The sequence below is a fragment of the Melospiza melodia genome, chromosome 6 (assembly GCF_035770615.1).
Source record: "Melospiza melodia melodia isolate bMelMel2 chromosome 6, bMelMel2.pri, whole genome shotgun sequence".
Taxonomy (NCBI): Eukaryota; Metazoa; Chordata; class Aves; order Passeriformes; family Passerellidae; genus Melospiza; species Melospiza melodia.
Window position 1 is genome coordinate 6,909,146 of NC_086199.1, and position 257,210 is coordinate 7,166,355.

The 257,210-nt window shown below is 42.4% G+C and overlaps 5 protein-coding genes and 1 long non-coding RNA gene across 7 annotated transcripts; 2 read left to right on the top strand and 4 right to left on the bottom strand.

The window, feature by feature from the left end:
• The first annotated feature begins 779 nt into the window (after window positions 1-779).
• On the top strand, window positions 780-63,343 carry RHOJ (ras homolog family member J). Its single transcript, XM_063159763.1, has 5 exons — window positions 780-1,636; window positions 47,188-47,246; window positions 53,074-53,238; window positions 54,319-54,414; window positions 55,722-63,343. Exons 1-5 carry the CDS (start codon window positions 1,459-1,461, stop codon window positions 55,866-55,868), a joined length of 645 nt encoding a protein of 214 aa, XP_063015833.1. The 5' UTR covers window positions 780-1,458; the 3' UTR covers window positions 55,869-63,343.
• A 4,333-nt stretch (window positions 63,344-67,676) lies between these two features.
• On the bottom strand, window positions 67,677-69,777 carry GPHB5 (glycoprotein hormone subunit beta 5). The gene is made up of 2 exons (XM_063159374.1): window positions 69,574-69,777; window positions 67,677-67,865 (listed from the first exon to the last, which is right to left on the bottom strand). Exons 1-2 carry the CDS (start codon window positions 69,775-69,777, stop codon window positions 67,677-67,679), a joined length of 393 nt encoding a protein of 130 aa, XP_063015444.1.
• A 17,124-nt stretch (window positions 69,778-86,901) lies between these two features.
• PPP2R5E (protein phosphatase 2 regulatory subunit B'epsilon) lies at window positions 86,902-158,990 on the bottom strand. 2 transcript variants are annotated; one of them, XM_063159765.1, is made up of 14 exons: window positions 158,887-158,990; window positions 156,132-156,292; window positions 117,637-117,833; window positions 105,437-105,538; window positions 102,745-102,837; window positions 98,663-98,793; window positions 98,519-98,578; window positions 97,758-97,866; window positions 96,733-96,786; window positions 96,584-96,634; window positions 95,640-95,759; window positions 94,450-94,577; window positions 92,568-92,669; window positions 86,902-89,949 (listed from the first exon to the last, which is right to left on the bottom strand). In XM_063159765.1, exons 2-14 carry the CDS (start codon window positions 156,286-156,288, stop codon window positions 89,850-89,852), a joined length of 1,404 nt encoding a protein of 467 aa, XP_063015835.1. In that variant the 5' UTR covers window positions 156,289-156,292; window positions 158,887-158,990; the 3' UTR covers window positions 86,902-89,849. The 2 variants fall into 2 exon arrangements, with proteins under 2 accessions (XP_063015835.1, XP_063015836.1); XM_063159766.1 differs by having other exon boundaries at window positions 156,132-156,295; window positions 158,887-158,987.
• Window positions 158,991-159,584: 594 nt separating this feature from the next.
• Window positions 159,585-162,779, top strand: LOC134420068 (uncharacterized). The gene is made up of 2 exons (XR_010028232.1): window positions 159,585-159,684; window positions 160,643-162,779. It is a non-coding gene; the product is annotated as an uncharacterized LOC134420068 (long non-coding RNA).
• Window positions 162,780-183,970: 21,191 nt separating this feature from the next.
• On the bottom strand, window positions 183,971-203,666 carry WDR89 (WD repeat domain 89). Its single transcript, XM_063159767.1, has 3 exons — window positions 203,515-203,666; window positions 201,719-201,815; window positions 183,971-187,631 (listed from the first exon to the last, which is right to left on the bottom strand). The coding sequence occupies exon 3, from the start codon at window positions 187,617-187,619 to the stop codon at window positions 186,450-186,452; it is 1,170 nt and encodes a 389-aa protein (XP_063015837.1). The 5' UTR covers window positions 187,620-187,631; window positions 201,719-201,815; window positions 203,515-203,666; the 3' UTR covers window positions 183,971-186,449.
• Window positions 203,667-208,370: 4,704 nt separating this feature from the next.
• SGPP1 (sphingosine-1-phosphate phosphatase 1) lies at window positions 208,371-228,991 on the bottom strand. Its single transcript, XM_063159768.1, has 3 exons — window positions 228,236-228,991; window positions 216,710-216,799; window positions 208,371-214,460 (listed from the first exon to the last, which is right to left on the bottom strand). The coding sequence occupies exons 1-3, from the start codon at window positions 228,827-228,829 to the stop codon at window positions 213,909-213,911; spliced, it is 1,236 nt and encodes a 411-aa protein (XP_063015838.1). The 5' UTR covers window positions 228,830-228,991; the 3' UTR covers window positions 208,371-213,908.
• Between the last annotated feature and the right edge of the window lie 28,219 nt (window positions 228,992-257,210).

Below are 257,210 nucleotides of genomic sequence, written 5' to 3' on the forward strand. Positions count from 1 at the left end.
TGTTTATCACCGGTGGAGTGCCAGCAGGGGGGTGTTTCCCCCTCTCAAAGCCTCCCAGCCTCGCGGAGGGGAAATGCAGCCAGCAGGATGTGCTGCACTGGGGTTTGTGTCAGTGTCTGGCTCGTTTCTGCTGGAAATTGCAAAATCTTTCCTGTGCGTGGAGAGGGAAGTTTTGCCCTTCACGCACACGTAGATTGTTGTGAATTTAAATGGGGAGAAGGCTTAGGAGGCACGTGAAGCACCGGAACAAACCAGAGGAAGGGGCAGGAATTGTAGTTCAAAGCTGGTTTTTCACAGATTGCTGTACAGGGGGGTGTTGGTTTGTTTGTTTAATTTCATGATTCCTCTAACTCTTAATTACACTTTATTCTCTCTGTCTGTGTTTACATCTTTACATTATGAGGGGAAAGTCTGTCTTTTTTGGAGGAGGGAGGATAGGGAAAAGGCAAGACAAACTGAGTGCATGCACTGAAAAATCAGTCATTTATTCTTTATAACAAACACTTTAAAGAGCTACAGAGACAGAAAGTTGACATTATCTAGCCACTATACCTCCTCTCTGCTTGTCCACCTCCCCCTTTCCCTTTCCCAAATGGGAGAAAATACCTATTTGAGATGAGAGGAGGTCGTGCCTGGGATCAGCAGGAATCCCTGGGACAGGGGCAGAGCTCTGAGCATTTCCAGCACTCCCGTATTCCAAATTCTCCCAAATCCTCCTCGCCGGGGCCGGCAGCCTGGAGAGCAGCTGGATGGAGCAGAGAGCCTAAGAAACTTCATTCTGCAGGGGGACCTCTAGTGTTTTCCTTTCTCCATGTCCTGGCAGAGTTCCTCCAAAGTACAAATACACACAGAGCTCCCATTGTTTGCAGCCCTTCACAAGCCCACTGATCCTAATATGGAATTCAGCAGGAAACCCATGATTTCCTGACACACAGCAAGCTGGAGAAAGAAAGGAAAAACTCCATTAAAACCCTCCAGACTCTCCTCCATGTAGCAATGAGATGGAAAATGGAGTGGATTTAACAGGAATCCCTGGTTCCTGCGGCCGGGCTGGAGGAAGGGAGACGCGGATCGAAGCCCCAGGCTGCCGATATTTTTTGAAGTCGCAATAAAGACTGGGAACGGCCGGGCAGGATGAGGATTTCCTGACTGGGACAAACGAAAAAGGACAGATCACTCTTCTTCTTTTTTTTTTTTTTTTTATGCTACTCCTCTCTGTGTGCTTAATTTATTCACCTCGATGATCCTCTTGACTGATCTGGTAACTGTTAGAAGCGGCTGTGACAGCCTGGAAACATTAGTATGATTTCCTGAGTTTGAGATTTGCTGCTCTCCCCCACCTCCCCACCCCCCTCCTTCTCCAAACTCAGGAAAAGTCAATACAATCGCACTTCATTTTTCCTTCATGTGCACTTGGAAGTCCTGGGAGCAGCAAGAGCAGCGGCGGCAGCAGCAAGAATGAACTGCAAGGAGGAAAATGACAACTGCGCTGACGGGAGCAGGAGCAGCACCAAGAAGATGCTGAAATGCGTGGTGGTTGGGGATGGTGCAGTTGGGAAAACCTGTTTGCTGATGAGCTATGCCAATGATGCCTTCCCAGAGGAGTATGTCCCCACTGTGTTTGACCACTATGCAGGTAAGAAAGTGCTTTAAAAGAAATTTAATGGAGAGCTGCAGGGCAGCCAGGTGGGAGGTGAAGGCAGCTCGAGGAGAGGACAGTTCAAAAGGGATGCACAGGTTACTTCTTGTCCTGGAATGTCATTGAGGCCTGGATGGTTGCCAGGCAGCTTAGATGGCAGCTCATAAAATTGGGACAATGCAGGATTTATTCAGAGAACTTATTTGTTTGCTTCTTATTTTTGTCTTGTTTTTGGCAAATAAGAAGCGTTAGGGATGCAGTTAAATCCACTGTGTTTTGGGACAACAAATGTAATTCAGCCTCTATCACTTTGTATTCTCAGTTAGTTTTTGAAGTTCTGAGCTTTGCAGTTTGCAGTTAGGAAGACTCTCTATATATATGTACATATATATATATATATGTTATCACAATCTTGTCCCTCTTGGCAAATGATGCATAAATTACAATACTTATATCCTATTTAAGGAATAATCTTTGAGAATATGTCCTATTTAAGGAGTGATCTTTGAGAAAACCAGCACAGTCTCTTTCCAAGCTGTCAGTATATAACTCTCCTTCCAGTGACGTTTGTTACTCCATCTATAAATAGATTTTAATACTACAACTTGATGGTAGTGAAAAGCAGAAGAGGTGATTGATTTGAATCCTTCACAGCAGGGGAATTTGTAGTATAAGAAAAAAACACAAACATAATCAAGATCACCAGGATATTCACTGCATTGTTGTGCAGAGCAGACCCACAGATTAAGCACAATATTCACAGGCCTCTCTCTGTAGCAATTACTGACTTTGTCCAGCTGTGTCCAAAGTTATCACACAGATGTTTCATAGGCTAAAACTGATGTTCAAACAGCTGCTTAAATTTTACTATCCCAAATTCTGCTGTTTTTCTTCTCACAGTGCTCCTTTTGCTCACAGGGTTTTTTAGTGAGATCCCAGACACAGATTCTAGAAGCACTGCAAAACTCATTGCTTATCTTGCAGCAGCAGTTGGAGTTTCCCTCATTCTCTCCCCCCCTCCTTAAAAACTGAATTTTCATGGCGTGGCTTATCATAGATTTTGTATTCTGTAATGGGAAAAATCCCTGTTTGCATTCTGGCTCTGTGTCAGGTTGAGCAGATGAACTGGCCAAACAAGAGAGCTGTGTAATTGCAGACTCTGATCCGTGGAAATGTGAAGACCTTTTCCTCCACAAGAGTGGGCAGCGTCACTTCTAATGCAAGCAGCTCTCTCTTTTCTCTGCCCTTCCCACCACATAGATTGAGTGATCCCTTTAGAAAAAAACATTTCCACAGATAAGATATACAACGTGTATTAAACTTAACATATTGACTGTTGGAAATAAGTGCTTCCATGAGCCACAATCCCTGAGGGCTGCCTTATACTGCAACAGCACCAACTTTCCTGTGATAACTTCAGATCTGTTCACCCTTTACAAAATACTGATCCCAGCACCCACTGCCCTTCTCTCTCTTTCCTCCATGCCCTTCAAACCCCTCTGCCTATGGGAAAAGCCATCCAATAGCTGGTGCCAGACCATGTGGGCATCAGTCTTGGTGGTTTTGGTGTGAGCCTGGGGGCACACAAGAGTGCATCACAAGGGCAGTGATGCCAGCCAGGCAGGCTGGCACTTGGTGGGGGCACCACTCTGAATTTCTTCTCCCTAACCAGCCACAGGTGACTCTCAGGGACTTGCTTTGATTCCTTTTCCTCTGTCAGAAGTGTTGGAAATTGCCACTGGGCTCAAAAGGTACTGAGGGATATGAGGGCTGAGGGAAGGATGGGAAGATGAAGTAGCATAATCCTGATCTCTTTGGGGTAAAAGGAGTATGAAGGCACTTTTAAATCAAGCCTCATTTTCAGGGTTTGAAGACTTACCCTCTAAAGTATCTCCAGCTATTTTTATCTGCCTTCTTAACTACTATAGCACATAAATATAAAAATATTTTCAGTGACAAAACTCATAAAGATAAGGGGGGAAAATAGCTCTGTTTATTAACATGCTGTTCTGAGATAATCCCTGTCCAGTGGCAGTGGTCAAAACTAGCATTGATCACAAATGAAATTTCAGTTTTTTGAGGAATCCCATCATTTATTAAACCGATTTCACTGCAAAATTGCACACAGAGTCAAGTAGCAGGAATTACTTCTAGAGCAGAGTGCTGGAAAAAATCCCACTCATAAAAATATTTCATGGCATAAAGTATACCACAGCCTATTTAAAATAGGCTGCGGGTATTGACTGAGCAAAGAACTCACTTGGGGCAACCTTGCCCTTGAGCTTACAGTTTTTAGGATCTTCTATTGTATTTTCCACATCCATCTGCATAGCAGCCCATGGTGAAGAGGAGAGGTGGGACAGAAGTACCATGGTGTCACAGAGGTACCATGGGCATGGTGGCAGCACAGGCAGCACAGCACATGGGACAGCTGCACACATGGACAGAGCCTGAAGGGTGTAGGAGGCTCTGGAAAATCACATTGGAATTTACCCCGGGAAAATGGTTTGTCCACCCCTGTCCTTGCCACTGCTGAAACCAACTGTTTCAGTTTTCCCAAACAAGCTGAAACATCAGATTCAATGGTTCATTTCTGTGCTGGAAATGCTCACAAGCAATTAATTTCTACAGATTTTTGCCAAGCTTCACTTTCCATGGAAGGTTTTCCACCCAGGTGTTATTACCAGCACTGGTGTGTTAGCAAGGGCTTCCTCTTGCCTCACCAGGTCACAGCCTGGTTGTGACTCCTGGGGCATTTACCAAATTACTTCTTCCTAATGGAAAATGTAGGGGGTGGGGAGGGGAAGCATGAAAACCCAAGGATTCCAGTGGTGATCTCAGAGCAGCTTCTCACTGCCACGACTCCAGCAGCTCGGGGGAGACAGTGATGCTCTCCAGCCCAGCTTTGGGAAAAGCTCCAGCTGCACCAGTGCCATGGCCAAGGCCTTAACTGTTCATGGCCCTGAGGCACCAGCTCTGTGCACTTGCCCTGCTGCATCACATCTCCACAGTTACTGCAGCTGAAGCAGGTGGAGGGAGCAACAGGAGTGGTCAGGGGAAGAAACCTCTGAGTTCCTGCACTGTTAGATCTGCACGGTGCTTATTCTGTGCCTTTCACATGAAAGAGCTTGAAACCACTTTATAAAAGTTGGGCCTAACCTGCCTTTAAGAAAATCAAAGGCTGGAGCTGAGTGTCACCCAGGCAAGGAGCAGATAACTCACCCAGGGAAGGAGCAGATATTCCTGCAGATAACTCATATATGAAAGGAGCAGATATCCCTGCATGTAACTCACACAGGAAAGGAACAGGTATTCCTGCAGGTAACTCACACAAGGAAGGAGCAGATATTCCTGCAGGTAACTCACTCAGGGAAGGAGCAGATATTCCTGCAGGTAACTCACTCAGGGAAGGAGCAGATATTCCTGCATGTAACTCACACAGGAAAGGAGCAGGTATTCCTGCAGGTAACTCACACAAGGAAGGAGCAGATATTCCTGCAGGTAACTCACACAAGGAAGGAGCAGATATTCCTGCAGGTAACTCACTCAGGGAAGGAGCAGATATTCCTGCAGGTAACTCACCCAGGGAAGGAGCAGATATTCCTACAGATAACTCACTCAGGGAAGGAGCAGATATTCCTGCAGGTAACTCACACAGCATTTACAGCTCAGACACAGCAGTGCCTGGCATGAAAAGCTCTTGGTGGCTCACCACGTGTGCAGCTGCACTGTACAAAAGTCCAGACCAGTTATTAGCTCCACACTAGTAATATCCTGCCTCAGATTTCACCCACAGTCCACAAAACCGAATTTCTTCAGGGCCTGTTGCCAGTGTTGGGATGTGAGGGGTGTAGAGTAGGATCAGAGCAATGCCAGACAGATGGGGAGGGTAAATTTGTTCCTTGGATATGAAAATGGTTTCTTTCATTGGATGCATGGAATTTTATGAGTCTGGGTATTTCTCAAGGCATTTTGAAGAGGTTTTGCTGGAGGCCAGAGCCCTGAGTAGGTTTCCTTGCTTTGGTGAATTTCCAAATCCTGCACTGGAAGTGTTTAGCCACAAGGCAAATGGGTGTTTCTAGGGCAGGCTCTCCAAAGTGCTATCCCAGTGACAAACAGGATATTGCTGGCAATAACTGTAACAATGGGGGCTGTTTGGATAGTGACTAGATGCTTCAACATGCTGGCTCCACTCTGTCCTTTGAACATCAAATGCTGGTTTTCCACGAGCAAAGGTCTCTCAGCCAGGGTGACTTGTATTGTGCCCAGCTATGTGAGGTTACAAATGTTTATTTAGGGCTGAGGTTGGACCAACAAAAAAACTCAATTCAACAACTAGCAGAGTTGGTTTAATAGTACCAAAAGTAGCTGGCTTGCTCTGTGAAATACATAAGAAAAATGTGTGGTGTTACTTAGGAAGCCACTGAGCATCCCATTTTATATTCATGAAGCCTAAAATCATAGCAATTTTTAGCATGAAATTTATTTGCCCTAAAATTTATATTCAGGCTTCCTGGACAGGTGATCAATGTCCCAAGGCTGTCAGTATTTAATAGGCATTTGTATTATGCCCTTAATTATGTGCTGTGAGTTTTGGTCAGCCCTGAAATGTTCGAGCAGGAATAAATGATCACTGTAGGCCCCATCCATCTGAAACTCTTCCATTCTATTCCAGAATTTCTTATAAATTAAAAAAAAACCCTCTCCATGCTTAAGGAGCAGTAACAATGGCATGCAGCTAACTTGGCCCACTGTGCAGACAAGGGTGATTGGACTCATCAGATGGCTGAAGTCTGAGGAAAAGAGGGTTGTGAGTCTTAAATCAACTCCAGTTCAGGCTTAATACAGAGATGAATACCATACAAGCAGCTTTAGGAGCCAAAGTTGCATCTTTGATAGATGAGAGAGGTCAATCCCTCCAAGGCAGAACTGCAAAGCATCTGCAAGAAGTAGATGGTGTAAATACATCCCTCCTCCCCTCATGTGTCGGCACAAACTGGTGAACGTTTATAAATAGTGAACCCATTTGAAAAAAATTAGCATTGGCATGTGATCAGCTAATTAATAGCATACAGAATAGCTCAGCCTTGAGTAGGGCTCTGTAAATTAAAAGCAATATAGAAGAAGAGAGACATTGCTTACTGTTAGGAGACACATTTTTTGTTCTTCAGTGATGGTTCAATGTAATCTGTCTGACTTTGCACTGAAGTGAGCTGGAGCATCACCAGTCTCACAGAGCAGTGATCCCAACCTTGTGGCCAGACAAGCTGTGCAAGAAGGGAGAGTCTCCTGCTCTGGCATTTTTAGTAGCATGGCAGCAGTATGACTGCTCCTGCCCAGCTTGTACCTGTGCAAATCCACAGATCTGTTATATCCTCTATATAGCATGCATATAGTGCCTGTATGTCACAGCACTGACCCAAATCCCTGTTCCTCATGTCCTCCCATGGAAGAAAGGAGTTGGAAGTGGGCTGTCAGTGATCCATGGCTGGTTGCTCTCTGTCCTGGGGGCAGGCAGGAGCACCCAGGGGAGACAGGCCAAGCACCAGGCAGCTTCTCTGCCTTGCAGCCTCTCCCAAGGAGCAGGAAACACCAGCCAAAACATGGCAGAAACCCAAGGGGAGCCCTAACATCCCAAATTTCTCCAGCTACAGGCACAAGAGCACATCTGGCCACACTTTTGGTGTGCTAGCCATTTTGAATTTATTGCTAATGCACATTGCTTTCAACCCATCCCTGCTTGCCACAGTGTGTGATAACCCCAAGATCATCAGTTTTGGATTTTTCCCTGCTGAAACTCTGACAGGAAAAGACTGCCCAAGTAGATCTGCAGTTTCTGCACGGGTGCTGCCGTGGGAGTCTTCACACTGCCACATTCTTGAGACAGTTGTCTCCTATAAACAGTCTTGATAGCACATTAGAGAAACTCTTCATACAATGTTTGGGGTCATTAAACTCAAATAGATATAAATAGCACTGAAAGAGAGCTGTGATGTTTATTTGCATGGATATGTGCAGTGGGGTTTTTTTTCCTTTTAATGTTCATCCAATTTTGATCACACAGATTTGAACTTTAGCCTTGAGACAAGGAAGCATTGACTCTTTTAAGAGCTGGCTCTTGAAACTGGCAGCCACTGAACAGATATGTTCATTTTGCCTCTCAGGAGCTGAAAAGACTTCTCTGCCAATCTTCCTGGTATCATCCAGAATAGACCAAGGATCTCAATAAAACAATTGAACCATGAGGACACAACAAACCCACCAATGCAATTCTAATGTTTCTACAGCTGGATTTTTTGAAGATGAATTTTACAGAACCACTAATTTTCAGTCTCCCAACAGGAGGTTTAATTCTGTCCTGAGTCATAAAAGTCAGAGGTGATGTAGTGATCCTCAGGTTTTTCACATCCAGGAAGCCTGAACAGTCTTTTTACCGAAAAGATGCCTTTTGCCTGAATCACCATGGTTGTGATTCACACTCATTTGGGAGGCTCCACATACACCCCCAAGCATTTTAGGGCCTTTTCCTTCTGAAGGTGCTGTCAGTGTGCAGAGATCCAAGATAAATATCTGCTATCTCTTCCTCACACACATCCCTGTATTGTCCTGAGCCTGCACAGTCCACTTGAAGCCCATGGAGACAGAGGTGTGTGCTTTGGGTTTCTGTTTCTCAGGGCAGATGGTTTCTGCAGCAGTGCTCTGAGCACTGTGGTGACAAAGTCCCCATTGTCCCCTGCCCCTACAGCTGTGAATGGGGACAGCCTGCAGCACCCCAGCTGCTTCTTACCTTTGCCTCTGGATGTGTTGTGCAGCTTCTCTTAGTGCTGCTGCCACTCCTGGGCTTGTTTCACTTTGAATTAATGCTCCAGAGAGGCCCAGAAGAGCTCTGCATCAATCCCACACCCACCAGGAGCCAGGATTCAGCTGGCAGCCAGGAGATGCAGCAGCCCAACACAGAGAAGTGATTTCTCCAGCCAGTGAATGTCCTTGTGCTTGAAGCACACCAGGGGACAACACTGCACCAAGAATGACATTGTCAGTCTGAAAACTGGGTGTAGAGTAAGGAAACTACAAACTTACTAGAGTAAGCACACAACACAAAGGATAGGGCCAGGAATTAGAGGAGTAGATGGAGCAGCCATGTTGCTTTATCCAGATTTATCCAGCCTAAATTCCACCTAAGCCCCACTGTCTACTCTTTTGTATTAGATATGTGGTGCTTGAAGGGCAAGAGGAGTCACAAAGAATACTAAACAAGGAGTTACACCATTTGAATGAGTGTTGGTGGTTTGGATGTAGAATGGTGGGATTTTTCTTAAGGTCAGCCACAGGCCTGAGGGAATGGATTGGAAAGAAGGAAAAGTCAAATGGCTTAAAAAGAAATATTTCTTTGCATGGTGTGTGATTAACCCAGGGAACTTATCACTTTCAAAAAGTTCTTGAGGACAGAATTTTAACAAGGTGTGCAAAAAAAGGGGGTAGAACCATGTATTGGGGAGATTGAGTGCTATCATAAGCTAATGAAAAAGACTTCTGCAGGAAATGAGCTGGCACAACTTTGGGTTTAGAGTATAGGACAAGACCTAAATTTGGCCTGGTGAGTGGCAAATTATCGTAAAGCTGCCCACTGCTACGTCAGAGATGAAGACACCAGGCTGTGAGTTTGGCCCAACCTGGCACCTTGTGCCCAGGGCTTCAGAAAATAACTTTTTGGCATTATTCTTCTGATTTATGGATGGGCAAACAGATTTTGGAATTTTGCTTACCCAGCAATTCACTGCTGCAAAGAGACATGAAGGGATTTGAAAAAATTACCCTTTTCTTCTCCACTACTCCAAGATAGTCAGGCCTGGTCTTTCCCTCCCTTTGTCATCTGCCTAGCATTGCAGGAGGTGACACCAGCTCAGAAGAACAAAACTGAAACTGTGGCCTCTGGCCCTTGAAGGACAATTTCTACAGCTTGAAATTAATCACATCCACTATCCCAAAATCAATAATTGACTCAGTACATGTGGCCAAGCAATCCACATGAGGGGACAAAGCCACTTTAGGGGGGTGCCAGGCAGCCAAGCAGATGCTTCACAGCAGAAGATGCTCCACATGTAGGGAAGAAAAACAAAAATTCAGCAAAGAAGTCTAAGAAACCAAATTCCTAGACATGAAAACTTCATTTCTGCCAGATGTGGCAGTTTTTTCACTAAGTCCTCATTGCAATGTCTTAGTTACTGATCAAGTCAATGCTAAATACTTCTGCTAAAACTTGCTTCTCATTTTCTGCTCTTTTGATAAACTTCATACTTTGATGTCTGCACTAGTGATACACATCATGGCTACTCTGCATGACTGAGTAGATTTTGCCATGCAGGCAGTGCCTTTCCTATGTTCTGAATTTCCATTTGTTATGGCCAGACCTAATGACATCATGGAAATAGCAAGGGATGAGGAAGAGCAAACATATTTCCTTCAATTGTTCTCTTCAGACAAAGTCATTAAACAGTAATGACATCTCCTGTCAAATTAATATTTATCTTTGCAATGAAAAAATACAAGTTTTTTATATTTCTCATCTGCTTTTAAGAGTGACCATTTGCCATTCTCCACTTATATTGTCCTTGTACCCTGAGCTATGGGTCTTCCACCTAAGTCAGGGAATATGTTACTAAAGAATGAAAGTTTTAGGAATTGTCACCCAATATTTTATGCCAAGGGAGAGTGAATTAAGGAATTCTAAACAGTATTATTGAATGAGTATTCATTTCTTTTTTTCTCCCTAAATAATATCTGGGGAAATTAGTTTTAAAGTAATGTCTAATAATTAAAAGATTACCAAAAAAGTTTATTTACCTTATTTAACATCATTTGCATTCAAAATGAGAGGTCTCCCTCCTTCATAGATTTAAGGCTGAGATCAAAATCCTCTTCTTAAATGGAAAGTCATATGTGAGGCAGGATGGCTTGGAAGGGTCCTGAGGGACATGGTCACTTGCTGGGAGTCATTGTCCCCTAGCTGGCCCTCATATCCAAAGGGTTGTTTGGGGTCCCAGGGAAGGGGAAGGCCTGAAGGACCATGACAGGCTGTTATTTTAGCTAACAGAGTTCTCCACATTCAGTGTGTGTCCAGCACTGGGGTTGCCCCAGGGTTGCCTTTTTACCTCGGGAACTGGCACAGCAATGAATCCACAAATACACCAACCACCCTCAGGGGAAGAAAAGGCTGGAACAGAAACTTTCACTGACAGGAGAAATACTGGGGGGGGGGGGAAAAAAACAAGGAACAACTCCCAGAGGAAGGAGATGGACAGCTGTGAAAATATTCCCAAGCACAGTGGCACGGGAGGCACAGTCCGGAGGGTGATGGCATTGGAGCAAGAAGGAAAAAGCAGCACAGTGCTGTGCCAACATCCTCACTCCTGGTTCAGGACAGTGTAAAAGTATCGTCAGCTGGGGGCTGTGTACAAATCACCAACGGGATGGGACTGCTAGGAACGTGCCTTGAGCTGTTTTATTTTCCAGCATCCGTCTCATTACGTGGTTGTGACAATGGGAAGATGCCACCAGCTCACATCCCAGGCAGCAGACAAAGAACATAATATTACAACTTACTTTAAAAGTTTTTTGACCAATCCCACAAAGCAAAAGCATATTGACAGTAGTTCCATCAACCACTATAAGCACACGTACCTTTTGTTAAAACAATTCTTGCTTATTTCAAATGCAATACCTACTTGTAAGCCTTAAAACACAATGCACAGAGCTCCATTATTATGCTTCAAACTTCCTAGTATCTTGCTAGATAAACTTTTCTGTAGCTTAGGGAGTTATTCTAGACCAGCGTTAATACACAGACCATTGTTCTATTTGTCCTTGCTTTTCTACTTTTTAAATAATTTTTCTGCTGACCTATCTCATGGCTACTGCTTAGCTCTAATCACAGTTCTGCTGTCTCTGAGGTCTGCCTTTTGCAGCTTTCCCAAAACCCTCGATTTTGTGGGCTCCCGCATAAAAGTGTCTCATGGAAACAGCAATCCCAGGGGTGAGCACAGGAGCCAGCAGTGAGGCACCTGAAAGGGTTAAAGAGGGCTGTGCAGAGGGGCTGGGCAGAAAGGTCCTGCCACAGAGCAGGAGGATGCCTGAGATGACTCACTGGAGCTGCTTTCCAGCCCCTGCTCACAGAGGCCACGTCTCTCACTGAATTCTCTCTGGCCCTGACTCCAGCTCTAACTCTGAAGTAATGGCATTAACAGTATCTGCTCATGCTCAGCTCTCTGCAGACTTTAAGGGAAAGCACAGCTTCAGCAATGAGTGGGAAAACATACATGTTCAAACATAGCATTAATTTCTGTCCCCTGGGAGATGGGACCAAAAGAGCATCTATTTGCAATAATATGCTGCTCTGCTGAGAACAGACTTAAAGGAAAATCCCATAAGGTTGGAAAATGTGTTTTAAGTTCACAAACTGTCTCATGCTCCATCTTCAGAGCTGGCAGCCATCCAGGGGCTGTGTCCTCACAGGCCAGACCCTCCTCATGTAGGACACACATGATTTCTGAGCAATGCCCCCAGCTCCAGAACTGGCTTTCTCCCATAACTGGGTGTAAAGTCAACATCTATGTCTAATTTTGGGAGCCCAGTTGCTGAAGTCTCTGTCCACAAGCAGCCGAAATGCAGAGACTTGATTTTTTATTTAGAAGTCGAGGCATTTCCACAAGGGAATCTCAGCTCTGGCACAAACTCACACTGAAAAGGCCTCCTGAGACCCTCTATTTTATGTTGTCTGTATCAAGCAGTGGCTTGTGGCAGTACTGCCCAGGACCTCATGCTGCCCATTCCATCTGGGTTTGGGCTGGATGATCCTGCTTCCCAAATGGCTCCACGTGGGCACACAAACTTCCCTGAGGGCTCGTGGTGTATCTGCATATAAATCACAAAATAGCCCTATGTATAAATCACAAAAGAGCTGTTTTGAAACTGCATCTTTATTTTTGTTTAGTTATGGCTACACACAAACATTTTCAGCTGTATCAAGAACACAAAGGAGACTGTAGAATTGCCTGTAGTTTCTGTCTAGTTTGAGTCCATTTTTGCTCATTGAAAACTTGCCACCAAAATTTTCTGCAAAAACACGAACAACTTCTAGGATGCTATGATTTGAGCTCCTAGAAAGACCCTTTATCTCCACAGTACAGCTCTGCTTTGTTCTGGGTAGCCAGCAATGTAACCAGTGAATTGCAAAAATCCAGCACAGTTCCCTTCATCTCACTACCTTCTAGTTACTGCTCAGGATATTTTAAGCCTCTTCCAGGAACACAAGGGAGCAGCAGCTCTCATTTTTAAAAAAATATATGTGAAGTACAGCTTTAAGAAAATATTTTCCAGGAATATCAGCCATGAAAACAGGATCAATCTCAACATTAAAAGAGGAGTTCATACTCAAAAAAACTCAGCTAATCTGCCAGAAACCAGGCCTTATGGATGAAGTCCAAATTAGCTGAGCCAGCTCATGATATCATTAATATGGAGAATTTTCCCTGCCACGCATAGTAATAGTCTCTCACAGATTGTGCCACTTGAAGATCTGCTGGGCATTTACCTAAACCATTTGGTTTGGTTCAAGTCCAGTTGGGTGAGGTTGCTGTGGTTCTTTTATTTTAATACTTTAGAGTGTTAAGTGCATTTTCTCCCTCAAGTGTCCCTCACGGGAAACTGCTGAAATGGTGAAATAATTCATTCTTCCATTATTTGAATCACATTGCCCAATTTACTTCCTTTCCTGTAAAGAGCTCCTTGTAGCAATACCATAAGTCCCTCCTAATGCTTCCAAGGAAGGAAGAAGCAACAGGGAGTGTGAATACAGAATGAGGTCCCAAATCTGAAGTAATGTTTGACAAAGGGAATCTGTGCCAAGATAATGGGGGAACAGCAATAACTTGTGTTCTCTCCATATGGTGTTCCCAACTGGGCTTCTCTCCCCCTGCCTTCTATTTAAATGCATGAACGTGAGAGATTAGGAAAAGAAAAATAATAATGCAAGTCTTGCAATGGTTTTGCAAGGAGAACAGTATTTTGAGACGATGCCCAACAGGGTGGAAAATCCTGAGGACACAGGGGAGCCTCATCCCTGGCCAAATGCATTCACAGTATGTCTTGGTGAGGTGCATGAGACAATTCTTACAAAAACCTCCTGACTAGAAGGCACTTTGTACTTCCCATCACATGTAGTCTTTTCAGGTCCTGATTTCCTTTCTGCTGCTTCCTCCAGCTTTCAGAATGAATAGCCATGTTTCCTTTTCTTGGTAGTTATTTTCCACATTGCTTTTTTTTCTCATGAGCAGGGTCTTCCCACCTGAAATGTTAAAGAAAAAGAAAGACAGATTGTCTTCCCAAAGCTTTCCTGGGTACAGCACAGGCCATGGAGCTGGCCAGAACCAGCTATGGATCCTGCAGAGCCACCTCTGAGGCAGCTCTGGGTCCAAAACCAAACCACAGACATTGCACACATAGCGGCTGCCCTGGGTGATAATTGGTACCAGGTGTCTCTTCTGATTCCCTCTGATGCTGCCAAGCTGGCCAGGGCCAAGGGCATGAGAGCAGATGTTCTTCCTCCTGACAGATGTCAGCTCTGCCCCATGGAAAATGTCATCTGAGATGAGTGAGAACCAGCAAGCAGCCAGACAGGGATGGTGGTGGGACCACCCCATGGTGACCACTATCCATTCCAGCAGCCACCTCTTTCCTGGCAAAGCCCTGCCACAGAATTCCATAAAAATATTATCTCAGCGTTGTCTAGGTTAGAGAAGGTCAAACAAGCCAAGGAGCTGCATGAGAACCAAAAAAAAATGCCCAAGTAAATAGGAGAGAAGAAGTGGAGAAATGTGGGAAAGGAATGTACATCCTTAGATGATGGGGGGGAAAGGTATGTTTAAGATCAGACAGTCCATAAGATGCCCATAAATCATAAAACAAGTGATTTGTAACAACTGTGTTTTGGGGGATATGACTCATGGTTTTAAACTTTTGGGGTTAGCAAAAGTTCTGGCCAGAGCAATTTTCATGAACTGTCCCACCAAGAGAAAATGCTGATTCACGAAAGCTGAAGCATTTTTTAAATACTTGGGAGGACAAATTCTTGACGTCCAGGGCCCTCTGGTTATTTCTGACAGTGCAGCAAAAAAGGCCCAAATTGAAAACATAATATCTGAAGGTTTTGTTTTCATTCCATTGTAAAATGAAAACAAATTGTAAAACCTCAGAAGTTGTCGCAAAGCTGAATTATCATCCCCTGGCCAGTTCTACTTAGCTGTTGTTATTATCCTTTTTCCAGTTGCTGTATTGCAATCATTATTAACCAAGGGCAGGCTTCCTCTAAGTGAAATATTTTTGCAGCAAAGACAAAAAATTCCAAGGAAAGTGCTTCAAATAACATGAGTTTAGGTGTGGTTTTGGGCTCTCTCAGCATGAAGAGCTGCAGTGGTTGCAGGGAGAGGTTGGCAATCCTCAAAGCCTTGGCAAAGCTGATGGCAGAACCAGGCAAGTGCTCAGGAGAAAGGAAAACAGTCTTTGAGCTGAGTGTTTCTCATTCTGTCTTCACTCTCTCTTGGAGAGGGGTTTTTTCATCTTCTATTTTGATGACTTCTATCATCACATAAATGCCCAATAAATCCACATTTCTGATTTATAAGGCGATATATGTTTCATTCCCAGAAGAAGGAAGTTACCCCAAACACTATCAAAGGTTTTCAAGGGACATCTTCCCTCTGCCAGACGCAATCCTGCTCCAGTGAGCGGCCCCCAAAGTTTGTGACACTGCAACAAGGACTTAGCTGTGCTGCCCAGTGGACATGGAGGGAGGTGTCTGTGCCCACGTTCTAGAAATGCTGTTTGTGAACTGTGGAGGAAATATAAAGGACCTCACTGGGACCTCATTCTGCATTCACTTAGGAAGAACACCATTCTATTTAGGGGAACTGGGTTCTGTGCAATCAGTTCAGCTGAAATTCAGCCTATATCCCCATTTCTGTTACATCACCTCCAAGATCCCTCCCATACATCTGCATTTCTGCTGTCTGTCATGTTAACAAGCCAAGGCACTGCTGTTTGATAGGAGGGATTCATTCCATAAGCCTGGAGCTAAAACAGTCAGTCCTTCCCAGGAGCTTCTCCAGGGAGGGCTCAAAATCCTGTCATAAGCATGAATTACATCTGACCTAAGGAAGTTCATTTGGGGTGTCTGAGGACCACTGAATTTCAGATTTCCTATGTGGGCAACCCTTCTGAATGTGTTCCTGCTGTGAGCTGTCAGGCAAGAAATAAAACAGAGACAACAGAAGTAGTGAGAAGTCACTACTGATGGTGCCTGATGGATTTTCTCCCTCAGAAGAGCTGGAAGCATAACCTGAAAGAGGCTGGTTTCCTTTCCCAGTCAGCGTGATGGGTGTGGGTGCCTAAAATTAGATATAGCCTCTATTAGTTGTAAATATTTATGCCTGTTGCCATAATAGATGGCTTTTAGTCTGAAGATCTTCAGCATGAAGAAATTGTGGTAAATACATTTTCAGACAGAAAAAGGAAGGAGTAATAGATTTTAGGCAATGTTTTTCAAGGCTGGCTGTGCTCACACAAGACTTGGGTTCATCTGGTTTTGGAAGGCTCATAGAGCTGGGGCCAAGCAAATCTAAGTCAGGAAACCCTTGAGGGGAAGGAATGTATGACATATGATAAAAAGACAATAGATGAGTAAAATAAGAAAAAGAAGCAGGTATTTTAATTAATGCAATTCTGTGCAAAAGCTCCCGAGGAATCAGAATAAAGATACAGATACACAGTAGATAATTTCTTCTTCAGAAGAATAAAGTATCAATTTTCTCCTTTTATATTTACAGAACATGCAGGGAAATACTCATATATTAATAATTCCATGCTTTATTTTTGTCAAAGAATTAGATTACAAACAAGCTATATGTTTGGGGATTTTTTCCCCCAAATTTCATTCTTTGTTGTAGTAATTTGTATAAACAATTAGAGAAGTACCTATAGTTTCCATTTCAGGGAATTTTCCCCCAAATAATTTCACAGATGCGTCTTGCTAAGCAAAGACAACAGTTCTAATGTCCCTCTCTATTTCAATTCCTGTTAATTACAGGGGCTTATTAATAAGCTTTATTTCTCTCTGTGTTTTGGAATAGTCAGAGGAATAAGAGGTTGATCAGCAGGGGAATACAGATGCCATTTCTCCAATTCTGGGAAATCTCCTGTGTACCTGCTCAGAGAAAAGCAGCTCCACCAAAATCCTGGTAAGGGCCAGAGTTCACCAGCAACAATAGGAGAGAACAGTAACAGGAACCAGAAAGTCAGGGCAGATCAGGCAACACAAACACCAACTTCAAAAAATGTGCAGAGCCCAGAAGGAAACTGGACTTTGGCATTCACACTGTACAATGGAGTCTTTCCCAGGGCAGAAAAATATGTAGTTGGCTGGAAAAGTTTTCTCTCTTGCCTGCACACCTCAGGCCACGGCCAGATGTGAGAGGATGAAAAATATATTTACCTCTTATGGAAAATTAGAGCAGGGTTTTTGGAGCCACCTTGTAGAGCTGGAGATCCTGTTCAAATTCAGCTTGGAAACAGAGATTTTGGGAAATCCTCCCCCCTCATTTTGCCTTTTAAGAATGTTCAAATCCTCTCTTCAGCTTCATGAAGCTCCTCCATGACCAAGAGCCCTGCCACAGACAACAGGGTCTTCCCTGCAGGCCAGCAGGAATCCCACCCTCAGCACCCACTGCTTTAGTTTATAAAATGGTTTGTTTGGATGGTCATTAAACCCTTGGCTATGGAAATACAAGTGCTCAGTAGGAGTCTCAGCATCAGAGACTTTGGTAGCTGTAGCAGAGGATGTTTGACATCACAATTTCTGCAGTCACCCACTTGGAGGGAAGGCCACAAATTCCCTTAGCTCAGCAAAAGCACAGAGTGACTGGGAGATGATCACTGACACAAGGAGTGCAATGGATACACTCCAGATGTCTCTTTAACATCTGCTGGGATTTATATTCACCCATAGGCAGATGGGAATCCTCAGTTCTGTAAATGAAAAAAAAATCTATGGGCTGAGTTTACAGTAAGGTAGCCAAGACTAGAGCTTGTAGTGGTTTGTTTGTCATCCAGCTATTTCTAGAAATACCTCCCTCTGCCCTCTTGGACACCAGGGTGTGTATTTCCCAGACTTGTAGCTGTCTTAAAAGAAAACAGATCTTATACCAGGAAGAAGTGAGACTGTGGAGATCAATATGTCTGAAGGAACAGGGGTGGGAAAAACTCCCGGGAAAAAGGTTCAAGAGGGAAAGCATATTTGTTAGAAAAAACCTCTGCAGTTTGCAATCATCCACATAGCCTTGGGTGAAAAAAGAGCTTTTTTGGGGTGAGCAAACATAGGCAAGCATGGCAGCACAGGCTAAAGGATGTGGTCCTGAGTTCAAAAGGATATGGCCCTTGTTTCACCTTGAAATTGCAAAGTGAACAGAAGGTTATGAGGATGAAATTATTCATAGGATTGAGTTAATTTGTCCCTGTTGTGTTCCTGTAATTACAAGAGGATATAATTTTTCCATAACTCACCCACAGCTTACTTTCGCCCTGGTTTTGTGGACACCAATCCATCACTGACCAGGTGGAAATAACCTGAGGAGTGTCTGACTTGCACCATCTGTTTGTTAATTGTCAGGGAACCCCTCAGATACCCCAGGCTGCCTTATGAACATACCAGCCACAATTTAGCATTTTAGCTGAAGGGGATGAGTTTGAAGAGATATATAGGGGTACATTTCCTGACATTTTTCTCATCCTAATTTCTCCAGAGGGTCTCTGCAGAGGTCAATCCATCTTTTATTTGAGAATCTGCTTCTAACTCAAAGTCCAAAGATCCTGAGTGTACAGAGGAATGTTGCTGTTCTGAGAGGGCAGAGATTTTTGAGAAGCCCCTTTGTTTTGAAATCCTCTTAAAACCAAACCAAACCAGTTTCTTAGTGGTCCTCAGTGGTGCGGTATAAACAAGATTTAATTCTCATATCTTTGCCATTTGCTCACTGCTTTCCCCACTGAAATGGCACCAGATGGCCATTATTATTTCACACTCTGGAGAGTTCAAATGTTCATGAGCTCTCTGATTCTGGGAGCTCTCATTACCAAGAGCAAGAAAAGTTTCTGGGCTGTTTGGTCAAAAAACACAGTTCATATATGAGCACAGCATAATAATGCATACCCTGCCTAATGTTAAGCAAACCATTGCACACTATTGAATGCTTAAAAACAAAATGAGCCACTGTTATTTTAGATGACCTTGATCATTAAAGCCCTGTGGGCAGCAGGCATCACAGCAGTTAATAGTAACAGCATTTAACATCAAGGAGTAGGATATATTAAGCAAACATTAAGTTCAACCCATAAGCAGTCTCTAGTATAAGCACAGGAATACATAAAAGCAGGTTTCTGTCAATACTCACATTTTATTTGGAGGGAGGCACTGGCCTGGGAGGGTCACACAGCTGCAGGGCAGGAACCATGGCCAAATCATCTGTGTCATGGACCAAAGCCTTACCCACAGCCTGCCCCGCTGCCTCCCCTGTGCACTAAAGCTGCTCCTGCCTTTATTTCTCCCCTGGAAGAGCTCGAGGTTTAAGCCCTGTTTGCTTTGCCAAAACAGTTCCCAGTCGGCCATCTCATCGTGATTCTTTTCTGTTTCAGCGTCTGTTCCTACACAGGGAGTGGAATCACTCTGCTGAAGGCAATATTCCTGCTGGCATGGCCAGGACAGGGATTTCACCCCGTGCCCCAAAGACTTTCCAGATGGGCAGCCAGGCTTTTCCTTTTATTGCCCTTCATGATGTTTCTCCCAGCATTGAGTGATGCTGGAGACCACTGAGCTGAGCCCTGAGGGGAACAGCAGAAATACAGAGAGAGGGACTGTGGACCACAGCAAGTTCTTGTGCTTTCTGCCACTAAAAGCTTCCCTCCAAATCTTCCTTCAGCCCCTGTGCAGGTGTAATTACACATTTGCCTCCATGCATGGCAAGGAAAGTCCTTCCCATAATCATGTTTACACTCATCTGGGTTTAAACACTCATTAAAGATAAGCACACACTTGCGTGTTCTGCTGAAAAAAGCCCAGAATGAGGAAAGTCAGAATTACGCAATATGGAAAGAATACTCTCCATTTATTAAGCGTGTCTTGACAGTACATTAAAAAAAAAAAAACATTCTGGAGCTTTCTTCTGGGCCAAATATTTCTCCCACTTCATACCATAGGTATGCTCCAATTGTGCTGGGAGCAGAATGGCAATACTATGAGTCACTCCATATTGTAGGCTGGAAGAACCATATTTTGTTCCAGAATGAAACAAATCGTAGGCATAAGATTTAAAAAGCAGCTTTTTGTAAACTTTACTCCAGTGTGTTCTGGAGCACGTTTTGATCAGTTGCAGCATCCAGTCCCTCTCCAACTACAGCCCTGGCTGTGCTTATTTTTAAATTTACAGTTGTGCTGGGAATATAGCACGTCCAAATTACCTTACAGTGGCAAGTGCAGGAGTTAAATTAATTTTTTGTGTTTCTTTCCAGAGCAACCCTCACGGCAGTAATTGCTGCCGCACACTGTTGCCATCAATTCAGTGTTGTGACTGTGCTGAAGCACTCAGGCACAGATGAAATGATGCTGTTCTTGCATCTCATAAGGACCTGCTAAAGTGATCCAAATCTTTTTGTCTGCCAGCCTATAGGGAGTGGGAATGATCATCCTCCTGCTTTTGTTTTGCATAAATTACACAGGGTTGGCCCCCCAAGACCTCCGCAGGCTGAAGGTTTAGATTTATATTTTCTCAGTAGGGTAGAAGCAAAAAAATAATTTAATTCCTGGTTTTTAGCAGATGATGCAAAGCCTCTATGCTGTTCTGCACTAGTTTCATTTGCAACAATCCAGCATTGTCCCCTCTGCGTAGGCTCAGCACCACTGGCCCAGCACAGTCAAACTGGAAACTTCAGAGGAGCACATGTCCCCAAAAAACACCCTCAGGGTTAAAAACAAACCCTGGGAAACAGGCCCCCGACCCATAGCCCTCCTCACTAGGAATGGAGCTTTTTTAAATGCAACTGCCTGTCTCAAAACTGAAGGGACTGTTGCTGGTGTTTACTCTGGAAGTGCCTGAAGCACCAGCCGTGTTTTTCACTTCTGACAAGCAAAGCCCAAGTGGCAGAGCTTTGGCAGCCACACCAGCCAGCCACGCTTTCTAGGGTTTGCCTCTGAAAAAGTAGCATCAGTATCCCTGTGTGGAACACACAGAAATCATGCACAGTGTTGGAGGTTCCTGCATATCCAGCAGCTGAAAAGCAAGGATTCCGTGCTGCAGTTCCCATCTCATACGTGGGTTTGTGTTTAACCTGCCAAGTCTCCCACCGCCCCCTGCACACCTCAGTGGCTGCTCCACATCCAAGAAACCAGGGCAGATAGAGCAGCTCTGTGAATCTCCAGCTGCCTGGCCTTGGGTTCTGGCCAGGAATCCTTCCTTCCCCCCTCCATGGCCCACTCAACCCTCGTAAGCCCTGAGCTTTCCTGGGATCAGCTGCACCTGACGCCTTCGGTTCAGGGCTGCATTCCTCCAGGGAGCTTTCAATCCCTCAAAGGGTCTGCTCCAAGCAGGGTTTTTTTCCTTCCCCTTAGGAAACCAACAGTGCAAAATAGCAGAGACTCCCTTCAGGGGATACACATGCAGATAAAGCCTTAAAATTTTTGATTGTGTGGAAATAGTTGCATGGCAGACAGAGACATTTTGCTTTTGGTGGCAGCATCCTCCAGAGACAGCCTTCCCAATCAACACAGCAACCCACACAGCTCTGGGGAAGCTCCACACTGCCTGGGTGCACACCAGAGCTGTGCACAGCACCTGTGGGAGCAGGGGGAAGGACATTACAGGGTTAAAAATACACACTATCAGGGTGGAAAAACATGTCCCGTAAAACCAGGTTGGGGTTATTTCTTTCTACATCAAGTCTGTCTTGCAAAGAATGCTCTTGGAATGGAAAGTATCCCAAAAGGTCACCAAAATAATAGAAGGTTTCAAAAATAAGGTGTGTAAAGGAAAAAAAGATCCAGCATTGCAGACGTCAAGGCCAGGGACTGTGTGGAAAAACAATACAGAGCAGCAAGGTAAAAGTCCAGAGGGAGCAGGGAGGAAGAGAGAATAGGAAGCTCAGGGCAGAAGGATGCTCTTTTTAAAATGGAGTTCATACCTACAGAATAGCCTAAATGACCTTCAACAGCCCAAAATTTAGAATAAAAGTTTTCTACTAAAATTCAACTGCCCAGTGAAATTCCTGCGGCCCAGTCAAAGCAGATACACAGTTCAGAGGAAGAGTGGGCAGGGGGTGAATGCTCATTCACATGGCCCAGCATCACATCTTCACCTTCTGAAGTCACACTGTCTATTCTTGTCCTGTTTATCTGGTCAAAGAAGAATCCACAGTATTATCCAAAAAAAGCCATTGTACCATCAACCTACTGTGATGGTTGAAGAGTGCACAGGCAAAGTAAAACAACCTTCACAGCATCCCTCCATCCTGAATCCAGTGGAAGTCCCAAGGAGAAGGGCATGTCTGTGGTGCCCCATTTGCTGTTGATCTAGCCTCTGGTTTTTAAGTTTTAAACCTTCTGTGTCATAATGAGATTTCCATTTCTTTTTTGATGTGTTTGAGGCCTGCAGGTTATTGAGTTTAAAAGCCAAAACATACAGACATAGAATTTTGCTTCAGGGTTGAAAAAACACATAACCTGTTGGAAGGGTGGGATCAAGTTAGCCTTTGTTCTCCCAAATTTCACATAAACAAGCATGCTCATGTATCATGTACAAGACAAGCAAAACCAAGAGTGCCTTTTTGAGCTGGAACATTACTAGCCCATGGTGGGTGGCAGGAACATATGTGATAGTTATAAGGCTTGAAATTTAGGACTTTGCTCCATAAAATGCCCACATGGATCAGATGAGGGGTTGCCACTTGTTGAATGGAATGCTGTGGACTGGGTCAGATCCTGACAGCCTGAATCACCTGGGACAGCATTTGCAGGCTTTATGTGCATCAGAATTTGGTCAGAGATGCTTTGGTCCTCAGCAGCATTATTTGCCAGTGAATTGTTCTTGCTAAAATTCAACTGCCCAGTTGCAGTTGAATTGACATGCATGAATGTCTACATGCATTGACAACATGTAGAGATTGATGCAAAATAAAACCACAACAATATAAAACAAGTAATTTCCAATTCCTGTAGTGGATAATACTTTATGATGCATGAAATAGCTGTAATGTAGAAATAAAACAGAACAGACAGAGCACAGATTAATGATTTGAGGTTTTTTTAATTGTGATAATTATCCTTATGACTACAATATAACCATATAATTATACATTGAAACATATATTCTGCCTTTGTAAGACTTCTGGTGTAATTTCTCAGCCATTCAAAGCAGTCATTAAATGATGCTGGGAAACAGTCCACATTGTCTGATGTATTGCCTGCCTCCTCCCCCTCTGCCTTTGTGTGTTCTTCCTCACTCCTCCTCCTCCTCCCAATCAATTCCAGAGCTACAAAATACCACTGCCTGCCTCAAACTGTGGAAATCAGGGACAATTCCACCAAAGTCAAACCTGGGAGAGGTGGATCTCTTCAAACAGTGAGGAAGTCTCCTGGTCAGAGAAGGGGTTGAAGGCAGCTCATGGCAAGTGATGCCAAGAGCTTAAATCTGCAAAGTCCATCTGAAAATCTTTCTAAATGTAAATGTGAGTGCAAGTGTGTGTGTAAACTTGTTCCTACAAAAACCCGTTGATTTTAGAATACCAATTTCCCCTAAGAACATTAGCTGAGTACAAGGACAACCAGCTCCACAGCAGAGCCTATGGCAGATTCTATTTTGCCACATTTAGCATATATTCATGAGATCTTATATGTGTGCAAATATTAGACACAGAATCACCTGTCAGCACCTCTGGGAGGTATCTGCCATCTGCTGTTTTCCTGCTATCTGCCATTTGCTATTCCCAATGTCTTGCCTTGCACTGGCAGGTAGATGTGCAGTCAGGAGGTTTCCTGGGACCCTGTTTCTACCCTATCCCTTCTCGTGGAGCTGCATGTAATATCTTCAATTGTCTTTGGAGAACTGTGTTGTGTGAGCTGAGAGCTTTTTGTTAAAGGTTACTCATCAAACCAACAAGAACAAAAAGCAATAATTAAATCTAAGGAGACAGAAAGAGAGAGATGAGAAGGACAAGAGAACTATGACAACTTTATGTAAAATTATGTGCAAACATTCTCTGCTGTGAAAAACAATTTATATCTAAATACATATGGACAGATGGGTTTGGTAACTCAGTGCTGCTTGAGACACAGGATCATTGGAAAAAAATTTATTATTAAAGGAGGCCCTTCCCAAGCTGTGCAAGGACTGGTTTCTGATTTTGGTAGTTGTTTTAAATTATGTTATGTTTTGCTCAATAATAAAGAATCAAAAGCACAACTCAGTTTCCAGACAAGTTCTGACCTCTTAGCCAAAATAATGGAAAATTTTCAAAAAAGACAGGAGGGGATAGAAAAGCTCATTTTGCTGTCATTGCTCTGTTTTCCCAGGGACAGCTGATGGAGGGCTGTTCCACTGGAGGTGGAATTTCAATTAAGGACTTAACATTTTAGTAAGTAGGGACTGTAAGAACAAACTTGTGGAAGCAGAACAGCCATATTAACTGTATTTATGGATTTGCATTCAGGCTGTGCCTGGAAAGGACAATGCAGGCTCTTTCATTTCCTATGGAAAGCTGGGTACAACAGAGCCATTCTCCTGAGCATGTTGCATACAGGGGAGGCATTGGCTGCTTTTCATGTTTGCAGAGTTCATCTCAGCAGATGGAGTCCCCATTGTGTTCCAGATGCAGCACACACACATCTGAGCAAAGCACATGGTCCAGAGCTGCCTCTCTTCTGAAGCGAAAATGAGCCTTCAGCTTCTGCAGAACTTAGAGCTTCTGAAAGCCCCTTCCTGAAGTATTTTGTTCTTCCTTTCCCTGCTTTCTTAGTACAAATACATAACATCTCTTGTGCAAATACATAACATCTCTTGTGCCTGGGCTGAAGACAGTAGGGTATGCCAGCCAACAAGCTCAGCTGCCATCATCCTTATTCATCACTGCATGCAGCCCGTGAGCTTGCCTTCAGAGCAAGAGCAAGCTCTCCTGGGTGATCTGAGAGCCCAAAGCAGTGCCCTAAACTTCAGCTGCCATTTGGTGTTGGATCACACCATGTGCTGCTTTTGAGAGCTGATCCCATACAGAATCAGCCACAGAAGGGGCGTGGATCAGGTGTGAAGCTCCTGTGATTTATTAATTGGACAGGACTCCAAAGACCATTTTCTCCTGGTTTGGTTGGTCTTGAACACCAGCTTAAATCATCTGACATGGCTCATTATTATTGTTTTTTTCATATTTAAAGTGACAGCTCTTAAACCCTTTGTGCCAACAATCATTACTGTCCTAAAGAAGGATCTCTAAGACCTGAACATAATGGAGCACAGAGGGATGAACACAAGTATCCACTTTGCATAGTGATTTCACTTTTAAGGGTGACAGTTAACCTTCATTCCTAGGCTATTATTATCCTTCTAGTTGCATATGCTGCGAATTACAGGCAGTGTCAAGGTCAGATTAGGAAGGGGGTCTTAAAAACCAAATCCAGCTTCCAATAATATCAACACAATTTTTCCATTGACTCATTGGGATTCTACCCAAGGGAGACATCAGAAATGCTGGAACACCAAAGAACAGAAAACATAACCAAAGCACAAGGCTGGGGGCTCTGGGCATCTTCACAAAAGTCACTACAGCAGCAGAGGAGCAGGCTGAGAAACACCAAGTTTGGTAGCACAGTCGATGGAGCTTCTCTACATTTTTAAGCTTACACAGCAATACAAAAAAAGACAGCTTACTCAGCCTCTGAGTGTGCTCACCAGATTGTCCCACTATTCCCTGTCATGTGAGATTTTCAAGTCTCATGGTGAAGCATGACCTTGGGAAGCCTGGAAGGGAAAACTTCTTTCAGGAACAGACATCTCTTGAGAGCACATCTCCTGTGTGCTCCCCAGACAAATTTGAGACTCTGTCACTGACAGACAGACAAACAGCTGCCTTGGCAGGACAAACTTCTGGGGCAGCTTCTAGCAGCAGAGAGACAGAAAGACAGAAGTGGTGTGGTCTCACTTAAAATTCGCAAACCTTACAGGAGCTCTGTTCTCTCAGTTCTTATTTCTGCCTCAAAAATAACTTGGGTCCACTCAAAAAACCCAGGATCTAACATCTGAAGCTAAATGTTTAACTATGACTTTAATGTCTGCTGGTTTGTCATCAAAAAGATTTGAGTAAAAAATCAAGATTCACTTAAAACATAATTTTAAGACAATGTTTTTAGACGATTCAATGATTTTAGACAGTTTTTAAGACAATTCAGTGATTGTCTAAAATCATTGAATCACCTAAAAACATTAATTGTCTTAAATTTTTAAAGATGATTCAATGATTTTAGACAATTCAATGATTTTTCATACTCCAGGAATCACTGCATAATGCAACATGCCCATGCGAACCTCATGGATCTCTGTGTGTTTCCATGTAAGGCTAACCTAATCCTTTATCTAGCTGGTGTCTAATTGGTTGAAGATGAGGGTTTGCATGAACAGCTGAGGGCAAAATTCAGGTCCTCATGGCTGGTTGCAAGGTAGGACTTAATAGGACAGAAAAATGTAAATGTTTGGAGGAGGGAAAATGACAATTAAAAATATTTAGACAATTTCTTAAAAAATAAAGCAACTTTGGAGTTTCAAAAAAGCCTGACTTCATTTCTGATATACAGCTCCCAGAGAGAATTGGTGGCTTTGAGCTCTTCTGTCATTTTTCCACCTCTCAAAACTCCTTGCTGAAACACTGTCCAGCAAAAAGCTCAAGGCAAATAGCTGATTTAAAAATATGTGTCCTCTCCCAGCAGTCAGAGAGGGTCTGCAGGAACGCACACAACCGCAAGATCACCGCCAAAGTGTTTATCAGTGGAACCTCACCAGAAATTTCTTTTAGATCTCTTTGCATAAATGTCAACATTGGCTTCTAAGCTTTCCCTCAATTTGACAGCAAGTGACATTTAAAGGGACAAAAGATCTTTTCACACACAGAGCAACAGAGGCTGTCACGCAATGGCAAAATCTATAGAGTAACCACACAGAGACACAAGCACCATACCCACTCAGATGAATGCTCTCATCTCCTCAGTCTTCTGCAAGGAAAGCAGTGCCTGTCAGATGCATTTCCCTGTCTTTTAACTCTGCTGTCAGCACAACTGTCACTTGTTTGCAAGTCCACACGTGAAGTAACCTTCCTAAGAATAGTTCAACATTTACACACACAGAGGCAGTGTGACGGGGAGGTGAATGTGGACAACACTCACAACCTGTGATACAGGAGGAGAGAAAAGTAATATATTTTCCACCCAGGTTCAAAAGGTTTTCCTCCTTCTTTCTGAGGTATGGATAAAAGATATCATAGAACAGTAGAATGATTTGACTGGAAAGGAACCTTTAAGATAATCTCATTCCAACCTCCTTGCCCCTGGCAGTGACACCTTCCTCTAGATGAGGTTAGAGCCCACTCCAGCCTGGCCTTGAACACTTCCAGGGATGGGGCATCCATATCTTCTCTGAGCTATATTGCACTAGCCACAATTCTCAACAGAACTGGTTAAAATCAGGCTTCCTTCTCCCCCCTATAATTTCATTCAACTCAATATTTTCCAAAGAAACACCTACAGCTCCCACTCATTCTGTCTTTAGAGAAAAGTAATCAGTTTCACCTTTCATACACAACATTTCCTTTTATAGACTTTAATTGGAAAGGAAATTTCTTAGGAAGTGGCCATTCTTTTAAATGAACATACTATAAAAAGCCAGCACAAGACACAGGGAAATACTCTTTTTCGGCATTCATTGCTGAGTAGCTTTGATGCTCCAAGCACCTTGTTGGTTTGGGAGGAGGAAATATAAGGTCCCTTCAACCCAAACCATTTTATGATTCTATGATTCCATGATTCTGCGACTTCAGAAGATAAATTGTTTGAAGTGGACCACATTAGAGCAAGCCACAAGCACATGAAGCACCTCCCTGGCTCTCTCTCTGCCGTACACAGCACAGCTGAGGGAGCCCTGCTGTTATTCAGAGCACTTCAGCCACGAGCTGCAGTGACAAACAGCAACTCTGACTCATTGTTGATGTACCTCCAATGCCGAGTGTGTCTCATTTCCACTGAGTGTGTCTAATGAGCTGATACTTTATGGGTATTTCCTAAGCACTGTAATATGAGTCCTACAGATCCCCGTGCTGGAAGTCAGCCTGCTGCTCCCTAAACACGAGTCTTGGTGCTGCAAGCCAGCAGTGGTTGTAGCAGTCCTGGTTTCTGTGGCATGGCAGAGAGGGCAGAGCTTCACTGCATGTTGTTGTGAGTGAGGAGGATGCAATGTCAGGGTGCAGAGGGAGGATGCAGGGTGTGAGGAGCAGAGCCCATCCCTTTTTCCAGCTGCTCTCTCTCTGGTCCAGCTGCCAGACTGACTCAGAGGCAGGAAGTCTCTCCCCCAGTGGGGAAGGACAGGGCAGCATGAACCACCAGAGCAGGATTAACATCAGTGATGACCTTGTGGACAAAGGGGAGAATGAGACACCAGCATTTGAGAGGAACATCCTCAGAAGGGATTTATCAGGCCTTTCCTGGCAATGTGTTGAACTGTGAATAAACCCAGTGGAATTGTGTCCCTATGTCACAGACATCTTTTATGAAAAATCCTTTCCTTAGGATTTTTCCTCCTGAGCAGCTGAGAGACCTCAGGAACAAAATGTAAACAATGATTATCTGCTGCTGTGGAATGCAACAGGTGCATCTGTGATTGGTCTCATGTGGTTGTTTCTAATTAATGGCCAATCACAGCCCAGCTGGCTCGGACAGAGAATCCAAGACACAAGCCTTTGTTATTATTCCTTCTTATTCTATTCTTAGCTAGACTTCTGAGGAAATCCTTTCTTCTATTCTTTCAGTATAGTTTTAATGTAATATATATAATAAAATAATAAATCAGCCTTCTGAAACATGGAGTCAGATCCTCATCTCTTCCCTCTTCCTTAGACCCCTGTGAACACCGTCACATCCCACTCCTCCTCTGTACCCACACTGTAAGATCTGTCCTTTTGAGCAAGGACCCCAGAGCAGCAGTGGGATCAGCGTCAGCCTCTCTCCCTGGCTGAGAGGAAGATGATCTGCAAATCACAGTGCAGCAAAATTCCAGGAAGAAAAAAACGCCACCAGCTCAGGGAAACAATTGGCCTCTGGCCCTGGGCTGCCTCTGCCCAGACACATCCTGGCTGCTCTCTGTGCAACTGCTTTGGATTCACAGCAAGCACCAGCCACGGCCAGGGGCCAGCAGCAAAGTTCAAGAATTAAATGATGCTTTTGACTCTTCATTGACCTGTGGAGCTGGATGATCTTCTAAGAACCAAATTAGAGGTGGGTTGCCTTTTTACATTAGTCAGGGGGAAAGGCACCAAAGCGTGAGCTTCTTAAAAATAGAGTGTGTAAAACCAGGACCAGAATATCTAACCAGCCTGTCCAGACACACAGGGGAGCTGCAGGCTCCTGCTCTCCAGGCAGAATTGCTGCATAAATCTTTTGGATGGCAAGGCTGTACTGACATTTCAGTATCTAGGGCAAGGTGCTGTTCCTTCCACAGGCAGCACTGCCTTGCAGATATCTCCATACATGTGGACTAGAGGCATATTTCAAAACAGCCAGAAGTATGGCAAGATGAAAGGGAAATTATTCAGGAATATGCAGTGAGCAGCAGTGCTCGCCATCTGAGCCTCAGCACTGAAGCCTGCCAGCTTGCATCAGAGCAGACTCATCACTGACCGTGCAGTTAAATTGCCCAAAATAGTGCTGTGCACCTCAGACAGAGAGACTCCATCCATCCTGCTCCATGCCAGGCTTCTGCATCACTTCCCTCTGTCACAGAGATGTGGCTCCATTGAGTTGGGCCAAGGGATTTCCACCACAGATTCTGATTCACAATCCCTGTGCTGGTTTCAAACCAATGGCATGTGGTGCAGTCACACCAAGGGCAGAGAGAAATGCTGCAGTGAGAGAAGGCTGCAGTCGTGTCTGTGCTCTCTCTTTCCCATCCTCCTCCAAATCCTGGCTCTGATTTACAAAGGATCCCTAATCCTTACATGTTTCAACAGTCTCTAAATCAACTGCTTTATATGGCTGCTACTATCTCCACTCCAAGTTGTCTCCAAGGATGAAAAAAGCCAGGAAGTCACTCCCAACTTTCTGTCGCTCTCCAAGAAGACCAGGAAACCTTTCAATGTTGTCATATTTATAGCCACTGAAAGAGCTGCCCATTTCCTCTAGCATCCCTCTAGGAACCATAGCAAACTGAAATGTGGTCAGACACTGGAACGGGCTGCCCAGGCAGGTGGTGGAATCACCATCCCTAGAAGTGTTCAAAATACATGTAGATGTGGCACTTGGGGACATGGCTTAGTGGCAACATGGCAGAGATGGACTTAATATCTAGGCTCAATAATCCTCTGTTCTAACCTTAATTAACCTGTGATTCTATGAAATACAGCCCTGTTAATCTAATATGAAAGCCTGTCTGTTAAACCAGAGAAAGCCCTCCATGAATATTTTCAGTCTTATTTAATAATTCAGGTTTAGCCCACAGATATTGCAGTTTACTTTTCAGCTCTGATGCTAAACGCTTTGAAAATAAACAACAAAGTGTCTGTGTGGCAGAGGAGAAAGAGAGGAACATCAAGTTCACTTTGTGTGGTAGGAAAGGGCAGTAATTGCAGTGTGTCTGTTTTGCAGCATAGGTTTGCTGCATGCAGCAGATCAAATTGTTAAAAAGGGGAGCTGTGAGCATGGGGAGGGGTGGGGGGGGAAGGAAAAAGAGCTGAAACCACAGTTGTTCAGACAAATGGGCTAATCACAGCCTGGGTTACACACACGTGCAGGTGCAGACTGATCCCAGCCAGCATCTGTGGAAAATGTCACTTGGCAGAGGGGCACACAAAGCAAACACTGTGTGCTCACACAGAGCCTGCTGCTGGGAAAGGGTCCTCTGGGGTCTCCATTGCACCATGGCATCTCAGAAGGGCATGTAAAATGGTAAAATGTCCAGGACTTGGTCAGTTCAGGTGCAGCAGAGCTGTTTCCCTGACCTGCAGAGGGGCTCTGCCTGATGGGGAGCCCTGGGGGGAGCTGCCATGAGAGCTGGCAGAGGGGCAGCAGTGCAGGGAGTGGGGGGGCTGGAATAAAATCCAGTTTATTCCCTGGAATAAACCCACCACCCCAAGCAGCATTTTTCTCACCTTCCTTTTCCCAGTTCCACGGGGTCGAGATTGCACAGCCCTTCCCTTGCCTCTCCTCCCTGCCTGGTTGTGTAACAGCCAACCCTTATACATAGACTTTGTCCTGATTCTTCTTTGATGTAAGAGCCCTGGATAACCCTGGGATCAAAGGAAAAGACAGATGGATAAAGTACACTAGGTGAAAGGAACTGAGTTCATCCTGCCTTCTGCGTTTCACTTACGCCCTGCCTCCCTGTGAGAAATGTTGGGTGGAACAAGAACAGAAAAACACAGGCAGAAGGAAAATAGAAATGATGTTTTGCTCAGAGCACTAGAAATATCAGAAATTTAAACAAAAGTTATTCCTTTTGTTGTACTTTAGCTGTGCCTTTGGGCTTTTGGACACAGCTCTGTGGTCCACGCTTGCTTTGTCTTCCCTTCCACTTTGTTTGGCCCCAAGCTGTGGCTGAGCACACAATGTGGTCACTGACTGCAGAGCAGAGTTCCCAGTGCATCAGAGCATTAGCTGGCAGCTGGGCAGACAGATTTACACATCCCAGATGTCCAGGGTCCTCATGCAGGCAGTGTCAGAGAGGGTTTAAAACCAGCAGCGTCCTCCCCCTTGAATTTTTCTCCCCGTGCAGCTCCGTGGCAGCTCTCCTTATATGGATGGGTTAGAAAGCAGTCAAAGGGATATTCTTAATAATTCCAGCCTGTGGCAGCAACAGAGATCTTCAAAATGCAACCTGGGGTTGCTACATGAGAGCCCTGCAAATCCAAATTTCCACCCCTGCAGCCTTTCTAAACCAGTTCTCCACAGCAGAGCTCACTCACACCACTGGCATGAGTGAGAGTGTGGCACAAGATGGCTAAACTCATCCAAGAATCATAGAATTATTTGGATTGGAAATTTCCTCAAAGATCATCTAGTTCTGACCCACCTGCCACAGGCAGAGACAATTTCCAGTAGACTGAGTTTCTCAAAGCTCCATCCAGCCTGACCTTCAACACTTCCACCAGTGGATCATGTGAAACTCCTCTGGGCTTGGCTTAAAATGCTTCAGACTATTTTTTTCACTCCAATTTTGTGACACCAAAGCAGAGAGTTGAAAGTTTCTCAGTCTTTTCTAAAGCTGTTGCTATGAGAATGCACAAAAATGCTAAAAAGCCCTTTTAAACAAGAAAACAAAGCAAACAACTTGGCTTTTGTCTATGCACAGAAGTGTGGTTCAGCTGAGCCCAGAGGTGTCTGAGTTAATATCAGTTTTACTTAATCTGGCAGTCTGATTTTTTCGAGGATGTACTTTCTGAATTGATTTCTGTGCACCTGTCAGACACATTGCTCTGGCAAGGCAGGAACTGGGAATAAAACGTTATCTGATGAGTTCAGCTCTGGACAAAATCAGCACAAGACCCTGAGGTGCATTTTTATACAAGCATCAGCATGTTTGATTAAAAATCAATAGAAAATTGCAGAATGCCTAAAAACTCAGCAACATCCCAGTGACTAGAGAGAAGCAAGCCCTGCCAGGCAGCTGTGGCTGAGGGGAACATGTGCCTTGCTGATGCTCAACATCAATTTCCAGCAGCAGTGATGCTTCACCACTCTAATCATGTTGTCAGGGAAAACAGCTCAAATGAAACACTGCAGGGACTTTAACTTTCCAAAAGCACACGTGGACAATGCACTCTGTTCTCTGCTGCTCCACACACCTGCCAGAGCAAAGAAACAAGCAGACATGGATCCTGACACACAGTTTAGTGTGAGATGGGGTGGACAAAAGGGTGGACTGGATGACCTTGGAGATCTTTTCCAGCCCTAATGATTCTGTGGTTCTGTGATTCTGTGGCCTGGGATGAGCAGGTCAGGCTCATCCACAGCCAGGTTCTGAGGCCTCATGTCCAGTCCTGCATCCAGTTCTCAGCCCCTCAGTTCAAGAAGGACATTGAGGTGCTGGAGCAGGTTCAAACAAGGAAAGTGAAGCTGGTGAAGGGTCTGGAGCACAGATTCTATGAGGGATTTGGGGGTGTTTAGCCAGGAAAAGAGGAGGTTCAGGAGGGATTTTATTGCTTTGCAACTCCCTGACAGGAGGCCGTAGCCAAATGAGGGTCGGATTCTTCTCCCAGGCAGCCAGACAAGAGGACAAGGCCTCAAACTGTGCCAGGGGAGGTTTAGGTTGGAATTTCTTCACAGCAAGGGTGATCAGACACTGGAATGGGCTGTCCAGGGAGGAGTTGGAGTCACCATCCCTGGAGGTGTGTAAGGGTAGGCTGGTGGGACACTCAGTGCCATGGCCTGGTTAACATGGTGCAGTTTGGTCACAGGCTGCACTCACTGATCCCAGAGCTCTTTTCCAGCCCCACTGGTTCTGTGGTTCTGTGATCACTCAGCAGGATGTGCTGCCTTAAAGGATGGCCAAACCCAATCTCTGTGCTGAGATGAAGCCACAGACTGAGGCCCAGGGTTTTGTTCTCCAGCTGCCCAGTGCCACCCTGAGGAGCCACATTCCCTCTGTGCACCTTGTTTCCCTCACTGTGAAACAGGAAATTTCCTTTCTCCACCTCCATTGTTGGTGTTTGCTCTGCAGGGCCTCTCTCAGCCTGTTTGCACCAGCCTCATACAATGGAGTCATAATCCGAGGTGTTGCCACTGCAAAAATAGAAACATTGAACAATGTAGCTCTTCAAAACAAGACTTTTCATGTATCTCATTGTGTAAAATACACTGCTCAAAATCCATTCACTGTGCTAAGCAGCAGCTTAAATCAAAGGCAGAATTCACATCGTACTTGGTAATCAATTGGAGGAAGTAGCTGTGGATTTTCTACCTTGATTCATTTCTCCTTTATTTGCAGTTTTCTGTGATTTTTCTTCAAAGTCCCTTTCCTCTGAAGTCAGATGGGATCCCCATTAGTGGCACTTTCATGTAGCTGAAGAAGTGTGTCAACGTTTTCTTATATAGATTAAAGCTCCAGAAAACAAGAGGGACTGAATTGTTGGGCTCTCAGGAGAGCAGTGGGAAATAGAAAAATTACCAGGCATGATGTTTAAGACTCTCTCAGAATGTTAAGAGCTGTGTATTTCAGTCAGTCCTTAAACAAATACAGCTTTAAATAAAGCTAGGTATAAAATAAATAATATTTATGCCAGCTAAAAAATAATTTGGAGATATGCCCAATTTCATATAGGCTAATATTTTTATTTTAATTGAGCTATTTTCTGCTATCTTGTATTTTTCTGACTGTGTTCCTTTCACACCTAAGGCAAAAAAATTAAATGTCATAAAAATAATAATTTCTTCATAAGTTTCTGCTCTCTGCACCTAGTGACCATTGCATGCATAACATTTTAACAGCAATTTGCATGAAAATATACACTGCTTGTTTCAAAATTAGTTCACTTGTTTTGCAGCCACATGATTGATGTTTCTCCCAAGCAAAAGTAACTCCTCTGAGCTCAGCAGAGCTGCCTCTGATGTTCACAAGGCAGCAGAGAAGGTGAATTAAACCTAATAAATCTTTTCAAGAGTAAATACACTCTAAATGGAGTTATAGCTAACAGGCAGTACAAGAAATTCTTGGAAATACCACTGAATTAGAACATTTCATTCAGAAATTGTATTCAAGCGTGGAATGATTAACAGAACAGTTAAATTATTTAATCCTAACATGAGAGTTAGAAGTTTAAAGAGCTTTGGTTAGAGCAGAAACCCATCACTAATTCCTGTCACTTGGAACAGCTACACATTTCAGAATTCATTTTCACTGTACATGTGGATGAAAGGTTTAAAATTATAATGTTTTCATAAGAACAAACTTCCTGCAAATAAAAAAAAAAGAAATAAATAAATGGATCTGCTGAAAAATACTCAACCATTTTACTTCAGAATTTTCAATCAAGGTGAGGGTTGTGCTTATCCAAGCCAGCAGTTTAATGCATTTCCAACAGCCTGAAAAACCTGAACTCTGTGCTAAAGCTCATTTTCACCTTTGTGTGGAGCTCTCCATGGCATCTGGAGGACCAGATCTAGATATTTGTGTTTGCTCTCAGTCCAGGCTGCAGCTCTGCTCTCCCAGTTGTCACCAGTTATCCCAGTGCCCTGGTGCCTCCCTGGCAGCCCAGGGCTGTGCTCCCATCCAGGGTCACTGCCTCAGGTGCAGGAGTCCCTGTCTCTGTCACTGTCAGGGAAACAGCTTTGCTCAAACTGGCTCAGGTCTTTAAGAGGGAACAGAGGCAGCAGTTCAGATCAGGGTCAGTTGGTTCACACCATTTCACCTCATTTCTCCCAGTGGAAACATCTGAACTCCTCTGCTGAAAGTGAGAGCTTCCCATGGAAACTTTGGATTCTGTAGAAATCACATTTTATAGCTGAAAATTCCTCTCCAGCTCTACAGAGGAATTTGGATTTATTTTTTCTGTTCAAATGAAAAATCCTCTGGCCTCAGCTCAAGCAGACACTTCAGCAGCTCCTCTGTACACCCTGGGCTGCAGCCAACCTGCAGCCTCTTGCTCTCCTGAGAGGAGCCTGCAAGACCCAGTTCTGTGCTGAAAGGGCCACCAAATCATCCCTAGAAATTGCCCTCCAGAGATCGTGGAATATCACACTCTGCTTCATGTGAGTGCCACCATGCTGAAATAAAGGATAAGGGTATCCAGAGCTCAGGTTTGCTCTCACCTCTCCCTTTCACAGGCACACAAAAGCACACTGAGGTTTAAGACCATTTCATCCATGTCCAACTGTTGCTTTTCCAACATTACAATCACTCCATTGTCTGCAGCACTGCCACACTGGACAGGAGACTGGAAAGATCCTCAGCAGGGTGTAGAAAAAGCATTAGCAGCACTTAAAACCTTTGTGGTAGCCAAGGGAAAAATAATAATTCCTAACTTCAGATTTTCTTATCAGAAAGTTTAAATATTTCCAAGACTTTTGCTTTCAGTGTTTAACATTTCTGCTTCTCAAGCCATACGGGCTTAGAGCTGCTGCCCAAATGTTTGGCTAGTCTCTGCAAGCTGCAGGGCAAATAGCAGCTCAGGCTTGTTCCTGGTGCAAAGGACAATGGGCCTGATTCTTTTTCTGGGAAATGCAAAGCAGAGTTCCTGTCCTGCTCCTCCTTAGGCTCAGGAACAGGTATTTTGTTTTCAAGCCTCTCAAGCAATGCCTCATGGGGAAAAACCAGCATTAAGGTCAGACTTAAACAAGATGCAAAGTATCAGAGGCTGGTGTTGGGAAGGGGTTACAGAATACCATTAATCTTCCTCCTGCCCAAAACAGGACTGATGGCATGTAAAATGTCAGCTACAGAAGCACTGGAGTTTGGGCAAACCTGATGCTCCTGAGCTCTCACATTGACCTCAGCATTACCCTGGGGCCTGCTGGATTCAGTTCAGTGTGCCAAACGTGCCCCTGCCCCATCAGTTCACAGCTCAGAGGATCAGATGCTATTTTAAGTCCCACTCCCCAGAGCCATCAGATGCTATTTTAAGTTCTGCTGCCCTAACTCTGGAATGATGCCTGAGGCACTGCTGTGCTGGCTGAGCCAGGGAGAGCCTCTGACTGCAGAGACCTTGCTCAAGTGCTCATGGCAGTGCCTGGGACACACACACACACACATGTCCTGCAGGTCTGTGCCCAAATACAGCATCCCAAACACCTCAGCCTGGCACTAGACACATCCTGGCTTTAGGTACCACAGCCAGCTCAGGACAGGCCTGCCCAGCTTACTCACCGAGGATGAGGAAGAGGAGTCTTGCACAGGCTCTTTGCACAGACAGCAGCCAAGCTGTTGTGGTTGTTTCCTGGTTTATATTCCTATATTATATTATAAATTATACTTCCCCTAATAAAGGTTCTTATAGAAAACACAGTCTTGTCCCCATCTTGTATACCAGGCACATTTTTTTCTTCCTTTCTAGCTTTGCTACCTGCAATTTTTATTGAAGATGCTAATAAGCAGAAAGGCCATTTTTTTCCTCCAGAATCACACCTGGTGGAGGTGGGATGTGCCATAGTGCTCTGTCAATATTGATAGGGCCTTCTGCCAGTGTAAGTCACTGGGACACAGTCACTGCATCACTGGAAGGTCCAGCCCACAGTGGGGACAAACCCACTGCAGAGCTGGCTTTCTGTGCCCTTCCATCAGCATTGTCTGCCCCCACTGTCATCTAACCCAGACCAGAGCAGGTCACCACAGGCTTCAGAAGGACACCTAGAGCAAGGAGCCAGCACTGTCAGGCAGCACTGCCTCTGCAGGCTGCATTCCTCTCCTTTCCAGGGAAAAATATCCCCCTATCCTGACCTTTGAACAGTGCAAGTGCAGAGATGAGCTGCCTTGATTCCCCCCAGCCACACAGGGAGACTTGTCCTCCCGTGCTCTGGAAACACCCTGTGTATTGCCTGGAAACATTTCAGTGCAATTTGTTTCATTTTGCCACTAATCTCCCATTTATTCTGATGCTATTTACCAAGTCTCATGTTCCCTTGATAACCAGATGCCTGACATAACTTTGGGGATATTCTTTTCCCCAGCATTCAGCTGAGGTAGGGGCGTGACTTTTGCCTCACATGAACAGCAGAAAAGAGACAGAAAAACAGTCCAAAACTCTCTTTATTCCTATATTTTTCTCCCTTCATTCACACTTTTTGTGTTTGCTGGAAAATTCCCACTCCATTCTCTGCTTACCATGATCTTAGCATCACTGTTAGGAATCTCCAAATACATCCTTCACTGTTAGGTTTCAAGATTTAGAGTCCTGACTCACTTTATCTGTATTAAAGTAAACTGAAAATGCTGTAGTATCTGGTCTTTTACAGGTCAGGTCAGCATAACTTGTTAAAATACTTGTTATACTTGTTAAAGGTACTCCAATTATCAGTTGCACATTAATAATCACAGAGCTTTATTGTGTTTCCTATTGACTTGAGTTATAAACCCAGCTCCAAAAAATTGATTTTCCTAAATATTGTGCTAGAGTAATGGAAACTTCAAAAATACTTAGTAGAGCTTAAAGTATTTTAAAAATCTATGTGTTGCCTTTTTGTTTTTTCTTTTGTAATAGGTTTACACTACAGTCGTAGCCAAAATTTTGTTCTTTCATTCATCTCAATGTCACAGACAATCACATGGTCTCAAAAAAGGCATTTCCCCTCATCAGGATTAAGATAATATCCAGTATTCTTCATTGTTTAGGAACAATCACATTTTTTAAAGAACGTGATCAGGTTCTATGTAGTTATATTGCTCAATGCTGCAGTTGTTACTCTGCCTTGCATTTGGTTGGATTTAGTTCTGTAACTTTCAGTGAAGAGCAAAAAGACCTTCAATTAGATTACCACTGAAATTCACACATCAGAGCCTATTTGCCCACAAATTTTCTACATTTATCTGGCAGTTATTATTGGTTTCTAACTCAGGAGCAGAATGAGGACAACTGATGGAGCTGAAACACTCAGGAAGCACCTCCCAGCCTGTGGCAGGGCTCAGCCCTCCATTTAAGACAGACAGGAATCTAACAAAACACTCTCTTGGACACAATGTCAATTGCTCTTCAACTCCCCAAGGACTGTAATCGTGTTTGCCTTTTCCATCCAGCAGGGCTTTGCACAACCTTGAGCTCCCAAGAGCTCCCTCCACACTGTGTTACTGGAGAAACTGGGCATGGTTTTCTTGCAAACAGAGACCCCAGAGTTCCTTGGACCCTACTATCAGCGGAGCTGAATTTGTTCAAGGATTGATTAGCACAGCAATAATTCATGGGGAGACAGGGGAAATCCTCCAGTGCTGATTTTACAAACAAAGAGGTCGATGATTCTGATAAATCAACTTCATTCATGCTGCCTATAAATAAGTAATGTCCCAGACTGAGCAGAAGCTGGCTCAAGATGTAGTGTTGTGCTTGTTCTGAAAGCTTTGGGAATTTCCATTCTCTTTCATCCATTTCTGGACCAAATTCATTCTGTTTCATTTTCCTAATCAACCTCCACTGCTTTTGTGTTCCATGTCATGTATGCTGGCCAGGGCTGAAGTCTGACTTCTCTGTGCATTTTGAAAGATTGAGAATATTTCATTAGAGCTGCTCCTGTAAAAATGATTGGTGGACAGGTACACCTCCTCTGTGAAGAGCTGCATTGTTTTTTCTCTCAGGTTCCATAAAACACAAAGCGCAAGTTGTGAATCCTCCTCTAGGATGGCACCATCTCTGTGAATCTGTTGCAGAAGGGGACAATGGAACTGTCCCTTGGTGCCGCCCTCCTTCCCCAAGGAGACTGCAGCAGGAGGCAGGATTGGGCATTTTCCCACTGGAATCTTCAAACCTGTATGGACAAGGAAGAGGGGAGGTGATGCGCCTTGGAGATAAGAGCCCGGGGTGAAGAGCCGTCCCTAGAGGCAGTGGGGAGATGTCTGGAAAGAGAACATTGAGAAGTCTTTGAATATCATTTTTCTGACCTGAAACATTCTGTTGAAAAAGATTGTCACTGCATAGACAACCCCAGACTTCCCAAAATCTTTAATGCTGATTTCCAAAAAGGCTTTATTGTTGACTTCCATGCTCTGGGAGCACTGCAGGAGCCTGGCTGTTCCCCTCCCCTTTTGTGAGATGCCTTCAGTGGGTGTTTGAGTTACACTCTCCAGATTTTCCACTCAGCCACAGAGTTAAAAAAGAATGTAATAAAAAGGCTTGCAAATACAAAAGCCAAGAATGACTGGACTTTAGCCTTAAGAAAGGAATAAAGCACAGCAAGACTCATTAAATAATGAGGATAATCAACCAAAGAGAGGTTTAGATGAGCCATTGGGGGGTGACAGGTAGGAATAGGAAAGCCATGTTACCTCTGGCTAGATCATTAATGAAACCATTGCTAGACCACACTGTCTGGTCACAGCAACTGCTCAACAAAATATTTGGAAAACAGCTGCAAGAATAATTCAAGAACAAGAAAATATGCCTTGTAGGAAGACACTAGATAAGCTATTTAGAGCAGAATAAATGATGCTATGAATCCTATCTGGCTTTAGAATCACTAAATGTCTGTGGCCTAAAGACAAAGCAGCAAATTCCTCACCACCTCATTAGACCAAGAGCTACAGGAGTGAAATCAGCTGAATCCCAGCCCTGGAGGCCTCTCTGTGCTCCCACCACAGGGAGCAGACTGAAAATGTTTTTCAGATATTGTAAATATCAGATGGGCAGAAGTATTTGCTCAGCAGAACATGCATCTCATCCATTGATGAGGTGACAGGGAATGGTGAGGTTTACTCAGAGCCTTCCTTTTGGAAAACATTGGCTCTCAGAGGTCTGTGTGTGCCTGGTGGTAGATGATTCCAAGAGCAATTCAAAGCATTTAGTAAAATTTACATATAAAGTGGGGTATTTAGGCCAATTACAGGGTAAAATAGCATGCTTTTGATTTGCTTTTCAGAAGAATGTGGCTAAGCTGCAGGGTAAGTTTGGGGTAGAACATTGACTTGGCTGTAATCAAATCTTGTTTCTCATGAAGGAGGGAGTGGGAGAACATTCCTTGAGCATCAAATCACCCAAACTCCTGGAGATGACCCTGATGCATGGAAGTGAAGCAAGGCCCAGGCTGGAGTCACAGACCCTTGTGGAGCCAAGGGTCCTGTAACACCAGCTCTTACCTGCCCTGGGTGGGTTGGCCACAAAACATTGCAGGATTGCCTTTCAGCCAAAGCAAAAAGGGGGATATTTCCAAGGGCAGCACTGCAAGTGAGGCTTCTGGCTAAAGTGGGGACCAGTCACAGAACTCAGCCGGGCTGATTGTCATGGGTTGTCCTGCATGTCTGTCCTTAAGGTCTTTCTTACTCTTTTTTTTTTACTGTCTTCCTTTGGTGGCTGCTGGATTGTGGCATCCCCAGGACTTTGATTTGCATTTTCCAGAGCATTCCCAGTTTCCAGAGCATTCCTAGCTTCAGCTGCAGCAGTGCAACATCATCTGAAGGGTGGTCCACAGCAACAGAAATTGTTTCTCAGACAGTGACCCAAAGAAAATCAAAGCATTGTGTGACACCTAATCCCTCAGTTTTATTTTCTCCACCTGGATTAGCCAAAGGAAGATATTCTGAAGAAAAATTATTACCCAAAATAGGATTCAGAAATGCACATGAGGCATTTGGAAGGTGCTATAAAAATGCACTGCCCACATTCACTTTGTTTTCTGATGGAATATTCAAAGCTCCCAATTCTTAAAGCCTGGGATATGTAATTCCAGCTCAGTTATTTCGATGCCTGACCATTATGGGAACCAAAGGGAATTAAAGATCTGAATATCTTTGATCTAAATGCCTTTGAGGTGTTTTTGAGTTTCAGTGCTTAGTTGGGATAAGGATCCTCAAATTCCAGTACAAAAAGAAGACAATTTATAAACCAGAGTTTTGAAATCATTCTTTTTCAAACAAACTCCTACCAGAACATTCCTGTCCTGTCTGGTGTAAGCTCCAGAGAGCAGAAGACATCTGTGGAGTGGAGGGAAATTCCCAGTTCATTACAAGAGATTTCACAAAAGTGCATTTAGGAAGGAAGGAAAAATATTACCCAGTGAGCAAACACACAGTCAGTATCCCCAGGGACATCAGCTGCTGGAGAACAGACCACATTCACTGTGTCAGGAGCCTCACATCACAGGAATTACCCTGAAAGGTGCCTTAGAAGGAACTTGCTTACCAAGATCTCTCCTTTTGCCCATGTTCTGGTTTTATCCTTTTTCCCAGATGAAAAACAAACAGACTTGGGCATTTCTAGTGCCAGCAGGTCAGCCAGAACTGCAGTTGTTCTTGTACTGGTGTCCATCCCTGGGAGTGTTCAAGGTCAAGCTGGATGGGGCATTGAGCAACCTGGTCTAGTGCCAGATATCCCTGCCATGGCAGGGGGCTTGGAGCTAGACTGGCTTTAAGATCCCTTCCACCCCAATCATTTTATCATTTTTTGATTATTCTGTGTTAAGCAACATTCACCAGGTACCTGTAATCATAGTGACCAGTCAAATGCACAAATTAATATTCAGAGCTTGCTACCTAGGGCTGAAGATGGCCCTTGTGAAAGTCTGAGGCTTGAAGCAGTTTAATTTGCCCAAAACCATGAGAAAGTCTTTCCACCCAGGCAGGTGCTGCCATCCCTGCTTGCTCACAGGCTCCTGGCTTCTTTCTCTGAAGCAGCTGGACCTTAATTTGTTGGCAGGAAGGCACTGGAATAAATAGATTACTTTTCCCATCTCATGTCACATTAGACACTGCTTGGCTCCTGTGTGTTTTCTGGCTGGGGGTTTCACAGTCTTTGGGTTCTGCAAGCACTTCTTCACTGGCATGGAAAATTCCCCCTGATGTGCAAATCCACTCTCCCGTGCCACAGCTAAGTGAGGCTGGGCTATTGCATCCGAGCTCGGTGTCATACAGAGATTTATGTGTTGCTTTGCTCCATTAATCAAACTGAAGATGTTCTGAGAGTTCAGCAGACAATTTATGTCCCATTCCTGTCAGTGCAGTGAACATTGCTGCTGGCTGGCTGAAGAGCTCTTCCATGGGTGCAATTCAGCCCCAAAAAGTTACCAAACAAAGCACAGTGGGAAAGGGTTGGGCAAAGATTGGCCACTGACAGGTGGATCTGGGGCAATCTGGGCATTGAGAACATCTATGGAAATTGTCACATTGTCCCCAGAAACACAAACTAAGCATGGATTTAAAAACAGCTCCCAGCTCAGACCTGCCCATGGTCCATACACAATGGTCCACACCAGGTCCTTCCCACACAATATTCCCATCCACACCTTGTCCTTCTGCTGTGGTGGCCAAGCTCTGTGTTGAGGCCCATTAGCAGAACCCCAGACACATAGATCTGCAAGAAAGCCTTGGAAGTGACCCAAAATAGCTATTCAAACTCTAGTAAGCAATACCCAGCTAATTTATGACCTAGCAGTCATTTTTAAAGCAGTGTTTTACACATTCTGCACTTGGTTAAAATCACCTAGTGAAGGGAGGGGAACATCTGCCCTGCTGCATCATCTGGTGCAACCCAGACTGGAGAGAAAGGAGGGCCAGGACTGTGCAAATATTCAGCCTCATTTTACTGCAGTCTCTACTGCACTCAGCGTTAAAGGCCAGGTCGTTTCAGTGCTTAATCAATACATCAATACAGTCAGTAAATGACAAGGAGAGTTCATATTTGTCTTGTTACTCCAAGACTGCTCATAAAGTCGAGTTCACAATCCCATAAAGGAGCCTGCAGTACCCCAGTGGCTGGGAAGGAATTCCTCATTGGCTTCCCATAGGCCTGTCCACGGAGAGAACAGGAAAAGATAATAACAGGGTAAGTAAGAGTAAACTGGAATAAAGCCAAAAGTAAGGCCTACAAATCTAGCAGGGCAATCTCAGCTCATAAATATGACCCACCAAGTGGATACTCTGAATAGACTTTTGCCTGACAGAGGCAGACTGATAAACTTGTGGTATAAAAATACCATGAAATTTTCACAGGCAAAAGCCATTTATTTCACAGGCAAAAGCCATTTATTTTTACATCTGTTTTGCCTGCTTGAAAGTGTGGTGGAAATTTTAGCACCAATACATTAATCTGGACATTTAGAGCCAGGGATCATTTGGTTTGCCAGTGGGAGCCATTTGGTCCCCACTGCATTCAGAGCCAGGAATCCAAGGACAACACTTGAGGTTTTGCTGGGGCGGTAGCTGCAAATTCAGAGGTGATGTGGGCAGGAATAATATCCTGTGATGATGAGAGAGGCTAGAACAATAGACAAGAAGAAAGAAAATATAAAATTTGATGGGCAAAAGAAAAAGCAGGGGAGGGGGGAAAAAGGAAAAAAGTAAAAAGAAGAGAAACAGAGAGAAAAAGAAAGAGAGAAAAAGTAAAAATATAGGACTGGTGTCATGCAGAAATTCACAGCAGGACACATAAGGGACAAGACGTAGAAACAGATTTAAATGTGATATGCAAGCTGGATAGACTCAGGATGTATTTTTTCCAAGAGCCCTTGCAATTCTTATCCCTTGTGTGGGGGAAGAGTAATGGTAGGACACCACCAATCTCTTTATTCCCCCTCAGCATTTCCCAGAGGTGACCAGGAGCCAAACTGAACTGCACAAGCCATCAATCACTGCTCAGTGTGTGGCTCCACAGACCTGCTGCAAAACATCCACCGTGACTTCATGGACCACAAAGCACAGATAAGAGTCTAGGCGTTAAATCCTTCTGGCAGAGCACAGCACACTCGAGGTGGAATGATCCTCCATCCAAACAGCTTATCTCCAAACCATATTAATTACTGGAACACGCCAGCAATTTGTATCTGCACCAGGGCTTTTTGCCAGTGCAGCTCTCTCAGTCAGATGCCACCAAGAAAGAGATGGGCCAGCAAAGCTTCACAGCAGAGTAAATTTCAGCTTTTAAGCTTTTTAAGCTTAAAGCTTTTTAAGACTTTTAAGATGTCTTTGCAAGCAGGACCCAGCCCAATCTGCCAATGCTCAGGGTGAGGCAGCAGGAGAAGCAGAGCTGGATAACCCTGTCAGCACTGATGTGTGCCACATGGCTCTTCAGATTCAGGCTGATCTGCACTGTCACAGACATCTTTTCTGAAAAATCCTTTCCTTAGGATTTTTCCTCCTGAGAGGCTGAGAGGCCTCAGGAACAAAATGTGAACATTGATTATCTGCTGCTGTGGAATGCAACAGGTGGATCTGTGATTGGTCTCATGTTGAATGTTTGTAATTAATGGCCAATCACAGTCAGCTGGCTTGGGCAGAGAGTCTGAGCCACAAGCCTTTGTTATCATTCTTTGCTTTTCTATTCTTAGCTAGCCTTCTGATGAAATCCTTTCTTCTATTCTTTTAGTATAGTTTTAATATAACATATATCATAAAATAATAAATCAGCCTTCTGAAACATGGAGTCAGATCCTCATCTCTTCCCTCATCCTCAGACCCCTGTGAACACGGTCACAATGTGCACCTCCATGTGCCTCACAGCTGTCCTGAGAGCATCCTGCTTTGGAGGAGCTCTGCAGGCTCCCTGCACATTCCACAAGGACTGACAGGGAACTGCTGTTCACAGCCCCACAGACCGCGTGTGCTCCCAAACGCCACCTCGGCCAGCTGTGCACTGCAGCTGGAACGCCGCCTTCAGCTGAAGGGTACATCTTCACAGCTGGTCCTTGAGCAGAGTAAAACCTCCAGAGCAGGTCTGGCTCCTGCATTTCTTGGCACAAGGGCAGATTGGAGGCTTGCCAAGGTTGCAAGTGGGGGAAAAAAAGCAAATTTCCCGCTGGCTCTGGTGAGCTGTGCTGACACCTGTAACCCCACTCCTTCTGAGAAGGCAGCTAAGAAAAGCAGGAGTGTTGCCAGTAACTTACATAGCTCATACCCCTGCTGGGCATTCTGGGATTCCCTACACCACAAGAAGCTGAAAGCCACGGCACCGGGGAGATTATTATTTTAAATTATTTCATTCGAGTCAGGTTGAAGGAAGAGGATGGGGCATCCGGACTGTCTCCTGTCTGTGTTGGTGGCCATGTCCCCACTCTTGTACTTCTTTCCCACCTTGGGCATCCATTCCCAGTGTCCATGGGAGCTGCAGAGTGCGGGCTGAGAGGAGCAGAGGGAGCTCCCTCCCCTTCCCCACCTCCTCCTGAGTGCACATCCCAAGGCAGCCCCTGCAGTGCACAGTGCAGCCCATCCTGCTCTCATCAGCAAGTCTGGTCCCCACCGAGCCTTTGTACTTCCAGGATGTCAGGTTTGCTCTCTTTATGTGCTGACAACACTGCTGTGTCTCTGCAAGCAAATAAAGCTGCTGAATAGTCAGCCTGTCCAGTCACACTGGCAGAGACTCTCAGTCCAAGAGATCTCAAACAGGACATTGTTCCCCAGTGCAGGAGCTATTAAATTCCATAAAATTGTAGCTGCTTTTCTGCTACAAATTTTATCACCAAACAAACAAACAAAAAAATCAGCAAGATGCTGCGTGATGTTTTCAAGCGTCTTTTTTTTTATTGTCCAAAATAACCATTACTCATACCCAGCCCTCATTAATTGCAAGTTGTGATCACCTGATGGGCACCAGTCTGAGCCTCTTCCCCCATTCCTGACAAAGCTTTATGTTCATTCCTATGTTCTGCCACTTGTCCTCATGTTTAAAAAAATTAATAGTCCATATGCTGCAACAATATAATTATTTTAAGCAACCTTCCTGACAAATGTTTGAAGGCTTCCTGTTGACTAATGGGTGGAACTGGACTGCCCCCCTTTCTTTCCAGTTGAGTAGTAATGATTTAAGCAGATTAACTGGTTAACTAAATGTCATTAACCCAGATCATGTCCTGTATAAGAAATAACACTGGTTACAGGAATCAGCTTATCATGGGGCAATGAGAAAACATTTTTGTCAATGTCAAAATTTGTCAGTGGGCTCAAAATGAAGTTCATAGTGATTTCTGCTAAAGGAGCAAATATGCTGGATGTGAGCAACAAACTAAGCTTTCCTTCATTTGCCACAGAATTTGGTCGACATCCCTGAAAATATTCCAGCTCCTCTTCTTTCCTGTCCTTCAAATCAGCCACCACACAGCCCCAGGTACTAAACACTGCCACTGCACCTGAGATGGCACAGGGCAGGACAGCTGCACCTCCAGTGAGACCCACCAAACACCAGCCACTGCTGAATGCTTCATCATTCCACAGCCTGGAAGGAATAAAATAATAAAAAATCCTCCCAATGATCCATGACCAACCCACCCCAAAGCCCATGGTGGGGAGGCAGGAATCTTGTGATTTCAAGTCCAGGGTGTTCATTTGGTGTCTGCAGGGACAGGCAAATGTCCCCCTGTCTCTGGACCCTGATGGCAGCAGTGTGTGCAGCTCATCACCCTGGGCTGTTTGTACAGAAATGAGATCTTGGCATAAAGGATTTGCTTTTGTTGTGATTCAGTTTGGGTTGGATAGATGTGCTGGGTTCAGGATGCCCAGTTGAGGATGCCTGCTAATGTGTCTGTTGGCATTTTGGGATTAAAACACATCAAAATGAGGCCACTGGCCTGTGCATAAATAACATTTCTTGTTTCTCTCTGCCAGTAACCGTGACTGTGGGAGGACAACAACACTTGCTGGGGCTTTATGACACTGCAGGGCAGGTAAAGAAATGCAAAACATTTATCATTTTCCTTCCCCATGGTTTGTTTGTTACTGTCATACACTGGGGTTTGTTGTTGGTAATGTTTGTGGAGTTTGTTGGGGTTTTTTTTCACAAATAATAGCAATCAGGTTTGAGTTGTAATGGTTGAACTGCTGACCTTCTCCCTTTCATTTTCATTCTGTTTCAGCAGTAAAACACACACAAATACATTCATCCCTGAGATTTTGTTTTGCCTAATCAAAAAAAATAAAGTTTGATGAGGCTGTGCAACCGCCCATATACCCACCTTCCTACTGCAAATACCATGCTTTGTGTAATCAGTGTTTTCTTACCTTCACCACATGGTGGCATTGAAGATACAGAGAATAATTCCCATCTTCAAGATCAGAAAACTGCTATAATTCAGCACCAGTCTATCAGTTACCACCTGTTGACTTTTTAAGTGGTAACCCAGCCAGATTTGCATCCACCCCAACATCCCAACATTCTTCTCCCAGGACAAGTGTGTCCATTACAAGAGAGTCTGAATCCCTTGCTTAGTTACATTTTGAATTCTTTTGCTGTTTCCACTGTCCACACTCTGCTATGGTGTGATTGCACTCAAAGCTTGCAGAATAATTTCACCCCCTGGAGAGAAGGAGAAATTATTTCTCACTGCTTTGCTCTGCCAGCATAAGGAAGCACAGAGTAAAATACACATTTTTTGTGGTGAAATTTCCCTCTCCTGACTCCAAATGCCAGTGAATGACAAAATAAAGAAAGGGACATAGTCTGCACAGAAACCTTGCAAAAAATCATCTGCTGAGAGCAGAGGGAGGAGGCTCCAGGTTCCTCATAGACTGGGAATGTTGTAACCCACATCCACCAGCTCCTCCAGTCCCAGCTGACACTGAAGCCAGCAGGAGAGAAAGCAAATTTGGGAATTTGCTTCCCTCCCTCTGGGTTCCAGCAGCCCTGGATGCAGGGCTTTGCTTCCACCAGGAAAGCAGCACCTTCTTGGCTGTGCTGGTTTTGGCCATGACTGACTGCCACGAAAGGCACAAACAGTGCAGAAGGAGACCCTGCTGTCTGCAAAAGGCCACTTCAGGCAGAATATACTTTGCAGCACTGTGCAGAGAGATCAAAAAACCCACACCAGAACAGACTGTCACTTCCAGAAAAACCTGCACTCAGCAGAACTGGGGCTTTGATGCTTTGGGTTTCACTTTCTTTAGTTTTATTCTTATCATGTCTCTGTAGGCAGCATCAGACTTAGCTGCTTTGGTGGCCCTTACAGACCACACATCTTTCCTATCCACATGGTGAAAACTGATGATCCAAAAACCAATCCCAAAATATGACCCAAGCCCTTGCCCCATGTCCAAATCCTGTTCAGTCTTTTATTCTGTGTTCACAAACTCTGAGCTCAGAGCCTGTGCCATGATCCATCAGCCCTGCAAGCCTTTGCAAGCCAGACTGGAGTTATATTCAGTTCCCAGTCAGTTTTCACCCCGTGCCTTAATATTCCTGCTTGTTTTTTAGGGCTGACAGTTCCACCTGCCACCCATTCCCACAGCAACACCTCCTCTCACTCATTTGTCCTCCTGAGCCAGAAGGAACACTCAGCTGTCTCTTTGACAAGCCTCACCCCTCCATCCATTCCTCAGCATTTTGCTTCACACTAGGCAGTTCCCCACCTGCCTCCAAAGCCTTTCTGCAGCTCCCCAAGCCCAGGTCCCCTCCAGACCCTGCTCCAGAGGATGTGGCTCTCCAGGCAGAGCCCAGAGCGTGAATCAGCCCCTGATGACTGGATTGTCCCCGTGGAGGCTGCAGGGATGATGCTTCCCACATGCTCCAGTTATAACAACAGATCATCTGGGTTGTTTCCTCCCTCCTTCTCCTTGTGCTGTGTGGCTTTCCAAAGGCATCAGTGTGAAGTCATAGCCAGAAATAGCCCTTGACACTGCGATGCTATAAAACATATGCTAATGAAATAACAATTGAAAAATGTACTCCTGCAGCAGGACCCTCTGTCAGCCTGAAGGGAGAGCTGGCACAGACCCCAGATTTGAGGTATCTGGCTTTCTCTATCCCTGGCACAAATGGTCCTAGGAGGAAAAAACTGTGGTCTCTTTGCTGGGCTGGACTTAGGTGCAAAATGCTTTAGCAGAGTGTACAAGAGATCAACACAATAACAACTTAAAAACAACAAAAAAATCCAACTCTGCTGCATTTTTGGGGCACAAACACTGCTGAGCTGATGGCCAAGGTGGAGGGGAGGGAGCAGCACCAACTGATCTTGGTCCTGACAAGTCACAGGCAAACAACTCAGCAGGGCCAGGTCTGGCATTTCCAGGCCAAACCAGTGGCCAGGCAATGTTAACTTGGAAGCCTTGAGCTCCCTAAATAGCAGGCAGCACAATGCAAGCATGAGCTGGGAAAATAAATAGATAAAAATACATTATTGATCAGCCACAGCCTAAGCCGACAAGGACTCGAGTCCCTTCCCAAACATTACTGTCCCTTGCTGCAGCACTCCTCCCTGGATGGGCCCCATACCCATGGAAATATTCAGCCCCTTTTTTACATTTTTTGTGAGATTGACCATCTCAGAATGAAAAATTACCCAGTAGGGCTGTCTTTCCTAAAGGCGATGGCAAGGTTTTTATTTTATTTTATTTTATTTTATTTTATTTTATTTTATTTTATTTTATTTTATTTTATTTTATTTTATTTTATTTTATTTTATTTTATTTTTTATGTTATTTTATGTTATTTTATTTTATTTTTTGCAAAGCCATTAGACCTTCCTCTGAAAGACAGGTACAGAGAAGGGATCCTTGTCTGATGTGGTTTGGAGGATCCTGTTCATGTTCAGGAGCCCAGATCAACTCTTATCCATGATATTTGTGTTTTAACCTCTCTGAGAAAAATCCCATGTGCCCTGGTGGGAGGTGAGACCTCTGCTATGAGATGCAGGGCTGTCCCTGCTTACAATTTATATAATGCTCTGTGCTGATAGCTCAAATCAGGAATGCTCTTCTTGAAAAAGGATTTTCTAGGGATTCGGAAGGAACAGGAAAATGAAATTAAATGCAGGCTCCTGGAGCTGTCACAGCCAAGCAGAGCGCTCATGGTTTTAATCTGCAGTTTTAATGGTACAGTAAGTCCCAGCCCCTCTAAATATGCACGTCTGGAATATTGAAAATGGCTATATTTAGCAAATTTCTTCCCAAAACTCCTGCATGAGGATTCCTTGAGGCTTGCTGCCACCACGTGGCTGGTTCAGGAGCCAAACCCAAAGCACAGAAATTATCTTTGCTGGTATCAGCCCGCAGTGGCTGTGCCACAATCAACCTCAGGTTTCATGTTCTGCCTTCAAACAATGTCCCATAATCAGGCCGGGCTTTCCTAACCCACAGCATCCACATAAAACTGTCCCTACAATGCAATTTCTCCTCTGATCCCATCAGCTTGGCATCCACTTTGTCTCTATTAACCTCTGCTGGGGGCTGGCTGCCACCTCCGGAGCCTTGGATAAATCTCCTGTCACTGACTTTGCTTCTCCACGAGCTGCATACTGGTGCACAAACCCCACAAACCCCACAAACATCTCTGAGAGGTTTTTTTCCCTGCTATTCCTTGAATCCACTTCCATTCCTAATCCACTTTCCTGGGAGGTGAAACATCCAAACATCTCCTCCTGTAAATCCTTCTTCAGATCTTTCTATGCCACTGTAAAGACACAGTTATGCCACTTGAAAAATACTCTGATTTTATCCCAAATACTGTGGCTGTGAGGGCTGGTGGAAGTAAACGAGAATTTATTCTTCCTGTCAAAGTAGGTTTGGGACAATAAACATCCAGTTAGACAAAACAAAACATTTTGTTTGTGTTTCAGGATGCTTTTTTAAACTTTTCTTTCCTGACACAGAGCTAAATTTGGGCTCATGCTTCCTTTCAGAATAAATAATTAATTTTGGGGGGATTTTTTTAGAAACAGTTGGTGCAAACTGGTTTTGAGTTATTCATTGGTATATTTTGGAAAGTAGTGTTGATCCAGAAGGAGTCTGGGTTAATTTATTACTGTACAGTCAGTGAAAAAGAGACTTCAGAAAGGTGATTTGCCAGTCTCACTTCACAATTAAGTCCTCTCATTAGCTGACCCAATCAAAGCAAGGCAGAAATCAGGCTGCACTAAAACATCATCTATTCTGACACACACTGATACAGCCCTGCATCACTTTATCCTGCAGGACAGGCAGCAGCTTGCATTGTTCCTGCCCCTAATGTGGGTTTTCTCTGCCTAAAATAAATGTTCTCAAGTCTGAGAAATGGCACCCAGGTGTCTTTTTCCCCCCCTTTTATTAACCTTATTGCCTTTTATTAACTAGTCTGTATCTGCAAAGCAAATCGCACCAGCTGAGCTTTCACACAGTTATAACCCAAATCAACCAGACTGCAGAGATTTGAGACTTGTCCAGAATGCAGAAGCTATAAACTGCAGATCTACATTGCAGTCAGGCTTGACAGCAGCATGTATTATTGTTTCCCACACTCCAACTTTGTGTTCCTTTCCCCTTTCTTAATTCTGGAACCCCTAAAAAAGACTTTGGAGCAGATGTATCCTCTCTAAAAAGCATCTGTTTCATTGCACTGGAGTTTTCTAAGAGGTTTCATTGAACAGTACCCACCAGACACAGTTACAAATGCTCCCACAGTCAGACAAAGCCAGGCTGTCCCTTTCACATTGCTTGCAAAACCTCTGCTTGCTCTCAGCTTCTCAAGCCTGAAAACAGACCCAAATTCTTCCCTGAAACTCAGCTATCAAAGCCAGCTCATGACATAGCACAGCTGTGATTCGAGTGTCTGAAAATTCACCTTCTTCACCACTATGGAGAAAACATCTCCTTCCACCATGCATGGCCTGTGGAAACACTAAATCACCCACAGTGAGTACCCAGGTACTGCAGGCTGGATTTGATCTGCTTTTTGATTTCAGGATGTCTTGTGCTGGCTGGCACACTGCTGTGCACCCTGCAGGACTGTTCAGCATCACCTTCTACACCAACATCTCCACAGACAACACAAACAAGACTTGTTCACACAATCACAGCATGACTGAGGTGGAAGGGACCATCAAAATTATCTAATTACACACACACACCTCACCAGGGATAGGGACACTTTTCACTAGACCAGCTTGCTCACAGCCCCGTCCAGCTTTGAACAGCTCCCAGAGAGGGGGCATCTTTCAGCTCCTTTTGGTAAAATGCTGATAAATCAGCACCCTTGTTCACTGCAGGGTGGTTCCCACCCTCCTTCCAGCAGCCACCTGGAGCTTGGGAAGTGTGAATGAGTATGGACAGTGCTGACCCCTTCACCAAACCCAACGCGACACCTCCCCTTGCAGTCATCCCCTCCTTGTGACTGTCACAGACTTCTTTTATGGAAAATCCTTTCCTTAGGATTTTTCCTCCTGAGAAGCTGAGATGCCTCAGGAACAAAATGTAAACAATGATTATCTGCTGCTGTGGAATGCAACAGGTGGATCTGTGATTGGTCTCATGTGGTTGTTTCTAATTAATGGCCAATCACAGTCAGCTGGCTTGGACAGAGAGCCCTGAGCTACAAACCTTTGTTATCATTCTTTCCTATTCTATTCTTAGCCAGCCTTCTGATGAAACCTTTTCTTCTATTCTTTTAGTATAGTTTTAATATAATATATATCATAAAATAATAAATCAAGCCTTGTGAAACATGGAGTCAGATCCTCATCTCTTCCCTCATCCTGAGACCCCTGTGAGCGCCGTCACAGTGACACTCTTGCTGTTGTCCCCTGGCAGGAGGATTACAACCAGCTGAGACCCCTGTCCTACCCCAACACAGACGTGTTCCTGATCTGCTTCTCCGTGGTGAATCCTGCCTCCTACCACAACGTGCAGGAGGAGTGGGTGCCTGAGCTGAAAGTCTGCATGCCCAACGTGCCTTATGTCCTCATAGGAACACAGGTAAAGCCTCTCCTGAGCATCTGGAAAGGTTTCCTATTGAACTCATAGGAAATTCAGCCAGATTTTCCTATTAGAGGAAATTTCAGGGACTGGGAAAGGAATCCAATGTGCAGGTGTCCAGACTGGCAAAGCTCATCCCATATTTTTATTCAAATATATATTAATGTGTCGTAAATACCTATAGGGAGAAAAGTTTTCATACAGGTCTCTGATGAGAAGGAAAAAAACCATCAAAGTTTGTGGCTAGAAGCTGAAGCTAAACTTCAAACTAAATTTTAAGAATGGGAGTAACCAGCCAGATGACATGGGAAGGAAGTAGCCTCCCTTCATGCTTTTGTGTCAACATTACAACTGGTGACTCACCATCCTGCTTGTGTTACAGTGATTGTCAGAGTGAATGATCAAACCCCTTTATTTTGGCCTTAAAATCTATTAATCTGTCAATCAAATAAAAATGCATTAAATATGGGTTTGTTACCAAGACAGAGTGGATAGGGATTGTGAGGGTAGGGATTCAACCACATAGAAAATGTCAGAGCACTGGAGAGTAACCTAAGTCAAATTCGAGAAACAGATCAAATACTGGCCAAAACCAAAGTCTTCATGCCACAGGAAAGGCAAATAATTAAAAAATTTGTTTTCTACACTGGAATAATCTAAAACACCCATTTAAAAATAAAAGCATTATCCTTTGAATCACACAGTCTGAAAATGGACAGGTTTGAAATGCCAGAATACTTCACTTCAATTTTCCGTGGAGACAAAGGATTTTGTTTCAAGCCAGAGTGCGCTGTGTCAGTCTGTCTGTCAGGGTGGGGTTTGGGTGATGCAGTGCAGGGTTGCAGCAGCTTCCCCCACCAGTGGGGTTCTTTCCTGTACCACTCCCATCTGAGCTGTGGCCCAACAACCTGCAAAGGAGAGTTAATTCATGGTAAACTGAAAGAAAAATAGAAGGTAAGTAAATGTGCAATTCATTTCTGAAGTATCACCTGAGTTGAGGAGTGATACAGATGCCCTGATGTAAAGCCATGAGTGTCTGCCTGAAGAATCACAGCCCAAGTTTTGTGTATTTTGCCTTAGATTGACCTCCGGGATGATCCCAAAACTTTGGCGCGGCTGCTTTACATGAAGGAGAAACCACTCACCTATGAGCACGGAGTGAAGCTGGCAAAGGAGGTAGAACAGCTTCTTCTGATGCCAATGAGGCTGACTGATCCCAGCTTTCCTCTGGGTTTCTTTCCTCAAGGCTCCCCCAAAGCCCCTTGGCCCCAGACAGAGATTGGAGCCTCTGTTCAAACAGGCTGGGCCCAGGCACCCCTTGTGACCCCTGAGCTTCTGCTGCAGTGTCAGCTGGAACATAGAATATCCTGAGTGGGAAGGACCCAAAAGGGTCAATGAGTCCAGCTCCTGGGCATGCACATGACAACACCAAAAATCACACCATGTGTCAGAGAGAATGGTCCAAACGCTTCTGATCTCTGGCAGGTGCCATGACCAAGCTCTAAGAAAATCTTTGTTCCTCAAGGTTCCATGTGAGGAACACAGGACAGAAGGTGGCAAATGGGCACCAAAACAGATTTTACTGCCTGTTTTATCTAAGTCAAGTGTTTCTCACTCAGGGTTCTGCCAGGAGATTTGGCAAACCCCTCTCTGCAGTCAAGCCACATCCTGTCAAACTCCTCCCTACCCCTTACAAAAGCACAGACAGCTGGATTCCCACGTATCCATGGCACTGCAGGCAGCAGAGAAGGTGCTCCCAGAGTTTCTGTGGGATTGTACATTTCTCCTGGAAATGCAGGGGGTCAGAATCACTCCCCAAGCTCTGGGGTGCAGGATTCTGGATCCTGGCCTTGTCCCCTTTCATGCTGCAGATGCTATTACTGTCCCTGGCCCTCAAAATCAGAGCATCCACGAGCAGAACAAGCTTAATAAGCCACAAGGTTGCTGAATAAGCTGAGGCTGCTTTCCTAGGCCTCTGTGGGTGTTTGTGTCATGCCAGCACACCCAGGAGACTCCTATCTCAAAATGATGCTTCCCCATTCCCAGAAACCAACTGGAAGCCCTCCCCAGGTAGCAGCTCCCTGGGACTGAGGGAGGCAGGACACAAGAGTGACAGTTCAGGGGGGCAGAGCCAAGTGTGTGAGGGGTTCAACTCCAACCCAGCATTTCCTCAGAAGCCTCCCCAGCTGCACAGGCAGGAGGCCAAGCTCCTGGTCCAGCCCTCAAACATGGGTCCAGCCCCTCTCTCTGGAGGGTTGTGCAGGGAATTCCTGAGGCCATTCACCCCCCATGTGGTGAGATACTCGTGTTGATGCTGATTCCTCAGGATGACCACATGAGCCTGTCCCTTCACCCCAGATACAGCCAGATACAAACAGAGAAATGGTCTCACTCCTTTCTAAATGCAGGAAGATGCTGGAACAGCATCACTCTGTGTCTCCCAACAATGGTTACTGACTCTCATTTTCCCTCCTCTCTTTCAGATCGGAGCCCAGTGCTATCTGGAGTGCTCAGCACTCACACAGAAAGGCCTTAAGACTGTCTTTGACGAGGCAATCATGACCATTTTCCACCCCAAGAAGAAGAAGAAGCGCTGTGCGAAGTGCCACAGGTGCTGCACCCTTGTGTGACGTCCCCTGGGAGGCAGAGCCAGCTGAGTTCAGTGAAACCAAGCAGGTTAGAAAGGCAATGAAGGTCACACACAACTGAAACGGGGAGCATGACCAGAAAAGGGTCCTTCTTACCCAAATATAGGAGCTCTCCATGCTGTGACACCTCCAAGCTGTATCACCCTTGGCCAACTCCTGTCTCTGTGCTTTCCTAACCCTCCAGAGCTGTTTGGCAGCCTGTTCCCACTGCTGCAGACTGCACCAACAGAAACCAGGATGCCTGCTTGGCTCCCCACCTTAGGAATAAGGTGAAGGTGGCTTGTGACAAAACAAAGAGCTAAAGACAGCAAAAGAAACAGGAGAAACTCCTTTTGTGGCCTTAAGTAAGAATTTATCAAAATTAGGAATTTGCAATCCTTAGGAATTGAATCTGAATTGACTGAAAGCACATGGAGATCTGTAGAAATCTAATATGTAAGATATACACTATAGGTAGGATGTACTGTAAAATTGCTTTTCTTTTATAAGACTTGCTAGTTCAGGAGATACTTCAGTTTGTTCAAACCACATGGAAGCAAAGGTGGAGTGATTCCAGTTTATTTTCACTTAATGGTGAAACTTCACAGCATCAGGATGTTGCTGCACCCAAGCTATCAAAATGGATCAACATTTACCTCCAGACTCAAGGAATGTTCTTACAACTAAAAAAAAATGCAAATAACTGTATTTTTTACAGAAGAATGTTGAGGCTGAGCCATGTTTCCTTAAGCTGGGAAAGGAAGTACAGAGTTGTAGCATTAATGTACTGAAACAAAGAAATTCTGCCACCAAAGAATGTTGCCCTAGACATGAAATAGCAGCATGGAACAATCTCTCTTCCAACTGAGAACAAGAACGAGACACATTGCCATGGCAACTGAGAATTTACCTTACAGATCAGCTGAATTTCTACATCTCACCCAACAGCCAAGAATAGGAAAAAAAAAAAAAGAATAAAGCCAAAGGTCATGCCAACTTTAAGTGCTTTGAGGTGATCCAATTGCCTTAAAATTATCCTTTTTTTATGAAGTATTTCTGTAAAAAACCTCATCAAAGTGAAGTTGTGAACTTGTTGACTTTTGTAGCCTCCCTCCTCCCATTCATTTCTTCTCTGTCTGCTCCCTTTTCTCCACTTCCACAGAGAGTTCTGTTCCACAGTCTGGCTGCAGTCCTCAGGAGGGGACTTTTCCACAAGTGGCAGGTGCAGCCACCAGCATGGAGATGGAAAACCCAGCCCATGGGGAAAGGAAGCTCCTGTGACCTCCCCTTGCTGCTGGGGAAATCGTGCCTTGTGACTAAAGGCTCTCCCAGGACCCTGCAGCTTTGCACATCGCAGCACACAGACACTCAGCGATGAACTCAAGGGTGTCCTTGTTACCTGCAGCTGCCTCTGGGTACCCTGGCAGTGCCACAAGTCTGCCTTGTCCTGGATTTCATTCCCCAAGCAGGAAATCCCAGCACCAGCACGCACAGATTTGAAGATGTAACTCCTTGCAGAAGCTGCGTCTGTAGCCAGCGTGTCCAGGAGTGCCAAGAGGGAACAAGTGACAGCAGTGGGACAAATGTCCCAGGCTGGGGACACGGACCCTGCTCCCCTCTGCTCCCCATCCCAGAGACTGGCAGCCCTCTCCCCTTGGGGAGCACGGTGTCCTGGCTGAGAACACACCTGCAACCAGACAAACCAGGCAACTCCAGAGCTGGTGCTGGCCACAGTGACAGCAGCAGGACGTGGGAGCAGCACCCAGGGCACGTGGAAGGGACCAAGGCTGGTGCAGTGCCCAGTCCTGCATCAGGACCTGGCTCATGGATCCGAGCTCCTCCGTCAGCACTAATTCCATTTCCTACAATTGTAGGATGCTTTGTGTTGGAAAGGACCTCAAAGATCATCTAATTCCAACCCCAGTTTACCATGGACAGCCACAAAAACCAGCTCTGACACCCCAAAACATTTCCAGGTAGAAATCAACAGTTCTCTCTGACCAAAGCCATCAGACTCGAGGCAAATGCTTTGCTCTTTTTTTACCCAGTGGCTTCCACTCACCATCCCTTTCCCCTTGCACAGAAACATGGATGAAAACACAGTTGAGCCATACCTGAGACAGACAAGTTCCCTTCATTGCTGGTGACTTTTTTGTGCATATTTTCTGTTTGGTTTTAATACTTCAGAGGCCCTGGCTGCTAAATCCCAGCTCATGCCATGCCACAGAGTTTGTGTCCATCCCCAGGCAGAGCAGTGAGTGTTCACCTCAACAGGACACTGTCTATCAGCTGAACTATAATGTGTAAAAATATATTAGAGTATGAGGAGAACTAGGCGTGGATTAAAAAAATTAATATTTAGGCTTACATGACTAGAAGTCCAGTGAAACAACAACAACAAAAAGGCCTTAAACAGATTTCAGGGAAATTATATCTGCACAGTGCTGCCTTTCACTTCAGTGGAAATTAATTAGGATGATTGGTTTAGCTCATGTAGGTTGCTGGAGAGTGATGTATGAGTCTCTGGTGGAAGAAGGTGAAGTCTGGTTTAGCTGAAGCACAATGCAAGGGCTCAGGTTGAAGCTGCCTGGTTTTCTTAGAGCTTCAAAAAATGTGGAAATAGAGGAAATAGAAAATCCAGAGTGACAGCTGAGCTCATCCTAACATAACAAGCACACTGGAAAAGTGAAATGGAGCACCCTGGCATGCAGCAGGGAATGCCACAAATAATTAAATTGGGGTTTTTTGCCTGCCACTGAGTACCAGGGGTGATTGTTAATCTTAATAGAATGGCATGGGATCAGCAGTAAAATCAAAAATCAAGTGAGAAGTTGCAGCATTGATGTAACTGCAGTGGTTTGAAGGAAATAACCTACAAAACATATGGTGAGGGAGAAGCTGAAATGCTGCTGCCCTAATGTGTTAAACTGCAGCAACCTGAACAAATCCTTGCATGGAGGAAGCAGATAGAAAAGTGTTAATATACATACAAAAAATGTTAAAGCTAAGCAGGGGTTTCTTTGCACTTACAAAATGGAGCATGTCAAGCTTGTGAGACAGTAAAATTTCAAGTTTGGCAAACAGATTTTGACCAAAATTTGAATTCGGGGAGCTGCAAAAGAGGGACAGTAGTTACAATCCACTGAGAAATGGCCTCTGCACTTCATTTATTTTAATTTTTCTTCAAGCAAAAACAAATGTTTTTTGAAAAGCCATGTTTAATGCAGGTCCCATAAACATTCTTGTGCTAGCTTATGCACGCATACCTGTCCATGAAATGTGGCAAATTCTCCACGATCTGCCCTGTTACACTATTTTTTTGGGGGAGGCAGGGGCAGCACAGGCCAAGAGGCTTTAGAAAGGGTTGCAGGCAGATGTAAGGAGAGTCATTGACTATCTGGCAAGTCATACTTAATGCCTTTTTTAAAAGCAGCAGATGGTGTGCAAAAGGCAGTAAAGCTTATTTTCAGAAAAACCACAACAGCAGACATAGTGCAAGTGCAGGCATAAGGCCACAGATATAAACTTCAAGTTATTTTTCAAGCACCATTAGTAATAAGGAAAGAAAATCAATAAAGGACTGACAGGTGAAAGGGGATGGGTTTACTCACTGTGAGATGAGCTAGAGATCAGATCCCAATTTCACCTTAAAAGGAACACTGTTAAGGAGAGTCATAAAGGTTAGAAACCATCCCTGCAACTTATTTGACAACGTCCCCTAAATGCAGCTGATGTCAAAGCCTTTCCTGACAGAGCTGCCTTTGCTAATAGTCTGCTGTCATTTCAAAAGCACTCACAACTTACAGAAAACTTGCTGGATCCTGTAAAACTCATCTCCTTTGGCCTCTTCTGAAACCTTCCTGTTCTACCCAGAGTTCTTAACCTGAAGCTGCTGTTTCAAACAGATTTCCCAAAGTATTTTCATGCAAACCCCTGCAAGTAGAGATTAGAGGTATTTGAGAGAGATCTCAATTCATCAGAGAGTTGTTATCACATTAAAACCACCTACAGATGCCTCTGCCCTTCAGAGCCCTGTGTAAACACCAGGACAGTCCTGCCACTTCCAGCATGACTTGAAGGAGGTCCCACAAAAACTCACAAAGTTTGTCCTGTGCCTCCCAGAGCTCTGAAGAGTTGGGGAGAAGGCAGAAACAAGGCTCTAACCCCACTCAGGTCCATTCTCATTTGTTCAACTGGATATATGCCCTGTGTAGGTACAGAATTCACCCCATGTCCAGTATGAAAATCAAAACAATCATTTCAGCAGCTGACATTGATATTTGTCATCTTTTTTTCTCTTTAAAGCATTCAAAATAGACAAAGAATTAAATATTGTACTTATTGCATCTTAATATGAAATAAAGTTATTCCAAATACTTTTACTAAAGGGACAGATTTTGGCAGTCCTCCTCCTACTGAAGAGAATCTCTTCACAAGGAACTGTCTCCAAGTTGTTCATGTCTCATTCCATCCCACTGGCACTGCTCAGGTCATGAGGGAGGCTGATTGGTGATCTGTCCTTGCAGTTTGATTACCAGAAAATCTCTGCCAGCTGCTCTAGTGGTGGTGGCCTGTGTTCTCTTGAATCCCTTCAGGAATGGTGACCCAATCACTTCCCTGGGCAGCCTATCTCTGCCTTTAATTCATGTAGGAAAGTTGCCCATCTGCTTTTATACCTTGCTCCGAGCCTTTGACCTTTTCCTGTACCTTTTTTCCCCAAGTGACACAGCAAATTTCTCTTGACTCACCACACAGAAACCTCACCTGGATTAAAAATAATTTGCAGTGGCATCAATCTGTCTCAGGCCAGGATTGTCTAAAAGCACATTTGTCTTCTCCCACAAAGAAATTCACAGGCTCAAGTTGGCCCAGGGACCATTTGTTAAACAAAGAGGGAAACATGTAGGAATGTGGCTGCACATGCCTTTCTCCATGGATTTTCTTTTTCCCTGAGGAGGACCTGTGATGTTGTTTTATCCTACATTAAAAAAGGAAAATCTGGAAATAACAGAAAATTTTGTTGGTTCACAACTCTATAGGACTGGAGGAGCATCTGCTGTGACAGGAGGTGAGCATGGCGTGACCTACGTCAGATAACTTCTAGTCACATTTGAGCTCTTTGCAAAAATGAAGACAAATTTCCACTGTGAATGTTTATTTTCCTCCTCTTGAATAAAGACCATCTGAAAGCAGGAAAAAGCCTCCCACTGATTTCGGTAGTGGCTTGTGATCTCAGCTATCTTCACCTATCAAAACAAAACAGGAATAGAAATATTTTTGCATCAAAAAGTCAGGACAAAAATCACCAAGTCATGAATGCAACAGAATCACTTCTGCTTCGGGGGAGAGCTGCAAAATCAGGGCCGTGAGCCACAGTTAGTCAGTTTGATCCTAAACCTTGAATTTCATTTTAAGATGTTAAGGGGACACCCATAACTAGAACAGCAACAACAAAAAAATCTTCAAATTCTCTTTTCTTTGTTTCAGTTAAAGCTTTCAGAAACATGGGAACAAAAATCTGTTCTCTTGGGCAGTTCCAGGAGCCACACCATAACAGCAAAAAGAGTCAGAAGCTCATTGTAAGGAGGAAAATTACTTCAGAAACCCAGAGCAACGAGCAAAAACTCATGTGAATTGCTGTCAGTGGTGAAAAATCTCTTCAACTTTGAAAATATGGATCCCCATCCCTTTTCAGATTGTGCAGACCATAATGCAGTGTTTGGCTGCTGCTAACTATAATGGTAGGGTGGGATTTTCAGAGATGCTCTATGTTGACTTCATTTCAATTCTCATTAAGGCAATGGAAAATTTCAATGGGGTTTTCCACATGACTAATGTGGAAAATGCTTGAGAATTTTTATGTTTCCTCCTTTTCTGACCTTTTATTTTGGCTGACCAAGCCTTGAGCACACAGATACACTGAGCCAGGTCCAAGAATCCTCTATACCTTCTGGCTGCTGGTTAAGGAATCCTGAAAGGAGTTGGGGCATGCAAAGACTTTGCTGATGTCACCTTTGGAGGCTGGAGCTGAAACGCCTCAGTTCAACCACTACTGAGCTGAAGATGAAAGTTGCATTTTATTAACAGTGTAATATTCAAGACATATGGTTATCTTTGCTTAAAGACCCTAAACTCATTGCTGTCACTTAATTTCATCTCATGCCATTCAGAATACCAAGTTTGATGTGGTTTTGGTGAAGATCAGTTTGAGCTCTCACTGATACCAACTCTGGTGAACTTTGGTTGGAAGTTAATGAATTCAGAGTAAACAGTTGTCACCAGCCTACAGTTTCCAGATCTTCCAACACAACATTTTTTTGTATTGATAACATGAAAACTTTGTCTGATGTCTGTCAAAGTAGTCTGTGGGTAAATCATGTCCAGAGTGTGGCTATCATGTTGTCCCTCTCAGTATTTTTCCCCTGAATAGGCAGCTGCTCTAACTGCATCACAGACCTGGCAGGCACTGAACTGCCCTGTCAGCATGGAGATAATGACCCAAAACTCCCCCCAAGTCTGTAAATATTAATTCCCTGATAAGCAATAACAAAAAGTTATGTGTGAAGGGAAAGACACTGGCAAAGTCTTCTTCACTCACAAGTAGAAGTGACCCAAGCCCAGGGTGCCAGCTGGAAAACACGACAGAGCAGGACATGGTGTGGTGGCAATGATGCCCCAAAAAATATGGACTGAGGCTGGTGAATGGGCTGGGAGATGCCTCTGTGGAGTCACACCTGGGTACCCGGGGCTCAGCAGCACCTTGAGACTGGGAGGATTCAAAGAAGGCTGCAGAGAGGAGCAGGGAGATGGAGTGTGAGGACAACTGAATCCAGCTTAATGTGTCATGATGTTGATGCACTTCTACAAATACAAGAATTTCACTGCACAGAGATTCTCTGCTACCCCAAGAACACAAAGACAAGGACATTTCATTCCTTTATTTTCATACTTAATAGTTATACTTAAAACTAACAGTTCAACAAGTTATTCTGATTGAATTTGTTAAGCAGATGCAATGACCTCAACACAAATCAGAACCTAACTCATCACCAGTCAGGTCTCAGCTGGTTAGGAGACAGAGTCACTTACTTGATGTGAGCAACTGAATTTTTCTCAAAAGTTGCTGTGTGCAATATTGCTGGAATATGGGGTTGGTGAAACCAAAGGATGGGCACTAAAGCAGTATGTCTGACTTTTGAGTGGCATGCCTTTTTTCCAAAGATTAACCAAATCTTCAGAATTCAAAGCAAAACAATTTCAAACCAAGGAAATTCAGTTTTTAAGCAAATGTGTTCTGCATAGTTTAAAAATCATGTAAACACTATTAATTTCCTATTTACAGCACATAATTCTGTACTCTTTTGTTTATCATCTTTTAAATATGTAATTACTGTATATTTTAATGCACATTAATAATGCACATTAATATCGTTTATTGTACATAGTTTATTTTAACAAAATAAATGTATTTCAAAGTATTTTGACAGCATCCTTTTGGGGAGGTGTGCTGCTGTGTTTATTTTCCCAGATGCTCATCACATGCACCTTGCAGGACTTTTCAGGTAGGAAAAACACCTACCAACATATTGGCAAGGAAGATGATGAGCTGTGCACCCTGCGGTCCAGCAGCCAGGGCAGGGAGGGTCGGGAGGGAAAGTGAAAGGCTTATGGTGATGAAGAATTTACATGAGAATGACAGCCCTGCTGGTGTGGAAATAAGAATATGACTGGCTCCAGTCTTCCAGTGTAGAGATGTGGGTATGTTTTTTAAAAAAATAACAAAATTAATTACCAAAAAAAAAATTTTTTTAAGTGCCTTTGTTACCCAGCTGTTCATTAAAATTCATTTCAAGGCCAGAAGCAATCTCATTGACCAGCTGGTCTGGTCTTCAAGTTAAGCCTAGAAATGCCACCATTCCCGAACATCATCCCTCATCTTGGTTGAACCAAAGCAAGTTTCACAAGAGGAAGCCTCTTTTCATCTTCCTGCAGCTTGTGAACCTCAGCTTGTGAACCTCAGCTTGTGAACCTCAGCCCTGCCTGCAGCACTTGCAGAGAAAAGACAAAGCATATCAAGGTTTATTCCAAATAAAGAGGCACTACAGCCCAAATCCCTGGCTGCTGTAAATGGATACATCCTCAGAGGAGCCAGGACAATCCAAGAGGGCACAGCATATAGCCTGGAATATATTTTATTCACCTTCCCCAGAGGAAGGTGGCATTACTCACCAGACTTTCCATGGCCTGGTTTTATCTGGGAAGAAGTGGCACGGAGAACCCACATGTCTGGGGTTAACAGCAATGTGCCAAAGGAATCCCCCAGAGCAGAAAATTCCCAAATTGATGCCAGATAAGGTTGGGTGGATGTAGCCAAGGGAATAATGGAGCCATTAATTTCTTCAATAAACCTAATAATTTATATTTATCTGGCAGGCACTGAGTGCACTGCAGGATAGAGATGTGACTGGGCACAAGGTGCCTCACAGCCCATACACTGCAGAACACAATGTAGAGAGGAAAAAAACACCTGTAACATCATTCCCAGCGTCCAAAAGGGAAACTGAGGCACAAAGAAATCCACTGCTTTTTGTGGGAGAGAGAATACCTGAGGTGTCACTGCCCTTGTGACAAAAAAAAAACACTCCTTGCAAACATATACCAAAGACAGACAAGCTGTTCAACTGCTTTGGACATGCTGGGTGGTGACATCTAAATCCATGGCTTTAAAAAGCATTAAAATGCTCCCAAGGAGGTGACATTTGCCTGGGAAGAAGCTTCTCATGTGGGCTGTATTGACTGCCTACAAATTCTGGGCAGGATGTACCATCCCAGCTGCAGCATTAAGGATGTGAAAACTAAAGACCTGGTCACAGGTTGTGACAGGACAAGGAGCAATGATTTTAAACAAAAAGAGAGTTGATTTCTACAAGTGTTTTACAGTAAGGATGGCGAAACACTGGCTAGAGAGGTGGTGGATGCCCCATCCCTGGGAACATTCTAGATGAGGTTGGACAGGGCTTTGAGGATTTGGTCTAGTGGAAGATTCTCCTGATCTTTTCAGGCAGGCTGGACTAGAATCAACTCAAACTATTCTGTGATTTTAAGTATAAAAATTGATATGAATTTAACAGAATTAAGACCTACTAGTGTAATAACTTCTGGGGGTAAAGTTCCACATTTACAATATGGTATTGATTGGATTTCTGTCACTCAGGGCATCACACGGCATCTCTTTTTCTCTCCTCCTTGAAAGATCACCATAAAGCATTCTTCTGATTTGGTTGCAGTCAGTACATCCTTCCCACCTCCCCCTTCTGTTCCTCAGGCTGGCTGCATCAGTCAAACCCCTTTTCCCACCCTGCAGTGTTTTGTTCTGATCACTTGCTGAGGTTTCTACTGTCCCACTGTGTCCAGGTACAGCCCTGATTTCCTGCTGGCTGCAAAGGAAGGAAGTTTGCCACTTTCTAACCCTGCCTCTAATCCTGACACTGCAGCACAGCCAGACTCCATCAGAGAAATTCAGTGAAGGAAATGACTTCACACCAAGGAGATGTTTTGCAGGTGTTCACAGCTCTGGCAAAGAGTTTGTAGGAGCTTATAGATATTCTACGTGAGAAATCTCTACACACGGAAAAGGAGGGACACATTGCTTGAAATTGCTTTCATACTACAGCTTTGAGGTTTATTAAGGACACAAAACAATTTGCAGCTTTCCCATAATAACTGTAATGCCAATTGACAATATCAGAGGGATCCTGAGGTGCAATTTGAAACTAAACATGAGGACTTTTTAAAGGGTAGTTAAACTCTCCATCAGCAAAAAAACTGCTCCTGATGCTGTTGGACAGGGCAGTCTCTATTCAGAATTACAGAATGGGTGATCTTCCTACTCAGTCATAGTACAGCTTTCACAGATAAAGAATATTATATCAACCAATAAATTAGTGGTTAAATTAAATCTGTCTCAGTGTGGACAGGACACCTGGGGTAGTTTCAAGCATGCATCCCTGTAAATGAAGGTGACTGCATCCAGGAGACAAGGCACTGAGTGGGGGGAGACAGGTGCAGGTATTGCCCTGAGCAGCAATTCTCTCCTAATGGCTATCTGAGAAGGTGTCTTTGTTTAGTGAGCTCCTTTGGGCCTCTCCCACTTGGCAAATCTTCCTTCGTTGGCTGAATTTTCCATTTTGCTCAGGGGAGAAATGAGGGATGAATGTGAGTGTGTCCTCCTGCAGGTGGGAACGAGGGAACAAAGGCCCTTGTGTGGCTGTGGTCACAGGGGGCTCCTGTGGCAGCCCCCAGGTGTCCCCCTGGTTTGTAAGGAGTGGGTCTGGGGAGGTGTGAAGTGTCCTGTGGAACATCTGCTCTCTTTCCTGTGCTGGACATGTCTCACCCACCATTATGGACACTGCACAGCTTTCCTGCAGGCACATCTGGCTGTCCCCCAGCCCTGTGTGCACCCTCAGAGGAGCAGGTCTCATGGAGCTGTGGGAACACCCTTCCTTAGCTCCCTCTTTCCCACCACCTCAGCCAGGGGCTTGCAGAAACCAAACCATGATCATTGCATTTTGGCTTGGTCCCTCTGACTCTGGAGATTGTCAGGAGAGATGCCTTGGGCTCTGCAGAGTCTCACTGATTCCACGTGAAGCCATTTCCCCTCCAAATCCCTGGACAAAAGCAGATGGTTCTGCACATAATGTGAATCTCTCTGGTTTTCTCTTTTTTTCAGGAATTGTCCCTTGTGAGGCAATATTTTTTTTTTCAACAAAATCGCTCCAATAAAGAAAAGCACTGAAATACATGCTTAACTGTAAAAGTCCACTGATATTAGGCAAAACACTTAATCATGAGCTTAAGTCCTTGGCTGAGTCAGGGCTGAGTATGCATTCTCCCTAATTTCAAGGTAGTGATCTGAATACTTATTTCCATTTCATTGGCCTTGAGACCTTTTTCTTTGACTGTTACTCCTGAATGACTGCAGGGTAAGATTAACTAATGGAGCTGGGAGGGGGATGTGGTGGAAGTGTTGGTAGCTGCATTTATGTTACTGGGAAGAAGCTAAAGCCCAGATGAATCAGGCTGTTGCGGAGGAGGCAATGTTTTTGTGGGGTATTTCCACACCCCAGTGGCTGTTCAGTCCATGTGCAGGGAGAAAGGTCACACAGAGGGAAGGGAAACTGCAACATTTCTTTTTATGGGATTTGCTATTGTAAGGCTGTGGGTTTCTACAGCAATAATGCTTTGAGCAGCATGAGGAGAGTGTGACTGTGTTCACAGGCGTCTTATGTTGAGGGAAGAGACGTAGATCTGACTCCATGTTTCAGAAGGCTTCATTTATTATTTTATGATATATATTATATTAAAACTATGCTAAAAGAATAGAAAAAAAGGTTTAATCTCAGAAGGTTAGCTGAGAATAGAATAGAAAGGAATGAATAACAAAGGCAGCTGTCCCAGACTCTCTCTGAGCCAGCTGACTGTGATTGGCCATTAATTAGAAACAACCACATGAGACCAATCACAGATGCACCTGTTGCATTCCACAGCAGCAGATAATCAATGTTTACATTTGTTCCTGAGGCCTCACAGCTTCTCAGGAGGAAAAATCCTAAGGAAAGGATTTTCATAAAAAGATGTCTGCGACAAGGGGAGGAGATTAAGCCTCATCTGCCCAGAAAAGTCAGTGAGCAGCAGCATTACAGGAAGAGATCAAATTCTGGGCTGCTTTACACCCTCCAGGATGCTGGAGGCACCAAGGGTGTGAAGCTGGGTGAGAATTCATCCCCTGCTTGCCCAGGCTGGGAGGGGAGGTCAGTAGGTCTCACACTCGGTGGTGGCAGTGGAGCAGATGTCACAGTCACAGCGGATGGCCACCGGGTAGGTGTAGAAGGGATCCACGTCAGGGGCACACCTGGGCAGCTTCACCGTCACCATCCTGGTCTCGTTGTAGGTGCAGATCCTGTGGTGGGACTCGATGTAAGGAGGCTCCAGGATTGGCTTCTGCAGGGGAGAAATGCTGGCCTCAGGCAAAAAGCAAGACAAACATCTGGAGCCCCAGTTTCCTCAAGGGGATTTTGTGTGAATAGAGGAGCTACTGGATCAGGTGGAAGGGGCTGTGGAAATAAATTTTAGGCTGCATCCTTCAACGCTTGCCTCTTGGAGCCCTGCCATGGAGGGGAGAGGGTGCATGTATGTGTTTCAGTTTGCTTAAAGCATAAAGCTCCAATTAAAACCTGCTTGAAGGAAGACAAAAGATTATCCCAAAAGTGGTTTTTAGCAGAGTATGAGTATGTCGACCAAACACTGCCAAAAGCAGCTGCTTTCTTCCAAGAGCATTGATTTTCCATTAAACACATTCTGCTGGAAACTCTTCATGTGCACAAGCTGCCTAAGAGCAGGGATGCATCCAAGTGCCAAGGGCTGGGTTTTTTCTCAGCCAGACCAGTCCTCCCTGTCAGGCTGCACTTCCCACAAATCCCAATGGCTGCACACTGTGGGGAAAGCTCTCAGCACAGCAGCCGGCAGAGAAGTCTGCAATTCCTCTGAAGAAAATCAGCTTGGCCAGAGACCTCAGCCATCAGAAGATGATGGGAGCCTGAAGGCCTTGAAACCCACCCTGCCATGTGGTGTCACAGTGGCATTGGTTTTGCTGAAAAATCAGTTTCTCCTTAACAGGGGCACCCATTTTCCAAAGACTCCAGGAATGGGCAGCACACACAGGAGTGGGAGCCCACTGCCTAATACCTCCCAGCCAGGAGACATTTTAATTTCTTTCTTTGCCTCTGTGCTGTGCAAAGAGCCCTTCCTGGGAAACAAAAAAGTGGGAGAGAACAAATACAACATTTCAGCAAGAAGATGTGCAGAAACCTTCCCTCTTACAAAGGCCCATCCAAACACATCGTGGTGCCTTCTGGAAGCTGTTGAACCCACAGCCAGGTGTATTCAGCAGGAGAGGCTGCAAGGTCTGATCTTGGGAACAGGGGGAAGCAGGAGTCAAGAGATCCCACCCAGGCACCTTATGGAATCTGCCACTAGTGGCCTTTTCCCTCATCCCAAAAAGTTTAGAAGAAGGGGAGTCAGGGTTGGCACACAGAGCCTGTTCCATCTCTGGTCACTTATGTAGAGTCCTTGTCTTCATGTGGACAAAATCCCTCTGAGTCACTCGAGGTTTTCTGAATAAATTAAACTGGGATTGGCCCCTTGAGCTCTCCAGTTGCTGAATGGCAAAGACAGTCAGAAAGTTGTTCTCTGTGTGTGGATGAACTTATGCTCCTTTCTCCCTCTGTACACCTCTAAAACTTAAGCACTTCATATTTATACAGGGCTGTGACTTAAAACGGGACCAAATTAGAAACAGAGATTATCTTTGGGATCTGCTTTTTGGAATAAAATATATTACCCATTAATTGGGGCCTCCATCCTAATCTCCAAGGAATACTTTTTTTTTCAAGCAAAGTAATAAAGTCCCCCTCTCCTTAAGTGTTCAAGCTGTAAGAGGCTTTCAGACTGCGTATTAAGAGCATTACATAAGTACTTCATTAATATCATCACACGGCTTCCATTGCCCTGTGGGGCAGGGGCAGGAGGGAGGGGACAACAAACGCTGACAGCGCAGCCAGGGGGCCATGGGCACTGGGGGTGGGTGTCTTCAGAGGGATTTTTTGAGGTACAAACACCAGCCAGGGGTGTCCCTGGGTCACAGCCTCACCTCCCAGGTCTCGCAGCGGCCCCAGCAGGCGTCGGTGGTGACCCGGAGGCCGCGGCAGCCGCGTTTCCTGGCCATGAAGGTGAACTCCCTCACGGCGCAGCCCACGAACGTCCGCAGGTCCGGCGCCGAGGCCGCGGCGGCAGCGGCGGGGCCGGGCGGCAGCAGCACCAGGAGAGCTCCGGGGATCAGCCAGGGCAGCTTCATGCTGAGGGCACAGGGGACGGGAGGGCAGGGCTGGGAGAGCCAGCACAGCCCAGCAGCAAGAAGGGCGAGTGGATGGGCTCAGATGAGGCAGGGGTAGCCCTTCCTCCCTTCAAACCTCATCCTCACTCGGCCTGGGAGAAGAGGGGTCGGGGGAGCAATGAGGGCCACTACTCCCAGAAGTGGAAAATCTCAGTAAAAAGGTCTGTCACAGAATGCAGCAGTGTGAAGGCTTTCCCTGCAGAGCAGTGAGAGTTTGCCTGGAGGACATAAAGTCACCAGCCCATGCTTCAGCCCCACTCCATATTCTCACACTCCCAATCTCCATACTGCACATTTGTTTTGCAGCGTATGCCTTTCTACCACCCTGTCCTGAGCTCACAAAAACCCAAGAGCTGCACAGCTGGGAGCCAAGCATCCCTGAATTTGTGCTACAATCTCAGCATCTCCCAGAAGTATTACTGGAGAGTAATTGAGTAAAAATAAAGGAGAGTAAAAATCCTGGAGTATTAGCAGCACCCAGTGCACTGGACTGGTGCCATTCCCCTCCCAGGGCTGCAGCCAGAGGGGCTTGGCTGAACCTTCAGCACAGCTCACACCCAGCCCAGGCTGCCAAGGCAGTGACCAGAGCTGGGCAGACGGGGGACATGGCCAGGGTGGCCACAGGAACCCTCAACTCCTCACACCTGAGCAGCCCAGCGCCCACCAAGATCCTCTGATACCTGTTGACCTTCTGTCTCAGCAAAGAACACGGGCAACTTCTGTAGAACAGCTCCTCTATCAAAAAAAAAAAAAAAGAGCTAGAAAGTAGCTTTAAGCCATGAGGTCCATTTTACAATTCACATTTTACAATTCACATTTTACAATTCACATACTATCATTGCATTTAAACACATCTGTCTTAGAAATCCCAGATTTGACACTGAATTTTGAGAAAGTCATCTACTTCATGGGGCACAGACTGGTGTGTGCTGGGGTCTGTCCTCAGCTGGACAGACCAAAATTAAGTGAGCTGGGTCTGCCATTTGCCTGGCTGATGCTTGAGTTTCTAGGCTCCTCTTAAACAAAATGATTTAAATTTGCTAAATCAGAGCTTTATATCAGGACATGATGTTTGCATCATATATGTCAGCATGTATACACTAGAGTCTTACATGTGATTAGAGTATGATTATATATAACCTTCAACTGGATAAAAAAAAGGCTAAAACTCCTTATTTAAAAAAAATATATGTAGAGCAAAATAGACAAACTTCAGAACAAATCAAACATTTGTCCTTTGCCACTTTAGCAAATCCTGCTGCTTTATTCATGAGCCAGAGCCATGACAGGGAGCAAACACAGACATGCACTCACCTAACTCGTTGGAGTCAGAATTCCTTTTGCAGTTTTAAATTGCAGATGGTGTTTCAGGGTGTCCGAGTGAGCAGCAGGAGACCTGCACTGCAATCTCTGTCAGCTTTGTGACCAGTAGATCTCCCCAGCAGCTGCTACTGGGATGTCTAATTGCTCAAATTTATAGAAAGGGTCTTGTCAATCAAGGCAGATCCTTACTTGAACCACCCAAGGCATCAAAGCCATTGACTGTAAAGTAAGGCTCCCCTTTCCAGCAGTGATTAGCTTCAAGGGAATTGTTGTTTTTGCAAGTTATTGTTTCATTACCTGATCAAAAAAGGAGTATCTTGGTGAGTGAAATTATGAGCATGCACTGGGGCAAAATGGATCTTCTTTTCCATAATGGAATATCAACACCTTTGTGAAGGAATTGGAAGCTGGCTCTGAAATTATCATTACCTCTAATTTACAAGCCCTAAGTAAACATACTCAAGGGAGACTTGTCAGATACTTGTACAAAAACTTGTCTGGATTTTTGTCAACTGCAGAAGATCTTTTTTACTTGAGTTCTGTGTACAAGCAAGGGCAAAGGATGGGGGGGGAGATGTGAAGAAAAGAAAGTGTTCTTCTCTTGGCAAGGCAGGCAGCTGAAACACAGGTGAGCTCCACTGTGAAAGGAAATTTAGAAATCATTGTCCACTACCTTCACTGTGCAAACCCAATTCTCAGCTGTCCACAGGACAGGGAGCAGCTGAGGAAGTTGGTTCTGTGAAAAACCTGCTGGTCAGTGGGTTCATAAAAGAAGAGTGGGAGAAAGGAGTGAAGCCACAAGCTCACACAGTGGCCTGGAGAAAGTCACCTCCTTTCCTTTCCACCCTGGATGGACAGTGACCTCCCAGCTCGAGAACAATCCAGAAATACAGGGCAAGTGTCAGGGATTATGGACCCCTCAGGATGATGCTGTCAGAGGCAGCCACAGCAATACAACCCAGCCATGAGAATAGAAAACACAGGGGAAACCTTGATTCAAATAAAATCCATGCTACAATGTCTTAGAGGGAAAAACAAAATTAGTAGAAAACATAAAAAGAGTAGAGGAAAAAAACCACAACAACCAAGCAAAACAGCATCTGTTGTTGTCCAGAAGATGCATCTTATCAAATATGAAGCAGTGATCACTATGAGCTTGTTAATTTACCTTACAAATATCCCATACATACATCTGATGGATTGCATTTCAGCTTTCTGCATCATGAGCTATGGAAAACACAAACTGCCATTGAGGAAATGAGATACTGAACCATTCAGAACCAAACAAGGTACACCACAATGTTGCTCTCCCTTTTTCAGGGTAAATAACCCATGGCTGGAGGTCCTTGTTTCACTGCCAGGGTCAGCAACCCACATTTGGTGCAGCAGCAGAGCTCCCTCTTGTTCTCAGAGCCCTGGGAACCCCAGAGCACTTGCTGGGTTCCATTGTTCAGCTTGGAGCAGCCACACAAGCTGGAATGCAAAAAGGCTGGTTATTTATTCTCAAGATCTACCTTTTCTGTCTAAATTAGGAAACAGTGATTGGAACAAGTGAAAGAGGGAAGGGACTGTCTGAAAAACAGAAAAGCAGCAGGCATTTAGTGCTGTTGCCATATTGCCATCATGACATGGGAAACAACTGCTTCAAACAATTCACTTAACAGACACCAAAAGAATAAAAAAAAAAAAAAAAAAAAAAAAGAAGGAACAGAATTTTTAATAATAAATTTGAAAAGTTAGGAGAGAGGGGTTGTTTAAAATCCATCCCAGTATTCTCCCTCATTATTGTTCCCAGTCCCACTGGCAGTAAATGACTCCAGGTTCAAGTGAAGGATGAGATTTGGAGGTGGAATGTTGAATGGAGGTGTTGTGAATGTCTCCATCAGATCACCAGACAATGTCCCAGACGCCTTTTTCCCCCATTGAAACCAAGAGGGAAAAGCAGAAATTCAAAGACAAATGAAATCACAGGGAAGTCAAGAGGATCAGCCAAAGTCTTGTCACTGGTCTAAAATGATCACTTTCCACTAAAATAACCCTAAAAGTACTTCTCTGTAATTTTCACTGACCAAAAATAAAGCTAGAAAATAAACTTTTAAAGCTTTTTCAAAAATATACACTTTAAAAGTTCCTGACTTATGGGGAAAGCATGTAAAAGTAAAAATACTGAGCTTAAGTCCCCTTTATTTGATTCTGGAAATGCACCAGCAAAAATGAGCCTGAGATTAGAGGCAGGTACAGGAAATACGTGCCAGATGGCAGATGAACCAGCTTTGACAGATCCCTCTTCTTCTGTGGATTAAAAAACCAGGTGCTGGAGTTTTTGTGTAATTCAGCTTGGTTTCAGTGACTCCAGCTAAGTAAGATTCTGTTCTCTCATCTCCATTTGTACTGAATGGCCTCTTAGAGTGAAACAAAAGAGAAATTGCAGACTCTCACTTATTCTGTCTCTAGAAAATCCTGTCTGTTTGTGGGACAGACACCAATTCCTGAAGGATTTGCATTGTGTTGTGTGAAAAGCCTGAGTGCTGCCTTTTTCCCACACAGAGTTTTTGCTATCGTACTGTTCTGTGAGTTTATCTCCTTTAAGTTAATCAATAAATACACCAGTAGGATTTCAGATTGGGTTGATCATGAGAAAGGAGCTGAGATGAGCTATTTAATGAGACAGAGCAAGGGAAATACCAATGCTGCACACACAGTAAGCACTGCACAGTGCCATGTAGGCTGTGGCAGGCCAAAAGAACCTGGTGACCATTCAGGCAAGAAAAGTCAGTGACTGGACAGGAGATATTTAATGCACTGCACACAGCAGGGCTTTGGAAAGATGGGTGTTAGTTCAAAAGCACCACAGAAGGAGAAATGGGTGAGGACTCCAGGTGGTGTGGGATGGCTGGCCAAGTTCACAGGAGGTGGCACCCAAGAGAGATTAGGGTTCAGTTTAGAACAGAGTCATAAAACTATCAGGTAGGATACATAGCTATAAATGTTAGATGTAATTTGATGAACTCACAGAAAAAAATAGCACTAGAATCACTTTTGGAGTCACAAGTTAACATCAGACTTTATGTCAATAGGTTGTTTACTCTTTGCTGGTAGTTTTGAAAAAAAGATAACCTTTATGTCCTGAAAAGCATTTGAAACAAGTGCATTATGATTATTTGATCCCCACAGCTGCTGTGTGTTTGTTTTGGAGAGTGACTTTCTGTCATTTTCTACATTCTGAAAGAAGGCAGAGTTGGTTTGTAAAGGGACAGACAAAGCAGGTTTAACCTTGAGAGGGCATGGCTGATCTGTAAATGAAAATCAAAGGCAGCAAGTAAAGCTCCTTGAAAGGCTCTGATAGAAACTGTGCCAAGTGCAAGCAGAGGGAGCAAAATGCAGCCATCAGGAATTGTGTTCCTGGGCAGGAATGAGATAAATGTGGGCTCTCCCTGCTGACAATGGGACACCAGTCCTTGCTGAAGGTCTTGGGCACACAAAGCCACTTCTGCTTTAAAAGACTTTCTGCTCATTTTGCTTCTTGGGCTTAACACAACACGAGCTGGCACCGGCTGAATGAGCATTAGGGGGACAAGAATGCAGTGAGGAAAGAGGATTTCTTGAGGCTGCTGTGGCAGTAAATCACACCACACTCAGTCCTCAGGGGAATGAGCCCTCTTACAGAGGAGATAAACACTTTTTGCAGCTTGTGGGGGTACCTGTGTTAGAAATGGCAGAACAGCCCAGTGAGCACACCTGTAAAATCCAGCCCTGCAGATCTGAAGTGCTGGGGAAGGGCTCTGTGCTGACTGCAGCAGAATCCCAGCTGCTTCAGCACAGACACTGCCTCAGCAGCACGGCTGTTATAAGGAATCTGTCAGACACCATTCTTCTCTTCCTTTTCCATCAGACTTGGAAAATGAAGTCCAAGGGTGAGGCTTAACAGTAACAAAAAACACTAATCCACAGTTTGCTAGAGGCACATCTCTCCCAGAGAGATAACACTCTTCTGCTAAAAAAGGCCCGTAGCTATGATGGATTCAATCCAGAAGAGAACTAATGAAGGTCCTGCAGACACTGGAAGAGCTGAAGCTTCTAAAATTTGGCAGTGCACATCTCTAACATACAGGTATTGCACCCTAAACAAGGTAATTCCAATAAATCAATGGCAGAACTGCAGGTTCAGTTCAGAAACTGATCATAACCTGATTTGAAACTATATGGACAAAAACCTGATTTGTTACTATGTGGACAAAAACTATGGTTGGAACACATTTACTAAAATTACTTTTTTTATATGTTTATATACAGGGTACCTTAAACTTTGAACAAAATGCTTCGCAAGTAGAAATCAGAAGGAAAAATATAAAGGCAGAAAAGGAAGTAAAGACTCTCCATTGTCAAGAAAATAACCGGTTTGAACAAAATTAATCCTGGCCCCATGGCAAAGAATAGCAAAATTTAAAATAAAAGATGTTTAAAAAAATTAAAATAAAAGATAGACCAGACAGTTTGTCTGATATCTGTCCCAGTCAAACTAGTGCTAATATTGATTCCAGAGTCCTACTCCACTGTGGCTGTAAGTTACATGTTGCAAAGATTAACAGCTGCTGAAGACACATTTCTCAAAAACTGAGTGGCAGGAAGGATTTACCTGCAACAGGGGCATTCCTGGGGAGTTCCCTGAGGGTTCAGGGGGTGTGATATACACAATGGTGAGGGGACAAACACAAACCCACATATCCAGAATGGATGAGGAGGAGAGTAAAGGTTCAGCACTGAGTCCAGGCTGTGGAACTCCTTTGTCGTGGTCCTTAGGAAAGTAAGGAGACTCTTTTTAAAAGCTGCTCTTGAAAGGTGTATTTGTCAAGCATAGCTCCTGATAGTAAGCAATCAAACACCACTTCCCCACACTGTTGTAACATTCTTCTCAGTTTTCTCAGGCACTTTGAGACAACGTGCACCCTCACATTGTCATCAAACACAGCCACATTTTCTTCCCTATGAAACTGTCCCTTCATGGTGATGATGCTCATCACATTCAGCCCAGAATCTGGGTTCAAGAATTCAAATCTAATTGAATTGGCTGAATATTGATGGGAGAGAGAACTGGGCTCTCTAATTGTACACCAGGGAATTGCCTGGAGATTTGATCTGAATTCATTGCAATGTGGAAAAGATTTTTCTAACAAATACAGATGCCATGCAAACTTTATGTGGCTGACAATAACCACTTAACTCAAGTCCCTTCTGCACTCCATAGCTTTCCTTTAATTGTCTTTTTAGAAAAGACATTTTAGTCTTTTAGGACAGACTAATGAGCAATGACACAGCTGCTCTGGGCTCAGAATTTGAAGATGAAGCTTCTTAATCAAAACGACGGAAGTTCAAAGTTCCATTACCTTAATTCAATAATTTCCCTACTGTTCAAAGCCAGAACAGACACCTTGTGTGACTCACATCACCCCCAGTGCTAATGCTCCCCTTTTAACATTGCCTTTGTGATGAGTGAAGTTTGCAGATTGGACAAAGCTGGAAATGAAACAAAGCTACTGTGTCTTCCTGTGAATCCTGTCAGAATAACCTGATAGAACTGTTGAACTAATCCTAATCCAGCCAGGGAAACAAACAGGATGAGAGTCCCAAACCCCAGAGAGGCACCTGGCCAAGTCAAACCTCAGCACAGCACAGACACAGACAGTAACAGGCAAAAAGTGTCAGAAGTAAATAGAACCAAATCTTCCAGCCTGAACTCTTTTTGCCCCCTGGGGAAATGTGGACCTCAGACAACACTTTGAGTCCTCCTATTTCCAGTTCTTCACCTCATTCCCACTGATTTTTACAAGTTCCTTGTGGGTGCAGATTCACCCCATGTCGTGGGACCAGCAGGACTCAGAGGCCAGGAAGAAAAATATGTTCCAGCAGGCCAGAAACAAATCCCATCACCCTGCAGAGAGAGCTGAGGTACCAGAGGCTGCCCAGGTTTCTCTTGTCTATCTTGAGTCACCAACTTATCAGCAACTGAAGAATTACCAGGGGAGGAAGACAAGAAGAGTGAGAGATAACAAAGATCCATTTTTCACCTCTGAGCATCACTGCCACAGGCACATCACACTGTAACTGCCTCACCACCCTCTCAGGGAAGAATTTCTTCCCAATTAACATCACTCATTATAGTTTACAGCTTATTTACAAATTCTGATATCACAGTAGTAACGATTTCACCTGAGCTGAAAGTTCAGGTCAGAGCCTGCACTCTCCTGCATATGGATTAATCAATAGAGATTAACTGAGAAAAGTACCACAAATTCAATTTTATGGTGCTGATGCTACACACCTCTGCCTTTCTTCAAGCATGCTTTTTATTCTGCAGTCTTTGTAAGCTATGTCTACTTTAATTAGATCAGACAGATAAATCCTGATAAAAACAAAGCACTTTTGTCATTTAAAGACACTTTCAAACCAGACATTAATTTATAAAGATCAGACAAGTCTAACAAGACAAATTTCATGTTTCACAGAGCTTCACACAGTATTTGACTCTGACAATGTCAGCTATATCCTCTGGAGTTCAAAGGTCAAATATGTAAATCATGGCTAAGTATAATAATTTCTTGCTTCACTTGCAGCTGGCATGTGGCAAATAGATGTTGAAATCCAGCTGCTTAAATCCTCCATCATCCATTAAGGTTTTAACCCAGCAGTAAATGACTAAAAGGTATGTTTGCAGAGGTGTGTGCCAAACTGTACCCCAGGGATTCCCACTCGACTCAAAGCACTAAAAGACTCTGAACTTCTTGGACATGTAAAGAATACAACATACAGATGTTGCTTTATAAGGAAAATGCATTACAAATGACTCACAGATTAAGCTGAAATGATAATAAAATGCTGGGTTTGACTCAAAACATAAGGCCAGAAAATTAAATTTAGGTTTTCCCTCTTTAATTAGCATGAAGGATCAGGTGTCCTGCAGGCTCTAGTTTCTGAACAGTTTATAAAGCATCACCCAAGAGCAGCAAGCACTGTTAAATTTACCAGGGTTAGCAATGGCCAAATCTCCACTGACACTGGAAGGGGAAAACTGCTGGTCTGTATTTCCTATAGAAATCCCTCCTCACAGAGGCTGGCCACAGAATGCCACGAAGACACAGAGCAAACTCCAGAGCCACAACCCAACATTTACTGATCTTCCTGCTTCGGGTGGCATTCCCTGCACAGCATGGAGAGCACTGGTGGAACTGTAATGTGTCTCTAAAGAGACTGGTACCAGTGGCAGTTTCAGGACATTGCACAGCCTTTTTCAACTGAGAAATTGCCTTTTTTTTTTAATCCAAGGACACAGAGTGTTCACAGATAGATTAAAATTATCTAATCTGCTCTCTTCCCCCATTTAAGTTGTTTGAGTGCATGCACAGGACCATGTCCAGGCAAAGGTTTTCCAAACCTTCTAATTAATATATAAGAACAGACAGTGGCTGCAGGCTGAGCAACACAGATTTTGCCTGACCAAAGGGGAATTCTGGAATAAAAAGGATTCTCCGTGTCACAGGAAAGTGAGAACTTCAAAACATGATCCAAGGATGGTTCCCTGCTTTAAGTGTGGTCTTCTTGACATCATTGTCAAGGGGTTTTTATCACCAAAGCCATGGGACACTGAATTTTCATACATTTTTTTTAAAGGCTCAGGGTGTTTCATGCAGACACGGTGTTATTCTGAATCTCTCCTCTGCCAAACCTGTTTGGCACATGTAAATAGGAAATTACTGGAGGCACTGAATACAGCTCCCAACTCCTGTTGCCCTCTCCTCAACACCTGAAGAGAAGAACAACCTCTCTGAGCCCCACACAGAGGTCAGCCTAAAATAGTCACATACAAGGACAGGTAAAACCACAGAATCATTAAGGATGGAAAGATCACTGAGTCCAGCTGTTAATCCAGCACTGCCAAGCCCACCACTAAACCATGTCCCCAAGTGCCACATCTGTAAATCTTTTAAACACCTCCAGGAATGGTGATTTGATGTCCCCAAGCAGCCTCTGCCAATCCTTGACCACTTTTGGGGTGAAGAAATTTTCCCTAATGCCCAATCTAAATGTCCTTTGGCACAACTTGAGGTGGCTTCTCTTGTCCTATTCTTTGTAACTTGGGAAAACAGACTCATCCCCACCTGGCTACAACTTTCCTTCAGGGAATTGTAGAGTGAGAAGGTCTTCCCTGAGCCTCCTTTTCTCCAGGCTGAGCCCTCCAGCTCCCTCAGCTGCTCCTCACAGGACTTGTGCTCCAGACCCTTCTCCAGCTCTGCTGTCCTTCTCTGGACCCGTTCCAACCCCTCAATGTCGTTCTTGTGGTGAGCCCAGGATCTGAGGTGCAGCCTCAGCAGTGCCCAGCACAGGGGACAGTCACTGCCCTGCTCCTGCTGGCCACACTGCTGCTCACACAGGCCAGGGTTCATTGGCCTTTTTGGCCACCTGGGCACCCCTGGCTCATGTTCAACCATTGTTAACCAGCACCCCCTGGCAGTGAAGAGATCCAGACGGAGCTTTTCACTGACATGGATGAGACAACCCCATCCTGTGAAATCTTCAAAAATGCCTTGTCTCCTTAATTCCTTAAACATCTGATCATCTTTCAAGGCAGATAAATGCTTGAACAGATTTTGACTGGTCTTTTCACCTCACTGTAGCACCTCCAGCTTTAAAACTTCATTCCAAACCCACTTTTTTCCTTCTTCTCTCAGGTCAGGGGCAGAGCAGCACATTCCCTGCAATGTCCCTTTTCCCACAGTCTACAAAGTGCTGGTCCACTTCCATTGCAGGGTGCCAAAACAGATGGTACACACCTTGCTTCTCAGCATCTCAGTGACACTTACTGCAGTCCATACAAACACCTCTCCTGGATGCATTTCTGCAAACAAAGCAAGTGAAATTATACTGCTTACTTCCCATTTTTTTTCTCATGTCAAAGAATAGGTTAGCACATTTTTTTGCAAGACAGTATGTTTTACGTAATTAATAATAATGGAGAGTCTCAGAGGAGAAAATTTTTAGTAACACCATTTATGAAATGATAACTGCACCAGGAAAGGGCAGTTCCCTGCTCCTGAAAGAAAAAAAAATCTTTTCCATTTCCCCAGCAGCAGAATAACATCTTTTGAACAATGAGGCCCTGTTCATAACCAAATTCTTTTGTAGGCAGACATTGTGTCTAGACAGCCTCAGAAAAACTGCCTCACTTAACATCCCAGGGCTGGGTTCATTACATGTGCTGAAGTGTTTACCTGAATGCCCAGGTACAGATCACAAATTATGCAGCAGACATTTATTCAGGTTTTTTTCTGGAGCTGATGGCTGTCATTGTGAAACAGGCAGGAAGCAAACTGGGATCACCCATTCCCTCTGGAGCTCATATCCATAACAGCTTTCTGGAGGTCACACAGGCAATGTGCACACAATAGTGGGTGATGTGAATGGGATCCATTTACTGCAGGAAGAGGAAATGAGTCCATGTCACCCCTGTTAGTACTGACCACTTTCCCACACAGACACAGCAGATTTGTCCAATCTCCTCACAGATCTTTATTTTACTTTTGGTGACAGCAACGGGGCTTCCATCACTGACTCTGGCAGGAAGAGAATTAAGTCCTGCAGTTTACAGAAGAGCAGTACTTAATCTGTCTCACCCTGTTCCTGTACTTGGAAGAGGCAAGATCTCCATCATTCATGCTCATATTAGTGCAGTCATGGTAAAAATAATGACAACAATCTTTAAAAAGACCCCAAACCTTAGCCTTGGATAGAAAACATCTGATTTATCTTTGAGATTTAAACAAAATCCCCTTCTGCAGAGGGACAAACTCTATTCCAGACTAACACAAACCTTTTTTCTGCATATCCTCCCCTCCAGGCATCTGATCCTCAGGGAAATGTGTGGTGGGATGGAAAACCTAAGGAATGGGGATCCAATGGAGAGTGGGTGAGGGTTCCCCCACAGCCCTCTCCCCTCAGGGAAGGGAAGAACCACACAGGCATGGGGATGTCCTCCCTGCATTGCTCACACTCCCATCCCACTGGCACAGGGATGCCAGAAACCTTCTCCTCCTCCTCCTCTCACCTCCTCGGTCATGGTTCTGAGGGTAAAGAGAGAACAGCCCCAGCTCTGCAGAGAGACACTTCCAGAAGGTGAGACTCTGCATGGAAAATGTATTAGCATCAACGGCCTGATGGGGAAAATGGATGGGAATGAGAGAATGTGAACACATGGAAAACAATTCAAGGTTTCAGTAAAGGAAAATACATTTTAAAGCTGTGTTTTAGGGAATTCATCTGCTGCCATGTCAGGCAGCACAGAAGGAGACAAGCCAGTGTGGAAGTAAGGTCACCGAAGTTTAACTACCAGCATTTCCATGGCAAGCTTGAAATCACTGCTGCTAAGCCTGACCTGTATTTTGCCCACTCTGGCTACTGAAAAAGAATGTTGTGGTGGAAATGCTTTCTTTTCATCTGATTTTTCTCTTTCTGGTCAATAAAGCGCTGGAATATAAAACTGAATCCGTTTTTTCTTTGAACCACCCTGCCACAATGAATGAAGGTTGGCCCAATAGCAATCCCATGGCATCAGGCTTATGTTGAAGCAACAACTTAAGCATTGGAAATCAAGTTTTATTTATTGCTGCAAGATCTGGATTCCATGCCCACACTCCCTGCTGCACTGATGATGCAATCAAAACAGGATATTCTACATCAGTGACTAATTGACAGCCAAAAAAACACCAAAAAGCCACTATGACATTAAATGGCTTATTTATAGATTCTGTTTTCCTAGAAAATTTATTCAAGCATATAAATTTAATTATTAGATTTTAAGTCCTAGTAATAGATTGGATATTGTCCCATGAAATTATGTACAGCATACATATCATTGTCAATGATTTTAGAGGGGATTGGTAAATTAGAATAGGAAGTGAGAAGTTTGATTGTGGATTTAACAGAAATATAAATTATAGAAATTATTATTGGAAGGGGATAGGAAAAATTGTGTGTGTGTGTATGTTTTTACAGTTTAATTTAGTTAATCTCTTTTCCAAGCAACTGAAGTCATAGGTTAAAGGGTGCATTCTGGGCACGCCTGATTCCTGCTGGAAGAATGTTCTCTTGCACCTGAATGCCAGGTTTGGTAAGTCTGAAGCACCTGATGTAAACCAGGGGGATCTTTGTCACTAAAGTGTATTTGAACTGCAGAGAGAGTCACCAACTCACACCCAGTGCAAGAAAACCAGATGAAATGTTCAGAGGGGGGGGAAAAACAGCTGAAAAAGTTGGAAGTTGAGGGACTAAAATTCCTTGGGACAGGTCGCCACCTCTGCTCTCTCAAATTCAGACAAAAATCAAGCAAGCAAGGACTCCTGCACATGCTTGGCCTGTCTAAACCATATTAGCAGAAAAATCCAAAATGTTTGTGCAGCTTGTGAGCTTGGGATCTTTGCAGACATTGATCAGAGGACATTTTACAATGCTGTGTAGTGAGAGGACAAGGGAGGATGGCTTCAAACTGATGGAGGGCATGGTTAGGCAGGATATTGGGAAAAATTCTTTATTGTGAGGGTGCTGAGGCCCTGGCACAGGCTGCCCAGAGCTGTTGTGGCTGCCCCATCCCTGGGAGTGTTCAAGCCAGATTGGATGGGGCTTGGAACAACCTGATCTGGTGGAAGGACCCCTAAAAAAATCCCATTTCTTTAGCTGATCTCTTGGAAAGGCATTTGCTTGGAAAAGGCTGAAATGCCTCCTGGTCTGTAGTTATGCTCCCCTTATGACAATCTCAACTAGAACAGCACATTTTGCTTAAATTCAGCCCAATACAACTCCTTACCACTTGTGTTTGCAGAACCTAGTGGAGCACAGGAGAAAGTGGGGCTGGAGGCATCACACTTAGTTGGAAATATTATTTTCTTTGTATTCCTGAGTCATTTTTGTCTGGCCAGAAGTGATGTTTGAAATGTGCATAACCACTAACCGTGACAATTACTGTCTGATGAGTGTCATGGAGAGCAAACAGCAATAATATCCCCTTGTGCTTGTGAAATAGTCTGTGGGCTAACAAACTAATTACCACTGTCTGAGTTCCACATTTCCTTCCTCCAGAAATCAAGAGTGCCCTTCGCCAAGTTGCAGTTTACTCCAAGATCTGGCACCTGCAGACTTGAGCCTGGTGCCTCCAAGATATCTGAAAAGGAAGATTATGTAACACAGATGCCCATGTTGGTTGGAGACAGTTAAATAAATATACAGTAATTTTCCACTCATGCACATCATAAACATTGCCAAATATCTAAAAAAGCAGGGGAGTTGCTGCACAGCCTTTGGGATGAGCATAAGCTGCAACTCCACTCAGCACACTTCGCAGAATTGATAAAAAAACCTAAAACTGAATCAGTTGTCCAGTTTGCTCTCATGTGCTGAAGGTTCAAAAGGCAAAGACTCAAACCTGACCCAAGCCTGCTCAGTTCACAAAGGTTTGCAGGTAAGCTCTGCCTTTCCTGAGGGCTGCACAAATCCCTGTGCAAGCACAAGGTCTTTCCTCCCTGGCTGTCAGAGCCACTCTGTCCCCAGTGTGCTCGTGCTGTGGCTGGGGCTCCAGGAATATTCACTGCTGGGACGCTGCTGCCTCTGCCACGGAAGTGCACAGGCTTTTCACACACAAGGAAAAGCTTGCCAAGTAAAGATTTTGACAAGATTCAGGTGGTGTGTAGAATATTTCAGTTGGTGTGTAGAATATTCTTTTCTCATTCTCTTTTTGGAAGCCCTTCCCAGATGCAGGGATAATGCCAAGTTCCCAGGCACTTTCAGTATGTATGGAAGAATGAACCACTGAATAAAAAAACAGACATTTCTTTAAATGCATCTCAAGCTTTCCAGCCTTCCTGAGTGACCTCCAGCTTCTCACACCTTCACTGACTGAAGGGGGGATGATAATACTGAATAGACAAGATGGACAGGGGAGAAACAAAAACAAACAAACATTAAATATTGCAAAATAAAGTTTTTGTATTACCTATTTTCATGTCATGGAAGCTCCCAGAAGAGCCTGTGGTCACTGCTCACAGTGGGTTGGTACATTTGCTTTCAAGGTATTTACTAACAAATTCAGGGTATTTGCTTCATCTTCAGCTCCACTGTTGAATCTTTAAAACCACAGATCATAATTTGAGATTTTGTATCAGTGTCCAGGTTAAATCCCAAGCTATTCCTTCAGAGAACTGAGGCACTAATTAATGCAGCCTTGGGACCAGCCTGTACCTGCACACAAAACTGCTTTTGTAGGCTGCACACTTGTGATCTGAAGTCCAAACTTAATATAAGATAAACCAGACATTCTGCTGCTGCAGGAGAAACCAAAACATCCCTGAGAAGGAAAGACCAAGATGAAAAATTAGCAAAGCAATTATCATTACTGAAAGTAGGAAACTAATTTAAGTTTTTAATTCCAATCCTGTAAAGGTTGATTTCTAACTTGCAAGTAAGAAGACAAATCCTACCCTGGAGGCCAACTTAGTGCATGTTCTCTTTATTTTTTTAACTTTAGAAAATACTTGCCTTGCAATAAGAAAGTGGAGAGACATGAAGTTGTTAAGCTGAATTGCTCTGAATATTGCCTTGCAAGTATTTAAAGAGATTTGTGATAATGAGCTCTTCTAACAAAGACAGGCAAGATCCAACTGATTAAAGTTGGAAAAAAAAATTGGAAAGAATTAAGGATTAGACTGTTGGAACAAATAATGTTAAAAACATGGTATTTAAAAATCAGACGTTTAATAAATATTTCTCATTTTATGGAAGCAAGCAGCTCTCCTACACTGCTGCTAAAGCCATCCACCTGCAGTGCCCCTTTCCAGGCTCTCTCCAGAGGTTTCCCCTGATGACCTCCAGCCTTTCCCTGCACCTCCAAACTGCAAGGAGAGCAGCACGAGCACTGAAACTCTGGAATGCTGCCAGAAAGGAACAAATCCCTTCACCAGCTGCACAGGGGAAGGCTCAGAGGGTTCCCAAAGAACTCTGAGTGGCTTTAATGCCTCTTTCCTGCATCCTGACCTCCCTCACAGGGGGGTTGTGGGAGGTACAAGGATACTCACCATCATCAGAAAAAAATTACCTTAATGAAAACCTAGTGTTTGCTATGGTAATTATGGCTGTAATTTAAAATTACCACCTCATTGCTTTATTTTTGGGGATTTCTTCTTCCAGACAAGATTCCTTACATTTGATACATGCAGATGGGCACCTGACTGCTCCAAGTTCACTGCTGAAAAGGTTCATGAAGTTTAGATGGGAGGAGGTGGAAAAAAAAGCCAAGCACCTGGAAAACACTTCATTGCTTCTTTATTTAGATGCACCCACAGTACAGAGCCTCTTGAGCATGTGCAAAAGAGGAAGATAACACATTTATAGCTGGGAGCACCATTGAGTTTGAGTTTCTTTGATACCACTTTTAAGAAAGTAAACTGTTTCCAAAGAATGACATTTGAATCCAAGAGTTTAAGACCTGCTTGTACTTTATCCAGAGGTGGAAGATTTTTTATTATTGGATGTAGAGTAGAAGACATTTTCACAGTCTGGTTGGACCAGTCTATATATTTTCATATGCACCTTTTAATATATATAAAAAAGTTTCATTTTTCCCCCATAGCCACAGATAGTTAGATGCACCTAAGTTTAAAAACAGTAATGGGACCAGAGCATTCCTATGGGGAAAAATGAACTTTTGCTGCCCTCTCCTGCTTAAACAATGAAATGCTAAAATATTACCATCTATGAATCTAGTGCTAACCTTGAAACAAAAAGCATGACAGGTCATTCGCTATACTACAATCAAAAATAGGACAACAACAAGAAATGTATTGGTACTATTTATATTTGAAAACTCCTCATGGCTCCATGAGGTTATGAATACAACATATTTACAGCAGGTGATCCAAGTAACAAAAACTCTTACTCAGAGAGGTTGTGATAAAAAGCACACGCTTCTGTGGATGGGAAGCAACACTTGGATAAAAGTTTTCTACCAAAAGTAGTTCCATTCTCTTTCAAGATGTTGTTTCATAGAGTTCAAAATGGAAAACTGGGCTACATAAAATCTGCTGCACATACCAGCTAGGAAGAACTAATTCATGGCTCACTCCAGAGCTGCTAAGGGAAGCACAGGAGCCAAATTTAAAAAGCTGTAAGTAAATAAAAACATTCTTCAACCTTGAGCATCATCACTCTTGTTTTCTTTAAGGGCAACTGCTTTGGGATAGTGGTGTCACGCAATTAAGAGAAAAGGGCATCTTTGTTTTCAAAGACAGAACTAAAAGGAAATTATGTCAGTTTTACTTGGAGGGAGAAGAATCTCATCCTTCCCACTCCTCACAAAACAATAAAGAGCTTTTTAGAGCTCCTAATGTATTTTCTTTTCCATCGAGTGAGAGCCTAAGGCTGCACTTACGCACGTATAATGCAAGTACAGCTGCTGCATTTCTTACTCAAGCAATTCTTGGCTTCAACACCCTCCATTTTTCCATATATGAGAACAGATTAAAAAAAATAAATTAAACCCTTTTACTTATGCTAACAAAACCAAGATTAAATTTACTATAACCCTGCTAGCAAAACGCTCCAATGGCATTAGAATACCTTTATTTAAAGCATTCCAACCTTTGGAAGAGAGACAAAAAAACACTCGAAAGCAACGAAAGGAAAACAGTACAGGAGACGTGCAAGATGAAGAAAGCAACATGTGGTCAATTCAGAGTGTATGAGAGGAACTTTACTTGCACAGTTGTTACATCCCCATGCCCCAATGCCCTCGCAGCTCCTTCCCGTGAGCAGCAGTGCCCAACCCTTCCCCTGAGACCAATGTGGCCCAGGACACGCAGGACCACCCAACGCTGCCGCACGAGCAGTCACCAACAACACTGACACCAACCAAGGTGGCTTGTGGAACTCAAGAAGCAAACAAACAAAAGTGTAATTTATGATGCACTGATCACACTCGGGCCCTCGGGCTGCCTTCCTCTTCCTCCTGGGGCAGCTCCAGCCCTGCGGGGCCGGGCGCGGCGCTGGGGCTGCGGCACACGCGGGGTCCTGGCTGCAGGTGCATCTTCAGGTGCTTCACCCAGCCTTTAGAGTCAAGTGACTTCATACAACAGCCCATCACCTCCTCCTCCTTGAAGGAACATTCCTTCTCAGAAGTGATAAATCATCTAAACAGCAGACACTCCCCGCTGTCCCCGCGGCGGAGGCCACGAAATATTGCAACCCACCAGGGTCTGGTCAGTTTTGTATGATCAAGAGTAGAATGACATGGCAGAACCAAAAATAGTTATGAACAAACAACACTCACCTAAACTCTAAGTACAGGACAAGGTGCTTTTTCTAATTTCACATTGTTGTGTTTTACTCCACCAGGTGAAGAACATCAAGTTTTATTCCTCCGTTCTTTCTCAGTTTTTCACAATGGAACATAGTCTTTGAGCATGAGTTTGAGTCCACCCTCTTGTACTGTGAAATGATCATTTCACACAGAAATCACACTAGCAAGTTTGCTTTCTTGGTAACAGAAATAAAAGACTGTCAAAATCAATGGGCTAAGGGACATGATTTGTTATAAATTTATTTAATCTTCAGTATTTCAGCTTGCACCTTTGCTTCAGCACTTTAAAATAAAATGTTTCAACTATGACAGTAACTGCCTAATTTACATTGAGTCCCAGTCAATGTTCTTAAAAGAAGCTCATAGTAATCCCATTAAATCATGTTGTGTTTGGTGTTGCATATGACTAGTTCCACTTTTTTTTTCTTTCCAGAATTAACAGTGTCAAGTTCTTACAAAGCCTTGAGTTTACAACATTTGTGTGTGCAGACCCAGGAGTACAAACTGTGACCTGATAATCCTGAAACAGTCAGTAGTCTAGGAGGGAATTCTTTTTTAATTTTTTTTTTTCCGTGCCTGAAAACAAGAAAACTTCAAATCCTACTGTATATTTAAATGGTAGGAAGAAAAATATACAAGCTTGTATTTATACTGTATTTCTATCAATGGCAACAGGTCATAAATTCATGTTTGCAACTATCACAAAGACTCATGAACACCAATTCATTTTTATACTGTAAATACTGCTGGATTGATGGTTTAGGATTATCAATTCACTGTTGTCATATGTCTATAACAGTTCAAAAGCATCCTGGAGAAAAATCCTGAAACACATACCTTCCGGTATAGAATAATGCAACTGCATTAACTAAATATATACTGTACAGAAGTCTTATCAGCATTTTACCTACCAAAGATGTAAGATTCCACTTTCAAATACAAAGCAGATAGCCAATAATGTATACTTATAATACAGCCCTCTTCTTTGTTTTTGTATTTTTTTTTCCTCTTTTGTTTTAAACAATTTGGTCACAATGCACCTTTGATATAAAAGCATTTTAAACTTTATTATTAATACTCAGAACATTAGGATTTCCAGAATTTTTTTTTCTCAGTAGCATTTGTAGAACCACTTTTGGTAACAAATACAGTAGTTAGGAATGAGCATCCAGATGAGAATGCAGAAGTGTATTATCCAGAATCCTTTCCAGCTAAGACCACAGGGCTGGTACTGTGATGAGTAATAGTACTAGAACCACAAAAACACTAGAGTATGTTTCTTAGAGGCTACATCCTCTTTTGCTGGAACACTTTATAAATACATATTAAAAAGTAAGGCAACAACTCCAAACTGTCCAAACTGCTATCTCAACTCAATTTCCAATTAGATCCATGACCACTGGAGATCAATTTCATGCTTGTGTTGTTTTATTCTTTCAGAATGGTCCAATAAGAACATACTGTAATAATTTAGCAATTGGTGTTTCTAAACCAACTCTGGTTCGTGTGTCCAATGCTGCATCACTAATACTGGTTAGGTACTGAAGTCCAGGGTGTTACCACTGCCCTTTTTTTTTATTTTTCCATGGATTGTGGACAGTAATTTGGATTTGCAATAAATAGGTGCACGAATCCAAAGCTCCCTTTCCTACTATGTTTATCACCTACTCATCTTTTAATTCCTAATGTTCAAATTAAGGAAGCACCAGAGACAGCCTGGTACTAAAAAAATGCTCACACCAGTAAACAAAACTTTTATTCAGGACCAATGTTTTTCATGGCCCTGATCTGAATGGACATTCAACTTATGAAGATATGCAAAAGGAAAAGAAAGTCAAATTACAGTAAAGTTATCCAGAGAAGGAGGATGTTACACAAACTCATAAGGAAATGACAGTCTTTTTTTCTCTTTTACTATAAATACACGTAACAGTTTAGCAGAAAGACAAGCTAAATTTTAAGATTGTTCACATTTGAAAGTTGTATTATACTCTCTGCTAACGATAAATAAGGAACAGGTCCTGACAATGGAATCTGACATTGCAATTTTCATCAACAGATCTTTGAAGACTGGTTTTAAAGAAGGGTTAAAACAATGATTATGTTTGCAAAGTTCTGAGAAGTCCATCTGTTGTCCAAACTTTGGATTAAAGTCCTTATTTTTTTCCTTTACTTAGAGACAGGTATATACAGTGCTGTTGTAATAATGAAACAAATGTGAAATCTACTGTAAAGTTGCACAATACAGAAAACTGTTGCTCCATCTTCTACTACATAAATGTGTGACTCCACAGGTTAATAATGCTGTTTTGTATTTTTGTTAAGTTGGAATTATTCCATCACGTCTAAGACCTCTCTTTAATTCCAAATCCTCCAGTTTTTTCCACAGTTCTTCACGCTCTTTCTCTTTCTTCTTCTCACTGACAGATGAAATAAAACAAAGAGTTAGCAGGAGAGAAGACTGGAGATAAATAATATTTATGTTAAAAATATATAGCTGACATTAAGTAGCTGCACTAATTTTTGTAAGCACAACTGCAATTTCCCTAATGCATATTTAATTTTTTAAATATTTTCTTTTTTTTTTTTTTGTTACCTACATGAATTTAACGGAACAAAGCAGTATGGGAAGAGCATAAAATGTAAGCTGAGCAAAGTGACAGTGTTCACAGGCACTAATTTTCAATGAGGAATTAAAAAATGCTGTGGGAACTTTTACTACAGAACTGATCTGTCAAAATTATAAAAATTAACATTTTGGACTAAGTTAGGTAATTATTTTCATGTTTATTTATTTAAGATATGAATAATTTTGTAAATCAGAGCAACTTTCTAGAAAGCATTCCTTGATTCTTTTAGAATCACTATTTTTACTTACATGACTGCTGGCTTCCCTATAGCTTAGGCACCAGCCAAGGCAAAGTCCAACCTACAAGATCTGCCTTTTGTGCAGTGAGTTACTCTTTTTCCACACCAAATTCCTGCAAGATCTGTGTAGCATTTGCTTTAAAAACAGACTTTAGTGGCTGATTTGAGAAAATTATACAGCAAACCTAACATTTACTTTACCTGCATTGTTTGCTTTCTAAATTTCCTGTCTCTGCCTCAGCTTACTGAGAATAAATCTCCTTGAGACTGCAAGGCACAAAATGCTCTCAAGTTCTATGACATCACCTTGCAGGTTTAGATGAAATGGAAATCTAACAATGACAGAGACACAGATTCTCTGCCAGTCACATTAGAGAAGTTTTGAGAAGTATTTCAAGGGATTAGAAACATTCCTATACACTTTGATTCACTCAACATATCAACATCTGGCTCATTTGTTGGGAAATTCTGATTTCCCAAGAGGATTTTAAACATATAAAAAAAAATACAAACAACTTTCAGATAAATCCCTGAAGAACAGTAAAGGAAAAAGAAAAAAGAGCCTTATTGTTACTGGAGATTATTTAAAATTAAATATAAGAATAAGTGAAATAGCCTTATATTTTCAGGCTACTTACCAATATTTATCTTCTAATCATTAGGAAATACATGTCTGCTTTCCTAAAGGTCTGTTAGAGGATTATCACCTCATCCAACTTACCTATTTGACCTATCCTAGCCATTCATATTGAACATATTTCTCCACAAGCATTAAGTGGTATCAAAGCTACCCTCCTTAAAATGTGGTTTTACTAAGACGCTGAAGATTTTCTGAAAGCCTTAAGATAACCTGGTTTATACATTCAGGTTTAAAATTATAAGAAGCAAATAAAAATGGTGACATGGTTAGCACCAGCCTTGGTAAGAAATACAATGTCAGCAGGTGCAAAAGAAATTCTTTGTGCAGTTCAGCCACTAAAGCTCCCCCATTATCCAGACATGGGACACACCACTACAGTGTCTGCTGCTGTTCAGAGCAAAATTTCTCATCTTAGGGGCAAAGTGCAACCACAAATGGATTCAGGTCACCAAGCTGCCTCAGTGAATATCTGGACTAGATCATCAGTCCTAAAACTCTCTGTCTTTTTGCTGGGAAACCACAATTTGTCTCAACTGCACTACATGATTGGCACTTATTTATCAATACATATCAAGAATATCTGGATTCTTAGTTCAAATCTATCTCTAAACAAGTCTCTACTATTAAAATACCCTATTAATGAACTAGCCTGTTATGTGCAGATTTTTTTGGCTATAAAACAAAGAGGAATGAAAGGCCAGTGACTCCAGAAGCCAAAAAACTACAACAGCCAAGAGACTTTCAAGGTTGGACTACCCTAAAAACCTCTGCTGACATGCACTGCCCTTTGTATTGCCTGGGGGAACCCTGAGTCACAGCCAAAGTATGGCTGAAATGAAGCTGCAACCTGTTCAAAGTTTCTGAAATTTGCTCATTTTTTTCACCTAATCTTTGCATAAGGTGAAACTTTTGAGAAAAGATGCTGCACTGTAATGGAGAAATAAAGATTAGGGAAAATGGCAGAAAAGACAGGAAGGCACTGGAGCTGAACTAATACCTCTATGAGTGGTGTATTTAATGGATCCTGCATGCTGAAAGACTCAGATACAGCAGGACCTCTGAATAAGAAACAAGAAGGCTGAGAGATGTCTCTTTGCTTCAATATCACATCCAGCCAACAAACAGCAGCTTGGAAAATCAAATCTTAGGGGTTTCCCTCACGTCCCTTTCCGAACCTCAGTGTAACTTTGTTTTTTAAGGTCTTTAAGCAAGTGTTACCTTTCAACCCTTGTTTTCCTTTTATCATTGAAGATCTTGATACACTTAAGTGTTTTGGAATGTGGAGTCAAAAAGGAATTGCCAAGGAATGTGGATTCCCAAGCCATGCAATGGATACTGCATTTAATAAAGCCTAAAGAACAACCTGCACACAATCTCACATCCTGCAATGAGAGGCCCAACAAGCAGGCAAGGGCAAAAATGGGGCAGTGTTTATAATGTCTGAGATTCTGCAACTGCACCTGAGTGTAAGGGAGAACTAAACTGCAGGCCATGTGCACAGCTGACAAAAAAAAAGCTTTAAAAAGTTACCGCTGACGATCTGACTTGTAAGTGGCTGTCAGCTCGTCAAACATGGTGCTGTTCATTTCCATAAATGCCTTCAACACATTGTAGACTAAAGCCACAATAGCCCTGTGAAACATGGAAAGAGAAGAAAGAAAGGAATCCATTAGTTTCAGGTGAAATCAAATGTGAAATAAAAAGTGTCTTCTCTTGGCAGCCTTTCTGTGACCAATTCTGTTCCTGCATGTATGGTTATGTAAATTCTTCGATTGCACTGAAACTACTTTGGATTAACATACTTAAAGGTGAGAATCGGCTTTCATGTCCCTACTGACTACTGAAATGGAGCAGGCAAAACTCTAGGGTGAAAGGCAACAACAGAAAGCTATTACACATAACTACAGTCTCTTCCCTCATGCTGTGGAGCAATTCTGAATGCACCTTCAGAGATTCAAATCATCAATGCTGCCAGAAGGAACAGAATTCAAGCACAAAATGAAAGTGATTCATATTTCCTTATGACTCTTCTATGAAGCTGAATATTCACTCCAGCCATGCAAAATACAAAGCTGTATTTCTAGAGTGATTTCCTCGTGCTCATGCAGTTCTGATTCATTTTCCCTTCCACAGTTCCTGATCCACTACTCTGGCTGTCATATTCAGACCCAGGGCTGCTTAAGAAGCAGCTCCTCAGCCAGGAGGCAGTGAATCAACAGCACAAGTGCCAGGAACCTTTGGAGCCAATCCTTACGGGACACACAAACCATGTGCCATTTCCCACGCACCCCTGTCTCTCATCTCTTTAAATAAACTTTCATTTTTGTTGCCTACGTGAAAAATTTTCTTATAAATAAAAAAAATCTTTAAATAGCTCCTTTTGTTTAGATGTGTCATTACCTGGCTCGTGTAACAAAATTACTATGGGTATGAAAGTCTGAATTGGGATACTGGAATATTCTCATTACCAGAAGCATCTCAGTGCATAATATTAAAAGGCTGGAGACTGGTACTGGAAAGTGTCTTTTTGTGACCAGTGTTAAGTTACAGAGGTTTTCCAGCAGCATTAGATTTGTCATGTAAGCACACAACCCTGAGAGATTGACTAGGTACAGGACAAAAAGACCAATGTTTGAAAAGATGAAACACTTTACAGTAAGGTCTCAAAGCAACTGGGATCTGAACATAGCACAGCTCATTAAAAATACTGGCTTTACTAAATGCTAATCATCTTCACTTAAAAAAACTTTCCAACTAAAATAAAGGATATGTGTCATCTTCCTGCAATAGAATTTTTTATGAAAACACTTTTTACTAGGCCATTCAGTTTAAAATAAAATTGCCTAATTATCACAATATCAACGCTAAGTCACTGCTTAATTATTGTCATAGAAAACAGCTGTATTTAAATAAATTTAGAAAAAACAACCCAACCTAAGAATATACTGTCTGTTTCATGGATGTTTAAAAAATGCCAAAATCAAAAGTCTCCCAGAGGTATCAACTGATACAGCCACAAAGCTTTATTAATGCCAACTGATATTCTAGACAATTTAGAATCAGGCTTAAGAGCCAACCTGTTTATAAAAAAACTGCGTAGGAGAAACACTTGATGAGCAACATTTTTCCTTCAATAACAATGTAACATTTAATTTCTTCTTTTTTCCAGCTTGTGAGAAGCCTATTTTTATCCTACAAAGTAGTGATTTTTGTACACATACCAGTTAATTAAAAACACTGAGACAAGCTCAAGTGCAGACTAATACATATTGTCATTAACAGAGCTGCACTTGCTCAGAGCAGCTTTGAGTGTGCATCTCTCCCATTCAGATGTTCTGCAGCAAACATTCCCCGAGTTCATCAGTGGGATGTCAAATGCTGAAAGATAAAGTGTAAATGCACACAAACTTACGGATTCCAGTGCTCTTTAGAAATCCTGTAAAGGCTGGAAAACATGATGGGAAGTATAACATTTGAGTTCTCCTCTATCAAACTCATGATGTATTCATTATTCCAATAATACAGCGCTCTTTCAGCCACCTTTGAGTCAAAGAAATAAAACAGGAACAGGAATTCAGATAGCTGTAATTTTGTGATTTTCTGATAGAAAAACAAATCACAGAGAAACTCTACAAAGATGAGCTACCAGGAGTCATTAGTTTTGGAATTAAACTACTCTACATGCATTAATGGAATTAATTTCTATCCTGTAGTTCTGATCCCACAGCACCCACTCTCTATTTCCTGAGCAATGTGTTCTTGCTCACTGAAGACTGGGTGCAGACACAGCATCAGTTGAGGAGGGGAAGGAAGAGCAGACAGACTTCCCATCACCCTTTCCCTCAAAATCAGGAAGAGTGCAGTTGGAAAAAACCCAGCAGTGCTGGGACACCAGGGAAAAGAGACAGGGAAAGGCCCAGGAGCTGGGCTGGATAAGGGAGGAGAAATCTTGAGTGTGGGGAAGGAACCAAGGACAGTAATTACCCTGGAGAGGAGCTGAGGGTAGGAAGGAGGATGCTGATCTGAATTATGATTTAAAAAAGGATGTAGTCCAAGGAAGAGCTGAAAAGTCACATCTGTCTTGGTGCCAGGACAGATCACCAGGCTTAATATGGAGACACTACAGGCCATGAACTCTATATCCTCTTCACATATCCATTTACATCCCATGCATTCCCCTTCCTCCCATTACATAATGTGATTAAAACAGGCTGCAGTTTGTGTCACCTCTAACCAGACACGTGGGTACATGGTTAGAAGGAATCAAGCCAGAAAACAGGAACTGCACCAAAACCAGGGAGCAAATCCATCCTCCAGGGTCTATGGGGCCAGCACATGCCACCCACAGTGGGAAGGGCTCAAACCTGGACACAGGTTAAGGATTTGTGAGGGGCTCAGAAGGACAAGCTCTGAGCTGTAACCCCAAACACCTCTAACAAGTTATTAATGGAGCTCAGACCTAACCTTCCACCCCAACATAATCCTCTTCCACAGAAGACAAGTACTTAAAAACATAACATAGAATAATATTTACATTTGGGGGAGTTATGTTTGAAACTGAGACTATACATTCCTATATAAACAATAACCTTTAACACTGACCTGAAAATGAGGGCTAGAGACACACTTGGCAATTTGTTTAAACAAAGGTTCCTGGATTTTGACAAATTGTGATGGTTCAATTACATCCAAGATTTCCTCCAGCTCTCCTAGGAACATGACCTGAAGACAAAAAAGAAAGCACTGAATATAAAATCTCCAAATCATCTTGTTCTGAAGAATGCTGGTAACCTCCAAATTCTACTGCTTCAGGAAGAAATGGAAACCTCACTCAGCACAGTGAGACCCTGTCTCAAAAAATGTCATCAGTTCTACCACTGGCAGCTTTTGGACTCAGTCCCTTAAAAAAAGACAAGTTTCTTCAAGTGCTGCATTTAAAGTATTTTGAATGAAATTCAGAATTGCACCAGTAGAAGCATCCATGCTGAAAACCTTGTCTCACACAAAGATCTGAACAAAGGCTCAAACTTCAGCAACTAAGGGGATTCTCATAATTTTACCTCATTTTTGAGAGCAACATTGAAAATAACAGTTTTGCTGTTTCACAAAACCTCACTAGGGAAACTAATTTGCATCTGAAACAAAAATGCACATGTTTAACTGCATCTTTTACATGTTTAGTAGGTAAACACCACAGAAAGTATCTTTCATACTCACTGGAAAAATACTGTCTTCATAAATAAACAATTCCAAATCTAACAGAGCTTTCCAACCTATCCTTAACTATGTTTATTTTCTCCTTTCTAAAATATTCTCTGCAGCAGAACCAGGAATTATTTCGTGAATAGGAACCAGACTTATCAAACTTTGCACAGTCAAAACTGTTTATAAAACTAGAATTAAAGAACTGAAAAATCATCTACAAGAAATAATACCAAGATTCACCACAGCATGTGCTATCAACCACGAATTAAAGATCCCTGCTTATTATGTTTTAGAGCAAAGTAACTCTTTCTTTTTCTTTGTAATATCAGCATATCTCTTACCTCTTTCTGACTGCAGGTTTTTGGCCAGAATTTCATTAAGCCTCTAATGACCTAAATTAGAAGGAAAAGGAAGTTAGATTATTTTGTTTTTCTCTCTGCAGGGTAAATCATTCATAGTGAAAAAAAAAAAGTATGAAAGAAATATTTACTGGTTCTGTGAGTGAGGGGTCCTTCTCCAGAAACTGTACTATGCAATACGCCAGCTGTGAAGAGGTAACAATTTCCAAAAACAAAATTAGAACATTTCTATAAAGAAACAACAAAACCCCAACCTTTTAAAAAGAAAAACTTAAGGCAAGATGCTATTCAGCTCTCTCAAACTACATCCAGTTTTAGACTGAGATGGACAGTTTGCACTGTGCAAATCCATTCAAAGTTCAGTTTATAAGAAACAAGTTTATAAGAAACAATGTTCTATAAAACAACAAAAATCAGAGCAACTTGGGAATCTAAATACAGTCATACAAGCAATGTTTTGAAGCTTCTGATACTCTCTTAAAGTGCAACTTTTTACTAATTTTATACAGCAAAGTCATGAGAATTCTTGCAAGATGAGTCGACACAGCTAAAACCTGGAATAACATCTTTAGAAAGCAAAGCTTTGTCACCAAAAGAAATACTGAAAATTTTCACTATCTGAGAATGAGAGAGAAAGGCAACAGGTAGCAGCTATCAGAGGAAAAATTACATCATGAAAACTGAAGGTATAAAAAGATGTATGAGAGCATAAAGGCAGTATTAAGCAATCTGTGAGGGAGAATATTAAATGAAAAAGTGTGGGTATTAGTATTCAGAAGGTTGCCAGGGTGAAGAAGAGCCTTGACAGGACAAGACTAAGGAAACCCAAAAATCCTCTTGGGAGAGAGAATGGGAAAGGCAAAATTGTGAGAATGAGAAAAGAGCAGAGAGGAAAACCAAGAGAGAGAGCTTAACTAATAATAAAATTTCCAAACTATTACAGAATTATGTTATGCTTTTAATTACCTAATCAGAATAGAAGCTAGATACTTCTCATACAAAAGATACTGAATTAATTTTGAAAAAAATCAATTGTATTTTTTTTCCATTTAGAATTCCCCTCCCCTTTTATGTGCATGTAATTAAATTTACAAAGCAACCTTTAAAAATATACATATAATTCTTACTGAACAGAAAATATTTTCATAATTTCTACCTGTGCATGGAAGAGTGATAAACTCCTGACTGTGTGTAAAGGGATCAGCACCTTCACCAGAAACTGTTTATGCTCTGCCTTGAGAGGTAAAGCAAAACCATTGATAATACTGGAAATGAGAAAAGAAATATTTGTTAGTGTCATCATCACCACAGATAGCATTACTGAGGTCTGAACAAGCACTTTCTAGATTAAAAGATTTTTAGCAGTCAGCAGCTGTTTACAAACAGCACTTGTAAACAGCTGCTTTGGTCCTGCCTTTGGCCCTCCTTTATAAACAGTATTAATCTATATTAGCAGGGCACTGCATATCCAGGTAGCAATCCAGCTCCCATTAGGAATAATCACATAAACAGCTGCACAAACCTGCTGCCAAACAGAGAAGACCTTGTCTATGTGGTCTGTAAATTCATCTGAGCAAGGTGGTCTTGAGTAACTAACCCACCAAAATTAGATTCACTCAAAACATCCCCTCTGCTAAGTGTGCTCAAAAGAAAACAATCCTCCAGCATGTAAGGATGAAGTGTGCAGTGTTTAATGGACTCACACACACAAAATCAACCCAACACTTTGGCTGTAACTTGTAGTTAGATATTCTTGGCAAAGATGTGACAGAGATTTGCACATGGGCTTAAAGATGAGCGTGTGCACACATCTGTTTTCAGAGTCAGGGATTATCATAATACTTTTTCCAAATCTGACACTACCCTGACGTGTCCAAAGGGAAGTCTGAGTTAGATAATAAATAAAGACTCCTTTACCTTCCTAAAATTTCCAACAGCTCAGCTACGCCATTGAAGTGTTCAGTTTCATAAACAAATCTAAAAAAAGAAAAGTTAAATATAAGCAATATATCAGTTTCCTAAAGGGTTCATAAGTGAAAAGCTCCTTCTTCCACAACTTACCGTAGAAAAATATTATTAATCTGTTTTCGGATAAATGCTCTAAGGCCCAGGAACTTGCCATAAATTCTGTGCAAGACTGTTTTTAGGTAGTCTCGTTCCCGAGGGTCTTCACTGTCAAACAGCTCCAACAGCTGTGTTTAAAGGAAAAAGAGAGCTGAAACAGGAGACATTTGACAAGCAGGACACAACAGACTTCTGTATGAAACTGAATTCATGAAAACACATGAGTCAAAGAATGTGACATCCATGGTACCCCAGGAGTAGATAACCAGGATTAAAAAAATCTGCTGGAACCTCAGTACAAGATAATGAAACTCAGAAAAATAAATTTGTGATTGCTGCCCATCTTCTCCCCAAAAATAAATATGGTAAGACAGTTTGCCTTTTACCATCCACCATCCCCTGACTCTGCAGAACCAGAAGGTCCTCATTTGCTCTAACACTTTGTTCTCACAAGGTTGTGTCAAGGTCACATTTTTCTAATTGCTTGTAATTCATATGATGAGCTCTTAAGCCTTCCTAGCGATTGCATGGCCCTCATGCTGTAGAAAAACTCAAAAGGAAGTCCATGCCAGCACTGGATCTGCTGCTGTGGGATCTCCACCAATTGCCACAAATCAAAAGCATCACAGGGAATTAATCCTTCACTTTGAACAAAATGGTGATTTCATTATCAATGCAAATTAAAAAACCAAAACAAAACAACGAATAAAGGAAAAAAAAAAAAAACAACAGGAAACCCATGTTTACTAAGTAGCTCTTAAATGGTTCTGTGAGACTTAGCCAAGAAAGAAGATGTTTTAGTATGGTATTGTACAAAATGTATCCCAAACACTGACACCTGAAGCTGCATGAAATGAGCAGCAGGAATATCACCTGCAGTTCTTTGTTTTATTCCCCTTGAATCCTCTGCCACCAACAGTATGAGCTTTCCCTTAGCCACCCTCCTCATTTTTTTTTTTGTGACACCACAACACTGGATATTCTGGTGGATGTTTGGAATAAATGCAGAGGTAAACTTTAAAGCAAAAAGCACAACCAACTGCCACAAATGTGCAGAAACCAGGGAATTTTAGGTAATTTTTAGTAATCATTGGCAACCAGTATCTGTCTTGCATGAAAAAAAGCAACTGAACGAGTACCTGTCTTGCAAGAGAAATAGAGAGATTGTCAAACAGGTCTTAAAAATGGGTAAGATGCTGTCAGAAAATCATTACAGGAGTGGCAGAAAACAAAATTATCTTAGATTCACAAACAGATAAATTATAAAATACCTATTGCAAGTAGATATGTCAGTGTATGCATGCTACACCTGATCTCTGTTAAGCTGCTATATAACTGTGAGGAGGTGAAAAAAGATAAGAAAAAATATGATTTAAAGTTGCTAGGCTGTCTGGGGTTTTGCTTTCTAACATCCAGGTCTAGGACTGATGCACACATTCTTCCTCATTGTTTGGAACATTTCTGCAGCTTGAAGTGAGAGCTCACTGTATCTTCCTTGCAGTAAGAAAGAATCTGTGGTGGGGATTTCATGAGGGAAGTATGAGGTTTGTCAGCTGCCCTCCAGAGGTTACAAACACATTGCTCTCCTCAATTAGTTCTGGATTTAAATAAATAAATAGTCACCTCATCCATCCCCAAATAGCACATTTCAGCCTAAGACAGCAAACAGCTGGAAGCACTTAGGTTTTTTGTTTTCTTACTGGATTGAAAAGTATTTATATTTCCAGTTCTCTTATGCAGATCCTCTCTGGAAACATTGCTAAACTGAGTCTCTCATTAAAAAAAAAAAAATAATAAGACTATTATTTTGCTATGTCCAATTGGTTTTCAGGTTTCAACAATTAAGTCTTATTTTTATGAATTAGCAGCAAGACTTCCATAATTTATTTTGACTATTCTAAACATACATAGAAAAAGGAAATTAATTTTCCAAAATAGCAACCTACATAACAGAGACTTGTGGATATATTTGAATAGTATGTCTCTTAGCAACCACTGCCAACCATTTCAAACTGTACATAAGCAGGCTTTAGAAGTGAACAGCTACACTGGTAAATACAGTATTTTATTAAAACATACAGCTGAAAGCCAGAACCACAGCTATACTTAATAAAAGAAAGCAAAAAGCAAGTAAACAAGCAAAAAGCTTGAAAAAAGTCCATTAAAAAGTGAACATTTTCCCTTTTTTTCATACAGGCATCCTTACTGCCAAGAAACACATCATTAAAATTAAAAAAAAATTAATTTTGAGAAAAAGCTGATTCCAAATACTCCAAAAGTCCCATTTGTGTTGTCAGTGTCACAAGACACCAAAATGCTTCATGTTCTTCAGTCTCAAACTGCTGTCCTGTGTAAGGGATCTGCAGGTACTCAGGAGTTACTCCTGACACAACAAACACAATAGGGAGTGGAAGGACACCCCAATTTCCTACAGCTCACCAAAAAGTATGTACACACGTGGAAATACAACTATTTATATGTAGTGTGTACATCTGTGTGTGTATATATATATATATATATATATATATGTGTGTGTGTGTGTGTCTGAATAGAACTTTTTCTAGAAAAATGTGAATTTTAAATTGACACTGTGCACAGCAATATAAAAATGTGCATCACCAAACCCCATAAGAACACAAGAATCCTTAGAACTCCTTTGCCTTCTTAATTGTCATACCATGTTTTCTGATATGCAGGTTTTAAAATCTCATATTCCCCTCTTTCAGTAGATAATATTCTTCCATTTAGTAGATTTAAGGAAAACTAGCAGGATTTTTAAAAAATTTAAAAATCCTTGGTTTAGACCCATTCTCCTGTGCCAAACTGACAGTTTTGAATGTCTTAAAAGGGTTGAGTGGGATGTTGCCAGTCATGACCAAGTTCAGCAGCACAGAACAGGAGCATCTAAGAATTATTTTTCCTAGATTTTGAAGGAGAGCACATGTATTCATCCTAATGCAATCCTGCTCTATCTAATCAAACCAAAACCAGCCAGAAAAAACCTGTCAGGAGTGATCTGCCATGCATATTCTTTTATCCCCACCAGGTACTGGATGAACACATTGGTGCACCTCCTTGTCAAATCAGTACTGAGATGAACAAAAAGGAAACCACCAGAGGTTTGATCCAGATGAAAAATGCTCTTGTGTTTAGGAGAAGGATAAAGGAAAAATTTAAGTATATCCTATTGCCTTTGTAGGATGAAGAAGGTCTTGTGATATCAAGAAGAAAACTGAATTATCTTCTTTGAAACTTTGAATGTAAGGACAGAAATTGCTCTGTTCACTCCATTTTTCAGGTATTCTTCATCCAGACAACACAATGAACAGTAAAAGCACAACTTTTACTGCCTGAGCAGTACAGGGAAAAATAAAAGCTCCATGAGTGATAAGGGGCAAGAGAAAGGTCTTCAAAAATGCCGAGTCTCTCCTGCCAACTCCAAGTTGCTTTTTCATTCAAGTGACAGCCTGCAAGGAAACTCCATTTTCTAACTAAATAGCAATCTTTCTAAATTCCCCTGATTTTCACAAGCAAGCTACAGACAGCATCAAGCACAAAGTTCTTTCTGACTTTGCAGTTACACAAAAACTCACAAAGGGAAAACAAAACCCAAGTCAGGCCTGTTCTCAAATCTGAAGACAAAAAAATGTATCTGTGGAGTGTCCTGGCTTACCCAGAAAACAAAAGTATAAAAAATACTAAGACACATTAAAACTGGTGTTTAAGTAGTCTCTAGATTGAGAGAACAGCATTCTGAGACTACTTGGTGGGAAACTTTTCATTTCTCAACAGTTACTGTTTCAGCTCTGTCTCAAAACCAGAAAGTCAAATATTTTGACTGAGGTATTGAAACTGGATCCAAACCATCTATTTTATGTATCTATAGTAACAAGCTGACATATAAACACACACACCTTTTTCCATTTCCTCCACAGATTGAAAACTTTCATTGTAGATGCTGGCTTAGCCTTTTTCTGTTGCAAATAAAGTTATACTTTCAAATTCTAAACTAAATCTTTTTAAAGGATTTTTTTTCCCCAAAAGCAGCACTAAGCCTTAAAGAAAACACACCAGCTTACCTGCAATACAAATTTCTGATCTATGTACTTTTTGGCAATGCTGGGCTGAAATTCTTGGCTTTCCAAAAATCGTATGAAAAACTCATATACAAGCTGCAAAAGAAAAAAATAAACAAAACATGGGTTTAATTTATGACTTGATTACTCTTTATATTTTTAGTATTTCCCTAAATTATTTTATTAAAGATTAAGTGCTTATTTTTCCCCAGTACAAAGGGTTTAAAAAATGGAAAAGATTTTTCTCCTTTATTAAGTTACCACCTTTTAGTTAAAATTAATTACATGAGCTTTTTAAGCTGCCTCTGCTTATTTAACTCCAGTCAAAGACATTTCATCACCAAGAACAGGCACTGCCATCTTGTAATGCTTGTTATCATCTTGTAAAGCTTCCCAGAGTAATTGGGAAGCACATTTAAACTGCCCTCTGAACTGCTGAAGTCACATCAAATACAGACATTACAATTCTGAAGGGGTTGGTGAAACAGTTGGAAATATTTAAATTAAATTAGAAACTGCTTAGAGTAGTGTTCTAGTACAACTTGAAACACAGAAGAAGAATACAAACCAGAATTTATTCAGAAGTTCCTAAGTTACTGTAAAGATTAGCCTCAGGGCTGGAGAAAATCTGCTTATTTTCATGCAATTCCATCTCTACCTAAACTCTTCAGTGGGACAGCAAGACTTTTCATTTAGTGGAGAAAAAGAAGAGTATAAAAAGCAGGGAACAAGGAAGTGAAGTGAAACAGAGACTGCTGTGGCCTCATAAGACAGCAACTCTGATCTGTCACTGATAATGAGCCAACAGCCAGCCATTCTCTTTGCAGAACCTTTTCATAAAGAGCAGCCACTGAAAACTACTTCCTTTTTGTCTTTAGTAAGTATGAATATTGATACTGAAAGGAGAAAGGAAGCTTAAAAAGTACATTTTAAAATCATTTTAAATTTTTCCATGACAGAAATATGCTGCAAAACTGCTGCTGGTACTTTATAACAGTGTTCTCTGACTTCCCAAAGGAAGCAGTAGGAAATCAAAAAGCAGGAGAGAGGTTTAGAAGTAAGTTGTGGGAAAAGTGACAGCTTACATAACACCAACATTAAATCATCAGGAAATCAATTCCATTGACTTTTCACAAATACTTGGGTGAATTTCTTCTTGACAATGCTAAGTCATCCACTGGATAAGAAATTCCCTCATTTCCATGCAAGTAATGACTTTTTGAACTACAGCACCAGTGTCACTGAATGTGCTGTTTCCAGGCAGGCACAGCTCCTCAGAGCTGCCTTGAAGTTTTGAAGATTCTTATTTTTTGTGAAATTTAAATATAAATGAGGGATGAACCTACATTTCAACAGATTCTGAATTAGAGAGCACAAAAGAGTGGAAAAAAAACCCTCACAGGATTGTGCATGCAACTGTAAAATAGAATCCTCATTTCAGGCTGAGATCAATTCTGCTTCTTTGCTCACAAAAACTCTTAAACTCCACAAACTGTTACTCAAGCAAACTTCCTGTAAATTTACCAGTGGTGTGAGTCATTATCCTGACTAACAGACACAGCATCTTCATCTATATTTTCTATAAAGGAATTTACTGCATTAGTATCAAGGATATTTTCTCCAGTTTAGTTTATGTTCTTCACTGAAAACTGCAGAACAATAGAATGGTTTGGGTTGGAAAGGACATTAAAGATCACCTCATTCCACCACTCCTGCCATGAGCAGGGACAGCATTCCCAAGACCAGGCTGCTCATCCAACCTGGCCTTCAACACTCCCAGAGATGGAGCAGCCACAGCTTCTCTGGCAACCTCTGTGCCAGGCCCTCAGAACTCAAGAGCTTCTTAATAAAGTGTAATCTGAATCTCTCCTTGTCCTGTCACCATCTGACCATGTAAAAAGCCACTCTCTCCCTTGTTATTTTATAATCTCCTTTTCCAAGCACAGGAAGGCTGCAATGGGGTTTCCCTGGAGCCTTCTCCAGGATGAACAACCCCTGCTCTCTCAGCCTGTGCTCACAGGACAGGTGCTCCAGCCCTCTGATCATCTGTGCACCCTCCTCTCTGGACCCACTCCAACAGGCCCACAATTTTCTTGTGCTAATAACACCAGACCTGGATGCAGTGTTATTCCACATGGGGGTCTCAAAACCCCTTGTTTTGACAAGTGAAATTCAGAGAAAGGGATGCTACTGAGCGAGCTTGATTCCTGCTCCAAACACCTGGGAGCAAACCTTGAGGAGAGGAAGGAGGACTTAGATAGGGATGCAGCTTCTCATTCATTTTTCTGATCAGCTGCCAACACCTGTGCACTTTCCTATGAATATTAACCACCCTCAATAAAGCAAAACTGCCAGCAGTGTCATCCTCACAATGCTCTTGCTGCAGTTGTTGAAAAATACTTGTGCATCAAAGCAGTTGGGAAAGCAAAATAATTTTTAAATCAGTGAAGGAAAACAGGAATATGAGGGACACCATCAATTTAATTTTGAAAGAAAGCTTTAACATTTTAGAAATATCACAAAGTTCTCTCCCTTCTCTTTAGGTACTATATTAGAATCATAGAAAAGTATTAATAAATGTTAGTGTCTCACAGACTAGTTCTGATTCACAGGTTAAAAAAAAAAAAAAGCTGAGAAAATTATTAGATACACCAAACAATGACAAGAATTTCTTCTGAGGTAAATAACCAAAAACCTGTAAGTGCGGCCACGATGCCTCCAGGGTGGGCTCATCTTCTTCTGGATCAAATTCATTGCTGTCACTAGGTGGGAGAGTTCTGAAGATATTGCAAGATACCTGAGAAGGCAAAGAAAGGAGGATGAGATCCATTCTGCAAACAGGTCATAGATTTCAGGACCCTGTATGTCTGTACCTGCTCCATCCTCCATCACTCACACTGTTTCTTTTTCCTGCTGACAAGGATCTTTAGCAGCAGCACAGGGCTAACTAAGGAACCTGACACTTCACAAACCTGCCACCAGCCTTGGCTTTTCTCCTTTCTTGTGATATCCCAGCATTACCCAGTCTGCCACCATGTTCCACCAACATGTAATTCCCAATCCTGATGGGATCAGTGGGAGCCAGGACTGCTTAGGAGTTGTAGGAAATACCATCAACTTGTGTTTGTAAGTGTTGTCATACAGCATTTGGTTATTTTTATCTGTACAGAGAAACATTAATGATTAAGGTCTCATCTGTCAGCACTCGCTAGGAGTTGCCAGTGCTACTCACACATTAAATGCTTGGACACCTCATGCCAAGTGCAGAACTTGGTACTAAATGAAAGCAAATAAGAGTATTTGCTCGACACTTAGCCTACATTTTATTTCATGGCTGGCTCGCTTTGCTTAATCTTATTTAGAGGTACTTTGGTGAGACTGCCTGGCTTTGTGAGGTTCATGCTATCAGCACAGACTGAGCCAGAGAGCTTTCCTGGGTTAATTAGAGTGCTGAATGGAGCGTACAGCTTATTATGCAGCAAATCTGATAACTGCAAACATGCTGGAGGGCCCCTCTGCACTTGGAAGGTGATGATGTGCCTTCCCTGCTCTGCTCCTGCGCATCTGACCCAGCCCTAAGCTGGTTAATCAAACAGCTGGGAAAAGCAGCATGTTATCCCCTAATCTATACATGACCCCTTCATAGTAGTTCAGACAAACTAAGCTATTTAAGACACAAAACTAGTATGTTCTTCAGCACCCTTGGTTATTTTTCCAGCCTTTTTGTTCCTGTAAATGTTTTAGTCCGTAAGGAGTACTTTCAGTATGCTGGCAGCTTAGTGAGAAGGGCACTTTAAAGTCCACAGTTTAAATACTATCCAAATACTGATAAAACCAGATTTAAATAGGGTGAAGTTTTAAGAATTTGCAAGACAAACTGATTCAGGCACTGCAAGAACAGGAAGATGAAAGAGGCAAGTGCAGGAAAGCACAGGTGGTGCACCTGAGTGAGGGATGTTCACTGAACACAAAAGAGTGAGCAAGGCAAACCAGTGAGCACAGAAAACAAGAGGCCACTCTGGTTTGTGCTGGGACTTGTCCCTTCCTGCCACAAGAGGGTGTGTGCCACTGCAGTTCAGTCCTGCAGGCTCCACAGGAGCCCCTCTCTGTAAAGCTCAGCGCTGCTTTCAGCCTGGAGAGGCTCAGCAATTCCCCCTGCCCTGTGCCACAGCACAGAGTGACTGCCAGCACTCACTAGGAAATGATCTTCTCCTCCCTTCTCCTGCCTCTTCCCCAGCTCATTCGCTTCTCTCGAGAGCCCCTTCATGAAGAGACATTTCTAATCTCATGAGAGGTCAAATAACTATTCCAGGAATACATACATGTTACAGTTTGTCTTTCCTCAAGGATTCCTCAGCTCCTCCTTCTACTATCCCTGATACGAAAACACAGGGAGAGGAGGAGTGATCACAATTAGCAAGACAGAGTTTCTATGGTAGAATAGACAGCCCAAAGGATTCCCAAGTAAAAAGTGGGAAATGTACCTTGAATACAAAGATTTGCGATTCTAAAATACTTAATCAAGCATTTTTGGTAATGCTTCACAGTCAAAAATCCCAGCTCTCTCAGGATTTGGACCAAAATAAGAAACTAAGAAAATCAAAGGCAGCGCTTTTTTTTCCCCTTTTCTGCTTTAAATTTCATTTGAAACAAGAAAGAAAATTTTCTGCAAATTTAACTCTACATGTATTATTAAAATTTGTACCTACAGATCACTCATCAGCTGTTTTGTTTAGAAACTGGAACAAATACTGAATTTATGGCACAAGTAAAACCTGCAAGGGAAAGTACATACTTTCAGAATGAAGAGCTAAACAAAGACAAATTCCTGTAAGACTCAAATTAAGTCAAACCAAGCCTCAAGCAGTTAGTGCCAGGGCCTTACCAGCATGACAGAAGTATGAGACGTTCAGCAACAATTAGCTGAGTTCCAGCACAGACACCTAGATCTTGAGCTTGGGACAGAATTAGTATGATCTCTGGAGAGTGCCTATTAAAAAATGCCAGTCTCAAGGCAACCCAAAAGCAGGTTTTTTTGCATAAGAAAATTAACATGCAGGAGTAAATGCAATGCAGGCTAGAATATGGTCCTAGCATGCAGTTTGCTCTCTTTAATTTTCTGGTTTGCATTAGGAGCAAAGATAAGCTATGTGGAGCCAAAATGCAGATATGCTCCTGAGGAGAACAGACAGAACAGGTTATCTTTAAGTGATTTCCCCAGGTTATCATAACTTTAGGAGATAATGTGTGCCATTACAGTTACATTAATCACCACAACACAGCACGATGGCTCATTTACATGCAGTGTCAATTTATAGCAAGCTTATCTGAATCAGTAGCCTCTGGGTGGTTAATGTTTATAAGCCTCTAAGGGAGAACTGAAGACAACAAGTCCTTCCATGCATGAACTGCCCAGCTGTACTTTGGAGACCCTGACAGCCACCACACAACACAGGAACATCAGATCTGGAAAGACTTTTCCTCAGATAGGCATAAGGCAGCTATTTAGAATTGATCCCTGGGCCCAAGCAGCATGCCAAAATTCCTTCAGCTGGATGGCTGAACCATTTCTCTCTCCTGACCTTGCTTGGATCATCAAGGCAGAGGACATGGCTGCCAGCCTGCAGACACAGTCCCCAGGGGATCCTGTCCCACAGCCAGCACAAATGACCATGGATCAATAGTGACTTCCATCTGCCGCCGATTAGGAACGCCTCCAAGCCCAGATGATCCTTTTGGAAGGCAAACCAGAACTCCAGTATTCTAGAAAGTCCTATCAAGACAGATGCCCCTTCTCTGTCCTCAAAAACACCTGCACCCTCTTCTCCATGGCTGTATCTTTCAGAAGCACACACCAAACTGGGTGTGCAAAGTCCACCAGAGCTCCTCCACCATGCACAATCTCAACACCCAAGTGCCAGAAACCAACTTAACAAGCAATTCAATCTATCCACTGGCACTGAACCAAAAACCAGTGCTGAAATGACAGATTTCCAGACTGGAGATGCACAGAAACCTCTGAGCTCTGTGTCAATGAGGCACAAGTCACAGAACCATGGAGTGGTTTGGGCTGGAAGGGACCTTTAAGGTCATCTCCTTCCACCACCCTGCCATGGGCAGGGATGCCACCCACTAGACCAGGCTGCTCCAAACCCCATCCAGGATGGCTTTGAACACTTCCAGGGATGGGCAACCTGTGCCAGTGCTTCACTTGCCCTCTTAATAAAGAATTTCTTCTTAAGATCTGACCTAACTCCAGCCAGATGCAAGACCAAAACTCTCCCAGGCAATTACAAGTCAATGTCAATTTGTTAAAAACAAACAAGGCAGGGAAGGCTGCTCTGTAACCCCCGCCCCCAGAGAGTGAGCTGCAATTTCTGAACAAATCTGATTGCTGCTACCTGGCAATGCACAACCACAAAATTAGGAATATACAGGTAAAAGCATCAAGCTTCAAGATACCTTTATCACCACATTTATATTAGAAATAACTTCTAGAAAAGAAGGTAGTAAGATGCTCAAGTGTGAAGTCAAAATTCGTGTTTTGGGAAGTCCTCTCCTTGTCCCTCACTGGAGTGCTATAAAAGTGACAACACTGCAACAGAAACACTTCACAAATTGAATTGCAGCTGAGCACTTCTACTCTGTGCTGTTTGAAACAAAGATTTTTATCAGTAATAGTCTTCCTGAATGAAAGCTGAAATGAAAACAAACACACACACTGCAAAGTTTAATGTATTCTCTATATAAAAGCAGGGTAAGTGGATACCCATTTAGCTTACAGGGAACACCTGTTCTTCAATTAAAAATATGTGGAATCATCCAAAAAACCCCCATGTACATATAACATTGAAACCCAGTATCTCTGCTCACAATGTTTAAACTGCTGTGCATAATAATAACAGAGAAGCAATAAAATGTAATTAAGTCATAACATGAAGCCATCTAACCTGGAGACAACACTGGCCCCCAGAAAAGACACTGCACTTGTACTTCTGAAGCATATCTGCATATGTGGAGTTTTTCAATATCATTTACAGATTTACATACCCTAGAGCCTGAAGTAAGTACTGCAGTCACTCAGCTGTAATCTTTCTGTAAAACCCGCTGAATTGTTCCCAGAAGTTTGACTACAGAACATCTTACAAAATGTAGTATCTAATTTTACCTTAAAAGATTATAAACTGTTCCACCAGCTCTCTTTTCCTAAAGTTTCACTGCTAATTTAGCTACAGCACTGTTTCTGATCTCAAGGTTGAATCTGCCTGATACCCTGTTGGTTCTTGCTAAGGCACCAGATCTCTTTTACACCTGTATATATATATTTGCATATGCAGTATGCGTCTATCTATAGATAGGTATTTTTATATAGACATAACTCTCAACCTCTGTGGCGTTAAATGGAAAAACAAAGCTCCTAAACCCAGGCAGTTGTTGGTTTCTCTGTTTGTTTTTAATCCTGTGATTATTTTTGCTTCCTTCCTTTGACCTCCCACCTGTGCACAAGTGCACTGAGGTATATATAAAAAGCCAGACCATCTCCCTCTTTTCTCCTGCATGTTGCCATATTAATTTATCGACATTCACCTCTTTGAACAGTGCAGCCTACCAGAAATTCATATTAAGATACTCATGATAAGCAATCCACAATGCTCAGGTTCTTTTCTGCACCACTGCTTGCCTGAATACAGTCTTTCAGGGCTTAATATTATGTGCTTTCTTTTGCCCAGAAGCATTACTTTTGACTTGGCTGCATCAGAATGAACTACACTGGATTGTGAACACAGTCAACAATCCAGATCACAGGCTGGGGGGAAAACAGTTCTTCTCATTTTCCCTTGACCTTTAAGTCTTCTAAAAATTCAGTCAATAACTTGCAAGAATTTAGCTCTGGATCTGGGCTCCTAAACTTGTTAGCTTACCCTCACCCACTTCAGTGGTGGTGTCAGCTTCCATCCATACAGATGAGGAAGCAGCAAACCTGAGATCCTTGGGCAATGCTTCTCCTGGCAGAACTACAACAGGAGTGAGTTTGTAGGAGAAAACAGCTGGAGCTCAGGTGCAATGTCCACACCATGTGGGTTTATAGAGGGAGGAGCTGCTTTCTAGTGATACCTTGCACTGAAAAAATCAGTAGCTATACTCCTGCAGTGGATGCTTTGCCCAAAAGAAACCCAATTTACAAACACCCTGAAACTCCTCACAGAACCACAGAATGGTTTGGGTTGGAAGGGACCTTATAAATCATCTAATTCCAATCTGCCCTGCCACAGGCAGACATTTTCCACTAGACCAGATTGCTTCAAGCCTCATCCAACCAGGCCTTGAACAATTCCTGGGATGGGGCAGCCACAGCTTCTCTGGATAACCTGTGCCAGTGTCTCACCAAGCTAACAGTGAAGAATTCCACCCTAACACGTAATCTGGCCCTGTCCCCATCCAAATTCAAGCCATTATTCTTTGTTCTCCCCTTCCAGTTTAAAGCCACCACCCCTTGTTCTAATCTTGTTCACTCAGACAAGAACCAAGGTGGATTATGACACTTGGATCTGAATTAGAAGTGTTAGCTCAGCCCCAGCCCTGGGTACAACCTCCTCCCTGCTGGGAACTGGAGCTCTGCAATTCCACTCTGGGTCACCCAGACCCAAACTATATCTGGGTACCCTACCAGTAACCCCATTCATCACTATCTCCCTGTAACTAAGTTTTCAGATGATTCAATGGAAGAATTATTTACTTAATATGTGCCAATGTAATTCTATAATACAGTCTGAAAAATCATAGCAGTAGCTAAGTACCTTGCACAAATTAAAGCATAGCACCAGCAGAAAGAGCCCCTCACCTCTAGAGCAGGCAGGAGATCAAGTGAAAGCCTGCCAATGAATGAACTTGAACTCTAGACAGCATTGCAAAACTCATGCTGTCCTGGACTCCAAACTAAAGAACAAAACATACAATTCAAAACTCAGGAAAACAATCCCTCAGAAGCAGATTAACACTGTGCTTGTCTGTAGGCAAAATGCTTTAAAGGCTGACACAGCCAAAATAGGGTGTGGGGCTGTAAAGATCCTTTAAGTAAATAAATAAATAAATACAGCTCAAGTGTTTCTTGAACAAGAAAAGTGTTTTCCCAGTTTATTTCTCTCCTTCAGACCCAGTCACTGCACTGTTATGCAGACAGAGCCTGACAGATGCAAGGCCCATGTAACCAACCACAGCAATAATGGATACAGGGAAATGTAATTACAGACTGTCCAGAAAAATTATTAGGGACAACTGCTGCAAGAGGAGCTGCCTCCAACTGATTTTCTGAGAAGGGCACAAAACATCAGAGCCTCTTCTTTTAATAAGCATTGTACATTTAATATGAGCTAGGAGTATAAAGAATGTGAGCAACAAAAACATCTAACAAAAGTATTTAGAAATAATGCACAAAAGGAATCAAAGGTAGATTCTTTTCTTGCTTCTACAGAATTGCTAACCCCCACATTAAAGAAAGAAGAACAGAATGTAAAATATTATGTGATTTTTACGTGTTTTTTTTTTTTTTTTAACAATAGCATGTTTGCTCCATTATGGCTGCATCTACATGACAATTTTTAATCAAAAAACATTGGGGGGGGGGGGGGAAATCAAAGGACATTGCATTTTCCTTCCAGCATTTCAGGTACCTTCCAAATCCCTTCTACTTCCACTGAGTCAAGTTCAAGATTAATTTTACAGAATTCCTGAACTTATAGAAGATTCCCATTAGAAAGGGATATGATTTGTCAATTCTTGTGAGAGCATATGATTTCATTGTTTTTCCTTAAACTCAAAATGACATTCATTTTCTGTTTTGAAATCTAATGCAAGAATCAACAGGAACATGCACACAGGTTTTTTGTTAAATCAAAAAAGGTAAGACTGAATATAGGTGGATCTGCAGAAAAATCTCTATCCAAGAACATTTTAATACAGAAACTCTGAAGATGTCACACTTAGTCACAAGACACAGCTAAAGCTATAGAAAATATAAAAACCATAATGCCTATGAAGTCTAACAGCTAGAACACTTCCTAAAAATAGGTTGCTCAACATACTAAAAAAATCATGGCTTAGCAAGATATTCTTTATGTTTAACGGGTCTGTCACAAACAAACTCCTGAACAGACTCTGCCCTCACATCTGTTGAGACAAACCTGCAGTAAAAACCAATGCAATCTCTCCAGATTTATGTCAGTAGAAAGAGAGGATAAAAAAAAATAAAACCAAAACCAGAATCTGACCTTTAAAATGCATTTTTTGTGTTTATTTGGGTATTGATTTAACCAAGTTTCTTTCCCTCTGTTGCTTAACACAGCTTCTACACCACATGACATCTCCTATGATGTTTCACTTGGGCTGAACAGAAATTACAGTCTTATTTTACTCAATTTGCCATTACAGAAAAGATAAAGATGACAATGGGAAGCCAGAGGCATTTCAGCACTTAGAAAAGAGAACAAAGTATCACTACTCCATTCTAAAAGCTGGATCTGAAGAGAGTTTCATTAGCCATCTCCTGTGGGCTGGCAAACACACACTGATGTGTAAACCTCAGGGCCCAGGTCTACAATTTCTAAAGAAGCAAATAGGAGAGCTGAAAGGTTGCTTACCAACAAAGAGATTCATCCAGACATCTCATTTTAACAGCTTGTCAATTTTTTTGTTCATTTTTCAAATTAAATAGATGAGTTTCCTCAATCTATGTCTTAACATCCATAAAGCACAAACAGTCCTACCACATACACCCTTCAGGACACCACAGATAAAAACAAACATTTATTTCCTTCAACTACCACTGCTTAATCTACCAGCAAAAATCAGTATCATTAGTTAAAGCCTCCACATTTTGCTCAGACAGGAATAAATTTTAGATTAAGTGTCCAATTATTGGCTCATAAAGTCCTATTACAGGCATTTCCTTCTTAGCAGAGTGTAGCTTAATTGGCAAGGCCATTTTTCCTAAGATTTGCCTAATTCTAAAGAATGTCATCTGCCCTTCTGAACAACACATCAAACTGCAGGGGAAGCATGCTGAGCAATCCCCTCCTGAATAAATCTGTGCAGCTCATGGCCATTACCACAAATCCCAATTCCTCTCCCCATCAACTGATATTGATGACATGGTGAGGCCTCTGCAACTTGCTTTGGTGGTCATTAGGAGATTCTGGTTTATTTTATTTTTTTGAATAACAAATAACATGCTAGACACTGTATCAAGCTATAGAGAGTGGTTTAAAGAAGCAGATTTGCACACAGGTTGAGAAACAGCCAAGTGGTTTCACATTTAGCTATATACAACATCATACCACATGATCAAGAGAAGAAGATGAAAACATGTGATGTTACAAGCATGGATAAAGCTTTTAATGGCATAAATTTTAGATGGCATGAAAAACATCTCTAAATTATCTGGCTGCCACAAATTACTTTTTCAAACCCTTATATTTTAGAAATCTCAGCTCTTCTAAAGAATTCTACCGGCAACTTTTTCCTAGCCCAGTATGTCTAGAACCAAACAACTTTGGGTCATTAACAGAGATCATTAACATACACATACATTATAAAACCTTAAAACAAAAGAAGTCTCTTCCACATAAATTAATTTTCAAACGTTTTAGATGATTTAGAAAACACTTTAGCTATTAATCCTTCTCTGTGAATATTAGTAACTTTAAAAATACCAGTTTTTGACTGGTACACTTTTTTTTCCCTGCTTCTGGATGATGTTAAAACTCACAAAAGAACTTTTTTTCCCTTCACCTCCAAATCACAGTAGCCAAAAGGGGCAAGCAGAAAATACTAATTCTCAGATTCATAAACACTAAACATAACAGGGTAGAGATCTTTCAAAGGGACATAAAACAACTGGGCTCAGTTTTGATCAGTTTTAAGATCCTGGTCTTTCAATCAAAACACTCCCATGACAATTGTGGCAGGCAGGCAGTGGGGATGCTAATTTGGTCAGAACACAGATATTGCTGTTTTCTTCACTGGTCTGAGACTGTCAATGTGACAGCTCCCTTGTGAACCCAGCTGGAGACTTTGGTGAAAATCCCCAAAAGCACATGAAGGTGGTAGCTGCACTTGTGAAGTCAACTGTGCACATTTAAGTCTGTCTCAGTGCATGATTATGGGCACAAAACTGCCTGAAACAAGAACATGTATTCACTGCAAAGAGTAAGTTACACCAAATAGCAGGGCTTTAGTACAAAGTGACTAATGCCATCTCTTCACCAGGCAGCATGTGCTGAAAACTCCTTCTATAGCATATTAGAAGAACTACCCTTCCCTCTAGGGCCTGTGTTCTCAAAGTGGTGAAGAAGTCTTGCTTTTATAGGCAAAGACCAGCAGGAAAAACCAGCATTTTTACCAATAGTCCATCTACAAAAAACAAAACACCTGCAAGCCTCAAAAGCCCTGGTGATGTGGTTTAGCAGAAACAGAGCAACAGCATTCACTGGGGCCATCAACAGGAATCATTCATGCATCTGCCATGGGTTCACCCCCACAAATTCAGCATCACAGCACTGCATCCTGCTCCCATGGAACACAACCACCAAAGTGGTTTTCCAGCACCCAAAACACCACTGGTTGTGACAGGCACAATCAGGGGAGTCCAGCTTTCAGATGCTTACACCTTCACCAAAGCTCAGGCGGCTGTTGCAGGCTGGAGCTTCACCCAAAATCTAAATTACAATTTACAATTATATTTACTTCAAATTTCCTCAGGAAATTCTTAAGGAATAAAAACATGTTCACTTCTTTAAATACTTAAATAATAGGCATCTTTTTACTTGTTAAAAAAAAAATCAGATTTGGGCAGTCAGGGGCCACTGGGTAGCCAGACAGAGGACATGAGAATATTCAGAGTTCTCCCCTGCTTCAGTATCCCAGCACTGAAGAGGGAACAGCCTGGGTTCAGCACCACAAATGCAAAGGAGAAGAAAGCAGAATGAAGAAGGGCATGATGCCATGAAAGGAAAAGATGAGAGAACAGATTTCTATCAAAAAGGATCTAAGTGAAACTGGAATTTCTTAAGCACCATTAGTAAATATCTGTGAAATCCACTGGAAATATTCAGGCTGTGTCTTTATCTCCAATAGATACTCCATACCATAAATACAGACTATATTTAAGGAAATTATTCAAAACCATGCTTTTCAAACTCTTTAGGCAATATATAATTTCCTTAAGTTAAAACCTGTTGTGTGAATCAATAAAAGTGACTGCAGGGACAGAAGGACATGATACAAAAGGGGTTTTACTTTACTGTTTCATAGATTATTATTTATGATTCAAATTGAACCTCATAAACAATTACAAATCAAATTCTTCTTGCTTCCTGGGGCCCAAGCTAAGGCAACACTAACTTTGAGAGTTTTTATTCAAGAGATGTTGGTGCAGTAAACAACTATAACCAGCGTCAACCCAAGAATACAACCTCAGTAACAGAAATGCTATAAAAATTACCAAATTCTTTGGGGGGATGAGTTTGGAGGCATCTGCTACACACAGAAAAAGCCCCCCATTTTATTGAAGTTATCTGTGCATCAACACCCCTTCTGGGCAAAGGGTGTGATATACTTTGCTCATCACAAGGGGTACACATCAGATCAAACTAACACATGCAAACCATTTAGATACCACAGTGCAGCACCAGCAGAAAAACTGAGAAGAAAAAAAAGCCATTCTGTATTCTGCCTGGTATGTGAATGGTGCATGAGTTCACATTGTGAAGAAATAACACAGCAAGCAGTTCATTCACAAGACTGGTCCAGTGCAGAAAGGGGCAGGAGAGGGTGAGGGAGAAGGGAAAGAATCTGAACTCATAATTACAGGCTTTCTGACAATGCATACACACAAAGAAGACATATTAAGATTTTTTCATACACCCTTAATTCTGTTTTTTTTCCTTCATGATTAACTGCTTGATGGTTCTGTCACAATTTACAGCTATTTTTAAATACTACAGACAAGCAACACAGCATGAATCTGTGTGTCAAAAAAGAAGCAAAGAGCATACACAATGCAATGCAAAAACTATTCATGTTTTTCTTCTTACAGCACATAGCCAGTGGATCCCACAATCACACAGTACTGTTAGGAAACTGTCAAGACCAAATCTGTATTTAATTAATTGCTTTCTCATTTAGAGAACAGGTTATAAGGGTTCTGTTCAGCAGCACAGAACAAACATTTTAAAGCAGTGATTGATTTTGCCAGTTGCAATGAACATTCTTCACCACAGAGCATCTGGTACTGTTTCCATTTTTACAATTAAACACTATTATTTAACAATTTATATATACAAGGTGTGGCTTTATAGTTGAGCAATCTTGCTCACTCTCACAGCCCCTGCAATGAATCCACATAACCCAACCAGGAAATTGACACAACAATCCTGTACAACATTTTTAGCATTTATTATTTTAAAATTATTATCCATGCATGCTTTAAGGTATCTGTACCTGAGGCAGACACCCAAGAACTTGGAGAAAGTTCAAAGAAAGATAAGAAACTTGCAAAAATTATTCCATTATTTACATTGGGAGGAGAGGGAAGATAGATTGGAGGAAACATGAGGGACTGTGATTTAATGGCTGCTGGCTTTCTCTATCAGGAAACAATCCAGGTTTCCTTTCATAATTTGTGACACTATAATAACCATAATCTACTTGACTTTCATTTAAAATATATAAAAATTAATATTTTTGTCATTGGAGAATTATCTCCAAGAAATGTCTATCAATAAATCCAAGCCAAAGGCATCATTTAATCCACCTACCCCAGGGGTCAATTTTGCCCACAGGGTGTAAATGGAAGTGCAAGTGGGTTTAAAAAGAGACCATGAGAAAGAAAGAACTCACCATTCTAACTACTTCAGGGTAAGTCTGCTCTGTCAAACAGCCTCTGCTTATTGTAATGTAGTCCACCAGTTCATTAAGAGTGGAGCGCTTGTATTCTTTCATTTTAAGGTCTGAAAGCGTGTCCATGAAGTCAAAAATGACACAGCACTGTTGAAGTTTCTTTAGGAACAGTTCAGGCTGCTCTGAAGATGGAACGTCTATGAAACAAGAAAGGAAATCTTTGTGAGTCTGGCATCTTATTATACAAAACAGGATTTCTTTTTGAAGATCAATTTCAAAGGAAAGCAGCATTCATACAATTCTTGTAAAACAGAGCTCAGATTAACAAATGAACCACTTACAGGAACTGTATTGCTATTGTGTGTTTGAGATCTTGAGCATATTGTAGAAGGAATTTAATCATCAACTGCCATGAGGAAAATAAAGTTCACCAAGAAAGTCCAGGCTGAAGTAGAGAATGGACACACACCAGCATTCAAGACTTAATTTTACAATAAACAACTACTTTGACTGGAGGCTGGTTTTTACCATCATTAACTTCAACTCCAAAGAAGGATGAAAGAAGCGTCAAACACATCAAGCTTGATTAATTTGTATTTCTAAAAACGCCACGTCATTTATAGCCCTGTATGAATATACATGAATACATATATATGAACACACAGCAAGGCCATAATTCCATAAACAAGTTCTGAGTTTCAGTCATTATCCCCATATTGACACTTCCCATAGCAAAATCAATTTCACTGAAACACAGTGAGGATTTTTTTCTCTGTACTGTGAACACATAACATGCATCAATAGGAACATTTTCACAAAAAATAGAACGTGCTTGACCAATAAAGTAAGCAGAACTCACTACTTTTGTTCCATTTTCTTAATTCACAGCAAATGAAAAGACTTAATACAATAATAAAAGGAATGTCAACTTCTTAGTTGTTGGTTACTTTACCAAATGCTTCAAAAGAATACAGAGGCAGCTTCATTTATCCAATGTTCATGTACACAAGAGGATAGCAATAGCAGAAAGTTGTAGAGATGAAATTCCACATTTTTACTCTGAAGATCTGTCCTCAGACTAGGGAGCTTCCTTCCAACTACCTGGTTTTATTTAGGCACCAATGCCTGCCTCAGCACCAAAATCCACTGGTTGACCTTCCTGATCTCACTTTAAAAAAAGCTTCAGTAGTAGAGAATTTGTGTTTATTTCTTAAAACCTGGACTTCTCAAAGGCCAATCTAAATGGAACTTCTCATTGCTGACAAAGAATAAGTCATAGTAAGGAATACCTGGCAAATGCTGGGAGGTGTTAGTAATTGTATGGTACTTTTAAATAGTTTTAAGACTTAAGCACCACAAATCTGTTTTGCTTAAACACAGTGCTTCAATTTAATTAAAACCAGTGCTTAAACACTAAAAAGAATAAACATGATCGCAGTACAAATAAAGATGCAACAGTTTCTTCAACCTGGTTTTGTTTACAGCACTGAAGCAGTGACAGGATTCAACAGGGAATCTACATGGCAGGAGAATCCTCCTTCTAGAAACACCTCTGGAACACTGAAGGTCCCAAAACCAGGCACCCTGAAACCATTCCACTGGCCAGGTGTCTCTCACACACTCAAACATCTCAGAGGAGGCAGAGCTGAAACCCAAGATGAGCCAAAGAGACAGAGAAACTCATTAGCCTTCACCCACAACAAAAAAGATCATTTCTATACATGACCTTTCTAAGGTTACAGCCCTACAGGACATAAAGGGCCTGGGGAAGCAGAGTTCTGTGACTGCTCTCTTGACTACTGCCTTCAAATAACAGAGATGAATGGACTTCAGAATTCACTGTTTTTAACAAGCAGGCAACAGTTAAATGATGAAACATTTCTTCCAAAGACAGCCTTATACTGTCAAGACAGCCTTATAGTGAAAAACAAAAGAAAAAGAAAGTGCAATTGATTTCTTTTCAAAAGCTTTGTTTTTAAAACTTGCACTCTTTCTTCTTTATTACACCTATAATGCACCACAGACCTTGAAAATATTTAAAAGGTATCAATACAATCAATCTTGCTACATGACCATAATGGGGTTTGGTTGCACTGTTCTACATGACTTCTACATGTTTGTTTTGACCAACAAGGACATTACAGCTAAAGAAAAACAAGCTGAAATCAAGTGGAATCCATTAGGATACAATTCAGCACAAGTTAAAACCAGACTCATATATATGACTCAAGATTACACTCATTTTAAGCAGGGTTCATATTAAATAAAAATTTTTAAATTACTAAAGCATTAAAATAAGTCATAAAAGTTTTTCTTTTTCTTTCTCCAGTTAAGTATCTGGAGGTGTGGGAACAAAACAAAAAATATAATTACATTCTTCTCAAGAAAAACCACTCTAAAACCCTTCATGAAATTCATGCCAGTCTGACTGCATCAACAGGCCATATGAACCATAGGGGAAACTAAGAAAAACCAAACCACAGCCAAGCAAAAAACCTCTAAACAAACAACAAAAAAACCTCAAAGCCCCACAGAATAAAACCCCACAAACCAATTGTTCTGGTCATATCTGCTTTTCTTTATTAAGTAAGTTGCCACTCACACTAGGGAATACAACTCTAAGAAGTTTCACTCAGTAATTTTTCTCAATGTTCCTGGGAATTTGGGGTGCCTTGGGAACAGGGGGAACCTAATGCCAGGGGGGTTTTGTACTTGGAAACAGGGGAAGTATATGAGAGTTAATATGCTTGAAAAATTAGGGGGTCCTAAGCCAAGAAAAGGGTGGCACAAATAAATAAAAGCAGTATTCCATGTTCCCAGCCTTCCCACACAGACCATGGTATTGGCTGGGTTGAGGTTCTGGGGTGGGGGTTCTTTTTCTGCCCTTTGGGGCACACACCTACAGACCCCAGAGCAGAACTCCTGAACTCCCTCATGCAGCAGCTTGGAATGAACACACAGCTCCTTACAGATGTTCACAGCTGGCTGAGGAACGACAGCAAACCCTTTATTCTCAGCAGATACTCAGAGCTTTCAATGAATTTGCTCCCATGCTAACACAGTCACACATTTAGGCCCCAAAATTTAATAACCTGCAATATTACCATTGTATCTACTTTCACATAAAAGTAGAAAATTGAGCAAGCACTCTAATAAATCTGTGTAAATACTCATAACACTTTAATAACCTATAAAATAAAATTAAAGTGACAGTATTAAGTAGCATGTGTGATTTATGTCAAATACACAGAGGAGTATACATTTATTAAAACCAAAATTTAAAGCAAGATAAATTTCTGTTTGGGTGACTGTGAGAACTCTCCTCATTTTCAGGTCTTTGCTACAATTTAATTTTCAGGCTTGTCAGTGTTCTCCTCAGCCATTTAAAACTGTTCAGAGCTTTTGAAATACAGTGAGTATTCACAGACTCAAAGGAAATCGGCTTAGTGAAAGCATGTACTAGAACATCTGAATGCTGATTATCAGACAGAATCAGAGCTTTAAAGTCAAGTTTTTATAAAGTTATCAGAAAAACTGACAGAAAGTGCTATAATTTTTTTTAGACATGGACCAACACTTTTTACTGCAAAGGCTGAAATAGTAAAATGGCTAAAGCAATTCTGTTTTTCTCTTAATAGCCTTTTCCCAGAATAATCCTAATCCAACCAGCCCATCCCTTCTCATCAGTCTCTGCCTTCTGCATCCTTTTATCAACTAAAGACATAAAAATCTGATGGCAGACTTTTATTGCAAGTCTCTAACATCCATAAAAACATATTAACGTTTATACTACATTCAGGTTTTAATTAAAGTCATTTACAAGTAACTCATTTTGGATTATAGGAAACAAACTGTGCACCAGAGAAACTGCATGCAGGGAAGTGAGCTCTGCCTCTCCTCTCCCTGGCAAGGGAACACCAGATGGGGAGAACCTGGATCAGTTCCCTCCTGCCCCTAATTCTGCAGTGAAGGACACAATGCTGGGAAGTGAAGAAGTGAAGGTGTGGGAAGGAGTTGAGCTGCTCAAAGCAGCATGGCAACTGTGAGGAAAAGCCATGGACTGCAGACACAGGGCAGCAAAAATCAGAATGAAACAAGACCAAATGTTCAGATTACATATGAAGTATTCAGCAGAACTAGAGGATGCAAGGGACATGCAAGTTAGAATTAAGAAGGAAGTATTTTACAGAAAGAGTGGTCAGATACTGGAATCATCTACCCAGTGAGGTGGAGGAGTCATCATCCCTCGAAGAGTTCAAAAAAAGACTGGATGTGGCACTTGGTGCCATGATCTAGTTGAATTGTTAGAACATGGGTTGGACTTGATGATCTTACAGGTCTCTTCCAGCCTTGAATTTCTGTGATTCTGTGATGCTCACACATGCTACCCTTCACCCACATATGCACTATCAGAACATTTATGAATCATTAAAATCAAAATGCTTTCAGAATAAGTACTGCTTCCAGTATATACATTAATGGTATTCATTAGCTTGAAGATGACATTTGCATAGAGAATTACCATCATCTTCTTGGATGATAGTAAAAGCAAACACCACATTAAACACAAAAAATAAAAACACATACTAAAACCAAAGTAAGCCCAAAATGGGGAAGAGAGACTAATAGTAACATTTTTATTCACATTAATTTTAAGAACTTCCTTATAATGTCCCAACATCTGAGAACTCTGCATTCGCTCCACCTCTGAGATTTCCTCTTTCAATTGAGTTGCAAAATTTCAACTTTTCCTTTTGACTTACTAGCAAAATAATTCCTCAACTCTTCTTTAATTTTCATATCTTCCAGTTACTAAGTAAACCTAGCACAATTATTTTTCTACTTAAACAAAAATCTCCTTGTGAAAAAAAAATCTTCCAAACCCCAAACAGCTCCCACTTTGCTGCCACTCACCAAATCACATTAAATACAACCAAGCACTGCATCAAGACCTACCTGCACAAAGGGGGCAGTAGTGCATAAAACTGCTACAGCTCACCCTCACAAATTACTGTGAAGATTTTATTATGGAAGAAGTTACCTTTCTAGTCTTCATTCCAATAAAACTGGCAAATTTGAATTTGAAAGCCTTTTGGTTTTCTTTGAGAAGGTGACACCCAGCTCAGAGCTTTCCCTAACTTACAGTCCTGAAATACAGAACAACCACGTGTCTATAGGTCACTTTGCACAGCAGAATATTGCTCTTAACATTCCAAAAAGTACAAATGTTTGCCCTCTTTTTCTTACACAAACACTTCTTGAGAAAAATAATCACTATCCTGATTGCATTGATTTAATTTTCCTAACTGGCTGTCAATATTATGAATGCTTTGCCAAGTCAGTAATCATTCATTTATAAGAGGTGCTTTTCTCAAAGCTGTTTTCCCAACCCATTCTCTAGACTTAATAATTACACAGGCAGGGCAGCAGTCAGGCACTGTGTTCCAAATATGTAAAATCTAACCAGTACAATTATTCACACAGCAATAAATACAGTGGGACAAACTCAAGCTGACTTTCCTGAGTGAAAACACTCAGAAAGAAAAAGCACAACATTACCATAGCATTTCCAGCACATTCAAACTGCATGATTAGAAATGCAACACAGGACATAATCCACCAATTTCCTGATAATCACTGCCTCTTCAGCTAATCTGTCACAAAATTGAGAATTATTTCCCTGGCCATAAGTTTGCCCCGACTCAAACTGAGCAAATTCTCACCAAGTGGGATTTTCCTGGGTAGTTCCACAGGGATCCTGGATCCACAAATGTCTCCACTGCTTATAACACTCCCCAATCATTTAATAGATATTCAACACACATCATTTACTGGGGTGGGTATTATAAACTCAGTGTAAATCTAACATATCATTCGAGTGGGGCAGCATTACAAACAACACAGGGTTGTGTTGTGTACTCGTTAAAAGATGTATTCTTAGTCATATAAACTGCCCAAATTTTGTAATGTAGATATATTAATCAAAATTCTGCCTTTACTCACATATGTGGTACCTCAGGTTTCAGCCCCTGAATAGAATAATAGATGAATGAAGTGCTATAAATTGACAATAAAAAGAATTTAATAAAGCATATTTCTCAAAATTATGCTTTTACACTTTATGAAGTTGAACCTTTTGCCTATTTCCACAGCAGCCACAGTGCAGGCAATAATATAATTTAATTTAATTTCTCTTCATTTTCATACAGCTCAATCCAGAGCCACAGCAAAGTTTCAAGGAAAAGCCTCCTCTGGGCTATGGTTCATTAACCTGTGATCAACACTTGCCCATTCTCACCAGTGATGTCTGTGCTGTGAACATCTTTCAACTTGGAAGTGAACCAAGACAAGAAGCCTGGTTGTCAAAGCCATTTATGAGCCATAACACAACATTATTCCATGAACACTGGCTGCAAAAGGTCTGTATTAGTGCAAACTGGCATTGATGATGTGCACCCCAAGTGAGCAGAGAGACTCTAAGGGAGCTGAGGTTTTACAAGTTTGGGTGCTCTCACTCATCACTGACCTACACAAGGAATCTGTTATGAAATAGTTACATCAAACATCTCAGATAATGACATGTAATCAAGGAAATACATGATGGATAGTGAGAATTCCTGAGCAATTAATGGAAGACAAGACTGCCAGGGTATTTTGGTGCACCAACTGGTGTCCCACAAAAATAGCCTCACGAGATATTTGGTCTGTACATTATCAGTCCTTATGCTTGGACTGATAATCACCACTCAGCAGAACTGTGTCTCTTCATAATCAGGCAGCAGTATCTTCATTTTTTAGGTAAACTGACAATATTTTCAGCATTTCCCCATTAGTTCTTCAAGAACTGGGATGAGTTTAATGAAATAACCCCAAGACAGTAAAGGTTTACCTATTCTACATGCAAGTCCATTCACTCCAAAAATGATCCAGGCCAAAGAAGGTAAAAGAGAAGGCAAGGAAAATTATTCAAATGACAAGATTTCAGAGCAAAATTGATGGAAAAAGAGCAAGTAGATGAGTGTACAAAAAAATTTCAGCAGAGATGGAAGAACAGCAAAGAGGCTGTGAATATTATAAAGAAGGTAGAGAGAAGTTACTGAAGGCAGGGAAACAACATAAATTATTAAAAGATCAGGAGAGAGAGAATGAGGTAGAGCAGGAGACTTGGAAGATGGAGGGAAAAAATGTTTGGAGAATATGTACACAAGGAAAGTAGAATATTTTAAAAGGGAAAAAAAGTAGTAGCTCCAAGTGGTTAAGCAAAGCAAGAATGAAGGAGTTAGAGGTTAGGGGCTGGATTTGATTAAACAGCCACATATCTGGAGGTTCTTGACACTCTGACATCTTTAATATATCCAATTACATTACTTGGGGTGAGTTTGCCTGGACATCAAATTAACACACTTGAGCCCCAGGCTGATCAAAGGTTTTGTAGGTTCCTTTTGCTCTCTCTCCCCCACCCCAGTTTTTACCAATATTTCAAAAACAATTATTAGTCAATTCTTTTTTTTCCAGGAAAGCAAGAAGGCTGGCAAAAATACACATAAATATGATTTCAATTCTCTAAATTGAACACACGGCATAAAGTTCCAAAAGAAGACAAAAATACTTTGCTGAAACACTGAGAGTTACTGTGGCCAGCTTCTTGGACTGACTCAAGTTTCTTTTACACTGGCTCAGAAAACTCATGCCAGTTGTTTTAAGTAGGTTTTTACTGAATTGCACTTTCAAAGTACAAGCTACCCTTCACTCAGCTAAGTCACTGAGTTTGCTGAACAGTCACCAGAAAAACCTGGTGCCAGTGTCTGTCCTGCCACTTGAAAACACTGACCTGAGGTGGTGAACAAGTTATCAGGATACCTTTGCCACACACTTTCTGCCCTATACCATACAGCATTACACATGAAACACTTAAATATTACTTTTCAAAGTCTTCTCCAAGAAGGGGAAAAAGAGCACAATGGGTTGTAAATGTTCTTTATTTAAAAAAAAAAAAAAAAAAACATCCCCACTGTTTCTTTTCTAAATTCTACATGTATATAAACATAAGCATCTTTCAGTTTGGTTTTTTGGATGGTTTATTGCTTCTGGTTTTTTTTTCTGACTCTAACCTTTTAATTAGCCAGATGTATTAGAAAAAACCCAACCTGGGAGACAGCCCTAAAACACAGTAAACTCAGCTCATGCCTTGCAACTCCCTGAGCTGTTAGAACATTCTCAGTGTAAGAATGGAAATACCACAAACTCAGAAGATCTCTTGGATTTTAGCACCATGCGTGGTTACAAACACAAGACTGACTCTTCATGGGGAATCCTTGCAGCTGGGGAGGCTCCAGGATTAGTCCCCAAGTGTTATTCCTTCCACCTTTGCTGAGCCTCCAGTGCAGAGCCCCCCACCTGCTCCTCTCAGCCCTGACCAGCAGCAGCTGCACACCAGAATTAGTCAGGTTTTTCTGTAGACATTTGAATAGCAAAAGCTACAGGTAGAGTAAATGCAAAGTAAACTGAACTTACCTATGTGCTCAACTGCTCTGCCCTAAATCACCTCCCAAAGAGCAGAGGCAGGAACACCATATGCATAAAGCCACCTTGTTTTCCAAGGGATTTCTCAAACATCCAATATAGAGCAAGCTGCACAATGGCAGCTCAGTGCTCCATGGCAATCACCCTTTCCTTTAAAATCCCTAACAGTTCTTCCAGGTGCTTTTCAGTGTATTTTTAATTGCCCAGCTGGTCTCTAGGACCCTGCCATCCTACATCCATTCCAAAGTTCTGAGTAGAGCACTGGAACCCAAAACATCAATAGAAACACCAAGTCTCAGCTCATTATTTCAACTTGGTCAAGCTATGCTCAAATTTTATTTCATACTTGTTTTCTGTTGATTTTAGAGAGCATGATGGATTGCATTACAGCTTCAGCTTTATCCTGGTACAATGCATACAATTTTTTTTCCATTGTAAATTACTGGCAATATTATGTCAAGAGCAGCCATTTATAGTGAACAGGACCTTGTTTCCAGGTTTCTTAGATGGCAAAAAAATTTAAAATGTTTACAACTTCCAGGACACTAAGAAAACAAACCTTTGCACAAAACCCCATGATGGCCTCCTGACCTAAGACAGAAGAATCCTTAAGAGGATTATTGTCTTTCTTTTGATAAGATTCTTACCAGATCACAATTTTTTTTCTGCATGACATGAGAGGCCTGTGCTCTGTAATGATCATTAAATATAAGAACACAAACACAGCAATCTTACAGTTAACTTCCACCCTGAATGCAGTCACAAGGCAGTCCAGGATTTGCATTGCAATTCATTTCTTCAGTGCATTAAATGCATAATGAAATAATGATAAAATTATACATCTGTACATGCTTCCTGTAAGAATGCAAAAATTGTATCTTGCTTAGGAAGTGCTCTGAAACTGCCATCTGTCCAAATAAAATATGCAATATTCATTTTGCTTCAACTACAGAGCTGCTCTATGAAATTTATACAGAAATGCCCAGACACTTGCAAAAAAGCTTGAACCAAGAGCACAGGAAATCCAACTCATAACTCTTATCCGAGCAGGCTCAGAGCAAGTGCCAGAATTGCTGCTTTGCTTGATACTGACCCACTAATTTATCCCAGAAGTTACAGGAATTCATTCTCGAGTGAAACAAATAATTATGTGAGAGCTGCTCTACATACATAACCCAATGTCTAAGAGCTCAGGCTTATATTTTAAAATATTCACATTTATTAGCTTAAATAATATACATACATATAAAATATACATTTCTATAACCTTTTTTATACATTGAGAAGAGTTTAATTGAACCCTGAAAACATGATTTCCATTCTCTTCTCATTTGGCAGTATAAATTTAGTCAGCAACATATTCTACTTCATGCTAATTTACCACAATAGTCTCCCAACATTTTCCAGTAATGCACTACACAACCCAACTGTTTGCTCTCTCACTCCCTCCACAGAGGGGACAAACGTGTGTAATGGAGTAAAGATTTTATGGAACTGCACATCTGTGACAGCGTTCACAGGGGTCTTGGGATGAGGGAGGAGATGAGGATCTGACTCCGTGTTTCAGAAGGCTTTATTGTTTTATGATATATATTATATTAAAACGATACTAAAAGAATAAAAGAAAGGATTTCATCAGAAGGCTGGCTAAGAATAGAAAAAGAATTAAATGAATAACAAAGGCTTGTGTCTCAGACAGAGTCCAAGCCAGCTGACTGTGATTGGCCACTAATTAGAAAACACCACACGAGACCAATCACAGATGCACCTGTTGCATTCCACAGCAGCAGATAATCATTGTTTACAGTTTGTTCCTGAGGCCTCTCAGCTTGTCAGGAGGAAAAATCCTAAGGAAAGGATTTTCCATAAAAGAAGTCTGTGACACACATCATTAAAGTACTATGTTTCTGTAAGAAAAGAATCCAGTATTTAGTAAACATACCCCAAAACTGCAGAAACAAGCTGGGAAATCACTACAAAGTGCCCAAATGGACACAGCGAAAGCTCAACTTCTTACACATTCTTATTCTTATCTTGTCTTTCTCACTCTTTGTTAAGAGTAGAGATATTCTTACCTCCTTCTTTTCTGTATATGCTCCAGCACGACACAACAACAAAATCATGGGGTTTAGCCTTCATTATACATTTAATTTTTTTAATTCTAGTTTCAGCCTACTGAGATGTCCAAGATGAGAATCAACAAGCTGGACTCAACGTTATGCCAAAAGCCAGCTGGGGTTGCAGGGATGCTTCACTGTGTCACAGACATCTTTTATGGAAAATCCTTTCCTTAGGATTTTTCCTCCTGAGAAGCTGAGATGCCTCAGGAACAAAATGTGAACATTGATTATCTGCTGCTGTGGAATGCAACAGGTGCATCTGTGATTGGCCCATGTTGGTTGTTTCTAATTAATGGCCAATCACAGTCAGCTGGCTTGGACAGAGAGTCTGAGCCACAAACCTTTGTTATCATTCTTTGCTATTCTTTTCTTAGCCAGCCTTCTGATGAAATCCTTTCTTCTATTCTTTTAGTATAGTTTTAATGTAATATATATCATAAAATAATGAATCAAGCCTTCTGAAACATGGAGTCAGATCCTTGTCGCTTCCCTCACCCTGAGCCCCCTGTGAACAGGGTGACAGCGCTGCAGCAGCAAATCCCTCAGGGACAGCATCCCCCGTGTTTGCTGAGCACAAGAACAGAACCCCTGCTACATCCCAGCCACGGCCAACACAGGAAAACCTGCAGGTACACTGGGATAACAGCTCCTGGGCAGCTGAGGAGCTCCAAAGCATTGCTCAGGAGGTGCTGGGTGAGGATTCTGCAGCAGGAGCAGCCCAGGCAGTTTCCCTGCAGGAACGCGGCTCCCGCTCCGCGCACTCCCTGCAGGGCTCAGCCCCAGGCACGGTCACCTGCGAGCCTCACACGCTGCTATTCAACACCTTGTGGCAGTAACTCAAATAACTCACAGGGAACACCCTTTTTCACACTGCCAAGCCCAGTGCATATGTCTAAATGACAGAAAATAAATATATAAATCGACTTTATTTTGCTTTTGCAATTGCTGTAGAGCTCTCTCACATTCCCTGGTGCACAGAAGCACATTGCCATTCTATGCCACTTCTACAGCAACTTTTTGATCTTCAGATTATTCAGGATCTGGAACAACTCAGCAATAGAAGGGAAAAACATGACATTTATATAATACTCATCTATAACCTGTCAAGTTAATATGTGCTGTGCTGGGTATTTTATGTTATTATGTATTATCATTACATATGTCTAAGTAAAAATAACAGCTATGCCTTTAGAAATAGCATCTTGTCCATCACAGAATGGCTCAGCTCAATTTCAAAGGTATGTAAATGAGAGTCATTTACTAGTAATTATCCACCTTTAGAGTCTATTGCTCTGTTATACCTAAACCAGGTATTTTAGCAAAAACTTGCAAAATTGACTGACATAGACTATTAGGCCACTTTTCTCTCTTCTGAACAGAAACTTTTTATTCTGCTTCTTGAACCCTAAATGGGGATAGGCGTTTTATCTCCCTTAAACCTTATGGTTCTAGAGAGCAAAGATCTAATTTCAGAATATTTATAACTGTCTAAAGAACAACCTTTATCATGACCTCGCACTAGCATGATGCACATGGACCTTCTTTCACAAGATCTTTACCTCTCACCTCCTCAAAAACACTGAAGAAAATAATCCAGGATTTTTTAGACAGAACATTCTCTACCTGCTTGTGTGCAAATCCATCACAGGGGGTTCTGTCCCTCATAAATGCTGTCTGCTCCTGGACAGACAAATATATCTGATGACCACTGGGCCTTGGCACCTGAATTTCTATAGAAATTGTGTAAACTCTCTGCAATATCACTATCAGTCTACAACAGCACATTGCTGTTAAAAATAAATATTTGACCCATAATAGATTAGAAGTTTTGTATTAAATTCTTAAGAATAAGTCTGAGAAAATTAGAAATTTTACAGACAAGGTTATGCCATGCAATTAACACAACCAAAGGCACAGCTCTGCTGGGCTTAGAGTCACTTTGCAAAGCCTTCTTAGTTTAGACTGTTACAAATATTAACCAGACATAACAGTTTAGGCATTAAATATAATTAAGGCACTTCCTCTGTGGTTACCAAACAATACCCTTCATCATCAACTGCTACCCTCTCCACCTCTTCCAAGCTACTCATTAGTTCAGCTGCCTCTCTGTTGAAGAAGATAAACTGAAATTAGATTTCCAGCAATATTTATCCCCAGCTGTGCTGTGGTCACAAACTTCATCTTGAAGGTGGTACCCTGGCCAAACTGAAGTCAAGGAGTGTGACTCTGGTTCATTACAACTGTGATTACACCTTTCCTCTAATTCGCAGAAAGCTCATTGCTTACTAATGAATAATAAAAAAAAATTTTAAAAAAAGGAAGAGCAATCACATCAGTTATGTATTCCACAACAAATTAATGGAGAAAAACTCAGCAGGAAAAATGTGTGCTCTGCAGGTTTATACAAATACAGGTAACTCTAAAAGTGAGGTGATCCAAATACACTACTGGTGAATTAGCATAACATTCTGCAATCATTTTTATAGAGCTTTTGCAGGTACAAATCAGCAAACATGCTTTGTATCTGTCCAAAGGAATACACAGATCACACCTTCCCTGGCTTGCACTTTCCAGAAAGCAGCCAGCTCACTACTACACCACTAGTAAGAAATCTTTAATTTACACCCTTTGTATTTAAAAGACAGGACTTCAAGTGCATCCCTCATGCCTTCTCTTTCTTCCATGAAGTATCAAATTCACTAATACATTATTAAATGCTGAGTGAAGCCAGCCATTCACAATAAAATTGAGTATTTTAAGTAATTGCCTCCCCTGGACTGAGGTTTATCCAAAGAAGGCAGACAGCAGCCTGGATTCTCTTTGCACTCAGCCTGTACCAGTGGGCACATACACAGATGGCCCTTTCCCAATCCAATAGCTAACATGCACCCAAAGTAGGTCAGTGGGCAACAAAAGAGTTTTTAACTATCCTAATCCAGCAGCTTCAGCATCCTATGGAAACAACAGGGCAGGACCATCAAAGCTGCCGTGGTCCCAGGACTAAGTTGTAACAGTACAGGCTGGAAAGCAAAATCCCAGCCCATCCAGCTCTCCTCCCTGTCCCCACATGGTAGTTAATTATTCAGTCTCAGAGATGCCAGCAGTAGCCAGCTAATTGCCTGCAAGCAAATCAGCTGAAGCATCGCTGGTGTGTGACTGACTTACTCCTGCCTCTGACTGAGGCATTAATGTATCAATCCTGAACAGAGGAGCTAACAATCTAGCGAGCTCTACACCCACACCTCTGGTTCCTGTCATTTTCAGAGGATGCTACAGCTTGTTTCATTTTCATATCAATGCCAGCCTTATGCTCTCGTCAAATGGAAGTATGAGCCCAGCTCAGGAGCTCCTGTGGCAGCAGAGGCCTGCTGGTTTCAGGCTCTAATTTGGCATTGCTTTTTGCCATTCCTCTGGGCTGCTCATGGAATTCTCACAGTGCTGCACTACTCCTTGCTGAAGGGTGCCTCTTTCCCTTGTTTCTCTCAGTCTAGAGCTGAAGCCCTCCTCCAAATGCCATCTATTTTTACCGAGGCGCTGCCGCCTCATCCGGATGCTGCTAATTGGCCCCTTAGTCACAACTGGAAAAGTAACCTGGCTGAGTAACTCCTCCTCAGCTGCTCACATTCATTCACACAGGGAAGCTTCCAGTAAATTTGTTCCAGGGTTTAACACAAATTAACCAGAATTTAGTTTCTAAGATTTTACAGCAGTGTCACACACACTTTTTTTTTTAAATAATAGCCTTCCTGCACAAGATGCTTAAAGTTCAAAATCCTTAAGGAAGCACCATATAAAACTGCAGCACAAAAGATCAACTTCACCCTGCCTATTCACCAGGGATTTTTTTCCCCTCAAACTACCTACACCAATGTGCAAACTTGCAAGGGTTACTCAAAAGAAATAACAAAAATAATGCAAATTTTGAGTTTTGAAGACTGAAACAAGCAAAGACAATACACACATAAAAGCAACCCATTCTGAGGGGGTGCTTTTCCACAGGGACTTCTTTCTTATGTTATGTGACACAGCCCAGCTTGCTACACAGCTACAAAATGATGTTTCAGACATCTGAGTGAACCCTCCTTGTTTCCCAATCACTTTGCTAATGAAAAGTTGAAACATCTTGGAATTTCCTCCCAACTATTCTGCTTCTGTACAGTTATCAACCAAATTGGTACAAACAGGAAAAACAGACCATGAGAAAGACAGACTAGTTAGGCAGCTTTTACCAGGAAAACACTGGGAAAAACAAATAACTAAATTATCTGAATGCATCCTAAAACATTTGACAGCCTTTGTAATACTTCATTATTCCACTAAAAAGCCAAATTTAAATGCTTGGTACTTAAAAGCCATTATTTTAGAAATATAGTACATAATTAGAAAATTACCATTTTATTAAGATAACCTGACTCATTTTTACTAATAGAGACTGGAATAATTTAATATTAACATAACTAATTCCTTCTAGAAATTCTGATGTTACCACAGACAAATACATCATGTGTTTTTGACAACATGAATGCAACTCTTAGATATCCTGAATATCATCTGTAGTAACTAAAAGCAGAGTTTTGACAGGTTAGTAATTCTGGATTCAGTTCAATACTGGCAGGATTAATACTATTTCCTAGGACCAAAGAGAGAGTCTGTTCCACCTTATGAAGACAGCTCAGGCTGCCAAGAGTAAAGGGAAGGACCTTCAGCTGTGGATCATTAAGAAACAGCCATTTTAAAAAACCTGATGTTTTGGAGAACACAGCATCCAGTAAAACGATGGAACACTTTTTCCATGCTGGACTCAAGAGAACTTAAAATCATTTATTCTGCAAATGAGAAACTGAATGCTTCTATGATGGTTTGTTTTGCTGAGAAAGGAACTCCTTTTCACTTGAAATGAAGGCTAAAACAATCTGCTTTAAATGTGATTTTGCTGAAAAGAAAGAACACATACAACAGACTGCAAAATCCTTGCCCAGCAAACCACCACCACCCCATTAGCTGGCACATCCCTGCTTCCCACTCTCCCATTAGTGTGGTTTGGCTGGGGTTGTTTCTCTCTCTGAAGGAACAGTTCCATATGGCTGTGCACAGCCCTGGTCCTGACTGAGGGTTTGAGTCAATTACAGAATGGGTGTGCACATCTTTTTGGGTTCAAGCACATGGAGGTACCTCAAAACCAATGAGGAATCCCATGACACAGCACTGTGAGGGACATCAGTGCCTGCAGAGAGCAAGGAGTGAGCAGAGGGAGAACAAGACCCCACGGGACACTCAGAGCCCATCACAAGAGCACCAGGGAACCTGAGCCCCAGAATCCAGCTCAAGAGCATCCCTCTCACTCCTCCTCCAACTCACAGACCTTATGCTGGGAAAACCATTTGGGAGTTTCTAGCTGTGGACATGGTCACTCCCAGTTACATACCCCAACCATCCAACAAATGGTTCAGGCACACCCAAGCAGTCTTTGCCCTGATGATTTTCTCTTTATTTCACAGGAGACTCCTCTCATGCAATCTCTGAGGCAGACCTCTCTCACTGCACACAGCCTCACCTGGGCACCCAGGCTGCCTTGGCCCAATGCAAGGTTTCAATCAGGATTCAGCAAGGCAGAGGAAATTAAAAAGGCTGTTTGTGTAACGAAGAGGAAAATGACAGGTTCTTCTGCTTTGGGCACTACTCTTCCCCCTGTGAGATAATCCTTCCTTGAAGCACCTGCACCACTTTAGGGCACTCATGGGGCAAGTATTTACTCTTGGCCCTCCCTTCAACAGCTCAGATACTTGAGAAAAAAAATCAAATTATTCCAAAATTCAACCAATTGATAGACAGATGTAAGCTCACACATAGAGATTTTGATTGAATAATAAGTAAGTATGGCAAACAAAACTGTATTATTATACAGTAGCGTACTATTGTACAGAACTTTACCTGTTCAGGAATAAAATCTTATCATTTCTCCACATCCTCACTATCTCCAAGAAACAGCACATCAAGCCAGCCATGAACAAAGTGCTCAGGCTTTACTAGGCTGGGGGCAGGTGGCTGAGCTCTGCCGGCAGCAGTTTGGCAGGAGCAGCACTCGGCCCCTCTCGGTGCAGAATGAAGGGCTGGGGCAGAGCTCCCTGCCCTGCCCCTGACAGCTCCTCCACACAACAGGTCTGGCCAGTTCCTCTCTGCTCCCCGTTCTGGGACTGAGCAACAACCTCCCTCCCCGGCTGTTCCCCCTTCCCTGATCATCCCACCTTTTCCCTGGCACCCCCTCACAAGCTGCCTTTAACCCTTACATTTTGGGTAGGTCTAAGATAACAATCTTCGGTCATTTTCTGGTTTTCTGCTTCCTGAGCTCTTAAAGCAAACAAAAAACAACCAACAACAAAAAACAGGAAGTTTATTTTCTCATTGTAAGTAAGGAACTCATTGAAATCTGTAGGAAGAAGTTTAGAACTATTTGAAAATGTTTAGGGAGGACAAAAGAAAAACAAAACCACGCTGTGACCACAGTAAATGTCTTATTTACAGTACTTGAAACCCCTAATGTTTTCTTAATGTCCATGGGGGAGAATACACAGGAGGTGTATGAAATTCCCACTAGACTGCTATTTTTAAACTAAGCTACTTTTTTATTATGCCTAATAAGCAATGCTGATGTCCTTTCTCAAACCAAACTGAAACACAGTATTTCATTCCTATGAAAAATATTTAAGAACACATTACTGGTACAAAAACTTCTGGATTTATAATTTTCACATAAAAACTTTGAAAACTCTAGTTCAAGTTTATTTTTATAAGTAAATTTTACCTTTATTCTGAGCAAAATTCTCTGCCTCCAACTAGAGGAGAACCAACTCAGGCCCTGGCATGCTCAACAACAACTTCAGCAAAAAGATGGGCAAAAAATAAACTGAAAAATCTCTCTTTTGGCTTAGAATACAAACACAGTCCCTCTTAATATCTTCAACACAATGATCAGCCCTTGCTTTATTAAAATGTTACCACAAAACACACCAGCCAGAGTAACACAAACATTAACACTCATCTTCCTTCACCTTTCAAATACTGAACCTGATTCAGCAATCCTTAATCAGGCAAAGTGCTAATATATCCAAATAAGAATTATTCCTGAGCATCACAAAAGCTGGTCTGAATTCTGAAATGCAGGAAAAACTGTTACAATGTGGGGACTGATCCTACACTTTCAGATTTGGGCCTCTCCAGCCTAGGAGAACTCTGTAGCTAGGATCAGGTTTTATGTTGATTTGATTTCTAACCACTGTCTCAAAGCTCTAAAAACCACAAACAAAAGTATCATTTTAAAAAAGTAAGGATCAGCTTTCCTCTGACTCAACTGCTTTGTTAGGGCAAGCAAAGACAAAATATTCTTAAATGGTATCAGCTGCTAAAGTAGTCAAGTTATAAATCAAACCAAAAAGCATCCTACTTGAAACTTAGAGCCCAAAACAAACTTCTAGAAAAGGCAAATAAAACATCTCACAAAAAAGGAAACCCTAACACCTTTGTTTATACATGAAAACTTCACAGTCAAAACTGTATTTCAGAAAATACACGTGCTAACTACATATGAAACTATAACAAAAATTTCTTATTTTTACAGACCTCTCCAAATTGAAGAGCATTGCCTTCATTACATCCACAAGATGAATATTTCCACAAGATGAGTATGAAATTTCCCTCAACAAAGCACTCCAAGTAACCTCCCTCCTTTTGACCTGAGTGTTTACTGAAGGTATGTTTAGAAGTCCAGCACCAACCTACAGTCTAATTCACTTGTCTAACGAGTGAATTATATTCATAACTGGATGGTGATTAACACCAAACAACCCAACACTCACACAAACAGCACAGCAAATCATTCTTTTCAAGCTGCCAATCGCTGAGGTCAAAACATTCATGCTTTTAAGTCAAATTACAATCAACTTCCTCCCCACCCATTCTATTATTTCTTATTCATGCATTGACAAGTGCATGGAAGCCACTTCACAAAAAATCATGGGTCTCTTGAAAGAACCTACACTATTTAAAGATCAAACTATTTAAAAACCAAAAGAGGGAAAGGACTTCTTGATTTTTAAAAATAAAACAAAAGAAAAAAACAATAACAACAAAACAAAACCCAATCCAATTTAGTTTCCCCTTTGATTTGTTTCAGATACTTCCTTGTATTCTCTCATCATTTTATCCTTTAAAGGATAAAATGATGACAGAATACAAGGATCCAACCTTTAGGATATATAAAGGTTGGATCCTCAACTATAAAGGATCCAACCTTCAGGATCAAGCCAAGCATTTGTTTTCTACTCCACATTTATTTCAGAAGTTTTCCTGACTAATATAGCAACACTTTGAATTACAAGCAATTCACAGGGCTCAGTTCTGGTCTCTGAGGAAATGTCAATTCAGAAAAAAATTAAGAGGAAATATTAAAAATAAAAATTTTCTTTTCTGTTGGAATTCATGCTAGAGCCCCTCTTTACCTTCCCAAACTACATTAACATAAGTATTTTCCAACAAAATATTATCAACCTCCTTGAAACACCACTTCTGACAGCAGCAAGAGCACAGGGAAGACAACAGGGGCAAGGGCTTGAGAGAGCTGGAGTTTCTGCTTGCAGCAAAGCTGCTGACACAGGTTTCTGCTTACCCAGCCTGGATCCTCAGCAAAGCTGTGACGAGGCAGGCACAGCCATGGGCTGGCACACGAGGTGCTCCTCACTCTGCTCCTGCCTGCTGCAGCTTCTCCCCAGTTTTCCTGGATAAACCCACGCCGGGCAGCGCTTTCATCATCTGCACAATCCCAGCCTCTCCGATTGCTGCACTCTAACACACCAGTGCCCCAGTGAGTTTGCTTTCCTGAGTTATGGCCACGTACAACATGACCAGGGGTGTGCCAAACAAGATGATTAAGCAGCAAAATACGACGAGGCATGAGTTATATTATTAATATTCCTATCTAGCACTAGCCACAGAGATGAGGGGTTTGTGCAGCCAATAGCAGCTGAGCACAAAGCAAGCTCCTCCACTCTGACTCGCTTTCAAAATAAGAGCAACTATTTCTTTTGAGCAATTTTACTCTTTGGTTGCTTTGACACTGAGCTGTATTTCAGCAGTTTATAAACTGCTTCCTTTTTCAAACTCTACCTCGAGACAGCACTGGAGGGAACTCTCAAAAAGGCAGTCTTGAATTACAAGCCTTTATTTTCAGAGAGCACGAGCATAATCATTTTTCAACAAGATATATTGAATAGCAATTCACTGATATAAACATTTCATATATTTAAGAATAGATAAGATATATATCAAATCTCCATAAATTTCAGATTCATCAGCACACTGTTTCATGTTTCCAAACTTATTAAAAAATAAACCAAAAGCAAGTTTTAGGAGTTCAGATAAAGTAATAAAATATTCAGGAAACCTTATTTAACCTTATTTTGCTTTCCTTTTTTTTTTTTTTTTTTTTGGATCTATTAATATGTAACACATGACAATAAATTACTTCATGCTCCACTACCAAATTAGTAGAATAAACACTGAAAGCTCACACAGATGAAATTTTTGATGCCATAAAAGATCACTTCCCAGGGTAGGGATGTGCTGTTCAATATTCCCTAAGACAAAGCGTTTGCTAATGAACTCCTTGAGCTGACAATGAGGATCTCCAATGCATGGGGTATCAGCCCTGTCCTCAGCTGTAAACAAAAGAGGGGAGAAAGGGCAGGCAAAGATAGCTGTGCTCAGTCAGGAAGTGAGAAAATAGAAGAGCTTAAGCAGGATCCCAGTTTAAAATTATTTTAACACTATGGCCTTTCTTTAACCTGGTGAGCCTTGCTAAAATGTGCTTCGGATAGGAAAAATATCCAGTGAAGCAACAAAACAGACTATGGACATCAGTTTAAAATTTTTAAAAACCCTAGGAGTACACTACTCTTAGGAAAAAAAGTTAATTAATTTTGTATAATAAAATCAGGAATTACTGCATTGTATAAAAAACAAGAATAATTAATTTTAAAATTTTATTCCTAAAGAAAAATATAATCTGATTGAAAAGCAAAAGACTTCATGCTCAAAATGAACCAATGAAGCAACACTGCTCCAGTCTGGATACTTGAATTTCACTAGGCACTTCATCACCTCTAATCAAGACTTTTTAAAATGTTTGTGACAGTCACATTTTTGAAAAGAAAAACAGAAATAATTCAATCAGATTTGTTTCTATTAAAATAAAATTAGAGCAATCTTTCAGTTACTTAGCTGTAATAAAAGCAGTGGATCTCAAAGAGTTAGCATAATGTTGTATGGAATTTTTATGTTGTTTTTCCTCAAAGCTGACAATAATATTTTTTTTTTAAAGACTGTCATTTTTATGCTGTATTACTCACGAGATACCAATGTAAAAGAATGCTGAGAAATAAATAGACTCAGATTAAAAGCACCCATTAATTCACAATGCTCAACTGGAGACATCCTGATTTCTCTGGATGTTTACTTAGCACTGAGAGATGCTCAGGAGCAGCTGCCACCAAGTTCACCTGCACTTTGAGTCATCCTGCATGGAGTAAATCAATCACCCCCTCGTGTCTCAGGCCGAGCAGCAGGGACAGAAAGGAGCAGAGATTCACCCAAGAGAAAAAGAGCAGAGCAAAGAATAGAGGCTAATTCCTCCAAGGGAACATCCCACTAGTCTAACTCATGAAAACCTCACTTTTGTTCCCGAATTCCTTGCTGTGCTTCCATCAACATTGACAGCTTCACAAGGGAGAGAAGATGGGGTCTTTGAGCTGCAGATTTAGGAGACTGCAAGCTGGAAGAGGCTACCAAAGCAGGTCATTTACCCTAAATGAAAACGGTCCCTAAGATATCCTACAGAAGCAACCCTCCACGAATTAACCTGGCAATATGTGCTCAACTACAACTTCTCAAATCAAAACTCATGACTTGTAGCAAACTCACAGAGAATTTATCATCCATTTAAAGAGCTCCTGCCAGCACAGACTTTCCCTCACTATTAAAACCACATGGATCCTGCTTTAGCTGACAGCATCAGTTCTTCTATTTAAGCAGTATTTCCTCCCCATAAGACACTATGAACACATCTGCTCATGAGCCTTTTAATAAACTATTCAAAATTATTTTTTAACTGTATTGCATAAGGCATTTTCTTTGGGTTTTCCATCATTTAATGGGGCTACATCTCTCTTATCCTCCTACAGCTCCTGCAAGTTTGGCCATGATGCATCCTCATATTGATCTTACTGAGCCCCAGCCAGATCTAACAGTGATGCCTCCATCACACCTCAGAGGAAACAATCAGCCTCAGCTGCTCCATGAGGATGACACATCTACACTGTGGTTAATAACATGCTAAAATGCCTGGGCATTCTTAATTATGATAGCCCTATCTGGCTGTTACACACAGAGTCATCTGCTGTCTCAGAATTCAGCCAGTTTTGGGCTGGTGTTCACAGACAAGGCAAAAAGCTGACCTAGGGCACAAAAACCACCCCTGACTAATAGCAAGGGACCCCTGGCAGAGTTTTAAAGCGCCATTTAGAAATACACTTTTATAAACTCTGAAAAACACCCCTAAAATTTAAGAAACTGTATATAGCACTTTTAGCCACATTACTATATAGTGTAGTAGCAAAAAAAAAAAAAAAGTAATCAAACAACCAAGAACATGTTTATGAAAACTGAAAACTGCTTTCTCTCAAAAGAAGAACTAGCAGGCAAGATAGATCAACACAGACCCTCTGAAAAGTCTCTTGTCATTTTCTTTGCCTCACTTTAAAAGTGAATAATATCTTTTTTTCTTTCCTGTAATTTTGACAAAGTCTCCTAGGTTTTAGTTAAATCTGCCTACAATGAAATGATCATTTCTAGAATAAGTAGGCCACGGAAAACTCCATTTTCCATTTAGATTCAAACAAGAGACTGTCACTCATTTGGATATTTTGTGGCTCAATGTGAACTTTGAGAGCAACATGCTGAAAAGATAATGTTTTCCCCTGGTTTCTATAGCACCTGCTAGAAGCTTCAGGCACACAAAAATCAAACCTATTCCAAAGGTACAAAACATTAATCACCTCTTTTGACATTTTGCAGGTTAAGTATCAAACGTGCTCTACTGGAAACGCTTTGTTACCCACACGTGTGCAAACCTCTTCTTCAGAAGCAAAACTATCTCCCTCGAAGTTAACTATTTAATAACCTGCCACAGAGATCCTCTCATCAACTCCCCCCATGGGACAGGTCATAAAAGAAACCCCACTTGGAAATTAATTAGAAGTTCATCCTCCCTGTTAAATCAACTGAGCAGTGGATTCCTTCGGTCTTTTCTCTCTGTTTACTCAGGCTGCACAGCACCTTCACACTACTTTTATCTCCCCTCTCCATCTCTAAAAGAGAAAATAACAAACAAAGCTGGGATACCTCATTTCATGCGTCCTGCACAGCATCTTACAGGTCAGAAATGAAATGGCTAAAGAGCCTTTAAACTCTGGCTCAGCAACAAGGTGAGAAACCCTGGCAGATCCCAGAACTATCCAACCTCAGGGATGGATGATGCTCATGCAGGGATGAAGAAAACTTCCCCTCTTGGATCATCCATGAAGCTCCACACACACCCAGCAGAAAGCCAAGCCCAGTCCCACCACCTCACTAATGATGCTTATGGTGCTCCCAAAGGCTTCAGCACAAAATAAACCCTTAAGGTAAATTTTCATTGTGTTATGGCATAAAAACATGTTAATAGTAACAACTGAGCTTTCTGAAAACTTCAGAAAATAACACTCCACAGCTTTCAGCTTAACTTACATAATCATAATCAGAAATAGTATTGTTCCCTTTGAAAATGAAGTTCAAAATGTTGCATAAACTTACATAATTTTAAAAAAAAAAGTAAGACAGGTAGGAAGAGAAAGGGCTTGGGGTTGGATTTTTTCTGCCCTCCCATCAAGATGAGCAAAACATTTGTAGCTGAACTCTTTTTAATTCAACATGAACAGCAGATCACATCCACACAGTAAGTACCTTCTTAAACTGCAACTCCTTTGTCATATTTGTCCCACTAATTCTTCCAGTCATTAAATGTCTCTTTTTTTAGGCAAACCTACAAAACAGCTCCCTAATATTTTCAAGTAGTTTTGGTCCAGGTAGCATCTGCCAACCTCTGAGCTACATTTAGCATCCTCCCACAGCTGAAGCCTAACAGACTTCTCTATTGAGACTTAAATCAGCAGCCTCTGTCTCCATGCAACTGCTCTTTTACTGAAAATGGTATGGCAGCACAGAGAGCACAACACGAATTTAAGCACTGAAGCTGGGAGAAAACTTCTTGTTGTCTGAAGGGGGGGGGAAAAAAAAGAGTGAAATCCCACTTACTTCCTCACTGGAAAAAATAAAATGCAGGCCCTCCCTCCTTGCAGCCATTTGGATGCCACCATTGTGGCAAAAGAGACATTTCAGTGCTCAGAATCACTCACTGCCCTGTCAGCCAGCTCCCATCCCTCACAGGGAATGGATCACAGGGAATCATTTTTAAGGGTCTGTACCAGACAAAGCCATGTTTTACATGGTAGCTTTATTTTTCCATAAAGGAAACCTCTACTCATGTAAATAAGCTTCTCTGCAATTTGCATCTCCTCAAGACTGTCCTAAATGTTACAAGTACAGTATGCTGAAATTCCACACTAACTTTTTTCTTATGTTTAGTATTAGAAGCATGTGGTTTTTTTCAGTATTATGCATGTTGTTGTAAGAACAAATATTAGGACTGATGAGCCAGATTTACTTAACATTGCTGATCATCTTGCTTCTTCTAAAATATGAAATCAGGATTATTTGTGTAAAACACCAACTTAAAATAAAATAAAATACTTGTGGACTTTGAACCCAGGCCTGCCATGCAGTGTGCCTTCATTAAGAAATCCTGTGCTGTGCAAACCTGCCATTTGACATGATCATTATCCTCATTCCCCAAACACCTTATAAAATCAGATTATTTATCACTAGATGAAATGACAAATCCATCATCCCCTAACAAATGATACCTAATGCCTTTATTAGACAAACACAGACACCTGACCTTTGACAGCTTGTTTTATTTAAGGATTAAAAAAAGGAGGTTTTTTCCCAGGAGTTTTCCTCCTTCCATTTCTCTAAGGAAGCAACCCCACAGAAGCACTTTGTGCAATCCTTAGCAAAGCCAGCACCCCAAAGTGTTAAAGCACCCTAAACAATCCCAGGACAAGCTCATTTCACCCAGGACAGACTTCAGGACACGTGTGTGGATGCACACACCTTCTCCTTGAAGCCAAGGTTAAATTTGTTCACATTAATGCATCCACTCACTCCCAAGTGGTCAGTGCTAAAAAATGCACTCTGCTTTCTGCCTTAGTCATGCACACAAAGGTAAACATTTTGAAGTTCAATTCAACTTCACACAAGAAAAATAAAACAGAAAATAAATCAATTCCTTTTCCTTATCACTGTAGGAGATGCTTAATATTGGCCAAGTGGGAAATTTCATCTTTAATTTTATCTTATTTCTAGAGATGAAATTTTGTTACCTCTTTGTTACCTATTATTTGTTTATTCCATAGGCATGAAAATAGGAGTAGTGTTTATTTTTTTACTAGTCATTTATTTTATCTGTTATTTGCCAAAATCTATCAATTTGACCTCAGAAGTAAATTTAATCTTCCCAAACTTTATAACCTTAGATACCATCTATCACACTATATTCCCCCCAATTCCAAAGATTTAGTTCTGTAGGAGATAAAGTGGATTAAAGACATATTGAGGATTATAGATTATGTAGTTAGAACAAACACAGGCAAGTATTTCAAATAGCTGACCCTACAGAAAGGAATCACATTCTGTTCTCAAGATGATATACAAAAATAGAAAGCACATTCCACTAGGAAAATATTTACTTAATAATTTATCATTTAAGAACTACTACTGTACAAGTGAAAGTACAAAAGACAGCGTATTGAAATCCATGTGAAAATACACATGTAATGATTACAACACATCTTCAGTTTCAATTGTGATTGGATTTACAAAGTTTACTCTATTCCAGCATGAATCACACTTCAGTTTTCCCTCAAAGTCCTACGTTTAAAGCAGATTCCAATTTTTTTGGATGGAAGAGGCTGACACACACAGTGCTGCCAAAAAGTCTAGAATTAAAAGGATAAAAATCTCCAAGTATCCAACTGGAAAGAAATGCCAGTGAGATATAAGAATCAATTTAGTCCAGACATTAATAACTTCCTTAATGATCTAATGATTAAAATAGCATATAGATAACATCTTCAGAGGATATTAAATAGAGAACTTGGAGTAGCAGTAAAGTCAGAAATAATACAAAGGAACCTAAGCACATTCCTAACACAGCTAGAAAATAATGTGAAATTCAATTTGGAAAAACATCAGCTAATACATCTGGGAAAAATAATCCCAAATATAGATATTCAATATGGACAAGAAACCTGGGAAACAACAATGCAGAAAAACTGCATTAACCACAAAAGCATCATGAGCAAAAAATAAAAAAAGGCTGAATTAATTCCCTTTCACCCATCTGACAACTCTCCCAACATGAGGAACACACAAGTGGGTGCTTTATTCCACTCCTTGTTGCAGCTCTGGACATGAGACAGGTCCTGTTCCTTCAGACATTTGAAACTACCTAGGCAAAAAATACCATCAACTACTGAGTGCTTTAGCTTAAAAGACCAAGTGTAATGAAAAACAGGCTGTGAATTTTTTATTGTATATGATGTGGTGATTTAGAGCTTTTTTGTTATATTTGATATATCAGAACACTTTAATCCAGAAGTATAATACTTCTCCAAAAGCAAATAAACATGAAAATATGCTCATTTCCAAACCATTTGCTTTTTATTGACCATGAAGTTTTGGCACATCTCACCACAACTGAAATTACTTTGAAGATTTTGGCTCTCAAATGAATTTTTGCCATAGTGCAGTGCCTGTTCATGTTGGGAACAACTGCACAAAACAAGGGAAGACAAACCAATGCTGCACTTGTGTCAAATGAGGTCGCCTTAGAATCTATATGAAGGGCATGGCAATCCTCCTCTCTACAAAGTCCTTGATTAAGAAAGTTTCTGCAAGAGGAATGATTGCTCCTTACCAAGCAGGAAATAAGAGAAACTTGCTTAGATACTCAAAGCCTGCTTCTAACTATTTAATTTTTTTCCCCTAGGTATTACAGCATTCTTTCATTAGAATATCCCAAAAACTAAGAAAAATAGATTTACATTGATAATGAAAATTAGAATATCCCCAATTCCCTTACACTCAGAATCAGATCAGACACATATACAGGAATTCTAAAGTATTTTGGGGGTTTTGTAGTTTGTTTTTTCTGCTGTGAGGGTGGGATGTTCACCTCAAGAGTGTTAACTGGAAGATTTTATCCTATTTGAGATTATGGGATACTTGAACCAAAGCTTATACCTGGCCCATGAAGCAAGAGCTCCAAATGCAGTTTATTGAACTTGACTGTGCACACTATGGATGTGATAGTTTAGGGACAAACAGGACAGTAAAAGAACAGGAAGAGAAACAGACTTGTCCTGAGAAATTCAACACATTTCTCTTGCCACTGGAATTTCCTACCGTTAAAGAGACAAAATATTTAAAAAGAGATTCTGACAAGATCATCGACTCTGTGGTTGTCTTTTTAGAAAAAGACAGAATCTTTTTTATTTATTATTTGGGACGCTTGTTTGTTCTTCCTGAAATTAAAGAAGAGTGAGAAATTTCACTCTGTGACCTGGAATTTCACAGTTAATAGGAGGATGGAGTAAACATAACCTCAAGTACTTTGTTCCTCTCTCCCTCCTCGCCACGATTCCCGCTGACTCATGGCAATGAAGTGTTCAGAATTTTTCCAGGAGCCTTTTCACTGCCTGGCTTATGCCTAACCCACAGTACAGAGCTCATTTGCTCATTCCTCTAATATTAGGAGACTCACAGCAGCTCTTTTTACTTGTGACTGCAGAGATTTCATCTGGCAGCTCAGATCATATTCCAAAGCAATTTACAGCAATGGACACTTCTTCTGAGATTATGGCATCCAAAATACAGGACAACAACCACCCTGACATGTTGACTTCTTCTTGAAGGTCACCTAAAAAGCCCTGCACCCCAACCCTCTCCCACATATATAATGGATCTGCTCCCACATCTTTGTCATCCAGCCACACCACAACACTTTTCCAAGAGCCAAGCCCAGGTGCCAGAACTCCAGTCAAGGTCTCCATCACTTAAGGCACACAATTTTGGAACTGCTCTTGTCACAGGGACTAAGAACCACTTACTTCCATCAGCCTTCCTAGCCCTAAAAAGAATAACTAAAGCAGCATCTAGTCCTGAGTAAAATACTGGTTCAAGACTGGGTACAGTCAAAACCAGATAGAAATTTTCACTAAGATTCCCTATTAAAGACAAATCACAAGAGTGGCTATTTTCCTCCTTCTCTCTGCCTCACCTTTTCATTCTTTATGCATTTTTTAAAGATGAATAGAAATTTCAACCACTGCAGTTTCACAGGACCAGTGAAGAAGGAGGTTTTGTATCCTATTAAACAGGAGAGGGAGGGAAAATGTAAGAAATACAAGAGTGCATGGGGGAGAAAGGAAAAGGAAAATTATTGCACGAATAACAGATATGAAAGACTGTCTTGCAGCAAGGCCTGATTACTGCAAGAGAGGCAGGATGGAGCTGGCATGTTCTTCCCAGGGTGGATCTCCATCCTGACAGGTCTGGTCTTGCCTCCAGAAGTGCACACAAACAACCACTGTAACACATGGATGGAGCTGAAGGTGAGCAGACTACTTTTCTGTATAACTACAGCTAATTTTATTCTATTGAGTTTGTCAATAACCTCTGCAATCCCCTCCACCTGGAGTGCTCCTGTTAACACGTGTGAGTGTTATCACCCTCTTGTGGAAAAATATGTTATCGTATCCATCAGAGGGTGCACGAAGAAAAAAGAAGTGGGAGTAAGGAAGGCAGTGATAAGGAACAAGCACAGGAGAAAACAGGAGAATAAAGGGAAAGTGAAGGAGAACCAAGATGACACAGTACCACCTCAACTTCTTCAAAAAGCTATCCCAAAAATGTTATTTGAAAACATCAACAGAGCAAGCTGCCAAATTTACTCTCCCTTGGTAACACTGACAATATTCAACCAATAAGTTTTGTTCTCAACAGCAAATCAAGCACTGTCTCAGCTGTAATCACCACCTTTTGCATCTCTGTTTACACATAGATGGAAAAGCATATTCTCTATAAACAGCTTTGAACAGTTAATCTTATGTGAAAGCAGAAAATACTAAATAGACTTTCTAATTTATACAGAGACTGCATATAACATCCATGTCCTGCTGTTGGAATGTGAAAGAGGAGAGCACATGAGCAGAACTTGCCAAGAAAACTAATGCAAGTTTATGCATTCACAGTACATCCTACTGGGTAACATAAAGAAAAAATAAGAATATTTAATTCCTCTAAAATCTGAAATCATTCTTCCCTCAGTTTCTGACTATCCATAGTATCAATTTGTAATAGGAGAAGTTTAACTTGCAGTAGATTTCCTTTGCAGCATAATCCATATGACAAAAGCAGTGAAAGCAACAAACAAATTTGCTACCACCTACGCTGTAAAATTTGAAAATCCAAGTTCAGTATATGCACATGGAAAAAACACCAAGGAAGTCATAATAACATTACACTCATGACACTGCAAAGAAGCACAGAAATCCCAAACAACAAAAGCACAACTCAGACTAGGCAGCTACATCATGAGCATTATGAAAAAATACATCACACAAAACACATCCCTAAAACTTCCTGAAAACCTTCCAGGAATCCCACAGAAAACTCAGACCACATCCAACTACAGTTACTACAATTCTTAATGACACTAAACATTTTTTCTGATACTCCTCAAAGAGTTAGAAACTCACTAACAATTCTAATGGCAGATCTCCTTAACATTATGATAAAAGAATACCCAAAGAAATGCTTCCCCAAATACCCAAACTACATTTTTGCCCAGCCAGCCTTCACAGTGAAAAATATAAAACAGATATAAGTTGCATGGTTATCTGTTTCATTTTTTAAATCAAAATCTGACAGCAAAGAACTCCAGACAACACACATTTCAACTTAACTTTATCGTTCACGATGGTATCTGATTTTTCAGAATAAAAATTGTTGTCACTGAGTAGTTTATCATATCTCCTGCTGGGGGTCAAGTTCTCAAACTGATACTTTTAACCAGCAGGGCCACAAAGGTGTCAGCATTCACTCATCACCCCTGAGATACCACTGATGGTTTACTTCAACTTCTGCAAAATGCCATCAAGTAAGGACAGCTGAATCTGTGACTGGTGCTTGGCAGGAGATGCATCTTCTAAAGTAACTCATAAAAATCTTCAGAAATACCCTAATTATGCACAAACTTGTGTAATCAGAAGAGCAGGCTGCTGTCTGCACTCTCCACATCTCCTGTAACTCGGGCAGCTCTGCAGTCCAACACTGAGCTATCAGAACAAACTCTTCAGCTCAGGAACACGAGAAACTGCTGTCACAGAAGGGCTGGCACCATGTCCAACCCTGTAAAACACACTTTACAGCAATCTGATATTCTAATTTTTCTTTTGGGAAGCTACCCAGAAATGAGCCATTTCACTTATTTTTTTTTCTTTCAGCCCATTTAAGCAGGTACAGCAATTCTGCTGTATTGTTTTCCTCCTCTGTCCCAGACTCTGGAAGGACCTTGCACTTCACACACAAGGCAAATATTACTGTCTAAGATCTGTCATACATACTGGAATGGAAGAAGAGTGGAAAAATCAACAAAGAGAATAAATACAAAATAATAATGATTTGTATAAAATATATTTAAAATGCTAAAGCGTTTTAAAACAAAATCTTAAATATTTTGCTTTCAAGCAAAAAAAAAATTGTTAATGTCCAACATACTGTGACTTGAAAAATAAACTTCCTACAGGAAATTCAAAAGTAAAATGATACTGACATGTATAATTTTCAAAATGCATGTACTCTTAGATTTGTTTAATATAACAATTATAAAAAAAACTACTGGTGAAAAACCTGCCATTACTGAGGATCATTATTACTCCTAATCAAACTGATTCCTCTTTGGTCTGATTACAAGACTTCCTTGAAAACAGACAAAATTTTCAATCAAGTGCAACAACTAAGGGCAGAAAAGTATTTTACACTGATTCTTTGGACATCTGCCTTATCTTTTGGAATGCCTGATAAAGATCCTCAGACTGTAGCTGCACTGTTCTTTACTTTAAGCAGAAAACCACAGACACAGAAACTACCAACCCTGCATAAATACCCACCAGCATTTCAGATTAGCTCAATTAACTGTTTGAGAGGACACAGGATCAAGCACATCACTAAAATCAGGAGGAGGTGGAATGTTTTTAACAATCTGTTTTACTCTGTGGCCCTCAGACACTTTTCTCAGCAGATGAGAGGCCACACTTGGCTCCAGAACTTCTCAAAGTTTTGCCACCAGAAAAAAAAACCTTCCTGTCACTGCACCTGCAACCAGAATGACATTACCAGGGAGGTTTCAAAGGAAGATTTTAGTATTTTTCTAACAGATTTGCCTTAACCTCTTATGCAGCAAAGTGAGCCCATCTGCTGATACTTGTGAGTTATACAGTTATCAAGAGTACAGTAATCCATAAATACCCATCCTACCAAAACTCCCTGAACTCCCCAAGTCCCCTCCTCTGTTACCAAGGATTTTTGCCTGATTGAGGCAAAGAAACAGTAATAACTTGAATGAAAAACTGTAGGTGAAAGGAAGTTACCCTGAACCTAAAAATAGTTGTGTGTCCTCCTCCCACTCCCCAGAAAGCATTAATGAAAGTGCTCTTTTCTCAGGGAGGCAGTAGCTTACAATGGATGAATGTGAAAGGACTGCTGCCTTACTATAAAGCTACACCAATGAACAGAAGTACTATCCCATTTGAAAAACAGAAAATTAAATAAACTCAAAATATAAACTTTGTATAAGACATGAAATATGTCTATAGCTTATTTATATACACTTCTCTATTATACACATGTAATATACACAAACACAGATTTTATAAATGCACACATAATTCCAGAGATATGGAGAATGTGTTCTTTCACAACAGTAAAGCTCCATAACATAATCAATTATAAAGGCAGCACTATACTTCAACAAGCATGTGCACTATATAGAAATAATAGCCTGGCTGAAGCAGAACTTGTATTTGTTGAAGGTACTTCAGGGAAGGAATATAAAGGAGGTACTTATTACAGAAACAGGAGGTTTTATTACAGACCCCCAGAGCTACACTTGGGCACAGAAAAGAAAATGGCAATATTATTAGCGAGATAAGTATTACTGGGAGCATTATAAAGACATACTGTACAAGTACAGACTGAAACCAAAAGTTTTTCATGATGATGGCCAGGCTGGATGGAGCTTTGAGCAACCTGGTCTGTGGAAGCTGACCCTGTCCATGGCAGGGGGCTGGAATGAGATGATCTTTAAGGTCCCTTCCAACCCAAACTGCTCTGTGACTCTGTGATTCTATGATAAAGTCTAAACACTGCAGAAAATTATCAAGATTTTAGACTTAATCTTGTGAAGAGTACAGAAACACATTTTATATAATTACAACTTACTTCACATTAAAAATTATTAAAAAAGAAAAAAAGGAAAAGGTGGGAATCATCATCACTAAACACTTCCAGAAGCCAGGCTGAGAAATTCCGGAAGTAAAACAATTACACTGGAGGCTTCAAAAGCAAAGCAAAGCAAAACAAAACAAATCCAAACCACCTTCCCCCAAAAACAAAAAATAACCCACCACCACTCTGGCCATAGGAAAACTGCCAGCCCTAGAGAGACTCAGAAATGAATACAGAGAACTGACTGGAAACATTGGAAGATTGTGGGTAAGCTGACAGAACTCTGCACCAACTGCATTTTCACCCATGCACTGTTGAGATAAGAGGATATTTCTTCTACTTAACCTGCCCATTATCTACAAATGTTGTCCTCCAAAAATACATTCCCAATGTGGGAGACAGTAACAAGCAATCAAAAGAATAAAAAATAAAACAAAAAAAAATAAAATAAAAAAAACCAAAAATGTAATTAGTGTATTGAAACACCCAGAAACCTTTAAGATTACAGGAAAAAATTTTCTACAATCAACAGATGTAAACAGGTTATTAAGAAGGTTAAGTGCATATTCAAAATCCAACTGACAAGAGCACAAAGAAAGAGAAGAAATTTATTACTTATGACTAGAACATTATACATATTCATAAAAAAATATACTACATGGGCTAAGTCCATCTTCCTTTTGAGATTGTGGCCCTGTCCCCAGATCTTACACAGAGATGGCCTATTATGTCCAGATTTATATCAACCAGGATGGGCATAAAATTCCTAGAAGCAGTTCCAGGATTCACCCCTGATTATGTACATGCAGCTCAAACCAAGTTCCAGTGTTTCTTCCATGCAATAAATTAGGAGTCCTAAGATCTATTTCTAATTCTGTAAATAAGGCTGAATTTTATTTTGGGAAATCATAACCACTATGACCCTAAATTCCTGTTTATTTATGAGAAGAGAGCATTTAGCTCAGTGATTTTATTAACAGTTTACTGATATTTGTATATCTGATATCTGTAAAACATTCCAAATGTCTCAAATGAAGAGCAGCACAGACAAGATAAGCAGGCAGCTCCCATGGAAGCCAACAGAAAACAAACTCTGTCTTTCTTCTTCTACAACTCAAATCATAACTATTTCTCATATTACAAGTTTTAGGTGGCATCCATAGGTCTGCAAAGGCCTGGATACTTTTTTTATGCTAAAGGAATATTTTAAAAATTCAAAAGTAACTGCATTTGAACAAAAAGGTGCACATCTTGCAGTTCTCAGTTGAGAGTCTTTTCAAATTGTTAGAATTTTTTACTCTTTAGGAATCTCAGCATTTGACCAATAGATAAGATTCACAAGAAAAGCTTATAATAAAATCTCAGCTATAGGGACATAATTTAATGATCAAAAGCAAACAGCAAGTGGAAAGAGATATTTCCCTTTTTGACTATGCAATGCTCTTTTGTTGCCACTACACCAATTCTTTAATGCCATGGAAACTATCTGATAAATGTATTAGAAGCTCAAAAAATTTCATAATATTGAGGTAGCAAAGCAATTGGTACTGTTGACAGAGAACTTTTGCTCTGAGTGCTTATTTTAAGGAGGAAAAACCATCTAAAAATAAAAATCATACTTTGAAACATTTTCAACAAAAATATACAATAGTTGCAGAGAACATGAAAGTAACCTTCACTAATTACATTAAATCATTGGAAAATGTGGAAGGATGACAGGAAAAAAACACACCCTGAATTAGAAAAATGGGATACAAATGATTTAACAATTAACAGTCTGGCTTTTGGATGGTTTGCTTTGCCTAACTTCTGTATTTGTAATGAGGACAAGGGGGGTGGCAATGATGCTGTGAGCTGCATGCAAGTTCTCTGTGCAATTTCTCAGGATGCTAAATGTGCATTTGTAAGACACATGATGTTTTTAATCATCTCTGTGTAAGTTTTCATTCTCTGAACACTCCTCCACCTCTACAGACACCAGGCAGAAACACAAATGAGCTCCCCCTCCCCCTTTTGCAGGTAATACTGAAATTGCTCTGTTTTCACATGTCCAGCACTTACAATATACTCTTTTTCCAGCCAAATGCTTTCTAACATTGCACTCCTGCTGTTCCACCTCTAGAGACTTCTAAGTAAAAAGAGCAGCTATACAAAATGAAAGCAAAATAGTCCTCCAATAAATAATACACCTATCCAATGCAGCTACAATCCTATTTTCCTCTACAGAACAAGCTCGATTGGAGGCACACCACAAACCTGGTTAGCAAACCTGGGAGGGGATTTCAGGCACACAGATGGAATTACTCAATCCCAAACAAGGGCCCTTCACCAGGACTGCTCTGTCACAAGCCAGTTACACCTAAGGCACCTGTCAGCCTGGCTAACACCAGCAGCCTCTTCAAAGGACAGCCAAAATCCATCATGCACTGCGAGATCCACCAGGGAAAAGCATGCAACCTTCAAAAAAATGCATGTGAGAAACTACAGGGGAGCACACACAGGCAGAATGCACCTGTGCCACAACTCCCAGGTGCACCTCCCATCCCATTCCTCTACACTTCAAACAAAGGAGAAAACACTGGGCTTAAAGTGTAATATTGGACAATAGTCAGATTTTTAAAGATAACTTCAAATTAGATTAAGTCACAATGCAATAAATAAAAATATATGAAATCATCTAAAAATTTAAGTCTTTACTCTAGGCAAACAGAAGTTTTTTGACTTAGGGCTTTTGAAAGCCTGAACTCAGCCCAGCAGGGCCTCAGAAGGAACACCTTGTTTTCCAAATACATTAAATGTTTGTTTGCAAACTGATACCATCCACACACTTTTTAAAAAAATATGAGAGTAACAACTTCATTTCTGTATACATTTTCTTCCCTGAAATGAGCAACACTGAAAATTCCAGTTGTTCTTATTCCATTTCCTAAATAGCAGCTTATCCTTCAGACTTGTACAGAGCATCAAAACACAGCATCCCCCTTATTTTTCTTTCCCAAAATATTTTTATTACCGAAGAACAACAAGAAGGCTGGTGTATCTATCTGTTTTTGCAATACAGGCGTGTAAGCTCACAGAAGGCAACAGACTGCATTAAAACACTACCAAAACAAGCCATTTCACTCTATGTGACTCTGCCCCTAGGGAGAGAAAGGAGAGCAGATAAGATGTGACAGATGTGTAGTCACGTCACTTAATACACTACTGGAAGGTGCTCAGATCATTATGGTGACAGGCAGAGTATAAAAACTTGCAAGGAATGGACCAAGCAGTTACCCACTTTTCTGCATTCATGATTCTTGTAATCACAGAAGATACTGAAGGCCATAAAGTGCTGTTTGAGATAAAGCAGCCTGCCAATGGCAATATATCCACAAAAAAAAAATTTAAAAATAAAAATAATAGAAGGGAGCACAGCATGTATATTTGTGCAAGCAAGACCCCTCCATGATGCATATGAAATACATCTGAGGAATATGAATTTGAGGTCTGTCCTCTAAAAAGTTCCAATACTGAAAATTTCTGAAGATATTTAATTAAACCTGAAATGTACTCAAACCAGGAAGCTTATCAACTGCACATCTCCAAACTAAGTTCAGTTTTCTGAGACTTTAAAAAGCTACTTTGCTGGTATCTCTTCTCTATTTGGGTTTAAAAGAAAATTTTCCAGGATAAAACTGGAAATCATACAGTTACTGAACAGAAGGAATAGGACTGGTCACTTGTTGGAAGGTGAATGTAACCGTGAGAGTTAAAAAATAATCAGGACATTGATGGAATTGGTCAAGAAAAGGATGAACAACACAGGAGAAAATAACTTCCTCACTTCCTGCCGACTTAACAACCCTGAATGTTACAAATATTAATGTAGGTCAAGAATATTTCCAAACAGCAGCATGATTTTTAGCTGCCAGTGTCCCTTCTGCAGGGACCAATAGCTCTGCTGTTCAGAGAGACTGTCAGGCCCAAATCCCACAAATTAATCTGCACAGGTAGATCCCTGCACCTCTGGGAATCCGCATTAAGGCAAAGAGGGAAAAGCAACTCCCAGGATCACATTCTTCATTTGAAGCTGGACCACTGTAACTCATTATGACACTAATCATAAATGTCTCACCAACACTCTCTGCTCCCCATCTGTTTGTTTTATCTTATTACAGTTTTATATCTCAGTCGTCAGGACTGGCTGCAGTAGTCACATGAAGCACCTGGACACGCCTGTGTTTCTGCAAGGTGAGGTCTCACTGTTTTACTCATGCCCATGCCTGGTTTACTCCCTGAATGGGACTACAGAATAGAGAGAAATAATTACAACATCAATTTCTTCATTTGTACAAATACAAATCTCAATGTTTTCCACTAATCCCATCATTTAAGCCAAAGGATAAACTCCAGTCACCTTCCAAAATGTAGCAACTGGCATGAAATAACCTGCATATCAAAAATCACCTGAAAAAGTGTAAAACTGAGCATTAAAATTATTTGAAAGAAGTATTTGCTTCTTTATCATATTTTCACCAAACAACAAAAGAGTTCAACAACAAAGAGAAAAAAAATTTTTAGAATCACAGAATAACCTGAGTTGAAAGGAACCCACAGGATCATTGAAGTCCAACTGCTGGCCCTGCACAGGATCACCCAAAGTATCACCAATAATATTCACTGCAGACTACAAAGTCAAATCCAGTGGCACCAACCAACCCTAAACTGAGAAATACTGGATAAAAGTCACCACCAGGCACAGTGCAGGGGAGCTGGGTGCACATTTAGTTTGACTCAGGATATTCCATTTGTGCATTCTTACAGGGAGCCACAGGAAGAAGCCCACAATATTGCAATGACAGCTCCACTGGAACTAATCCTGCTCCTGTAAAAGAATCCTACTTTTAATTAAATTTAGAAACACACATTAAGGTGTGAGATTTTTGGGGGGCTTGTTGAGGTTTATTTTTTTGCAACTACTGTATCCTTATGAAGTGCGGTTGAGAACCAACCAAAGTGCAGTTCCACCTTTGTTACATATTTAAATACCCTGATTAACAAATTTGTCAAACAAGTTAGATGAGAGAATGTGGGGAATATACTTGCCCAAAAAGGAAGAAAAGGGACAGACACAGTATTAAACCTAATAAACCTCCTATTTTCCAGAATTACCAGCACCAGCCATGCCTATTTTCACTACTTAAGGCAGAAATGAGGAATACCAATGAAAAAAATACACAGAAGTAAATAAACCATTTGAGAAGTCGGTGTTGAAGACTTCTGAAAGGTGATTTCCCCTTCCTCACCAGGCAGACATTCTGAGAGGTGCTTCTGACCCCTGGATTTGTACTGAAATTCAGTGACAACTAAAATTATGGAGAAGCAGTCAAAGTATCACAGAGATATTGACATGCTTTTAAGAGCAGTATGCTGGATAATATTTTTCCTCCTCAAATGAGAGGTTAAATCTGCCAGCAGAAACTCAACCAGCATTGGGATATGCAAGGTCTCAAAACGGCAGGGCCTTGCCTAAGACCAGATTGGCAGCATCTTTCCCCTGGGGAGGCTGCAGCTCATGGGACCTTTCCATTTCAAAATCCAGCAGAAGGCAGGAACCTGGGAGCTATCCATGTACAAATGGTAAGAGAGGGGATCCCACCTCCTCTCTTGCTGTAGGGGCTGCAGTTGGCACCACTGTCACAGGGTGCAGATCCACACACCAAGGAAAGACACTAAAAACCAGTTTCCTTCAGCTCACAAGTCCATTTACCCTTACCAAAATTACTGCTGATTTATGTCAGCTGCTGAGGATTCACAAACCAAAACACTCCTGCACAAAGCCTGAGAGCCTTGAAAATTCAAGTCGTGGTAGGGGTTAACATCAGCATTTAAAACTTCCAAAAGTATTGCAAACAATTACCACACCCTCAAGTCACAGATAAAATATTTTGTAGAGCTTAAACACATATACATCTGGCATGAAACATTTCTCAATGCCTGCAAAACTTCCCTGCAATTCCTGACAATACTTTGATTTTCTAAGTTGGCTGTAGAGCAAAAATTGTTTAATTTATTAAAAACTGTGTTTGATCTTACCTTTTAGCAGAGGCAGGGGAGTTAACTCGATAGGCTTGCCCTGAGACCTGAACTGGGAGGAGCTTTGTGACCTCTTCTGTCTGGCTTTTCTGACGGACTTCCGAGAAAATCCGTCTACTTTATCCACTGATGGAGGAGTAGTTGGTGCTGAGGACATATCCCTACTGAAGGAAAGCATGTGTTAAAAATGTGTCCCAAATGAGTGAAACAGGTAAAGATTCATCTAAACTTTCCAAATATCTTCTTCCTGTTGACAACTCACATAGACAAACTGTTGAAAGGTCTAACCCATCTTATGGATGGAATAAACTTAATTATTAGTGTAGTAATTCCTCTTGCTTACTTTTTTATCAGTGTCTCCTATTTGCCAAAAATTTCAGACCTAAATGCTGACATCACTGCATTCAGAACTTCATCAGAACACAACTTCACACACCTGCAGACCTGACTGTAGTTTTAAATTATGCATTCCTTGGGATGAAGTCATTTCAACTTACTCTGCTCAAGAATGGGTACACAAAAAGGCACAGATGGTTTTTTGGCATTAAGGACAAAAAACACAGGACAGAACAAAAACTCCATTTATTTGCCACACCTACATACAAGATTTTATAGAAATTTAGGAAACTATAGTAAAAAGTACTGCTACGCTTCACAATTTCACGAACACTGACACAAATTGTGCATATTACTTCTTTATTCTCCACTTCAGAAACACTCAGTTGTTTTCCTGTGAGTGCCTTTACATGTGGTTATTCCATGTCCTGGCATTTCTGGACGACTGGCAGTGTGGTAGCAGTAACTGCTCTAAGGGCATGAGACAGACAAGGTTTGCAGGGAGAGGCAAAGAGCCAAAAAAGGCTTCTGCAAGCAAAAGTTTGTTTGTTTCCCAACTTCAGCCGGCCTAGGCAATAGGCATTTGCTTCTTCCTACAAAACCTGCCTTGGTGGTACTCCTGCAGCTGATTCTGTACCTCTAGCAAACACTGAATTAATGCATCCAGCTATTTTATTTACCAGTCTGGTCCTGCCTGTTAAAAAGGCCCATCACAGCTTGACGAAATCCATGAGTAATACTCAAGGCAGAGGAGACAGGAGGAATTCAGGCCTACACGTTACAAGCAGCAGCAGCAGGCAGCTCGGTGCACAGTTCACTCCAGCAGCCTCATCTGCATTCATTAATTAACACGACCATTAACGAGGCCAGCTCTGGCGATTTCGGCCAGGACAGGCACCCGTGCAAAGTTAAGCATCAGCGTAAGCACTCGCAGGATCAGGGTCTTAGAGCATGTCCTTGGAAAGCATTACTCATCCCCAATGTCTGTTGACTTCAATTACCAAAGTGACTCCTCGTGTGCTACAAGAAGTTGATTCCACAACGTACAGAACGCTTTCGAGTACTTATTATTGTTATTGAAATGATCTGGTCACTCGTGTGCTTGGTATATTACTAAACCCACTGAAACAGGCATTATTTGTGTTTGTCTTTTGTAAGAAAAGCTTTCGAAAGCAAGATTTGTTGCAACAGTGTAAACAAGCTCCAAAAGATAAGAACTATTTAATGCAAAATTACATATAGGTGCAGTGAAATCTATCAAAAATGGAGTATAAACTCCATAGCTTCTTCAAGGAAGCATGTGCAGCACCCAGAAGTTGAACTGTGCAGCTGGCATTACAATAATGAAAAAAAACCTTATTCCATCTTTTTGATTTCTCCTGAGGTATTCTTTCACTACCAGCTTAGGCTTTCTAAATATAATATACTATCAGCAACATGAACCCGTACCTTAAACTGGTCTTGTTTATCACCCAGGCAAAAAAAAAAAAAAAAAAGCCACCATCACCAGGGCATTCAGGACCCAGCCAAGATTAATAAATAAAAAAGTCAGATAAACTGGAATAGAATGGCCTGTACTTTAGTAACCCACTTCTAAGATTTCAACAGTCCGCCAAAAAACACACAAAGTTACCTGTTACATAAACCAAATTCTGAATATATCAGCAAAAATATATTCCCTAAACGTGAATCGGTTTGGCCCCATCTCATCTCATCAGAAAGCTTCCCCTCCTCATCACGTGCATCATTAAAGTGTAACCATCCCTGCAGAAATGTTTGCACGCTCTCTCCAAATTAAATTACGAAAAATAATAAAAATAGTAATAATGGACAGCGACTAAAGTAGATCACTTAAACTGCAGGATCATTGTGTCAGCAAGGAGCATTACTGACACTTCTCTGCTGTAAATTTAGTAACAGTTTCCCTAACCTGCTTTATAAATTATTAAAATCTAATTCTAATTCAACAAGACTACATCCAGCCTAACAACCTTACAGTAAACACTGATCTTTTTTTTCGCCTCTCCAAATGAACATTCGCTGCCCTGCATACACTATCACAGGGAAATACTCTGTTTCCACCAACAGTGGGGGGGAGGGGGGGAATAAAGCCCGAGATTATTTATTGTGTGCGAGGGGGAAAAGCTGCAAACCCGGCCACGGCTCCCCGCTTCCTCCGCTCCATTCCCCGAGTATTTTGGTAAATACGAAGCCACGCTCATCAGATCCGCCGGTCCCGGGGGTGGGGGGGTGGGGGGGGAAGTGAAAATACCGACGGCTATCGGCGGGGAAGGGAGCAGAGGCGCAATTATCCGCTCTCGGCTGTCATTTCCAGACGGGATCTCCGCAGCTGGAACATGTCCTCCCGCAGCCCCCCGCGCCTCCTCCTCCCGCACCGCCGGGCCGCCGATGGAGTTACCTTGGCGCTCCCGGTAGAGAAGCCGGAGACGGAGGGAGGCGGCGGCGGCCTTGGCGGAGCGCGGCCGATGCCTGGCGGCGGCGGCGGCCCGAGTGCGGTTCTCGCCGGGCTCGGTCGCTGCCGCGGCGGCGCAGGAGCCCTGTAGGCCTCGGCCTCGGCGGCAGCGCGGCCTCCCCGGCGCAGGGCGGCGTCGGCGGCGGGTTCAGGCGCGGGCGGCTCCGCTCAGTCCCGTGCACTCCCCGCTGCCTGCGGTGCTGCTGCCTCTTCACATTCCCGGAGAAGGGCCCTGCGAGGCGGGAGGGAGCCGAGCCGAGCCGAGGGGGAGCGGCGGGCGCGGGGGGGGGCAGTGCCGGGCAGGGCGGGGAGCGCTGCTGTTCCGCCGGCGGCTGGCGCGGGGGAGAGCGAGCGGAGGGTCCCGGTGGGCGTCGGGGTCTCGCTCCTATTGTGGCTCTCAGCGGGCTCCGGCCATGGCACTCGCTCGCACGCACTCGCTCTCGCTCACAACCGAGCGCGCTGCTGCCACCGCCCCCCGCCCGCGGACCGCCCCCGACCGCCCACCGGAGCCGCCGCCGGGACGCGCCGCCTCAGTGGCGCCCGGAGCCGCCTTGGCCGCCGGGAGCGCCGGGAAAGGGCCGCCCCCTCCCCCGGCAGCGCGGCCCCGCAGCCCCGCGCGTCCCTCGGCTCTCTCGCCTCTCTCGGCCGTGCGTCGCCCGCATCCCTGTGCCGGGCGAGCGGCGGGGCCCGTCGGCTGAGCAGTAAAACCCGGCGCTGCTGAGGGGAGACCGCGCTCAGGCTGAGGTAAAGCCCCGTGGGAGCCTCTCGGGGGGCGCAGAGCCGCTGCCCGGGGAGGACTGCGGGCGAGGGGCCGCGCTGGGTGCGGCCGGAGGGACCGAGCCGGCGGGTCCCCGCTTTGGGAAGCAGCCGCTGCACCCCTCACTCCCCTCACTCTTCTCTGCTGCAGCTCTGCACCCTTGGGTTTCTCAGCCCAGTGTGTGATCGCTGCCTGCATCGCTTTTTTTCTTTTTTTTTTTTTTGGCCCCCAAGTATATTTATATATACTTGGAACCCGGGACCAGCACCATGACTGCTTGTAGATGCCATAGTTAAATATCATAAATTTCGGTTAAATTTATCTACCCGATGGCTTGATGTTTGATGGTTTTGGTTGGTTTGTTTTTGCCGGAGTTTTTTTCCAAAATACATCTAATGGCTGCAGGGGTAACGAAGCTGGGCAGGGATCTGCAGCACCAGGTCCTGTGAGGAGCAGCCGAGGGAGCTGGGGATGTTTAGTCTGGAGAAGAGGAGGCTCAGGGGTGATTTTAGTGCTCTGCAACTCCCTGAAAGGCGGGTGTAGCCAGGGTTCAGTCTCTTCTCTCTCAGACAAGTGACAGAAATAAAGGGACAGAGTAAGGGATGTCAGGGAACATCCCTGCTGAGCCAGGAGAGGGTTGGGTTGGACATTGGAAAGAATTCCTGTACAGGGAGGGTAATTAGACATTGGAATGGGCTGCCCAAGGAGATCGGTGGAGTTACTGTCCCTGGAGGTGTTTAAGGAAAGACTGGTGTGCCATGGTCGGGTTGACCAGGTGGTGTTCAGTCCTAGATCTCAGAGCTCTCTTCCAACCTGACTGATTGTGAGATTCTGTAATGGTGTTAATATCAATGTTATGTTTTTTAGAAAGTTGACATTTATGAGTAGCAGCCCTCCTATGTTGATATGACCAAATCCTTCTGACATACAGTCTTTTTTTTTTAGGAAATTAGCTCAAAGGCAGTTTGAGAGCTGGTTGCTTTGGTGGGTCAGCCACATCCCTGCTGTTTGTGCAGGTACTGAATCCCCTCAACATTACTAACCCTGCAAAGGATATCTAGCTGTTGTCCTACTCAGCTTCCTGACTCAGCTTTTGGCATAACGGAGGAAGTGAGACTGTGTCAGACTTGATTCAAAGTCATTTAAGCTGTTGTCAAACTGCTTTCAAAACTGCTAATTTTCAGCCAGTTCCCTGGTCCAGCTCCCACTGAGGAACCTGCAGCACTAGTTAAAAGCTCATGGCCACTGAAGTATAACTGTAATGGATGTGAGTGGTTTTGCTTCTCATATCTCAAAATCCATCTTTATATCTTAAGATAAATGTCTCCCCTATATTTTTTTTACCTACAGACAAAGCAATTTCGCTTCCTTTCAATCCTTCCTGGTGTGGCACAGGTTTAAACCTATTAAGATGCTTATGTTTTCTCCTTGTGTTGTCTCAAAATCATTCACATATTTATTTTTTTTTAACAGTAGTGCCCAAGACTGGACATTACTAAAATTAAGGCCTCAGCAAGGCCAGCATCTGCTGTCCTGCCTGTCACAGACCCCACTCCTGTTCACACCTGCCAATACAAATGCTTTTGAGTCAGTCTGATCTATTCACAATCCTGCTGACCTGTTTTACCCCCGCATCCATTTCTGCTGACCTCCCAAGCCAGGTATTTCTCCCTCAAGTAGACAGTAATGCTGCTTGAGAAATTATTTCCTGCCTAATGCCATGCCTTCATTTTTATTTTATAATCAAGCAGTCAGGACATCTTTTAAGATGAAATTCCATGTGATGTTAAGTCAGAGAACTGTAGAATTTGTCATCCTCTGTAAATCGATTGCACTTCTCAGAAGGATTGTATTTAAAAAAGCAAAACTAAGATTGAACTGTGCCACAGTTACAGAAGGGTTGTGTAACTCTAAGTTTAGAAGAGTTATTTGTATGCATTTGTAGACATTTAAAACTTTAAATTTTCTTAAACTAAACCAGCTAAAATAGTCTAAATGCAAACAAGGGTGGATAACAACATGGGTTGGAGTTATACCAATATAAGGTAAAATATGGCAAAACCAGTGCAATGTCCCATTAGTGAGGGACAGAACCTGCATTTGTGTGTGTTGTGCTGTTCCATGTGCTTAATTCTGTTAATTCAGAATTCCTCAGTTCTGCTCACTGTCCTGTGTGCTGCTTTTGATGGGAGCAGTGCAGTGAGCAGCTCATACAGCTACTGGCAACACACTCTGCAGAAGGGAGGTTCTAGCACATCCTGATGGCTACACTGGCACTTCAGGTGCAGTTGAGCAAGTCATTTTACATGATTGTACTTCAGTTTTCCTAGTATGGGATTAATCCATCTTTCTAAAACATCAATTATCTAAAACTGAAGCCTGTGATGGGGGCATCTATTAAAATAACTGCCATAGAAGGGATAAAAATTAACAGTGCTGTCCAAGTGCACTGTCCAGTGCACACAGATGTTTTTACTCTTCATTCTTTGTATAATAACTACAGAATTAGTTCTACAGTACAGCTGAACAAGCTGGTAAATAATGCATTCAGCTAATTCATTTCTTAGATGGTCCATGTAGTCTGGTTGGTCCATTTTGGCTGTGTAAAGCATTTTTATGATGTGTTTTATATCAGGTGATGTTTGGACAGTAACAATTCAAGGAAAAAATACAGGCTTTATCAGGGAATAAACAAATCTTACCTTTTCTTTATCATGTGGCCATCAGATTTTATGCAGTGGGCTTCCCATTTATTTCCTGGTCGCTTTCTTTTTTCTGCTTTAATCTGTGAAGTCCTCATCTGTGATGAGATTTCAGAGCACAACATAAGACATGAATGTAAGACTGCTGATGTTTTAAAGGGGTACTGTTACTTTTCCTTCTCCTATTCTCTGTTTAGCCTGTATTTTGTAAAAATTGCTGCTTTGAAAATGATGATGTGAATCCCAAGCAGAGATGGAGAAGAACTGAGTTCTGCAGGTGTTTTACATAGATGTGTATCTGTGTATGCTTATGTATGTGTTTGTATAAATACATGTAATACCAATTTGCAAGAATAAAAATTAACTTTCCTCAGATAAAAGTTCCCATGACCAACATTTCCCATACTAGTGTGTGGGCATATATATGAAAATATGTGCACATTCAGTACCTGCAGCCCTTCCTGGAGATCTACAAGCAATAATAAATGCTTTTGATCAGTGTTTTTCCATTGCTATCAAAGGTACAAGACAAACCTATTCTTTTGGAAACTTACACTGCCTCACTCTCCTACAAAAGGGCTTTTTAAAAATAGCTGGAAAGGAATTTTCAGGGCCAGCTCCTCACTAGTTCAGCTCTGCTTTTTAGCACCCAGACAGTTGGAACAGCAGTCAAGAGCCCTCCAGAACAGAGATTTTTGTACCAGTGACTCAGATTTGTGCCACTTCACGTTTTTTTTGTGTGTCTGGAGTTCCACTATAGACCATCTGTTATGGCCACCCAGGCAGGAATACAGGAGCTCTCATCCACACTGGCTTTCTGCTCTTTGCAGAGCAGCTTATCAAACAGGATTGCTGCAGAGATACCACTGTGCAAGTCCTGCTGCACTGAGTGATAAACATAAATGGATCTAGCTGGAGCCTGTTTCACCTGGCACATGTGACATGTGTTTGTCTGCAGGAAGGGTCACATCGTGCTCCATAAAGGATCTCCTACATGTCAAAGGGAGCATTATCAGGGTACCATGGGATTAGTCCAGATATTCCCTGTTCCAATAGTAGGAAGCAAGAAAAGACTTGATCTCCCCAGAGAACTAATTATTCAGACCATCAGGAAAAAGACCAGCCAGAGAAAGTGTTATGGAGGAAGCAGCAGAGCTGTTTGAAGAGGCAAATCAGCATCTGAACAAGGCTTTTCTGATACATCTTTTAACAAAAATGAACGCTGTGGAACACAGCATCAAAGTACCTGTCCTGCTCCATCACTGGGATTGAAAGGGCACAATCTGAGATTTTTTTGTTTACTTTGGAATCCAATTTGCTTGTAACAAGAAAGCATTCTGCTAAAGCCTGTTCACCCTGCACTTGACTCCTGATTCATGTTTTTGGTTTTGGGGAGGAGTGGTGTGGCTTTTAGGCAGTGTTTGCAATTGCCATCCCAAGTTTCTCTAATAATAAGCAAGTGCTTGTTACAGCTTCCTCCTGCTCCTCCTCTATCAGCTGTGCCATGGCACTGTCAGTGCCCTCAGGAACTGAATTCCTGCTGTGTGTGGGGTAAGCATTTTAGGGTCATAGACACAACTACCAGCATGGGAACTAATTCTTCCTCTCTGTTTATAGACACTGCGTCATTTGAGGTCTGTTTCTATAGTCAACATGGCAAGATAAGTAGGAGCTTGCTCGCCTTGGCAGCTGGCTAGCTGCCTCCTCCAGCACAGCACTGCTCTCACTTATTCCCCAATTCATGGGTTTGTTCCTGCTTTGTTCCCCTCCCCCAGCACCTTAACTTGCCTCCAGGCACTCCTTTAAGCCAAGTTTTCTGAATTTTTTTGTTCCCTTTCCTTCCCTGCCTGTTTATCTCTTACCTTCCTCAGGCCTTGCGCTCCACTGCTGGGCCAACCCCCCTCCCCAACTGTCCCTGCCCGCCCCAACTGCCACCGACAACTGCCTCAGAAGGTTCTGGTGCTGCCCCTTCCTTCCTGCAGGGCAGCACCCACAGGGCAGCCTCTGGCACCTGCATCTGCCTGGAAGCAGCCACGGGTGTTACCTGGGCCCCTGGGGCATGGCAGTGAAACCAGCTTGGCTTGTGCTCTTTGCTTGGTGATCAAATCTCCTTCAAGTACCTGAAGGGAGCCTACAGGAAAGATGGAGAGGGATTTTTTGGACAAGGGGGAATGGCTTCAAAGTGAAAGTGAAGAGGTTTAGATGATGTATTACTAAAATTTTCTTTACTGTGAGGGTGTTGTCACAGGTTGTCCAGAGCAGCTGTGGCTGCCCCATCCCTGGCAGTGTTCAAGGCCAGCTTGGATGGGGCTTGGAGCAGCCTGGTGTGGTGGAAATTGTCCCTGCCTGTGGCATTGGGTTGGAACAAAATGATCTTTAAGGTCTCTCTCAACCCAAACCATTCCTTGGCTCTGTCTCCTCAGTTATCTCTGCATTTAATGTATTACAAACCAATATATGCACTGTCACAAAACCATCCTCTGCAGGTGGGCACCTTCTGTTGTGGCCCAGCTTCCCACTTACATCACCCTGGAAAGAACAAATGAGTAAAATGCCTCTGTGTGTGTGTGTGTGGTGCAGGTGCCCACAAAGTGAGTGAACTGCAGCACTTCCCAATCTCACTGAAGCATCACCAGCTCCCTCCCAGGCTTGGTGCATCTCTGGTGATCATAGCAGCAGCTGATAAAACTTGGGATTTTTCCATAAGTGCAGAGACCCTGAGGATGGAGTTGGCTGAGACAGAGATATCTCGTTCTCTTTGTTGTAAAAGAGAACAGGCAAGTGTTCATGTTGTATTTTTGCAACCTGCTTTATCTCTATCTCATTGTACAGCCTTAACCTATTGGATACTTTTTAAATTTTCAATTTACAGCAAATGGAAGTGTTCTATAGTCAGTGATTCAGCTCAGCATTGTAAGGAATGCTTAACATCAGAGGGGGTCTAGCAGCACTTAAATTTAAAATACAAGTCTTAATGGGTTCCAGATTTTGCAGTAGGGATGAGTAGATAGGTAGGAATACTGCCAAAATGGGAAGGATAGAAAAAGAAAGGTAAAGCATTTTGTAGAGTCTTCTGAGATCCACTGTCAGGTAAACAAATAGGATAATTTTGCCACTGAGAAAATTACATTAATTGGGAGATTGTAGTTCTGTCATGACCCTGAATTTCAGATACCCTATACAGGGCCAGTAAGAAAGGACTTTGTGTGAGACAGGAACTGGAGCTGGGATCCAAAAGCTATAAATCCTAGAAAAAGGCAGAAATTCATTAGATTGAGATGGAAAATAGCAAAGAAATGCCTAAATAATCTCATGACTAAGCAGACCACACAAAAATAGATAACTGGAACAAGAACAAAACTGGTGTTCTGTGGAAGTTTAAAAGCCTGAAGAGATGAGGACATCTCACCTTAAAGGAGCTCTCTGATAGGACTGATTTTTAGGAAACACTGAGAAGGAATGGCATTAAAGCCTCCCCCATTCTTGGTGGCCAAAAAAGTTGAGGATGCCAAAGTTAGGAAAAGAATTGCAAATAAACAGAAAATATACCACTGTACAAATCCATTGTGCATCCTTCCTTATCTCCAACTCTGTGTAATTTAGAGAAAGCCAAGAAATAAAATGGCTTAAGATGGTAATAATAAAATGGTACAATTCCCACAGAGGGACAGGATTCACACTCTGGTGATCTTGACCTCAGAATTAAAAAAGCTTCATGCTGAATTTGACAGAGGTTTGTCAAGATCTTCAGTGGAAGGGAGACAGATGAATGAGTTATTTATCAATATCAAAACTGCTTTGTATTTTTTGTTCTGATCTGGCAAGGTGGAATATTGCAAGCTTCCACATCCTGTTAGGGAGGCAAAAGGTTTGAACAGGTTCAATAAAACAAAATTTTAAAAACCAGATGTTCAAGGGCACTGAGGAGATTAAATTGTCCTCATATTTAATGGGCTGCCTTAATTGCAACATACATGACATATATTAATAAGTGGAGAAGCCCATCTAAATACTAAATAAAAATGCACCACTCAGCTTTAAAAGTCTGCTCTGTAGAGAAGTCTAGACACCAGATTTAGGGTAAGATAGCTCAGTAAATACAGAAGAATTGGAACCAATATAAAGTCTGTGATGTGTAATATTTGGCATATTATCATTATTGAGTGGTTTCTTTGACATGCTGTGCAGTCCCCACACTTGGGGAATTTTCAACATTATCCAGTGTCAGGTGGGACCTGGAAGAATTTATGGCAAGAATCAATAGCCAAGGCTTGAGTGAGAGCTGATCAAAAACAGAGTTGAGATTTCCCTTATTAAGAAGCAAGGAGAAGTTAAAACCACAATTTGCTGGGGCACCAAGTGGCACCAGAGGACACCTCTGGAAAATTTGTCTTAAGCTATATTTAGTACATCCAAAGAAATTGTAGCTCCCACTTGAGCCATTTCAGCTCAAATACAAATAAATAAAGAAATATTTTAGAGAGTTGTGTGCTTCTGAGTCATGTTTAGTTCTAAGATCTCCTGCCTTGGAGCAAATTAATTTCTAACTGCAATTCTATAGGTGTGCACCTCTACTTCATGTGTTAAAGGCCATCAAAAATACACTAGGCACTGAAATTCTAATATTGAAAGCTTTTAGTAAAATGGCTAATGAGAGCCCTTCAGACAAGCACTTCTCAGCAAGTTTGTTTTAGAATAATTATAGTTTCTCGCAATTACTGGCTTTTAATGATAGGCTGTTGAGACATTTTTTTAGTTCCATAATCTTTGTAGAGTCTTTTGTTCCTGAAATTTTATCACCATCTTGATGCATGAGTGTGAGATACTCCAGGGAAATGCTGTTCAATGCCTGCTTGAGTACAATTTTTAAATATAATTTTTTGTCTTTTCTCTGATTTATAGCTAGGTCAAATTCATATTATGATCTTTCCTTCTTGAAAACTCTCTGCATCTTCATTTAAGATCTTAAAGTATTATGTAAGTCACATCCTGGGAAATGTGAAAATAGATTTTTTTTCATCTTCTTCATAAAGCATCCTTTCTGAGTTACTAAACTTTCCTCCAAAGTGCACTGATTTTCATCCAGAATTTTATTCCATGACATTCAAACTGTTCTGATTGCATCAAGTGTAATTCTGCCCCCAGTGAAACCCACCTCAGGCCTTCTCCCAGTGTGATCCAGGGGTTTTTCTTTGGGATGTGTTACAGAAGTTGCACACTACCATTCTGATACAGAGCAGTGAATATGCTTAGGAGACTTTTTTCAGAATTCCTGGTAGCATCAGCAAACTGGTTTGATGCATCTGTGTAAGCAATTTACCTTGACCCCTCTTCCCTCACTGCTTTGCTTTTGAGGAATTGACAGGATTCTGACAAATTCATTCACCAAAGTTTTCATACAGTGCCTTTCACCCATTCAAATGCTATCTTCACAGAAAATACCAGTAGTGTCAGTCCTGCTGGTGATCATCCACAGGATATTTCAACCTCAATGCCACATATGCAGAATGTTTTATTTTATTTTTGTTGCAAAAATATTTGCCACCTGATATATTCTCCACTTATTCAAGCCTTTAGACAGAAATACAAGCAAGGTTGTCTGCTTTTGACAGAGATTTACAAAAATCCTCATTACCTCCTGGGGAAAACAGGGTAAAAGACATTTGCAGAGAAAAGTGGGGCATCCATTGTTGCTGCATGTTTAATTTTATTTGATTTACTATACTTAACTTTTTCCCTTGTTGGCAGGAACAGCCTTAGCTGCTGCTCATGCTGTTTGCCAGCACCTCCATCTGCATCTCTGGTTGCTCCTCGGGTTCCTTCTCCTCCTGCATTTGCAGGATGCTGCTTGCATCCTCTGCTCCCATGGGAGTGTGTCCCCTTTGTGGCTAACATTCACAGCAGCAGCACGGAGTTACTCTCCTTGTGGATGACATTTTCCTGCAGCTGCAGACACCTGAGCCCAGCTCCCTGTGAGTCTCCCAGGTGGCCGTGGTGATCAGTGCCTGTGATAAGGGAATGCCTCTGTCTGCTCTTCCCAAGCCTTGGATTGGTGCTGTCAATCCACACCCACGTTTCAGTTCTGTCAGTAATCCCAAATCCCCCGTGGGAGAGTTTATCTGAATTAATCTCATCTTGTAATTTTGCCATGTAGGTTTATTTTGCAACTGGACCATTCCTTATCTTACCTTTTGTAGATTTTTTTTTCTCTTGGGAGTGGTTTCCATCAAACACCTCAGAAAGCATTTAATTCAGTCTCAAAGTTAGTGCTGCATTTGCTTGGAATTTCTGCCTGGCCTGTTTTCTGCTGACCTTTACTTAAATGATTATGTATATGCATGTGTGCATGTGTATTTGTAGTGCTTTTTATCTTGCTCAAGTTTAATTTTACCCCATAAGGCAAAGCTTTCCTCTCGAGTGTGATGTCCCAGTTGTTTTATTAGGATTGTGACAAGTCTGCTCACACGAGGCACATCCACAGCACATCTGAATGAAAGCAAACATCCTGTGTTCCTCAGCCTTCTCTAAACCCCAGCAGATGGCTGCTGCTTCTGCAAACTGTGAGCAATAGGATGGATCACATTTCCCATGCAGCAGACTTATTTCTGGAATCCAAACCCAGTATACTTCCAGAAGGTGGGAACGTGGATCCAGCCACAAAGCAGTTTAGCCAAATCAGTCCTACAGGGTGATTCTCCATAGCTCAGCCCCTCTTGCTTTTTGGGATGGATGAACAGCAGGGCTGAGCCAGGTGGACTGGTAACATGTCTTGGTTTGGAAAGACAGGAGTCTGCTAAGGAAGGCAGGAGCCTCCCCTGAAATGGAGAATGTAAACCCTCCCCACCCCTCCAATTGCTGTAAATTTTGAATTAAGGGGCTCTCAGGCAAAAATATGGGAGCAGGAAATAACAGCTCTTTAATAGGGAAAAGGAAAAAAATAAAGGATAAAATAAACAATGCAGTACAGTACAACAACATTGACAGAGTCAGAACCCAACCTGACACCCTGTGGGTCAGGGTGTTGGTGGCAGTCCCATTGGAATTGTGGCTCAGCCCTCCTGGAGTGTCAGGGGTGGCTCTGCTGGAGCAGGGATCCTGTAGAGAAGGATGGATTCTTCCTCTGAAGATCCAGCAGAAGAAGCGGCAGCTGCTGTTCCTCTGGGGAATCCTGTGGAGAAGCCGTGCTGGTGTTCCAGAATCTCCAGATTATATCCAGGTAGGAATGCTTGGCTCCTCCCCCTGGGCTCACATCTCCCAATGGGATGCTGCAGTTCTTATCAGCCATGCAGTGACATTCAATAGCTGTTATCAGCAGATGTCCCCTCCCAGGGAGGTGTGAATGTGGTCACTCAGGGAGAGAGATAAGGCAAACTGCCCACTTGGCAAAAGACAACTGCCATCCAGATGGTAATGGAAAACAACTTGCATTGCAGTCTTCAGTATAACAGCATCCACGTGCAAGTCTTTAAACACCAAGCCTGAAAGTCCTTTGTGCGTTTGTTAGAATCTGTGTATGTTTATTTTTTCTCTCTGTGATTAAGTACCTTGTGGAGATAAATGGTGTTTTCTGGAATGACTGGGTTTCCTTGGTGCTCAGAGCCAGTTCCAGCTCAGGATGCTGGCAGGATCTGCAGGAGGTGATGTGTATATTCTGTACCTCAGGTAACACTCAGGGGACACAGACAAGTGTCCTTGCAGCAGCAGTGCCCTGAGGTGTCTGTGCTTAACCCCAGGTGTGGAATCAGGAGCATTTCAGTGTCCAGGTCAATTAGCAGGAATCACAGAATCATGGAATGGTTTGGGCTGGAAGAGACCTCAAAGATCATCTCATTCCACCCCTGCTGTGGACCGGGGCACTTTTCAGACCAGGTTGCTCCAAGGATCATCCAGCCTGGCTCTGACCAGGGATGGGGCATCCAAAACTTCTCTGGGCAACTTTTCTCAGCTTCAAACTTGACCCTGCATGTGTATGCTGTGTTCAGGGACCCATTCCCACTCACTTTTTCTCCCAGAAGGAGGCAATAAAGGAGTTACTTGGGCTGCAAGTCCAGGCAAACAGCCTGTACTAAGTGTGTTGAGAATGTTGTGTCCTGAGGAAAGGGCAGCTTGGGAGGGGGTTTCATTTTCTCTTACTTAAAACTTCTCTCCACTGAGCAAGAGGCTCAGTCTCAGCCATTTGTGCCCCCTTTCCATCTCATGTTGGAGTTTTTAGCATCAAAGAAGGCTTTTGAAAGAACACCTGCATTCTTCTATAACTTGTGCACTGATTTCTTTGCATGGATGATCTTCAATGGGCCACACATCTGTTCTGCTGCATTCAGAGGCCCTAAAATGATGCCATTTGTTTGGAATCATAGAATCATTAGGGCTCGAAAATACCTCCAAGATCATCAAATCCAGGAAGTAATTCTAAAGAATTACAACATTTCTGATGTTTCTCCTCCAAATGTACAGATTATAAAAATGTCTGTGTGCAGGCTAGGCTAGCATTAATAATCCTTCATCATCCAGAACCTCTCTGGTCATGCAAACCCAATACACAATTAATGTATATCATGGGATATTTTCCTCCATCACACCAATCTTCATTTGCTCCCAGTGGCTCTGGAGTGCATATTCCCAGTAAGGATTCAACAGGCTAGTCACAGTCCAAAACAGTTTTCCTTATTTCCTACATCAAAGTTATTCACACTTCCAATTTCCTTTACAATTCATTGCTGTTTTGTTCTGTTTTTTTTTTAAAAAAACTGTTGTTAAGCCCAGCACACTGTTGGTCAAAACCTGTGATGAAATTGTTGATCCTCTCTTCCAACAGCTGCTTTTGTACTTGTAGAGACACTCTCTAGCTGGTTATGACTTTTTTTCCCACTAATGGGATTGAGTGTCATTGACTGGGGTAGGCAGCCAAAGACTTTCTTGAGATTTTTTTATTTTGACTAAAGGCTGTGCTCAGAAAAATCAATATTACAGAAAAAAAACAACCTATCAACATTTCCCTTTACATACATTTGCTTTATTTGATTATGTATCCCAGCCACAAAAGGATGGGCAGTGAAATCGGGTGGATAACCTGCAGCCAGAGAACTCTGCCAATAATTCAGTATATTTTGAAAATTGCAATATTTCTGCTCTGGTTTTGGTTCTTTAATCAAGAAGATTTACAACTGGTTGTACTGACCCACTCAAAGGTGTTTGTAAATAAAGTATGAACCACAAAGCTGTATCTAGTCCTTTTTCTTACAGTTTTTCACCACAGCAGTGCTTCTTGGGCTTTTCCACTGAGTTTTTCAAACTCAACAAAAGCATCTGTGAACCATTTTGCCAGCTGCAGTGGCCACAGGGTTTTGCATCTGAGAAGAGGGACAACAGCATAAACAATGCAAAAATAAATGAGACAAAGCCATGGAGTCATTTTGGTTGGAAAAGCTCTCTAAGATCATTGATTCCAACCAGTAATCCAGCACTAAACCATGTCCCCAGGTGCCACATCTACACGTTTTTTGAACACTTTCAGGGATGGTGACTCCACACTTCCCTGGGCAGCCTGTTCCAATGGTTGTCAACCCTTTCAGTGAAGAAATTTTTCTTAATACTTTTCCACCTCTACAAAAATTTATATTTCTGGCCCAAGTGGGCTTGAATAAAATTGTCACGAATGATACCTGTGATCAAATGAGGCATCAAAATCATTTATTCCTCAACAAGAGAGCTGGAATCAGGTGGAAGTACCTGAAGGGAGCCTATAAGAAAGGTGGAGAGGGACTTTTTACCAGAGCCTGGAGTGACAGGAAAAGGGGAATGGCTTCAAAGTGAAAGAGCGAAGGTTTAGATTGGATAATAGTACAAAAAATCTTTACTGTGAGGGTGGTGAGGCCCTGGCAGAGGTTTCCCAGGGAAGCTGTGGCTGCCCCATCCCTGGACATGTCCAAGCCAGGCTGGATGGGGCTTTGAGCAAGCTGGGCTGGTGGAAGGTGTCCCTGCCCATGGTGAGGGGATTTCAGGTCCTTTCCAACCCAAACCATTCTATTGATTCCATTTCTATGGATGTTTGCTGTAATTAGAAGGAGGGCAGCAAGCTCCAGCCCAGGCCCTTGAGGAGGGCACTGACCCTCTGTGGCTATTAAAGAAGGCAACAGCAGGCTCAGGCTGTTCAGGAGAGAAACACAAACAAATCCCTACGGGTACAGATAAGGCCCATTCAAATATGTTTAATTGTGTGCTCACCATTCCTCTTTCCATTTCTCACTCAGAGGGTCACCAGTGCCTGAAAACAGTGATGTGCCAAGGAAGCCAGTTCCTTGTGGGGGCATGACTCTGCTCCACACAGACACTTTCCCTTCTGTCACTTGGCAAAATTCAGTATGTGCCTTGAAAATTCAAAATATAAACAAGAGAGATGAACCAGGGCCAATCCTGTTGCAAGCAGAAGTCTCAAACCTTCCCAGTAAGTGAAGAATGCCTCTCCTCTGCAAATACCACCAAGGTCTCCATTCTTTTCAGCTTAACCAGAATGATTTCTTTGCAGCTTTTAACCTATGAGGAAACTGGAGCAAAAATACCATAGTTGAGCACACATGTATGAGACTATAAAACCACTCAGTGCCTCACAATGCCCAATTTATCAGGCAAGTTTCTCTCATCTCCTAGTTCTCCTATTCCTGTGAATTGCTTATTGCTTTTCTTTCTTCCTCAGGATCATTTTCCTCTGTAACTTTGTTATTCTTTAACAGTTCTTTCACAGTTAAAAACCTTCAGGGTATTTAGGTATCATTCTAAGAAAGACACAACTGTCCCCTGTATTGTCCTTTAGTGGCTTCTGGTCATTCCCATGTTCCAGGATGCACCAAGTTACTGCAGCTTTTTCCTGAAAATTGATAAATCATACACCTAAGCTAAAAAATAGGAGAAAGTCAAGAATTTATGAGAGTGAGGAGGGCATGATCCTTTCAGAGAATTACTAAACTGAATTAACAAGAGTGACAATTTCTTAACTGGGAGAGAAAGCAGGGAGAAGAATTCAATGGAAGTTCATACTCCTGGCTAAAGAGTTGAAAAATCCATTTTATCAGGGAAATTATTTTGAGGAAGGAAAAAAAAAGGAAATTGTATAAGCATATGAAAATACACTCAAATATATGAAATATATGAAAGTATATATGAGTATGAAAATAGTTGTGATGCTTTAGTAAATGAGGAGTTGTCATCTCTTGTGAAGGAAACCCAATCTTAATTTTTAGTATTTCCTTGTGTGGTGCAGGCAAGTTGCTGAATGGTTAATTTTGACCTGTGCCATTATAATGTACATTATTTCTTATTGGAATTATGTCCAATTTTGGCTCCCAGACATTCATCCTGTCATATGTTGATTACTGTAAAAAATGTTGTCATTACTGAATTTATTCCTGTATGCAGACTGAAGATCAGAGTCTGCAGTGCTCACAGGCTGTTTCTAGCAGGATAAAACCTTCTGTCTTCTTTTTCCCAGCCCAGGAGAGGGGAAGGGCTGCAGGGTCAGTGGAGAAGAGGCCCTGGAGCCAGCCTTGTACTTTTGGGGTTTGATTTTCCCCCCTGTTCATTGTGACCTCTGCAAGGAAAATACTGATGAGTTTAGGCATCCCACCCTGGTGGTCATCCCACCAAACCTGAGTTCAGCTATTCTCACAGAAGTGTGGCAGGATTAGAGACTCATATTCTTGGCTATTTAATTTTATTGTTAATAAACAGTGTAATATTCTTGTTAATTAATTTTACTACTACTTGTGATGTCTTCACAGAAGCCTCTGTTGCAAAAGGAATTTTAAACATGCTTAAGTCTGGATGTTTCTCACATGTAAATAGATCTCAGTGGCACACAGGCTGTATTAAACAGTATTTGAGATAAAACACCTGGAGAAAGACAATTGCTTGTAGTGGGCTGAAGCCAGGTGCCCACCAAGCCACTCTGTGAGTCCCCTCCTTCAGCAGGATGGGGACAAGGGGAAATGAGATGGGAAAAGCCTCATGGGTCACGATAAAAGCTGTTAAATTAAGCAAAAGCAAAGCCATGCATGGAAGCAAAGGAAAACAAAGTATTTATTCCCCACTTCCCACCAGCAGGCAGGGTCCAGCCTGGGATGGTGCAGGGAAGGATGGAATGCCCTCCCTCTTTCTCCAATTGACCAGGCACCAAATGGTTTGAAACATGCCTTTGGTCACTTGGGGTCAGCTGTCCTGGCTGTGTCCTCTCCCAAACCCTGGTCCACCGTGCTGAGGGGAGGATGCTGCAGAGGCAGCTTGGTGCTGTGGAGTGCTGGGCAGCAGCAGCCAGAGCAGCTTTGTGTTATTTATCAACACCTTCCCAGCCTCCAATACACAGCACAGCCCTGGGAGGGCTGCTGTGGGCACAATTAACTCCATCCCAGCCAGAGCAACACAGTACAAAAATCATCTTCAGCCTTCCCATGGACACTCACAGCCATTTCAGACCTGTCCTGGTTTCCCAGAATGATGATTTTAAAGGGATTGTCAGTGCCCTTAGGGCAGTAAATACAACACTGCTAAAGTGTTGGTAAACACAAACAGAGCCACAGGAGAGATCCGTGGGGTTTTCAAGCTAAAATGAAATGAAACAGACTTGGTTTGTCATCTCTTCCTACATAATGCACAATGGCAGCAAGCACAGACAGGCTCCTGCACACACTTCATGCTGTATCCCAAGTGTGTGTGGTGTTAAGAGCTCCCAAAATTTCTAAAACCCACACAGGAACACAGCAGGGCAGTCAAGTCCCTGCAGCAGAGGACAGAAGGGAACAGCCCCTGGGTGCCCCATGGTCTCTCACCTCTCACCACCTCCTCCACATCACCCTCAGCTGTTCTTGTTCTCCCATCCAGCTCTTTAAGGACAAAACACGCAAAAGAAAACACCAAAAGGTTGCTTTAGTGCCACCCATGGTAAAAAGCCTCCATTCATCTTTATCTTGAGGCTGCAGAGGATCACAGCCTGGACGTTTCAGAGGGCAGAGTTTGGTAAAAGTCCTTGCTGAGGGGAGAGGAGTTGGGCTAAGCACAAACCTCAGCCCCACTGCTCCCATCCCCAGGCCCAGCTCCTGCTGGACTGGCACAAGAGGTTCCCTGCCTGTGTTTCCCTTCCCCTCACACTCATTAGCAAGGAAAACAGGGCTGGCAGCAATCCCAGCACTGCGTTTGCTAAATGGATCTATTAAAATGTAAACAGAGATCACGTTGCAGGGCATCATCATAAAACACCGTGGCTGACAGCTCAGCTGGTTCCAAACCCTGCCTGGGCTCCTCCTGCACATCCCAGTCCCACTTTCCTGACTCTTCCTCCTCTCTCCCAACATTTGCCCTCTGGGTTTTGTGAAGGTTCATCATTATCTGTCAGTGCCCTGCAGCCTCACACCAACAGGAGCCTCGCTGCATCTCCAGCACGTTTTGGAGCCCCACAATCTCTCTGAGGCTTTCTGCTTTAGGAAAACAGAAATCACTGTAATAAGGGCCTCCTCAGAGCCCTCTTGCCATCCCTCAGAAGCCCTTGAGTTTGCAGTTCAGCACTGATGGAGCACAGGACAGGCCACACGGGTTACACCTGTCCTACTCCTGCCTGATACACATCTAGGAGGAGTTTTATCACCTCTTTGTCTGACTTCCAAATGAACATTTTCCTGCTCTCTCCACTGCTGCCCCTCCTTGCTCTCCCCAGGGGCTCTCAGGAAACCACCAAGCCATCGCTTTATTCTCTTTTAAGAATCCTTTAAAATCATGTGTTCATCCCCTCCCTTCCAGCTAGTCTGCAAAAACTTGACAGAAATGGGAAGGGGCTGGGGAAAGGTTGGGGGTTTCTGGTGTGATGACCTCGTATTGCTGCTGTTCTCATCTCCTTCCCCTTCCCTGAGTGGTTATTCCCTCAGTGCATCCGCTCTGTGCCCCTTGTCTCTCTGTCCTCTGGGGTTCCAGACCCCAAGCTTCAAATGTTTAAATTAACAAAATAAATTACCCCAGGTGATGACTTTATAAACTCCACAAGAGGCCAAAGCAGCAGCAGCAGCCTTGTGGAGCAGAGGGATGGAAGAGAGGCAGGAGTTCCTGGTTCTGATCAGCTCTGGCACAGATTTCTTACGTGCAGCTGGGGAGGTTTTTGCCTCACTTTCCCTCTCTAAAATGAAAAATACAACATCCACACCCAAAGGACAAGCTCTCTGGCAGGACAATCACTGTTTATCCACAAAACACCACAGGCAGCCTGGACAGAGCTGTGCATCCATGCAGGAAAGCCTTGGGCCCTGCTGGTCACAGTGAACACCACGAGCAGGTGAGAACACGTCAGAAAAAAGTCAGTGGCACTAAGAGAAGACTTTTCTAAGGAAGCTAAAGAGAGATGCTGTTTTGTACTTTTTTCTAAAAGCTGATACAATATTTATCAATGGGTTTCAAGACCATTCTGCTCATGAAACATATAATAATTAAACCCTCCTGATGGAACAAAATGTGTAATTTTTTATATTTAAAAAAATCTGTGCTTTTAGAAACCTAGATTTCATTTGGGTTCTAAAGTTTAGAGGTTTTAATTTCATTGCTTGAGAATAAATAACATAACTTTAAAAATCATCCAGTTTATTTTAGTTATACTGGAGATAGTGGGAGGGGGGGGACCCAGCTTAAATCCTGTCTAAAATCTGGGAAAAATAATCTTTGAGTGACAGAGGACCATTTTCTTCCAGGAGATTAGTACTAGTTTATTATTCCAAGTATATATTTAGACTATTCCACTTAACACAGTTGCTTTAATGTCAACCATGTTAAAACCTTTCTGATAGCTGTAGGCATTCACAAGTGATTCCAAGCTCCAAAAAGTGGAGCAAAGTGCCTCTCAGAGCAGCATCTGAGCAGGGCTGCTCACACCTGATCCCTCTGCACATTCCAACAGGGAACAGGGCAGGGGGGCACAATGCACTTCCCACCCTTCTTTCAATATCCTACATGAAGCCCCACAGCCCAAAATGTCAGGGAGCAGGAGAGTGCTCTTGGAGCACTCAGTAACATTCTTGCAGATTGGGATTAAAATTATTTATTTTTAATAAGCAGCATGTTTCCTGTGTCTTTGATCCCATACTTTGTGGGAAGTAGGGAATAAATACTCAAGGGCTTCCCAGTGCTTGTGTGGGGAGCCAGGGAGGTGGAATTTTCCTGGTCACTGTCAGGTTCACCTTTGTCTAAAGAACAGAAATGGTTTGAGATCAATCAGGAAGAGCAAGGCAGGGAAGAGGAGGTTCTTAGAGATCACAGAACCACAGAACCATTGTGGCTGGAAGAGAGCTCTGAGATCATTGAGTCCAACCATCAGCCCAGCCCTGCCAAGGCCACCACTGAACTTTGTGCCCAGGTGCCACATCAACACCATTTAAATCCCTCCAGGGATGGCGACTCCCCCACTGCCCTGGACAGCCTTTTCTGTGAAGAATTTTTTTCTTTTCCAATCTAACTCTCCCCAGGCCCGGTTTGAGGCCATTTCCTCTTATCCTGTTCCTCGTTCCCTGGGAGCAGAGTCCAATCCCCACCTGCTCCACCCTCCTGTCAGGGCCTGGCAGAGTCCAACAGGTTCTCCAGGTTAAACACCCCCAGCTCCCCCAGCTGCTCCTCATCTGACCTGTTCTCCAGCCCCTTGCCCAGCTCCATTCCCTTCTCCAGACCCACCCCAGCCCCTCTTGCAGTGAGGGGCTGGAACTGGACAGCACAGGGGGACAATCACTGCCCTGACAAAGCCCAGCTGCCCTTGGCCTTCTTGGCTACCTGGGTTCTGCTGCCTCAAGTGTCAGCTCAGTAACACTCTCTTTGTGTAATAGGATGACACCAGATTGCACAGGAAGTTAAAGAATCTGTAAAAAACAAAAATAGGGAAAAGAATGGGAAGACACGAACACAGCAGCTCTTGGTCCTCTAGGAGGAGCAATAAATCCTGCTCCACACGTGCAGGGTTTATTCTCCTGGACCTTGGATTCTGAGCCAGCAGAATGCTGTGGTTTGCAGCCACATGGGCTGTGCAGAGCTCCCTGTGGCCTTTCTCCCCTGAGCTGCTGAGCATGGCCCAGGTGAAGCCCAGGATCCACAGGGAAAGGCTGAGCCGTGGCTGGACTCACCCAGCAGGGTGGAAAACACGTTAAGGACTGGAGGGGGTTTGTGCTTTGCAAACAAAAGGAAGTTCATTTCCTCTATTAGCTCACCATGTGCAAAAACACGCCTGGAGCTCTTGAAACACCTTCACTTATTTCTGCATCTACCAAATTTATTTATAGAGCCATCTGGAAAACACTGGCTCTTCATTTACAAGATACTGTGGAGCTTTTTGGAATTGTTGCACCAACAAAAGTCTCTAAAAACACCCCCACCTACAGAAATTGTCAACTGTAATCAAATCTCAGGAATTTTTTTGTGTGTCTGTGTCTTTAAATTGACCAGGCAGTTAAAACTGCTGTATTAATGTATAAATAGGTAATTCTTTACGTTAATTTTGCCATGCTAGTAAATCTATTAAATGTGTCTAATAATAAATCAGCAAATGGGTCTAATACACACCCCTGTAAGAAACCACAAATACTTCAGCTATGTCTCGTTTAAATGCAGTCCTGGGGCATTCTAACAGTTTAGAAAATAAATGGGAACAAATTTTTCTATGGAATAGAATAAACCTACTGATTTAGAACATCTGAAACAAAAGCAAGGTGAGCCTGGGAGACAGGAGTGTCCAGGCTGGCAGGTGGGGACGGGAGAGGGAAGAGCAGCTCCCACCCCCTGCACATGGCCCAGAGCTCACTCACAACAGCTGAGCTACAGCTCACTCACTGTCTAGGCATCCTGGCAATAAACCACAACAGAAATGTTAAAATAATAACACTATTAAGAATAAATAAGGATTTGGGCTTATTTTAGCCAAAATGTTTTAACAAAGCTCCACTATTCATTCCTTGGCATGTGCTGGGATGCCTGTGTGCTCCTTTTACTACATTCCTGAATTGCCTTCATGCTTTCTTCTGTTTGCAACAGTTAGGACTCCATAAGTTCAACCAAACCATAAGAATTCCAACAATGATTTAATCTACCTGTGGCTTAATACCACACACATCTAAAAAGCTACACAAGATCTTTATTACTGCCAGGTTGATGGGTTGCTATCTCAAGGTATCCTCCTGACCCATACAGCATTATGTGTCTTCATTTATCAAAACAAGATTGTTTTCTAAAATGCTTATTCCTTTCTAATAAACACTAGTCTTTGGTTTTTGGGGTGTGAAGCACAACCACCATTCTAACTGATCCAAGAAACATTTCCCTGTTTATCCTGATCCTTCATGTATCAGTCCTAAACTGAGATAATTCACCCAGTTCATTGCTAGAGTGAAGCCCTGAGCCCTCCTTCTTCAAATGATGAAAATTTTCAAATTTCTGTTTGAAATTTTGAAATGTTATTGTTTGAAAACATTGCACTCTGCATCCTCTAAATGCCTGAGTGAAAAACCTCTAAAGGAACCTTTGAGATCTCCTTGTACCAGTCAGAGTTCCCAAAAGAAAAATGTGTCAGCCTCAGTTTCTTCAAGACATGTCAGTCCACCTTTCTGCCTTCATTTTTCATGTACCTGCCTTTTTGAAATCAATGACAAAAATCAGAACCACTGTGCTTGGTCTGTGGGCATTGCTCTCCAGAAGTCCCAGTAAAAGTTAAGGGAGCCACTTCCAGCTGTTTGGACTGCTATATGTGTATTCAATTTATTTTAATCTGGACTTGAAGTAGTGAGGGCTGGCACACATTGGACTTGCAGGTAAATTCCTTTAAAAATCAAGAATTTCTGTATTAAAAAATCCAGAAAACTGGACTCTCAGTCTCTAAAACTGCTTCAGCTTTTATCTAATATACTGTCCAAATCAGTAATATCAAATATATTACCTGGGATGCAACAGTCCTTCAGCGCCCTACTGTGTGTTTTGAGTTATTAGACCTTCTTTTTTCCCACATTTCTCCAAATGATTATTTTAAATCACCACTGAGAGCTCTCCTGAACTCCTCCCAGCATTTCTCACTGCCAGTTCTGAGTTCCTGCAGCCTGCTCAGGTACCACCTTTATGGGATTGGAGCTCCATCAAATCTTTAGTTAAAGCATAAGAGAGTAAGACTGAAATTGCTATTGAAAATGTAATCTATTCCCTTAAAAATACTGGTGCCAAGATTGCAGGAAAAGTATACAGAATAGTATTTTCTGACATTCCATTTCCAGAAAAGAAGATAACTTTCAAAATACAGATTTCAAAGTATCCAAAGGCATGAGGAGGAAGGCTGGAAGAAACACACGTGTAGAAACCCCAGCAGGACAGAAGAGCCTGCCAGGAAGCTGAGGCCAGGCCTGCAGTGGCAGCACTGCAGGTAACACCTCTCCCCTGTGCCAGGTCACAACTGGTGCAGAAAAAGAAAACAGAAAACAAAAAGTTCTCAAATGTCCTCAGAAATTGTTGATAGGTTATCAGCAAATAACTCTGGTGAGGAAGCAGGGAGCTGTACAATCACCAACTGCAGCAAGTTCAGACTGAATTGTTGCCTTCAGCTGCCATCCCCACAGCAACTCCTGCCCTCCTGTTTTCTCATGGCACTTGGAATCCCCAAATCCATTGGTTCCTGCAGAGCAGGGAGAGCAAGAGTGGCTCAACCAGTGGCTCACAGCTCCTGGAAGTAAAGAACAGCCAGCCCTGGTGAGTGATCACCTCCTGCCTCTCACACGCTTCACTGCCAAATCACACAGACAACCTCACAGACAAACAGGAACTGCCTTTTATGCTTAAAGGGTGTTTATGTCTTGCATAATTTATTTGAGGTCCTATCCTGCTTCCATCAAGGTCAAGAATAAGCTCTTCCATGTGTTTCAAAAGGTAAGAGGGTCCAGCTCCTTATGAAGGAGCTTCCCTGGAGAGATGCCCTGTCAGAGGCTCAGCTGGGGCCAACGTCCTTTTTTCTTCTCTCCCTCTGTTTCCCACTCCCCATTTAGTGTGGCTGGAAGTGCAGAGTCCAGCAGAGCCTGCACAGGGCAGGAGAGTCCCAGAGGAAAGGAACAGGACTCATCTCTTCAGAAAAGCAGCCAACACAACTCCCCACTACCCTGTCCAAAAAGAGACCAAGAAGCCAAAAAACAGTAGACCATTTTGAAGAGGTGAAGAGAAAAAATTCCAAATTAACCATGGCAGATGACCTTTAGGAGATGGGCAAGTATGTCAGTTCTTTCAGGAGTACAAAAGCTTTGCTGATGGACTGACAATACAATTAACTGCATCCATCCTCCTGACAGAAGGGAGCCTCTCCCCAAAACACAAATATTTAAGGGTGAGTGCCAAGGGGATGGGACCAGGGGCAATGGGTAGAAACTGATGCACAGGAAGTTCCATCTAAATATGAGGAAAAACTTGTTTATTGTGAGGGTGGCAGAGCACAGAATGGCTGCCCAGAGAGGCTGTGGAGTCTCTTGGAGATATTCAAGCTTTGCCTGAACACAATCCTGTGCAACCTGCTCTAGTGAACCTGCAAGAGCAGGGGGTTGGACCAGGTGATCTCCAGAGGTCCCTTCCAACCCCAACCAGTCCAGAATCCTGAAAAACACAAGATGCAGCTCCAGGAGTGTGCAGGGGCTGAATCAGCATTCCCTGCTTCACACAACACTGACCCACAGAGCCACAGCAGGAGCCAAGAGAAAGCTGTCATTTGGAACAGGGTAAAGCTTGCACTCATGTCTTTAAAGTATTTTACTGTATCAGCTTCTCTGCTGAGGGATATTTGAATATAGATATGCAGTTTGAATACACAGGACATGTGCCATATACAGTCTGACCACAGAATAGATTATGGCTGGGAATTAGCTAAATAAATTCCACCCAGAAATGAATTCACAACTTTAGATTTGTGAAATAATTTCCACCTCAACTCCAGAGTGTGGGTAAAATCCTACACTCAAGTAATTGATGAAGTTATCCACAGACTGTGGGATGTCATCCTGAACATCTTTTACTTGAAGAACAAAGATGAGCATGCAAGTACTGCACTTTAATTACAGAGACAAGAGAAAGAAACTAAGAGTACATTTCAGGACATGTCAAATGCAAGTAAGTTAATTTTCAGGTGTTTATAGCAGGATAATCTGCTGTTCAGATGTATCATAGAGCAGGTTTACTATAAACTCTGAATAAAAATGGCCACTGTTTTTTGCATTTAAGAAGTCTATCTGGATTTCTGCTTTTCATTTACTGGAACAAACCTGATCCTGCTTCCGGAATGAGAGCTTCCCCTGGGGTTGAAGCATTCACACAGTGCTGATTTCCTAAAGCCACTTGCACAGAGCTTCAGTGACGTAAGGCCTATAAAGGTCACAGCTGGACTCCTGCAAGGCCTTTGACACAGTCCCCTCCTGCACCCTTCTGAATAGAGAGGGATGGGTTTGATGTTGGGCTGTTGGCTGGGTGAGGAATTGGTTGGATGGTCCCATCCAGAGGGTAATGGCCAACAGCTCAACGTCCAGCCAGAGGTCTGAACTGGGACCAGCACTGTTTGATTAACAGCACAGAGAGTGGGACCCAGTGCAGCCTCAGCAAATCAGCAGGTGACACCAAGGCCAGAGGGGCTGCTGACACTCCTGAGGGATGAGATGCCATCCAGAGGAACCTGCACAAGCTCAAGCAGGACCACAGGAATCTCATGAGGCTGAACAAGACCAAGTGCTGGTGCTGCACCTGGGTCAGGGCAGCCCTCGGTATCAATCCAGGCTCAGGATGAAGGGATCAGAGCAGCCCTGCCAAGAAGGACCCAGTGCTCCTGCTGGAGAGGCTGGCAACGTGTGCCTGCAGCTCAGAAAGCCAATCCCACCCTGGGCTGCACCCCCAGCAGTGTGGGCAGCAGGGCCAGGGAGGGCATCCTGTCCCTGTGTCCCTCTGCTGAGAGGCACCAGCAGTGCTGCACCAGCTCTGGGAGCCAGCACAGGAGAGATGGCTCAAAGGAGATGCTCAGAGGGCTGGAGCACCTCTGCTGTCAACAGAGGCAGCCTGGAGAAGGCTCTGACAGACCTTACTGCAGTCATTCAGTACCTGAAGGGGGCCTATGGAAAAGATGGGGACAAAGCAGACCCTGCTGGGATGGGACAAGAGAGAAAAGTTTTGAAATGAGAGGGTAGATTCTGGTTATACACAAAGAAGACATTTTTTATAATGAGGGTGGTAAAACACTGGCACAGGTTGGATGCCCCATCTCTGGAAACATTCAGGTTGGATGGGACTCTGAGCAACCTGGCTGAATTGAAGATGTCCCTTCTCCTTGCAGGTGTTTGGACTAAATAGCCTTTAAAGGTCCCTTCCAAACCAAACCATTCTATGATTCCATGACCAATGCTAAAGCCAACTTGGAGATGTCAAAATTGCCCTAAGAGATTGAATACTATTGGACAAGTTAACCTGATTTTGAGTCTATTATTATTTATGTGATCACACATGGATTCTGCCTGTGCAATACTGTCTGCAGCCTACAGAAGCAAGCAGTGCTAATTACTTGTTCACATGTGGTTTCCATCTATGTTTATTTTGTGGGTATTAACCTGAAATGAAGTCAACACAAAAGAAAAAGAGGAACAACAAAACTGAGTATTTTCAGAGGCAACACAAGCCTCAGTCTCGTGACAGCTGCTGTGCCTTTGCAGAATTTTAAGATACAGACACACATTTTTTCCCTTCTGCTGCTATTTCTGTTATGCACGTAAAAGGGAGAAATCAGCTTCCCAGAGAAAATAATGGCTTCAGCTGTGACTGATACAGAACAAATCAATATCCACCTCATCCAGGAACAAGACAACAGGCACAGGTTGCATACTGCAAACTCTTCAGTCCCAGACTCCCACCTCTGCTGCTTTAATTCAGAGGCAGCTGGCACAGCACACTGGAATTTCACTCAGCAGACACTTGAAAGCAAGTGGGACAAGCACAAGCTCCCTCTCTGTGCATTTCTCTTCGTGCACACAAACCTGTCTGCGAGAAATCAAGCATGAGACAGACCCAACGACTTCACTCCAATGAATGTGTCAAATACCTGGGAGAGAGTGGATAAACATCTAAAAAGCAAGTTATACACTGTACCTGCAATGAAATAAGTCTCAGAATCATCCTTCAGTTCCCCACCCTCAATTTGGCACTGAATCAAGTCAGGCCCATGAGGGGTTTACTGAGAATTCAGAGTCTGAAACTCTTGGTCCACTCACACAACAGGCAAAAAATCTGGGGTAATAGATCTTGAGAGGGCACATGATCCAGGTGCATCATAGCCCTGGCACTCAGTGCCCACCTCATCTCAAAATAGCACAATGTAATCTGGAAAGCAACAGATAAGGATGTTGGGGACAACATGAATTTAACACAAATGACAAAAAAGGTGTAGAGAACTGTGATTTTCAAATTGAAGCTGCACTTTTAAATAACCAGCAGTAACAAACCAAGTGAATCATCTTCCTTATCACCAACAGCCAAACCCAAACCAACAATGGAATCACAGTTGTGGCTAAAGGGTATTAACAGTTTGTGAAAAATCATGTGGAAACTCAATACTTGTGGTTGAAAAGGATTCAGTTCCAGAGATGATTCAGGCGTCTTCAGCACAGCTGTAACCACACACTGGAGTATGTTCTGTACCTCAGAAACTGTTTCTAAACTCCAGGATAACCTTCTAAACCTCATGTTCAGGAGTTGTTCTGAAAGAATTGCCCATCTACTCTCAGGGCAAAAAAAAAAAAAATAAACCCAACCCCTCTTAAATCCTTTGCCAGCTAATCTATAAGAGAGCAATTCTGAAACACTCTGGTGCTGCTGTCAGTTGCAGTGCACATGTGTAACTACAGCCTCAACACCAACACCAGCTGCCTGCTCCTGGGAGGGCTGGAGGTGAGAGTGTGTGCAGAGCCAGGAGCACAGGCTGGAGTCTGCCAGCAAAGCAGAATAAACATGAAGTCTCACCCATTTTACAAGCACAGGGCTGGTTTTGCACCACTCAGTGGGTATTTGGAGGAATAATAAAACAAAGCTCTCCTGGGGAGATGTCCAAGCATAAACCTCTCTGCAGAGAGAAACTTTTCTTAAAGGACCCAGCCAACCTCTGGAAGGTTTTGGTGAAGTCTCCTCACATCAGTCTGTTCCTCCACTCTGAAGGCAGTGCTCATTTTTGGGTTTCAGCATCCCCACTCAGCATGTGATAACAGTTTCTTTCAAACCAGTGTTTGGGATTTTAAGCACCACTGGTGTAATTACAGCCATCAATTTCTCCAACCCACCAAAGATCTCCCCACTCTTCCAGGTGCACTTAGGAGGAGAGAATGAAGCTGCTTGCAAAATTCTTGGGTATTTTCATGCAGGAAATAATGCCAGTTGAACAGTTCTCATACTCATACAAATTAGCTGCTGTTTGGTTGAATACATTCATATCTGCTATGAAAAAGATGGCTCTATCAGCTGCTTCTTTATGAGCTTGTTCTAAACCAGTGATGTGACAGTGCAAAACTACTTATTTTCTGTTTCATCAAGAAGTAATTCCTTCAGGCATTAAGATGTGACATAAAATCTTTTACTAAATTGAGCAATTTCATTAAGTTTTCTGTGAAGAAAGCAGGATACAGCATGGAATACAAAAGCTGTTAAAATGTGCCAGGGGAATAGCATTGGGAAGATAACAAACTTTGCAAGCCATAGGGCTGTATTACACATTTAAAACATTGTCTGAAGCATTAAATAACCACAGAAACAGTTTTATATAATATGATTTAGCATCTGTTGCTCAAGAACTCAGGAGCAAACATTTACTCTTGTCTGATTAATATTAGGAACTTAAAAAAAAATAAAAGGCATTCTTCTGATGACTGAAATACATTCCCAGGGGGAATTTAAGCACCACTGTTTTTTTCCACAGAAAACCTCCAAATAAAACACGGCCAAGTATTGCCTGGAGAGATTAAACACCAGGAAAGCTCTACACAGCAGAGATTCTCACTTCAGGCAATTCACTTTTTCCTGCTTTTGAGGGAGGTGTTGTGAACTCTCACTCTCTTCTGCACGGAAGAAGAGATCTTCAGAGATGCTTTCTTTGTGAGGGACCTTTCCACAGCCCCGGGTTTCCATAGCAACAGCTGAGCATCCTCTCCACCCGTCAGCAGAGACTCCTCCGTGGGGCTCCAGCAGCAGGAGCGCACGGTGGCCGAGTGTCCCCCACGCAGGGTCCCCACCAGGCTCAGGCCCCCGGCGCTGCAGCTGAGCAGGTGGATGTCTCCTGTGGAGGTTCCCCCAAGCAGGAAGAGTTTCCCTGCCTTCTCGTGGTAGAAGCCTCCCACCAGGTAATGCAGGCCCTGGTTTTCAGCGCTCACTGACTCTCTGGCATCCAGGACGTGCAGCAGGGTTATTGGCTCCTCAGTGTCCAGCTGAGCCGTGTCCCACCAGCAGAACCCCTCATCGTGTGTCGTGCAATAGACCTGCTTGTAACCCTCCCCAGCCCAGCCAAGAGAACTCACTGAGGAATCGGAATTGCAAGTGGATATCAAAGCATCATCTTCATTGTCCTTGTTGATGTCAAACACATTGACCAAGCCATCGGTCGAGCCAGACACAACCAAATTGGGTTCCACAGGATGAAAACAGATTTTGGTGATGTCATCATTGTGACTTTCAGAATAGACTCCCAAGGGCTCTTTGGTGGCACTGGCACAGTCTGTAATGCCTCTTGCATCCCAAAACACCAGAAACGTGTCCTTTTCAACCTTCTCCGTTCCGGCACACACGACGAGGTCGCCGCAGCTGACATCAAAGCTGATGAAGGCGTTGGAGGGATAACCACTGAACACCTGCACTGGTTTCTGCGTGGCTGAGCGAACGTCCCAGCACTTCACCGTGCCCTGGCTGCAGGCTGAGAACACCAGGCTGGCAGAGGTGTGTGCAAACCGGACCCCGGCCAGGACCCCGCCGCGGGCGCCGTACTCGCGCAGGAGGCGCAGCGCGGCCCCGTCGTACACCCGGAGGGACTCATTGGAGCAGGACACGGCCACCAGGGGGCTGGCCCCGGGCTGGGCAGCGCTGGAGGTGTGGATGTCCAGCAGGTAGGCGGGCTCCTCGCTGGGCACGCAGCGCCGGGCGATGCGCAGCCCCGCCAGCTGCTGCTCCACCTTCTCCACCGCCGACATCCCCCCGGCAACCTGCAGCAAATAAAAGCCAAGGAGAGCTCTAATTACAACATTCTGCAACAGGGTTAGCTTTAAAAACTCATAAGAGGAAGCATCTTGTGCAGAGGTGATGCACGGAGATAAAATTCAATCATCCCCATGTCCTCCCCACACGACTTCATTCACAGGAGCACAGGACAGGAAAGGGCTCCCTGACTGAAGGAGTTCAGTCTCTCGTGTCTGTAAGCACTACACCGGATAATCCCCTTAACAGATTAGACAGTCTATCTGGGAAAATCACTCAGCTAAATTTGCTTTATTATTTTTATAAAGTAACATGATGTTCTCCACAAGTGGAAACCAAACGAAGTCACCCCCTGTACCTGAGGAGGAGTCAGTTCTGTTGTAGGAAGCACAGCCCACAAACAGCTGCATCACTACAGCTCCAGGAGACTCCTTCAGTGGACTGCTGTGCCCAGGGACGTGCACAGGGCAGGCAGACAGCAAGGCTAAAATGACACAGCACTGCAGCCTGAAATGGCCTGGTGAGGTAATTTCACAAGTATTTAGGTGCCCAATGACGCACAGAAACACCTGCCAGGGTACCAGGGACCACCTGAACAGGCAATGTCACCTGTGGAACTCACTGCAATTAAGCACCTCTGTGTTCTCTGAGCCTCCTGTAAAACCACAGACTTTTTAGTGCAGCTGATAAAAATCTTCCCTTCAGAGGCAATTCCTCTCTGGCACTACTGAACCCTCCTAGAAACCCAAACTATTTCAGCAATGCACACAAATGCAAACTTTACCCAGCAAAACCAAAATTAAACAAAATTCTCTTGGATTCTCTCACAAATTCACTTCTAAAATATGCCCTAAAAAAAGGAAAAACATACTTTTCCTTTCTATAACACAACAGAAAATTCTATTCTGTAATTGCAGTAAAGACTCCATCAATCCAGAGTCAAGAAAAGCACAGCAGCATTTAAATTTTAAAGAGATATTTGCAATAATTTTAGGGATTCACAAACTACAACCATTTTTTAAAGCAAGATGTAGGTATGTTCTTACAGTCATCCACTTCTGTCAAGAACACAGGTTCAATGAGACCACTATTCTGTGTTTAAAAAGAATGCACACCTAAACATTCAGGGAATCACAGCAGGTTTTAAGGGGTCAACACTCCAGTGATTTCTCACTGGAACTGATGTCTCCTTAAGGTCTGGACCAGCAGCCAACCCCAGGTACCATATGCATGAAATGACCCTTTTAAAAAAAATCCAAAGAGAAATGGAATAAAAAAATCAGGCAGACACAGAATGTGAGAAAACATTCTCATGCCTTCCCAGCTGTTCTATCATCAATTTTTCTGCAAATTCTCCAGGCTGGATTTTTAGGGGTGGAATGTGCAAGTTTCCATGTATTACTTGCTTTAGTTGCAACTATTTTAATTGCCCATGAGAGACCAAAAACAAAGGAGAAGTTGCTATGACAAAGCTGCATTCTGCCTTTTTTTTTTCCCCCTTCTTGGCATTGTTTGTGGTTTCAGGGGTTTGCTTTCCCTCCTCTGGTTTGGTGTACACAAATATTCACGACACCATGTGACAAACCAGCAAATTCTTAAAAAACAGCTTAAGCAGGCACACATAAAAACTTAATTCCCAAGTCACAAATAATCTCACTAAGCGATTTGCCTCAGTAATATCCCGACAATGAGGTCCCCAGGTTAATCTTCTACATCAAAGCAACCTTTCAGAGCACATCTACCAGGCATTTTTGCCATAAAATGCAGACATCCTGTGGAAACTCCTTCCCCCTCTGAAGCAAAGAAGTTGAACGTGTTTTCTGGCATTACCCTGTGCACAACCTACCCACAGAACTTGTTCCTTCCTTACTTTTCTGGGTATGTCCTCAAATGAAACAAGCTTTTACTAGAACTATTACATAAAGCCAACTGCTCCTAAATGCTGTTTGCTACGCTGCTTAAACACAAAACTGTTAAACAGCCATGCAAATTAATAATATTAACTGAAGAAATAAAATATTTTTAACATTATTAATTAGGAAAAACTGCTTAATTCAATTTACTGAAGAATTACAATGGCAGGTTCTATTTAAATAGAGTTTCAAACACACATGCTTGAGGGTGGGGAAAGGAGTTTTCGTAAATCAGCTCTCCTGCAGTGCTATGGTTACTAAAAAAATCTGGTTCTCTCTGTGAATTTCTTGTAAGAAAAATATAGTTTTCCAAGCTGACCTGAATTTTAAGCTCTAAATATTCAGACTTAGTCTACTCAAAAGGCCAAGAAAACTCAAACAGACATGTTCCTGACAAATGTCATCCATTTGGAAGGCAAGCTGCAGTTGTTTAAATATTACTGACTATGATAGAGAGTATCTTTCAATAAGCAGTTTCTACAAGGCTCATGTCAGAGCTTTTACTGCTGGGGAAGGTGAGGGAACTCTGCAAATACCCAGAAGTTGTAAAAAGCCAGAGTCTGCAAAAGGAGGTTCATTCAGTTTTAATAATATTTTCTGGGAAATAAAATTAGCTCAACACAACTCCTAAGCTTTTGCCCAGAATGACTTAACTACAGCTATTCTGAAATAGCAGAAAATGATGTGCATGTTTTCAGACAGAAATGCAATTTCTACCATCAGGAAGGTGAAGGTTCAATTCTATTTCCACTGCAACAACTCAGACTTGTGTTCCATGGCAGCCAGGTTTTTGCTAAAAACTCAGTAAAATGTCTGCTTTAGCAAGAAAGTCTTCAGACTATTATGGAATTGTGATTGAAGGTTATATAAACAATTCATGCTCAAACTTCAGGGTGTAGCTGCCAGCCCTTCCTTTTCAGAAGGGGAAGTCTCTGTTGTATTTTGATGGGAAAGTTTAAATGGCAGGAATAGGATCTGTGTTAAATTTATGAGACAAATAGGAAACAATGGTCTTCCAAACACAATAGGAGATAACTAAGCACTGGACTGCAGCCACCTACAGAGCACATGCTCCTCTGCACTGAAGCACTTTCAGTTCCTTAAGCTCAACAACAGAGGTATCTGCTTTCCAAAGAATCCTTTGGCAAAATCAGAGTCTGAAATGTTCTGGACATAGCACAACAGCCAGTTTGATCAGAGAGGAGAACTGCTCATGTCTGTGTGACAAACTGTCTGACACAAAGAGTTGTACCAACAGCTTGCTCTTGGACTACTCCAGTCTCAGAAAAAAATCACAGAGGGCGCTGGCAAAAAGCTCTTCTTTCCCCATGGACCCTCCTCTGCTCAGAATGTGAGTTAATTCATTAAATTCAGGTTTTTCAGTTTCTCCAGCAAAGTCACCCACAGTCTGGACCTACAGTCTCAACACTGACAAAATGCAGGGGATGTCAAGGTGCCAGGACACCCCCACCACCACTGGGATGACACTCCAGCCCCTGGCTGGCCCTGGCCAGTCACTTGTGCTTGACACAGAGGTGCAATCCCATCCTTAGGGATCACCATTCCTTACCTGGAACAGCTGAATCTTTCAGCAGCATCCACACCTGCATCCCCTGAGCCAGGAAAAGCCACCTTTTACAAATTAAACCTGAAACTTCTATGTTATTGTATCCAGATTTGGAACTACACTCAGGTGATCTGTTCCATGAATTAAGTACACAGTTACATGCAACCCCTGCACATCCCCTGGATACCACAACTACCAGAAACAATAAGCTTCTGGAAGGACACTCAAAACTCATTACATCTTGGGAGCTCAGAATAAATACCATTCTCTGAAATAACCTAAAATATTTTGACCTCCAGGGCATCCTACAAGGCTCCTTTAAAAAAGAAATAAACTCAGTGTTTAGAATAGAAGGCACGAAGTTGAAGTGATGCCAAAGAGGCAGAACAGGATTTTCAGATGCCTTTGTTATGTGTTTTTCACTGGTGGAGTGTGGAAACAACCACACAGCAAGACTAGAAGCAAACAGCTGTGCTAAAGGCAGCCCTTTCCAATGGAGGAGAAATAAAAAGAAAGCACCTATCTTCACAAACTAAACTTAACATTGTCCCAGCACTTACTGCTGTGCTGTTTGTGCAGCATTCTAAACTCTGCAGCTTCAGTTCAAGCCAACAGGCTCATCAGTCCTCTTCAATCCAGAACACTTTTCAAAAGATAAACCAGCAAATCATAAGTTATTTCCCTTTTCCTTTGAGTGGTGCACAGAAGATGCTGCCAAGTTCTCCTTTCCAAAAGTGAATGTTAGCTCAAAAATATATAGAAATACAAATTTTCCTTTGAAAAATACAGGGGAAAATGGCACATTCTCAAAGATTTAATCACTAACATAAGAGTAACTTACGAGTAGGAGGGTAGAAACACGTAATAAAAATGAAAGAGACCTGTAGTTCTGGCAATCTTCTCTGCAGAGGTCAAACACCAAAAATAGCAAGGGATCTGAACAGCAGCAGATGAAATCTTGCTCTGCTCTTTCCTACCACAAACAATACAAGCAGATCCTCCCTTTATTTTCCCAATTATTACAAGTTCCAGAGCAAGCTGAGAACAAACCCAGAGCTCTGGGCAGCGGGAGGCAGCTCCTGCATGCACAGCACATGTGGTTTGCATTTGGGAGCAGCAGAGCTGCCAAGGCAGGCAGAACAAACACATCAGGGCTGCATTGCTCCAGTGCAGGGAGAACAAACACAGCACTGCTGCACTGCTCCAGTGCAGGGAGAACAAACACATCAGGGATGCACTGCTCCAGTGCAGGCAGAACAAACACATCAGGGATGCATTTCTCCAGTGCAGGGAGAACAAACACATCAGGGCTGCATTTCTCCAATGCAGGCAGAACAAACACATCAGGGATGCACTGCTCCCGTGCAGGGAGAACAAACACATCAGAGCTGCACTGCTCCAGTGCTGGGAGAGCAAACACATCACTGCTGCATTTCTCCAATGCAGGGAGAGCAAACACATCACTGCTGCACTGCCCCAGTGCAAGCAGAACAAACACATCAGGGATGCACTGCTCCAGTGCAGGGAGAACAAACACAGCACTGCTGCACTGCTCCAGTGCAGGGAGAGCAAACACATCACTGCTGCATTGGAGCAGTGCAGGGAGAACAAACACATCACTGCTGCAGTGCAGGGAGAACAAACACATCAGAGCTGCACTGCCCCAGTGCAGGCAGAACAAACACATCACTGCTGCATTTCTCCAATGCAGGGAGAGCAAACACATCAGAGCTGCATTGCCCCAGTGCAGGCAGAACAAACACATCACTGCTGCACTGCTCCAGTGCAGGCAGAACAAACACATCAGAGCTGCACTGCCCCAGTGCAGGGAGAACAAACATCACTGCTGCATTTCTCCAATGCAGGGAGAGCAAACACATCAGAGCTGCACTGCTCCAGTGCAGGCAGAACAAACACATCAGGGATGCACTGCCCCAGTGCAGGGAGAACAAACACATCACTGCTGCACTGCTCCAGTGCAGGCAGAACAAACACATCACTGCTGCATTTCTCCAATGCAGGACAGAACACATCACTGCTGCACTTCCCCAGTGCAGGGAGTGTAGGGGGATAGAGCATAAGTAAATAAAGGTAATATAGAAAGTAATCTTACCCCCTAAAGAGTTGCAGCTGAGCCAATTATTAGAGACTGGGAGCAGGCCTGATGTTAACAGGCCACAGCTGTAGCCAATAAGCAGAGTGTTGTAAAAGAGGGGATGGGTTGGCTGAGGGGGACTGGGGTCAGTGGCTGCTGTGAGGACAAGGAAGAGGCAGTGCCTGGAGGAGATACCTATGAGAAACATCAAGGAGGTACAAAACTCCAACAATACAGAACCTCAGCAATATAATGACAACAAGGGAGAACACGTCAGGGCTGCACTGCCCCAGTTCAGCAGCCTGCAGAGACCCCTCCTCACTGGCACCACTCCCCAGCAAATGACCTGAGCACAGAGGGGAAGCACAGAACAGCCCTCAGGAACGCTCAGTTTCTCCAGCACACGCTCTCCCATAGCTGGGTTTGTTGTTTCACCCAAGCAGAGGGAGAAGGGGTTTTTCCAGCATGCCCATAAAGCCTGCTCAAGGCAAAGAGCATTTAGTCATCAGGCAGGAAGGGAAAAAAATGCACGAGAGGCTACACTAAAGTGCAGAGACAAGATGTAACTGCCAAGAGAATTATTTCATCCTCTCCAATCAGCTACATCTCGCTTCCAAATGTAAGGCACAGTCAGAAAGAAGCTCCATGTAATTCTTCATTTGCAGTACAGAGAAAATTGTATCAGTAGAATAGAAAGGAGGAAAAAGATAAAACACAAAGTCTATGGGAAGATCAAAAAAAATTAGGTCTAGCAAGCTACTTGCCTTTCATGAAATGAATTTGTGTCCTCCCACCAGGACTGAGCTTTGGGGTACAATCCTGGTTAGCAATGGAGAGAGGAGGTGTAGGTGGGAGAGAGAACCAAGGAAATGGCCTTAAACAGCATTGGCTGGAGGGAAAAAGTAAAAGAGGTAAGAAAGAATAAAGGGAAAAAGGCCCAGGTGCTCAGTGCTTTGGGATTCAATAATTAAAAAAAATATATAAATGGAAACTACAACTGTTCTGAACTCATCTTTTGGGGACAGAAACAAAACCTTTTTTGAATATTATACTGGACATCCATGAAGAGAGAATGCAAAAACAACTTCTGAACTGGATCAAGCATAGCTTTAAATGCATAGATCATAAAAACCATAGAGTGACTATTTTCATCAAAAGAAAACTTTCAGATTGGGGTTTTTTGGTGTAAGATTCTGCATTCAAACTAGAAAGACCTATCCTGATTTTGCAACACTGGAAAATATGGTGGAGATCTAGTGAGATGTAGAACATTTAGGCATGCCTTCAGGTCCAAAGTGCAATGAATTAACATTCAAGCTTGAGTAACTGAAAGCCTATTGACAGAAATACATGAACCAAAGAGAATGTCAGATGACCAATTGAAAAAGTGTAGAATAATCCAATGTACAATTAAAAAACTCAAATAAGGTAGAGAGCACTATACAAAACCATAAAAATGCCAAATTACAAATTTTGGCTTCAAAATTAAGGCAAATTTATTAAAATACGATGCTCAGATTGCTAACCTACTTTCTCTAGAACAATTTAGTGGACCCTGACATAAACACGGGAAACACAGTTTCTAACTACTCTAAGAAAACTGTGTAAAACAATAATGCAAACACATTTGAGAACATCCCTTTTTCAATCTTCTCTTTTCATCCAATTCCATGCCTGTGACACAGACCGACCAACAAAGGAGCCACAAAGGCAGCTGTCCCTGAAATGCCACCGTGCCAGGAGCAGCTGGACACAGCCAGGAGCCTCCTGTGAGGGGGAGCTTTCCTTGCAGTGACCTCCCCAGGCAGAGGATGCGACTGCATCCAGGTGTGGCTGAGGTGGTCATCCAATAAAGGAGTAATAAGAGGATAAGAGATGCTCTATTTTGCTCTCATGGCTATTCTCAGATCAAGCTGCAGCAGAAGCAATCCTATTTCATAAAGGCAGGTCTGAAAGAGTCCCGGGCAAAGGGGGAAATTACAGAAAGAGATACTGCAATTGGGCTATTTGTATCCTAAATACAAATATTATTCTAAATACAATATACTATGTTTTCATCTTCTTTTTTTCTGGCAAAGAATACTGTATTTAAAGACACTCTGAAAGCTCATCTATGCCTAAATTGCACTCCCAGAAGCCTCTGAACAAGTGAACAAATGCTGCATCCTCATGTGGACTCTGGAGAGCAGGGAAGCTGCCCTGGTGCTGGGCCCTGGTTCTTGCACTGAGACAGGGGCGTCAAAGATGAGCCCTGTGCCTGCTCCTGTAATGGAGCCACAGCTGTCCTGGCAATCTGCTGCAGACCTTGAAGAGAATCCAAGTCTCAGCCTTCTGCACTTGTGCTTATCTCATCAGACCACAGCCACCACAGAAAAGTCATTTCCTTTCTCCTGTGAGCACCTCCCACCGAAGGCATCGCGCCGAGATGATTCTCGTAACCACAAACAAGGGAAAGAGGATCCAGGGCTCATCAGCCTCTCAAATAACAGACAGCCACAGCTGCTGGCACTCAGACATGGAGCTACAATGGTCACCTGCATGCAGCATTCAGTTTTGACCCCTTCACACTTCAGCACAGCAGCCCAGAGGAGGTTCATGCTCACAAACAGAATTTTCCTTTGTGAAGGGGTCCAACAGCTCTGCTGTGTGACTGGGCACTAGAGCTGGGCACTGAGGTGGTCATTTCAAACCAGACAGAAATAAAGGATTTATCTAAGTGGGTTTGAACAGGAGCCTGGCCTAGAAACACTTCCCAGCCCTGAGTGGGACAGCTTGCTGAGCAATTCCCAGCCAGGGCCAACATTCACTCCTCACCCTCCCAGTCAGTGAAACAAGAACAGTGCTTGCCCAATTCACAATCCTTGTGCACACAAACATCAGTGAGTACAGCCAGCAGCACACTGTCACACAAGAAGCCTTGTTCTGAGTGTCCACTCTGCAAAATACAATGCAAAAGTCACTGTGACACCGTGGTGCACCTGCAAATTCCACACTCACAAAGTGCTCTGATGCCCTTTCTAGTTTGGGATTACAAGAAAGGACTCCAAGAGAGATGATTTTCAGGGCCATTTTAAGCTGAACAAAACACCACATGAACAGGCAACACCAATGATCCACCCTACAGAGAAAGGTGAAAGGAAAAAATTACTTACACAGCTGCATGAATAATTTAGTGACTCTGAAACAACACCATTTATTTCCTTCAATTTAGACACTGTCATTTACTACCAGCATCCTCATACAGAAGAAACCTGGAAATAAGTAAGAAGCCTTCCCAAAGATTAATAAAACTTGCTGAAATTCTTCCAAATAATTTATTTCTACACCACAGGAAGCCTGGGAAATTTCAGCCTGAATTTAGCAGCAACCATAATAAAAGGATATAAAGAAACTGCTGTAATTGGAAAAAGAGCTTCTACTACCACACACTGGTGCCAAAATACCTACAATGACATAAAGTCAATGTTTTATTTACTGGAATACTTCAGAAATTCTTTCACAACAGCAATTTACCTTAAGTACACTTCATTATCAGAGCTCATTCTTCAAAACACAAACTATTATGTTTTCAGGACTCTTTTCTTAACAACCCAAGCTTAAATCAGTCACAGCTGAACAGGTGAGAAGATTCCCCTTCAATGCAGATGTAGGGGAATACAAGACAAACAACATTTGTGTGCTTGGTAATTCTCAGCCCCACTCTAATATTGTCGCAGGCATCTTTTATGGAAAATCCTTTCCTTAGGATTTTTCCTCCTGAGAAGCTGAAAGGCCTCAGGAACAAAATGTAAACATTGATTATCTGCTGCTGTGGGATGCAACAGGTGCATCTGGGATTGGTCTCATGTGGTTGTTTCTAATTAATGGCCAATCACAGCTGGCTCAGACAGAGAGCCGAGCCACAAACCTTTGTTATCATTCTTTGCTATTCTTTTCTTAGCCAGCCTTCTGATGAAATCCTGTCTTCTATTCTTTTAGTATAGTTTTAATGTAATATATATAATAAAATAATAAATCAAGCCTTCTGAAACATGGAGTCAGATCCTCATCTCTTCCCTCATCTAAGGACCCTGTGAACCCTGTCACATAATATCACTGCCCAAGCAATTCTCTGCAGTTCCAGATGTGTTGCACAGGCACAAACATCTGCCAAGCCCAAGCAGGGAAAATTACTTCTCCTCATTTTCCTCATCTTCTTCCCCAGAACTTGCAGATCACTAAAGTGTCTTTGCCAGTAACATCCCACAATATCAATTTTTTTTTTTTATATTTAGCTACTCCAGAACATCCCCACGTCAAGGTAATTTGTCAGACCCTCTCCAGTTTCAAAGCAACAAGAGAAACCTGAGATCCCTGTGTGCCCGTGGCAGTTCACAGACTATCAGTTTCCAAAACATGCTCTTTGTGCACAGTCTGACAGCTGGAGGCTCTGCTGAATCTTTATCATGCCCTAAGCTCAATTTTCAATGCTTTGCAGCAGACAAAAGGGAAAGATGTCATCTAAGTGACAACAGGAAGATGGAAGAGGCTGAAATAAGGGGTTTCAGAGCTATGTTGCCTTCATCCTGATCAGGAGAATTTACTTTTGAATCTCCACAAAAGATGCTAAGGCATAGAGGATGTGGACACTGAGGCCATGCAAGGCACTTTCTTCAGCTCTTTGTTTTCAGGAGCCTTTAGACAGGGAACCATACATGGAACTCCAGCAGCAGCTTCACCAATGCCATAAAAGATTTTTTTTAACAATCAGCTTTTACTTTTCATGACACTCAAATGGACAGTGATCTTCCATACTCCACTGGAAGTTCACATTCAACTGTTTTTTCACTCTTGAGGTGATTTAGGACTCAGTCACAAGAAATAAAATCAAGAAAGGGAAGGACAAAGGAGAAAGTGTGCAGGTATTGATACTCCACATTTTCTGATCGAGAGATCTGCTGTATGCAGCAGCACAGACAATCCCGGCTGGCAAAACCAGAACTCCAAGTTTTTGTTAGGACCCACAAACCCCGAAGACCTAGGTGGGGAATTCACTTTTCTGAGATCCACAAACACCTTCCCAACATCTTAAGCAGCCTGCTGCCCCAAAACAATGCAGGGATAAAAAGCAAAGCCAAGAGCCTTTTGCATTTTAATAACCCTGCTCTCAAGCCATGTTTGTTCTCAATGCTGAAGTAAAGCCACATTTCACAGGGTCATAGCAGACTCCCAGCAGTGCCCTTTGCTGAGGGCAGAGAAGGAAGGGTGAGATGCTGCAGGTAATGGAATGTTTATTCCACAAGAAGTAGCTGGATGCTTTGCCTTGTGTAGCTTGGCAAAGACAGAGACTGAAGGGGATACAATTACTATCTACAAATACATCAAAGGAATTAATGCTGGGGAGGGAGGGAAGGGAGCTACTCAAGAACAATACTGGCACAAGAGTTTAAAAGTATAAACTGACCATAAATAAAATATGGAGCAGAAATCATAAAGTTTATCTTACAAAATACTTCCCAGCTATTAACAGTGGGTGCAAAAACTTTAACTGCCTCCATCTGCTTTTATAACCCCGCCAGGCTGGCACCCAGCACTGTCCTTGCACAGCAAAGAACCCAAATAGGAAGGCAGACTGAGAAACAAGCAACTCTGAGATAAGCTGGCTCATGATTCCCTTCTGGAAGACACCACAGTGCCAGGCAGACAACAGCAAGACACATTATTTGCTCAGCCCATAGTTTCCAAAGCAGCATTAGGAATTTAGTAAGAAAGCATGTGTGTGCACAGAGGTTCCAGGTTAAGGTGGCCTCCTCTGCACGCTGCTGGAGCTGCGGGACAGCAGCCCAAGGAGCTGAGCAAACAGCCACACCTAAAGCCCAGGTTTGGGGGGAAAAGCCCAAAAATCGGGGACAGAGCCCTGGGGCTGTCATTCCGCTCTCGGCCACCGGGTGTCGCCAGTGACCGCCCCAGAGCGGGAGCGCGATTTCCCGACACAATAATAATTAACCGGGAGTTAATAAAGCACCGGGATTTTTCTTCTTCCTTTTAAAAGTCTCCGTTCCTCAAATCAGACCATTAATCAAAAATCACAGCCTTCGCTTAGAACTGCCTAGCACGAAAAATGGAAGGGAAAAAAACCCAACCAAATTCAACTATGCCACAACTTTTCTTTGTGAACCATCAGAGGTTAAAAATATACAAGTTCTTTAATAAAGTCTCATTTGGATTTGCATCATTCAGACTTCATACCAGATGCAGCTCGTATGTCCATGCAAGGCACACATAAACACAGAAAATGACTGACCTGTGTGCATTTGTATTTGCTTTTAGCCTCCAGCAAATGCTGAGTCCAAACACCCATCACTCACATTTCCTATGGAAGAGGGATCAACAAACCAAACCCAGCAACTACAACACCCTTCCTCTCTCACCCTCAACCTCATTCCACTCTCCACAAACATTCCTGAAGCAGGACTGTTCAATGCACGTGCAAAGTAATAGTTGCCCAAGATATTAAACCACTAGAATTAACTTTTCTTTAAATCTGTTTTTCTCCCTTTCAAAGCTGAGTCATGTATTTCCTTATATATCCTGCCAGACACTGAATAAACTAAAATCAAATCCTCTTACCTCAAAAAACTCCTTCATGAACTGCATAAAAACTGAAGTCAGAATTGTTAGTAAGAGCTGTATGTTTCTAAACAAGAAATTTTGCTTTCACAGCTGCTTGTCCCTTCTGATTGCACAAAGGAGTAATAACACTTAATTCCAGCTCTCCCACTCATTCCCATAGCAACAAAGATACACAAATTATTATTATGAAAAGATCCTCAAATTACTGAAAAGTGAACAATACCTGAAGCTTCCTATTCCAGGTGCTGCCAGCACACAACTCCAGTTTGCCAATTTTAACTAAATGCTGGGCTGTCTTCTCACCAATTTAACTGCTCACCAATGTACAGCACTTTTGTATCTTATTTTTAATGAGAAGCTGAGCAAGGTTTTGCCTTGAAATAAGAGGCAGGGGAAAAAAGAAAGATCTCAGTATGGTGAGAGTATGAGCTGAGATGGTGAGCTGCAGAGAGGTGCAAGTGGAAAGTTGTTAATCAGTTAAAAATATAAAAAAAATTAAGTATTTGCTGAAGAAATAAAGCAATTGCAAGAAAGGTTAAAAACAATACAGCAAAACAATAATTTTACTTTATTTTTGTAAATAAGAGAGGAAAATGCACCAGCAAGAATTTATGTAACTCTTGTGTTTAACTCCTCTGTTGAAGGAAAGGGGACAGTAGCAGGGACATGAGAAGGGGAAGAGCTGAGGGAGAAGTGGGTGGTGGGTCAGGGTGGAGGTCCCTGAGGAGGGCAAAGGCATGTTTGTCTGAGGTTCAATTTCCTAACCCCACAAGGGATTGGGCAATGTGCTCTTTTCCTGCTTTTCTTACATCCCCCATTGCCCATTTTGCACCTGAACTGCTCCAGAGTGCAAAACCACACTCCAAACCTTGCCAAGACCCTGATTCACAATTCTCAATGCTTCTTTTTAATGTCTGGTGTGAAAGCCACTAATGGGCTTGTCCTCAACAGGAGAAGCTGAGCCCCATAAAAACCTCCTTTTCATTCAAATAAACCCAACTCTTAGATTGTCTGCAGAGGCAGCTTGGTATGAACACAGATCAACACAGCTGAGCAGCATGGTAGTGCTGATTTCCTTCTGTTTTGCCCTTTTTCTTTTTTTTTTTTTTTTTTTTTTTTTTCCCCAGAAAAGCTTGGAAACATTATTTTTTTATACTTCCAGTAAAAAGCACAACAAAGCTGGAGAATGCTGCCAGCAGGCAACAACCATCTGGTCTCTCAGGAGAGCTCCCACACAGCCAGGTACAGCCCAGACCCCAGGGCTGCCCTGCAAAAATGATGCAGTGAAAGAAAAGAACATTCCAAAAAAATTCATCCTGAAAGGTTGAGAGAATGGGGATTGTTCAGCCTGGAAAAGAGAAGGCTCTGGGGTGATGTGATTGCAGCCTTCCAGTACCTGAAGGGAGCCTGCAAGAAAGATGGAGAGAGACTGGAGTGACAGGACAAGGGGGAATGGATTTGAACTGACAGAGGACAGGAAGAATTTCTTCCCTGTGAGGGTGGTGATGCCCTGGCACAGAGCAGCTGTGGCTGCCCCATCCCTGGGAATGTTTAAGGCCAGGCTGGATGGGACTTGGAGCAACCTGGTGGAAGGTGTCCTGCCCATGGCAGGGGGTTGGAATGAGGTGATTTAAGGTCCCTTTCAATCCAAACCATTCTATGATTCTATGCTCTTTAAAAAAAAAAATATTTTAAGCCACTTGACATCATCAATCCATGCGCAGAAGAACTCTTATGTGGAAAAAAATTAATATATTTATTTCCACAAGGGCTGGGACTGCTACACCTGTTTGTGTTTTCCTCCAAATGTGTTTTGTCTTGAAACAAACAAAAACCAACATGCAAACTTTAAACCAGCACCACATAAAATCAGCACCTAGAAACCATGGGATTCACACAAACACAAACCTGTTTAATTATTCTGCTGACAGGGACAGGTATCTTCAGGAGCTGCTCTGCACACACACTTCACTGAATCTGATTATTCTCTCAAACAGGAAACCCACTGAAAATATGAGGAAATAAAAGGCATTAACATAACTTAGTTCTGAGAACAAAGTTCTTACAGACCTAAAAATCAGCATACTAAGAAATGAGCTTGTGTTTCTGCATTCTTTCAAATATGTAACACATATCTAGGAAAAATTAATCTAGAACTATAGGATTATGACCAATATGAGCCAGTAACAAAACACAGAATTGACAATTCCACTCCCTATATCTTGTAGGAAAAGTTAATTCTGCAACACAGCATACTGAAGGATATCTGTTGATTATATAAAATAAAAGTTTAGGATATGGATATCACAGCTTTGGCAGTAATTTCTGTAACTACTTTTATATTCAAAACCATAGAAAAGTTTGTTTTCCTTTTTTCCCCAAAGAAGTAAAACTACCAACCAAAAAACCCAAACAGCAACTTCCATTTCTTCTTCTGACCTTTTCCAGATTTGTCTGGGTGTGGGGTTTGTTTTTTTTTTTTGTTGTTTCAGACTGTCACTGTCATTAATAAAGATTCCCATCTGCACCAAACCGGGGGGAGGTCAGCTGGTGCTTACAGCACAACTTCCTAGTCCGTGTATTTCATTAAATCACAAATCATTAAGGCTGAAAAAGATATTTATGATCCAGTCCAGACATTAACCCAGCACCGCCAATGCCACCACCAAACCGTGTCCCCAGGCACCGCATCCACGGAGTTTGGGACACTTCCAGGGGACGGTGATTCCACCACTGCCCTGGGCAGCCTTATCCCTGCTGGCGTTCCTTACGGGATCCTTATCCCTGTCCCTGCCGGTGTTCCCTACCGGGATCCTTGTCCCTGTCCCTGCCGGTGTTCCCTACCGGGATCCTTATCCCTGTCCCTGCCTGTGTTCCTTATCCCGGTCCCTATCCCTGTCCCTGCCGGTGTTCCCTACCGGATCGTTATCCCCGTCCTGGCCGGTGTTTTTCGACCGGATCCTTATCCCTGTCTTTGCTGGTGTTCCTGATCCCGATCCTTATCTCTGTCCCTGCCAGTGTTCCTTACCGGATCCTTATCCCTGTTCCTGTCCCCGCCGGTGTTCCCTATCCCGGTCCTTACCCCTCTCCCTGCCGGTGTTCCTCACCCGGATCCTTATTGCGGCCGCTCCATGGGATCCCTGTCCCTGCCGATGTTCCTTACTGGGATCCTTATCCCTGTCCCTGCCGGTGTTCCTTGTCCCGGTCCCTGCCGGTTTTTCTTATCCCGGCTGTGTCCTGGTCCCTATCCTACCGGTGTTCCTTACCGGATCCTTATCCCTGTCCCTGCCGGTGTTCCTTATCCCGGATCCTTATCCCTGTCCCTGCCGGTGTTCCTTATCCCGGATCCTTATCCCTGTCCCTTCCAGTGTTCCTTACCGGATCCTTATCCCGGCCGCTCCATGGGATCCCTGTCCCTGCCAGTGCTCCTCATCCCGATCCTTATCCCTGTCACTGCCGGTGTTCCTTACCGGGATCCTTATCCCTGCTCCCTGCCGGTGTTCCTTACCGGGATCCTTATCCCTGCTCCCTGCCGGTGCTGCATATCCCGATCCTTATCCCTGTTCCTGCCGGTGCTCCTTACCCGAATCTTTATCCCGGTCCCTGCCGGTGTTCCTTATCGCAGCCATGTCCCGGTCTCTGTCCCTAACGGTGTTCCTCACCCGGACCCTTATCCCGGCCGTGTCCCGGTCGGTGTTCCTTACCGGATCTTATCCCGGCCGCTCCATGGAATCCTTGGCCCTGCCAGTGTTCCTTATCCCGGTCCTTATCCCTGTCCCTGCCGGTGTTCCTCACCCGGATCCTTATCCCGGGTCCCGGTCCCGGTCCCTCAGAGCCGCCCCAGCCGCCGCGTGCGCGCCGCGCGGCCCCCGCCAGCCCCGCCCCCGCCGCCCATTGGCTGCAGCGGCCGCCATCTTCCGTCCGTGGAGGCGGGGAAGGAAACGACGCACAGGAAGGGGATTGGTGTAAAGGCGGAGGGGCGGGGCCATCCGGCAATCGGCGCTGTCTGATTGGCTGGCGCAGGGAAGCCCCGCCCCGAGGGCGGGTCGCGGCTGCGCTCGGCCGTGGCGGGGTTGGAGGAAACGGGAATGGCTGCGGGTGACACACGGAGTGCGCCCTCCGGGACAGCAGGAACACGGAGCATTATTTCCTAGGAGAGACCCAAACGCGAAAAAGGACAAGAAGGTTAATTAGATTTTCCCAGATCCTTTTAATTTTTTTTCCAGTTAAACTTCCAGACAGTATTTTTCTCCTTTTCTTATTTACCAATTACCAGGCTAACACATCCAGGCTATGCTAAGAAAAGGAATATGGCATAACTAAACATTTGCTTCTTTCAATGTTTTATTTATATTGCCCCGAGTTTTGTAATTCACAATTCCTTGTTCTACTCTGAATTTCCTGTTCAGCGCTGATGAGTAGCATTAATCCACAACCTTGGATGGATGGATGTTATTCAGTGAGGAAAAGAATTTGTACCTTTATTTTCATAGCAGTTAAAATCACATATATGGTCTTTACTGATAAATGCATATTTACCAGAAATCATGTACCAACATGATGTACAAATAAATTACCAACATCATGTACAAATAAATTATTGAATCATATTATATCATATTACCAATATCATGGGCAAATAAATTATTTCAAGATGCTTTTTAAACATAGAATTATTTTCATTAGCCAAGTTTGTACTTTCATTTTTAAAAATGGAGATCTAAGAATTTAAGCTATGTATTGTTCTAGCTAGATAAAATATGATAAGCTAAAAAGATAAAATATGCTTTAGCTAAACCCAATGGCATGGTCAAGTTACATGGACAATGACCATAGAGCATTATAAAAACACACCTCGTGGTTCAGTCTAATGCCACCTTAAAGCAGAAAGTCAATCAAAAGACTTGAAAATACTGACAATTTCATTTGTCTGTCATTAGCTGTGTGCAGTATTTTAATTCTACATGCTCCAGTAAAACTTATTTTTACTGTTTCTACTTATGAATTATGCATGTATTTGTGTTCTACCAGTGCAATTATCTGTCTGTGACAGAGATTACCCTTTTCTGTTGTCAGCTCTGCAACATTTTGAGTAGTTTATTAGAACTTGCATTCCTGAGGAGTCACAGATGCACAGCTCACCGAACTGCCATGAAAAAGTGCCCCTTTATTGTTTATTTTTGCTCCTTAGCAGTTATTTGGTTGACATTTTTACAGTGCAGCGAACATAGAAAAATATCTAAATACATCAAAGCACAAAGACCCCAATGACACACTCATGTTTTCATAGTGAATACCTTTCCCTCTTTGTGAAGCCTCTTTGTCACCCAGAACTAAAGCCTGCTCACACTGCTGAGATTAGTTCTGAAGAGTTCCAAGCAGGAGGCAGACGATTCCACTGAGAACACAATATGCATTACAAGAATGTATTGCAAATATCAGTGTTACAACAATATTTTCAGCTGGTAGTTTTTCATCTGAGTTTCCTGGGGCAGTTGCCACGAATCCATCAAATACCTTCTGTTCATTGTTCACGTGGTAAAAACAGCTGCAGGATCAACTGGAAAGCCTCAGTTTACAGCCATGGGGTTGGTGCCCAGCACTCCCACACAAGAGCAGCTGGATTAATAGAAAATATTTTTTGGGTAGCACAGCAATGCTGCTGAGTCACAGGGTACCGAGGGGAGAGATGCAGCTGTGAAGTTTGCCTCAGGAATTGCAGGGCAGATGCTCCAGAGATCACTTGTAACTCTTGACAGATACTTTACAGACATAAGAGGTATTTTGAGAGAGGAATCTTTAAGATCCTCACCTTAAAAACAACTGAAGTCTAAACAAATCTGAGTTTCAGCGTCATGTACTCTAGGCCAGAGGTCAAGAACTCAAACAGCAAATTGTCTGGAATAATTTTTTTTTTCTTTTTCTTTTTTTTTTTTTTTTCCCCTGTGTGTTTGCATCTTCCTAATATGTCAAGGTTATTTTGTGGCAGTGTAGTTTGGCTTGCAACTTTTTCAGTGTAACGATTTGTAATTAGTAATGAGCTCGTATGTGCATGGAGACAAAGTGTTACATTCCAGGGATCAGTGAACACAACTCCATCAGCAGATTCCTGCAGCTGAAGTAGCAGAAGTGAATGCAGTTTGCTGGAGAAAGGGGTTTATTTTTAACATCTTTAAAAGGTACAGCTCACTGGTTTCACTTGTCAGTTCTCTGTTGGGGATAAGGGGGAGGGAGGAGCTCACAAACCTCTCTCCGGCATTTTTTGGCAGTCTTATCTGCAGAACTTGACAAAATGTACAAGTGAGGCAAAGTTATTATGACTGATGACAATCAGGTTCTGGGATTCACTGAAAGCACTTCAATGCTTAATTGCCACTTAGTGCTGAATAAGCATTTAATAAACCAAAATCAAGGGCTGATTAAATTATATACTCTAATTACAGAGGACAATAAAAGGAAGTTTTGATTGCAAAGTCAAGTTGTTGGGTAAGGACACCATTTTTAGAGGTCAGCTCAGAGTTAGCAGTGCCTGACTTCACACAACCTGAGCTAACTTCCTTCATCCTGCAGGAACAGAGATGTGTCTTTCATCTCTTTGCTACAGCAATCCTTAATTTTAATAATGCTGCTGTTGGTAACAGTGCTCACAGCTTCTCATACCTGCACAGGGTGCCAGGTTAGGATTTGATATTGGATCCTGTTGAAAGGAAAAACCTGGGCCAAGCACTGAGTGCTCTTCCTCAGCCTCCCTGTTTGCTGTAGCTGTCCCTAAGAGATGAGTGGATGTTCAGGTAGGAAAACAGACTGCAGACACGTATTTCTGTTTTCCTAGATCCTCAATACCTGAACAGGCCTGCTAGGGGTGTACAGATTGAAATTTGGTCTTTTTATTGGCAGTTTTGTTAGTGGCAAGAATTCCAGATTGCTCCCTGAAGCTGGGCACCAAAGCAGGAGCCTTCCTTCCACCTGAGGGGTAGCAGAGGGAACACCCAAAGTTCACAGTTCACCCAAGGCATGCTCAGTTTTTTCTGTGCTTGTACAGGGGCAAAACAGTGGAGCCAAGCTTGAGCCCTTGCCTTCCTGCTGGCTTTTCCCAAGAGCCTCAGCCAACCCTCCCACGTGTGAGACTCCTGAATGCAAAAGGCATGCATTGTGAAGCAGCTCAGATCTGCTGCTCACTGCCCTTTGGGAGGGGCAATTCCTTGAGAAGGAAGATTTGTCAGATTGCACAGGCTGTACAGGTTTTTGTTGGGAGGGTACCATCTTGATTTTTGCTTCAGCATCTGATCTCCTTACCCCAAATGAGACAGAGTGACACCATGATCCCTTTACAGAAGGCTGGTCCCCAAAAGCCAAGCTCAGCACAAGGCCACTGTATCAGATGTGTATTCCAGAACTCTCGATCCTAGAACAGGGTGATTGCATAGCTATATATATATAAATTGTAAAATAATCTTTTTTTTTACATTGACAAGAAACAACCCAGCAACCAGAGGTTTAAAGAAGGTGCCCAAACAGGCCACTAAGTGAAAGAGCCAACCTGGCCCGAAGCATTTATTATTTTTCTCTCAGCTGTACATTAGTGAGGTTAGTCAGCCTGAAGTCTAGGCACAATAGCAACACTGACACACAGCCAGTGCATCAGGAAAGATCTGAGCTGCTGCTGCAAGGCAAGCACAGTGCAGTGCTAATTACAGTGCAAGGCAGTGCTAATTACCATCGCTGGGAAATCACTCTGAGTGCCAGAGCTGTTGACTCTGTGCTTTTACCACTGTCTTAAAGAGATTAGCAACTTTTCCACCTTCAAATCTTATTAGAAATGATCAGAGAAAGCATTATGTCCCATAAACATGTCAGATAAAATATTCTCACTCTTAAAGCTGGAAGTGTCAATTTGAGTACAAGCTTTTATTTAATTTAGAGTTTCAGCATCTGCAGCTGATGTACTGCAGTCCACAGCAATAACCACTAAGCAATCAGGAGCCTTTGCAGCATGAATAATGCTGCAAACACTAAATCACCAAAACCAAATTAATAAAGTACCTGCTGCATCCAGTGAAGCATGGGAAACAGCATCCCTGAATTTCCAGTTCAAAAATCTTTGCAAGTTAGTAGAAATCTGGGTCATCATGTTCTGAAATTTAATCATTCTATAGGAGGCAAACATGATTACATCCCTTTGCCTAACAGCATGAGGTAAGCAATTGCAAAGGAATTCTTCATTACAGGCATTATTTTGGCAATCTTCCCAAGGCAGCTGCAGATTTGATTAGCCACCAGCACTGAACTCTCTGCAGCAGGAATTCCCACCCACATGTGGCTACTGGCATGCCAGGAGAGATGAAAAAACATGCTGGGTTAAATATTCCAAGGTAATTTTTCAGCTGACACGGAAGCAGAATGTATTTTCTGCTTATGTTTGCTAAGCTACTGAATCAAATCAGCCTTAACAAATGTAAGGGGAAAAGAACTTTCTGAAAACAAACTCTGGGGTTTGAATCCATCCACAAACTCAAATCTTGTCCCTGAGCACTGGAAGGAATAAAGACAGTAACACAAGTGAATCCAACAGGAGTTTATTACCCACACATTGCAGGTGAAGTTAGACACTTCAGTTACCAGTCAATATAAGCTAAATTGACAACTCAGGAAGTGTACAATGAGTACAAAATCATTAACAAGAGTAAAAGTGCTGATGTATTAATTTTTAAAACATCAGTTGTACACTATTATACAGCAAACATGTGATCCTCAACTTAGGGCTTACATCTCAATTGTTTGGGTTTTTTTTAAATCCAGTTCTCCAAGAGGTTGAGAGACTGGGTTACAACTGCATTATTTCCCAAAAGGCCACCAACATACAGCCTTACCTTACACAGACAATGCTGGCTTGTATTTTATCAACTTCCTTTTATCAGGGAATGCAGTAAACAGAGAAAAAAAACCTATACATAAAAAATAAGCTCCAGTACACAATATTTTTAATGTGTATATAGACGTATGTACCTATATTGTACTACAGATTTCATATAAATCAAGTGTAGGCCAAATTTTGGCATAATTTTTAAGTGCATTAAGTTTAATACAAAATCCCCCTCAGACTCTACTCTTACTGTTCCCATTACTTGCTCCTGAACTGATCTTTTTCATTTTCATACTTCAGTCATCTAGAATTGTCTTAAGAGCTAATTTCCATTTCAGTAACATCACTCTTATCTTTCATTACACTTTCTAGCAAAAATAAACTTGTGGGAAAACTTAGTGACTAATTTAGTCAAAGTTCAGTGACTAATACAATTCTCCAACCTGATGGGAATTATTTACATTTACTAGTCAGTATCTTTAAGGTACTGTTATCCCATGAACCCTCTCTTCTCCTCTGATCCTACAGGAACAGTTACTGATCATACACTGCAAGCACACCCTGCTTTCCTTTCTTTTCTTACAAGGCCTCTTACCAACATGAAGATCATTTCTGGTACAGAATGGAGTGCAAAGAAATTTTTCTAAAGCATGGCTAAATTTGCTTCAAAACCAGCACGTGATACTTGCCTTTTAGAGAACACCTAAAGTGCTTTGTCCTCTCTGCCACACAATATCACATTTTGTTTCCAAATTCAGCTTTCATTGCCTTTGTTCAGTATAGCAAGAACAAGGATGTTAGTGACCCAGTTAATCTATCAATTTGACAAATATATCATTTGCTGTAAATTTCAAAACAGGCTTATATATTTTTTTCTGAAACAAAAGGCCATTTAAGCTTTCCTGCAGAATGAAGTCTGGCAAGAAGTCATTCAACTTCCTCCCACAAAAAAGTTAAGTTTCCTCAAAGTCATTTGCAGAATACAGAAATAAATTATATAACCAACAAACTTCTACTTCAGACCAAAGAACCACTCAAGAACCAATTACAGTCAGTTGAGTCACAACACCCCAAGAAATCAATTCTCCTCTCCTTTTATCTACTGACTTTATTCTGGGGTCTCTTCATTCACAGAATTATGGTACAGAGGGGGAGTGTTTGAAATGTGCAGCCAGTCCCACCTACAGAGAATGGACTTCCAAATTGAGCCCTTCAGCAATCTCACAAAAACAGGGCAAAGTGTGATTTTAACAAGGAGAATCACCCAAAAGCAAGGCTGTCACATTTACAGCTGAGTCACTTCACACTCACTGCTCACAGGTCAGCACTTGCCCTTCAGGCTTCATTCTGTGTCCTGTGGAAGCAACCAAGTGCAGAACTCCCAGTAAAGTTTGACAGCAATGCCCCTTCATACCATTGAAGTATTAAATATCTTCTGTCTGTCTGTGAAAACTGAGGTTTTTTTTATTGAGAAAGCAAATACTGAAACAGAAACAACTTTTAGCACAACAGATGTATTTACTTACAGCATGCAAGGATTTGTTTTTATAGATTTTTGCAGCTAACAACCCTTAATTATTTACAAGTTCAAAATTACAATCTTCACATAAGTAGCAATTGCTTACAGAAGTTCTGGACACTCTCTCAGAAATAAGCAAAAAATGGAGTAAAAAATACTGAGAGCAGTAATTAAAGAAAAAAAAAAAAACCAAAACAAAGGAAAACATATTAGCTTCTAATATCCAGACAATTTAACACTGTTCTGGTAAGAAAAAAAATAAACAACACAAAAACCACATATCACATTTGGAGATGCCATTTTTAAAAGAAATGCATCTTTCTGTTTGGTTTTTCTTTCCAGGAGAAATGCTGTACATAACCTTAAAAAATTCCAAATAAATAAACAAAACCCAAGTCCCTTTGGTTTGCCAATTTACCTGCAAGTTGCTCCTCCACCTCCTGCTCAGAGACCCAACAGTTTCACAGGTGATCACAAAGGACAAAGCAAAAGCAATGCTTTTTTATAAAAATGAAATATTTCTTCTAAAATAACATATTCTAAAACTCACCCAAGATGCACATGTCAGTTCTGAGTGAGGGCCAGGCCAGAGAAATTCCTGCTCCTACGTTTAAGGCAGTCTCAGACTAATTTGCATCTCTTCAGCCTCTTGGAAAACAGAATTGTGTGTCACACTGCTCTCTACCTGCCTGTTGGTTTAAAGGTTTATTTCACACAATAATTAAAAAAGGCAAATTTAGCCTGCAGCTTTTTGTAATAAATGTGCAATCATACCTGGTTCTATGAAGTATATCTCTCTCAGGGACTGAGGGAGTTCACTAGCAGGATGTTTTTGCACCATGCCATAAAGGTTTTCAAGCATTTTTCTTGCTGGAAAGACATTTGACTACCTCTTAAAGCTATGTTAACTTTATTTATAAAGAATTTGGTACCAGCTGGTGCTCACACTAGAAATATTTCTCATTTTTAACTCTAAGAATAGATCAGGGCAAAGAAAGTGCTCCAGTTTTACCTGCTGCTTTGTTATGCCCAATTCCAAGGAATTTTAGCTTATCAGTAAACAAAATTATACAACAATACAAATACTTTACTTGGATTTTTGAGCATTTGCATGTCTGTAATTCTTTATCCTTTAAAGGTATTCATATTGCATGACATTCTGTGCTAACTGCCCTCTCGAGCCTAAGCCTTTATAAAACATGAAAACAGAACAGGAGAACTTTTTCTCATGTAAACATCAGTGAAGCAGTTGCTGAAGGTGCTGTATAGACATTCTGATGGACATTTCCTGGGGAGTGGAACATGGAACACGATGTTTTGAACTTACTCAATGTACTGTATAAAAACATAAAAAATTTATGACAGTAGAATAAGCTACAGTGCAATTTTCCTTAGCCTGTTGAAAGCTCTGTGTGATCTTTTCACCCCTTCCAGATCCTCCACAGTACATCTCATGTTCCATCAATACTACAAGAGAGCAAACTAGAAAATACAGCTTTAATTATGCCCTTTATGATGTAAACTCCAAGTTTCTACAAGTCCAATATGTACCTTAAAAAATTAGTTTTACTCACTTACCTTTTCTGTGCTAGAATTTAAACATTTTTTGCTAAAAACTGTAAAGCTAGGATATTTAAGGAGAATATGCTCTAAATTTCAGAGAAAGTTATCCTATTATTTTTAACAGTCCTCAGACTAATTAAATATAATTGAAACTACACCACTTGCTTAGGGCTTTAAGCATAAGGCATTTTGTGTACATTCCCCCAGCTGTTAATTTAATGGCTATCTTGGTGTGTGAAGCCTGATCAGTGGAAATCCCACTCTCAAAACCCCAGAAACCAATTTACCTTTCACTGCACATTCTGCATTGAACTGCAAAAGAGGAACAGACACAAAAATCAAATCCAGAAGTACACACTGAAACAAGCTAACCATTTTCTACTGGGTGAGGTCTTTTCAGCTGTGGAAGTTGTTGAACACTCTCAGTTTTGGATACCTCAGTTTGAATACATTCATAGCAGTGCATTCAGGATGCACCAGAAAAGTGGAGTTTTTCACATCATCCAGTGCCAGCGTACCATAAACCTCGTCTGCTTCAAAGAAAGTGAAGTTAATTTTGTCAATCTCCATATTAACAGCTTGGAGAGATCTCCAACACAAAAATCCTTCTAAAACCAAATACTGCTTACAAAAAATGTAGGCTTTATATTCTATCTAATCACCATATTTGCCAACCAAATGATGCTTTTCCTGCAGAACAAGTACAATACAAAATTCAGTCATTTGTGTCTGCTCAGACACTTTCCTGCAGTGTTCCTGACATGGAAAGAACAGATCAGGCAACACATGAACAAGACAAAATGAAACAGAAAAAAGGCACATGAAATTACACTGGAAGGGAAAAGGATCATGAAAAGCTCAAAAGCACATAATAAAATCCTGCCAAATTTAGACATCACAAACCATTCGTGCATTGACCATACTGTGCTGACTCCTCACAAGCTGTCAATCAGAATGATTACAAGTTTACTTTAATTGTTATATTGTCTTATAACTATCTTAATTGGGTAAAAGTGATTATCACCTTTAAATATACTATGTTAATGCATAAAAATACAAGTTCTTCTAGAATAATATTTTCTAACCAAATACCTAAAAGCAGTGGTCCTTCTAGATTAGTTTGGAATAATAAGTGAAGCCCATTTCTTTGCAGAATGGGGTGCTTTTATTGTTTATATGTTTAAATAATTAATTTTGAATATCCATCCACTGTATAAACAATCTCCAGAAAAATATATCCTCTTGCAGTAACTTACAATACACATTAAAAATACTTACAAAAGGGACTATTGTTCATTTACAATATCTTGAGCTCAAGGACACAATTCCTGGGTCATTTCATTTATGCAATTTTGATCAGTAAAAACTGGACATTCTGGTTAACTTGGACCATGTCAGCAACATGGACAATTAACATTTTTTAATATCTGCCTAATTATGTAGGATTTTCCATAAAATTAGGCATTTTTACATCACAGTATATATGGCATTTCTTAATTCAGCAACAGAAAGGCACAGTTATTAAACCATAAAATACAGTACCTGAATTATATATACTCTAGTGATATCTACCAATGCTAATCCAGACATTTTTCTCTGCAAAGGGGGCTAAAGAAAAAGGCTTTTGCTCGTTTATTTAGAAAAATTCAACCTCATTACAAGTTTGGTCCATTAAAAATACCTATTAATTGAAATACCTAGAAGCAGGACTTCAGGAAAGACTAGAAGAAAGCAAATGTAACAGTTTATGGTCCAACAACTTGAATTAATTACCGTGAAATGGCAAACAGATCATGAATGGAGCCTTCTGATCAGCTGTCAGACACACCTGCTGAAGTGTCAGTGTACACAGGTACAGCCTGGCAGCCATCCCAGATACATTCACTGCATCACACACACAGACTTGGTTACAGCAATAAGTCCAAAAATCAGCATTTACAGAGGTCAGCACTTCTCCTGGACTGATGCTTGACTGCTGGCCCTAAACCATCCCCAGAGATGTGCAAAGCCCTTTAAATGCTTTGCTTGCTTTGTATTGCTGTTAACAGGAAGGCTCTGCTAAAGCCCAGCTGGCCGGCCCTCCCTTAGCAAACTAGTGCACCTCTTCAAAAAGCAACTAGCTCAGTTCTCCCTCCCAAAGCGATCAGACCGCATCAGGAAAGACCAACGAAATGGAAGAGGCCAGGGACAACGACCATGAGGGAGAAGCCCACCATTCCATAGGTCACGTAGCGGTAGGGCAGCTCCACCTCCATGCGCTGCCGCGCCCTGCGCACGTCGCCCCGCGGGATGCGGAACAGCCGGCACGCCAGGGGGATCGTGGCTCTCTTCATGGCCACCTTCGTCAGCAACAGAACGATGACCCCCAGCAGCAAGCGCAGGATGGCCTTTCCAAACACAGCCACGCTGAGGGAGGACAGGGACAGGGGCAGGCTGTGGGGAGGAGGGTCCAGCTGCAGGCCCAGCGTGTGGCTGACGTGGGAGCCGCAGGCCACGCCGGCGCCGCAGCCCAGGATCTGAGCTGTGTCGCCCCGTGACGTGCTCCACGTGTCCAGGGTGAAAGAGAAGATGCCCAGGGCCAGGTGGAGACTGATGATAATTAAAGGTGCGTATTTGTAAGTTAAGTTGAAGTTGTCAATCAGGTCCACAAGTGGATGGAAGATAACCAGGATAAGAATAGCATACAGAAATCCAGCAATAACGTCCTGTTGAAGAGAAAGATAGTCATAACACTGAAACCCTATCTTTAAAAAAGCCCTCAAGTTACATTAACAAGAATTCAAGCCTAGCTGCTGTAGTGTTAAAAGCAACTTGTAGATTCCCATCTTTTACCCTTTAAAGGATAAACTCTTTCTTATGTTAAACATAAGTAAGGAATTACATTTGATCACAAATCACCTGCATCCTGACCAGATCATGAATGAAGTTATGATCAAAGGATTCTTCACTGAGGTTGCAGGTCTGGACTTACTAGAAAGGCCTGTTGCAACAGGGCAAGGGGTGATGATTTTAAACTAAAAAAGGGGAGATTCAGACTGGATATAAGGAAGATATTTTTGTTTCCAATGAGCATGATGAGTACAGGTACAGGTTGTTCAGAGAGGTGGTGGATGCCCTGTCTCTGGAAACATACAGGTCAGGGTGGACAAGGCTCTGAGCAGCCTGTTCTGGTTGAAGATGTCCCTGCTTATTGCAGGGGGCTAGGACTGGATAATCTTTAAAGGTCTCTTGAACCCAGAACTATTCTGTGATTCTTCTATGATTTTTCTGCTGGCAACACTGATCCCTGTCCAGGGCCAGGGCATTCAAACCTACAGTCAGCACAAATCCAGCTCAGCTAAATATGTTCTGCCAACTTAGGTTTGCTGAAACAGCTCAACAGTGGCTCTGAGGGCCTGGGTGCCAACACTCCCAACACTGGCAGCAGCAGCAGCTGGTGAGCAGTCAGGGACTGCTGCAGTCAGGCACTAGAGCAGCTTCAACTTTCACTGCAGCTTCAGAATTAACAATGCTGGAAGAATGGGAACTGTTTCCAAATATTAAAGGAGAGGAAGAGATAACCTCTGTGGCTTCCTAACTGAATTTCAGTTTTTAAAGGTCTTTTCTTAATGAAAAGATTACCCAATGATTTTTTTACTCCAGCATTAAATTTCAGTTAACTGATCACTCAGTTGCATGGAACTCACTGCTACTTTTGTCACCTTTGATTGTTAAAGAAGAATTTGTGCAATCCAAGCACTACAAAGTGGCCTGCCTTCACTTTCATGCTTATCAGCTCTTCCACATGAGCCAGGAGGTGGGACTTCAATCAGCAGGGTTTGTATTGCACCAGCTTCAATGAATCATTTTTATTTGCTTCCACTAATTGAAAGCTTGATAAAAGCTCTAATAAAACTGACTGATATAAACATCAGACTTGCTCATTTCAGAAGCAACAAAAAAAAAACCTTTCTGCTGTATTTGCCACCTACTCCCCCCAAACTCAGGCACTGTGGTTGATGTACATTGCAGGCACCACATGGTGAACTCCACTCCCTCAAACTCTGCAGAGGATTCAGATGTGAAACTGCAAAACAGCTCTGTCTGCTTGCTCACTATTTGTGGCACGACTTTGTTCTGTGACATTTTGTGTCAGCTGAACTATCAGTGCATCACATCACATTGACAGAGTGGTTTAGATTGGAAACTCCTAACTACTGATGCAAAAATGTCATTTTGTTTTTCTGAGCTGTCTTATTTTCCCATGCTCTTTTTTACATTGTGTTCATCTACCAGCTTTTAAACTCCCTACCAGACTTACCCTTTTCTGTCTCTTAGCTTTGCTTCTAGCACGTGATCCTCAAAACCGTCTTTAGCCACCCTCATAAGTGATCTTGCATCACAATTGCCATTTTGTAGTGCTCTTGTTTTCTCATTTCTACATTGCATACATTTGTGTTTCAGTTTGGGGAGTTTTCATCTGTTTAACAAATGAGTTTGCTTTTCAAAGATGCCAACTTTGTTACCTGGATTTAGAAACTCTGGTAAATGGAACTCTGGCATGTAGAGTGGCACTCCAAACTGCACATGCTTTGAGCAGCTGACGTGGAGTGAACCTTAACAGCCACTCTCTCATCCTGCAGAATGATCTCTGCTCTGTAGAGGAAAATTTACTCTACACTTTAGAGCAGTTATCAATTTCTGCACTAAAAGATGACATTCAACACCTGTTAAGTTTCAGCCATGGACTGAGTTTATAAAAGACAAGTATAAGTAGGGTCAGAGCCACTTTTAGCTGTTTTATCAATTTCTATGCTGAAGAAATCTTAAGTCTTCTGTTTCTGTATGGTAGAACATTACAAAAATACATCTGTATATAATTCCTGCACTGTAAAACCTTCAATGTGATGGAAGTTTATTAAATCAGAACAGGATTAAACCAGAAGTTCAGTAGTAGATTAGATTATTTTCTTACCAAAATTGAATGCATTCCCATATAAATTCGACTACAGCAAACCAAAGAACACCAGCAGAATGCCAGGATCAGTCCAAACACAAGGGGATACTGGTAGGGAAGAAAAATGCAGAAACCATATCAGAATTTGAAAAAAAAAATTAAAAAAAAAATCACTCTATGAATATTCTATAATTAATTCCAATTAATGCCACTGATGCTTACCCTTTTCCTTGCCCTACCTCCACAGGCCTAGCACAGCACCTTTTGATAAATTGCTAAGTCAAACTTTTAATCTTCCCCATTTTATTTGCATTCAGGATATATGAATTCAGTGCTTTGATCACTTTTTCAAAGCAGTAAGAAACATCTCAATCTCTGTAGCAGTTGTCCTGCCATGCTCTGATATCCCAAACTGACCACAAGTGTGTTAAAGTGCAGCAGGTTCACACTGGGTGAAGCAGCTCCATCACATATTTGTACTGTCAGCAATTACCCAGGCAGGATCAAGGCTTCACTTTTTTCCTGAAAAGAAGGAACTCATAACAAAATTACAAAGAAATTCAATTCCTTCCTCAATTCTTTGTTTTAGGGCTTCTGCAGTTGTTGACTCAATCTCTGGGCATCAGCATGAAACTCCTAAAACAGTAATCTTTTCTGTTCTTTCCAAACCCACATAAATTTCCTCCTACAAGCCATATTTGTTAAACAAAAATCATAACAATTACTTCCAATTATTTTTGCCTTCTCACATTTTTTTCATTAATAAGGACTGTTTATCAGAAAGAAATTAAATACTTTGCTTTAATAAGCACATATCATGTGGAAAAACATAGTTTCTTAACTTGCTCAGGTTTTGGATAAAGCTATGCTAATTTACATATTACAGCACAGTCAGAAATGCTTTCCCCACTATTGCAAAATGTACAAGACAGGATACAGCTTCCTCTTTTGCCACTATTCTATAAAAGACACAGTCACAAGATAAAATGGCAAGTTTCCAAAATTGCTTCTCTTCCTACAATAAACATGTTCAATATAAACAGGCAGCCTAGATGTACCCAAGCCTAGGAACAAAATCTACAGGCAGTTTTCTTGCCCTTTTCCTTGTTCCTTTCATAGGTAACCTGAAGGGAATATCCAAGAAATTCAAGAAAATATCCTTAAAATTACTGGAGGAAGTTCTGTGTCCTCTGTGAAGGCCATTTAACAGATTGTAGAGTTCCAAAATCAGTCTTTCTGTAAAAGGTTTGAGACAGGATTATCACTCTTCTTGCATTTTTCCAACTTTCACTGAATTCTCAACTCCAGGACCATGTTGGCAAAACAAAACTAAAACAACATTCTCAAACTAAGAGAAAATCAGGAAGCTTATGTTTCACATAAGAAGCAGATTTCACATTAAAATAAATACTAAACACAAACATAAATACTAAACAGCTCATAGTTGTGTTCCATCTAGACTAAACTCTATTTCCTGTAGCAACATTTATCTTTGCTTCTATCACGTTCATCCACAAACTGGATCTAAACAGAACTGTGTATTTGTGACTCATTTCTGACTGCAGTGATGAAGGAACAAACTCAGTTTCCTGCCTTTCAGAACTGGGCTAATCCCGGGCAATGCACCAGTAACTCTGTCACACACAACTGCAGAGTTATCAGACACCAACATTGCTGCAGCAGCCACAAAAGCAGCTCCTTTGGTGCCTCCCAAGTGCAGCCACATCCCTGTGTCCCTCTGTGCTTTGGTCCCAGGGGAGCAGGAATGCTGCCTGCACACCCTCCCTGCACCCCCACAGAAGTGCTGCCTGTGCAGGGACAGCTGGACCCCAGCAAGAGCAGCCTCGAGTTTCAAACTGCTTTGCCATCACTTGATACCTGTGTCCATCCTTGTCTCCTGACACACATTTTGGTGCTTTCAGAGCCCCGTCAGGGGTAAGGCTTTTCTTTAATAAAGACTTGTCCTGTTTCTGCAGGACCTGACAGAGAGAGAGGCAGGAGCTTTAGCAGGAAGATGGGTGAAGCACCAGGCTCAGCAGCTGCTCATGACACTGTGGGTGAGAGGCTGGGATTGGGGTAGGGAAGAGGTCAGAGCAGCTGAACAGCAAAATCCTGAGAACAAGGAGTATGAAGGAAATAGCTAGGTGAGAAGTCTGGTTTTAAGAGTCCTCAGCAGGTGACTGTAAACAGCAGGCAGACTACAATAACTCTGAAAATGAAAGAAGAGATGCTTGCTGTCAGGGAACTCACAGGGGACGGGTGTTAGAGTAAGAAAGAAACAGAAACTCCAGCTCTGAAGAATGTTTTGGAAAGATTATCTGGCTCTGTCATATCTTTAATTCTGAATAAATACCCTGAGAACACGGGCTAGTTTCGTTTCTCTGTAGCAAAACACAGTAAAATAGCCTGAACACCCTCAGCTAGAACAGGCTGCTCAGAGCCCCACCCAAGCAGGCCCTGAATGTTTCCAGGAATGGAGCACCCACCTCCCCTCTGGGCAACCTGTGCCAGTGTTTCACCTGCAGAAGCACAAAACTTCTGCCCTGCATCTGATCTAAATGAACCCTAAATGATGGTTCAGCTCAGAACCATCACCCTTCTCCTGTCACAAGAGGCCCACAGGATCTGGCTCCCATCTTTCTTGCAGGCACCTTTTAAGAACTGATCACAAATGAAGCACAACACCCTGGTTGTTTTAACTCCTACCTTTCAAAGCAGCCACTGGGTTTGAGAATTCCCAGAACATCAGACTGGTAACACTGCTGGAATCTGCCCTGGGGTGGTGAGACAGGCTGTGTTTGGCCCTCACACACAGGGCTAAGAGCACAAGGTGACTAAAGGAGAACATCAGCACTCCCACACACCTCTGAGCTCAGCAGCATGTGAGTCACACCAACAACAGGGACATCACCTGGATCCTTGGAAAAAAAGCTGATGCCATAAACTTAGCTCCAAATTATTGCCTGCAAGGCTGAGGTACCAGCAAGCCTTGTAATAATACTGTTTTGTGAAAATGGATTTCAAAAATCTCTTCTCCAAATAATAAATGAATATTCAAAGTAAAAAAAAAACAGCTTTTACTAGTCTTTTATATTACAGTCTTCTATATTTTATAAAAGACTAATGTGAAAATTTGAATATAAACTTATATCAAGTGTTCAGGAAAGAAAGTCATAAGCACTTTTTATTGTGTTGACTTGGGTTTCTATTTTAATAAGAGATATTAAGCAAGAGAGCTGAATTCCAGCAGGTTTAGTCCCATGGTTCCTGGCATGCCAGATCAGACCTACAGAGGCCCAAAGGACAAAAGATGACAAGTTTGCTTCTACCCCCTTGCCCAGTTCACTGCTGGTTTTGCTCACTCGGGCATCAGGAGGCAGAGTGGCATCACATGTGCTGCCAGAGGAGGGTGTGGAAGGCTGTCAGAGATCACAGCTGGGAGAGGCAGACACAGAAACCAGGTCTCATTCTCTCAGCTTGCTCTTTTTGATAAAAGAATTGATGTATCTTCAATCTTGATCAATCCTGGTGTCACTTTCAGTCAGACACTCAGGAGGAGCCCATTTTGGACACTAACATGTCAAACCTGTCTCCATGCCCTCTTTTAGGACCATCCTCAAAAACTCCTTGTGCCTCCCCACAGCCAACATGCCACCTCAACAATTCTGAGTATGGTTTCTTTTTTAACTGCATACTGCTTTCTTTTTTATAACTTAAAAACACCCAAACCAATAAGCATGTTATTTTAAAAATTTTAAGAAGTTAATTGATTTCTTTACTTCACCTATTAAGGTAAAGCTAGGGATAAAAGCTGACTGAATAAACTACTCATTGTGTTTCAGACCCCAATTTTGTTCCCATATCCAGAATCTTGTTTTGATCAAAGAAACTGAATTAAATTCATATTTGTAAAACAGCAGTGGAAACACTCTCAGTAAGTCTTTGAGAACTTTATGTCCTATGTTTTTAGGACAAAGTTTTTAGAACTTTATGTCCTGTGTTTCTCTCATCCTATAGAAAATTCCACTACATCCTCCACAACAGGCTTGCAAACCTGACTGGACCACACACAAAACCCCTCCCATCCTCCTCCTGCTCCTTGATCTTTTTGCCAAGAGTCTTAATAACATAACCATTGTTTAAAAATGCTTATAAGGAAACAATCTGTCCTAAAAGCTTTGACCTAGGTCAGAAAATTCCTCCTTTCATAAGGGAACACTATTAAAAGACACTAAATGCTCACTTCTTTACCTTTTTAAAGCACAGGAGAAGTTTCCAGCACCCACAAATGATTCCAAAGTAACTTTCTAATATTTTCAGTGTTCTACAGTATTCAATGATCTTTTTTTAATCATATCATAACTCAGAAGTGCAACCTGAGTTTGAGACAATTATTTTGGGCTAAAGTTCACAGAAAGAATCCAAGCAGCACTTGAAGCACCAGGCTTTTAATAAAGTATCTGTGCCATGTACTGACAATAGTCATGAAAAGCAATAATCAGTGTTTATGGGAATGACTCCAGACCTGGCTGGACAGATGAGTTCAAAAAGCAAAGCATAAAAATGATTTTTTGAAGAGAGCAGAAGAAAAGGGAGAAGAGGATTGTTAGAAAAGAGAGACCACCAATCAGTCATTTTAGGAAAAATAAACAAATTCTTTCAAATGGGCCAGGTGGTAAACACCACTGGTTAATCTCCATTTATCAATGATTTTCTCCTTTCTTGCACTGACCAACATTAATAACAAGAGACATAAAAACCTCAGTGTTACATGTCACTACAAGAACCTCTTCTTAAAATTCCAAGATAAACTTTTCAATGCCAGTCCTGAAGGAAGTTAAAACATTTCATTTTCTGCTACACCTAATCTGAAAACAAATTGAGGAGTAACAATAGGAATTAGGTTATTTCTTTTCATTGCAGCCATTAAAAAAAATAATTCCTCTCTGAACACAGCTAGCAAGAATTACTTATGGCTTGCTCTGTTTATGCCCCAGTACCTAAAACTACATTTTTTCTGCAAAATGTTCTCTCAGTTTAATCAGCAGACCCTATTTAAAGGACAAGGAGTGCTTTTACATGTGTACAATGCACCTAGAAACAGAAACTGCTTGAGAAGTATTTCCTTTGAATACCTTTTCATCAAAAACTCTGTATCCAACCTTAGAGCACTTGTTTTTACATGTTTTCTCCCAAGACCCTTTACATTAATTAAAGATTTGCTTAGGCAAAACTGAAAAATACATTTAATGACAATCAACAGAGTCTAATGAGACAGGCTGTTGTATCCCTCTGGCAGAGATTCCCCAGTGACATTTGTCAGAACTGGCTCTGCTCTTTTTAAACTTTTAACACCTGCAAAAAACAACTTTGTTCAGTTTCCCTTACAAACCAACTACAGGCATTACTATGGCCCATGGAAGACCTGACATCACACACAAGGCAAGGCCAGAACTGACCCTCCAAATTCCCATTTCTCTCTCTCTCAAATCATTGTGTGGGTAATTCTGTGTTTTCAGATCATCCCTTCAGCTGTGCTCCCCATGTCAGAAGAGTTTTTGTCGGACTGTTTAGGAAACATGTTCAAGAAGACCAATTAGACAAGCATGCACACATCTCTTTGCCAACATCTCAGTATTTTAGCCAAGGGCCCATTTGGGATTCTCTGAGGGGTGATGTGTCTCTCTCTGAAGGGGCTGCACTTGCTCTGCACACACACTTTGTGTGTGAGAGATGGTTTTCTATGTGCAGCTTCCAGTTTATCACTACATCAACCTCACTGCAAATGCAAGCCTTTCACCAAGGACAAACATTTAAAACAAGGGTGTGCCCCTTTCTGCAAAATTCTCACTGTAGCACTGTTGTGATTAGGCTGTTTATTCACCCCCAATAAACAATTATTCCCCATCTCCAGTGGGGATCAGAGAGTGTGGAAATGAAAGAGCAGGCAGACAATTCCAGAGGTTATCTTCAATAGGGGTCAGCCACAGCCACAGAGCAAAGCAGATCTCCCTGAAATCCCAACACAGACCCTGTCAAACCCATCTCATTTAATTACATTCAGCAGCCTTGGCTGATAAAAGTCACAGTGCAGATGAAACATTTCTGGAAGGGAGTTTCACGTGGTACCACATAAGAGCCTTACACAACCAGTACCACAGAGAGTCAAAAGAGCACTGAGCAAATGAAACTGGGAATGAAAACTGCACCAGAGAGGCCACTGGAGAACAGATGCACCCAGGGCAGGTTCAGCAGTGCTGTTTATCCAGGTCAGGCACTGATGACAGGCTCTGCATATCAAACACTGCCAGCCAGGTAGCAGGGAGGGCAAGGCTGTCACACTCAGCACCACCAGCTGCTGCAGAAGGTAAATCAGCCTTGTTCATGCAGTTAAAGGCTGCTACTCATCAACCCAGCCCTGGGCTGCTGCAGTTTGCTCGGTGGCTCCAGTGAGAGTCAGCAGTTCCTCACTGAGCTCGGGAGGGAGGGCAAACCCCTCATTTCCTAATGCACACAGCCACTGTGCAGTAGATAGGGTCAGGCGCTCGGAGAATCTCGCCATGTCACGGAAAGCAGTAGAATTCCTCTCCCCCTAACTCCTAGTGATAAAAAATCACCCAAGAATGTAGTCCCCCCTAACATTAGTAACTTTCTACTCCTTACTAGCCAATTACAGTAAAGTAAGACCCCCTGACTATTGGTAAAAAGGCTCCCAATATTACCAGTTAGGTAGTGCCTGGGCCAGTCTGACCCTCGCTGCTGGGCCAAAGGCAGCAACTGCGGTGTGTCACCCCAGAGATACCTTGGCTTGCTGGTGGTTGCAGCTGGGCACTGAACAAGTCCAGGCTTGTTAGGAACCCCGTTTACCTCAGAAGGAATGGCTTCAGGTGATGGTGAAGAGAAAAGGAAGATGATTCTGCTGGAGGGTTTAATGTCCAGAGGTTTATTCCATGGTTACAGAGGTCTGAACGTGAGCAACTGCTCCAACAGAACACGGCCGCATGGTCTGATCACCTTTTTAAGCTCAGGGACAGGGGGAGGGGAGGTACAGGTGAGCCACCAACCAGGTGAGAGGGGCAGGGTCGCAGGGGAAGATGACACCCAGACAGGCCAATGACCTCTGGGCATAGGGGCATCCTTTGAACTTGACCAACCACACGACGCCTTGCTGGAATGCTAAGCCTGATTGACAGGACTCACTCAGCATGGGGGCAAGGGGGAAGGGAGAGAGGTATAAGCACACTTGGGGAAATGACCTGGAAGGCCAAAATGGGACATTACAGCACACCACAACACCTGACGTAAAGAAAAAACTTTCCCAGTATAAAACCCGAGACAATAAAAGTCTTGAACCGTCCACCATCCTGGTGCCTGTGTGTGTTCTGAGCCCGAGTGACCCTGAGCAGTGAGGTGCCGTGCGTCTCCTCAGAACCAAGCCTTGCATCAGAAAGCTACACCACTGCTGCTGCCAGGCTGCATCCCAGAGTGTCGGGAGTTTAGTTCAGGCATGGCTTGAAGAAAAAGGCCATGAAGCCATGCAGTTGAGAGAAAAGTAAAAGGTAGCTGTGAAGCAGTTCCCAGCCTGACTTCTATAAACAATTAGACTCTCTCAGGCATCATTGTATAAACAATAAAGTTCTCAGGCAGTCTTCCCATAACAAATGTAACACCCTCTCTGGGAAAAGATGGCACCCTGAGAACAGATGTGGAAGTTTTGGGAACCGTTCGTATCACAGTGGGAACACTGGTTTTGTTTTGTGTAAACAATCAACGGTGTAGTAAAACAAAAGGAGTGGTTAGAGTTTTCTCTGTTAGCCTATCATAAACCTGGATTTTGGAATATGCATGAAGTTCGTTAACACTATTATTGAAGCTGGCTGATCGATCAATAAATCGAGTTCGATGCATCAAAGGATTGGTCGTTCTCCCCTCACTTCAACACCAGAGGAACTCTGAATACAAGCAAATTTTCTCTATCCTCTGGCTGACATTTATTTTTCTGAATTTTCTGTATCCCCTGGCTGATATTTATTTTTTTCTCCTCAAAAGCCAGCAGAGTTCTGACACATTCAGGTACCATCCCAACTCAAGGACTATTTCTAATAAAATACATCTTGGTGTCTATCTGTAATCAGCAGTTCAACATAATCAAACAAAATATAAAAAATGCTTTTTCCAGTAATCTCAGCCTGAGCCTTTGGAGATTTTGTGGATAATTAGCAGTTCACATTATCTCTTCCTCATCCCATCTGGGACATGATTTAAGCCCAGCCTGGCTCAAACTGTCAAGACTTCAAAGAAATCAAGTTTTCCCCAATGTGATAAAGGTTGCTTTTTCCTACATCATATCAAGATCTACAACCACACTGCCTTTTAAATGCTTGCCCTCCTCTTTCAGGGTATCTGCACTTCAAACAGAGGGTGGGGGAAAAAAAAAAAATCAACATTTTTAACACTCCCAAATTCTCATGAGTCTTTGACATGAGCTATATATTTCATGGTTACTGAAGTGTTGTTGAAATAAATAGTTTTCCCTGCAGAAAGGTAACATATTAAATAAATAAATAAACATGGATTATGAAAGTAGAATCAAAAGTTTCAGGCAAGCTCTCATAATACAAGAAGAAACTGAAAAATTTGGATACAATGGACACAACAGTTAGCTACTATGGAAGTTTTCCTAATATCTAACTCACTTCTGTCTGAAAGAGAGTTTCACTGAATATTCCCTATGCCCAAAGTCTCTAATGGTGATAATTTCCCAAAACCATCTTTAAAATACATTATCTCTGAAAATATTTTACTTCAATAGAACTATTGCATTTCTAGAAAGTATTTTTGTTTTACAGTCAAAAATCCTTTTGAATACTATGTAAAAATAATTGTAACAGAATTGCTTAAAGGCATTGAAAAATTGAAAAGCACAAAGTCAAGAGGCTCAGAAAAACTTACTGCAATCCAAACGTTTTTAAATGGACAATCTGGGCCACACCTAGAAAAACACGAGCACATTTTCTCTGTTCTCTGTTTTCTTCAAGAAAAAGACTGAAATAGTTTGTCTTGGATAGACAAGAACTACCACACAATAGGAGGAAGTCATAGATCACTGAAGGCAAGCTGGAAATCAGCCACACAAGAAGGAGATTCCCTCCTCACTGGTGAAACATCTTTGAGAGCAAGGGGAGCTTTCTTTGGTTTAGTATAAACTCCAAAGTGCCAAAGCCAAAGCTGCCTGCATTCCAGAGAAAAAGTCCCTGCAGAGTTCCACCTGTATCTGCTTTAATTCACCCTCAGCCTCTGCCCACTGTGACTGCTGAAACAACACTCCCAACATTGTCACATCCCAAACAGGCTCTGATTTATTAAAATAAATTCTAAATGCCCACCTCATAGTTGTGTTCTTTACACTAAATATATTCTTCATACTAAATGTAAGTATACATGAGTATTCCTTATACTAAATATACACAGAAAGAGGTTAAACCAACAGGTTTAAATCCAGCAACCTGCACCTATGAGTAAATTTGTACAATTTAATAAAAATAATACTAAAAACCTCTTTAATAGCTTTCCAAGAATTTCTGAGGTCAGTCTTTTTTAACACCATTCCCAGAAAAACACCATTTTCCACGACAAAATGATGTCACATAGGTTCTACTCCCTTTCAACACAAGTAAAACAGGGAGAACAGAAGATGAAAGGTTAATGAAAAGGCTCTTGACATGCCACTGGTTAATTACTGATTAATTTATGGAAATAATGTAAAAATCAGAAGTGATTTTTTTTACATGAGTATTTGGAAAGGACAGAAGTTGGTTTCACAGAGAGGTCTTTTACTCATACTCGTTTTCTAAGAAAAAGGAATTGAAATCAGGACTCAAACACTTTCCTTCTGCATTCCTTAAGCACAGTCCCACAGGAATACAAGGCTGAATGTTTATGATTCCTCAGCATGCATCCACGGTAAACATGTTCACTCAATTAGCAGTGCTGCACAGACTGCAGGGCTGGCAAAGCACGGATCGAACTGGGTTCATTGGCAAAACACCATTTCGCACATTTCACAGCCTGTTTGCTGCTCCTGCAGAGGCCATCGAGACGGGCTCTCCTCTGCACACACGGCATCGGTCTGTGCAAAGCTGATGGGCTGGAACTGCTCAGTGAGCTTTGCCACATGCAACGAGTGCAAACCCAGTCTGTGCTTCCAGCTGCCACCAGCCCTACACACCTAACAAGCAATAATCACATTATACACATTTTGGTCACCTCAAACAACTTTGAGGTTAAACATCTCAATGGCAAAACTTCAAATATTTATTTCAAACACTCACAGAACATTACATTATTATTTTTATATATATATGTAATTATTATGCCTGCATAACTCCAGCATATAATACTTCACCGAATGCCTAAGAGCTTCCTTCTGGGCACATGCATTCACCTTGCAGAAACATCAATAATCTTTGGTTAGAGAGGCCAAATAAAATCTCTAACCCTCAATCATGCCATTCCTTTCAGTCACCCGTTCTAGATGCTGAGATAGAGCCACGGCAGACAACTGGTGATTGTTACCTGTAACTGGGAAGACAAGAGTTAAGCCCCTGCACGAAGCTTAGGATCAGAGTTAGTTTTCTCTACCGACATGACCAACATCCACCTCAAACCAGGTATTACAGTAAGGATTAGTAAACACTAACAACTTAAGAGTCTAATTACTGCCTAACTTCTTAAAACGTTTACCTGGGAAAGCCTTCTCTCAGCTGCTGCTGAAAGTGGTTTAGTGCGGTGATTTAGAGCTGGATGTGCTTTCTTTGGAGCTGCTGCTGCTGCCGCGCTTCCAGCAGCCAGCGCCACAGCACATGCCACTGCTTGCGTAAGGCAGGCGATCAACAGTGTTATTTTAACTTATCTATTGACCCCAAGTGCAACAGCCAGATTTTAGAGATTCTGCTGAATGAAGGTGATGAAAATATCGCGGATTATCAGTTCCTGCTAATTATGAACACATTGATAGATGGTAGAACCTCCTGAAAGTACAAATACTAGGATCATTTCCAGGTTGTGGTTAATGAAAATAAAATCGTTAAAGAAAAGGCTAAAGCTCCAACTCAATGACGCTCCAAAGTGACTCGAAGCAAAGAAGGATCAACAAGAAGCCCCTTAGTTACTGGTTCTCCACTAAATTCTCACTCTGTAAAACCAAATGCGTGTAAAAACATTAGATGCTTATCCAAACTTTGCGCAAATGGACAAGCTGGAAAAAAACCTTCATCGGAACAAAACGCAGATTGTTACTGCGAACTTTTCACGCGCGCTGAGCTAATCCCCAAAACCAGCACAGCTTCCATTCACAAGACAGAACTACTAGAACACTTCTCGTTACCTGAGCAGAACAACACAAAAAAAATTAACAGTGAGGCAAGGAAAAAAGGTACGAATGTGACGTTTTTCCAACCAAACTCAGCCACCTCCCTCCAGCAATCAGGTCTGCCACATGGGGCTGGAAGGCGCACGATGAGGACACGGAGGTGCGAGCATTACCTGCCAGCGGCCGTAGCTGAGCAGCAGCAGCGCCAGGGGGATGGCGGTGCCCGACATGGCGTGGGTGGAGGGCATGCTGTACTCGGAGTTGTAGAAAACCTCCAGCTTCACCACGGGCGGCGAGGCAGGGCGCGGCCAGCGGATCACATCCTTGGTGCACTGCCCCAGGTACATCACCCACACCCAGATGATGATGAGCCTCCGGCCCAGCCAGGCGTCCACATTCCAGATGCAGAAAGGGAAAAAGAGGATGTAGAAGAGCTCGTTGCCCAGCTCCGTGCCCAGGCTGAACAGATAGTAGAGGAAGCGGCTGCGAGTGGCGAACTCCTGGCTGCCGTCCTCCTCCTCCGTCAGCGAGTTTCGGCGCGGCCTCCTCCTCCAGCGCCGCGGGCTTCCCGCCGCGCCGGGCACGGCCCCGTTCCCGGTGGGATGCTCCTGCCCGCCCGCGGGGCCGCCGTTCGCCACCGGTCCCCGCTGCTCCGCGCCGGCCCAGCCCGAGGGCCCCTCCACCCCGCAGAGCCGCTGGAACGCGGCCACTTTGCGCGGGTCCTGCAGGTGGGCGGCCAGCCGGGCCAGGCGCTGGCCGAGAGACATAGCGGCGGGACCGGGGGACTTCGTCTGAGGGGCGGAGAGGGGGATAGGGGCTCCGCGGAAAAGGAAAGGCGCTCGCTGAAGAGAAAGCCGCTGCAAGGCGAGGCGCCGCGGACACCGCGGGACTACCCTCGCCTCACCCGCTCCCTCCCGCCGCTCGCTCCTCACGCCCTCCCCGCTCGCTCGCTCCCTCCCTCACGCCCGCGCCGGCCCCGCCCCGCCGCGCCTGCGCGCAGCCCCCACCCCGCGGGAAACGCTCATCGCGGCGCGGATTGGCTGCCACTCTCTCTCGGTCCCGCCCCCACCGGCGGTGCAGCCAATCAGAGCGAGGCGGTGCGCGAGGCGGTGCGCGGCGTGAGGCGGCCTCGAGCGTGAGGGGCAGAGGCCGCGGAGGGCGGCCCGAGGGGTGGGTCGGGTTTGGGGGACCGTAGTGGAGCCTCTTTCTCCTCCTCATTCTTCTCTTCCTCCTTCTCCTCCTTCTTCTTCGTTATAGAAACGCCGAATCAATTGCGGTGGATGAGACCTCTGAGATCATCCAGTCCACCTTGTCACAGATCACCACCTTGTCCACTAGACCATGGCACTGATTGCCCCATCCAGTCTTTCCTTAAATCCCTCCAGGGACAGTGACTCCACCAGCTGTCTGTGCACCCCATTCCCAGTCACCCTTTCCGTGAAGAAATTCTCCCCAGTGTCCAACCTAAACCTCCCGTGGTGCTGTTGAAGACTTCTCGGAGCCTAAATCCGGTGGTGTAAACACGAGAGGAAAGCGGAGTGGTCGCAGCCCCGGCGGTCAGGCCGGTTCAGCCATGGCCAGGCCGGGACCGCGGGGCTGCGGAGCCGCTCAGGGAGGTTCTGCAGTGCCTGAGGCAGCAGTCGTGTCTTATCCCTTCTTGTAGTCGGGAGGAGACTCCACATATCCTGAGAGTGTGAGTGCGTGTGTGTGTGTGTTTGTGTGTGTGTGTTTGTGTGTGTGTGGAGGGCAGGGAGTTCAGCAGGACCAGGAGATTTGTGAGCAGGTACTTTGCCAGTTCCTTAGTTCCTGCGGTTTCCACACTGGAAATGCTCTGAGAAATGGTCGCGCTGGTCTCCTCTGTTTTCTGTTGCCTTTGCTTGTACTACAGATGCTGCTCCTGTGTATTTGGATCTTGCTTAAAATCAGATTAAAGAAGTGATAAACTGTTGCTTTGTGCCGTTTTTAAAAGGGTGAGCAATATGACCCAAGCAACTGGTTAGCTTAAATCCTAACCAAAATAGAAAATCTGATGTGGAATTCAAATCATAAAAAGTTGAAACAAAGGAATATGATGCAGATCTAGTGTTTTGGTTAAAATAGCCATCAATACTGTTTTGAGGAGGTACTTGATTTGGTGCTGTGTGATATTCTCATTATGCAGTGCCAACAAACCATACAAATGGAATTTGCTGCCATATCTCAAGAATAAATCTGTATGACAACTTAATTGAAAGAGATGGCATCTAAAAAGCTCCTAGTAGCAGGTTCCATGTCCTGCTACATTTTTAGCAATGATCTGGAAGCAGATCCAAACCTGCTGCTGCAAAAATTCAGGATTGATGGAATTGTAGATAATTATGAGGATGGGGCACTGATCAGTACAGTTTGTATAAGCATCTTGTTCAAACCTCGTGAATTTTCATTCTTCAAACCCTATAGCTGTCTATCTTAAAATCCAAGTGTGGAGTCCATAACTGGAAAATAGAAGACTGTGAAGGTAATAACTTTGAGAAGGATTTTAGGGTCAGATAAGTAAGCAATCAGATAAGGGCTCTCCTGTATGCTGCTATGGCAGAAAAGGATTAATCAATGTATAAACAAAGGAATTAAAAAGTGTTTGTTTTACCTCTCATGTTTGACCTCAATAATCACAGGGTAGTGCATACAGTGCTGGTTTTCAGATTTTAAGAAGCACATTGGAAAATAAGAGAGAGCAAAAGAATGAAGCAAAATGTTCTGGTGGTTGGAGAAAATGCCTTATGCTGGGATGTTTTAAGAGCTCAGGCTGTTAAAGTTATCTGGAAGAGAATTGGGAGTTGACTTGATTGTAGTGTACAGGAGCATTCCTGAGGGGAAATACAGGATATTAAAGGGTTCTTTAATCTATTGAAGAAAGGCATAATAAGAAGTAATGGCCAGAAGCAAAAGCCAGACAAAATCAAATAGGAAATAAGACACACATTTTTCCATGGTTAACCACCAGAACACATTCCCAAGTGAAGCTGAGGATTTGCCATCATTTCATGTCTTCTGTTGAAGATCAGATGCATTTCTGAAAATTAGTTTTCAGCCAAGCAGAAGTTATGTTTTATTTTATTGGATGAATGCAGGTTGAAATCTGATGGGCCATGATAAGCACAGCATGAAGTTGATCTACTGGGACCCTTGTGTTTCAAATTCCAAGTGCCAGAAGCAGACATTTCATTTATTACCATGAGCATTAGAATCAATTCTTTTTTTGCCTTGAAATACCTACACACCATAAAAAAGTTGATCTGAATTAAGCCTTGGGCTGCAGAATGTATTTACTAGGAAAATATCTAAAGGTTTTGGCCTTTTCCCTCCTAAATTTACTCTCCTGGGATTACTTGGGAAAATGTCTTTGCATTTTAATTTAAATCTCTGAAGGAGTAGATCCTTACAAGAAAATACATTTAGTGCATTCTGGTTCTCTTGGCCTTGAGGCAATTTTACCTATTTGATGTTCACATTGTGAAATATTTCTTGTGGGATTATTATGCAGAGTGCTCAGGTAACTGCACCAAATGAATCCTGATAGATTTGCTATATTGTGCATTATGTATATTTGTATGTGGCATATGTTTTCATCATACAGCCTTAACCTCACTTGAGGCATCATAATATGAGCAATTATATTACCAACAGAGGAGCTGCTGTTACTGAAAGAAGGATGAATGGAATAAAAATAAGATTTCAGATCAGTAGCTTGGCAGAGAAACATGAAAAAATCCACCCCCGAAATGGTACATGATCAATTTTTCTGTCTTCAGACTGGAAGTTGTGCTGTCATTTCTCTGTCTTCTGAGAAATGCTAATCCTGCAAGATACATGTGCCTCCTAATTTACATGCTTCCCTGGCTTTTGGGCAGAAAATGCAAAGACAGGAGCTGAAAAACAAGCTGCTGCCTCGTTTGTGCATTTTCCCAGAGTCAAGCCACAAACAATCTCCCTTAAACACAGAACAAACTGAAATCTGTTAATTAACCAGATGACGAGTTCTGGAATGAGATCTGAATAACTGTACAGAGGGGAAAAATCAGCGATTACAAAGCAAGACTTGTCTTTATGGTATGTGCTTGGTAACTTAAAAAAGCAGAAAGTGTTTGTGTGTGTGGCTGAAACTTGTTTACTTTGCCTCTGAACTGAGTGTGCAAATGGCATGACAGTAATTCTGAGGGAGCTTTTAAATGACCTCTGTGCATTTTAAGGCAAGGAAGGATTGCAGTGGGCACACAGGAGTGGGGTGGGGTGTGCCCCAACACTGAACTTGGACAGAAATTGTTTTTCTTTGTAGTGTCTGCAGAGGATGGCCCCGAGGCTGTTCTGGACCCGTTTCAGCTCAGCACACACGGCTGAGCCTGAGCTGAGCATTTCCAAGGATGCCTGGCAAAGCTGTGCACGCTCAGCATGTACTGCAGGCTGGCAGCATTTGACAAGACAGCTTTGGAATCGATGGTAAATGAGGTGCAGATCACATCCCACTTCCAGCTGCTGCTGTCACAGCCCTGCCCCGGTGACAGGAACAGCGCCAGGAGTTCCTTTCTGAAGCACAACATCTCACTTATCCCCCGCTTCCTTGAGCACTGCTATTTAACACACCAGTTGGGCCTTGTAAAACTTTTAACAATTGCAGACCAGTTTATCCCAGCCAGCAGAAGCCAGTTGTTTTTCTGTCCTAATAAAACTGAAGGAGCAGGTGTCAGGATGTTCTCCAGGATTGGGGGATTCTTTTCATCACCAGAAATAGCTTGAATCCAGTCATCTTTTTGTGCTAAAGGCATGTAGGATAGCATTTTTCAGGAGAATTATTTCCCAGCATGAGGAAGGATGGAAAGGAATATCCATAGAGGTCTGAAGAACTGCCTCCCCACTGAAACAATTAATGCTGCTAGGGTTGTGTTATATTATTAATGATGTTAAAGTGCCTAGAGTCAGAGGAAAGCTTCATTTTAGATGATTTCTGAATGTCAGTGAATAAAATGTGCTAATCATATCGGGTTTATTATTAATTTTTAAAGAAATTGGTGAGTTGAGTGCCCAGATTTGAGAAGGCAAGAATATATTTATTATAAGGTTTATTATAAGTCTTGAAAAATACATGAGAGTATAAGGGAAAATGGATTTTATTTCTAATTAATGCTTATTGCTCTAAGAAAAAAAAAAAAAAAAAAAAAGAAAAAAAAAAAAGAAAAAAAAAGAAAAGAAAAGAAAAGAAAAGCCTGAAAGGGTTTTGATTTGTTCTTGAGTATGAGTTCTTGCAATAGGTCAGTGAAGGAGCTGGACAAGTGCTAATGTACCATTACAGCACTGGGGAAAGAACAGACTGAAGGGTTTTCAGCTCTCACTTAGGCTGTACTTGGTTGTTGCTGAGCCTTGAGCAGTTCTTTTCTTGGTAAGCAATTTAAGGTATTAAAATATTGCTTATCTCTGTAAAAGTTACTGCTCATGAATCTCAGGGATGGCTTTTTCAGTGGGACTTAGGAATTTAGCTGTCTTTAGTAAAAATGTGTGAAATGAGCCAAGGTAGCACTTCTCTTAGATAAGGTGTAACAACTCTGTCATTCTATATGGGCAAAATCCTCCCAAAATCATCAGTGGTTTGGAAAGAATAAGGTTTGGTCCTTGGAGGTTTTTGGGGTTTTTGGTTTGGTTTGGTTTTTTGGTGGTGTTCTAATTGCTATGCTAAAAATTTTACCATTGCAATAAAAAAATAATTCAATGACTTGCTGCAATCTCCTAATTTCAATTTAGCCTGGTCATGCATTTTTTTCTGCAGGATAATGTTCTAAGTTCTGTATGCAAGAGAACCTTTTTTGTTGGTGATGGTGTTTTATAACACTTTGCCTGCATTATTTACTTTGTTAATCTGTTAAATTGTGCACACGCAGGGCTTTGGCATTCAGGTACCATAGGGAAAGGTCACTGGGAACCTCAGAAATCTGATCCCTTGGCAGTGGGGAAAAATTGAAAGATGAAGGCCCAAACTACATTACCTTAGCAATAGGACCATGAACACCAAAAGCAGAAAGCACAGGCTTTGTTTGGATGGTGAATGTTTTGCTTCAGGGTTACGAGCTTGGATTTTGCAGGGAATGGAATCAGCTGGCGTTGGTGTGTTGCTATTTTAGCCCAGGGTGGCACAGCAGCACATGTCCTCATGTCACAAGATGCATTTCTCATTATACTGCTGCCTCATTTAGGTGAGAGCCAAGTGTGCCCATCATTCCAGAGTCTGCCCAGCTGCTTGGGTTGGTTTATCTTTTTTTTTCTCTGCATGTCTGTGTGAGCACATCATCTGAGAAAGGCACAGAATTTTAGTGACAGCATGGTTGTGTGCAGATGCCAGGTGTGCAACGCTGTGATTCATTACACCAAACAGAATAAAAAAGTTGAAAATAAGTCATAAAAGGGACTGCAGTGATGGAGTCTCCTCTCTAAAGTTGTTCTAGGAGTGCAGTTGTTATAGTCCTTTCATTCTTCTGTGAACTGAAATCCATGGATTTAACCCTGTCACATGCCATCTCAAACACAATTCAGATAAGGTGTCATTATTTAAGCAGTGTTTCTGTTGTGTTAAAAATGAGATTTATTCCATTTTTAACATTATCTTAAAATACATTTATCTCAGTGTCTTACAGTCCTTAATTGGCAATGCATCAGAACAACTCTGTGAGGGAGTGGAACATGTGATTACCACCCCCTTAATTTTACTACTGGGAAAAAGATACTGATTTGGTAACAGTTTCATTATACTTCCATTTCTTCCATTTTCCCATGTTCCTGTAATTTTAAATTTTTAATTCAGTGATGTGCCGACTGCGTGGTGAGAAAATGGAGATTGTTTTATTTTCCCCTGTGGTTTCTCAAAGAGACTAACAAATCCTGAAGCAACAATAAACCCTTGGTCTTTTTGCCTCCTCATCCCAGGATTTGGAATTGAAAATAATTAAATCTGGGGAGGCTGAGGAGACATTGGTTGCTTTGTGGGTGGGCAGAGTGGGTTTGCTCTTTTTCAGAAACACAAAATAATTTTAAAAAATCAGAAAAAGAGGAGGAGGTTTAGGATCCTGCTTTTTCTAAAGTTTGAGCTAATAATACCTAGTTGTGGGTGTAAACTCTCATTTCTGCAAGTTGTTTCTGCATTCTGGCTACCAGGGATTAAATTTTAGACTTGCTTGTTTTCACTTAGAATAACTGACTGTGCTCTCATTCCCATGCTTTCCTTTATTATGCACAACATTTTTCCATGGAAGAGACAAGTTGCTAACTTGTGCCTGCACGTGTTTGGGTGCCATCACTGTGTTATTTTATAGCTATGTTTTATTACTAGCAAGACAGCAGAGGAAGGGTAGAATTAAAAAACCTCAAACAACCAAAACTTGTGCACAGCCCTTCATCAACCTGGAGCCCAGAATTAGAGGGTTCCCTCTTCCACAACTCATCTGGTGGTTATACCACACTTTCAAGCCTTTTTATCCCTGGAATTTCTGCAGATCCCACAGCTACTTGTCCTTTAAGAAAGGAGTAAATTCTTTCATGCTGACTCGCATCAACTGCAATTCCTGCACATTGGGGTGAGTTTTGTGTGCAGGAGGGGCAGCTACATCCGTGTCTGAAAGCCAACTGTGCTGCAGGGGCAAACAGCTGCTGGGAGCTCCTGGGAGCAGAAGGATTCTTGTTGGAGCACGCTGAGAGCAGCAGGGATCCCTCTCCTGCCTCCCCAGGAGCAGAACCTGCTCACTGATGGGACAGTTCAATTGTCCCCAGGCCAAGGATGAAAACAACCCTCTTCTTAGGGAATCAGAGTTGGGAGGGCACCTAGGAAGGTGATCACATCCTAGGAATTACAGCTTTGTGGGGAAAAAAAAAAAGAAAAAACAAAAAAGCTCCTTTCCAAGAAACTAGAGCCTTTCTGATTCTTCAGACTCATCAAAGGGATGCACACCACACCACAAGAATGGGAAGGAATTCATGGGAATCAGCCTGAAGAGCAGGAACAGAAAGTTTACCACGTGGCATCCCATGACATGAAAGGGAGGAGCATGTTCAAATCTTCCCATCAGCCTCAAAAGTTCATGTGCAGGTAACTAGGCAAGGCTTAGATGTGCCAAATAAATCCCTAGGGAAGAGGGATTTGATACGCTGAGAAAATCAGGATGCAAAGTATAAGATGTACAGCTGAGGGGGAATTTGCCTTTGCATTCACCCATGTGTGTTTTAGTCAGTTCTGGACTCTTTTCTTGGAAGATTGCAAATTGCCAAGATTATGAAACGGAGCAGATTCATGTTCAAGGGTGTGTCAACTTACTCATCCTTGAGTAGGAGGAGTGAAAGCTTCCCTAGGGTCCTTTCTGACAACATTTATTCATTTTCTATTCAGAGGGGGAAAAGAAGCCACAGTTTGGGAAATGTGTTCGTCATTCTTGGAATCATTCACTGGGAAAGGCAGATACCTTGATAGACAGACAGACAGACCAGGAGATCTACAGGCAGATGAGAGAGTTGTTTGGAGCTGGCTGATAACAAACCAAGTGTGGGGATGGCTCTGAAACTCCATCCCACACCTCAGGCAGGACTAAAAGGGAGATATCCTGAATTCAATGCAATACAGGATCCACTGATGGTAGTCAGTTGGGATTACTTTTATAAATAATTGGGTAGATGCCACTTCTTTACAGGGTAGGATTCCCAGGTTTGATATAAATGCCAAGTGGTCTTGGCTCCTGCCAGGGAAGGACATTTCTGAGCCCTTTTAACAATGTAATAGCCAATATTAATTCACTCTCACTGTGGAGAGTGAACAGACAGGAGTTTGTTACAGGTGAACTGAGAACATCCATGACATCACCAAGAGCCATTTTTTTTCAATCTGCTGAAAATGCCAGCAATCCATCTCCATCAGTCTTGCATCTTCTGAGTGTTACAGACTCCCAGTCCTGGGAGGTTCTCAGGCAAAGGCCAGGTGTGCTCAGCACACATGGTGATACTCAGAACAGCTTGCCTGCCTTACTGCTGCACCCTTTTTCAGGTAATGCAACCTGTGCATCCTAGGGCGATTCAGAACCTGTATGGCAAGTACTTGGGATGCAGCCCGTGGTTCTGCCAGCTCTCGTTCTCTGGGTAACATTTGCTGCTCTTTTTAATTACACAGAAAGTGCTCAGAATGATGTGTGTGTCTGTGATATTTCACAGAATCACAGAATATCCTGAATTAGAAGGGACCCACAGGGATCATCAAAGTCCAGCTCCTGGCCCTGCACAGGACATCTCACACAAGCTACCCTAGAGCATTGTCCAAATACTTCTTCAACTCCAGCAGGTTTGGTGCTGTAGCCATTTCCCTGGGGACCCTGAGCCATTTCCTCAAATGTAAATTAATCCTTAAATTACCATCATGAAGTAAGTAATTAGATGTTTGGGCTGGTGAGTTAAAATACATGGGGTTATGTGACTTGCCCTCAAACATCCAAGTCATTAAATAAATGCACTGTCATGATGGAGAGGCTCTACCATGTCTGCATTGTAGACACAGAGATGGGATTCAGGTGGATTCATCTGACCAGGTTCAAGAACACTAGCTATCTTCTAGATATCTATCAGAGAAACTATTTTCTGCTGTGGCAGCTGAGCCTAGAGGTATGTAAAAATTCCTGCCACCAACTGTCTTGGCAGTGGTGACTGAACTGGGCTGCCATGCCCTCACAGGTGTCAGTGACCAGCAGGGCCAGCCCCCCAGCCTGATTCAGGGGCACAGCAAAGGCATGGCTGCTCCACCTGCATCCCTGGAGAAGCCCCCACTGCTGTGCACGCTCAGAGCCTTGTAGCACTGAGCCAGTGCCATCCACAGGAAAACCACAGGCTCCTGGGAAAAGGGTGAGGGAGGAGAAGCAGCAGAGCTTCCTTCCATTTATCTTAATAGATGTAGTCAGCTAGGGAGTGGGAAATCTCAATTCAGTTTCACCTTGGCCTGATGGGATGCAGCCCACTCATGACTCAGAAGGCTGCTGTAGCCACCAGGTTATGGCATAATCCAGGGCATCGTGTCTTCCATCCCTCCTCCTGATTTTAATTCCTCTGTCAGAGGAATGGAAAGAGATCTAGCATTGCAAGTAGTGCTGCAGTTGGGATGCTGGAGATCCACATTTGGTGGAGCTTCACTGCTTTGGCTGAGGAGGTAGCAGAGAGGCTCTTGGTTAGGTGTTTTCTCAGACAGGTACTGGGAGCTGCAATCGGAGGCCCCCAAAGTCCTGCCCTTGGAGTTCAGTGAAATTAGTCATGCAAACAAGTCATGCAGCTGTAGGTTTGCAGTCAGGATATGGAAATGGTAGAGTTTGGCCAGGAACACAAGACTGCTGATTCACAGAGCTGTGGAGCAACCATGCTTGAAGCATAACTTGAGGAAGCAGCAGCTCTGTGTTTGTTTGCCTGGATGTCTTCTGATACTGTCCTTGTGATCTGCTGTGGCCCCTGAAAAAAACCAATAGAAGATTGGTTTTTTTATAGTAGGAAAAACATTTTTTAAAGAGGTTGCTAGTTTTGGAGGCAGTAGGAGACTGCATAACTTTTTGATCAGTGTATTTTAGAAAAATAAAGGGTGTTTATAGCATGACTGGAGGAACTTGCAATGTGGGTTCATCAGTTAAGGACCTAAGCATTCTCAGGATTGTGTAGTTTTGCACCTCTGTTGTGCTAGAAATGACACCCTGCTGATGAAGGGGCTTTTCAAACCAGCTTAGCTAGACAACAAAGGAAGATAAAACACTGTTCATGAAGGGGCTGCAGTTGTCACACTCACTTTGTCTTAAAATTTGCAGGTTCTCTGGCTAATCAGATGGTTTTATCCTATCTCTTCTAGGCTGGAAGTGCTCATTTTTTGGAATCTGATTTTGTCTTATGACTGTGGTGCTGTCCCCTTCTGTATGATGTGTATGTGTGCCCATACACCTTTTTTATTATGCCTTGTTCTCATTAGCTCTGTCTGCCCTCTCCCCTGCATTGGTTTGGTTGATGCTTCACCCACATGTGCAGTCAGGAGAACTCTTCAAAGCCCCTTTGGCTTTTTGAACAGAGCTTGTTTGGCAGAGCTTCTGCAGCCACAAGCTCTACAACCACTTCTGTCCTGCTCTTTAATCCTACCAGCACCAGTGGAGTGCTCACACTTCTGATCATTTGGTAGTACCAGGGTCATGTTTCATATTTTTTTCACCCTTTTATTGCCAGCTGGAGAAAAGCACAGAGTCCTCCTGACAATGCCAATAACAAGAGCATAACTGGATTTGTTATGGAAAAAAATAAACACCAGTCAGAATCACTCTCTTAGTAATTTCTTTCTTAGATATGGCTTGTAAGTCCTACATAGGACAGGACTTCCTCATTTTTCCTGAAGAACTTGGACTTCATTAAGAAACTGGAGACACAGGGTGACACAGTTGCTGGAGAACACATCACATGTCCTTGGATGAGTAGACAATAATTATCCCATATCATTTACAAAACCAAATCATAAACAAAGCATAAGTAAAGCTTCCTAGATGCAATCACAGGCTTCTGCATATTACCAGTGTGTAAATAGAGCTTACCCTCCTGTCCTAGAGAAATTTCCAGCCTCTGAGTCTGCAAGATTTGGCATTCATGCCAATAACAACATATCCAAAGAATAATGTGGAGAACAAGGCAAACGTGGTGTAGCAATGACTAACAGACATATTTCAGGTGTAATAAGAACACCTTCTTTGCCTAACAAAATCACCACCCTCCAACAAAGCCCTCACTAAAATGGGACCAGGGCTTCCGTGTCCAGAAGGAAATCACATCTAAATGATGCAAGAGATTGGTCATCATCATCATCATCATCATCATCATCATTATCATACTGCTGTTGCATGCCATGTCCAGTGAAATCCTGGCAAGCAGGACTTCACTCTAGTGTCAGACCCTAATGTTTAACTATAACTGCCTGCAAGAGTTTTAATGAGGACATGGCAAGATTTTGCTCTGTAATTTAACAAGCTGGTTTCATTTTTGAAACAAGTGCTTGGAAAAGCCACATGTGAGACTCTCAGTGTCTGTTGGGGCACAGCTTTGCAGCTCCCCAGCCAGGTGAGCGGAGCAGCCCTGGTGACACCAGGTGGAATCAGCTGCAGCCCAACCAAGGCTGAGCAAAGCCAAGCAGGGAGGAAGGGCAATGCCCGAGCTGGGAAGGCAAGTCAAGGAGGTCAGGGCAGGATCAGGCACCAGGCCAGCAAATCCCAGCCTGGAGGAGACTTCTCACAGCTCTTTCCCTTCAGTCTTGTCCCAGGTTACATCTCTGGCCCCAAACACAGGCACCAAACCCCTTGGAGCAGGGTTGAAGGGTGTGTTGGTGCTCAAACACCCCTGATGCTGTAAAAACTAAAATGCAGTTGTATTTGTTGGGGCATGCAAAATACTTGCAAGAAGACCTCAAACCAGCATAAATTACAAATCTGAAACTCAGATCAGGTTCTGTGTAAGCCTGTCTATGTTTTATGATCTGTCTCACTGAACCTGAGCCATGCCTTCAGCGAGTCTGGCTTGAGTTATATATTTTGGCTTAAAGGGTTTGAAAACTGCAGTTTAAAAGGTTTGTGTAAATAGTCATTTATAGCCTTCTGGTTTCAGCAGCTTTTTTGGCCACATACAGTTACTAATATAACTGCTTATTTCACACAGAGGTGGAGGAGCCCTGCATGCAAGAACCAGAGTGGCACACTTAAACAAAGAGCTTAGAAAATGGCACCTTTTACTGTAAGAGTTATTTCTTACAAGGCAGTCTGTGTAGGTTTGCAGCATGAAGTGATCCCCAAATTAAAGGCAGTCACACTATTCTCCCAAGTGTGTCATTACAAAATAATACCTCTTTGTAATACCCCACCATGAAATGTTTAATTTCCAGTAAAGGTACTGACCAGTGCTGTGATTCTGCAAGGGATTATCTTTATGCATCGTGCTCACACATTCCTGTGAAGTCGCAGGGAAGGCACTCAGTGCTGGAAGTTGAACATGTTTGAATCTTGACAAGGTCATAAAATGTTTGGAATTAATTTTGAGAAGCCTGTGGGCCTACTGCTAATAGAATTAAGATGCAGCTTCCTTGCTTAGTGTTGAAATACTCCCTGTAAAGATAATAAGTAGATTGAAATATAAAGAAATTATTTAGGTGAACATTGATAGTTTTTTAATAGGCCCCTGAGGCTGTCTTAACTCCAAATAAAGTTGAGAGGAGCCAGAAGTCTTTAACTCCTCTGCAAGCAATCATGTTGTTAGGAAGTATAAACCTCATCAAGTCCGTTTTCTCCCTGTGTTTCTGTACCAGTAACAGTGAAATAAGGACTCTGATTTCCTTTGTAAATCAACCAGTGAAAAGTACCAAAAAAGTTGTTATCAATGCAATGAAAAACTGTTTTTGGGAATAGTTTCCATGTACCATTTCAGATGCATGATCTTTGGCACTCATGTAGAAAAATATTATTACATTGAATCCACTGATGTTTCCTTACCACAAGCAATTAAAATATAAGGTATAATCTGCCCATACAGTCCTTGAAAAAATAAAATTGATACTTTGAAAGAGCTGTTTTCACATTCTTTCCTGCATGGTCTAACTACAAAATAACTGAGAATATTGGATTATAGCAATATTTCTTGGTTGTGCTGGAGAATGGATGTCAAAGTATAGCAAAACAGTAAAAACATCATAGCACAGCACACATTTGTTCCATGATTAGCACAGAGCTAATAAAGGCTTAAAAGCAAAGATGATGATCCTGACAATGACAAGAAGAAGAAGACCTGACAGGAATACCAGCCCTGTGGAAAGCCCATCACATCCTCCCGTGACCTGTGGGTTTGCAGTGGGTATTTCCAATGGCCGGAGGAAGGGCAGGAGGTGGCCCTGGGTGCTGGGCACAGCTGGGAGAGGTGTCCAGCTGCCTCCCAGAGCAGCCCTGGGCTGTCCCTTTGGTGTCCCCTCCTGGGTGCTGCCTCCTCTGCCCGTGCTGTGCTCACTGAGAGCCTCCCTGCTGAACCCCCGTGTGCATCCAGAGCTGTGTGCAGCACACCAGGAGACAGCTCTGGCACAGAGACCTCACCTCCTGCTGCTCATGCACCTCTGATGTCTGCTCCAGCCTGTGGGCACAGGGAGATAAGAAGAGGTGACAGAAATTCATGGAGAGGGGTGTTTGAAAACCATGCAGAGCTGGGATCAGAGCTAGCTTCCACAAGGACTCTTCAGCCACATGAATAATCTCCATGAGGTGAAGAGGAGGAAAAAGAGCATTTCACCTGTAAAATGTTCTGTATAAAGAGCAGAGCTGACAGAGGAGTGAAGAGTTTGATTAGGAAATTAAAGTCACAGGATAAAATTTTACAGACTGTTGGCACAAGGAGGAGAGGCTGCAAAATCCTTAGCTGGACAAAGCTGAGGAAAAGACATGGAACTGTGGTTTAATTACTCTGTCTGGGGAAGATTATATAGAGATTAAGGGAAGTGCATGTTTGCAGAGATAACACAGCTTGAGGGACAGCCAGGAGATCAGAGGTTGTTCAGAGGTTTGCCACTCATCCAGTGCCTTTCAGCAAGTGAAGCCACAAACGGAGGCACTGCCAGCACTCACAGGCTCAAACTGTGCTAGGCCAGAGCAAAAGCACAGCTTACAGCATCTGTCTGAGCATGAAAAATCAAACCTTCATTGTGATTAGGATAATTCTAACCTAAAGATCAGCTTAGACATGCACCTACGCTGAGATAGCACAGATGGATTTGCCCATGCTCTGTGCCCATCAAAAGCTGTGTTCCTGCATCCATGTGGGGCCAAGCTCCAGCAAAAAAAGCCCCTGGGAGCAGAGTATATTGACTTTGAATCAGCACCAGGCTACTGTGATAACACAGCTTTTAGCTGGAATATACCATGGACACTTATGCTGTATGAACATGGTTTGAAAGGTGCTTGTATAATGAAAGGAAGCATCACATATTCCTTTTTTTTAAATATTTATTCAGTTATATTACTGCAGGATCACAGATTCGTTTAGGGTATAAAAGACCTCTCAGATCATTGAGCCCAACTTTTGGCCAAACTCCACTTTGTCAATTAAACCATGGCTCCAAGTGCCACATCCAGTTGTTTCTCGAACATCTCCAGGGATGGAAACTCCACCATTTCCTCAGGCAGCCCATTCCAATGCTTAACAACCCTTTCTGTGAAGAAATTCCTCCTGATATCCAACTCAAACCCCCCCTGGTGCAGCTTTTACCGAGCATCAGTTTTCTCCAATAAATTTAACTACAATCTTCCTCTTCCCTCAGCAATCCAGGGCCTCTGGGAAAGCTTTGTATTGAAAACCAGCTGCTGTAAAAAGCTGGCTGCTGCAGTCAGTGCAGAGACTTGGATCCAAGCAGGATCACAAATCAGGACATGGTAACCAAGAGCACACCCTGCTGCAGCAGTGCAGAGCAGCTCCACGTGTGTTTTTCTCAACCTCTTGTGTCCATCTTTGCTGAACATCTGGAGATAGGAACCAGCTTTACACAGATATTCCAAATTAGAGTCTCTGCTGTTTTCTAAAGCAGGAGCCTTCTCCAGCCTTTTTATCAATAGTTGTGAAGACTTTCCTCTAGACTTTCCTCTTTCAGATCTCACGCCCTGTGTATTAAATTAGTTGCAGGATTATCCCCCCCTAAAATTTACATGTAAATTCTATGTATTCTACCTGAAAGAGCTGTTGATGCAATTTTCCCACCACTGAAGGGCACTTGTCGGGAGACATCTCCATGGTCTCTCTCCAGTGAATATATTTTCACAGGCAACTTTTATGGAAAATCCTTTCCTTAGGATTTTTCCTCCTGAGAAGCTGAGAGGCCTTAGGAACAGAATGTAAACATTGATTATCTGCTGCTGTGAAATGCAACAGGTGCATCTGTGATTGGTCTCATGTGGTTGTTTCTAATTAATGGCCAATCACAGTCAGCTGGCTTGGACAGAGAGCCCAAGCCACAAACCTTTGTTATCATTCTTTCCTATTCTATTCTTAGCCAGCCTTCTGATGAAATCCTTTCTTCTATTCTTTTAGTGTAGTTTTGGTGTAATATATATCATAAAATAATGAATCAAGCCTTCTGAAACATGGAGTCAGATCCTCGTCTCTTCCTTCATCCAAGAACCCCTGTGAACACCATCACGATATATGACTATTTTTGTAAGAGAAAACAGGAGTTCTGGAAAGTCTGAAATGAATGAAAAATGCAAATCTTGAGTTCATCTGCCAAATTTCTATCATCTCTTAGGTCTGTCTCTGCCCAACTCAGCTCCTTTGTGCTTCAAATAAAATACATTCTATTCAACATGGCCAAACTTAAACAAAAACTCAGGGGAGAGGGCTGTGAATTTATATTTTTTTATCACTGCTGTGGATTTGTAACCCTCATTTTTCTGCCTGTACTGTGTATAGTTAATGAGCCCCTCGGGGCTTTTCCTTTTGGAGGAAACTTCAGACACTGAGCGCTACTTGGAAAAGTTTCTATCCATAGCCAGATATTTGCAGTGTTTAGGTGTGAGCAAAGATCTGTAATTAAAATGGTTAAATGAAAAAAAGGAGTAAAACATCTGAGAAGACAAAGCTGGATTTACTTTCCCTGAGAATATGGTGAGGCAATGCTTTACATTAACAAATGCACATCCTGATTCTGTGTTACTAATTGGTTTATGTTAATGAATTACAAAAAGGACTATTATAGAATTTGCCACGTGCACTATTTTGCAAAGTTCCACAGCTACACAGAAATGTATCTGAGCAGATACCTTATGGTACTCAAAATCTGGGAATAAGGCAGCTGTAACACAGTCAAAACAAAGCATTAGGACAGGTAAAGGATTGATAGAGATTTCACTGTAAAACTAGGGGAATTTAAGGGCTCATTTGTTAAAGGATGCCTTAGCTTTGTTCTCTATTTTCCACCGGTTTGATGGTTGCACTTGGGAGCAGATTTCCCTCACTTGTAATGACTTCGGGGAACGAGGTACAAACTATGGGGTGGAAAAGCCACCTAGTGGTACAGGGACACGGCGCCAGGCAGGAGCAGGTACCCATGAATTCCAAGCAAAGGTTTGCTCTCATGCTGGGACAGCGTGCCCTGGCATGTTATAAAGAGAATTTGTTATTATTCATGGAAGTCTGGAATGTGCACTGTGGGTGCATGAAACCCACATGTAAATTAGAGAAATTTTCCAAAGGACAGGACCATGAAACTTTGTGTTGGATCATTGCCTGTTTTATATGTGCTCTGTAGACAATAACATCTCATTAAGAGCTATTTCAGAGAATTAAGAGGATAAATTAGTTTGCCTCATTTTTCTTTCCAACTGTCCAAATAAATGTAGGAGTTGCTATAAGCCCAGCTGCCCAGAGCACAAAAAGAGGAGAAAGGTTGTACAGACAACACCCACCTGTACTTTTTATTTTAACTTTCATTGTGTCATAGCTTTGAGGCAAGACAAGTCAGTGCATTTGCAGAGCTAAGGCCTGGTTATCCATATCTCTGCTCTGGATCCACTGGTGATTTTTCTGAGAATAATTTCTACATGTGCTGAGGAGAGATGGGAAAGCCATCCAATCTGGGGAAACAAAAACTCACCCTCTAGCAAAAGGCTGCTGGGTGGGGTTGATCAGGGTTGATGAACATGTCTCAAGCTGCACCAAGGGAGATACAGGATAGAATTAAGGAGGAAGTTTTTCACAGAAAGAGTGGTCAAGTACTGGAATCATCTACCCAGGGAGGTGGTGGAGTCACCATCCCTCAATGTGTTTAAAAGAAGACTGGATGTGGCACTTGGTGCCATGATCTAGTTGAGGTGTTAGAACATGGGTTGGACTCGATGATCCTAAAGGTCTCTTCCAACCTAGAAATTCTGTGATTCTGTGATTCTGTGAAAGGCTGAGAGTGCTGGGGGATGATTCCAACAGCTCCATTCCTTCAGGACCCTTCAGCTCAGCACAAGCAGCACAGAGTTATTGCAAGAATGAAGGCATATCTCCCTTTGGCACACCAGTGATTAAACCTGAGCCCGGGTAAAGAGTAACAGAACAGGCAGTATGTTCTTATCTAAACAGTCAAAATGCAAAGTCAAGCCCGTGTGCTGAGCTTTGGGGTTTATAATGCTAAGATTTTTGCAGCTTTGTGCTCAAAGTGGAGTGTTCTCTCATTTGCAGATCCATCTGTGAGCACACAGAGCAGGAGCTCTGCAGGCACAGGGGATTGATTACACACCTTGCACAGCCAGGGCCCACAGGGTTTTTCAGCTGTTGAGTGGAAGGGGAGAGAGGGGAATGACCCTGCCAGGCTACAGCTGGGTTAAATAACTGCTGGAAATTGTGGGACTGTACAGCAAACTCACCAGAACCCTCCTGAGTGCAGCCCCTCTGTAACATCCAGCTGTGAGGATCCAGCAGCCCTTCGGTCACTGCCCACCTGAAACATCAGGGAAAGGGAATATGGCAAAGCCCTCAGCTGAATAAGGGACAGATAGGAATGAAGGGGACTGTGAAAATGAAGCCTCTTTAGGTAAATGAACTTCATCTTCAGAATAGGAGGCTTAACAAGTCAAGCTAGGAAATTAGAGTAATTACCCCTAAATGTTTAATTACATAAACGCATCTGCAAATACATGCCAGACCTGAGCTTTCCAGCCTGCAGTAAATGCATGAATGTGCCGATCTGTGCATCAAATAAATCACAGCATTTAGGAATATAAACTGACAGAACTGCATCTGTTGAGCTAGAGGAGGAGGGAAGACATGTAGGAAAATGCCTGCAAGCACCAGCACTGCCCAGTGGAAATGGACTTTGGCAGTCAGGGAGGTCAGTGGGAGTAGAAGGGACATGGACCAAGGCTTGCCCAACTGATCCCAACTGGAATCGCGAGGTTTTGATTCCTTGCCCAACAGGAAATGAAATTTCCATTCGGGCAGGGAAACGAAATCTTGCAAAACGGAAAACAAAGACTTATAAACACTCTGGAAAGGAGATATGATCCGATGAAATGCAATTGAAAAATCCCAAACAACCCAGAAAATTAGGACATTTAGTGACACCAAGAAAATGGTCTGGGAGTAAATGAGGTGCAGCAATTGCAGGGACATAGACCAAAGCTTACCTATTGATCCCCACTGAAATCACAAAATTTTTTGTTTCCCTTCCCAAAAGGAAATTTCCTTGTCTCCGCAGTTGATGGCATTCCATGCCTTTTGATGGCTTTCACTTTGGTCAAGATTGATTTTTGATTTTTTTTTTTAAGTATCCATGCTGTGTCCCTCATATCTTCCCCTCAAATTTGTGTCTTCCTCCTTGATTTTTTTCACCTGCTTTTGCAATATCTGAGAGGTTAGTTTTGGCATGCTTTGGTCCTTTGCACTGCAGATCATTTTCTGCCAGACTACTTGTAGTCACTAAAACTCCCGACTTTCTTTTTGATTTTCCTTCAATTGCATTTCATTTGATGATATCTCCTTTTCAGAGTGTTTGTAAGCCTTTCTTTTCGGATTTGTGACATCCATTTCCCATCCCAAAAGGAAATTGGAATCTTGCGATTTCAATTTGGACCAATAGAGGAGCCTTTTGATGGCTTTGACTTTGGGAAAGATTTTTTTTCTTTTTTTTTTTTTTTAATTATCTGTGCCATGTCCCTCATATCTTCCCCTCCAAGTTGGGTCTTCTTCCTTGGCTTTTCCCCTGCTTTTGCAACATCTGTGAGCTTAGTTTTGGCATGTTTTGGTCCTTTGCACTGCAGCTCATGTCCTCACAGCCTATTTTCTGAATTTTTTTCCGTTTTTTTCAATTGCATTTCATTTGATCCTATCTCCTTTCCAGAGTGTTTGTAAGCCTTTCTTTTCAGGTTTGCAAATTTCATTTCATGAAATTTCCTTTCGGGAAGGGAAAAGGAATCTTGCGATTTCAATGGGGACCAATAGAGAAACCTTTGGTGCATGTCCCTGCCCTTGATGGCATGCCATGCCTTTTGATGGCTTTGACTTTGGGAAAGATATTTTCTGTTTTTTTTTTTTTTTTTTATTATTATCCATGCCATGTCCCTCATATCTTCCCCTCCAAGTTGTGTCTTCCTCCTTGACTTTTTCCCCTGCTTTTGCAACATCTGTGAGCTTAGTTTTGGCCTCTTTTGGTCCTTTGCACTGCACCTGATATAATCCCCGTCCATTTTCCTTGTAGTCACTAAATTTCCCAAATTTCTTTTTTTTCTCCTCCAATTGCAATTCCTTTGATGCTATCTCCATTCCAGAGTGTTTGTAAGTCCTTCTTTTCTGTTTTGGCCTTCAGTGGGGATCAGTTTTGGCAAGCTTTGCTGCATGTGCCTGCACTTGATGGCATATGGCCTGCCTTTTGATGGCTTTGCCTTTGGGCAAGATGTTTTTCTTCTTTTCTTTTTTTTCTTTTTTAAGTATCCATGCCATGTCCCTCATATCTTCCCCTCTAAGCTGTGTCTTCCTCCTTGACTTTTTCCCCTGCTTTTGTAACATCTGTGAGCTAGACCTTGGCAGCTGCACATCAGCCCTTAGTACACAGCTGTGAAATGAACTTGTTTTCTTCCATTGCCTTCTGCTTTTTCTGCACGGACTTGTGATTTATGGGTGTATGGTGGGCACCCATAAATAAACCAAATAAACCAAATAAATCAGTATTGGTAAATAAGTAAATAAAGAGCACTGCTGCTTCATCACCTTGACCGGAGACTGGAGGAGGTTTCCTGAGTCTCAGCAGCGAGTTCAGATGTCTCTGTGGGTGTTAACAGGAAAGAGCTGTGGCACAGGGAAGCATTGGATCAGTAACATTCAGGGTTCCCAGGAAGCTGTGACATGAGCTGGCACACATAATAAGGTGACAGCAGCTTTACCACCTCCATACCCACATTAGCCAGAGCACAGCGTTGCTGTCCCAGCCCTCGGGTTGGTGCTGGTGTGTCCTGTCTGGGAGTTTCAAAAGAGAAAGTAAATAAGTATGTATGGTGGGTCAGTAAAACTGATGCTGTCTGGCCAAAGAGGCACTGCTGGGGATTGATTTTCAGTCTCCAGCTCTGGCACTGGGGGCTGGAAGGGAACCCTGCCAGGCAGCCAAGTGCAGCCGTGGTTGCCTGCTCAATGCACATCGCTGTTTCCATGCTGGCCACTCCACTGAGCAAACACAGCTCCGTGCTGGCAGGGCCTTCTGTTTGCTCTCTCCAGCTGCAGCTTTGCTTTGTCTCTGAGCAGCTTTGCTGAGATTCAATTTAGGGTCCCAAAAAAGCTTTAACAAAGCTCCAAACTGCAAAGGCAAACAAAAGAGAGAAAAATAAATAGGTAATGAAAGGTAATGAAATAGGTAATGAAATTCTGCTCTGTGACCATAATAACTTGGGATACTGGGAAATTGGCTTTAGCAGAAGCTGCCACAGTGGAAATCACTTCAGAAAAGCACTCCTGCTCTCCAGTGTTTCATCTGTGGTGTGTGGGTGAGACATTCAGCATCCCTCTGCATCCAAGGCCTGCTATTCCAGCCAAGTCAGGCAGGGAGCCTTGCAGGGCCTGCGAGATTTCTGCAGCAGCTGAAGGGATACTGTGTGACACAAGACCCTTTATCTGGGGAGCAGCTCTGTTGCCTGTATAATACACTCCCAGAGCAGAAAACATGAGTCAAGTATTTACCCTGAGATTTAGGCTGAGCACTGCAGTGATCCTGAACAATAGAGAGTTCCCTATTAGTGTTAGGTTTTAATGAACAAGCCTAAACTGAGGAATGCTTCAGCTCTCTGTGTAACCAACCTCATGGCTTAAGGTCCTGATTACATTTTTTTCTTTATCAAAACCAGGTCATGTTTTGTAAATTTTCTTCGCAGCCATAAGAATCTCTTCTTTTTAAGGAATTTCTTTGAGTCAATGAAGATTAGACACTCTCTTCTACCTATTGCCTGAGACTGTGCCCTGTTTGATTACAGGTCTTATAATTCAGAACTGGAAAAGCAAAGTTTTCACATGTTTCTCGTTTGTGCTCAAAACTGTGGTTTGTGGGCCTGTGCAGCCCTGCCAATACTGCCTTGCTCCCCCTCTGCTTCTGTCTCCATGTTTCCTGTAGGGAAGTTAGCTCTTGGAGGAATTTAACCTTAACAGTCTAAACGATTTGTCCTGACATGCAATAGCATTTTCCAAGCAGAGTGTGTATGGGTAGACCTCATCCACTTTGAGTTTAAAAAGCAAAATAAACCTTAGAGTGCAGCTCCTCTGGTTGTTCAGCCTCTCCCTGGTGGCTCTTGCAGTATCAGGTTTTTCAGGTAGTCCATAGTGGTCTCTCCCACCTTCATCTCACAATCTTTTAGTTGTTTCTAAAACATGCGAGGCTTATCATTCCCTTCAATATCTTTGTTCTTATCAATCAGGGCTATGAAAACGCCTATTGCTTTTTCAGGTTTCTAGGGAAACACCTCCTCCTTTAACTTCTTTTCTAATCCAACTTGTTGGCAAAATTCTCCTTTAGACACAGAGGGAGAGGCACGGACTACAGACATAAAAATCCTGATTTCTCTTGTTTCCATAGGCATTGTCAGATGTTATTGTGGAGCAGCAATATCCAGCACAAGCCCCTGCTCAGTGCTTCTGTACGCAGGCAGCATTGATCCCTGCACTGCTAAATAGGGTGTAACACAAACCAGAGTTAAGCTGCACAGCAAGATCCCTTCCTTCTGCTGCTTTAACCCTTCCATGTTGAGGCCGCTTTGAGAAGGTTTGACTCCGTAATGCTTAAAAAGACTGAAAAACAAAGCTGACAGCCAGTGCTGGGTATCGGCTCTGCCCCAGAAGCTGGGGGGACACGTAAGCCATCGGTGCTGACTTTCAGCCCGTTCATGTCTGGTGCCTGTCCAGCCTGGCGGTGATTCCCGCTCGCACGAATCCCTCCCGAGGCTCCGCCGGGTGCCCCAGCAACGCGGGCTCCCCGCTAGGTGTCAGCGTCCCTCGGCAAATCACCGCCCGTTAATTACAAGCCTCTAATGAGGCTCCCTCATTTAGCCAGGCTTCCAGCGGGCTGCTGGGGATGCTCCTGTACCACACACTTTCCGGAGGAGGTTGGCACCAAAACGCTTCTGGCACCATTGGGAGGATCTGTCGGCCCATGGGAGCCCACCCCAGAACCTGGCACTGCCCTCCAAACAGCCACTCTGGGCACCGGAGGTGTTTAATTGTATTTATTCTGCCAGAAATATTTATATTTATAATTAAACCTATTAATAGAAATATATTTATAATTATTTATAATTATATAATTTATAATTATATAATTCATACATTTATATATTTATTGGTAATTTAGAAATTAATACGTTTATAATTTTATATATCAACCTATTATAGATATACATATATATTTATATATATATAAAATATATTTTATATAATATAAATATATATAATATTTATATATCTATATATAATATTTATATATAAATATATACATAGATTTTTATATGTATTTATATACAAAATAGATACATAAAATAATAATATAGGAATATATATTTTTATATTATATATATGTATTTATATATAATATTAATATATAAATATAAATATTTAATATACTATATATATCTATATATAAAATAGGTACATAATAATATATAAAAATATATTTATTTATATATTTATATATAAATCTGTTTTAGATATACATATATATTTATACATATATATTTATATATTTTATATAATATAAATATATATAATATTTATATATTTATATATAATATTTATATATAAATACATCCATATATATTTTATATGTATTTATATAGAAAATAGATATATATCACAATAATATACAAATATATATTTTATATATTATATATTTATATATAATATATATGTAATATTAATATATAAATATATGTATTAATATACTGTAAATATGTATCTATATATAAAATAGATATATAATAATATATAAATATCTATTTATTAATCTATTTATATATACACATATGTTTACAATATAAATATATTTATACATATATTGATATTTATATTTATCATTTTAAAAAGTTTTATATATTTTTTTTTAATATAATTGCATATTACCTGCAGCTGCTCTGCCAGGTCCAAGGGTCCAGCAGCCAGTGCCAAGTTCTGGATCTGACAAGAGCCTGGTCTGCTGGGACTGAAAGAGTATTTCTATTTCCAGTTTATTTGGTTGCCTGCCTAAGGACAGCTCAAGAAGCTAATTGACTGCTGAAAAAATAAGTAAACTTGTTTTCTTCCTCTTGCCTAGGAAAGGAAGATGGCTGAGGATGAGAGCTACCACTTCTTGAAATCCAGAAAAAAATCCCCCAAATTTAATTACAGGAAAAGCTACTTTATTTAATGAATCAGTTAGCTTTATTTGTAAGTGTAAGTTATGTGTAATTTCCTGTATGTATTCAGCTACTTTGTAGAGTAAAATTAAATTTTAAAGCACTCATACACTCATTTTTAATTGCAACCCAACATGACCTAAGAGAAAAATAATCATGTTAAAAAAGAATCATTATTGCACCATTTCTAATAGTTTTATTTAAATATAATTAGGAATCTGAATAAATATATCTAAGATACAGACTCACTGGAATAAGTAAAAGCCACAGGTGCCTTCCTGGTTAGTCACATCTAATTTACTCTGACAGCCCCTAAATATAATCATCCTTTAAAAATTGAAATTACTATGGAGAACCATTGCAAAAAGAAACTTAAAATAGCAGAGAGATATTTTAAATTAAGATTCCCTGATTGTTGAACTTTGTCAAATTCATCACTTCAATCTGTCCCTGAAATGTACAGTTAATCACCTCCTCTAAACACAAAGAACAGGAGGTGATTTCCCTTCTGCAGCTACATCTCTGGATTCAGCTTCTTCATTACATTGTAATTACAATGGATCTTCAAAGTTGTCATGAAAATAAAGGATTAGTAGAACTGAAAATGAAAGTTTAATGGCACAGACTAAACCTCAGCTATGAGCAACTTCAGCTCTGGCCTCTTACCCCGATCCCATTTCATTTTTGGACTTGTCTGAGGTGAATAAAGAGCACAGCGCAAAATTATGCAGTGAACTTTGTTATTGAAACAGCATGGGGTAATGCTTTGAGCTTGAGAGGGATTGGCATTTTGGTTTAGTCCATGGTGGCAGTGGAATATCAGCACTTTTGTGCCACACAGGCTTTTCTGGGGGGGCTCATCAGGCCCTTGGAGATGAATTGTTTCATTGCTCCAGCAAGCACACACACTCTCACACCCAGCTTACCTCCCTTTGCCCTAGCAAGAGCTGAGTTTTGCCCTAAAAATGGTGGTTTTTTAATAGAAACGCAGTCTGCTCAGTACATCTGCCTGCAGCTTGGTTTGAATCTCCCGGAGAGACCTTGACCCGGATTTTTGTTGGGGTTGGTGAAACATCTGGAGGCCTGTGCTGGACCTTGCTGTGTAAGGCCATGCTGGGACAGCTCACTGCACATCTGCTGGGGAGCAGCTGCTCCTGCTGAAAAGTGACACTGGAGGGTGGCTTTGGGGAGCAGATACAAGGTGACACTGGGGGGTGGCTTTGGGGAGCAGAGACAAGGTGACACTGGAGGGTGGCTTTGGGGAGCAGCTGCAAGGTGACACTGGGGGGTGGCTTTGGGGAGCAGCTGCAAGGTGACACTGGGGGGTGGCTTTGGGGAGCAGCTGCAAGGTGACACTGGGGGGTGGCTTTGGGGAGCAGCTGCAAGGTGACACTGGAGGGTGGCTTTGGGGAGCAGCTGCAAGGTGACACTGGGGGGTGGCTTTGGGGAGCAGCTTTGTACATCAAACACCAGCACATCCCGTTCCCCCATCCCTCGCTCTGGTGCTCCCAGCCCAGCCTGAAGGTCTTTTTATGCCTTGAAATGAGCTGTTGGTTGGTTCAGGTCCCTGAAGGACAAGGTGGCTGCAATGGTCAGCGGGTGCCAGGGCCAGCACCACAGTCCTGCCCAGCCAGAGTGTGGTGGGGAGGGGACCAGGGACAGAGCACACACCTCAGGGGCTGGGGACAGGGGAGTGGGCTCAGCCACATCACAAAATCACATGATTAAGATTACTCCCTTTGCATTGTATCTAGTGCTGACATGCCCACAGGATGCATTTGTTCACTAAGCTGATCTGATTGATCAAAAAGTGCCTCCATGGAAGAGGAGAAAGGAATGGAATATCTCACTTAGGAGGGACCTACAATGAATATTTCATACAACGGCCTGACCAAAAGTTACAGCTTGTTATTAAGGGCATTCTCCAAATGCCTCTTGGACACTGAGATGTGAAGGCCACCTGGCTGGAGGTGGTGGGGAAAGGACAGAAATGCATCTTGGATCAGCAGCGTGGCCCTGCATCAGCTCCTCCACCTGAACCCTGGCCCTGCCAGGACTTCATTGCTCTTCACACTCACATTTCCCCCTCCCTGCCCTTGTCCTCATCCACATGAGCATCAGCTCTGCCAGGGACTCCTCAGCTCCAGCCTCCCTCCAGATGCTCACCCAGACCCCAAGGAGGCTCAAGCACCAGTTTGAGCAGCTTAGGATTGAACAGGCCCAACCTCTGCTTGTCTCCACCAGAAATGAGGTCCTGCACAACAACTGCATTACCTCTGACACCTCCAGGGCCATGCACAGGCTCTCTTACCCTTTTTCTGCTGGTGGCAGTGATATGTCCCTTTTCCACAGGAGATTCCTGGATTTTGGGCACTGCAAACCTAGAAATAACAATTGTCATCATCACAGAATTTCTGCTGTGTCTTAGTGTTCTCCTTTGACCTTGTTTTTCAAATGCAAGCAGTACATGATACATGATAATGTATTACATCAGGCTATGTATCAGTAGATATTCTCCGGAAGTTTAAATTTGGAAAAAGCTTTTGGCTTATTTCTGCAGAATAAAAGCCAGGATTCACTGTATGGCAGTGGGGAGATGTCCAGTATCTTTGGATGCTGCATGTCCCAGCACCTTCCTCTGGTGCCCAAAGCTGGCAGGGGCAGCTCAGCAGCCCCTGTCTCTAGTGTATACCTGAGCAAGATCTGGGACTTGCACAGAACCCATATCAGGAGCAATTTAGGAGTGATAATGAAAGGAGAAGTCCTGATTGGCAGAGGGAACAAGGGGCTATTCTGCCCTCTGAGCCTGAGCCCAAATCCAGCTGTAGGAGGTGTGACCAGCTGTCTCTGAGCCAGGCTTGTCTCCAGCCCTAATCTGGGTGAGTTCACCCTAACATGGGGTGCAACACCCCCAGGATGGGGATGGAAAATTGCAAGGCTGTGGGGAGACCAGGGGGTCATGGGGTCCCACCTGTAGGGCCCTGCAGAGTCTCGGGGGTGAAATCACAGCAACGCTGCACCAATCCTGGTGATCTAACCCCAGCTTTGTGCTGGCATGGCCTCTTCCCTGCGGTCATTTCCTTCCCTTTCCTTGACATGGGAGGGTGATTGCTGATATTTGGGCTACACACAAAAATAATATGAGGGTGGTTTTTTTCTCCTGCAAATCCAATCAAAGTGTTGCTCTGGGGTCAGAAGATGAACAAGCAAACCTGTGGCTGGGACTAACACTGGTTGCTGCCTGCATGGAAAGGGATTGTTGGAACATGTGATACCTGCGGAGCAGAAGATTCCCCTGACAGTGCCTGACACCAGGGCCTCGGTGGCCAAAAATAGCTGGATCTGTTCACAGGAGGATGATACCTGGGAGGCTGAGGCCACACCTCGAGGAACACTGTGTCCACACAGTCAGAAACTCGAGTGCCTCATTTAGCATGCATTTCCCTGGGTTTCAGGAAAACTGCTTGTAAATAAATATCAGATTGTTTGCTTAGGAGAAGAGGACTCAGCTAAAAACCTGCTGTGTTGTCATGAGCATTTGGGAGTTCAGGGTCCTCACAGTGGGGTAAGGGAGAGGATGTGTCCACTAACACTCTTTAAAATAGACCGGTGTGCAAATGACAGAGCAATTCATGGACTCCAGGCAATGCAGGACAGTGAACGTCTCTCAAAACATGGGATCTGTCCCCACACGAGTTATAACAGATGACAGTTTACTAAATATATCTGCAATGCCAAAACAAACAGCACTGCATTCCAAAGCAAGAGGTCACTGCAGTCTGCCTTCACAGGCCACTTCTCCTTCTGATCTGCTAGAGACTTTGACCAGGAGCACTGAAAGATGAAGCAGAGGTTTGAGTGTGTGTGTGTGAGTGAGGTTTGCCAGGGAGATGGATTCCCATTTTGGCAAAATGCCATCAGTTGTGCTTTCAAGGGTCACTGTAGTACCTCATTATAGTGCCTACCTATCCCCTGTGACCAAAATAGTCTCAGTCACCCAGAAAATCTTACACAACAGCAACTTGACACAGATAAGGACAGAATGAATGAGACTTTCCAGCTAGAGATAAATTGGATAAATGTTGAAGGTAATGAAAAATTAATTGTATCTCCTGCCCTGCAGAACATTTTAAATATCATCTGCTTTTCAGGCTTGTGCATAAATACGCATAATTCTGCATCTTTAATTGAAATAAGTATTCAGCTCAGCTGTTTTTTCTGCTGACAGCTCAATGGAGTTACTCTGTTAGTGATCACTACAATTATTTAGTGGCACTGAGATCCTGCTAAGAGGTCTGAGCCATCCTCTGAGACTATAGAAACCTGGAACCAAAATATATGCCCAACAAAAGAGCTAAAATGCCATAATAAATTCTGTAGTAAAGAAAACCCCTTTGTATGAAAATATCAGCCCAAGGGAGTGAAGAACCCACAACAAACTGAAATTTTTTAGAAACCATAAATATGATTACCTCAATCCTCCTTGCAAATCTCAGCCAACTGAGTCATCAGTGAAGAAATAATAATTTTAGTGGGATTCCTACATGGCCCCCTGCACAGCTCTCATCCCGAGTGGAGCAGTACATGGAGCAGGGCAGTGTTCAGGCAGGCTGATGTTTGCCTGGGCTTTAATCCCCTAGCAGACAAAATCCTGAACTTGAATGCATGGAAAATTGCTGTTGATAATCTTATTTTGAGGAAAAAAAATTATGTACTTCAACCAGCA

Bases quoted from the DNA above. Each gene is read 5' to 3' on its own strand.
- GPHB5 (XM_063159374.1), bottom strand. From the start codon at position 69,777: ATGAAGCTGCCCTGGCTGATCCCCGGAGCTCTCCTGGTGCTGCTGCCG. The intron at 67,866-69,573 runs GTGAGGCTGTGA...TCTCCCCTGCAG, and splicing joins GCCGCTGCGAGACCTGGGAG to AAGCCAATCCTGGAGCCTCC.
- PPP2R5E (XM_063159765.1), bottom strand. From the start codon at position 156,288: ATGTCCTCAGCACCAACTACTCCTCCATCAGTGGATAAAGTAGACGGA. The intron at 98,579-98,662 runs GTAAGTTGTGGA...TTCTTTTTTTAG, and splicing joins ATTAATAATATTTTTCTACG to ATTTGTTTATGAAACTGAAC. The intron at 96,787-97,757 runs GTAGAAATTATG...ACCTCTTCACAG, and splicing joins TATCACTCTTCCATGCACAG to CTGGCGTATTGCATAGTACA.
- SGPP1 (XM_063159768.1), bottom strand. From the start codon at position 228,829: ATGTCTCTCGGCCAGCGCCTGGCCCGGCTGGCCGCCCACCTGCAGGAC. The intron at 216,800-228,235 runs GTAATGCTCGCA...CTTCCCTACCAG, and splicing joins TCAGCTACGGCCGCTGGCAG to TATCCCCTTGTGTTTGGACT. The intron at 214,461-216,709 runs GTAAGAAAATAA...TCTCTTCAACAG, and splicing joins TGGGAATGCATTCAATTTTG to GACGTTATTGCTGGATTTCT.
- WDR89 (XM_063159767.1), bottom strand. From the start codon at position 187,619: ATGTCGGCGGTGGAGAAGGTGGAGCAGCAGCTGGCGGGGCTGCGCATC.
- RHOJ (XM_063159763.1), top strand. From the start codon at position 1,459: ATGAACTGCAAGGAGGAAAATGACAACTGCGCTGACGGGAGCAGGAGC. The intron at 1,637-47,187 runs GTAAGAAAGTGC...TCTCTCTGCCAG, and splicing joins TGTGTTTGACCACTATGCAG to TAACCGTGACTGTGGGAGGA. The intron at 54,415-55,721 runs GTAGAACAGCTT...CCTCTCTTTCAG, and splicing joins GAGTGAAGCTGGCAAAGGAG to ATCGGAGCCCAGTGCTATCT.